Here is a 288,358-nt window from a genome sequence, read left to right as displayed (position 1 = left end):
AAAAAACGACCATGTATAGTAAGGCATTTTTTTCCACCCAAAAAAAAACGACCATGTATAGTAAGGCATTTTTTTCCACCCCAAAAAAACGACCATGTATAGTAAGGCATTTTTTTTCCACCCAAAAAAAACGACCATGTATAGTAAGGCATTTTTTTTGCACCCAAAAAAACGACCATGTATAGTAAGGCATTTTTTTCCACCCCAAAAAAATGACCATGTATAGTAAGGCATTTTTTTTCCACCCAAAGAAAACGACCATGTATAGTAAGGCATTTTTTTTCCACCCCAAAAAAACGACCATGTATAGTAAGGCATTTTTTTTCCACCCAAAAAAAACGACCATGTATAGTAAGGCATTTTTTCCACCCCAAAAAAACGACCATGTATAGTAAGGCATTTTTTTTCCACCCAAAAAAAAACGACCATGTATAGTAAGGCATTTTTTTTCCACCCAAAAAAAAACGACCATGTATAGTAAGGCTTTTTTTTTTCCACCCAAAAAAAACGACCATGTATAGTAAGGCATTTTTTTTTCCACCCAAAAAAAACGACCATGTATAGTAAGGCATTTTTTTCCACCCCAAAAAAACGACCATGTATAGTAAGGCATTTTTTTTCCACCCAAAAAAAACGACCATGTATAGTAAGGCATTTTTTTTCCACCCCAAAAAAACGACCATGTATAGTAAGGCATTTTTTTTCCACCCAAAAAAAAACGACCATGTATAGTCAGGCATTTTTTTCCACCCCAAAAAAACGACCATGTATAGTAAGGCATTTTTTTTGCACCCAAAAAAACGACCATGTATAGTAAGGCATTTTTTTCCACCCCAAAAAAATGACCATGTATAGTAAGGCATTTTTTTTCCACCCAAAGAAAACGACCATGTATAGTAAGGCATTTTTTTTCCACCCCAAAAAAACGACCATGTATAGTAAGGCATTTTTTTTCCACCCAAAAAAAACGACCATGTATAGTAAGGCATTTTTTCCACCCCAAAAAAACGACCATGTATAGTAAGGCATTTTTTTTCCACCCAAAAAAAAACGACCATGTATAGTAAGGCATTTTTTTTCCACCCAAAAAAAAACGACCATGTATAGTAAGGCTTTTTTTTTTCCACCCAAAAAAAACGACCATGTATAGTAAGGCATTTTTTTTTCCACCCAAAAAAAACGACCATGTATAGTAAGGCATTTTTTTCCACCCCAAAAAAACGACCATGTATAGTAAGGCATTTTTTTTCCACCCAAAAAAAACGACCATGTATAGTAAGGCATTTTTTTTCCACCCCAAAAAAACGACCATGTATAGTAAGGCATTTTTTTTCCACCCAAAAAAAAACGACCATGTATAGTCAGGCATTTTTTTCCACCCAAAAAAAACGACCATGTATAGTAAGGCATTTTTTTTCCACCCCAAAAAAAACGACCATGTATAGTAAGGCATTTTTTTTCCACCCCAAAAAAACGACCATGTATAGTAAGGCATTTTTTTTTCCACCCAAAAAAAAACGACCATGTATAGTAAGGCATTTTTTTTCCACCCCAAAAAAAACGACCATGTATAGTAAGGCATTTTTTTTCCACCCAAAGAAAACGACCATGTATAGTAAGGCATTTTTTTTTCCACCCCAAAAAAACGACCATGTATAGTAAGGCATTTTTTTCCACCCAAAAAAAACGACCATGTATAGTAAGGCATTTTTTTCCACCCAAAAAAAACGACCATGTATAGTAAGGCATTTTTTTCCACCCAAAAAAAAACGACCATGTATAGTAAGGCATTTTTTTTTCCACCCCAAAAAAACGACCATGTATAGTAAGGCATTTTTTTCCACCCAAAAAAAACGACCATGTATAGTAAGGCATTTTTTTCCACCCAAAAAAAAACGACCATGTATAGTAAGGCATTTTTTTCCACCCCAAAAAAACGACCATGTATAGTAAGGCATTTTTTTTCCACCCAAAAAAAACGACCATGTATAGTAAGGCATTTTTTTTGCACCCAAAAAAACGACCATGTATAGTAAGGCATTTTTTTCCACCCCAAAAAAATGACCATGTATAGTAAGGCATTTTTTTTCCACCCAAAGAAAACGACCATGTATAGTAAGGCATTTTTTTTCCACCCCAAAAAAACGACCATGTATAGTAAGGCATTTTTTTTCCACCCAAAAAAAACGACCATGTATAGTAAGGCATTTTTTCCACCCCAAAAAAACGACCATGTATAGTAAGGCATTTTTTTTCCACCCAAAAAAAAACGACCATGTATAGTAAGGCATTTTTTTTCCACCCAAAAAAAAACGACCATGTATAGTAAGGCTTTTTTTTTCCACCCAAAAAAAACGACCATGTATAGTAAGGCATTTTTTTTTCCACCCAAAAAAAACGACCATGTATAGTAAGGCATTTTTTTCCACCCCAAAAAAACGACCATGTATAGTAAGGCATTTTTTTTCCACCCAAAAAAAACGACCATGTATAGTAAGGCATTTTTTTTCCACCCCAAAAAAACGACCATGTATAGTAAGGCATTTTTTTTCCACCCAAAAAAAAACGACCATGTATAGTCAGGCATTTTTTTCCACCCAAAAAAAACGACCATGTATAGTAAGGCATTTTTTTTCCACCCCAAAAAAAACGACCATGTATAGTAAGGCATTTTTTTTCCACCCCAAAAAAACGACCATGTATAGTAAGGCATTTTTTTTTCCACCCAAAAAAAAACGACCATGTATAGTAAGGCATTTTTTTTCCACCCCAAAAAAAACGACCATGTATAGTAAGGCATTTTTTTTCCACCCAAAGAAAACGACCATGTATAGTAAGGCATTTTTTTTTCCACCCCAAAAAAACGACCATGTATAGTAAGGCATTTTTTTCCACCCAAAAAAAACGACCATGTATAGTAAGGCATTTTTTTCCACCCAAAAAAAACGACCATGTATAGTAAGGCATTTTTTTCCACCCAAAAAAAAACGACCATGTATAGTAAGGCATTTTTTTTTCCACCCCAAAAAAACGACCATGTATAGTAAGGCATTTTTTTCCACCCAAAAAAAACGACCATGTATAGTAAGGCATTTTTTTCCACCCAAAAAAAAACGACCATGTATAGTAAGGCATTTTTTTCCACCCCAAAAAAACGACCATGTATAGTAAGGCATTTTTTTTCCACCCAAAAAAAACGACCATGTATAGTAAGGCATTTTTTTTTCACCCAAAAAAAACGACCATGTATAGTAAGGCATTTTTTTTCCACCCAAAAAAAACGACCATGTATAGTAAGGCATTTTTTTCCACCCAAAAAAAGACCATGTATAGTAAGGCATTTTTTTTCCACCCAAAAAAAACGACCATATATAGTAAGGCATTTTTTTTCTCCCAAAAAAACGACCATGTATAGTAAGGCATTTTTTTTCCACCCAAAAAAAACGACCATGTATAGTAAGGCATTTTTTTTTCACCCAAAAAAAAACGACCATGTATAGTAAGGCATTTTTTTTTCCACCCAAAAAAAATGACCATGTATAGTAAGGCATTTTTTTCCACCCAAAAAAAGACCATGTATAGTAAGGCATTTTTTTCCCACCCAAAAAAACGACCATGTATAGTAAGGCATTTTTTTTCCACCCAAAAAAAAACAACCATGTATAGTAAGGCATTTTTTTTCCACCCAAAAAAAAACAACCATGTATAGTAAGGCATTTTTTTTCCACCCAAAAAAACCGACCATGTATAGTAAGGCATTTTTTTCCACCCCAAAAAAATGACCATGTATAGTAAGGCATTTTTTTTCCACCCAAAGAAAACGACCATGTATAGTAAGGCATTTTTTTTTCCACCCCAAAAAAACGACCATGTATAGTAAGGCATTTTTTTTCCACCCAAAAAAAACGACCATGTATAGTAAGGCATTTTTTTTCCACCCAAAAAAAACGACCATGTATAGTAAGGCATTTTTTTCCACCCAAAAAAAGACCATGTATAGTAAGGCATTTTTTTTCCACCCAAACAAAACGACCATATATAGTAAGGCATTTTTTTTCTCCCAAAAAAACGACCATGTATAGTAAGGCATTTTTTTTCCACCCAAAAAAAACGACCATGTATAGTAAGGCATTTTTTTTTCACCCAAAAAAAACCACCATGTATAGTAAGGCATTTTTTTTTCCACCCAAAAAAAACGACCATGTATAGTAAGGCATTTTTTTCCACCCAAAAAAAACGACCATGTATAGTAAGGCATTTTTTTCCACCCAAAAAAAGACCATGTATAGTAAGGCATTTTTTTTCCACCCAAAAAAAACGACCATGTATAGTAAGGCATTTTTTTCTACCCAAAAAAAGACCATGTATAGTAAGGCATTTTTTTTCCACCCAAAAAAAACGACCATGTATAGTAAGGCATTTTATTTCTCCCCCCCAAAAACGACCATGTATAGTAAGGCATTTTATTTCTCCCCAAAAAAACGACCATGTATAGTAAGGCATTTTTTTTCCACCCAAAAAAAAACAACCATGTATAGTAAGGCATTTTTTTTCCACCCCAAAAAAAACGACCATGTATAGTAAGGCATTTTTTTTCGACCCAAAAAAACGACCATGTATAGTAAGGCATTTTTTTTCCACCCAAAAAAAACGACCATGTATAGTAAGGCATTTTTTTTCCACCCAAAAAAACCGACCATGTATAGTAAGGCATTTTTTTCCACCCCAAAAAAACGACCATGTATAGTAAGGCATTTTTTTTTCCACCCCAAAAAAACAACCATGTATAGTAAGGCATTTTTTTCCACCCAAAAAAAACGACCATGTATAGTAAGGCATTTTTTTTCCACCCAAAGAAAACGACCATGTATAGTAAGGCTTTTTTTTTTCCACCCCAAAAAAACGACCATGTATAGTAAGGCATTTTTTTTCCACCCAAAAAAAAACGACCATGTATAGTAAGGCATTTTTTCCACCCAAAAAAAACGACCATGTATAGTAAGGCATTTTTTTTCCACCCAAAAAAACGACCATGTATAGTAAGGCATTTTTTTTCCACCCAAAAAAACGACCATGTATAGTAAGGCATTTTTTTTCCACCCAAAGAAAACGACCATGTATAGTAAGGCATTTTTTTTTCCACCCCAAAAAAACGACCATGTATAGTAAGGCATTTTTTTTCCACCCAAAGAAAACGACCATGTATAGTAAGGCTTTTTTTTTTCCACCCCAAAAAAACGACCATGTATAGTAAGGCATTTTTTTCCACCCAAAAAAAACGACCATGTATAGTAAGGCATTTTTTTCCACCCAAAAAAAAACGACCATGTATAGTAAGGCATTTTTTTTTCCACCCAAAAAAAACGACCATGTATAGTAAGGCATTTTTTTCCACCCCAAAAAAACGACCATGTATAGTAAGGCATTTTTTTTCCACCCCAAAAAAACGACCATGTATAGTAAGGCATTTTTTTTTCACCCAAAAAAAACCACCATGTATAGTAAGGCATTTTTTTTTCCACCCAAAAAAAACGACCATGTATAGTAAGGCATTTTTTTCCACCCAAAAAAAACGACCATGTATAGTAAGGCATTTTTTTCCACCCAAAAAAAGACCATGTATAGTAAGGCATTTTTTTTCCACCCAAAAAAAACGACCATGTATAGTAAGGCATTTTTTTCTACCCAAAAAAAGACCATGTATAGTAAGGCATTTTTTTTCCACCCAAAAAAAACGACCATGTATAGTAAGGCATTTTATTTCTCCCCCCCAAAAACGACCATGTATAGTAAGGCATTTTATTTCTCCCCAAAAAAACGACCATGTATAGTAAGGCATTTTTTTTCCACCCAAAAAAAAACCATGTATAGTAAGGCATTTTTTTTCCACCCCAAAAAAAACGACCATGTATAGTAAGGCATTTTTTTTCGACCCAAAAAAACGACCATGTATAGTAAGGCATTTTTTTTCCACCCAAAAAAAACGACCATGTATAGTAAGGCATTTTTTTTCCACCCAAAAAAACCGACCATGTATAGTAAGGCATTTTTTTCCACCCCAAAAAAACGACCATGTATAGTAAGGCATTTTTTTTTCCACCCCAAAAAAACAACCATGTATAGTAAGGCATTTTTTTCCACCCAAAAAAAACGACCATGTATAGTAAGGCATTTTTTTTCCACCCAAAGAAAACGACCATGTATAGTAAGGCTTTTTTTTTTCCACCCCAAAAAAACGACCATGTATAGTAAGGCATTTTTTTTCCACCCAAAAAAAAACGACCATGTATAGTAAGGCATTTTTTCCACCCAAAAAAAACGACCATGTATAGTAAGGCATTTTTTTTCCACCCAAAAAAACGACCATGTATAGTAAGGCATTTTTTTTCCACCCAAAAAAACGACCATGTATAGTAAGGCATTTTTTTTCCACCCAAAGAAAACGACCATGTATAGTAAGGCATTTTTTTTTCCACCCCAAAAAAACGACCATGTATAGTAAGGCATTTTTTTTCCACCCAAAGAAAACGACCATGTATAGTAAGGCTTTTTTTTTTCCACCCCAAAAAAACGACCATGTATAGTAAGGCATTTTTTTCCACCCAAAAAAAACGACCATGTATAGTAAGGCATTTTTTTCCACCCAAAAAAAAACGACCATGTATAGTAAGGCATTTTTTTTTCCACCCAAAAAAAACGACCATGTATAGTAAGGCATTTTTTTCCACCCCAAAAAAACGACCATGTATAGTAAGGCATTTTTTTTCCACCCCAAAAAAACGACCATGTATAGTAAGGCATTTTTTTTTCACCCAAAAAAAACGACCATGTATAGTAAGGCATTTTTTTTCCACCCAAAAAAAACGACCATGTATAGTAAGGCATTTTTTTCCACCCAAAAAAAGACCATGTATAGTAAGGCATTTTTTTTCCACCCAAAAAAAACGACCATATATAGTAAGGCATTTTTTTTCTCCCAAAAAAACGACCATGTATAGTAAGGCATTTTTTTTCCACCCAAAAAAAACGACCATGTATAGTAAGGCAATTTTTTTTTCACCCAAAAAAAACGACCATGTATAGTAAGGCATTTTTTTTTCCACCCAAAAAAAACGACCATGGAGGTAAGGCATTTTTTTCCACCCAAAAAAAACGACCATGTATAGTAAGGCATTTTTTTCCACCCAAAAAAAAACGACCATGTATAGTAAGGCATTTTTTTTTCCACCCAAAAAAAACGACCATGTATAGTAAGGCATTTTTTTCCACCCCAAAAAAACGACCATGTATAGTAAGGCATTTTTTTTCCACCCAAAAAAAACGACCATGTATAGTAAGGCATTTTTTTTTCACCCAAAAAAAACGACCATGTATAGTAAGGCATTTTTTTTCCACCCCAAAAAAACGACCATGTATAGTAAGGCATTTTTTTTCCACCCAAAGAAAACGACCATGTATAGTAAGGCTTTTTTTTTTCCACCCCAAAAAAACGACCATGTATAGTAAGGCATTTTTTTCCACCCAAAAAAAACGACCATGTATAGTAAGGCATTTTTTTCCACCCAAAAAAAAACGACCATGTATAGTAAGGCATTTTTTTTTCCACCCAAAAAAAACGACCATGTATAGTAAGGCATTTTTTTCCACCCCAAAAAAACGACCATGTATAGTAAGGCATTTTTTTTCCACCCAAAAAAAACGACCATGTATAGTAAGGCATTTTTTTTTCACCCAAAAAAAACGACCATGTATAGTAAGGCATTTTTTTTCCACCCAAAAAAAACGACCATGTATAGTAAGGCATTTTTTTCCACCCAAAAAAAGACCATGTATAGTAAGGCATTTTTTTTCCACCCAAAAAAAACGACCATATATAGTAAGGCATTTTTTTTCTCCCAAAAAAACGACCATGTATAGTAAGGCATTTTTTTTCCACCCAAAAAAAACGACCATGTATAGTAAGGCATTTTTTTTTCACCCAAAAAAAACGACCATGTATAGTAAGGCATTTTTTTTTCCACCCAAAAAAAACGACCATGTATAGTAAGGCATTTTTTTCCACCCAAAAAAAACGACCATGTATAGTAAGGCATTTTTTTCCACCCAAAAAAAAACGACCATGTATAGTAAGGCATTTTTTTTTCCACCCAAAAAAAACGACCATGTATAGTAAGGCATTTTTTTCCACCCCAAAAAAACGACCATGTATAGTAAGGCATTTTTTTTCCACCCAAAAAAAACGACCATGTATAGTAAGGCATTTTTTTTTCACCCAAAAAAAACGACCATGTATAGTAAGGCATTTTTTTTCCACCCAAAAAAAACGACCATGTATAGTAAGGCATTTTTTTCCACCCAAAAAAAGACCATGTATAGTAAGGCATTTTTTTTCCACCCAAAAAAAACGACCATATATAGTAAGGCATTTTTTTTCTCCCAAAAAAACGACCATGTATAGTAAGGCATTTTTTTTCCACCCAAAAAAAACGACCATGTATAGTAAGGCATTTTTTTTTCACCCAAAAAAAACGACCATGTATAGTAAGGCATTTTTTTTTCCACCCAAAAAAAACGACCATGTATAGTAAGGCATTTTTTTCCACCCAAAAAAAGACCATGTATAGTAAGGCATTTTTTTTCCACCCAAAAAAAACGACCATGTATAGTAAGGCATTTTTTTTCCACCCAAAAAAACGACCATGTATAGTAAGGCATTTTTTTTCCACCCAAAAAAAAACAACCATGTATAGTAAGGCATTTTTTTTCCACCCAAAAAAAAACGACCATGTATAGTAAGGCATTTTTTTTCGACCCAAAAAAACGACCATGTATAGTAAGGCATTTTTTTTCCACCCAAAAAAACCGACCATGTATAGTAAGGCATTTTTTTTCCACCCAAAAAAACCGACCATGTATAGTAAGGCATTTTTTTCCACCCCAAAAAAACGACCATGTATAGTAAGGCATTTTTTTTTCCACCCCAAAAAAACAACCATGTATAGTAAGGCATTTTTTTCCACCCAAAAAAAACGACCATGTATAGTAAGGCATTTTTTTCCACCCAAAAAAAACGACCATGTATAGAAGGCATTTTTTTCCACCCAAAAAAAAACGACCATGTATAGTAAGGCATTTTTTTTTCCACCCAAAAAAAACGACCATGTATAGTAAGGCATTTTTTTCCACCCCAAAAAAACGACCATGTATAGTAAGGCATTTTTTTTCCACCCAAAAAAAACGACCATGTATAGTAAGGCATTTTTTTTTCACCCAAAAAAAACGACCATGTATAGTAAGGCATTTTTTTTCCACCCAAAAAAAACGACCATGTATAGTAAGGCATTTTTTTCCACCCAAAAAAAGACCATGTATAGTAAGGCATTTTTTTTCCACCCAAAAAAAACGACCATATATAGTAAGGCATTATTTTTCTCCCAAAAAAACGACCATGTATAGTAAGGCATTTTTTTTCCACCCAAAAAAAACGACCATGTATAGTAAGGCATTTTTTTTCCACCCAAAAAAACGACCATGTATAGTAAGGCATTTTTTTTCCACCCAAAAAAACGACCATGTATAGTAAGGCATTTTTTTTCCACCCAAAGAAAACGACCATGTATAGTAAGGCATTTTTTTTTCCACCCCAAAAAAACGACCATGTATAGTAAGGCATTTTTTTTCCACCCAAAAAAAACGACCATGTATAGTAAGGCATTTTTTTCCACCCAAAAAAAACGACCATGTATAGTAAGGCATTTTTTTTCCACCCAAAAAAAAACGACCATGTATAGTAAGGCATTTTTTTTTTCACCCAAAAAAAACGACCATGTATAGTAAGGCATTTTTTTTTCCACCCAAAAAAAACGACCATGTATAGTAAGGCATTTTTTTCCACCCCAAAAAAACGACCATGTATAGTAAGGCATTTTTTTTCCACCCAAAAAAAACGACCATGTATAGTAAGGCATTTTTTTTCCACCCCAAAAAAACGACCATGTATAGTAAGGCATTTTTTTTCCACCCAAAAAAAAACGACCATGTATAGTCAGGCATTTTTTTCCACCCAAAAAAAACGACCATGTATAGTAAGGCATTTTTTTTCCACCCAAAAAAAACGACCATGTATAGTAAGGCATTTTTTTCCACCCAAAAAAAACGACCATGTATAGTAAGGCATTTTTTTTCCACCACAAAAAAAACGACCATGTATAGTAAGGCATTTTTTTTCCACCCCAAAAAAACGACCATGTATATTAAGGCATTTTTTTTCCACCCAAAAAAAACCGACCATGTATAGTAAGGCATTTTTTTTCCACCCCAAAAAAAACGACCATGTATAGTAAGGCATTTTTTTTCCACCCAAAGAAAACGACCATGTATAGTAAGGCATTTTTTTTCCACCCCAAAAAAAACGACCATGTATAGTAAGGCATTTTTTTCCACCCAAAAAAAACGACCATGTATAGTAAGGCATTTTTTTCCACCCAAAAAAAACGACCATGTATAGTAAGGCATTTTTTTCCACCCAAAAAAAAAACGACCATGTATAGTAAGGCATTTTTTTTTCCACCCAAAAAAAACGACCATGTATAGTAAGGCATTTTTTTCCACCCCAAAAAAACGACCATGTATAGTAAGGCATTTTTTTTCCACCCAAAAAAAACGACCATGTATAGTAAGGCATTTTTTTCCACCCAAAAAAAACGACCATGTATAGTAAGGCATTTTTTTTCCACCCAAAAAAAAACGACCATGTATAGTAAGGCATTTTTTTTTCCACCCAAAAAAAACGACCATGTATAGTAAGGCATTTTTTTTTCCACCCAAAAAAAACGACCATGTATAGTAAGGCATTTTTTTCCACCCCAAAAAAACGACCATGTATAGTAAGGCATTTTTTTTCCACCCAAAAAAAACGACCATGTATAGTAAGGCATTTTTTTTCCACCCCAAAAAAACGACCATGTATAGTAAGGCATTTTTTTTCCACCCAAAAAAAAACGACCATGTATAGTCAGGCATTTTTTTCCACCCAAAAAAAACGACCATGTATAGTAAGGCATTTTTTTTCCACCCAAAAAAAACGACCATGTATAGTAAGGCATTTTTTTCCACCCAAAAAAAACGACCATGTATAGTAAGGCATTTTTTTTCCACCCCAAAAAAAACGACCATGTATAGTAAGGCATTTTTTTTCCACCCCAAAAAAACGACCATGTATATTAAGGCATTTTTTTTCCACCCAAAAAAAAACGACCATGTATAGTAAGGCATTTTTTTTCCACCCCAAAAAAAACGACCATGTATAGTAAGGCATTTTTTTTCCACCCAAAGAAAACGACCATGTATAGTAAGGCATTTTTTTTTCCACCCCAAAAAAACGACCATGTATAGTAAGGCATTTTTTTCCACCCAAAAAAAACGACCATGTATAGTAAGGCATTTTTTTCCACCCAAAAAAAACGACCATGTATAGTAAGGCATTTTTTTCCACCCAAAAAAAAACGACCATGTATAGTAAGGCATTTTTTTTTCCACCCAAAAAAAACGACCATGTATAGTAAGGCATTTTTTTCCACCCAAAAAAAACGACCATGTATAGTAAGGCATTTTTTTTTCACCCCAAAAAAACGACCATGTATAGTAAGGCATTTTTTTTCCACCCAAAAAAAACGACCATGTATAGTAAGGCATTTTTTTCCACCCAAAAAAAGACCATGTATAGTAAGGCATTTTTTTTCCACCCAAAAAAAACGACCATATATAGTAAGGCATTTTTTTTCTCCCAAAAAAACGACCATGTATAGTAAGGCATTTTTTTTCCACCCAAAAAAAACGACCATGTATAGTAAGGCATTTTTTTTTCACCCAAAAAAAACGACCATGTATAGTAAGGCATTTTTTTTTCCACCCAAAAAAAACGACCATGTATAGTAAGGCATTTTTTTCCACCCAAAAAAAGACCATGTATAGTAAGGCATTTTTTTTCCACCCAAAAAAAAACGACCATGTATAGTAAGGCATTTTTTTTCCACCCAAAAAAACGACCATGTATAGTAAGGCATTTTTTTTCCACCCAAAAAAAAACAACCATGTATAGTAAGGCATTTTTTTTCCACCCAAAAAAAAACGACCATGTATAGTAAGGCATTTTTTTTCGACCCAAAAAAACGACCATGTATAGTAAGGCATTTTTTTTCCACCCAAAAAAACCGACCATGTATAGTAAGGCATTTTTTTTCCACCCCAAAAAACCGACCATGTATAGTAAGGCATTTTTTTCCACCCCAAAAAAATGACCATGTATAGTAAGGCATTTTTTTTCCACCCAAAGAAAACGACCATGTATAGTAAGGCATTTTTTTTTCCACCCCAAAAAAACGACCATGTATAGTAAGGCATTTTTTTTCCACCCAAAAAAAACGACCATGTATAGTAAGGCATTTTTTTTCCACCCAAAAAAAACGGCCATGTATAGTAAGGCATTTGTTTCCACCCCAAAAAAACGACCATGTATATTAAGGCATTTTTTTTCCACCCCAAAAAAAATGACCATGTATAGTAAGGCATTTTTTTTCCACCCCAAAAAAACGACCATGTATAGTAAGGCATTTTTTTTCCACCCAAAAAAAAACGACCATGTATAGTCAGGCATTTTTTTCCACCCAAAAAAAACGACCATGTATAGTAAGGCATTTTATTTCCACCCAAAAAAAACAACCATGTATAGTAAGGCATTTTTTTCCACCCAAAAAAAACGACCATGTATAGTAAGGCATTTTTTTTCCACCCAAAAAAAAACGACCATGTATAGTAAGGCATTTTTTTTCCACCCCAAAAAAACGACCATGTATATTAAGGCATTTTTTTTCCACCCAAAAAAAAACGACCATGTATAGTAAGGCATTTTTTTTCCACCCCAAAAAAAACGACCATGTATAGTAAGGCATTTTTTTTCCACCCAAAAAAAAACGACCATGTATAGTAAGGCATTTTTTTTCCACCCAAAAAAAACGGCCATGTATAGTAAGGCATTTGTTTCCACCCCAAAAAAACGACCATGTATATTAAGGCATTTTTTTTCCACCCCAAAAAAAATGACCATGTATAGTAAGGCATTTTTTTTCCACCCCAAAAAAACGACCATGTATAGTAAGGCATTTTTTTTCCACCCAAAAAAAAACGACCATGTATAGTAAGGCATTTTTTTTCCACCCCAAAAAAACGACCATGTATATTAAGGCATTTTTTTTCCACCCAAAAAAAAACGACCATGTATAGTAAGGCATTTTTTTTCCACCCCAAAAAAAACGACCATGTATAGTAAGGCATTTTTTTTCCACCCAAAGAAAACGACCATGTATAGTAAGGCATTTTTTTTTCCACCCCAAAAAAACGACCATGTATAGTAAGGCATTTTTTTCCACCCAAAAAAAACGACCATGTATAGTAAGGCATTTTTTTCCACCCAAAAAAAACGACCATGTATAGTAAGGCATTTTTTTTCCACCCAAAAAAAACGACCATGTATAGTAAGGCATTTTTTTCCACCCAAAAAAAGACCATGTATAGTAAGGCATTTTTTTTCCACCCAAAAAAAACGACCATGTATAGTAAGGCATTTTTTTTCCACCCAAAAAAACGACCATGTATAGTAAGGCATTTTTTTTCCACCCAAAAAAAAACAACCATGTATAGTAAGGCATTTTTTTTCCACCCAAAAAAAAACGACCATGTATAGTAAGGCATTTTTTTTCGACCCAAAAAAACGACCATGTATAGTAAGGCATTTTTTTTCCACCCAAAAAAAACGACCATGTATAGTAAGGCATTTTTTTTCCACCCAAAAAAAAACGACCATGTATAGTAAGGCATTTTTTTTCCACCCAAAAAAAACGGCCATGTATAGTAAGGCATTTGTTTCCACCCCAAAAAAACGACCATGTATATTAAGGCATTTTTTTTCCACCCAAAAAAAACGACCATGTATAGTAAGGCATTTTTTTTTCACCCAAAAAAAACGACCATGTATAGTAAGGCATTTTTTTTTCCACCCAAAAAAAACGACCATGTATAGTAAGGCATTTTTTTCCACCCAAAAAAAGACCATGTATAGTAAGGCATTTTTTTTCCACCCAAAAAAAACAACCATGTATAGTAAGGCATTTTTTTCCACCCAAAAAAAACGACCATGTATAGTAAGGCATTTTTTTTCCACCCAAAAAAAAACGACCATGTATAGTAAGGCATTTTTTTTCCACCCCAAAAAAACGACCATGTATATTAAGGCATTTTTTTTCCACCCAAAAAAAAACGACCATGTATAGTAAGGCATTTTTTTTCCACCCCAAAAAAAACGACCATGTATAGTAAGGCATTTTTTTTCCACCCAAAGAAAACGACCATGTATAGTAAGGCATTTTTTTTTCCACCCCAAAAAAACGACCATGTATAGTAAGGCATTTTTTTCCACCCAAAAAAAACGACCATGTATAGTAAGGCATTTTTTTCCACCCCAAAAAAACGGCCATGTATAGTAAGGCATTTGTTTCCACCCCAAAAAAACGACCATGTATATTAAGGCATTTTTTTTCCACCCCAAAAAAAATGACCATGTATAGTAAGGCATTTTTTTTCCACCCCAAAAAAACGACCATGTATAGTAAGGCATTTTTTTTCCACCCAAAAAAAAACGACCATGTATAGTCAGGCATTTTTTTCCACCCAAAAAAAACGACCATGTATAGTAAGGCATTTTTTTTCCACCCAAAAAAAACAACCATGTATAGTAAGGCATTTTTTTCCACCCAAAAAAAACGACCATGTATAGTAAGGCATTTTTTTTCCACCCAAAAAAAAAACGACCATGTATAGTAAGGCATTTTTTTTCCACCCCAAAAAAACGACCATGTATATTAAGGCATTTTTTTTCCACCCAAAAAAAAACGACCATGTATAGTAAGGCATTTTTTTTCCACCCCAAAAAAAACGACCATGTATAGTAAGGCATTTTTTTTCCACCCAAAGAAAACGACCATGTATAGTAAGGCATTTTTTTTTCCACCCCAAAAAAACGACCATGTATAGTAAGGCATTTTTTTCCACCCAAAAAAAACGACCATGTATAGTAAGGCATTTTTTTTCCACCCAAAGAAAACGACCATGTATAGTAAGGCATTTTTTTTTCCACCCCAAAAAAACGACCATGTATAGTAAGGCATTTTTTTTCCACCCAAAAAAAACGACCATGTATAGTAAGGCATTTTTTTCCACCCCAAAAAAACGACCATGTATAGTAAGGCATTTTTTTTCCACCCAAAAAAAAACGACCATGTATAGTAAGGCATTTTTTTTCCACCCAAAAAAAACGGCCATGTATAGTAAGGCATTTGTTTCCACCCCAAAAAAACGACCATGTATATTAAGGCATTTTTTTTCCACCCCAAAAAAAATGACCATGTATAGTAAGGCATTTTTTTTCCACCCCAAAAAAACGACCATGTATAGTAAGGCATTTTTTTTCCACCCAAAAAAAAACGACCATGTATAGTAAGGCATTTTTTTTCCACCCCAAAAAAACGACCATGTATATTAAGGCATTTTTTTTCCACCCAAAAAAAAACGACCATGTATAGTAAGGCATTTTTTTTCCACCCCAAAAAAAACGACCATGTATAGTAAGGCATTTTTTTTCCACCCAAAGAAAACGACCATGTATAGTAAGGCATTTTTTTTTCCACCCCAAAAAAACGACCATGTATAGTAAGGCATTTTTTTCCACCCAAAAAAAACGACCATGTATAGTAAGGCATTTTTTTCCACCCAAAAAAAACGACCATGTATAGTAAGGCATTTTTTTTCCACCCAAAAAAAACGACCATGTATAGTAAGGCATTTTTTTCCACCCAAAAAAAGACCATGTATAGTAAGGCATTTTTTTTCCACCCAAAAAAAACGACCATGTATAGTAAGGCATTTTTTTTCCACCCAAAAAAACGACCATGTATAGTAAGGCATTTTTTTTCCACCCAAAAAAAAACAACCATGTATAGTAAGGCATTTTTTTTCCACCCAAAAAAAAACGACCATGTATAGTAAGGCATTTTTTTTCGACCCAAAAAAACGACCATGTATAGTAAGGCATTTTTTTTCCACCCAAAAAAAACGACCATGTATAGTAAGGCATTTTTTTTCCACCCAAAAAAAAACGACCATGTATAGTAAGGCATTTTTTTTCCACCCAAAAAAAACGGCCATGTATAGTAAGGCATTTGTTTCCACCCCAAAAAAACGACCATGTATATTAAGGCATTTTTTTTCCACCCAAAAAAAACGACCATGTATAGTAAGGCATTTTTTTTTCACCCAAAAAAAACGACCATGTATAGTAAGGCATTTTTTTTTCCACCCAAAAAAAACGACCATGTATAGTAAGGCATTTTTTTCCACCCAAAAAAAGACCATGTATAGTAAGGCATTTTTTTTCCACCCAAAAAAAACAACCATGTATAGTAAGGCATTTTTTTCCACCCAAAAAAAACGACCATGTATAGTAAGGCATTTTTTTTCCACCCAAAAAAAAACGACCATGTATAGTAAGGCATTTTTTTTCCACCCCAAAAAAACGACCATGTATATTAAGGCATTTTTTTTCCACCCAAAAAAAAACGACCATGTATAGTAAGGCATTTTTTTCCACCCAAAAAAAGACCATGTATAGTAAGGCATTTTTTTTCCACCCAAAAAAAACGACCATGTATAGTAAGGCATTTTTTTTCCACCCAAAAAAACGACCATGTATAGTAAGGCATTTTTTTTCCACCCAAAAAAAACGGCCATGTATAGTAAGGCATTTGTTTCCACCCCAAAAAAACGACCATGTATAGTAAGGCATTTTTTTTCCACCCAAAAAAAAACGACCATGTATAGTAAGGCATTTTTTTTCCACCCCAAAAAAACGACCATGTATAGTAAGGCATTTTTTTTCCACCCAAAAAAAAACGACCATGTATAGTAAGGCATTTTTTTTTCACCCCAAAAAAACGACCATGTATAGTAAGGCATTTTTTTTCCACCCAAAAAAAACGACCATGTATAGTAAGGCATTTTTTTCCACCCAAAAAAAGACCATGTATAGTAAGGCATTTTTTTTCCACCCAAAAAAAACGACCATATATAGTAAGGCATTTTTTTTCTCCCAAAAAAACGACCATGTATAGTAAGGCATTTTTTTTCCACCCAAAAAAAACGACCATGTATAGTAAGGCATTTTTTTTTCACCCAAAAAAAACGACCATGTATAGTAAGGCATTTTTTTTTCCACCCAAAAAAAACGACCATGTATAGTAAGGCATTTTTTTCCACCCAAAAAAAGACCATGTATAGTAAGGCATTTTTTTTCCACCCAAAAAAAAACGACCATGTATAGTAAGGCATTTTTTTTCCACCCAAAAAAACGACCATGTATAGTAAGGCATTTTTTTTCCACCCAAAAAAAAACAACCATGTATAGTAAGGCATTTTTTTTCCACCCAAAAAAAAACGACCATGTATAGTAAGGCATTTTTTTTCGACCCAAAAAAACGACCATGTATAGTAAGGCATTTTTTTTCCACCCAAAAAAACCGACCATGTATAGTAAGGCATTTTTTTTCCACCCCAAAAAACCGACCATGTATAGTAAGGCATTTTTTTCCACCCCAAAAAAATGACCATGTATAGTAAGGCATTTTTTTTCCACCCAAAGAAAACGACCATGTATAGTAAGGCATTTTTTTTTCCACCCCAAAAAAACGACCATGTATAGTAAGGCATTTTTTTTCCACCCAAAAAAAACGACCATGTATAGTAAGGCATTTTTTTTCCACCCAAAAAAAACGGCCATGTATAGTAAGGCATTTGTTTCCACCCCAAAAAAACGACCATGTATATTAAGGCATTTTTTTTCCACCCCAAAAAAAATGACCATGTATAGTAAGGCATTTTTTTTCCACCCCAAAAAAACGACCATGTATAGTAAGGCATTTTTTTTCCACCCAAAAAAAAACGACCATGTATAGTCAGGCATTTTTTTCCACCCAAAAAAAACGACCATGTATAGTAAGGCATTTTATTTCCACCCAAAAAAAACAACCATGTATAGTAAGGCATTTTTTTCCACCCAAAAAAAACGACCATGTATAGTAAGGCATTTTTTTTCCACCCAAAAAAAAACGACCATGTATAGTAAGGCATTTTTTTTCCACCCCAAAAAAACGACCATGTATATTAAGGCATTTTTTTTCCACCCAAAAAAAAACGACCATGTATAGTAAGGCATTTTTTTTCCACCCCAAAAAAAACGACCATGTATAGTAAGGCATTTTTTTTCCACCCAAAAAAAAACGACCATGTATAGTAAGGCATTTTTTTTCCACCCAAAAAAAACGGCCATGTATAGTAAGGCATTTGTTTCCACCCCAAAAAAAACGACCATGTATATTAAGGCATTTTTTCTCCACCCCAAAAAAAATGACCATGTATAGTAAGGCATTTTTTTTCCACCCCAAAAAAACGACCATGTATAGTAAGGCATTTTTTTTCCACCCAAAAAAAAACGACCATGTATAGTAAGGCATTTTTTTTCCACCCCAAAAAAACGACCATGTATATTAAGGCATTTTTTTTCCACCCAAAAAAAAACGACCATGTATAGTAAGGCATTTTTTTTCCACCCCAAAAAAAACGACCATGTATAGTAAGGCATTTTTTTTCCACCCAAAGAAAACGACCATGTATAGTAAGGCATTTTTTTTTCCACCCCAAAAAAACGACCATGTATAGTAAGGCATTTTTTTCCACCCAAAAAAAACGACCATGTATAGTAAGGCATTTTTTTCCACCCAAAAAAAACGACCATGTATAGTAAGGCATTTTTTTTCCACCCAAAAAAAACGACCATGTATAGTAAGGCATTTTTTTCCACCCAAAAAAAGACCATGTATAGTAAGGCATTTTTTTTCGACCCAAAAAAACGACCATGTATAGTAAGGCATTTTTTTTCCACCCAAAAAAAACGACCATGTATAGTAAGGCATTTTTTTTCCACCCAAAAAAAAACGACCATGTATAGTAAGGCATTTTTTTTCCACCCAAAAAAAAACGGCCATGTATAGTAAGGCATTTGTTTCCACCCCAAAAAAACGACCATGTATATTAAGGCATTTTTTTTCCACCCAAAAAAAACGACCATGTATAGTAAGGCATTTTTTTTTCACCCAAAAAAAACGACCATGTATAGTAAGGCATTTTTTTTTCCACCCAAAAAAAACGACCATGTATAGTAAGGCATTTTTTTCCACCCAAAAAAAGACCATGTATAGTAAGGCATTTTTTTTCCACCCAAAAAAAACAACCATGTATAGTAAGGCATTTTTTTCCACCCAAAAAAAACGACCATGTATAGTAAGGCATTTTTTTTCCACCCAAAAAAAAACGACCATGTATAGTAAGGCATTTTTTTTCCACCCCAAAAAAACGACCATGTATATTAAGGCATTTTTTTTCCACCCAAAAAAAAACGACCATGTATAGTAAGGCATTTTTTTTCCACCCCAAAAAAAACGACCATGTATAGTAAGGCATTTTTTTTCCACCCAAAGAAAACGACCATGTATAGTAAGGCATTTTTTTTCCACCCCAAAAAAACGACCATGTATAGTAAGGCATTTTTTTCCACCCAAAAAAAACGACCATGTATAGTAAGGCATTTTTTTCCACCCCAAAAAAACGGCCATGTATAGTAAGGCATTTGTTTCCACCCCAAAAAAACGACCATGTATATTAAGGCATTTTTTTTCCACCCCAAAAAAAATGACCATGTATAGTAAGGCATTTTTTTTCCACCCCAAAAAAACGACCATGTATAGTAAGGCATTTTTTTTCCACCCAAAAAAAAACGACCATGTATAGTCAGGCATTTTTTTCCACCCAAAAAAAACGACCATGTATAGTAAGGCATTTTTTTTCCACCCAAAAAAAAACAACCATGTATAGTAAGGCATTTTTTTCCACCCAAAAAAAACGACCATGTATAGTAAGGCATTTTTTTTCCACCCAAAAAAAAAACGACCATGTATAGTAAGGCATTTTTTTTCCACCCAAAAAAAACGACCATGTATATTAAGGCATTTTTTTTCCACCCAAAAAAAAACGACCATGTATAGTAAGGCATTTTTTTTCCACCCCAAAAAAAACGACCATGTATAGTAAGGCATTTTTTTTCCACCCAAAGAAAACGACCATGTATAGTAAGGCATTTTTTTTTCCACCCCAAAAAAACGACCATGTATAGTAAGGCATTTTTTTCCACCCAAAAAAAACGACCATGTATAGTAAGGCATTTTTTTTCCACCCAAAGAAAACGACCATGTATAGTAAGGCATTTTTTTTTCCACCCCAAAAAAACGACCATGTATAGTAAGGCATTTTTTTTCCACCCAAAAAAAACGACCATGTATAGTAAGGCATTTTTTTCCACCCCAAAAAAACGACCATGTATAGTAAGGCATTTTTTTTCCACCCAAAAAAAAACGACCATGTATAGTAAGGCATTTTTTTTCCACCCAAAAAAAACGGCCATGTATAGTAAGGCATTTGTTTCCACCCCAAAAAAACGACCATGTATATTAAGGCATTTTTTTTCCACCCCAAAAAAAATGACCATGTATAGTAAGGCATTTTTTTTCCACCCCAAAAAAAACGACCATGTATAGTAAGGCATTTTTTTTCCACCCAAAAAAAAAACGACCATGTATAGTAAGGCATTTTTTTTCCACCCCAAAAAAACGACCATGTATATTAAGGCATTTTTTTTCCACCCAAAAAAAAACGACCATGTATAGTAAGGCATTTTTTTTCCACCCCAAAAAAAACGACCATGTATAGTAAGGCATTTTTTTTCCACCCAAAGAAAACGACCATGTATAGTAAGGCATTTTTTTTCCCACCCCAAAAAAACGACCATGTATAGTAAGGCATTTTTTTCCACCCAAAAAAAACGACCATGTATAGTAAGGCATTTTTTTTCCACCCAAAAAAAACGACCATGTATAGTAAGGCATTTTTTTTCCACCCAAAAAAAACGACCATGTATAGTAAGGCATTTTTTTCCACCCAAAAAAAGACCATGTATAGTAAGGCATTTTTTTTCCACCCAAAAAAAACGACCATGTATAGTAAGGCATTTTTTTCCACCCAAAAAAACGACCATGTATAGTAAGGCATTTTTTTTCCACCCAAAAAAAAACAACCATGTATAGTAAGGCATTTTTTTTCCACCCAAAAAAAAACGACCATGTATAGTAAGGCATTTTTTTTCGACCCAAAAAAAACGACCATGTATAGTAAGGCATTTTTTTTCCACCCAAAAAAAACGACCATGTATAGTAAGGCATTTTTTTTCCACCCAAAAAAAAAACGACCATGTATAGTAAGGCATTTTTTTTCCACCCAAAAAAAACGGCCATGTATAGTAAGGCATTTGTTTCCACCCCAAAAAAACGACCATGTATATTAAGGCATTTTTTTTCCACCCAAAAAAAAACGACCATGTATAGTAAGGCATTTTTTTTCACCCAAAAAAAACGACCATGTATAGTAAGGCATTTTTTTTCCACCCAAAAAAAAACGACCATGTATAGTAAGGCATTTTTTTCCACCCAAAAAAAGACCATGTATAGTAAGGCATTTTTTTTCCACCCAAAAAAAACAACCATGTATAGTAAGGCATTTTTTCCACCCAAAAAAAACGACCATGTATAGTAAGGCATTTTTTTTCCACCCAAAAAAAAACGACCATGTATAGTAAGGCATTTTTTTTCCACCCCAAAAAAAACGACCATGTATATTAAGGCATTTTTTTCCACCCAAAAAAAAACGACCATGTATAGTAAGGCATTTTTTTTCCACCCCAAAAAAAACGACCATGTATAGTAAGGCATTTTTTTCCACCCAAAGAAAACGACCATGTATAGTAAGGCATTTTTTTTTCCACCCCAAAAAAAACGACCATGTATAGTAAGGCATTTTTTTCCACCCAAAAAAAACGACCATGTATAGTAAGGCATTTTTTTTCCACCCAAAAAAAACGACCATGTATAGTAAGGCATTTTTTTCCACCAAAAAAAGACCATGTATAGTAAGGCATTTTTTTCCACCCAAAAAAAACGACCATGTATAGTAAGGCATTTTTTTTCCACCCAAAAAAAACGACCATGTATAGTAAGGCATTTTTTTTCCACCCAAAAAAAAACAACCATGTATAGTAAGGCATTTTTTTTCCACCCAAAAAAAAACGACCATGTATAGTAAGGCATTTTTTTTCGACCCAAAAAAACGACCATGTATAGTAAGGCATTTTTTTTCCACCCAAAAAAAACCGACCATGTATAGTAAGGCATTTTTTTTCCACCCAAAAAAACCGACCATGTATAGTAAGGCATTTTTTTCCACCCCAAAAAATGACCATGTATAGTAAGGCATTTTTTTTCCACCCAAAGAAAACGACCATGTATAGTAAGGCATTTTTTTTTCCACCCCAAAAAAACGACCATGTATAGTAAGGCATTTTTTTTCCACCCAAAAAAAACGACCATGTATAGTAAGGCATTTTTTTCCACCCCAAAAAAACGACCATGTATAGTAAGGCATTTTTTTTTCCACCCAAAAAAAAACGACCATGTATAGTAAGGCATTTTTTTTCCACCCAAAAAAAACGGCCATGTATAGTAAGGCATTTGTTTCCACCCCAAAAAAACGACCATGTATAGTAAGGCATTTTTTTTCCACCCAAAAAAAAACGACCATGTATAGTAAGGCATTTTTTTTCCACCCCCAAAAAACGACCATGTATAGTAAGGCATTTTTTTTCCACCCAAAAAAAAACGACCATGTATAGTAAGGCATTTTTTCCACCAAAAAAAACGACCATGTATAGTAAGGCATTTTTTTTTCCACCCAAAAAAAAACGACCATGTATAGTAAGGCATTTTTTTTCCACCCCCAAAAAAACGACCATGTATAGTAAGGCATTTTTTTTCCACCCAAAGAAAATGACCATGTATAGTAAGGCATTTTTTTTTCCACCCCAAAAAAACAACCATGTATAGTAAGGCATTTTTTTCCACCCCAAAAAAACGACCATGTATAGTAAGGCATTTTTTTTCACCCAAAAAAAACGACCATGTATAGTAAGGCATTTTTTTTCCACCCAAAAAAAACGACCATGTATAGTAAGGCATTTTTTTCCACCCAAAAAAAAGCCATGTATAGTAAGGCATTTTTTTTCCACCCAAAAAAAACGACCATATATAGTAAGGCATTTTTTTTCTCCCAAAAAAACGACCATGTATAGTAAGGCATTTTTTTTCCACCCAAAAAAAACGACCATGTATAGTAAGGCATTTTTTTTTCACCCAAAAAAAACGACCATGTATAGTAAGGCATTTTTTTTTCCACCCAAAAAAAAACGACCATGTATAGTAAGGCATTTTTTTCCACCCAAAAAAAGACATGTATAGTAAGGCATTTTTTTTCCACCCAAAAAAAAACGACCATGTATAGTAAGGCATTTTTTTTCCACCCAAAAAAACGACCATGTATAGTAAGGCATTTTTTTTCCACCCAAAAAAAACCAACCATGTATAGTAAGGCATTTTTTTTCCACCCAAAAAAAAACGACCATGTATAGTAAGGCATTTTTTTTCGACCCAAAAAAACGACCATGTATAGTAAGGCATTTTTTTTCCACCCAAAAAAACCGACCATGTATAGTAAGGCATTTTTTTTCCACCCAAAAAAACCGACCATGTATAGTAAGGCATTTTTTTCCACCCCAAAAAACGACCATGTATAGAAGGCATTTTTTTCCACCCAAAAAAAAACGACCATGTATAGTAAGGCATTTTTTTTTCCACCCAAAAAAAACGACCATGTATAGTAAGGCATTTTTTTCCACCCCAAAAAAACGACCATGTATAGTAAGGCATTTTTTTTCCACCCAAAAAAAACGACCATGTATAGTAAGGCATTTTTTTTTCACCCAAAAAAAACGACCATGTATAGTAAGGCATTTTTTTTCCACCCAAAAAAAACGACCATGTATAGTAAGGCATTTTTTTCCACCCAAAAAAAGACCATGTATAGTAAGGCATTTTTTTTCCACCCAAAAAAAACGACCATATATAGTAAGGCATTTTTTTTCTCCCAAAAAAACGACCATGTATAGTAAGGCATTTTTTTTCCACCCAAAAAAAAACGACCATGTATAGTAAGGCATTTTTTCCACCCAAAAAAAACGACCATGTATAGTAAGGCATTTTTTTTCCACCCAAAAAAACGACCATGTATAGTAAGGCATTTTTTTTCCACCCAAAAAAACGACCATGTATAGTAAGGCATTTTTTTTCCACCCAAAGAAAACGACCATGTATAGTAAGGCATTTTTTTTTCCACCCCAAAAAAACGACCATGTATAGTAAGGCATTTTTTTTCCACCCAAAAAAAACGACCATGTATAGTAAGGCATTTTTTTCCACCCAAAAAAAACGACCATGTATAGTAAGGCATTTTTTTTCCACCCAAAAAAAAACGACCATGTATAGTAAGGCATTTTTTTTTCCACCCAAAAAAAACGACCATGTATAGTAAGGCATTTTTTTTTCCACCCAAAAAAAACGACCATGTATAGTAAGGCATTTTTTTCCACCCCAAAAAAACGACCATGTATAGTAAGGCATTTTTTTTCCACCCAAAAAAAACCACCATGTATAGTAAGGCATTTTTTTCCACCCAAAAAAAAACGACCATGTATAGTAAGGCATTTTTTTTTCCACCCAAAAAAAACGACCATGTATAGTAAGGCATTTTTTTTCGACCCAAAAAAACGACCATGTATAGTAAGGCATTTTTTTTCCACCCAAAAAAAACCGACCATGTATAGTAAGGCATTTTTTTTCCACCCAAAAAAACCGACCATGTATAGTAAGGCATTTTTTTCCACCCCAAAAAAATGACCATGTATAGTAAGGCATTTTTTTTCCACCCAAAGAAAACGACCATGTATAGTAAGGCATTTTTTTTTCCACCCCAAAAAAACGACCATGTATATTAAGGCATTTTTTTTCCACCCAAAAAAAACCGACCATGTATAGTAAGGCATTTTTTTTCCACCCCAAAAAAAAACGACCATGTATAGTAAGGCATTTTTTTTCCACCCAAAGAAAACGACCATGTATAGTAAGGCATTTTTTTTCCACCCCAAAAAAACGACCATGTATAGTAAGGCATTTTTTTCCACCCAAAAAAAACGACCATGTATAGTAAGGCATTTTTTTCCACCCAAAAAAAACGACCATGTATAGTAAGGCATTTTTTTCCACCCAAAAAAAACGACCATGTATAGTAAGGCATTTTTTTCCACCCAAAAAAAAACGACCATGTATAGTAAGGCATTTTTTTTTCCACCCAAAAAAAACGACCATGTATAGTAAGGCATTTTTTTCCACCCCAAAAAAACGACCATGTATAGTAAGGCATTTTTTTTCCACCCAAAAAAAACGACCATGTATAGTAAGGCATTTTTTTCCACCCAAAAAAAACGACCATGTATAGTAAGGCATTTTTTTTCCACCCAAAAAAAAACGACCATGTATAGTAAGGCATTTTTTTTTCCACCCAAAAAAAACGACCATGTATAGTAAGGCATTTTTTTTCCACCCAAAGAAAACGACCATGTATAGTAAGGCATTTTTTTCCACCCAAAAAAAACGACCATGTATAGTAAGGCATTTTTTTTCCACCCAAAAAAAAACGACCATGTATAGTAAGGCATTTTTTTTTCCACCCAAAAAAAACGACCATGTATAGTAAGGCATTTTTTTTTCCACCCAAAAAAAACGACCATGTATAGTAAGGCATTTTTTTCCACCCCAAAAAAACGACCATGTATAGTAAGGCATTTTTTTTCCACCCAAAAAAAACGACCATGTATAGTAAGGCATTTTTTTCCACCCAAAAAAAAACGACCATGTATAGTAAGGCATTTTTTTTTCCACCCAAAAAAAAACGACCATGTATAGTAAGGCATTTTTTTTCGACCCAAAAAAACGACCATGTATAGTAAGGCATTTTTTTTCCACCCAAAAAAAACCGACCATGTATAGTAAGGCATTTTTTTTCCACCCAAAAAAACCGACCATGTATAGTAAGGCATTTTTTTCCACCCCAAAAAAATGACCATGTATAGTAAGGCATTTTTTTTCCACCCAAAGAAAACGACCATGTATAGTAAGGCATTTTTTTTTCCACCCCAAAAAAACGACCATGTATATTAAGGCATTTTTTTTCCACCCAAAAAAAACCGACCATGTATAGTAAGGCATTTTTTTTCCACCCCAAAAAAAACGACCATGTATAGTAAGGCATTTTTTTTCCACCCAAAGAAAACGACCATGTATAGTAAGGCATTTTTTTTCCACCCCAAGAAAACGACCATGTATAGTAAGGCATTTTTTTCCACCCAAAAAAAACGACCATGTATAGTAAGGCATTTTTTTCCACCCAAAAAAAACGACCATGTATAGTAAGGCATTTTTTTCCACCCAAAAAAAAAACGACCATGTATAGTAAGGCATTTTTTTTTCCACCCAAAAAAAACGACCATGTATAGTAAGGCATTTTTTTCCACCCCAAAAAAACGACCATGTATAGTAAGGCATTTTTTTTCCACCCAAAAAAAACGACCATGTATAGTAAGGCATTTTTTTCCACCCAAAAAAAACGACCATGTATAGTAAGGCATTTTTTTTCCACCCAAAAAAAAAACGACCATGTATAGTAAGGCATTTTTTTTTCCACCCAAAAAAAACGACCATGTATAGTAAGGCATTTTTTTTTCCACCCAAAAAAAACGACCATGTATAGTAAGGCATTTTTTTCCACCCCAAAAAAACGACCATGTATAGTAAGGCATTTTTTTTCCACCCAAAAAAAAACGACCATGTATAGTAAGGCATTTTTTTTCCACCCCAAAAAAACGACCATGTATAGTAAGGCATTTTTTTTCCACCCAAAAAAAACGACCATGTATAGTCAGCATTTTTTTCCACCCAAAAAAACGACCATGTATAGTAAGGCATTTTTTTTCCACCCAAAAAAACGACCATGTATAGTAAGGCATTTTTTTCCACCCAAAAAAACGACCATGTATAGTAAGGCATTTTTTTTCCACCCCAAAAAAAACGACCATGTATAGTAAGGCATTTTTTTTCCACCCCAAAAAAACGACCATGTATATTAAGGCATTTTTTTTCCACCCAAAAAAAAACGACCATGTATAGTAAGGCATTTTTTTTCCACCCCAAAAAAAACGACCATGTATAGTAAGGCATTTTTTTTCACCCAAAGAAAACGACCATGTATAGTAAGGCATTTTTTTTCCACCCAAAAAAACGACCATGTATAGTAAGGCATTTTTTTCCACCCAAAAAAAACGACCATGTATAGTAAGGCATTTTTTTCCACCCAAAAAAAACGACCATGTATAGTAAGGCATTTTTTTCCACCCAAAAAAAAACGACCATGTATAGTAAGGCATTTTTTTTCCACCCAAAAAAACGACCATGTATAGTAGGCATTTTTTTCCACCCAAAAAAAACGACCATGTATAGTAAGGCATTTTTTTCCACCCAAAAAAAAACGACCATGTATAGTAAGGCATTTTTTTTCCACCCAAAAAAAACGACCATGTATAGTAAGGCATTTTTTTTCCACCCAAAAAAAACGACCATGTATAGTAAGGCATTTTTTTTCCACCCAAAAAAAAACAACCATGTATAGTAAGGCATTTTTTTTCCACCCAAAAAAAACGACCATGTATAGTAAGGCATTTTTTTTTCCACCCAAAAAAAACGACCATGTATAGTAAGGCATTTTTTTTCCACCCAAAAAAAACGACCATGTATAGTAAGGCATTTTTTTCCACCCAAAAAAAAACGACCATGTATAGTAAGGCATTTTTTTCCACCCCAAAAAAACGACCATGTATAGTAAGGCATTTTTTTTCCACCCAAAAAAAACGACCATGTATAGTAAGGCATTTTTTTTCCACCAAAAAAACGACCATGTATATTAAGGCATTTTTTTTCCACCCAAAAAAACGACCATGTATAGTAAGGCATTTTTTTTTCCACCCAAAAAAAACGACCATGTATAGTAAGGCATTTTTTTTCCACCCAAAAAAAACGACCATGTATAGTAAGGCATTTTTTTCCACCCAAAAAAAACGACCATGTATAGTAAGGCATTTTTTTTTCCACCCAAAAAAAACGACCATGTATAGTAAGGCATTTTTTTCCACCCCAAAAAAACGACCATGTATAGTAAGGCATTTTTTTTCCACCCAAAAAAAACCGACCATGTATAGTAAGGCATTTTTTTCCCCCCCAAAAAAACGACCATGTATAAAACGACCATGTATAGTAAGGCATTTTTTTTCCACCCAAAAAAAACGACCATGTATAGTAAGGCATTTTTTTCCACCCAAAAAAAGACCATGTATAGTAAGGCATTTTTTTTCCACCCAAAAAAAACGACCATATATAGTAAGGCATTTTTTTTCTCCCAAAAAAACGACCATGTATAGTAAGGCATTTTTTTTCCACCCAAAAAAAACGACCATGTATAGTAAGGCATTTTTTTTTCACCCAAAAAAAACGACCATGTATAGTAAGGCATTTTTTTTTCCACCCAAAAAAAACGACCATGTATAGTAAGGCATTTTTTTCCACCCAAAAAAAGACCATGTATAGTAAGGCATTTTTTTTCCACCCAAAAAAACCGACCATGTATAGTAAGGCATTTTTTTTCCACCCAAAAAAACGACCATGTATAGTAAGGCATTTTTTTTCCACCCAAAAAAAAACAACCATGTATAGTAAGGCATTTTTTTTCCACCCAAAAAAAAACGACCATGTATAGTAAGGCATTTTTTTTCGACCCAAAAAAACGACCATGTATAGTAAGGCATTTTTTTTCCACCCAAAAAAACCGACCATGTATAGTAAGGCATTTTTTTTCCACCCAAAAAAAACGACCATGTATAGTAAGGCATTTTTTTCCACCCCCAAAAAATGACCATGTATAGTAAGGCATTTTTTTTCCACCCAAAGAAAACGACCATGTATAGTAAGGCATTTTTTTTTCAACCCCAAAAAAACGACCATGTATAGTAAGGCATTTTTTTTCCACCCAAAAAAAACGACCATGTATAGTAAGGCATTTTTTTCCACCCCAAAAAAAACGACCATGTATAGTAAGGCATTTTTTTTCCACCCAAAAAAAAACGACCATGTATAGTAAGGCATTTTTTTTCCACCCAAAAAAAACGGCCATGTATAGTAAGGCATTTGTTTCCACCCCAAAAAAACGACCATGTATATTAAGGCATTTTTTTTCCACCCCAAAAAAAATGACCATGTATAGTAAGGCATTTTTTTTCCACCCCAAAAAAACGACCATGTATAGTAAGGCATTTTTTTCCACCCAAAAAAAAACGACCATGTATAGTCAGGCATTTTTTTCCACCCAAAAAAAACGACCATGTACAGTAAGGCATTTTTTTTCCACCCAAAAAAAACAACCATGTATAGTAAGGCATTTTTTTCCACCCAAAAAAAACGACCATGTATAGTAAGGCATTTTTTTTCCACCCAAAAAAAAACGACCATGTATAGTAAGGCATTTTTTTTCCACCCCAAAAAAACGACCATGTATATTAAGGCATTTTTTTTCCACCCAAAAAAAAAACGACCATGTATAGTAAGGCATTTTTTTTCCACCCCAAAAAAAACGACCATGTATAGTAAGGCATTTTTTTTCCACCCAAAGAAAACGACCATGTATAGTAAGGCATTTTTTTTTCCACCCCAAAAAAACGACCATGTATAGTAAGGCATTTTTTTCCACCCAAAAAAAACAACCATGTATAGTAAGGCATTTTTTTCCACCCAAAAAAAACGACCATGTATAGTAAGGCATTTTTTTTCCACCCAAAAAAAACGACCATGTATAGTAAGGCATTTTTTTCCACCCAAAAAAAGACCATGTATAGTAAGGCATTTTTTTTCCACCCAAAAAAAACGACCATGTATAGTAAGGCATTTTTTTTCCACCCAAAAAAAACGACCATGTATAGTAAGGCATTTTTTTCCACCCAAAAAAATACCATGTATAGTAAGGTATTTTTTTTCCACCCAAAAAAAACGACCATGTATAGTAAGGCATTTTTTTTCCACCCAAAAAAACGACCATGTATAGTAAGGCATTTTTTTTCCACCCAAAAAAAAACAACCATGTATAGTAAGGCATTTTTTTTCCACCCAAAAAAAAACGACCATGTATAGTAAGGCATTTTTTTTCGACCCAAAAAAACGACCATGTATAGTAAGGCATTTTTTTTCCACCCAAAAAAAACCGACCATGTATAGTAAGGCATTTTTTTTCCACCCAAAAAAACCGACCATGTATAGTAAGGCATTTTTTTCCACCCCAAAAAAATGACCATGTATAGTAAGGCATTTTTTTTCCACCCAAAGAAAACGACCATGTATAGTAAGGCATTTTTTTTTCCACCCCAAAAAAACGACCATGTATAGTAAGGCATTTTTTTTCCACCCAAAAAAAACGACCATGTATAGTAAGGCATTTTTTTCCACCCCAAAAAAACGACCATGTATAGTAAGGCATTTTTTTTCCACCCAAAAAAAAACGACCATGTATAGTAAGGCATTTTTTTTCCACCCAAAAAAAACGGCCATGTATAGTAAGGCATTTGTTTCCACCCCAAAAAAACGACCATGTATATTAAGGCATTTTTTTTCCACCCAAAAAAAAATGACCATGTATAGTAAGGCATTTTTTTTCCACCCCAAAAAAACGACCATGTATAGTAAGGCATTTTTTTTCCACCCAAAAAAAAACGACCATGTATAGTCAGGCATTTTTTTCCACCCAAAAAAAACGACCATGTATAGTAAGGCATTTTTTTTCCACCCAAAAAAAACAACCATGTATAGTAAGGCATTTTTTTCCACCCCAAAAAAACGACCATGTATAGTAAGGCATTTTTTTTCCACCCAAAAAAAAACGACCATGTATAGTAAGGCATTTTTTTTCCACCCCAAAAAAACGACCATGTATATTAAGGCATTTTTTTTCCACCCAAAAAAAAACGACCATGTATAGTAAGGCATTTTTTTTCCACCCCAAAAAAAACGACCATGTATAGTAAGGCATTTTTTTTCCACCCAAAGAAAACGACCATGTATAGTAAGGCATTTTTTTTTCCACCCCAAAAAAACGACCATGTATAGTAAGGCATTTTTTTCCACCCAAAAAAAACTACCATGTATAGTAAGGCATTTTTTTCCACCCAAAAAAAACGACCATGTATAGTAAGGCATTTTTTTTCCACCCAAAAAAAACGACCATGTATAGTAAGGCATTTTTTTCCACCCAAAAAAAGACCATGTATAGTAAGGCATTTTTTTTCCACCCAAAAAAAAACGACCATGTATAGTAAGGCATTTTTTTTCCACCCAAAAAAACGACCATGTATAGTAAGGCATTTTTTTTCCACCCAAAAAAAAACAACCATGTATAGTAAGGCATTTTTTTTCCACCCAAAAAAAAACGACCATGTATAGTAAGGCATTTTTTTTCGACCCAAAAAAAACGACCATGTATAGTAAGGCATTTTTTTTCCACCCAAAAAAAACCGACCATGTATAGTAAGGCATTTTTTTTCCACCCAAAAAAACCGACCATGTATAGTAAGGCATTTTTTCCACCCCAAAAAAATGACCATGTATAGTAAGGCATTTTTTTTCCACCCAAAGAAAACGACCATGTATAGTAAGGCATTTTTTTTTCCACCCCAAAAAAACGACCATGTATAGTAAGGCATTTTTTTTCCACCCAAAAAAAACGACCATGTATAGTAAGGCATTTTTTTCCACCCCAAAAAAACGACCATGTATAGTAAGGCATTTTTTTTCCACCCAAAAAAAAACGACCATGTATAGTAAGGCATTTTTTTTCCACCCAAAAAAAAACGGCCATGTATAGTAAGGCATTTTTTTTCCACCCAAAAAAAAACGACCATGTATAGTAAGGCATTTTTTTTCCACCCAAAAAAAAACGACCATGTATAGTAAGGCATTTTTTTTCCACCCAAAAAAAAACGACCATGTATAGTAAGGCATTTTTTTTCCACCCCAAAAAAAACGACCATGTATAGTAAGGCATTTTTTTTCCACCCAAAGAAAATGACCATGTATAGTAAGGCATTTTTTTTTCCACTCCAAAAAAACAACCATGTATAGTAAGGCATTTTTTTCCACCCAAAAAAAACGACCATGTATAGTAAGGCATTTTTTTCCACCCAAAAAAAACGACCATGTATAGTAAGGCATTTTTTTCCACCCAAAAAAAAACGACCATGTATAGTAAGGCATTTTTTTCCACCCAAAAAAAACGACCATGTATAGTAAGGCATTTTTTTTCCACCCAAAAAAAACGACCATGTATAGTAAGGCATTTTTTTTTCACCCAAAAAAACGACCATGTATAGTAAGGCATTTTTTTTCCACCCAAAAAAAACGACCATGTATAGTAAGGCATTTTTTTCCACCCAAAAAAAGACCATGTATAGTAAGGCATTTTTTTTCCACCCAAAAAAACGACCATATATAGTAAGGCATTTTTTTTCCACCCAAAAAAAACGGCCATGTATAGTAAGGCATTTGTTTCCACCCCAAAAAAACGACCATGTATATTAAGGCATTTTTTTTCCACCCCAAAAAAAATGACCATGTATAGTAAGGCATTTTTTTTCCACCCCAAAAAAACGACCATGTATAGTAAGGCATTTTTTTCCACCCCAAAAAAAAACGACCATGTATAGTCAGGCATTTTTTTCCACCCAAAAAAAACGACCATGTATAGTAAGGCATTTTTTTTCCACCCAAAAAAAACAACCATGTATAGTAAGGCATTTTTTTCCACCCAAAAAAAACGACCATGTATAGTAAGGCATTTTTTTTCCACCCAAAAAAAAACGACCATGTATAGTAAGGCATTTTTTTTCCACCCCAAAAAAAACGACCATGTATAGTAAGGCATTTTTTTTCCACCAAAAGAAAACGACCATGTATAGTAAGGCATTTTTTTTTCCACCCCAAAAAAACGACCATGTATAGTAAGGCATTTTTTTCCACCCAAAAAAAACGACCATGTATAGTAAGGCATTTTTTTCCACCCAAAAAAAACGACCATGTATAGTAAGGCATTTTTTTCCACCCAAAAAAAACGACCATGTATAGTAAGGCATTTTTTTCCACCCAAAAAAAGACCATGTATAGTAAGGCATTTTTTTTCCACCCAAAAAAAACGACCATGTATAGTAAGGCATTTTTTTTCCACCCAAAAAAACGACCATGTATAGTAAGGGATTTTTTTTCCACCCAAAAAAAAACAACCATGTATAGTAAGGCATTTTTTTTCCACCCAAAAAAAAACGACCATGTATAGTAAGGCATTTTTTTTCGACCCAAAAAAACGACCATGTATAGTAAGGCATTTTTTTTCCACCCAAAAAAAACCGACCATGTATAGTAAGGCATTTTTTTTCCACCCAAAAAAACCGACCATGTATAGTAAGGCATTTTTTTCCACCCCAAAAAAATGACCATGTATAGTAAGGCATTTTTTTTCCACCCAAAGAAAACGACCATGTATAGTAAGGCATTTTTTTTTCCACCCCAAAAAAACGACCATGTATAGTAAGGCATTTTTTTTCCACCCAAAAAAAACGACCATGTATAGTAAGGCATTTTTTTCCACCCCAAAAAAACGACCATGTATAGTAAGGCATTTTTTTTCCACCCAAAAAAAAAACGACCATGTATAGTAAGGCATTTTTTTTCCACCCAAAAAAAACGGCCATGTATAGTAAGGCATTTGTTTCCACCCCAAAAAAACGACCATGTATATTAAGGCATTTTTTTTCCACCCAAAAAAAAATGACAATGTATAGTAAGGCATTTTTTTTCCACCCCAAAAAAACGACCATGTATAGTAAGGCATTTTTTTTCCACCCAAAAAAAAACGACCATGTATAGTCAGGCATTTTTTCCACCCAAAAAAAACGACCATGTATAGTAAGGCATTTTTTTTCCACCCCAAAAAAACGACCATGTATATTAAGGCATTTTTTTTCCACCCAAAAAAAACGACCATGTATAGTAAGGCATTTTTTTTCCACCCCAAAAAAAACGACCATGTATAGTAAGGCATTTTTTTTCCACCCAAAGAAAACGACCATGTATAGTAAGGCATTTTTTTTTCCACCCCAAAAAAACGACCATGTATAGTAAGGCATTTTTTTCCACCCAAAAAAAACGACCATGTATAGTAAGGCATTTTTTTCCACCCAAAAAAAACGACCATGTATAGTAAGGCATTTTTTTTCCACCCCAAAAAAACGACCATGTATAGTAAGGCATTTTTTTCCACCCAAAAAAAGACCATGTATAGTAAGGCATTTTTTTTCCACCCAAAAAAAACGACCATGTATAGTAAGGCATTTTTTTTCCACCCAAAAAAACGACCATGTATAGTAAGGCATTTTTTTTCCACCCAAAAAAAAACAACCATGTATAGTAAGGCATTTTTTTTCCACCCAAAAAAAAACGACCATGTATAGTAAGGCATTTTTTTTCGACCCAAAAAAACGACCATGTATAGTAAGGCATTTTTTTTCCACCCAAAAAAAACCGACCATGTATAGTAAGGCATTTTTTTTCCACCCAAAAAAACCGACCATGTATAGTAAGGCATTTTTTTCCACCCCAAAAAAATGACCATGTATAGTAAGGCATTTTTTTTCCACCCAAAGAAAACGACCATGTATAGTAAGGCATTTTTTTTTCCACCCCAAAAAAACGACCATGTATAGTAAGGCATTTTTTTTCCACCCAAAAAAAACGACCATGTATAGTAAGGCATTTTTTTCCACCCCAAAAAAAACGACCATGTATAGTAAGGCATTTTTTTTCCACCCAAAAAAAAACGGCCATGTATAGTAAGGCATTTGTTTCCACCCCAAAAAAACGACCATGTATAGTAAGGCATTTTTTTTCCACCCAAAAAAAAACGACCATGTATAGTAAGGCATTTTTTTTCCACCCCAAAAAAACGACCATGTATAGTAAGGCATTTTTTTTCCACCCAAAAAAAAACGACCATGTATAGTAAGGCATTTTTTTCCACCCAAAAAAAACGACCATGTATAGTAAGGCATTTTTTTTCCACCCAAAAAAAAACGACCATGTATAGTAAGGCATTTTTTTTCCACCCCAAAAAAAACGACCATGTATAGTAAGGCATTTTTTTTCCACCCAAAGAAAATGACCATGTATAGTAAGGCATTTTTTTTTCCACCCCAAAAAAACAACCATGTATAGTAAGGCATTTTTTTCCACCCAAAAAAAACGACCATGTATAGTAAGGCATTTTTTTCCACCCAAAAAAAACGACCATGTATAGTAAGGCATTTTTTTCCACCCAAAAAAAAACGACCATGTATAGTAAGGCATTTTTTTTTCCACCCAAAAAAAACGACCATGTATAGTAAGGCATTTTTTCCACCCCAAAAAAACGACCATGTATAGTAAGGCATTTTTTTTCCACCCAAAAAAAACGACCATGTATAGTAAGGCATTTTTTTTTCACCCAAAAAAAACGACCATGTATAGTAAGGCATTTTTTTTCCACCCAAAAAAAACGACCATGTATAGTAAGGCATTTTTTTCCACCCAAAAAAACGACCATGTATAGTAAGGCATTTTTTTTCCACCCAAAAAAACGACCATATATAGTAAGGCATTTTTTTTCTCCCAAAAAAACGACCATGTATAGTAAGGCATTTTTTCCACCCAAAAAAAACGACCATGTATAGTAAGGCATTTTTTTTTCCACCCCAAAAAAACGACCATGTATAGTAAGGCATTTTTTTCCACCCAAAAAAACCGACCATGTATAGTAAGGCATTTTTTTCCACCCAAAAAAAACGACCATGTATAGTAAGGCATTTTTTTTTTCCACCCAAAAAAAACGACCATGTATAGTAAGGCATTTTTTTTTCCACCCAAAAAAAACCGACCATGTATAGTAAGGCATTTTTTTCCACCCCAAAAAAACGACCATGTATAGTAAGGCATTTTTTTTCCACCCAAAAAAAAACGACCATGTATAGTCAGGCATTTTTTTCCACCCCACAAAAAACGACCATGTATAGTAAGGCATTTTTTTTCCACCCAAAAAAAACGACCATGTATAGTAAGGCATTTTTTTCCACCCAAAAAAAACGACCATGTATAGTAAGGCATTTTTTTTCCACCCCAAAAAAAACGACCATGTATAGTAAGGCATTTTTTTTCCACCCCAAAAAAACGACCATGTATATTAAGGCATTTTTTTTCCACCCAAAAAAAAACGACCATGTATAGTAAGGCATTTTTTTTCCACCCCAAAAAAAACGACCATGTATAGTAAGGCATTTTTTTTCCACCCAAAGAAAACGACCATGTATAGTAAGGCATTTTTTTCCACCCAAAAAAAACGACCATGTATAGTAAGGCATTTTTTTCCACCCAAAAAAAAAACGACCATGTATAGTAAGGCATTTTTTTTTCCACCCAAAAAAAACGACCATGTATAGTAAGGCATTTTTTTCCACCCCAAAAAAACGACCATGTATAGTAAGGCATTTTTTTTCCACCCAAAAAAAACGACCATGTATAGTAAGGCATTTTTTTTTCCACCCAAAAAAAACGACCATGTATAGTAAGGCATTTTTTTTTCCACCAAAAAAACGACCATGTATAGTAAGGCATTTTTTTCCACCCCAAAAAAACGACCATGTATAGTAAGGCATTTTTTTTCCACCCAAAAAAAACGACCATGTATAGTAAGGCATTTTTTTTCCACCCCAAAAAAAACGACCATGTATAGTCAGGCATTTTTTTCCACCCAAAAAAAACGACCATGTATAGTAAGGCATTTTTTTTCCACCCAAAAAAAACGACCATGTATAGTAAGGCATTTTTTTCCACCCAAAAAAAACGACCATGTATAGTAAGGCATTTTTTTTCCACCCCAAAAAAAACGACCATGTATAGTAAGGCATTTTTTTTCCACCCCAAAAAAACGACCATGTATATTAAGGCATTTTTTTTCCACCCAAAAAAAAACGACCATGTATAGTAAGGCATTTTTTTTCCACCCCAAAAAAAACGACCATGTATAGTAAGGCATTTTTTTTCCACCCAAAGAAAACGACCATGTATAGTAAGGCATTTTTTTTCCACCCCAAAAAAAACGACCATGTATAGTAAGGCATTTTTTTTCCACCCCAAAAAAACGACCATGTATATTAAGGCATTTTTTTTCCACCCAAAAAAAAACGACCATGTATAGTAAGGCATTTTTTTTCCACCCCAAAAAAAACGACCATGTATAGTAAGGCATTTTTTTTCCACCCAAAGAAAACGACCATGTATAGTAAGGCATTTTTTTCCACCCAAAAAAAACGACCATGTATAGTAAGGCATTTTTTTCCACCCAAAAAAAAAACGACCATGTATAGTAAGGCATTTTTTTTTCCACCCAAAAAAAACGACCATGTATAGTAAGGCATTTTTTTCCACCCCAAAAAAACGACCATGTATAGTAAGGCATTTTTTTTCCACCCAAAAAAAAACGACCATGTATAGTAAGGCATTTTTTTTTCCACCCAAAAAAAACGACCATGTATAGTAAGGCATTTTTTTTTCCACCCAAAAAAAACGACCATGTATAGTAAGGCATTTTTTTCCACCCCAAAAAAACGACCATGTATAGTAAGGCATTTTTTTTCCACCCAAAAAAAACGACCATGTATAGTAAGGCATTTTTTTTCCACCCCAAAAAAAACGACCATGTATAGTCAGGCATTTTTTTCCACCCAAAAAAAACGACCATGTATAGTAAGGCATTTTTTTTCCACCCAAAAAAAACGACCATGTATAGTAAGGCATTTTTTTCCACCCAAAAAAAACGACCATGTATAGTAAGGCATTTTTTTTCCACCCCAAAAAAAACGACCATGTATAGTAAGGCATTTTTTTTCCACCCCAAAAAAACGACCATGTATATTAAGGCATTTTTTTTCCACCCAAAAAAAAACGACCATGTATAGTAAGGCATTTTTTTTCCACCCCAAAAAAAACGACCATGTATAGTAAGGCATTTTTTTTCCACCCAAAGAAAACGACCATGTATAGTAAGGCATTTTTTTTTCCACCCCAAAAAAACGACCATGTATAGTAAGGCATTTTTTTCCACCCAAAAAAAACGACCATGTATAGTAAGGCATTTTTTTCCACCCAAAAAAAACGACCATGTATAGTAAGGCATTTTTTTTTCCACCCAAAAAAAACGACCATGTATAGTAAGGCATTTTTTTCCACCCCAAAAAAACGACCATGTATAGTAAGGCATTTTTTTTCCACCCAAAAAAAACGACCATGTATAGTAAGGCATTTTTTTTCCACCCAAAAAAAAACGACCATGTATAGTCAGGCATTTTTTTCCACCCAAAAAAAACGACCATGTATAGTAAGGCATTTTTTTTCCACCCAAAAAAAACGACCATGTATAGTAAGGCATTTTTTTCCACCCAAAAAAAACGACCATGTATAGTAAGGCATTTTTTTTCCACCCCAAAAAAAACGACCATGTATAGTAAGGCATTTTTTTTCCACCCCAAAAAAACGACCATGTATATTAAGGCATTTTTTTTCCACCCAAAAAAAAACGACCATGTATAGTAAGGCATTTTTTTTCCACCCCAAAAAAAACGACCATGTATAGTAAGGCATTTTTTTTCCACCCAAAGAAAACGACCATGTATAGTAAGGCATTTTTTTTTCCACCCCAAAAAAACGACCATGTATAGTAAGGCATTTTTTTCCACCCAAAAAAAACGACCATGTATAGTAAGGCATTTTTTTCCACCCAAAAAAAACGACCATGTATAGTAAGGCATTTTTTTCCACCCAAAAAAAAACGACCATGTATAGTAAGGCATTTTTTTTTCCACCCAAAAAAAACGACCATGTATAGTAAGGCATTTTTTTCCACCCAAAAAAAAACGACCATGTATAGTAAGGCATTTTTTTTTCCACCCAAAAAAAACGACCATGTATAGTAAGGCATTTTTTTCCACCCCAAAAAAACGACCATGTATAGTAAGGCATTTTTTTTCCACCCAAAAAAAACGACCATGTATAGTAAGGCATTTTTTTTTCACCCAAAAAAAACGACCATGTATAGTAAGGCATTTTTTTTCCACCCAAAAAAAACGACCATGTATAGTAAGGCATTTTTTTCCACCCAAAAAAAGACCATGTATAGTAAGGCATTTTTTTTCCACCCAAAAAAAACGACCATATATAGTAAGGCATTTTTTTTCTCCCAAAAAAACGACCATGTATAGTAAGGCATTTTTTTTCCACCCAAAAAAAAACGACCATGTATAGTAAGGCATTTTTTCCACCCAAAAAAAACGACCATGTATAGTAAGGCATTTTTTTTCCACCCAAAAAAACGACCATGTATAGTAAGGCATTTTTTTTCCACCCAAAAAAACGACCATGTATAGTAAGGCATTTTTTTTCCACCCAAAGAAAACGACCATGTATAGTAAGGCATTTTTTTTTCCACCCCAAAAAAACGACCATGTATAGTAAGGCATTTTTTTTCCACCCAAAAAAAACGACCATGTATAGTAAGGCATTTTTTTCCACCCAAAAAAAACGACCATGTATAGTAAGGCATTTTTTTTCCACCCAAAAAAAAACGACCATGTATAGTAAGGCATTTTTTTTCCACCCCAAAAAAACGACCATGTATAGTAAGGCATTTTTTTTTCCACCCAAAAAAAAACGACCATGTATAGTCAGGCATTTTTTTCCACCCAAAAAAAACGACCATGTATAGTAAGGCATTTTTTTTCCACCCAAAAAAAACGACCATGTATAGTAAGGCATTTTTTTCCACCCCAAAAAAACGACCATGTATAGTAAGGCATTTTTTTCCACCCAAAAAAAGACCATGTATAGTAAGGCATTTTTTTTCCACCCCAAAAAAACGACCATGTATAGTAAGGCATTTTTTTTCCACCCAAAAAAAAACGACCATGTATAGTAAGGCATTTTTTTTCCACCCCAAAAACAACGACCATGTATAGTAAGGCATTTTTTTTCCACCCAAAGAAAACGACAATGTATAGTAAGGCATTTTTTTTTCCACCCCAAAAAAACGACCATGTATAGTAAGGCATTTTTTTTCCACCCAAAAAAAACGACCATGTATAGTAAGGCATTTTTTTCCACCCCAAAAAAACGACCATGTATAGTAAGGCATTTTTTTTCCACCCAAAAAAAAACGACCATGTATAGTAAGGCATTTTTTTTTTCACCCAAAAAAAACGACCATGTATAGTAAGGCATTTTTTTTCCACCCAAAAAAAACGACCATGTATAGTAAGGCATTTTTTTCCACCCAAAAAAAATGACCATGTATAGTAAGGCATTTTTTTTCCACCCAAAGAAAACGACCATGTATAGTAAGGCATTTTTTTTTCCACCTAAAAAAAACGACCATGTATAGTAAGGCATTTTTTTTCCACCCAAAAAAAACGACCATGTATAGAAAGGCATTTTTTTCCACCCAAAAAAAACGACCATGTATAGTAAGGCATTTTTTTTCCACCCAAAAAAAACGACCATGTATAGTAAGGCATTTTTTTCCACCCAAAAAAAACGACCATGTATAGTAAGGCATTTTTTTCCACCCAAAAAAAGACCATGTATAGTAAGGCATTTTTTTCCACCCCAAAAAAACGACCATGTATAGTAAGGCATTTTTTTCCCACCCAAAAAAAAACGACCATGTATAGTAAGGCATTTTTTTTCCACCCCAAAAACAACGACCATGTATAGTAAGGCATTTTTTTTCCACCCAAAGAAAACGACAATATATAGTAAGGCATTTTTTTCCACCCAAAAAAAGACCATGTATAGTAAGGCATTTTTTTCCACCCAAAAAAAACGACCATGTATAGTAAGGCATTTTTTTTCCACCCAAAAAAAAACGACCATGTATAGTAAGGCATTTTTTTTTTCACCCAAAAAAAACGACCATGTATAGTAAGGCATTTTTTTTCCACCCAAAAAAAACGACCATGTATAGTAAGGCATTTTTTTCCACCCCAAAAAAATGACCATGTATAGTAAGGCATTTTTTTTCCACCCAAAGAAAACGACCATGTATCGTAAGGCATTTTTTTTCCACCCAAAAAAAACAACCATGTATAGTAAGGCATTTTTATTCCACCCCAAAAAAACGACCATGTATAGTAAGGCATTTTTCATCCACCCAAAAAAAACGACCATGTATAGTAAGGCATTTTTTTTCCACCCAAAAAAAACGACCATGTATAGTAAGGCATTTTTTTTCCACCCAAAAAAAACGACCATGTATAGTAAGGCATTTTTTTTTCACCCAAAAAAAACGACCATGTATAGTAAGGCATTTTTTTTCCACCCAAAAAAACCGACCATGTATAGTAAGGCATTTTTTTTCCACCCAAAAAAAAACAACCATGTATAGTAAGGCATTTTTTTTCCACCCAAAAAAAAACGACCATGTATAGTAAGGCATTTTTTTTCGACCCAAAAAAACGACCATGTATAGTAAGGCATTTTTTTTCCACCCAAAAAAACCGACCATGTATAGTAAGGCATTTTTTTTCCACCCAAAAAAAACGACCATGTATAGTAAGGCATTTTTTTCCACCCAAAAAAAATGACCATGTATAGTAAGGCATTTTTTTTCCACCCAAAAAAAACGACCATGTATAGTAAGGCATTTTTTTCCACCCCAAAAAAACGACCATGTATAGTAAGGCATTTTTTTTCCACCCCAAAAAAAACGACCATGTATAGTAAGGCATTTTTTTTTCCACCCAAAAAAAACGGCCATGTATAGTAAGGCATTTGTTTCCACCCCAAAAAAACGACCATGTATAGTAAGGCATTTTTTTTCCACCCAAAAAAAACCGACCGTGTATAGTAAGGCATTTTTTTTCCACCCCAAAAAAACGACCATGTATAGTAAGGCATTTTTTTTCCACCCAAAAAAAAACGACCATGTATAGTAAGGCATTTTTTTTCCACCCAAAAAAAACGACCATGTATAGTAAGGCATTTTTTTTCCACCCAAAAAAAACAACCATGTATAGTAAGGCATTTTTTTCCACCCAAAAAAAACGACCATGTATAGTCAGGCATTTTTTTTCCACCTAAAAAAAACGACCATGTATAGTAAGGCATTTTTTTCCACCCAAAAAAAACGACCATGTATAGTAAGGCATTTTTTTTTCACCCCAAAAAACCGACCATGTATAGTAAGGCATTTTTTTTTCACCCAAAAAAAACGACCATGTATAGTAAGGCATTTTTTTCCACGCAAAAAAAAACGATCATGTATAGTAAGGCATTTTTTTCCACCCAAAAAAAGACCATGTATAGTAAGGCATTTTTTTTCCACCCAAAAAAAACGACCATGTATAGTAAGGCATTTTTTTTCACCCAAAAAAACCGACCATGTATAGTAAGGCATTTTTTTTCCACCCCAAAAAACCGACCATGTATAGTAAGGCATTTTTTTTCCACCCAAAAAAAAACAACCATGTATAGTAAGGCATTTTTTTTCCACCCAAAAAAAAAACGACCATGTATAGTAAGGCATTTTTTTTTTACCCAAAAAAACGACCATGTATAGTAAGGCATTTTTTTTCCACCCAAAAAAAACGACCATGTATAGTAAGGCATTTTTTTTCCACCCAAAAAAAACGACCATGTATAGTAAGGCATTTTTTTCCACCCAAAAAAAATGACCATGTATAGTAAGGCATTTTTTTTCCACCCAAAGAAAACGACCATGTATAGTAAGGCATTTTTTTTTCCACCCCAAAAAAACGACCATGTATAGTAAGGCATTTTTTTTCCACCCAAAAAAAACGACCATGTATAGTAAGGCATTTTTTTCCACCCAAAAAAAACGACCATGTATAGTAAGGCATTTTTTTTTCCACCCAAAAAAAACGACCATGTATAGTAAGGCATTTTTTTCCACCCCAAAAAAACGACCATGTATCGTAAGGCATTTTTTTTCCACCCAAAAAAAACAACCATGTATAGTAAGGCATTTTTATTCCACCCCAAAAAAACGACCATGTATAGTAAGGCATTTTTTATCCACCCAAAAAAAACGACCATGTATAGTAAGGCATTTTTTTTCCACCCAAAAAAAACGACCATGTATAGTAAGGCATTTTTTTTCCACCCAAAAAAAACGACCATGTATAGTAAGGCATTTTTTTTTCACCCCAAAAAAACGACCATGTATAGTAAGGCATTTTTTTTCCACCCAAAAAAAACGACCATGTATAGTAAGGCATTTTTTTCCACCCAAAAAAAGACCATGTATAGTAAGGCATTTTTTTTCCACCCAAAAAAAAACGACCATGTATAGTAAGGCATTTTTTTTCCACCCAAAAAAACGACCATGTATAGTAAGGCATTTTTTTCGACCCAAAAAAACGACCATGTATAGTAAGGCATTTTTTTTCCACCCAAAAAAACCGACCATGTATAGTAAGGCATTTTTTTTCCACCCCAAAAAAATGACCATGTATAGTAAGGCATTTTTTTCCACCCAAAAAAAATGACCATGTATAGTAAGGCATTTTTTTTCCACCCAAAGAAAACGACCATGTATAGTAAGGCATTTTTTTTTCCACCCCAAAAAAACGACCATGTATAGTAAGGCATTTTTTTTCCACCCAAAAAAAACGACCATGTATAGTAAGGCATTTTTTTTCCACCCAAAAAAAACAACCATGTATAGTAAGGCATTTTTTTCCACCCAAAAAAAACGACCATGTATAGTCAGGCATTTTTTTTCCACCTAAAAAAAACGACCATGTATAGTAAGGCATTTTTTTCCACCCAAAAAATACGACCATGTATAGTAAGGCATTTTTTTTCACCCCAAAAAACCGACCATGTATAGTAAGGCTTTTTTTTTTCACCCAAAAAAAACGACCATGTATAGTAAGGCATTTTTTTCCACGCAAAAAAAAAACGATCATGTATAGTAAGGCATTTTTTTCCACCCAAAAAAAGACCATGTATAGTAAGGCATTTTTTTTCCACCCAAAAAAAACGACCATGTATAGTAAGGCTTTTTTTTTCTATCAAAAAATGACCATGTATAGTAAGCCTTTTTTTTTCTGTCAAAAAAATGACCATGTATAGTAAGCCTTTTTTTTTCTATCAAAAAAATGACCATGTATAGTAAGACTTTTATTATGTGAAAAAATGACCATGTATAGTAAGGCGTTTTTTATTTTGTTAAAAAAACGACCATGTATAGTAAGGCTTTTTTTTTTTCTATCAAAAAAATGGCCATGTATAGTAAGGCTTTTTTTTTTCTATCATAAAATGACCATGTATAGTAAGGCTTTTTTTTTTCTTTCGAAAAATGACCATGTATAGTAAGCCTTTTGTTTTCTATCAAAAAAAAAATGACCATGTATAGTAAGACTTTTATGATGTGAAAAAATGACCATGTATAGTAAGGCTTTTTTTTTTCTAACAAAAAATGACCATTTATAGTAAGGCTTTTTTTTTTCTATAAAAAAAAAAATGACCATGTATAGTAAGCCTTTTTTTTCTATCAAAAAAATGACCATGTATAGTAAGGCTTTTTTTTTTTCTAACAAAAAATGACCATGTATTGTAAGCCTTTTGTTTCTATCAAAAAATTACCATGTATAGTAAGCCTTTTTTTCTATCAAAAAAAAATGACCATGTATAGTAAGGCTTTTTTTTTTTTCTATCAAAAAATGACCATGTATAGTAAGGCTTTTTTTTCTGTCAAAAAATTACCATGTATAGTAAGCCTTTTTTTCTAAAAAAAAAAATGACCATGTATAGTAAGACTTTTATTATGTGAAAAAATGACCATGTATAGTAAGGCTTTTTTTTTTCTAACAAAAAATGACCATTTATAGTAAGGCTTTTTTTTTCTATCAAAAAAATGACCATGTATAGTAAGGCTTTTTTTTTCCTATCAAAAAAATGACCATGTATAGTAAGCCTTTTTTTTCTATCAAAAAAATGACCATGTATAGTAAGGCTTTTTTTTTTCTAACAAAAAATGACCATGTATTGTAAGCCTTTTTTTTCTGTCAAAAAATGACCATGTATAGTAAGCCTTTTTTTCTATAAAAAAAAATGACCATGTATAGTAAGGCTTTTTTTTTTCTATCAAAAAATGACCATGTATAGTAAGGCTTTTTTTTTCTGTCAAAAAATTACCATGTATATTAAGCCTTTTTTTCTATGAAAAAAAAATGACCATGTATAGTAAGACTTTTATTATGTGAAAAAATGACCATGTATAGTAAGGCTTTTTTTTTTCTAACAAAAAATGACCATTTATAGTAAGGCTTTTTTTTTCTATAAAAAAAATGACCATGTATAGTAAGGCGTTTTTTATTTTGTTAAAAAAACGACCATGTATAGTAAGGCGTTTTGGGGGTTTTTCCCCCTAAATAAACGACCATGTATAGAAAGCCTTTTTTTCTATCAAAAAAATGACCATGTATAGTAAGCCTTTTTTTTTTATATAAAGAAAAATGACCATGTATAGTAAGGCTTTTTTTTTTTTCCTATCAAAAAATGACCATGTATAGTAAGCCTTTTTTTTTTCTATCAAAAAATTACCATGTATAGTAAGCCTTTTTTTCTGCCAAGAAATGACCATGTATAGTAAGCCTTTTTTTCTATCAAAAAAATGACCATGTATAGTAAGGCTTTTTTTTTCTATCAAAAAATGACCATGTATAGTAAGCCTTTTTTTTCTATAAAAAAAAAAGACCATGTATAGTAAGGCTTTTTTTTTCTATCAAAAAAATGACCATGTATAGTAAGGCTTTTTTTTTCTATCAAAAAATGACCATGTATAGTAAGCCTTTTTTTTTCTAACAAAAAAATGACCATGTATAGTAAGCCTTTTTTTTCTATCAAAAAAAATGACCATGTATAGTAAGACTTTTATTATGTGAAAAAATGACCATGTATAGTAAGGCTTTTTTTTCTGTCAAAAAATGACCATGTATAGTAAGCCTTTTTTTCTATAAAAAAAATGACCATGTACAGTAAAACTTTTATTATGTGAAAAAATGACCATGTATAGTAAGGCTTTTTTTTTCTAACAAAAAATGACCATTTATAGTAAGGCTTTTTTTATTTTGTTAAAAAAACGACCATGTATAGTAAGGCGTTTTTTTTTCTATCAAAAAATGACCATGTATAGTAAGCCTTTTTTTTCTATAAAAAAAAATGACCATGTATAGTAAGGCTTTTTTTTTTCTATCAAAAAAATGACCATGTATAGTAAGGCTTTTTTTTTCTATCATAAAATGACCATGTATAGTAAGCCTTTTTTTTTCTCACAAAAAAATGACCATGTATAGTAAGCCTTTTTTTTCTATAAAAAAAAATGACCATGTATAGTAAGGCTTTTTTTTCTATCAAAAAATGACCATGTATAGTAAGCCTTTTTTTTTTCTAACAAAAAAATGACCATGTATAGTAAGCCTTTTTTTTCTATCAAAAAAAATGACCATGTATAGTAAGACTTTTATTATGTGAAAAAATGACCATGTATAGTAAGGCTTTTATTTTTCGAACAAAAAATGACTATTTATAGTAAGGCTTTTTTTTTCTATCAAAAAAATGACCATGTATAGTAAGGCGTTTTTTATTTTGTTAAAAAAACGACCATGTATAGTAAGGCTTTTTTTTTTCTATCAAAAAAATTACCATGTATAGTAAGGCTTTTTTTTTTCTATCATAAAATGACCATGTATAGTAAGCCTTTTTTTTCTAACAAAAAATGACCATGTATAGTAAGCCTTTTTTTTCTATCAAAAAAAATGACCATGTATAGTAAGGCTTTTTTTTCCTATCAAAAAATGACCATGTATAGTAAGCCTTTTTTTTTTCTATCAAAGAATGACCATGTATAGTAAGCCTTTTTTTTTCTTATCAAAAAAATGACCATGTATAGTAAGGCTTTTTTTTTTCTAACAAAAAATGACCATGTATCATAAGCCTTTTTTTTTTTCTGTCAAAAAATGACCATGTATAGTAAGCCTTTTTTTTCTATCAAAAAATGACCATGTATAGTAAGCCTTTTTTTTTCTATCAAAAAATGACCATGTATAGTAAGCCTTTTTTTTCTATCAAAAAAAATGACCATGTATAGTAAGACTTTTATTATGTGAAAAAATGACCATGTATAGTAAGGCTTTTTTTTTTTCAAACAAAAAATGACCATGTATAGTAAGGCTTTTTTTTTTCTATCAAAAAATGACCATGTATAGTAAGCCTTTTTTTTTCTGTCAAAAAATGACCATGTATAGTAAGCCTTTTTTTTCCTGTCAAAAAATGACCATGTATAGTAAGCCTTTTTTTTCTATCAGAAAATGACCATGTATAGTAAGGCTTTTTTTTTTCTATCAAAAAAATGACCATGTATAGTAAGGCGTTTTTTATTTTGTTAAAAAAAACGACCATGTATAGTAAGGCGTTTTTTTTTCCCCCTAAAAAAACGACCATGCATAGTAAGGCGTTTTTTATTTTGTTAAAAAAAACGACCATGTATAGTAAGGCGTTTTTTTTTCCCCTAAAAAAACGACCATGTATAGTTAGCCTTTTTTTTCTAACAAAAAAATGACCATGTATAGTAAGCCTTTTTTTTTCTGTCAAAAAATGACCATGTATAGTAAGCCTTTTTTTTTTCTGTCAAAAAATGACCATGTATGGTAAGGCTTTTTTTTTTCTTTCAAAAAATGACCATGTATAGTAAGCCTTTTTTTTTCTGTCAAAAAATGACCATGTATAGTAAGCCTTTTTTTTCCTGTCAAAAAATGACCATGTATAGTAAGCCTTTTTTTTCTATCAGAAAATGACCATGTATAGTAAGGCTTTTTTTTTTCTATCAAAAAAATGACCATGTATAGTAAGGCGTTTTTTATTTTGTTAAAAAAAACGACCATGTATAGTAAGGCGTTTTTTTTTTCCCCTAAAAAAACGACCATGCATAGTAAGGCGTTTTTTATTTTGTTAAAAAAAACGACCATGTATAGTAAGGCGTTTTTTTTCCCCCTAAAAAAACGACCATGTATAGTTAGCCTTTTTTTTCTAACAAAAAAATGACCATGTATAGTAAGCCTTTTTTTTTCTGTCAAAAAATGACCATGTATAGTAAGCCTTTTTTTTTTCTGTCAAAAAATGACCATGTATAGTAAGCCTTTTTTTTTTTCCTATCAAAAAATGACCATGTATAGTAAGCCTTTTTTTTCTGCCAAGAAATGACCATGTATAGTAAGCCTTTTTTTCTATTAAAAAAATGACCATGTATAGTAAGCCTTTTTTTTCTATCAAAAAATGACCATGCATAGTAAGCCTTTTTTTTCTATCAAAAAAATGACCATGTATAGGAAGCCTTTTTTTTTCTATCAAAAAATGACCATGTATAGTAAGCCTTTTTTTTTCAGTGAAAAAAAATGACCATGGAAAGTAAGCCTTTTTTTTCTATCAAAAAAATGACTATGTATAGTAAGGCTTTTTTTTCTATCAAAAAAATGACCATGTATAGTCAGGGTTTTTTTTCTGCCAAGAAATGACCATGTATAGTAAGCCTTTTTTTCTATAAAAAAAATGACCATGTATAGTAAGGCTTTTTTTTTTCCTATCAAAAAAATGACCATGTATAGTAAGCCTTTTTTTTCTGCCAAGAAATGACCATGTATAGTAAGCCTTTTTTTCTATAAAAAAAATGACCATGTATAGTAAGGCTTTTTTTTTTTCAGTGAAAAAAATGACCATGTATAGTAAGCCTTTTTTTTCTATCAAAAAATGACCATGCATAGTAAGCCTTTTTTTTTCTATCAAAAAAATGACCATGTATAGTAAGCCTCTTTTTTTTTTCAGTGAAAAAAATGACCATGTATAGTAAGCCTTTTTTTTCTATCAAAAAAATGACCATGTATAGTAAGGCTTTTATAATGTGAAAAAATGACCATGTATTGTAAGACATTTATTAGGTGAAAAAATGACCATGTATAGTAAGCCTTTTTTTTCAATCAAAAAATGACCATATTTTGTAAGACTTAGGGTGAGAAGCTCGGTCATCCGGGAGGGACTCAGGGTCGAGCCGCAGCTCCTCCGCGTTGAGAGGAGCCAGCTGAGGTGGCTCGGGCATCTGGTTCGGATGCCTCCTGGACGCCTCCCTGGAGAGGTGTTCCGGGAATGTCCCACCAGCGGGAGCCCCCGGGGAAGACCCAGGACACACTGGAGAGAGTATGTCTATCGGCTGGCTTGGGAACTCCTTGGAATCCCGCCGGAGGAGCTGGTTGAAGTGGCTGGGGAGAGGGAGGTCTGGGTTTCCCTCCTAAAGCTACTGCCCCCGCGACCCGACCTTGGATAAGCGGAAGAAGATGGATGGATGGATAGTCAGACTTTTATTATGTGAAAAAATGACCATGTATAGGAAGGCTTTTTTTTTCCTATCAAAAAATGACCATGTATAGTAAGGCGTTTTTTTTTCCCCTAAAAAAACGACCATGTATAGTAAGCCTTTTTTTTCTATCAAAAAAATGACCATGTATAGTAAGGCTTTTTTTTTTCCTATCAAAAAAATGACCATTTATAGTAAGGCCTTTTTTTTCTAACAAAAAATGACCATGTATAGTAAGCCTTTTTTTTTTTCTATCAAAAAATGACCATGTATAGTAAGCCTTTTTTTTCTGTCAAAAAATGACCATGCATAGTAAGCCTTTTTTTTCTATCAAAAAAATGACCATGTATAGGAAGCCTTTTTTTTTCTATCAAAAAATGACCATGTATAGTAAGCCTTTTTTTTTCAGTGAAAAAAAATGACCATGCATAGTAAGCCTTTTTTTTCTATCAAAAAAATGACCATGTATAGGAAGCCTTTTTTTTTTTATCAAAAAATGACCATGTATAGTAAGCCTTTTTTTTTTTCAGTGAAAAAAAATGACCATGGAAAGTAAGCCTTTTTTTTCTATCAAAAAAATGACTATGTATAGTAAGGCTTTTTTTTCTATCAAAAAAATGACCATGTATAGTCAGGGTTTTTTTTCTGCCAAGAAATGACCATGTATAGTAAGCCTTTTTTTCTATAAAAAAAATGACCATGTATAGTAAGGCTTTTTTTTTTCCTATCAAAAAAATGACCATGTATAGTAAGCCTTTTTTTTCTGCCAAGAAATGACCATGTATAGTAAGCCTTTTTTTCTATAAAAAAAATGACCATGTATAGTAAGGCTTTTTTTTTTTCAGTGAAAAAAATGACCATGTATAGTAAGCCTTTTTTTTCTATCAAAAAATGACCATGCATAGTAAGCCTTTTTTTTTCTATCAAAAAAATGACCATGTATAGTAAGCCTCTTTTTTTTTTCAGTGAAAAAAATGACCATGTATAGTAAGCCTTTTTTTTCTATCAAAAAAATGACCATGTATAGTAAGGCTTTTATAATGTGAAAAAATGACCATGTATTGTAAGACATTTATTAGGTGAAAAAATGACCATGTATAGTAAGCCTTTTTTTTCAATCAAAAAATGACCATATTTTGTAAGACTTAGGGTGAGAAGCTCGGTCATCCGGGAGGGACTCAGGGTCGAGCCGCAGCTCCTCCGCGTTGAGAGGAGCCAGCTGAGGTGGCTCGGGCATCTGGTTCGGATGCCTCCTGGACGCCTCCCTGGAGAGGTGTTCCGGGAATGTCCCACCAGCGGGAGCCCCCGGGGAAGACCCAGGACACACTGGAGAGAGTATGTCTATCGGCTGGCTTGGGAACTCCTTGGAATCCCGCCGGAGGAGCTGGTTGAAGTGGCTGGGGAGAGGGAGGTCTGGGTTTCCCTCCTAAAGCTACTGCCCCCGCGACCCGACCTTGGATAAGCGGAAGAAGATGGATGGATGGATAGTCAGACTTTTATTATGTGAAAAAATGACCATGTATAGGAAGGCTTTTTTTTTCCTATCAAAAAATGACCATGTATAGTAAGGCGTTTTTTTTTCCCCTAAAAAAACGACCATGTATAGTAAGCCTTTTTTTTCTATCAAAAAAATGACCATGTATAGTAAGGCTTTTTTTTTTCCTATCAAAAAAATGACCATTTATAGTAAGGCTTTTTTTTTCTAACAAAAAATGACCATGTATAGTAAGCCTTTTTTTTTTTCTATCAAAAAATGACCATGTATAGTAAGCCTTTTTTTTCTGTCAAAAAATGACCATGCATAGTAAGCCTTTTTTTTCTATCAAAAAAATGACCATGTATAGGAAGCCTTTTTTTTTCTATCAAAAAATGACCATGTATAGTAAGCCTTTTTTTTCAGTGAAAAAAAATGACCATGCATAGTAAGCCTTTTTTTTCTATCAAAAAAATGACCATGTATAGGAAGCCTTTTTTTTTTTATCAAAAAATGACCATGTATAGTAAGCCTTTTTTTTTTTCAGTGAAAAAAAATTACCATGGAAAGTAAGCCTTTTTTTTCTATCAAAAAAATGACTATGTATAGTAAGGCTTTTATTAGGTGAAAAAATGACCATGTATAGTAAGTCTTTTTTTTTTCCAGTGAAAAAAATGACCATGTATAGTAAGGCTTTTTTTTTTTCAAACAAAAAATGACCATGTATAGTAAGGCTTTTTTTTTTCTATCAAAAAAATGACCATGTATAGTAAGGCGTTTTTTATTTTGTTAAAAAAAAACGACCATGTATAGTAAGGCGTTTTTTTTCCCCCTAAAAAAACGACCATGTATAGTAAGGCGTTTTTTATTTTGTTAAAAAAAACGACCATGTATAGTAAGGCGTTTTTTTTTTCCCTAAAAAAACGACCATGTATAGTAAGCCTTTTTTTTCCTAACAAAAAAATGACCATGTATAGTAAGCCTTTTTTTTTTCTGTCAAAAAATGACCATGTATAGTAAGCCTTTTTTTTTCTGTCAAAAAATGACCATGTATAGTAAGGCTTTTTTTTTTTCAAACAAAAAATGACCATGTATAGTAAGGCTTTTTTTTTTTCTATCAAAAAAATGACCATGTATAGTAAGGCGTTTTTTATTTTGTTAAAAAAAAACGACCATGTATAGTAAGGCGTTTTTTTTCCCCCTAAAAAAACGACCATGTATAGTAAGGCGTTTTTTATTTTGTTAAAAAAACGACCATGTATAGTAAGGCTTTTTTTTTTCTATCAAAAAAATTACCATGTATAGTAAGGCTTTTTTTTTTCTATCATAAAATGACCATGTATAGTAAGCCTTTTTTTTCTAACAAAAAATGACCATGTATAGTAAGCCTTTTTTTTCTATCAAAAAAAATGACCATGTATAGTAAGGCTTTTTTTTCCTATCAAAAAATGACCATGTATAGTAAGCCTTTTTTTTTTCTATCAAAGAATGACCATGTATAGTAAGCCTTTTTTTTTCTTATCAAAAAAATGACCATGTATAGTAAGGCTTTTTTTTTTCTAACAAAAAATGACCATGTATCATAAGCCTTTTTTTTTTCTGTCAAAAAATGACCATGTATAGTAAGCCTTTTTTTTCTATCAAAAAATGACCATGTATAGTAAGCCTTTTTTTTTCTATCAAAAAATGACCATGTATAGTAAGCCTTTTTTTTCTATCAAAAAAAATGACCATGTATAGTAAGACTTTTATTATGTGAAAAAATGACCATGTATAGTAAGGCTTTTTTTTTTTCAAACAAAAAATGACCATGTATAGTAAGGCTTTTTTTTTTCTATCAAAAAATGACCATGTATAGTAAGCCTTTTTTTTTCTGTCAAAAAATGACCATGTATAGTAAGCCTTTTTTTTCCTGTCAAAAAATGACCATGTATAGTAAGCCTTTTTTTTCTATCAGAAAATGACCATGTATAGTAAGGCTTTTTTTTTTCTATCAAAAAAATGACCATGTATAGTAAGGCGTTTTTTATTTTGTTAAAAAAAACGACCATGTATAGTAAGGCGTTTTTTTTTTCCCCTAAAAAAACGACCATGCATAGTAAGGCGTTTTTTATTTTGTTAAAAAAAACGACCATGTATAGTAAGGCGTTTTTTTTTCCCCTAAAAAAACGACCATGTATAGTTAGCCTTTTTTTTCTAACAAAAAAATGACCATGTATAGTAAGCCTTTTTTTTTCTGTCAAAAAATGACCATGTATAGTAAGCCTTTTTTTTTTCTGTCAAAAAATGACCATGTATGGTAAGGCTTTTTTTTTTCTTTCAAAAAATGACCATGTATAGTAAGCCTTTTTTTTTCTGTCAAAAAATGTCCATGTATAGTAAGCCTTTTTTTTCCTGTCAAAAAATGACCATGTATAGTAAGCCTTTTTTTTCTATCAGAAAATGACCATGTATAGTAAGGCTTTTTTTTTTCTATCAAAAAAATGACCATGTATAGTAAGGCGTTTTTTATTTTGTTAAAAAAAACGACCATGTATAGTAAGGCGTTTTTTTTTTCCCCTAAAAAAACGACCATGCATAGTAAGGCGTTTTTTATTTTGTTAAAAAAAACGACCATGTATAGTAAGGCGTTTTTTTTCCCCCTAAAAAAACGACCATGTATAGTTAGCCTTTTTTTTCTAACAAAAAAATGACCATGTATAGTAAGCCTTTTTTTTTCTGTCAAAAAATGACCATGTATAGTAAGCCTTTTTTTTTTCTGTCAAAAAATGACCATGTATAGTAAGCCTTTTTTTTTTTTCCTATCAAAAAATGACCATGTATAGTAAGCCTTTTTTTTCTGCCAAGAAATGACCATGTATAGTAAGCCTTTTTTTCTATTAAAAAAATGACCATGTATAGTAAGCCTTTTTTTTCTATCAAAAAATGACCATGCATAGTAAGCCTTTTTTTTCTATCAAAAAAATGACCATGTATAGGAAGCCTTTTTTTTTCTATCAAAAAATGACCATGTATAGTAAGCCTTTTTTTTTCAGTGAAAAAAAATGACCATGGAAAGTAAGCCTTTTTTTTCTATCAAAAAAATGACTATGTATAGTAAGGCTTTTTTTTCTATCAAAAAAATGACCATGTATAGTCAGGGTTTTTTTTCTGCCAAGAAATGACCATGTATAGTAAGCCTTTTTTTCTATAAAAAAAATGACCATGTATAGTAAGGCTTTTTTTTTTCCTATCAAAAAAATGACCATGTATAGTAAGCCTTTTTTTTCTGCCAAGAAATGACCATGTATAGTAAGCCTTTTTTTCTATAAAAAAAATGACCATGTATAGTAAGGCTTTTTTTTTTTCAGTGAAAAAAATGACCATGTATAGTAAGCCTTTTTTTTCTATCAAAAAATGACCATGCATAGTAAGCCTTTTTTTTTCTATCAAAAAAATGACCATGTATAGTAAGCCTCTTTTTTTTTTCAGTGAAAAAAATGACCATGTATAGTAAGCCTTTTTTTTCTATCAAAAAAATGACCATGTATAGTAAGGCTTTTATAATGTGAAAAAATGACCATGTATTGTAAGACATTTATTAGGTGAAAAAATGACCATGTATAGTAAGCCTTTTTTTTCAATCAAAAAATGACCATATTTTGTAAGACTTAGGGTGAGAAGCTCGGTCATCCGGGAGGGACTCAGGGTCGAGCCGCAGCTCCTCCGCGTTGAGAGGAGCCAGCTGAGGTGGCTCGGGCATCTGGTTCGGATGCCTCCTGGACGCCTCCCTGGAGAGGTGTTCCGGGAATGTCCCACCAGCGGGAGCCCCCGGGGAAGACCCAGGACACACTGGAGAGAGTATGTCTATCGGCTGGCTTGGGAACTCCTTGGAATCCCGCCGGAGGAGCTGGTTGAAGTGGCTGGGGAGAGGGAGGTCTGGGTTTCCCTCCTAAAGCTACTGCCCCCGCGACCCGACCTTGGATAAGCGGAAGAAGATGGATGGATGGATAGTCAGACTTTTATTATGTGAAAAAATGACCATGTATAGGAAGGCTTTTTTTTTCCTATCAAAAAATGACCATGTATAGTAAGGCGTTTTTTTTTCCCCTAAAAAAACGACCATGTATAGTAAGCCTTTTTTTTCTATCAAAAAAATGACCATGTATAGTAAGGCTTTTTTTTTTCCTATCAAAAAAATGACCATTTATAGTAAGGCTTTTTTTTTCTAACAAAAAATGACCATGTATAGTAAGCCTTTTTTTTTTTCTATCAAAAAATGACCATGTATAGTAAGCCTTTTTTTTCTGTCAAAAAATGACCATGTACAGTAAGCCTTTTTTTTCTTTCAAAAAATGACCATGCATAGTAAGCCTTTTTTTTCTATCAAAAAAATGACCATGTATAGGAAGCCTTTTTTTTTCTATCAAAAAATGACCATGTATAGTAAGCCTTTTTTTTCAGTGAAAAAAAATGACCATGCATAGTAAGCCTTTTTTTTCTATCAAAAAAATGACCATGTATAGGAAGCCTTTTTTTTTTTATCAAAAAATGACCATGTATAGTAAGCCTTTTTTTTTTTCAGTGAAAAAAAATTACCATGGAAAGTAAGCCTTTTTTTTCTATCAAAAAAATGACTATGTATAGTAAGGCTTTTATTAGGTGAAAAAATGACCATGTATAGTAAGTCTTTTTTTTTTCCAGTGAAAAAAATGACCATGTATAGTAAGGCGTTTTTTATTTTGTTAAAAAAAAACGACCATGTATAGTAAGGCGTTTTTTTTCCCCCTAAAAAAACGACCATGTATAGTAAGGCGTTTTTTTCTATCAAAAAAATGACCATGTATAGTAAGGCGTTTTTTATTTTGTTAAAAAAAAACGACCATGTATAGTAAGGCGTTTTTTTTCCCCCTAAAAAAACGACCATGTATAGTAAGGCGTTTTTTATTTTGTTAAAAAAAACGACCATGTATAGTAAGGCGTTTTTTTTTTCCCTAAAAAAACGACCATGTATAGTAAGCCTTTTTTTTCCTAACAAAAAAATGACCATGTATAGTAAGCCTTTTTTTTTTCTGTCAAAAAATGACCATGTATAGTAAGCCTTTTTTTTTCTGTCAAAAAATGACCATGTATAGTAAGGCTTTTTTTTTTCTTTCAAAAAATGACCATGTATAGTAAGCCTTTTTTTTTTCTGTCAAAAAATGACCATGTATAGTAAGCCTTTTTTTTCCTGTCAAAAAATGACCATGTATAGTAAGCCTTTTTTTTTCTATCAGAAAATGACCATGTATAGTAAGGCTTTTTTTTTTCTATCAAAAAAATGACCATGTATAGTAAGGCGTTTTTTATTCTGTTAAAAAGAACGACCATGTATAGTAAGGCGTTTTTTTTCCCCTAAAAAAACGACCATGTATAGTAAGCCTTTTTTTTATAACAAAAAAATTACCATGTATAGTAAGCCTTTTTTTTTTTCTGTCAAAAAATGACCATGTATAGTAAGCCTTTTTTTTTTTCTATCAGAAAATGACCATGTATAGTAAGCCTTTTTTTTCTATCAAAAAATGACCATGTATAGTAAGCCTTTTTTTTTCTGTCAAAACATGACCATGTATAGTAAGGCTTTTTTTTTCCTATCAAAAAAATTACCATGTATAGTAAGACTTTTATTATGTGAAAAAATGACCATGTATAGTAAGGCTTTTTTTTTTTCAAACAAAAAATGACCATGTATAGTAAGGCTTTTTTTTTCTATCAAAAAAATGACCATGTATAGTAAGGCGTTTTTTATTTTGTTAAAAAAAACGACCATGTATAGTAAGGAGTTTTTTTTTTCCCCTAAAAAAACGACCATGTATAGTAAGGCGTTTTTTATTTTGTTAAAAAAAACGACCATGTATAGTAAGGCGTTTTTTTTTCCCCTAAAAAAACGACCATGTATAGTAAGCCTTTTTTTTCTAACAAAAAAATGACCATGTATAGTAAGCCTTTTTTTTTCTGTCAAAAAATGACCATGTATAGTAAGGCTTTTTTTTTTCCTATCAAAAAAATGACCATGTATAGTAAGCCTTTTTTTTCTGCCAAGAAATGACCATGTATAGTAAGCCTTTTTTTCTATAAAAAAAATGACCATGTATAGTAAGGCTTTTTTTTGTCAGTGAAAAAAATGACCATGTATAGTAAGCCTTTTTTTTCTATCAAAAAATGACCATGCATAGTAAGCCTTTTTTTTCTATCAAAAAAATGACCATGTATAGTAAGCCTCTTTTTTTTTTCAGTGAAAAAAATGACCATGTATAGTAAGCCTTTTTTTTCTATCAAAAAAATGACCATGTATAGTAAGGCTTTTATTATGTGAAAAAATGACCATGTATTGTAAGACATTTATTAGGTGAAAAAATGACCATGTATAGTAAGCCTTTTTTTTCTATCAAAAAATGACCATGCATAGTAAGCCTTTTTTTTCTATCAAAAAAATGACCATGTATAGTAAGCCTCTTTTTTTTTTCAGTGAAAAAAATGACCATGTATAGTAAGCCTTTTTTTTCTATCAAAAAAATGACCATGTATAGTAAGGCTTTTATTATGTGAAAAAATGACCATGTATTGTAAGACATTTATTAGGTGAAAAAATGACCATGTATAGTAAGCCTTTTTTTTTCAATCAAAAAATGACCATATTTTGTAAGACTTAGGGTGAGAAGCTCGGTCATCCGGGAGGGACTCAGGGTCGAGCCGCAGCTCCTCCGCGTTGAGAGGAGCCAGCTGAGGTGGCTCGGGCATCTGGTTCGGATGCCTCCTGGACGCCTCCCTGGAGAGGTGTTCCGGGAATGTCCCACCAGCGGGAGCCCCCGGGGAAGACCCAGGACACACTGGAGAGAGTATGTCTATCGGCTGGCTTGGGAACTCCTTGGAATCCCGCCGGAGGAGCTGGTTGAAGTGGCTGGGGAGAGGGAGGTCTGGGTTTCCCTCCTAAAGCTACTGCCCCCGCGACCCGACCTTGGATAAGCGGAAGAAGATGGATGGATGGATAGTCAGACTTTTATTATGTGAAAAAATGACCATGTATAGGAAGGCTTTTTTTTTCCTATCAAAAAATGACCATGTATAGTAAGGCGTTTTTTTTCCCCCTAAAAAAACGACCATGTATAGTAAGCCTTTTTTTTCTATCAAAAAAATGACCATGTATAGTAAGGCTTTTTTTTTCCTATCAAAAAAATGACCATTTATAGTAAGGCTTTTTTTTTTCAAACAAAAAATGACCATGTATAGTAAGCCTTTTTTTTTTTTTTTTCAAAAAATGACCATGTATAGGAAGCCTTTTTTTTTCTATCAAAAAATGACCATGTATAGTAAGCCTTTTTTTTTCAGTGAAAAAAAATGACCATGCATAGTAAGCCTTTTTTTTCTATCAAAAAAATGACCATGTATAGGAAGCCTTTTTTATTTTCTATCAAAAAAATGACCGTGTATAGTAAGCCTTTTTTTTCAGTGAAAAAAAATGACCATGGAAAGTAAGCCTTTTTTTTCTATCAAAAAAATGACTATGTATAGTAAGGCTTTTATTATGTGAAATAATGACCATGTATTGTAAGACATTTATTAGGTGAAAAAATGACCATGTATAGTAAGCCTTTTTTTTTTCAGTGAAAAAAATGACCATGTATAGTAAGGCTTTTTTTTTTTCAAACAAAAAATGACCATGTATAGTAAGGCTTTTTTTTTTTCTATCAAAAAAATGACCATGTATAGTAAGGCGTTTTTTATTTTGTTAAAAAAAACGACCATGTATAGTAAGGCTTTTTTTTTCTAACAAAAAATGACCATGTATAGTAAGCCTTTTTTTTTCTATCAAAAAATGACCATGTATAGTAAGCCTTTTTTTTTTTCAGTGAAAAAAATGACCATGGAAAGTAAGCCTTTTTTTTCTATCAAAAAAATGACCATGTATAGTAAGGCTTTTATTATGTGAAAAAATGACCATGTATTGTAAGACATTTATTAGGTGAAAAAATGACCATGTATAGTAAGCCTTTTTTTTTCAGTGAAAAAAAATGACCATTGAAAGTAAGCCTTTTTTTCTATCAAAAAAATGACCATGTATAGTAAGCCTTTTTTTTTCTAACAAAAAATGACCATGTATAGTAAGCCTTTTTTTTTTCTGTCAAAAAATGACCATGTATAGTAAGCCTTTTTTTTCTGTCAAAAAATGTCTATGTATAGTAAGCCTTTTTTTTTTTTTTTCTATCAAAAAAATGACCATGTATAGTAAGCCTTATTTTCTATCAAAAAAATGACCATATATAGTAAGACTTTTATTATGTGATAAAATGACCATGTATAGTAAGCCTTTTTTTTCCATCAAAAAAACGACCATGTATAGTAAGCCTTTTTTTTTCCATCAAAAAAACGACCATGTATAGTAAGGCATTTTTTTGTTTTTTTTCCCCTAAAAAAACGACCATGTATAGAAAGCCTTTTTTTTCTATCAAAAAATGACCATGTATAGTAAGCCTTTTTTTTTTTATATAAAAAAAAAAATGACCATGTATAGTAAGGCTTTTTTTTTTTTCATATAAAAAAATGACCATGTATAGTAAGGCTTTTTTTTTTTCTATCAAAAAATGACCATGTATTGTAAGCCTTTTTTTTTCTGTCAAAAAATTACCATGTATAGTAAGCCTTTTTTTCTATAAAAAAAAAATGACCATGTATAGTAAGAGTTTTATTATGTGAAAAAATGACCATGTATAGTAAGGCTTTTTGTTTTCTATCAAAAAAATGACCATGTATAGTAAGGCGTTTTTTATTTTGTTAAAAAAACGACCATGTATAGTAAGGCATTTTTTTGTTTTTTTTCCCCTAAAAAAAACGACCATGTATAGAAAGCCTTTTTTTTCTATCAAAAAAATGACCATGTATAGTAAGGCTTTTTTTTTCATATCAAAAAATGACCATGTATAGTAAGCCTTTTTTTTTTTCTATCAAAAAAAATTACCATGTATAGTAAGGCTTTTTTTTTTCTATCAAAAAATGACCATGTATAGTAAGGCTTTTTTTTTTTTCTATCAAAAAATGACCATGTATAGTAAGACTTATATTATGTGAAAAAATGACCATGTATAGTAAGGCTTTTTTTTTTCTAACAAAAAATGACCATTTATAGTAAGGCTTTTTTTTTTCTATCAAAAAAATGACCATGTATAGTAAGGCTTTTTTTTTCTATCAAAAAATGACCATGTATAGTAAGGCTTTTTTTTTTCTGTCAAAAAATGACCATGTATAGTAAGCCTTTTTTTTCTATCAAAAAAATGACCATGTATCGTAAGGCTTTTTTTTTCTATCAAAAAATGACCATGTATAGTAAGCCTTTTTTTTCTGTCAAAAAAATGACCATGTATAGTAAGCCTTTTTTTTCTATAAAAAAAAAATGACCATGTATAGTAAGACTTTCATTATGTGAAAAAATGACCATGTATAGTAAGGCTTTTTTTTTCTGTCAAAAAATGACCATGTATAGTAAGCCTTTTTTTTTTCTGCCAAAAAATGACCATGTATAGTAAGCCTTTTTTTTTCTATCAGAAAATGACCATGTATAGTAAGCCTTTTTTTCTGCCAAGAAATGACCATGTATAGTAAGCCTTTTTTTTCTATCAAAAAAATGACCATGTATAGTAAGGCGTTTTTTTTCTATCAAAAAATGACCATGTATAGTAAGCCTTTTTTTTTTCTATCAAAAAAATGACCATGTATAGTAAGGCTTTTTTTTCTATCAAAAAAAATGACCATGTATAGTAAGCCTTTTTTTTCTAACAAAAAATGACCATGTATAGTAAGCCTTTTTTTTCTATCAAAAAAATGACCATGTATAGTGAGGCTTTTTTTTCTAGCAAAAAATGACCATGTATAGTAAGCCTTTTTTTTTCTATAAAAAAAAAAATGACCATGTATAGTAAGACTTTTATTATGTGGAAAAATGACCATGTATAGTAAGGCTTTTATTTTTCTAACAAAAAATGACCATTTATAGTAAGCCTTTTTTTTTCTATCAAAAAAATGACCATGTATAGTAAGCCCTTTTTTTTCTGTCAAAAAATGACCATGTATAGTAAGGCTTTTTTTTTCCATCAAAAAATGACCATGTATAGTAAGCCTTTTTTTTTTCTATCAAAAAATGACCATGTATAGTAAGGCGTTTTTTATTTTGTTAAAAAAACGACCATGTATAGTAAGCCTTTTTTTTTTTCTATCAAAAAAAACGACCATGAATAGTAAGGCTTTTTTTATTTTGTTAAAAAAACGACCATGTATAGTAAGCCTTTTTTTTTCTATCAAAAAAAATGACCATGTATAGTAAGGCCTTTTTTTTTCCCCTAACAAAACGACCATGTATTGTAAGGCGTTTTTTATTTTGTTAAAAAAAACGACCATGTATAGTAAGCCTTTTTTTTTTCTAACAAAAAAATGACCATGTATAGTAAGCCTTTTTTTTTTCTATCAAAAAAATGACCATGTATAGTAAGGCTTTTTTTTTCCTATCAAAAAATGACCATGTATAGTAAGCCTTTTTTTTTCTGTCAAAAAATGACCATGTATAGTAAGCCTTTTTTTTTTTCTATCAAAAAATGACCATGTACAGTAAGCCTTTTTTTTTCTATCAAAAAATGACCATGTATAGTAAGCCTTTTTTTTTCCTATCAAAAAATGACCATGTATAGTAAGCCTTTTTTTTTCTGTCAAAAAATGACCATGTATAGTAAGGCGCTTTTTTTTTTCCTATCAAAAAAATGACCATGTATAGTAAGACTTTTATTCTGTGAAAAAATGACCATGTATAGTAAGGCGTTTTTTATTTTGTTAAAAAAAACGACCATGTATAGTAAGGCTTTTTTTTTTCTAACAAAAAATGACCATGTATAGTAAGGCTTTTTTTTTCTATCAAAAAATGACCATGTATAGTAAGCCTTTTTTTTTTCTATCAAAAAAATGACCATGTATAGTAAGGCTTTTTTTTTCTATCAAAAAATGACCATGTATAGTAAGCCTTTTTTTTCTATCAAAAAAATGACCATGTATAGTAAGGCTTTTTTTTCCTATCAAAAAATGACCATGTAGAGTAAGCCTTTTTTTTTTTCTGTCAAAAAATGACCATGTATAGTAAGCCTTTTTTTTCTATCAAAAAAATGACCATGTATAGTAAGGCTTTTTTTTTCTATCAAAAAATGACCATGTATAGTAAGCCTTTTTTTTCTGTTAAAAAAATGACCATGTATAGTAAGCCTTTTTTTTTCTATAAAAAAAAAATGACCATGTATAGTAAGACTTTCATTATGTCAAAAAATGACCATGTATAGTAAGGCCTTTTTTTCCCCCCTAACAAAACGACCATGTATTGTAAGGCGTTTTTTATTTTGTTAAAAAAAACGACCATGTATGTAAGACTTTCATTATGTCAAAAAATGACCATGTATAGTAAGGCCTTTTTTTTCCCCCTAAAAAAACGGCCATGTATAGTAAGCCTTTTTTTTTTCTAACAAAAAAATGACCATGTATAGTAAGCCTTTTTTTTTTCTATCAAAAAAATGACCATGTATAGTAAGGCTTTTTTTTTCCTATCAAAAAATGACCATGTATAGTAAGCCTTTTTTTTTTCTGTCAAAAAATGACCATGTAAAGTAAGCCTTTTTTTTTCTATCAAAAAATGACCATGTATAGTAAGCCTTTTTTTTTCTATCAAAAAATGACCATGTATAGTAAGCCTTTTTTTTTCTGTCAAAAAATGACCATGTATAGTAAGGCTTTTTTTTTCCTATCAAAAAATGACCATGTATAGTAAGCCTTTTTTTTTCTGTCAAAAAATGACCATGTATAGTAAGGCGCTTTTTTTTTTCCTATCAAAAAAATGACCATGTATAGTAAGACTTTTATTCTGTGAAAAAATGACCATGTATAGTAAGGCGTTTTTTATTTTGTTAAAAAAAACGACCATGTATAGTAAGGCTTTTTTTTTCCTATCAAAAAAATAACCATGTATAGTAAGCCTTTTTTTTTTCTATCAAAAAAATGACCATGTATAGTAAGCCTTTTTTTTTCAATCAAAAAATGACCATATTTTGTAAGACTTAGGGTGAGAAGCTCGGTCATCCGGGAGGGACTCAGGGTCGAGCCGCAGCTCCTCCGCGTTGAGAGGAGCCAGCTGAGGTGGCTCGGGCATCTGGTTCGGATGCCTCCTGGACGCCTCCCTGGAGAGGTGTTCCGGGAATGTCCCACCAGCGGGAGCCCCCGGGGAAGACCCAGGACACACTGGAGAGAGTATGTCTATCGGCTGGCTTGGGAACTCCTTGGAATCCCGCCGGAGGAGCTGGTTGAAGTGGCTGGGGAGAGGGAGGTCTGGGTTTCCCTCCTAAAGCTACTGCCCCCGCGACCCGACCTTGGATAAGCGGAAGAAGATGGATGGATGGATAGTCAGACTTTTATTATGTGAAAAAATGACCATGTATAGGAAGGCTTTTTTTTTCCTATCAAAAAATGACCATGTATAGTAAGGCGTTTTTTTTCCCCCTAAAAAAACGACCATGTATAGTAAGCCTTTTTTTTCTATCAAAAAAATGACCATGTATAGTAAGGCTTTTTTTTTTCCTATCAAAAAAATGACCATTTATAGTAAGGCTTTTTTTTCAAACAAAAAATGACCATGTATAGTAAGCCTTTTTTTTTTTTTTTTTTAAATGACCATGCATAGTAAGCCTTTTTTTTCTATCAAAAAAATGACCATGTATAGGAAGCCTTTTTTTTTCTATCAAAAAATGACCATGTATAGTAAGCCTTTTTTTTTTCAGTGAAAAAAAATGACCATGGAAAGTAAGCCTTTTTTTTTTCTATCAAAAAAATGACTATGTATAGTAAGGCTTTTATTAGGTGAAAAAATGACCATGTATAGTAAGTCTTTTTTTTTTCCAGTGAAAAAAATGACCATGTATAGTAAGGCTTTTTTTTTTTCAAACAAAAAATGACCATGTATAGTAAGGCTTTTTTTTTTCTATCAAAAAAATGACCATGTATAGTAAGCCGTTTTTTATTTTGTTAAAAAAAAACGACCATGTATAGTAAGGCGTTTTTTTTCCCCCTAAAAAAACGACCATGTATAGTAAGGCGTTTTTTATTTTGTTAAAAAAAACGACCATGTATAGTAAGGCGTTTTTTTTTTCCCTAAAAAAATGACCATGTATAGTAAGCCTTTTTTTTTTCTGTCAAAAAATGACCATGTATAGTAAGCCTTTTTTTTTCTGTCAAAAAATGACCATGTATAGTAAGGCTTTTTTTTTTCTTTCAAAAAATGACCATGTATAGTAAGCCTTTTTTTTTCTGTCAAAAAATGACCATGTGTAGTAAGCCTTTTTTTTCTGTCAAAAAATGACCATGTATAGTAAGCCTTTTTTTTTCTATCAGAAAATGACCATGTATAGTAAGGCTTTTTTTTTTCCTATCAAAAAATGACCATGTATAGTAAGGCGTTTTTTTTCCCCGTAAAAAAACGACCATGTATAGTAAGCCTTTTTTTTCTATCAAAAAAATGACCATGTATAGTAAGGCTTTTTTTTTCCTATCAAAAAAATGACCATTTATAGTAAGGCTTTTTTTTTTCAAACAAAAAATGACCATGTATAGTAAGCCTTTTTTTTTTTTTTTTTCAAAAAATGACCATGCATAGTAAGCCTTTTTTTTCTATCAAAAAAATGACCATGTATAGGAAGCCTTTTTTATTTTCTATCAAAAAAATGACCGTGTATAGTAAGCCTTTTTTTTCAGTGAAAAAAAATGACCATGGAAAGTAAGCCTTTTTTTTCTATCAAAAAAATGACTATGTATAGTAAGGCTTTTATTATGTGAAATAATGACCATGTATTGTAAGACATTTATTAGGTGAAAAAATGACCATGTATAGTAAGCCTTTTTTTTTTTCAGTGAAAAAAATGACCATGTATAGTAAGGCTTTTTTTTTTCAAACAAAAAATGACCATGTATAGTAAGGCTTTTTTTTTTTCTATCAAAAAAATGACCATGTATAGTAAGGCGTTTTTTATTTTGTTAAAAAAAACGACCATGTATAGTAAGGCGTTTTTTTCCCCCTAAAAAAACGACCATGTATAGTAAGGCGTTTTTTATTTTGTTAAAAAAAACGACCATGTATAGTAAGGCGGTTTTTTTCCCCCTAAAAAAACGACCATGTATAGTAAGCCTTTTTTTCCTAACAAAAAAATGACCATGTATAGTAAGCCTTTTTTTTTTCTGTCAAAAAATGACCATGTATAGTAAGCCTTTTTTTTTTTCTGTCAAAAAATGACCATGTATAATAAGGCTATTTTTTTTCTAACAAAAAATGACCATGTATAGTAAGGCTTTTTTTTTCCTATCAAAAAATGACCATGTATAGTAAGCCTTTTTTTTTCTGTCAAAAAATGACCATGTATAGTAAGCCTTTTTTTTTTATATCAAAAAATGACCATGTATTGTAAGCCTTTTTTTTTATATCAAAAAATGACCATGTATAGTAAGCCTTTTTTTTTCTGTCAAAAAATGACCATGTATAGTAAGGCTTTTTTTTTTCCTATCAAAAAAATGACCATGTATAGTAAGGCTTTTTTTTTCTAACAAAAAATGACCATGTATAGTAAGCCTTTTTTTTTTCTATCAAAAAATGACCATGTATAGTAAGCCTTTTTTTTTTTCAGTGAAAAAAATGACCATGTATAGTAAGGCTTTTATTATGTGAAAAAATGACCATGTATTGTAAGACATTTATTAGGTGAAAAAATGACCATGTATAGTAAGCCTTTTTTTTTTCAGTGAAAAAAATGACCATCTTTCAATGGCTTACTTTCATAAGCCTTTTTTTCTATCAAAAAAATGACCATGTATAGTAAGCCTTTTTTTTTTTCAGTGAAAAAAAATGACCATGGAAAGTAAGCCTTTTTTTTTCTATCAAAAAAAATGACCATGTATAGTAAGGCTTTTTTTTTCTAACAAAAAATGACCATGTATAGTAAGCCTTTTTTTTTTTTTCTATCAAAAAAATGACCATGTATAGTAAGCCTTATTTTCTATCAAAAAAATGACCATATATAGTAAGACTTTTATTATGTGATAAAATGACCATGTATAGTAAGCCTTTTTTTTTCCATCAAAAAAACGACCATGTATAGTAAGCCTTTTTTTTCCATCAAAAAAACGACCATGTATAGTAAGGCATTTTTTTGTTTTTTTTTCCCCTAAAAAAACGACCATGTATAGAAAGCCTTTTTTTTCTATCAAAAAATGACCATGTATAGTAAGCCTTTTTTTTTTTTATATAAAAAAAAAAAACGACCATGTATAGTAAGCCTTTTTTTTTCCATCAAAAAAACGACCATGTATAGTAAGGCATTTTTTTGTTTTTTTTCCCCTAAAAAAACGACCATGTATAGAAAGCCTTTTTTTTCTATCAAAAAATGACCATGTATAGTAAGCCTTTTTTTTTTATATAAAAAAAAAAAATGACCATGTATAGTAAGGCTTTTTTTTTTTCATATAAAAAAATGACCATGTATAGTAAGGCTTTTTTTTTTCTATCAAAAAATGACCATGTATTGTAAGCCTTTTTTTTTCTGTCAAAAAATTACCATGTATAGTAAGCCTTTTTTTCTATAAAAAAAAATGACCATGTATAGTAAGAGTTTTATTATGTGAAAAAATGACCATGTATAGTAAGGCTTTTTTTTTTTTCTAACAAAAAATTACCATTTATAGTAAGGCTTTTTGTTTTCTATCAAAAAAATGACCATATATAGTAAGCCTTTTTTTTCTATCAAAAAATGACCATGTATAGTAAGCCTTTTTTTTTTTTATATAAAAAAAAAAAATGACCATGTATAGTAAGGCTTTTTTTTTTCATATAAAAAAATGACCATGTATAGTAAGGCTTTTTTTTTTTCTATCAAAAAATGACCATGTATTGTAAGCCTTTTTTTTTCTGTCAAAAAATTACCATGTATAGCAAGCCTTTTTTTCTATAAAAAAAATGACCATGTATAGTAAGAGTTTTATTATGTGAAAAAATGACCATGTATAGTAAGGCTTTTTTTTTTTCTAACAAAAAATTACCATTTATAGTAAGGCTTTTTGTTTTCTATCAAAAAAATGACCATGTATAGTAAGGCGTTTTTTATTTTGTTAAAAAAACGACCATGTATAGTAAGGCATTTTTTTGTTTTTTTTCCCCTAAAAAAAACGACCATGTATAGAAAGCCTTTTTTTTCTATCAAAAAAATGACCATGTATAGTAAGCCTTTTTTTTTATATAAAAAAGAAAAATGACCATGTATAGTAAGGCTTTTTTTTTCATATCAAAAAATGACCATGTATAGTAAGGCTTTTTTTTTTCTATCAAAAAAAATTACCATGTATAGTAAGGCTTTTTTTTTTCTATCAAAAAATGACCATGTATAGTAAAGCTTTTTTTTTTCTATCAAAAAATGACCATGTATAGTAAGACTTATATTATGTGAAAAAATGACCATGTATAGTAAGGCTTTTTTTTTTCTAACAAAAAATGACCATTTATAGTAAGGCTTTTTTTTTTTCTATCAAAAAAAATGACCATGTATAGTAAGGCTTTTTTTTCTGTCAAAAAAATGACCATGTATAGTAAGCCTTTTTTTTCTATCAAAAAAATGACCATGTATAGTAAGCCTTTTTTTTCTGTCAAAAAAATGACCATGTATAGTAAGCCTTTTTTTTCTATCAAAAAAAATGACCATGTATAGTAAGACTTTCATTATGTGAAAAAATGACCATGTATAGTAAGGCTTTTTTTTTCCTATCAAAAAATGACCATGTATAGTAAGCCTTTTTTTTTCTGCCAAAAAATGACCATGTATAGTAAGCCTTTTTTTTTCTATCAGAAAATGACCATGTATAGTAAGCCTTTTTTTTCTGCCAAGAAATGACCATGTATAGTAAGCCTTTTTTTTTCTATCAAAAAAATGACCATGTATAGTAAGGCGTTTTTTTTCTATCAAAAAATGACCATGTATAGTAAGCCTTTTTTTTTTTCTATCAAAAAAATGACCATGTATAGTAAGGCTTTTTTTTTTCTATCAAAAAAAATGACCATGTATAGTAAGCCTTTTTTTTTCAAACAAAAAATGACCATGTATAGTAAGCCTTTTTTTTTTTTTTTTTCAAAAAATGACCATGCATAGTAAGCCTTTTTTTTCTATCAAAAAAATGACCATGTATAGGAAGCCTTTTTTTTTCTATCAAAAAATGACCATGTATAGTAAGCCTTTTTTTTTTCAGTGAAAAAAAATGACCATGGAAAGTAAGCCTTTTTTTTTCTATCAAAAAAATGACTATGTATAGTAAGGCTTTTATTAGGTGAAAAAATGACCATGTATAGTAAGTCTTTTTTTTTTCCAGTGAAAAAAATGACCATGTATAGTAAGGCTTTTTTTTTTTTCAAACAAAAAATGACCATGTATAGTAAGGCTTTTTTTTTTCTATCAAAAAAATGACCATGTATAGTAAGGCGTTTTTTTTCCCCCTAAAAAAACGACCATGTATAGTAAGGCGTTTTTTATTTTGTTAAAAAAAACGACCATGTATAGTAAGGCGTTTTTTTTTCCCTAAAAAAATGACCATGTATAGTAAGCCTTTTTTTTTTCTGTCAAAAAATGACCATGTATAGTAAGCCTTTTTTTTTCTGTCAAAAAATGACCATGTATAGTAAGGCTTTTTTTTTCTTTCAAAAAATGACCATGTATAGTAAGCCTTTTTTTTTCTGTCAAAAAATGACCATGTATAGTAAGGCGTTTTTTATTCTGTTAAAAAGAACGACCATGTATAGTAAGGCTTTTTTTTTCCTATCAAAAAATGACCATGTATAGTAAGGCGTTTTTTTTCCCCCTAAAAAAACGACCATGTATAGTAAGCCTTTTTTTTCTATCAAAAAAATGACCATGTATAGTAAGGCTTTTTTTTTCCTATCAAAAAAATGACCATTTATAGTAAGGCTTTTTTTTTTCAAACAAAAAATGACCATGTATAGTAAGCCTTTTTTTTCTATCAAAAAAATGACCATGTATAGGAAGCCTTTTTTATTTTCTATCAAAATAATGACCGTGTATAGTAAGCCTTTTTTTTCAGTGAAAAAAAATGACCATGGAAAGTAAGCCTTTTTTTTCTATCAAAAAAATGACTATGTATAGTAAGGCTTTTATTATGTGAAATAATGACCATGTATTGTAAGACATTTATTAGGTGAAAAAATGACCATGTATAGTAAGCCTTTTTTTTTTTCAGTGAAAAAAATGACAATGTATAGTAAGGCTTTTTTTTTTTCAAACAAAAAATGACCATGTATAGTAAGGCTTTTTTTTTTTCTATCAAAAAAATGACCATGTATAGTAAGGCGTTTTTTATTTTGTTAAAAAAAACGACCATGTATAGTAAGGTGTTTTTTTCCCCCTAAAAAAACGACCATGTATAGTAAGGCGTTTTTTATTTTGTTAAAAAAAACGACCATGTATAGTAAGGCGGTTTTTTTCCCCCTAAAAAAACGACCATGTATAGTAAGCCTTTTTTTCCTAACAAAAAAATGACCATGTATAGTAAGCCTTTTTTTTTTCTGTCAAAAAATGACCATGTATAGTAAGCCTTTTTTTTTTTTCTGTCAAAAAATGACCATGTATAGTAAGGCTTTTTTTTTTCTAACAAAAAATGACCATGTATAGTAAGGCTTTTTTTTTCCTATCAAAAAATGACCATGTATAGTAAGCCTTTTTTTTTCTGTCAAAAAATGACCATGTATAGTAAGCCTTTTTTTTTTTATATCAAAAAATGACCATGTATAGTAAGCCTTTTTTTTATATCAAAAAATGACCATGTATAGTAAGCCTTTTTTTTTCTGTCAAAAAATGACCATGTATAGTAAGGCTTTTTTTTTTCCTATCAAAAAAATGACCATGTATAGTAAGGCTTTTTTTTTCTAACAAAAAATGACCATGTATAGTAAGCCTTTTTTTTTTCTATCAAAAAATGACCATGTATAGTAAGCCTTTTTTTTTCAGTGAAAAAAATGACCATGTATAGTAAGGCTTTTATTATGTGAAAAAATGACCATGTATTGTAAGACATTTATTAGGTGAAAAAATGACCATGTATAGTAAGCCTTTTTTTTTTCAGTGAAAAAAATTACCATTGAAAGTAAGCCTTTTTTTCTATCAAAAAAATGACCATGTATAGTAAGCCTTTTTTTTTTCAGTGAAAAAAAATGACCATGGAAAGTAAGCCTTTTTTTTTCTATCAAAAAAATGACCATGTATAGTAAGGCTTTTTTTTTCTAACAAAAAATGACCATGTATAGTAAGCCTTTTTTTTTTTTTTCTATCAAAAAAATGACCATGTATAGTAAGCCTTATTTTCTATCAAAAAAATGACCATATATAGTAAGACTTTTATTATGTGATAAAATGACCATGTATAGTAAGCCTTTTTTTTTTCCATCAAAAAAACGACCATGTATAGTAAGCCTTTTTTTTTCCATCAAAAAAACGACCATGTATAGTAAGGCATTTTTTTGTTTTTTTCCCCTAAAAAAACGACCATGTATAGAAAGCCTTTTTTTTCTATAAAAAAATGACCATGTATAGTAAGCCTTTTTTTTTTTTATATAAAAAAAAAAAATGACCATGTATAGTAAGGCTTTTTTTTTTTCATATAAAAAAATGACCATGTATAGTAAGGCTTTTTTTTTTCTATCAAAAAATGACCATGTATTGTAAGCCTTTTTTTTTCTGTCAAAAAATTACCATGTATAGTAAGCCTTTTTTTCTATAAAAAAAAATGACCATGTATAGTAAGAGTTTTATTATGTGAAAAAATGACCATGTATAGTAAGGCTTTTTTTTTTTTCTAACAAAAAATTACCATTTATAGTAAGGCTTTTTGTTTTCTATCAAAAAAATGACCATGTATAGTAAGGCGTTTTTTATTTTGTTAAAAAAAAACGACCATGTATAGTAAGGCGTTTTTTTTCCCCCTAAAAAAACGACCATGTATAGTAAGGCGTTTTTTATTTTGTTAAAAAAAACGACCATGTATAGGAAGCCTTTTTTTTCTATCAAAAAATGACCATGTATAGTAAGCCTTTTTTTTTCAGTGAAAAAAAATGACCATGCATAGTAAGCCTTTTTTTTCTATCAAAAAAATGACCGTGTATAGTAAGCCTTTTTTTTCAGTGAAAAAAAATGACCATGGAAAGTAAGCCTTTTTTTTCTATCAAAAAAATGACTATGTATAGTAAGGCTTTTATTATGTGAAATAATGACCATGTATTGTAAGACATTTATTAGGTGAAAAAATGACCATGTATAGTAAGCCTTTTTTTTTTCAGTGAAAAAAATGACCATGTATAGTAAGGCTTTTTTTTTTTTCAAACAAAAAATGACCATGTATAGTAAGGCTTTTTTTTTTTCTATCAAAAAAATGACCATGTATAGTAAGGCGTTTTTTATTTTGTTAAAAAAAACGACCATGTATAGTAAGGCGTTTTTTTCCCCCTAAAAAAACGACCATGTATAGTAAGGCGTTTTTTATTTTGTTAAAAAAAACGACCATGTATAGTAAGGCGGTTTTTTTCCCCCTAAAAAAACGACCATGTATAGTAAGCCTTTTTTTCCTAACAAAAAAATGACCATGTATAGTAAGCCTTTTTTTTTTCTGTCAAAAAATGACCATGTATAGTAAGCCTTTTTTTTTTTTCTGTCAAAAAATGACCATGTATAGTAAGGCTTTTTTTTTTTCTAACAAAAAATGACCATGTATAGTAAGGCTTTTTTTTTCCTATCAAAAAATGACCATGTATAGTAAGCCTTTTTTTTTTTCTGTCAAAAAATGACCATGTATAGTAAGCCTTTTTTTTTTTATATCAAAAAATGACCATGTATAGTAAGCCTTTTTTTTTATATCAAAAAATGACCATGTATAGTAAGCCTTTTTTTTTCTGTCAAAAAATGACCATGTATAGTAAGGCTTTTTTTTTTCCTATCAAAAAAATGACCATGTATAGTAAGGCTTTTTTTTTCTAACAAAAAATGACCATGTATAGTAAGCCTTTTTTTTTTTTCTATCAAAAAATGACCATGTATAGTAAGCCTTTTTTTTTTTCAGTGAAAAAAATGACCATGTATAGTAAGGCTTTTATTATGTGAAAAAATGACCATGTATTGTAAGACATTTATTAGGTTTTTATATATATAAAAAAAAAAAAACGACCATGTATAGTAAGCCTTTTTTTTTCCATCAAAAAAACGACCATGTATAGTAAGGCATTTTTTTGTTTTTTTTCCCCTAAAAAAACGACCATGTATAGAAAGCCTTTTTTTTCTATCAAAAAATGACCATGTATAGTAAGCCTTTTTTTTTTTTATATAAAAAAAAAAAATGACCATGTATAGTAAGGCTTTTTTTTTTCATATAAAAAAATGACCATGTATAGTAAGGCTTTTTTTTTTTCTATCAAAAAATGACCATGTATTGTAAGCCTTTTTTTTTCTGTCAAAAAATTACCATGTATAGTAAGCCTTTTTTTCTATAAAAAAAAATGACCATGTATAGTAAGAGTTTTATTATGTGAAAAAATGACCATGTATAGTAAGGCTTTTTTTTTTTTCTAACAAAAAATTACCATTTATAGTAAGGCTTTTTGTTTTCTATCAAAAAAATGACCATGTATAGTAAGCCTTTTTTTCTATCAAAAAATGACCATGTATAGTAAGCCTTTTTTTTTTTATATAAAAAAAAAAAATGACCATGTATAGTAAGGCTTTTTTTTTTTCATATAAAAAAATGACCATGTATAGTAAGGCTTTTTTTTTTTCTATCAAAAAATGACCATGTATTGTAAGCCTTTTTTTTCTGTCAAAAAATTACCATGTATAGTAAGCCTTTTTTTCTATAAAAAAAAAATGACCATGTATAGTAAGAGTTTTATTATGTGAAAAAATGACCATGTATAGTAAGGCTTTTTTTTTTTCTAACAAAAAATTACCATTTATAGTAAGGCTTTTTGTTTTCTATCAAAAAAATGACCATGTATAGTAAGGCGTTTTTTATTTTGTTAAAAAAACGACCATGTATAGTAAGGCATTTTTTTGTTTTTTTTCCCCTAAAAAAAACGACCATGTATAGAAAGCCTTTTTTTTCTATCAAAAAAATGACCATGTATAGTAAGGCTTTTTTTTTCATATCAAAAAATGACCATGTATAGTAAGCCTTTTTTTTTTTCTATCAAAAAAAATTACCATGTATAGTAAGGCTTTTTTTTTTCTATCAAAAAATGACCATGTATAGTAAAGCTTTTTTTTTTTCTATCAAAAAATGACCATGTATAGTAAGACTTATATTATGTGAAAAAAATGACCATGTATAGTAAGGCTTTTTTTTTTCTAACAAAAAATGACCATTTATAGTAAGGCTTTTTTTTTTCTATCAAAAAAAATGACCATGTATAGTAAGGCTTTTTTTTTCTATCAAAAAATGACCATGTATAGTAAGGCTTTTTTTTTTCTGTCAAAAAATGACCATGTATAGTAAGCCTTTTTTTTCTATCAAAAAAATGACCATGTATAGTAAGCCTTTTTTTTCTGTCAAAAAAATGACCATGTATAGTAAGCCTTTTTTTTCTATCAAAAAAAAATGACCATGTATAGTAAGACTTTCATTATGTGAAAAAATGACCATGTATAGTAAGGCTTTTTTTTTCCTATCAAAAAATGACCATGTATAGTAAGCCTTTTTTTTTCTGCCAAAAAATGACCATGTATAGTAAGCCTTTTTTTTTCTATCAGAAAATGACCATGTATAGTAAGCCTTTTTTTTCTGCCAAGAAATGACCATGTATAGTAAGCCTTTTTTTTTTCTATAAAAAAAATGACCATGTATAGTAAGGCGTTTTTTTTCTATCAAAAAATGACCATGTATAGTAAGCCTTTTTTTTTTTCTATCAAAAAAATGACCATGTATAGTAAGGCTTTTTTTTTCTATCAAAAAAAATGACCATGTATAGTAAGCCTTTTTTTTTCAAACAAAAAATGACCATGTATAGTAAGCCTTTTTTTTTTTTTTTTCAAAAAATGACCATGGAAAGTAAGCCTTTTTTTTTCTATCAAAAAAATGACTATGTATAGTAAGGCTTTTATTAGGTGAAAAAATGACCATGTATAGTAAGTCTTTTTTTTTTCCAGTGAAAAAAATGACCATGTATAGTAAGGCTTTTTTTTTTTTCAAACAAAAAATGACCATGTATAGTAAGGCTTTTTTTTTTCTATCAAAAAAATGACCATGTATAGTAAGGCGTTTTTTATTTTGTTAAAAAAAAACGACCATGTATAGTAAGGCGTTTTTTTTCCCCCTAAAAAAACGACCATGTATAGTAAGGCGTTTTTTATTTTGTTAAAAAAAACGACCATGTATAGTAAGGCGTTTTTTTTTTCCCTAAAAAAATGACCATGTATAGTAAGCCTTTTTTTTTTCTGTCAAAAAATGACCATGTATAGTAAGCCTTTTTTTTTCTGTCAAAAAATGACCATGTATACTAGTAAGGCTTTTTTTTTTCTTTCAAAAAATGACCATGTATAGTAAGCCTTTTTTTTTCTGTCAAAAAATGACCATGTATAGTAAGCCTTTTTTTTCTGTCAAAAAATGACCATGTATAGTAAGCCTTTTTTTTCTATCAGAAAATGACCATGTATAGTAAGGCTTTTTTTTTTTCTATCAAAAAAATGACCATGTATAGTAAGGCGTTTTTTATTCTGTTAAAAAGAACGACCATGTATAGTAAGGCTTTTTTTTTCCTATCAAAAAATGACCATGTATAGTAAGGCGTTTTTTTTCCCCCTAAAAAAACGACCATGTATAGTAAGCCTTTTTTTTCTATCAAAAAAATGACCATGTATAGTAAGGCTTTTTTTTTCCTATCAAAAAAATGACCATTTATAGTAAGGCTTTTTTTTTTCAAACAAAAAATGACCATGTATAGTAAGCCTTTTTTTTTTTTTTTTCAAAAAATGACCATGCATAGTAAGCCTTTTTTTTCTATCAAAAAAATGACCATGTATAGGAAGCCTTTTTTTTCTATCAAAAAATGACCATGTATAGTAAGCCTTTTTTTTTCAGTGAAAAAAAATGACCATGCATAGTAAGCCTTTTTTTTTCTATCAAAAAAATGACCATGTATAGGAAGCCTTTTTTATTTTCTATCAAAAAAATGACCGTGTATAGTAAGCCTTTTTTTTCAGTGAAAAAAAATGACCATGGAAAGTAAGCCTTTTTTTTCTATCAAAAAAATGACTATGTATAGTAAGGCTTTTATTATGTGAAATAATGACCATGTATAGTAAGCCTTTTTTTTTTTCAGTGAAAAAAATGACCATGTATAGTAAGGCTTTTTTTTTTTTCAAACAAAAAATGACCATGTATAGTAAGGCTTTTTTTTTTTCTATCAAAAAAATGACCATGTATAGTAAGGCGTTTTTTATTTTGTTAAAAAAAACGACCATGTATAGTAAGGCGTTTTTTTCCCCCTAAAAAAACGACCATGTATAGTAAGGCGTTTTTTATTTTGTTAAAAAAAACGACCATGTATAATAAGGCGGTTTTTTTCCCCCTAAAAAAACGACCATGTATAGTAAGCCTTTTTTTCCTAACAAAAAAATGACCATGTATAGTAAGCCTTTTTTTTTTCTGTCAAAAAATGACCATGTATAGTAAGCCTTTTTTTTTTTCTGTCAAAAAATGACCATGTATAGTAAGGCTTTTTTTTTTCTAACAAAAAATGACCATGTATAGTAAGGCTTTTTTTTTCTGTCAAAAAACGCCCATGTATAGTAAGCCTTTTTTTTTCTGTCAAAAAATGACCATGTATAGTAAGGCTTTTTTTTTTTATATCAAAAAATGACCATGTATAGTAAGCCTTTTTTTTTATATCAAAAAATGACCATGTATAGTAAGCCTTTTTTTTTCTGTCAAAAAATGACCATGTATAGTAAGGCTTTTTTTTTTCCTATCAAAAAAATGACCATGTATAGTAAGCCTTTTTTTTTTTTTTTTCAAAAAATGACCATGCATAGTAAGCCTTTTTTTTCTATCAAAAAAATGACCATGTATAGGAAGCCTTTTTTTTCTATCAAAAAATGACCATGTATAGTAAGCCTTTTTTTTTCAGTGAAAAAAAATGACCATGCATAGTAAGCCTTTTTTTTTCTATCAAAAAAATGACCATGTATAGGAAGCCTTTTTTATTTTCTATCAAAAAAATGACCGTGTATAGTAAGCCTTTTTTTTCAGTGAAAAAAAATGACCATGGAAAGTAAGCCTTTTTTTTCTATCAAAAAAATGACTATGTATAGTAAGGCTTTTATTATGTGAAATAATGACCATGTATTGTAAGACATTTATTAGGTGAAAAAATGACCATGTATAGTAAGCCTTTTTTTTTTTCAGTGAAAAAAATGACCATGTATAGTAAGGCTTTTTTTTTTTTCAAACAAAAAATGACCATGTATAGTAAGGCTTTTTTTTTTTCTATCAAAAAAATGACCATGTATAGTAAGGCGTTTTTTATTTTGTTAAAAAAAACGACCATGTATAGTAAGGCGTTTTTTTTCCCCCTAAAAAAACGACCATGTATAGTAAGGCGTTTTTTATTTTGTTAAAAAAAACGACCATGTATAATAAGGCGGTTTTTTTCCCCCTAAAAAAACGACCATGTATAGTAAGCCTTTTTTTCCTAACAAAAAAATGACCATGTATAGTAAGCCTTTTTTTTTTCTGTCAAAAAATGACCATGTATAGTAAGCCTTTTTTTTTTTCTGTCAAAAAATGACCATGTATAGTAAGGCTTTTTTTTTTCTAACAAAAAATGACCATGTATAGTAAGGCTTTTTTTTTCTGTCAAAAAACGCCCATGTATAGTAAGCCTTTTTTTTTCTGTCAAAAAATGACCATGTATAGTAAGGCTTTTTTTTTTTATATCAAAAAATGACCATGTATAGTAAGCCTTTTTTTTTATATCAAAAAATGACCATGTATAGTAAGCCTTTTTTTTTCTGTCAAAAAATGACCATGTATAGTAAGGCTTTTTTTTTTCCTATCAAAAAAATGACCATGTATAGTAAGGCTTTTTTTTTCTAACAAAAAATGACCATGTATAGTAAGCCTTTTTTTTTTCTATCAAAAAATGACCATGTATAGTAAGCCTTTTTTTTTTTCAGTGAAAAAAATGACCATGTATAGTAAGGCTTTTATTATGTGAAAAAATGACCATGTATTGTAAGACATTTATTAGGTGAAAAAATGACCATGTATAGTAAGCCTTTTTTTTTTCAGTGAAAAAAATGACCATTGAAAGTAAGCCTTTTTTTCTATCAAAAAAATGACCATGTATAGTAAGCCTTTTTTTTTTTCAGTGAAAAAAAAATGACCATGGAAAGTAAGCCTTTTTTTTTCTATCAAAAAAATGACCATGTATAGTAAGGCTTTTTTTTTCTAACAAAAAATGACCATGTATAGTAAGCCTTTTTTTTTTTTTCTATCAAAAAAATGACCATGTATAGTAAGCCTTATTTTCTATCAAAAAAATGACCATATATAGTAAGACTTTTATTATGTGATAAAATGACCATGTATAGTAAGCCTTTTTTTTTTCCATCAAAAAAATGACCATGTATAGTAAGGCTTTTTTTTTCATATCAAAAAATGACCATGTATAGTAAGCCTTTTTTTTTTTCTATCAAAAAAAATTACCATGTATAGTAAGGCTTTTTTTTTTCTATCAAAAAATGACCATGTATAGTAAAGCTTTTTTTTTTTCTATCAAAAAATGACCATGTATAGTAAGACTTATATTATGTGAAAAAAATGACCATGTATAGTAAGGCTTTTTTTTTTTCTAACAAAAAATGACCATTTATAGTAAGGCTTTTTTTTTCTATCAAAAAAAATGACCATGTATAGTAAGGCTTTTTTTTTCTATCAAAAAATGACCATGTATAGTAAGGCTTTTTTTTTTCTGTCAAAAAATGACCATGTATAGTAAGCCTTTTTTTTCTATCAAAAAAATGACCATGTATAGTAAGCCTTTTTTTTCTGTCAAAAAAATGACCATGTATAGTAAGCCTTTTTTTTCTATCAAAAAAAAATGACCATGTATAGTAAGACTTTCATTATGTGAAAAAATGACCATGTATAGTAAGGCTTTTTTTTTCCTATCAAAAAATGACCATGTATAGTAAGCCTTTTTTTTTCTGCCAAAAAATGACCATGTATAGTAAGCCTTTTTTTTTCTATCAGAAAATGACCATGTATAGTAAGCCTTTTTTTTCTGCCAAGAAATGACCATGTATAGTAAGCCTTTTTTTTTTCTATAAAAAAAATGACCATGTATAGTAAGGCGTTTTTTTTCTATCAAAAAATGACCATGTATAGTAAGCCTTTTTTTTTTTTCTATCAAAAAAATGACCATGTATAGTAAGGCTTTTTTTTTCTATCAAAAAAAATGACCATGTATAGTAAGCCTTTTTTTTTCAAACAAAAAATGACCATGTATAGTAAGCCTTTTTTTTTTTTTTTTCAAAAAATGACCATGGAAAGTAAGCCTTTTTTTTTCTATCAAAAAAATGACTATGTATAGTAAGGCTTTTATTAGGTGAAAAAATGACCATGTATAGTAAGTCTTTTTTTTTTCCAGTGAAAAAAATGACCATGTATAGTAAGGCTTTTTTTTTTTTCAAACAAAAAATGACCATGTATAGTAAGGCTTTTTTTTTTCTATCAAAAAAATGACCATGTATAGTAAGGCGTTTTTTATTTTGTTAAAAAAAAACGACCATGTATAGTAAGGCGTTTTTTTTCCCCCTAAAAAAACGACCATGTATAGTAAGGCGTTTTTTATTTTGTTAAAAAAAACGACCATGTATAGTAAGGCGTTTTTTTTTTCCCTAAAAAAATGACCATGTATAGTAAGCCTTTTTTTTTTCTGTCAAAAAATGACCATGTATAGTAAGCCTTTTTTTTTCTGTCAAAAAATGACCATGTATACTAGTAAGGCTTTTTTTTTTCTTTCAAAAAATGACCATGTATAGTAAGCCTTTTTTTTTCTGTCAAAAAATGACCATGTATAGTAAGCCTTTTTTTTCTGTCAAAAAATGACCATGTATAGTAAGCCTTTTTTTTCTATCAGAAAATGACCATGTATAGTAAGGCTTTTTTTTTTTCTATCAAAAAAATGACCATGTATAGTAAGGCGTTTTTTATTCTGTTAAAAAGAACGACCATGTATAGTAAGGCTTTTTTTTTCCTATCAAAAAATGACCATGTATAGTAAGGCGTTTTTTTCCCCCCTAAAAAAACGACCATGTATAGTAAGCCTTTTTTTTCTATCAAAAAAATGACCATGTATAGTAAGGCTTTTTTTTTCCTATCAAAAAAATGACCATTTATAGTAAGGCTTTTTTTTTTCAAACAAAAAATGACCATGTATAGTAAGCCTTTTTTTTTTTTTTCAAAAAATGACCATGCATAGTAAGCCTTTTTTTTCTATCAAAAAAATGACCATGTATAGGAAGCCTTTTTTTTCTATCAAAAAATGACCATGTATAGTAAGCCTTTTTTTTTCAGTGAAAAAAAATGACCATGCATAGTAAGCCTTTTTTTTTCTATCAAAAAAATGACCATGTATAGGAAGCCTTTTTTATTTTCTATCAAAAAAATGACCGTGTATAGTAAGCCTTTTTTTTCAGTGAAAAAAAATGACCATGGAAAGTAAGCCTTTTTTTTCTATCAAAAAAATGACTATGTATAGTAAGGCTTTTATTATGTGAAATAATGACCATGTATTGTAAGACATTTATTAGGTGAAAAAATGACCATGTATAGTAAGCCTTTTTTTTTTTCAGTGAAAAAAATGACCATGTATAGTAAGGCTTTTTTTTTTTTCAAACAAAAAATGACCATGTATAGTAAGGCTTTTTTTTTTTCTATCAAAAAAATGACCATGTATAGTAAGGCGTTTTTTATTTTGTTAAAAAAAACGACCATGTATAGTAAGGCGTTTTTTTCCCCCTAAAAAAACGACCATGTATAGTAAGGCGTTTTTTATTTTGTTAAAAAAAACGACCATGTATAATAAGGCGGTTTTTTTCCCCCTAAAAAAACGACCATGTATAGTAAGCCTTTTTTTCCTAACAAAAAAATGACCATGTATAGTAAGCCTTTTTTTTTTCTGTCAAAAAATGACCATGTATAGTAAGCCTTTTTTTTTTTCTGTCAAAAAATGACCATGTATAGTAAGGCTTTTTTTTTTCTAACAAAAAATGACCATGTATAGTAAGGCTTTTTTTTTCTGTCAAAAAACGCCCATGTATAGTAAGCCTTTTTTTTTCTGTCAAAAAATGACCATGTATAGTAAGGCTTTTTTTTTTTATATCAAAAAATGACCATGTATAGTAAGCCTTTTTTTTTATATCAAAAAATGACCATGTATAGTAAGCCTTTTTTTTTCTGTCAAAAAATGACCATGTATAGTAAGGCTTTTTTTTTTCCTATCAAAAAAATGACCATGTATAGTAAGGCTTTTTTTTTCTAACAAAAAATGACCATGTATAGTAAGCCTTTTTTTTTTTCTATCAAAAAATGACCATGTATAGTAAGCCTTTTTTTTTTCAGTGAAAAAAATGACCATGTATAGTAAGGCTTTTATTATGTGAAAAAATGACCATGTATTGTAAGACATTTATTAGGTGAAAAAATGACCATGTATAGTAAGCCTTTTTTTTTTCAGTGAAAAAAATGACCATTGAAAGTAAGCCTTTTTTTCTATCAAAAAAATGACCATGTATAGTAAGCCTTTTTTTTTTTCAGTGAAAAAAAAATGACCATGGAAAGTAAGCCTTTTTTTTTCTATCAAAAAAATGACCATGTATAGTAAGGCTTTTTTTTTCTAACAAAAAATGACCATGTATAGTAAGCCTTTTTTTTTTTTTTCTATCAAAAAAATGACCATGTATAGTAAGCCTTATTTTCTATCAAAAAAATGACCATATATAGTAAGACTTTTATTATGTGATAAAATGACCATGTATAGTAAGCCTTTTTTTTTTCCATCAAAAAAACGACCATGTATAGTAAGCCTTTTTTTTTCCATCAAAAAAACGACCATGTATAGTAAGGCATTTTTTTGTTTTTTTCCCCTAAAAAAACGACCATGTATAGAAAGCCTTTTTTTTCTATCAAAAAATGACCATGTATAGTAAGCCTTTTTTTTTTTATATAAAAAAAAAAAATGACCATGTATAGTAAGAATTTTTTTTTTTTCATATAAAAAAATGACCATGTATAGTAAGGCTTTTTTTTTTCTATCAAAAAATGACCATGTATTGTAAGCCTTTTTTTTTCTGTCAAAAAATTACCATGTATAGTAAGCCTTTTTTTCTATAAAAAAAAATGACCATGTATAGTAAGAGTTTTATTATGTGAAAAAATGACCATGTATAGTAAGGCTTTTTTTTTTCTAACAAAAAATTACCATTTATAGTAAGGCTTTTTGTTTTCTATCAAAAAAATGACCATGTATAGTAAGGCGTTTTTTATTTTGTTAAAAAAACGACCATGTATAGTAAGGCATTTTTTTGTTTTTTTTCCCCTAAAAAAAAACGACCATGTATAGAAAGCCTTTTTTTTCTATCAAAAAAATGACCATGTATAGTAAGCCTTTTTTTTTATATAAAAAAGAAAAATGACCATGTATAGTAAGGCTTTTTTTTCATATCAAAAAATGACCATGTATAGTAAGCCTTTTTTTTTTTCTATCAAAAAAAATTACCATGTATAGTAAGGCTTTTTTTTTTCTATCAAAAAATGACCATGTATAGTAAGGCTTTTTTTTTTCTATCAAAAAATGACCATGTATAGTAAGACTTATATTATGTGAAAAAATGACCATGTATAGTAAGGCTTTTTTTTTTCTAACAAAAAATGACCATTTATAGTAAGGCTTTTTTTTTTCTATCAAAAAAAATGACCATGTATAGTAAGGCTTTTTTTTTCTATCAAAAAATGACCATGTATAGTAAGGCTTTTTTTTTTTCTGTCAAAAAATGACCATGTATAGTAAGCCTTTTTTTTCTATCAAAAAAATGACCATGTATAGTAAGCCTTTTTTTTCTGTCAAAAAAATGACCATGTATAGTAAGCCTTTTTTTTCTATCAAAAAAAAATTACCATGTATAGTAAGACTTTCATTATGTGAAAAAATGACCATGTATAGTAAGGCTTTTTTTTTCCTATCAAAAAATGACCATGTATAGTAAGCCTTTTTTTTTCTGCCAAAAAATGACCATGTATAGTAAGCCTTTTTTTTTCTATCAGAAAATGACCATGTATAGTAAGCCTTTTTTTTCTGCCAAGAAATGACCATGTATAGTAAGCCTTTTTTTTCTATCAAAAAAATGACCATGTATAGTAAGGCGTTTTTTTTCTATCAAAAAATGACCATGTATAGTAAGCCTTTTTTTTTTTTCTATCAAAAAAATGACCATGTATAGTAAGGCTTTTTTTTTCTATCAAAAAAATGACCATGTATAGTGAGGCTTTTTTTTTCTAGCAAAAAATGACCATGTATAGTAAGCCTTTTTTTTTCTATAAAAAAAAAAATGACCATGTATAGTAAGACTTTTATTATGTGGAAAAATGACCATGTATAGTAAGGCTTTTATTTTTCTAACAAAAAATGACCATTTATAGTAAGCCTTTTTTTTTCTATCAAAAAAATGACCATGTATAGTAAGGCTTTTTTTTTCCTATCAAAAAATGACCATGTATAGTAAAGCGTTTTTTATTTTGTTAAAAAAACGACCATGTATAGTAAGCCTTTTTTTTTTCTATCAAAAAAAATGACCATGAATAGTAAGGCTTTTTTTATTTTGTTAAAAAAACGACCATGTATAGTAAGCCTTTTTTTTTTCTATCAAAAAAAATGACCATGTATAGTAAGGCCTTTTTTTTTCCCCTAACAAAACGACCATGTATTGTAAGGCGTTTTTTATTTTGTTAAAAAAAACGACCATGTATAGTAAGCCTTTTTTTTTTTCTAACAAAAAAATGACCATGTATAGTAAGCCTTTTTTTTTTCTATCAAAAAAATGACCATGTATAGTAAGGCTTTTTTTTTCCTATCAAAAAATGACCATGTATAGTAAGCCTTTTTTTTTCTGTCAAAAAATGACCATGTATAGTAAGCCTTTTTTTTTTCTATCAAAAAATGACCATGTACAGTAAGCCTTTTTTTTTCTATCAAAAAAATGACCATGTATAGTAAGCCTTTTTTTTTCCTATCAAAAAATGACCATGTATAGTAAGCCTTTTTTTTCTGTCAAAAGATGACCATGTATAGTAAGGCGCTTTTTTTTTTCCTATCAAAAAAATGACCATGTATAGTAAGACTTTTATTCTGTGAAAAAATGACCATGTATAGTAAGGCGTTTTTTATTTTGTTAAAAAAAACGACCATGTATAGTAAGGCTTTTTTTTTTCTAACAAAAAATGACCATGTATAGTAAGGCTTTTTTTTTCTATCAAAAAATGACCATGTATAGTAAGCCTTTTTTTTTTCTATCAAAAAAATGACCATGTATAGTAAGGCTTTTTTTTTTCTATCAAAAAATGACCATGTATAGTAAGCCTTTTTTTTCTATCAAAAAAATGACCATGTATAGTAAGGCTTTTTTTTTTTCTATCAAAAAATGACCATGTATAGTAAGACTTATATTATGTGAAAAAATGACCATGTATAGAAAGGCTTTTTTTTTTCTAACAAAAAATGACCATTTATAGTAAGGCTTTTTTTTTTCTATCAAAAAAAATGACCATGTATAGTAAGGCTTTTTTTTTCTATCAAAAAATGACCATGTATAGTAAGGCTTTTTTTTTTTCTGTCAAAAAATGACCATGTATAGTAAGCCTTTTTTTTCTATCAAAAAAATGACCATGTATAGTAAGCCTTTTTTTTCTGTCAAAAAAATGACCATGTATAGTAAGCCTTTTTTTTCTATCAAAAAAAAATGACCATGTATAGTAAGACTTTCATTATGTGAAAAAATGACCATGTATAGTAAGGCTTTTTTTTTCCTATCAAAAAATGACCATGTATAGTAAGCCTTTTTTTTCTGCCAAAAAATGACCATGTATAGTAAGCCTTTTTTTTTTCTATCAAAAAAATGACCATGTATAGTAAGGCTTTTTTTTCTATAAAAAAAAATGACCATGTATAGTAAGCCTTTTTTTTCTAACAAAAAATGACCATGTATAGTAAGCCTTTTTTTTCTATCAAAAAAATGACCATGTATAGTGAGGCTTTTTTTTTCTAGCAAAAAATGACCATGTATAGTAAGCCTTTTTTTTTCTATAAAAAAAAAATGACCATGTATAGTAAGACTTTTATTATGTGGAAAAATGACCATGTATAGTAAGGCTTTTTTTTCTATAAAAAAAAATGACCATGTATAGTAAGCCTTTTTTTTCTAACAAAAAATGACCATTTATAGTAAGCCTTTTTTTTTCTATCAAAAAAATGACCATGTATAGTAAGGCTTTTTTTTTCCTATCAAAAAATGACCATGTATAGTAAGCCCTTTTTTTTTCTGTCAAAAAATGACCATGTATAGTAAGGCTTTTTTTTTTCCATCAAAAAATGACCATGTATAGTAAGCCTTTTTTTTTTCTATCAAAAAATGACCATGTATAGTAAGGCGTTTTTTATTTTGTTAAAAAAACGACCATGTATAGTAAGCCTTTTTTTTTTCTATCAAAAAAAATGACCATGAATAGTAAGGCTTTTTTTATTTTGTTAAAAAAACGACCATGTATAGTAAGCCTTTTTTTTTTTCTATCAAAAAAAAATGACCATGTATAGTAAGGCCTTTTTTTTCCCCCTAACAAAACGACCATGTATTGTAAGGCGTTTTTTATTTTGTTAAAAAAAAACGACCATGTATAGTAAGCCTTTTTTTTTTCTAACAAAAAAATGACCATGTATAGTAAGCCTTTTTTTTTCTATCAAAAAAATGACCATGTATAGTAAGGCTTTTTTTTTCCTATCAAAAAATGACCATGTATAGTAAGCCTTTTTTTTTCTGTCAAAAAATGACCATGTATAGTAAGCCTTTTTTTTTTTTCTATCAAAAAATGACCATGTACAGTAAGCCTTTTTTTTTCTATCAAAAAATGACCATGTATAGTAAGCCTTTTTTTTTCCTATCAAAAAATGACCATGTATAGTAAGCCTTTTTTTTTTCTGTCAAAAAATGACCATGTATAGTAAGGCGCTTTTTTTTTTCCTATCAAAAAAATGACCATGTATAGTAAGACTTTTATTCTGTGAAAAAATGACCATGTATAGTAAGGCGTTTTTTATTTCGTTAAAAAAAACGACCATGTATAGTAAGGCTTTTTTTTTTCTAACAAAAAATGACCATGTATAGTAAGGCTTTTTTTTTTCTATCAAAAAATGACCATGTATAGTAAGCCTTTTTTTTTTCTATCAAAAAAATGACCATGTATAGTAAGGCTTTTTTTTTCTATCAAAAAATGACCATGTATAGTAAGCCTTTTTTTTCTATCAAAAAAATGACCATGTATAGTAAGGCTTTTTTTTTCCTATCAAAAAATGACCATGTAGAGTAAGCCTTTTTTTTTTTCTGTCAAAAAATGACCATGTATAGTAAGGCTTTTTTTTTCTATCAAAAAAATGACCATGTATAGTAAGGCTTTTTTTTTCTATCAAAAAATGACCATGTATAGTAAGCCTTTTTTTTCTGTCAAAAAAATGACCATGTATAGTAAGCCTTTTTTTTTTCTATAAAAAAAAAATGACCATGTATAGTAAGACTTTCATTATGTCAAAAAATGACCATGTATAGTAAGGCCTTTTTTTTTTCCCCTAACAAAACGACCATGTATTGTAAGGCGTTTTTTATTTTGTTAAAAAAAACGACCATGTATAGTAAGGCGTTTTTTTCCCCCTAAAAAAACGCCCATGTATAGTAAGCCTTTTTTTTTTCTAACAAAAAAATGACCATGTATAGTAAGCCTTTTTTTTTTCTATCAAAAAAATGACCATGTATAGCAAGGCTTTTTTTTTCCTATCAAAAAATGACCATGTATAGTAAGCCTTTTTTTTTCTGTCAAAAAATGACCATGTATAGTAAGCCTTTTTTTTTTTCTATCAAAAAATGACCATGTATAGTAAGCCTTTTTTTTTTCTATCAAAAAATGACCATGTATAGTAAGCCTTTTTTTTCTGTCAAAAAATGACCATGTATAGTAAGGCTTTTTTTTTCCTATCAAAAAATGACCATGTATAGTAAGCCTTTTTTTTCTGTCAAAAAATGACCATGTATAGTAAGCCTTTTTTTTTCTGTCAAAAAATGACCATGTATAGTAAGGCGCTTTTTTTTTTCCTATAAAAAAAATGACCATGTATAGTAAGCCTTTTTTTTTCCTATCAAAAAAATGACCATGTATAGTAAGACTTTTATTCTGTGAAAAAATGACCATGTATAGTAAGGCGTTTTTTATTTTGTTAAAAAAAACGACCATGTATAGTAAGGCTTTTTTTTTCCTATCAAAAAAATAACCATGTATAGTAAGCCTTTTTTTTTTTCTATCAAAAAATGACCATGTATAGTAAGCCTTTTTTTTTTCTATCAAAAAATGACCATGTATAGTAAGCCTTTTTTTTCTGTCAAAAAATGACCATGTATAGTAAGGCTTTTTTTTTCCTATCAAAAAATGACCATGTATAGTAAGCCTTTTTTTTCTGTCAAAAAATGACCATGTATAGTAAGCCTTTTTTTTTCTGTCAAAAAATGACCATGTATAGTAAGGCGCTTTTTTTTTTCCTATAAAAAAAATGACCATGTATAGTAAGCCTTTTTTTTTCCTATCAAAAAAATGACCATGTATAGTAAGACTTTTATTCTGTGAAAAAATGACCATGTATAGTAAGGCGTTTTTTATTTTGTTAAAAAAAACGACCATGTATAGTAAGGCTTTTTTTTTCCTATCAAAAAAATAACCATGTATAGTAAGCCTTTTTTTTTTCTATCAAAAAAATGACCATGTATAGTAAGGCTTTTTTTTTTCTAACAAAAAATGACCATGTATAGTAAGGCTTTTTTTTTCCTATCAAAAAAATGACCATGTATAGTAAGACTTTTATTCTGTGAAAAAATGACCATGTATAGTAAGGCGTTTTTTATTTTGTTAAAAAAAAACGACCATGTATAGTAAGGCTTTTTTTTTCTAACAAAAAATGACCATGTATAGTAAGACTTTTATTCTGTGAAAAAATGACCATGTATAGTAAGGCGTTTTTTATTTTGTTAAAAAAAACGACCATGTATAGTAAGGCTTTTTTTTTCTAACAAAAAATGACCATGTATAGTAAGGCTTTTTTTTTCTATCAAAAAATGACCATGTATAGTAAGCCTTTTTTTTTTTCTATCAAAAAAATGACCATGTATAGTAAGGCTTTTTTTTTCTATCAAAAAATGACCATGTATAGTAAGCCTTTTTTTTCTATCAAAAAAATGACCATGTATAGTAAGGCTTTTTTTTTCTATCAAAAAATGACCATGTATAGTAAGCCTTTTTTTTCTGTCAAAAAAATGACCATGTATAGTAAGCCTTTTTTTTTCTATAAAAAAAAAATGACCATGTATAGTAAGACTTTCATTATGTCAAAAAATGACCATGTATAGTAAGGCCTTTTTTTTTCCCCTAACAAAACGACCATGTATTGTAAGGCGTTTTTTATTTTGTTAAAAAAAACGACCATGTATAGTAAGGCGTTTTTTTTCCCCCTAAAAAAACGCCCATGTATAGTAAGCCTTTTTTTTTTCTAACAAAAAAATGACCATGTATAGTAAGCCTTTTTTTTTTCTATCAAAAAAATGACCATGTATAGTAAGGCTTTTTTTTTCCTATCAAAAAATGACCATGTATAGTAAGCCTTTTTTTTTCTGTCAAAAAATGACCATGTAAAGTAAGCCTTTTTTTTTTTCTATCAAAAAATGACCATGTATAGTAAGCCTTTTTTTTCTATCAAAAAATGACCATGTATAGTAAGCCTTTTTTTTCTGTCAAAAAATGACCATGTATAGTAAGGCTTTTTTTTTTTCTATCAAAAAATGACCATGTATAGTAAGCCTTTTTTTTTCTGTCAAAAAATGACCATGTATAGTAAGGCGCTTTTTTTTTTCCTATCAAAAAAATGACCATGTATAGTAAGACTTTTATTCTGTGAAAAAATGACCATGTATAGTAAGGCTTTTTTTTTCCTATCAAAAAAATAACCATGTATAGTAAGCCTTTTTTTTTTCTATCAAAAAAATGACCATGTATAGTAAGGCTTTTTTTTTTCTAACAAAAAATGACCATGTATAGTAAGGCTTTTTTTTTCCTATCAAAAAAATGACCATGTATAGTAAGACTTTTATTCTGTGAAAAAATGACCATGTATAGTAAGGCGTTTTTTATTTTGTTAAAAAAAAACGACCATGTATAGTAAGGCTTTTTTTTTCTATCAAAAAATGACCATGTATAGTAAGCCTTTTTTTTCTATCAAAAAAATGACCATGTATAGTAAGGCTTTTTTTTTCCTATCAAAAAATGACCATGTATAGTAAGCCTTTTTTTTTTTCTATCAAAAAATGACCATGTATAGTAAGCCTTTTTTTTTTCTATCAAAAAATGACCATGTATAGTAAGCCTTTTTTTTTTCTGTCAAAAAATGACCATGTATAGTAAGGCTTTTTTTTTTCTATCAAAAAATGACCATGTATAGTAAGCCTTTTTTTTTCTGTCAAAAAATGACCATGTATAGTAAGGCGCTTTTTTTTTCCTATCAAAAAAATGACCATGTATAGTAAGACTTTTATTCTGTGAAAAAATGACCATGTATAGTAAGGCGCTTTTTTTTTTCCTATAAAAAAAATGACCATGTATAGTAAGGCTTTTTTTTTCCTATCAAAAAAATAACCATGTATAGTAAGCCTTTTTTTTTTCTATCAAAAAAATGACCATGTATAGTAAGCCTTTTTTTTTTCTATCAAAAAAATAACCATGTATAGTAAGCCTTTTTTTTTTCTATCAAAAAAATGACCATGTATAGTAAGGCGTTTTTTATTTTGTTAAAAAAAACGACCATGTATAGTAAGGCTTTTTTTTTTCTAACAAAAAATGACCATGTATAGTAAGGCTTTTTTTTTCTATCAAAAAATGACCATGTATAGTAAGCCTTTTTTTTCTATCAAAAAAATGACCATGTATAGTAAGGCTTTTTTTTTTTCTATCAAAAAATGACCATGTAGAGTAAGCCTTTTTTTTTTTCTGTCAAAAAATGACCATGTATAGTAAGCCTTTTTTTTTCTATCAAAAAAATGACCATGTATAGTAAGGCTTTTTTTTTCTATCAAAAAATGACCATGTATAGTAAGCCTTTTTTTTCTGTCAAAAAAATGACCATGTATAGTAAGCCTTTTTTTTTCTATAAAAAAAAAATGACCATGTATAGTAAGACTTTCATTATGTCAAAAAATGACCATGTATAGTAAGGCCTTTTTTTTTCCCCTAACAAAACGACCATGTATTGTAAGGCGTTTTTTATTTTGTTAAAAAAAACGACCATGTATAGTAAGGCGTTTTTTTTCCCCCTAAAAAAACGCCCATGTATAGTAAGCCTTTTTTTTTTTCTAACAAAAAAATGACCATGTATAGTAAGCCTTTTTTTTTCTATCAAAAAAATGACCATGTATAGTAAGGCTTTTTTTTTCCTATCAAAAAATGACCATGTATAGTAAGCCTTTTTTTTCCTGTCAAAAAATGACCATGTATAGTAAGCCTTTTTTTTTTTCTATCAGAAAATGACCATTTATAGTAAGCCTTTTTTTTTCTATCAAAAAATGACCATGTATAGTCAGGCTTTTTTTTTTTCTGTCAAAAAATGACCATGTATAGTAAGGCGTTTTTTATTTTGTTAAAAAAAACAACCATGTATAGTAAGGCGTTTTTTTTCCCCCTAACAAAACGACCATGTATTGTAAGGCGTTTTTTATTTTGTTAAAAAAAAACGACCATGTATAGTAAGGCTTTTTTTTTTCTATCAAAAAAATGACCATGTATAGTAAGGCTTTTTTTTTCTATCAAAAAATGACCATGTATAGTAAGCCTTTTTTTTCTATCAAAAAAATGACCATGTATAGTAAGGCTTTTTTTTTCCTATCAAAAAATGACCATTTAGAGTAAGCCTTTTTTTTTTCTGTCAAAAAATGACCATGTATAGTAAGCCTTTTTTTTCTATCAAAAAAATGACCATGTATAGTAAGCCTTTTTTTTCTGTCAAAAAAATGACCATGTATAGTAAGCCTTTTTTTTTCTATAAAAAAAAAATGACCATGTATAGTAAGACTTTCATTATGTCAAAAAATGACCATGTATAGTAAGGCCTTTTTTTTCCCCCTAACAAAACGACCATGTATTGTAAGGCCTTTTTTATTTTGTTAAAAAAAAACGACCATGTATAGTAAGGCGTTTTTTTTCCCCCTAAAAAAACGCCCATGTATAGTAAGCCTTTTTTTTTTTCTAACAAAAAAATGACCATGTATAGTAAGGCTTTTTTTTTCCTATCAAAAAATGACCATGTATAGTAAGCCTTTTTTTTTCTGTCAAAAAATGACCATGTATAGTAAGCCTTTTTTTTTTTTCTATCAAAAAATGACCATGTATAGTAAGCCTTTTTTTTCTATCAAAAAATGACCATGTATAGCAAGCCTTTTTTTTCTGTCAAAAAATGACCATGTATAGTAAGGCTTTTTTTTTCCTATCAAAAAATGACCATGTATAGTAAGCCTTTTTTTTCTGTCAAAAAATGACCATGTATAGTAAGGCGCTTTTTTTTTTCCTATCAAAAAAATGACCATGTATAGTAAGACTTTTATTCTGTGAAAAAATGACCATGTATAGTAAGGCGTTTTTTATTTTGTTAAAAAAAACGACCATGTATAGTAAGGCTTTTTTTTTCCTATCAAAAAAATAACCATGTATAGTAAGCCTTTTTTTTTTCTATCAAAAAAATGACCATGTATAGTAAGGCTTTTTTTTTTTCTAACAAAAAATGACCATGTATAGTAAGGCTTTTTTTTTCCTATCAAAAAAATGACCATGTATAGTAAGACTTTTATTCTGTGAAAAAATGACCATGTATAGTAAGCCTTTTTTTTTCAGTGAAAAAAAATGACCATGCATAGTAAGCCTTTTTTTTTCTATCAAAAAAATGACCATGTATAGGAAGCCTTTTTTATTTTCTATCAAAAAAATGACCGTGTATAGTAAGCCTTTTTTTTCAGTGAAAAAAAATGACCATGGAAAGTAAGCCTTTTTTTTCTATCAAAAAAATGACTATGTATAGTAAGGCTTTTATTATGTGAAATAATGACCATGTATTGTAAGACATTTATTAGGTGAAAAAATGACCATGTATAGTAAGCCTTTTTTTTTTTCAGTGAAAAAAATGACCATGTATAGTAAGGCTTTTTTTTTTTTCAAACAAAAAATGACCATGTATAGTAAGGCTTTTTTTTTTTCTATCAAAAAAATGACCATGTATAGTAAGGCGTTTTTTATTTTGTTAAAAAAAACGACCATGTATAGTAAGGCGTTTTTTTCCCCCTAAAAAAACGACCATGTATAGTAAGGCGTTTTTTATTTTGTTAAAAAAAACGACCATGTATAATAAGGCGGTTTTTTTCCCCCTAAAAAAACGACCATGTATAGTAAGCCTTTTTTTCCTAACAAAAAAATGACCATGTATAGTAAGCCTTTTTTTTTCTGTCAAAAAATGACCATGTATAGTAAGCCTTTTTTTTTTTTCTGTCAAAAAATGACCATGTATAGTAAGGCTTTTTTTTTTCTAACAAAAAATGACCATGTATAGTAAGGCTTTTTTTTTCTGTCAAAAAACGCCCATGTATAGTAAGCCTTTTTTTTTCTGTCAAAAAATGACCATGTATAGTAAGGCTTTTTTTTTATATATAAAAAAATGACCATGTATAGTAAGCCTTTTTTTTTATATCAAAAAATGACCATGTATAGTAAGCCTTTTTTTTCTGTCAAAAAATGACCATGTATAGTAAGGCTTTTTTTTTTCCTATCAAAAAAATGACCATGTATAGTAAGGCTTTTTTTTTCTAACAAAAAATGACCATGTATAGTAAGCCTTTTTTTTTTCTATCAAAAAATGACCATGTATAGTAAGCCTTTTTTTTTTTCAGTGAAAAAAATGACCATGTATAGTAAGGCTTTTATTATGTGAAAAAATGACCATGTATTGTAAGACATTTATTAGGTGAAAAAATGACCATGTATAGTAAGCCTTTTTTTTTTCAGTGAAAAAAATGACCATTGAAAGTAAGCCTTTTTTTCTATCAAAAAAATGACCATGTATAGTAAGCCTTTTTTTTTTTCAGTGAAAAAAAAATGACCATGGAAAGTAAGCCTTTTTTTTTCTATCAAAAAAATGACCATGTATAGTAAGGCTTTTTTTTTCTAACAAAAAATGACCATGTATAGTAAGCCTTTTTTTTTTTTTTCTATCAAAAAAATGACCATGTATAGTAAGCCTTATTTTCTATCAAAAAAATGACCATATATAGTAAGACTTTTATTATGTGATAAAATGACCATGTATAGTAAGCCTTTTTTTTTTCCATCAAAAAAACGACCATGTATAGTAAGCCTTTTTTTTTCCATCAAAAAAACGACCATGTATAGTAAGGCATTTTTTTGTTTTTTTCCCCTAAAAAAACGACCATGTATAGAAAGCCTTTTTTTTCTATCAAAAAATGACCATGTATAGTAAGCCTTTTTTTTTTTATATAAAAAAAAAAAATGACCATGTATAGTAAGGCTTTTTTTTTTTCATATAAAAAAATGACCATGTATAGTAAGGCTTTTTTTTTTCTATCAAAAAATGACCATGTATTGTAAGCCTTTTTTTTTCTGTCAAAAAATTACCATGTATAGTAAGCCTTTTTTTCTATAAAAAAAAATGACCATGTATAGTAAGAGTTTTATTATGTGAAAAAATGACCATGTATAGTAAGGCTTTTTTTTTTCTAACAAAAAATTACCATTTATAGTAAGGCTTTTTGTTTTCTATCAAAAAAATGACCATGTATAGTAAGGCGTTTTTTATTTTGTTAAAAAAACGACCATGTATAGTAAGGCATTTTTTTGTTTTTTTTCCCCTAAAAAAAAACGACCATGTATAGAAAGCCTTTTTTTTCTATCAAAAAAATGACCATGTATAGTAAGCCTTTTTTTTTATATAAAAAAGAAAAATGACCATGTATAGTAAGGCTTTTTTTTCATATCAAAAAATGACCATGTATAGTAAGCCTTTTTTTTTTTCTATCAAAAAAAATTACCATGTATAGTAAGGCTTTTTTTTTTCTATCAAAAAATGACCATGTATAGTAAGGCTTTTTTTTTTCTATCAAAAAATGACCATGTATAGTAAGACTTATATTATGTGAAAAAATGACCATGTATAGTAAGGCTTTTTTTTTTCTAACAAAAAATGACCATTTATAGTAAGGCTTTTTTTTTTCTATCAAAAAAAATGACCATGTATAGTAAGGCTTTTTTTTTCTATCAAAAAATGACCATGTATAGTAAGGCTTTTTTTTTTTCTGTCAAAAAATGACCATGTATAGTAAGCCTTTTTTTTCTATCAAAAAAATGACCATGTATAGTAAGCCTTTTTTTTCTGTCAAAAAAATGACCATGTATAGTAAGCCTTTTTTTTCTATCAAAAAAAAATGACCATGTATAGTAAGACTTTCATTATGTGAAAAAATGACCATGTATAGTAAGGCTTTTTTTTTCCTATCAAAAAATGACCATGTATAGTAAGCCTTTTTTTTTCTGCCAAAAAATGACCATGTATAGTAAGCCTTTTTTTTTCTATCAGAAAATGACCATGTATAGTAAGCCTTTTTTTTCTGCCAAGAAATGACCATGTATAGTAAGCCTTTTTTTTCTATCAAAAAAATGACCATGTATAGTAAGGCGTTTTTTTTCTATCAAAAAATGACCATGTATAGTAAGCCTTTTTTTTTTTTCTATCAAAAAAATGACCATGTATAGTAAGGCTTTTTTTTTCTATCAAAAAAATGACCATGTATAGTGAGGCTTTTTTTTTCTAGCAAAAAATGACCATGTATAGTAAGCCTTTTTTTTTCTATAAAAAAAAAAATGACCATGTATAGTAAGACTTTTATTATGTGGAAAAATGACCATGTATAGTAAGGCTTTTATTTTTCTAACAAAAAATGACCATTTATAGTAAGCCTTTTTTTTTCTATCAAAAAAATGACCATGTATAGTAAGGCTTTTTTTTTCCTATCAAAAAATGACCATGTATAGTAAAGCGTTTTTTATTTTGTTAAAAAAACGACCATGTATAGTAAGCCTTTTTTTTTTCTATCAAAAAAAATGACCATGAATAGTAAGGCTTTTTTTATTTTGTTAAAAAAACGACCATGTATAGTAAGCCTTTTTTTTTTCTATCAAAAAAAATGACCATGTATAGTAAGGCCTTTTTTTTTCCCCTAACAAAACGACCATGTATTGTAAGGCGTTTTTTATTTTGTTAAAAAAAACGACTATGTATAGTAAGGCGTTTTTTTCCCCCTAAAAAAACGACCATGTATAGTAAGGCGTTTTTTATTTTGTTAAAAAAACGACCATGTATAGTAAGCCTTTTTTTTTTCTATCAAAAAAAATGACCATGAATAGTAAGGCTTTTTTTATTTTGTTAAAAAAACGACCATGTATAGTAAGCCTTTTTTTTTTCTATCACAAAAAATGACCATTTATAGTAAGGCTTTTTTTTTTCTATCAAAAAAAATGACCATGTATAGTAAGGCTTTTTTTTTCTATCAAAAAATGACCATGTATAGTAAGGCTTTTTTTTTTTCTGTCAAAAAATGACCATGTATAGTAAGCCTTTTTTTTCTATCAAAAAAATGACCATGTATAGTAAGCCTTTTTTTTCTGTCAAAAAAATGACCATGTATAGTAAGCCTTTTTTTTCTATAAAAAAAAAATGACCATGTATAGTAAGACTTTCATTATGTGAAAAAATGACCATGTATAGTAAGGCTTTTTTTTTCCTATCAAAAAATGACCATGTATAGTAAGCCTTTTTTTTTCTGCCAAAAAATGACCATGTATAGTAAGCCTTTTTTTTTCTATCAGAAAATGACCATGTATAGTAAGCCTTTTTTTTCTGCCAAGAAATGACCATGTATAGTAAGCCTTTTTTTTCTATCAAAAAAATGACCATGTATAGTAAGGCGTTTTTTTTCTATCAAAAAATGACCATGTATAGTAAGCCTTTTTTTTTTTTCTATCAAAAAAATGACCATGTATAGTAAGGCTTTTTTTTTCTATCAAAAAAATGACCATGTATAGTGAGGCTTTTTTTTTCTAGCAAAAAATGACCATGTATAGTAAGCCTTTTTTTTTCTATAAAAAAAAAAATGACCATGTATAGTAAGACTTTTATTATGTGGAAAAATGACCATGTATAGTAAGGCTTTTATTTTTCTAACAAAAAATGACCATTTATAGTAAGCCTTTTTTTTTCTATCAAAAAAATGACCATGTATAGTAAGGCTTTTTTTTTCCTATCAAAAAATGACCATGTATAGTAAAGCGTTTTTTATTTTGTTAAAAAAACGACCATGTATAGTAAGCCTTTTTTTTTTCTATCAAAAAAAATGACCATGAATAGTAAGGCTTTTTTTATTTTGTTAAAAAAACGACAATGTATAGTAAGCCTTTTTTTTTTCTATCAAAAAAAATGACCATGTATAGTAAGGCCTTTTTTTTTCCCCTAACAAAACGACCATGTATTGTAAGGCGTTTTTTATTTTGTTAAAAAAAACGACCATGTATAGTAAGCCTTTTTTTTTTTCTAACAAAAAAATGACCATGTATAGTAAGCCTTTTTTTTTTCTATCAAAAAAATGACCATGTATAGTAAGGCTTTTTTTTTCCTATCAAAAAATGACCATGTATAGTAAGCCTTTTTTTTTCTGTCAAAAAATGACCATGTATAGTAAGCCTTTTTTTTTTTATATCAAAAAATGACCATGTACAGTAAGCCTTTTTTTTTCTATCAAAAAATGACCATGTATAGTAAGCCTTTTTTTTTCCTATCAAAAAATGACCATGTATAGTAAGCCTTTTTTTTCTGTCAAAAGATGACCATGTATAGTAAGGCGCTTTTTTTTTTCCTATCAAAAAAATGACCATGTATAGTAAGACTTTTATTCTGTGAAAAAATGACCATGTATAGTAAGGCGTTTTTTATTTTGTTAAAAAAAACGACCATGTATAGTAAGGCTTTTTTTTTTTCTAACAAAAAATGACCATGTATAGTAAGGCTTTTTTTTTCTATCAAAAAATGACCATGTATAGTAAGCCTTTTTTTTTTCTATCAAAAAAATGACCATGTATAGTAAGGCTTTTTTTTTTCTATCAAAAAATGACCATGTATAGTAAGCCTTTTTTTTCTATCAAAAAAATGACCATGTATAGTAAGGCTTTTTTTTTTTCTATCAAAAAATGACCATGTATAGTAAGACTTATATTATGTGAAAAAATGACCATGTATAGAAAGGCTTTTTTTTTCTAACAAAAAATGACCATTTATAGTAAGGCTTTTTTTTTTCTATCAAAAAAAATGACCATGTATAGTAAGGCTTTTTTTTTCTATCAAAAAATGACCATGTATAGTAAGGCTTTTTTTTTTTCTGTCAAAAAATGACCATGTATAGTAAGCCTTTTTTTTCTATCAAAAAAATGACCATGTATCGTAAGGCTTTTTTTTTCTATCAAAAAATGACCATGTATAGTAAGCCTTTTTTTTCTGTCAAAAAAATGACCATGTATAGTAAGCCTTTTTTTTCTATCAAAAAAAAATGACCATGTATAGTAAGACTTTCATTATGTGAAAAAATGACCATGTATAGTAAGGCTTTTTTTTTCCTATCAAAAAATGACCATGTATAGTAAGCCTTTTTTTTCTGCCAAAAAATGACCATGTATAGTAAGCCTTTTTTTTTCTATCAGAAAATGACCATGTATAGTAAGCCTTTTTTTTCTGCCAAGAAATGACCATGTATAGTAAGCCTTTTTTTTCTATCAAAAAAATGACCATGTATAGTAAGGCGTTTTTTTTCTATCAAAAAATGACCATGTATAGTAAGCCTTTTTTTTTTTTCTATCAAAAAAATGACCATGTATAGTAAGGCTTTTTTTTTCTATCAAAAAAATGACCATGTATAGTGAGGCTTTTTTTTTCTAGCAAAAAATGACCATGTATAGTAAGCCTTTTTTTTTCTATAAAAAAAAAAATGACCATGTATAGTAAGACTTTTATTATGTGGAAAAATGACCATGTATAGTAAGGCTTTTATTTTTCTAACAAAAAATGACCATTTATAGTAAGCCTTTTTTTTTCTATCAAAAAAATGACCATGTATAGTAAGGCTTTTTTTTTCCTATCAAAAAATGACCATGTATAGTAAGGCGTTTTTTATTTTGTTAAAAAAACGACCATGTATAGTAAGCCTTTTTTTTTTCTATCAAAAAAAATGACCATGAATAGTTGGGCTTTTTTTATTTTGTTAAAAAAACGACCATGTATAGTAAGCCTTTTTTTTTTCTATCAAAAAAAATGACCATGTATAGTAAGGCTTTTTTTTTCTATCAAAAAATGACCATGTATAGTAAGGCTTTTTTTTTTTCTGTCAAAAAATGACCATGTATAGTAAGCCTTTTTTTTCTATCAAAAAAATGACCATGTATCGTAAGGCTTTTTTTTTCTATCAAAAAATGACCATGTATAGTAAGCCTTTTTTTTCTGTCAAAAAAATGACCATGTATAGTAAGCCTTTTTTTTCTATCAAAAAAAAATGACCATGTATAGTAAGACTTTCATTATGTGAAAAAATGACCATGTATAGTAAGGCTTTTTTTTTCCTATCAAAAAATGACCATGTATAGTAAGCCTTTTTTTTCTGCCAAAAAATGACCATGTATAGTAAGCCTTTTTTTTTCTATCAAAAAAATGACCATGTATAGTAAGACTTTTATTATGTGGAAAAATGACCATGTATAGTAAGGCTTTTTTTTCTATAAAAAAAAATGACCATGTATAGTAAGCCTTTTTTTTCTAACAAAAAATGACCATTTATAGTAAGCCTTTTTTTTTCTATCAAAAAAATGACCATGTATAGTAAGGCTTTTTTTTTCCTATCAAAAAATGACCATGTATAGTAAGCCCTTTTTTTTTTCTGTCAAAAAATGACCATGTATAGTAAGGCTTTTTTTTTTCCATCAAAAAATGACCATGTATAGTAAGCCTTTTTTTTTTCTATCAAAAAATGACCATGTATAGTAAGGCGTTTTTTATTTTGTTAAAAAAACGACCATGTATAGTAAGCCTTTTTTTTTTCTATCAAAAAAAATGACCATGAATAGTAAGGCTTTTTTTATTTTGTTAAAAAAACGACCATGTATAGTAAGCCTTTTTTTTTTTTCTATCAAAAAAAAATGACCATGTATAGTAAGGCCTTTTTTTTCCCCCTAACAAAACGACCATGTATTGTAAGGCGTTTTTTATTTTGTTAAAAAAAAACGACCATGTATAGTAAGCCTTTTTTTTTTTCTAACAAAAAAATGACCATGTATAGTAAGCCTTTTTTTTTCTATCAAAAAAATGACCATGTATAGTAAGGCTTTTTTTTTCCTATCAAAAAATGACCATGTATAGTAAGCCTTTTTTTTTCTGTCAAAAAATGACCATGTATAGTAAGCCTTTTTTTTTTTTCTATCAAAAAATGACCATGTACAGTAAGCCTTTTTTTTTCTATCAAAAAATGACCATGTATAGTAAGCCTTTTTTTTTCCTATCAAAAAATGACCATGTATAGTAAGCCTTTTTTTTTTCTGTCAAAAAATGACCATGTATAGTAAGGCGCTTTTTTTTTTCCTATCAAAAAAATGACCATGTATAGTAAGACTTTTATTCTGTGAAAAAATGACCATGTATAGTAAGGCGTTTTTTATTTCGTTAAAAAAAACGACCATGTATAGTAAGGCTTTTTTTTTTCTAACAAAAAATGACCATGTATAGTAAGGCTTTTTTTTTTCTATCAAAAAATGACCATGTATAGTAAGCCTTTTTTTTTTCTATCAAAAAAATGACCATGTATAGTAAGGCTTTTTTTTTCTATCAAAAAATGACCATGTATAGTAAGCCTTTTTTTTCTATCAAAAAAATGACCATGTATAGTAAGGCTTTTTTTTTTCCTATCAAAAAATGACCATGTAGAGTAAGCCTTTTTTTTTTTCTGTCAAAAAATGACCATGTATAGTAAGGCTTTTTTTTTCTATCAAAAAAATGACCATGTATAGTAAGGCTTTTTTTTTCTATCAAAAAATGACCATGTATAGTAAGCCTTTTTTTTCTGTCAAAAAAATGACCATGTATAGTAAGCCTTTTTTTTTCTATAAAAAAAAAATGACCATGTATAGTAAGACTTTCATTATGTCAAAAAATGACCATGTATAGTAAGGCCTTTTTTTTTTCCCCTAACAAAACGACCATGTATTGTAAGGCGTTTTTTATTTTGTTAAAAAAAACGACCATGTATAGTAAGGCGTTTTTTTCCCCCTAAAAAAACGCCCATGTATAGTAAGCCTTTTTTTTTTCTAACAAAAAAATGACCATGTATAGTAAGCCTTTTTTTTTTCTATCAAAAAAATGACCATGTATAGCAAGGCTTTTTTTTTCCTATCAAAAAATGACCATGTATAGTAAGCCTTTTTTTTTCTGTCAAAAAATGACCATGTATAGTAAGCCTTTTTTTTTTTCTATCAAAAAATGACCATGTATAGTAAGCCTTTTTTTTTTCTATCAAAAAATGACCATGTATAGTAAGCCTTTTTTTTCTGTCAAAAAATGACCATGTATAGTAAGGCTTTTTTTTTCCTATCAAAAAATGACCATGTATAGTAAGCCTTTTTTTTCTGTCAAAAAATGACCATGTATAGTAAGCCTTTTTTTTTCTGTCAAAAAATGACCATGTATAGTAAGGCGCTTTTTTTTTTCCTATAAAAAAAATGACCATGTATAGTAAGCCTTTTTTTTTCCTATCAAAAAAATGACCATGTATAGTAAGACTTTTATTCTGTGAAAAAATGACCATGTATAGTAAGGCGTTTTTTATTTTGTTAAAAAAAACGACCATGTATAGTAAGGCTTTTTTTTTCCTATCAAAAAAATAACCATGTATAGTAAGCCTTTTTTTTTTCTATCAAAAAAATGACCATGTATAGTAAGGCTTTTTTTTTTCTAACAAAAAATGACCATGTATAGTAAGGCTTTTTTTTTCCTATCAAAAAAATGACCATGTATAGTAAGACTTTTATTCTGTGAAAAAATGACCATGTATAGTAAGGCGTTTTTTATTTTGTTAAAAAAAAACGACCATGTATAGTAAGGCTTTTTTTTTCTAACAAAAAATGACCATGTATAGTAAGGCTTTTTTTTTCTATCAAAAAATGACCATGTATAGTAAGCCTTTTTTTTTTTCTATCAAAAAAATGACCATGTATAGTAAGGCTTTTTTTTTCTATCAAAAAATGACCATGTATAGTAAGCCTTTTTTTTCTATCAAAAAAATGACCATGTATAGTAAGGCTTTTTTTTTCTATCAAAAAATGACCATGTATAGTAAGCCTTTTTTTTCTGTCAAAAAAATGACCATGTATAGTAAGCCTTTTTTTTTCTATAAAAAAAAAATGACCATGTATAGTAAGACTTTCATTATGTCAAAAAATGACCATGTATAGTAAGGCCTTTTTTTTTCCCCTAACAAAACGACCATGTATTGTAAGGCGTTTTTTATTTTGTTAAAAAAAACGACCATGTATAGTAAGGCGTTTTTTTTCCCCCTAAAAAAACGCCCATGTATAGTAAGCCTTTTTTTTTTCTAACAAAAAAATGACCATGTATAGTAAGCCTTTTTTTTTTCTATCAAAAAAATGACCATGTATAGTAAGGCTTTTTTTTTCCTATCAAAAAATGACCATGTATAGTAAGCCTTTTTTTTTCTGTCAAAAAATGACCATGTAAAGTAAGCCTTTTTTTTTTTCTATCAAAAAATGACCATGTATAGTAAGCCTTTTTTTTCTATCAAAAAATGACCATGTATAGTAAGCCTTTTTTTTCTGTCAAAAAATGACCATGTATAGTAAGGCTTTTTTTTTTCTATCAAAAAATGACCATGTATAGTAAGCCTTTTTTTTTTCTGTCAAAAAATGACCATGTATAGTAAGGCGCTTTTTTTTTTCCTATCAAAAAAATGACCATGTATAGTAAGACTTTTATTCTGTGAAAAAATGACCATGTATAGTAAGGCTTTTTTTTTCCTATCAAAAAAATAACCATGTATAGTAAGCCTTTTTTTTTTCTATCAAAAGAATGACCATGTATAGTAAGGCTTTTTTTTTTCTAACAAAAAATGACCATGTATAGTAAGGCTTTTTTTTTCCTATCAAAAAAATGACCATGTATAGTAAGACTTTTATTCTGTGAAAAAATGACCATGTATAGTAAGGCGTTTTTTATTTTGTTAAAAAAAAACGACCATGTATAGTAAGGCTTTTTTTTTCTATCAAAAAATGACCATGTATAGTAAGCCTTTTTTTTTTTCTATCAAAAAAATGACCATGTATAGTAAGGCTTTTTTTTTCTATCAAAAAATGACCATGTATAGTAAGCCTTTTTTTTCTATCAAAAAAATGACCATGTATAGTAAGGCTTTTTTTTTCCTATCAAAAAATGACCATGTATAGTAAGCCTTTTTTTTTTCTATCAAAAAATGACCATGTATAGTAAGCCTTTTTTTTTTCTATCAAAAAATGACCATGTATAGTAAGCCTTTTTTTTTTTCTGTCAAAAAATGACCATGTATAGTAAGGCTTTTTTTTTTCTATCAAAAAATGACCATGTATAGTAAGCCTTTTTTTTTCTGTCAAAAAATGACCATGTATAGTAAGGCGCTTTTTTTTTCCTATCAAAAAAATGACCATGTATAGTAAGACTTTTATTCTGTGAAAAAATGACCATGTATAGTAAGGCGCTTTTTTTTTTCCTATAAAAAAAATGACCATGTATAGTAAGGCTTTTTTTTTCCTATCAAAAAAATAACCATGTATAGTAAGCCTTTTTTTTTTCTATCAAAAAAATGACCATGTATAGTAAGCCTTTTTTTTTTCTATCAAAAAAATAACCATGTATAGTAAGCCTTTTTTTTTTCTATCAAAAAAATGACCATGTATAGTAAGGCGTTTTTTATTTTGTTAAAAAAAACGACCATGTATAGTAAGGCTTTTTTTTTTCTAACAAAAAATGACCATGTATAGTAAGGCTTTTTTTTTCTATCAAAAAATGACCATGTATAGTAAGCCTTTTTTTTCTATCAAAAAAATGACCATGTATAGTAAGGCTTTTTTTTTTTCTATCAAAAAATGACCATGTAGAGTAAGCCTTTTTTTTTTTCTGTCAAAAAATGACCATGTATAGTAAGCCTTTTTTTTTCTATCAAAAAAATGACCATGTATAGTAAGGCTTTTTTTTTCTATCAAAAAATGACCATGTATAGTAAGCCTTTTTTTTCTGTCAAAAAAATGACCATGTATAGTAAGCCTTTTTTTTTCTATAAAAAAAAAATGACCATGTATAGTAAGACTTTCATTATGTCAAAAAATGACCATGTATAGTAAGGCCTTTTTTTTTCCCCTAACAAAACGACCATGTATTGTAAGGCGTTTTTTATTTTGTTAAAAAAAACGACCATGTATAGTAAGGCGTTTTTTTTCCCCCTAAAAAAACGCCCATGTATAGTAAGCCTTTTTTTTTTTCTAACAAAAAAATGACCATGTATAGTAAGCCTTTTTTTTTCTATCAAAAAAATGACCATGTATAGTAAGGCTTTTTTTTTCCTATCAAAAAATGACCATGTATAGTAAGCCTTTTTTTTCCTGTCAAAAAATGACCATGTATAGTAAGCCTTTTTTTTTTTCTATCAGAAAATGACCATTTATAGTAAGCCTTTTTTTTCCTATCAAAAAATGACCATGTATAGTCAGGCTTTTTTTTTTTCTGTCAAAAAATGACCATGTATAGTAAGGCGTTTTTTATTTTGTTAAAAAAAACAACCATGTATAGTAAGGCGTTTTTTTTCCCCCTAACAAAACGACCATGTATTGTAAGGCGTTTTTTATTTTGTTAAAAAAAAACGACCATGTATAGTAAGGCTTTTTTTTTTCTATCAAAAAAATGACCATGTATAGTAAGGCTTTTTTTTTCTATCAAAAAATGACCATGTATAGTAAGCCTTTTTTTTCTATCAAAAAAATGACCATGTATAGTAAGGCTTTTTTTTTTTCCTATCAAAAAATGACCATTTAGAGTAAGCCTTTTTTTTTTTCTGTCAAAAAATGACCATGTATAGTAAGCCTTTTTTTTCTATCAAAAAAATGACCATGTATAGTAAGCCTTTTTTTTCTGTCAAAAAAATGACCATGTATAGTAAGCCTTTTTTTTTCTATAAAAAAAAAATGACCATGTATAGTAAGACTTTCATTATGTCAAAAAATGACCATGTATAGTAAGGCCTTTTTTTTCCCCCTAACAAAACGACCATGTATTGTAAGGCCTTTTTTATTTTGTTAAAAAAAAACGACCATGTATAGTAAGGCGTTTTTTTTCCCCCTAAAAAAACGCCCATGTATAGTAAGCCTTTTTTTTTTTCTAACAAAAAAATGACCATGTATAGTAAGGCTTTTTTTTTTCCTATCAAAAAATGACCATGTATAGTAAGCCTTTTTTTTTCTGTCAAAAAATGACCATGTATAGTAAGCCTTTTTTTTTTTCTATCAAAAAATGACCATGTATAGTAAGCCTTTTTTTTCTATCAAAAAATGACCATGTATAGCAAGCCTTTTTTTTCTGTCAAAAAATGACCATGTATAGTAAGGCTTTTTTTTTCCTATCAAAAAATGACCATGTATAGTAAGCCTTTTTTTTCTGTCAAAAAATGACCATGTATAGTAAGGCGCTTTTTTTTTTCCTATCAAAAAAATGACCATGTATAGTAAGACTTTTATTCTGTGAAAAAATGACCATGTATAGTAAGGCGTTTTTTATTTTGTTAAAAAAAACGACCATGTATAGTAAGGCTTTTTTTTTCCTATCAAAAAAATAACCATGTATAGTAAGCCTTTTTTTTTTCTATCAAAAAAATGACCATGTATAGTAAGGCTTTTTTTTTTTCTAACAAAAAATGACCATGTATAGTAAGGCTTTTTTTTTCCTATCAAAAAAATGACCATGTATAGTAAGACTTTTATTCTGTGAAAAAATGACCATGTATAGTAAGGCGTTTTTTATTTTGTTAAAAAAAACGACCATGTATAGTAAGGCTTTTTTTTTTCTAACAAAAAACAACCATGTATAGTAAGGCGTTTTTTTTCCCCCTAACAAAACGACCATGTATTGTAAGGCGTTTTTTATTTTGTTAAAAAAAAACGACCATGTATTGTAAGGCTTTTTTTTTTCTATCAAAAAAATGACCATGTATAGTAAGGCTTTTTTTTTCTATCAAAAAATGACCATGTATAGTAAGCCTTTTTTTTCTATCAAAAAAATGACCATGTATAGTAAGGCTTTTTTTTTTTCCTATCAAAAAATGACCATTTAGAGTAAGCCTTTTTTTTTTTCTGTCAAAAAATGACCATGTATAGTAAGCCTTTTTTTTCTATCAAAAAAATGACCATGTATAGTAAGCCTTTTTTTTCTGTCAAAAAAATGACCATGTATAGTAAGCCTTTTTTTTTCTATAAAAAAAAAATGACCATGTATAGTAAGACTTTCATTATGTCAAAAAATGACCATGTATAGTAAGGCCTTTTTTTTCCCCCTAACAAAACGACCATGTATTGTAAGGCCTTTTTTATTTTGTTAAAAAAAAACGACCATGTATAGTAAGGCGTTTTTTTCCCCCCTAAAAAAACGCCCATGTATAGTAAGCCTTTTTTTTTTTCTAACAAAAAAATGACCATGTATAGTAAGGCTTTTTTTTTTCCTATCAAAAAATGACCATGTATAGTAAGCCTTTTTTTTTCTGTCAAAAAATGACCATGTATAGTAAGCCTTTTTTTTTTTCTATCAAAAAATGACCATGTATAGTAAGCCTTTTTTTTCTATCAAAAAATGACCATGTATAGCAAGCCTTTTTTTTCTGTCAAAAAATGACCATGTATAGTAAGGCTTTTTTTTTCCTATCAAAAAATGACCATGTATAGTAAGCCTTTTTTTTCTGTCAAAAAATGACCATGTATAGTAAGGCGCTTTTTTTTTTCCTATCAAAAAAATGACCATGTATAGTAAGACTTTTATTCTGTGAAAAAATGACCATGTATAGTAAGGCGTTTTTTATTTTGTTAAAAAAAACGACCATGTATAGTAAGGCTTTTTTTTTCCTATCAAAAAAATAACCATGTATAGTAAGCCTTTTTTTTTTCTATCAAAAAAATGACCATGTATAGTAAGGCTTTTTTTTTTTTCTAACAAAAAATGACCATGTATAGTAAGGCTTTTTTTTTCCTATCAAAAAAATGACCATGTATAGTAAGACTTTTATTCTGTGAAAAAATGACCATGTATAGTAAGGCGTTTTTTATTTTGTTAAAAAAAACGACCATGTATAGTAAGGCTTTTTTTTTTCTAACAAAAAATGACCATGTATAGTAAGGCTTTTTTTTTCTATCAAAAAATGACCATGTATAGTAAGCCTTTTTTTTTCTATCAAAAAAATGACCATGTATAGTAAGGCTTTTTTTTTCTATCAAAAAATGACCATGTATAGTAAGCCTTTTTTTTCTATCAAAAAAATGACCATGTATAGTAAGGCTTTTTTTTTCCTATCAAAAAATGACCATGTAGAGTAAGCCTTTTTTTTTTTTCTGTCAAAAAATGACCATGTATAGTAAGCCTTTTTTTTCTATCAAAAAAATGACCATGTATAGTAAGGCTTTTTTTTTCTATCAAAAAATGACCATGTATAGTAAGCCTTTTTTTTATGTCAAAAAAATGACCATGTATAGTAAGCCTTTTTTTTTCTATAAAAAAAAAATGACCATGTATAGTAAGACTTTCATTATGTCAAAAAATGACCATGTATAGTAAGGCCTTTTTTTTCCCCCTAACAAAACGACCATGTATTGTAAGGCGTTTTTTATTTTGTTAAAAAAAACGACCATGTATAGTAAGGCGTTTTTTTTCCCCCTAAAAAAACGCCCATGTATAGTAAGCCTTTTTTTTTTCTAACAAAAAAATGACCATGTATAGTAAGCCTTTTTTTTTTCTATCAAAAAAATGACCATGTTTTGTAAGGCTTTTTTTTTCCTATCAAAAAATGACCATGTATAGTAAGCCTTTTTTTTTTCTGTCAAAAAATGACCATGTATAGTAAGCCTTTTTTTTTTTCTATCAAAAAATTACCATGTATAGTAAGCCTTTTTTTTTTCTATCAAAAAATGACCATGTATAGTAAGGCTTTTTTTTTCCTATCAAAAAAATGACCATGTATAGTAAGACTTTTATTCTGTGAAAAAATGACCATGTATAGTAAGGCGTTTTTTATTTTGTTAAAAAAAACGACCATGTATAGTAAGGCTTTTTTTTTTCTAACAAAAAATGACCATGTATAGTAAGGCTTTTTTTTTCTATCAAAAAATGACCATGTATAGTAAGCCTTTTTTTTTCTATCAAAAAAATGACCATGTATAGTAAGGCTTTTTTTTTCTATCAAAAAATGACCATGTATAGTAAGCCTTTTTTTTCTATCAAAAAAATGACCATGTATAGTAAGGCTTTTTTTTTCCTATCAAAAAATGACCATGTAGAGTAAGCCTTTTTTTTTTTTCTGTCAAAAAATGACCATGTATAGTAAGCCTTTTTTTTCTATCAAAAAAATGACCATGTATAGTAAGGCTTTTTTTTTCTATCAAAAAATGACCATGTATAGTAAGCCTTTTTTTTATGTCAAAAAAATGACCATGTATAGTAAGCCTTTTTTTTTCTATAAAAAAAAAATGACCATGTATAGTAAGACTTTCATTATGTCAAAAAATGACCATGTATAGTAAGGCCTTTTTTTTCCCCCTAACAAAACGACCATGTATTGTAAGGCGTTTTTTATTTTGTTAAAAAAAACGACCATGTATAGTAAGGCGTTTTTTTTCCCCCTAAAAAAACGCCCATGTATAGTAAGCCTTTTTTTTTTCTAACAAAAAAATGACCATGTATAGTAAGCCTTTTTTTTTTCTATCAAAAAAATGACCATGTTTTGTAAGGCTTTTTTTTTCCTATCAAAAAATGACCATGTATAGTAAGCCTTTTTTTTTTCTGTCAAAAAATGACCATGTATAGTAAGCCTTTTTTTTTTTCTATCAAAAAATTACCATGTATAGTAAGCCTTTTTTTTTTCTATCAAAAAATGACCATGTATAGTAAGCCTTTTTTTTTCTGTCAAAAAATGACCCTGTATAGTAAGGCTTTTTTTTTCCTATCAAAAAATGACCATGTATAGTAAGCCTTTTTTTTCTGTCAAAAAATGACCATGTATAGTAAGGCGCTTTTTTTTTTCCTATCAAAAAAATGACCATGTATAGTAAGACTTTTATTCTGTGAAAAAATGACCATGTATAGTAAGGCGTTTTTTATTTTGTTAAAAAAAACGACCATGTATAGTAAGGCTTTTTTTTTCCTATCAAAAAAATAACCATGTATAGTAAGCCTTTTTTTTTTCTATCAAAAAAATGACCATGTATAGTAAGGCTTTTTTTTTTCTAACAAAAAATGACCATGTATAGTAAGGCTTTTTTTTTCTATCAAAAAAATGACCATGTATAGTAAGGCTTTTTTATTTCTATCAAAAAAATGACCATGTATAGTAAGGCTTTTTTTTTTCTATCAAAAAATGACCATGTATAGTAAGCCTTTTTTTTCTATCAAAAAAATGACCATGTATAGTAAGGCTTTTTTTTTCCTATCAAAAAATGACCATGTACAGTAAGGCGTTTTTTATTTTGTTAAAAAAAACGACCATGTATAGTAAGGCTTTTTTTTTCCTATCAAAAAAATAACCATGTATAGTAAGCCTTTTTTTTTTCTATCAAAAAAATGACCATGTATAGTGAGGCTTTTTTTTTTCTAACAAAAAATGACCATGTATAGTAAGGCTTTTTTTTTCCTATCAAAAAAATGACCATGTATAGTAAGACTTTTATTCTGTGAAAAAATGACCATGTATAGTAAGGCGTTTTTTATTTTGTTAAAAAAAACGACCATGTATAGTAAGGCTTTTTTTTTTCTAACAAAAAATGACCATGTATAGTAAGGCTTTTTTTTTCTATCAAAAAATGACCATGTATAGTAAGCCTTTTTTTTTCTATCAAAAAAATGACCATGTATAGTAAGGCTTTTTTTTTCTATCAAAAAATGACCATGTATAGTAAGCCTTTTTTTTCTATCAAAAAAATGACCATGTATAGTAAGGCTTTTTTTTTCCTATCAAAAAATGACCATGTAGAGTAAGCCTTTTTTTTTTTCTGTCAAAAAATGACCATGTATAGTAAGCCTTTTTTTTCTATCAAAAAAATGACCATGTATAGTAAGGCTTTTTTTTTCTATCAAAAAATGACCATGTATAGTAAGCCTTTTTTTTCTGTCAAAAAAATGACCATGTATAGTAAGCCTTTTTTTTTCTATAAAAAAAAAATGACCATGTATAGTAAGACTTTCATTATGTCAAAAAATGACCATGTATAGTAAGGCCTTTTTTTTCCCCCTAACAAAACGACCATGTATTGTAAGGCGTTTTTTATTTTGTTAAAAAAAACGACCATGTATAGTAAGGCGTTTTTTTTCCCCCTAAAAAAACGCCCATGTATAGTAAGCCTTTTTTTTTTCTAACAAAAAAATGACCATGTATAGTAAGCCTTTTTTTTTTTCTATCAAAAAAATGACCATGTATAGTAAGGCTTTTTTTTCCCTATCAAAAAATGACCATGTATAGTAAGCCTTTTTTTTTTCTGTCAAAAAATGACCATGTATAGTAAGCCTTTTTTTTTTCTATCAAAAAATTACCATGTATAGTAAGCCTTTTTTTTTTTCCTATCAAAAAATGACCATGTATAGTAAGCCTTTTTTTTCTGTCAAAAAATGACCATGTATAGTAAGGCGCTTTTTTTTTCCTATCAAAAAAATGACCATGTATAGTAAGACTTTTATTCTGTGAAAAAATGACCATGTATAGTAAGGCGTTTTTTATTTTGTTAAAAAAAACGACCATGTATAGTAAGGCTTTTTTTTTCCTATCAAAAAAATAACCATGTATAGTAAGCCTTTTTTTTTTCTATCAAAAAAATGACCATGTATAGTAAGGCTTTTTTTTTCTAACAAAAAATGACCATGTATAGTAAGGCTTTTTTTTTCTATCAAAAAAATGACCATGTATAGTAAGGCTTTTTTTTTTCTATCAAAAAAATGACCATGTATAGTAAGGCTTTTTTTTTCTATCAAAAAATGACCATGTATAGTAAGCCTTTTTTTTCTATCAAAAAAATGACCATGTATAGTAAGGCTTTTTTTTTTCTGTCAAAAAATGACCATGTATAGTAAGCCTTTTTTTCTATCAAAAAAAATGACCATGTATAGTAAGGCTTTTTTTTTTTATCAAAAAATGACCATGTATAGTAAGCCTTTTTTTTCTGTCAAAAAAATGACCATGTATAGTAAGCCTTTTTTTTTCTATAAAAAAAAAATGACCATGTATAGTAAGACTTTCATTATGTCAAAAAATGACCATGTATAGTAAGGCTTTTTTTTTCCTATCAAAAAATGACCATGTATAGTAAGCCTTTTTTTTTCTGTCAAAAAATGACCATGTATAGTAAGCCTTTTTTTTTTTCTATCAGAAAATGACCATTTATAGTAAGCCTTTTTTTTTCTATCAAAAAATGACCATGTATAGTCAGGCTTTTTTTTTTTTCTGTCAAAAAATGACCATGTATAGTAAGGCGTTTTTTATTTTGTTAAAGAAAAACAACCATGTATAGTAAGGCGTTTTTTTTCCCCCTAACAAAACGACCATGTATTGTAAGGCGTTTTTTATTTTGTTAAAAAAAACGACCATGTATAGTAAGGCGTTTTTTTTCCCCCTAAAAAAACGACCATGTCTAGTAAGCCTTTTTTTTTTCTAACAAAAAAATGACCATGTATAGTAAGCCTTTTTTTTTTTCTATCAAAAAATGACCATGTATAGTAAGCCTTTTTTTTTTCTGTCAAAAAATGACCATGTATAGTAAGGCTTTTTTTTTCCTATCAAAAAATGACCATGTATAGTAAGCCTTTTTTTTCCTATCAAAAAATGACCATGTATAGTAAGCCTTTTTTTTTCTGTCAAAAAATGACCATGTATAGTAAGCCTTTTTTTTTTTCTATCAAAAAATGACCATGTATAGTAAGCCTTTTTTTTCTATCAAAAAATGACCATGTATAGCAAGCCTTTTTTTTCTGTCAAAAAATGACCATGTATAGTAAGGCTTTTTTTTTCCTATCAAAAAATGACCATGTATAGTAAGCCTTTTTTTTCTGTCAAAAAATGACCATGTATAGTAAGGCGCTTTTTTTTTTCCTATCAAAAAAATGACCATGTATAGTAAGACTTTTATTCTGTGAAAAAATGACCATGTATAGTAAGGCGTTTTTTATTTTGTTAAAAAAAACGACCATGTATAGTAAGGCTTTTTTTTTCCTATCAAAAAAATAACCATGTATAGTAAGCCTTTTTTTTTTCTATCAAAAAAATGACCATGTATAGTAAGGCTTTTTTTTTTTTCTAACAAAAAATGACCATGTATAGTAAGGCTTTTTTTTTCCTATCAAAAAAATGACCATGTATAGTAAGACTTTTATTCTGTGAAAAAATGACCATGTATAGTAAGGCGTTTTTTATTTTGTTAAAAAAAACGACCATGTATAGTAAGGCTTTTTTTTTTCTAACAAAAAATGACCATGTATAGTAAGGCTTTTTTTTTCTATCAAAAAATGACCATGTATAGTAAGCCTTTTTTTTTCTATCAAAAAAATGACCATGTATAGTAAGGCTTTTTTTTTCTATCAAAAAATGACCATGTATAGTAAGCCTTTTTTTTCTATCAAAAAAATGACCATGTATAGTAAGGCTTTTTTTTTCCTATCAAAAAATGACCATGTAGAGTAAGCCTTTTTTTTTTTCTGTCAAAAAATGACCATGTATAGTAAGCCTTTTTTTTCTATCAAAAAAATGACCATGTATAGTAAGGCTTTTTTTTTCTATCAAAAAATGACCATGTATAGTAAGCCTTTTTTTTATGTCAAAAAAATGACCATGTATAGTAAGCCTTTTTTTTTCTATAAAAAAAAAATGACCATGTATAGTAAGACTTTCATTATGTCAAAAAATGACCATGTATAGTAAGGCCTTTTTTTTCCCCCTAACAAAACGACCATGTATTGTAAGGCGTTTTTTATTTTGTTAAAAAAAACGACCATGTATAGTAAGGCGTTTTTTTTCCCCCTAAAAAAACGCCCATGTATAGTAAGCCTTTTTTTTTTCTAACAAAAAAATGACCATGTATAGTAAGCCTTTTTTTTTTCTATCAAAAAAATGACCATGTTTTGTAAGGCTTTTTTTTTCCTATCAAAAAATGACCATGTATAGTAAGCCTTTTTTTTTTCTGTCAAAAAATGACCATGTATAGTAAGCCTTTTTTTTTTTCTATCAAAAAATTACCATGTATAGTAAGCCTTTTTTTTTTCTATCAAAAAATGACCATGTATAGTAAGCCTTTTTTTTTCTGTCAAAAAATGACCCTGTATAGTAAGGCTTTTTTTTTCCTATCAAAAAATGACCATGTATAGTAAGCCTTTTTTTTCTGTCAAAAAATGACCATGTATAGTAAGGCGCTTTTTTTTTTCCTATCAAAAAAATGACCATGTATAGTAAGACTTTTATTCTGTGAAAAAATGACCATGTATAGTAAGGCGTTTTTTATTTTGTTAAAAAAAACGACCATGTATAGTAAGGCTTTTTTTTTCCTATCAAAAAAATAACCATGTATAGTAAGCCTTTTTTTTTTCTATCAAAAAAATGACCATGTATAGTAAGGCTTTTTTTTTTCTAACAAAAAATGACCATGTATAGTAAGGCTTTTTTTTTCTATCAAAAAAATGACCATGTATAGTAAGGCTTTTTTATTTCTATCAAAAAAATGACCATGTATAGTAAGGCTTTTTTTTTTCTATCAAAAAATGACCATGTATAGTAAGCCTTTTTTTTCTATCAAAAAAATGACCATGTATAGTAAGGCTTTTTTTTTCCTATCAAAAAATGACCATGTACAGTAAGGCGTTTTTTATTTTGTTAAAAAAAACGACCATGTATAGTAAGGCTTTTTTTTTCCTATCAAAAAAATAACCATGTATAGTAAGCCTTTTTTTTTTCTATCAAAAAAATGACCATGTATAGTGAGGCTTTTTTTTTTCTAACAAAAAATGACCATGTATAGTAAGGCTTTTTTTTTCCTATCAAAAAAATGACCATGTATAGTAAGACTTTTATTCTGTGAAAAAATGACCATGTATAGTAAGGCGTTTTTTATTTTGTTAAAAAAAACGACCATGTATAGTAAGGCTTTTTTTTTTCTAACAAAAAATGACCATGTATAGTAAGGCTTTTTTTTTCTATCAAAAAATGACCATGTATAGTAAGCCTTTTTTTTTCTATCAAAAAAATGACCATGTATAGTAAGGCTTTTTTTTTCTATCAAAAAATGACCATGTATAGTAAGCCTTTTTTTTCTATCAAAAAAATGACCATGTATAGTAAGGCTTTTTTTTTCCTATCAAAAAATGACCATGTAGAGTAAGCCTTTTTTTTTTCTGTCAAAAAATGACCATGTATAGTAAGCCTTTTTTTTCTATCAAAAAAATGACCATGTATAGTAAGGCTTTTTTTTTCTATCAAAAAATGACCATGTATAGTAAGCCTTTTTTTTCTGTCAAAAAAATGACCATGTATAGTAAGCCTTTTTTTTTCTATAAAAAAAAAATGACCATGTATAGTAAGACTTTCATTATGTCAAAAAATGACCATGTATAGTAAGGCCTTTTTTTTCCCCCTAACAAAACGACCATGTATTGTAAGGCGTTTTTTATTTTGTTAAAAAAAACGACCATGTATAGTAAGGCGTTTTTTTTCCCCCTAAAAAAACGCCCATGTATAGTAAGCCTTTTTTTTTTCTAACAAAAAAATGACCATGTATAGTAAGCCTTTTTTTTTTTCTATCAAAAAAATGACCATGTATAGTAAGGCTTTTTTTTCCCTATCAAAAAATGACCATGTATAGTAAGCCTTTTTTTTTTCTGTCAAAAAATGACCATGTATAGTAAGCCTTTTTTTTTTCTATCAAAAAATTACCATGTATAGTAAGCCTTTTTTTTTTTCCTATCAAAAAATGACCATGTATAGTAAGCCTTTTTTTTCTGTCAAAAAATGACCATGTATAGTAAGGCGCTTTTTTTTTCCTATCAAAAAAATGACCATGTATAGTAAGACTTTTATTCTGTGAAAAAATGACCATGTATAGTAAGGCGTTTTTTATTTTGTTAAAAAAAACGACCATGTATAGTAAGGCTTTTTTTTTCCTATCAAAAAAATAACCATGTATAGTAAGCCTTTTTTTTTTCTATCAAAAAAATGACCATGTATAGTAAGGCTTTTTTTTTCTAACAAAAAATGACCATGTATAGTAAGGCTTTTTTTTTCTATCAAAAAAATGACCATGTATAGTAAGGCTTTTTTTTTTCTATCAAAAAAATGACCATGTATAGTAAGGCTTTTTTTTTCTATCAAAAAATGACCATGTATAGTAAGCCTTTTTTTTCTATCAAAAAAATGACCATGTATAGTAAGGCTTTTTTTTTTCTGTCAAAAAATGACCATGTATAGTAAGCCTTTTTTTCTATCAAAAAAAATGACCATGTATAGTAAGGCTTTTTTTTTTTATCAAAAAATGACCATGTATAGTAAGCCTTTTTTTTCTGTCAAAAAAATGACCATGTATAGTAAGCCTTTTTTTTTCTATAAAAAAAAAATGACCATGTATAGTAAGACTTTCATTATGTCAAAAAATGACCATGTATAGTAAGGCTTTTTTTTTCCTATCAAAAAATGACCATGTATAGTAAGCCTTTTTTTTTCTGTCAAAAAATGACCATGTATAGTAAGCCTTTTTTTTTTTCTATCAGAAAATGACCATTTATAGTAAGCCTTTTTTTTTCTATCAAAAAATGACCATGTATAGTCAGGCTTTTTTTTTTTTCTGTCAAAAAATGACCATGTATAGTAAGGCGTTTTTTATTTTGTTAAAGAAAAACAACCATGTATAGTAAGGCGTTTTTTTTCCCCCTAACAAAACGACCATGTATTGTAAGGCGTTTTTTATTTTGTTAAAAAAAACGACCATGTATAGTAAGGCGTTTTTTTTCCCCCTAAAAAAACGACCATGTCTAGTAAGCCTTTTTTTTTTCTAACAAAAAAATGACCATGTATAGTAAGCCTTTTTTTTTTTCTATCAAAAAATGACCATGTATAGTAAGCCTTTTTTTTTTCTGTCAAAAAATGACCATGTATAGTAAGGCTTTTTTTTTCCTATCAAAAAATGACCATGTATAGTAAGCCTTTTTTTTTCTGTCAAAAAATGACCATGTATAGTAAGGCGCTTTTTTTTTTCCTATCAAAAAAATGACCATGTATTAGTAAGACTTTTATTCTGTGAAAAAATGACCATGTATAGTAAGGCGTTTTTTATTTTGTTAAAAAAAAACGACCATGTATAGTAAGGCGTTTTTTTCCCCCCTAAAAAAACGACCATGTATAGTAAGGCGTTTTTTATTTTGTTAAAAAAAACGACCATGTATAGTAAGGCTTTTTTTTTCCTATCAAAAAAATAACCATGTATAGTAAGGCTTTTTTTTTCTATCAAAAAATGACCATGTATAGTAAGCCTTTTTTTTCTATCAAAAAAATGACCATGTATAGTAAGGCTTTTTTTTTCTATCAAAAAATGACCATGTATAGTAAGCCTTTTTTTTCTATCAAAAAAATGCCCATGTATAGTAAGGCTTTTTTTTTTCCTATCAAAAAATGACCATGTATAGTAAGGCTTTTTTTTTTCTAACAAAAAATGACCATGTATAGTAAGGCTTTTTTTTTCTATCAAAAAATGACCATGTATAGTAAGCCTTTTTTTTTCTATCAAAAAAATGACCATGTATACTAAGGCTTTTTTTTTTTCTAGCAAAAAATGACCATGTATAGTAAGCCTTTTTTTTCTATCAAAAAAATGACCATGTATAGTAAGGCTTTTTTTTTCTATCAAAAAATGACCATCTATAGTAAGCCTTTTTTTTCTATCAAAAAAATGACCATGTATAGTAAGGCTTTTTTTTTCCTATCAAAAAATGACCATGTATAGTAAGCCTTTTTTTTTTCTGTCAAAAAATGACCATGTATAGTAAGCCTTTTTTTTCTATCAAAAAAATGACCATGTATAGTAAGGCTTTTTTTTTCTATCAAAAAATGACCATGTATAGTAAGCCTTTTTTTTCTGTCAAAAAAATGACCATGTATAGTAAGCCTTTTTTTTCTATAAAAAAAAAATGACCATGTATAGTAAGACTTTCATTATGTCTAAAAATGACCATGTATAGTCAGGCTTTTTTTTCCCCCCTAAAAAAACGACCATGTATAGTAAGCCTTTTTTTTTCTGTCAAAAAATGACCATGTATAGTAAGCCTTTTTTTTTCTGTCAAAAAATGACCATGTATAGTAAGCCTTTTTTTTTTCTATCAGAAAATGACCATGTATAGTAAGCCTTTTTTTTTCTATCAAAAAATGACCATGTATAGTCAGGCTTTTTTTTTTCTGTCAAAAAATGACCATGTATAGTAAGGCGTTTTTTATTTTGTTAAAAAAAACAACCATGTATAGTAAGGCGTTTTTTTTCCCCCTAAAAAAACGACCATGTATAGTAAGCCTTTTTTTTTCTGTCAAAAAATGACCATGTATAGTAAGCCTTTTTTTTCTGTCAAAAAATGACCATGTATAGTAAGGCTTTTTTTTTCCTATCAAAAAAATGACCATGTATAGTAAGACTTTTATTCTGTGAAAAAATGACCATGTATAGTAAGGCGTTTTTTATTTTGTTAAAAAAAAACGACCATGTATAGTAAGGCGTTTTTTTCCCCCCTAAAAAAACGACCATGTATAGTAAGGCGTTTTTTATTTTGTTAAAAAAAACGACCATGTATAGTAAGGCTTTTTTTTTCCTATCAAAAAAATAACCATGTATAGTAAGCCTTTTTTTTTTTCTATCAAAAAAATGACCATGTATACTAAGGCTTTTTTTTTCTATCAAAAAATGACCATGTATAGTAAGCCTTTTTTTTCTATCAAAAAAATGACCATGTATAGTAAGGCTTTTTTTTTCTATCAAAAAATGACCATGTATAGTAAGCCTTTTTTTTCTATCAAAAAAATGCCCATGTATAGTAAGGCTTTTTTTTTCCTATCAAAAAATGACCATGTATAGTAAGGCTTTTTTTTTTCTAACAAAAAATGACCATGTATAGTAAGGCTTTTTTTTTTCTATCAAAAAATGACCATGTATAGTAAGCCTTTTTTTTTCTATCAAAAAAATGACCATGTATACTAAGGCTTTTTTTTTCTATCAAAAAATGACCATGTATAGTAAGCCTTTTTTTTCTATCAAAAAAATGACCATGTATAGTAAGGCTTTTTTTTTCTATCAAAAAATGACCATGTATAGTAAGCCTTTTTTTTCTATCAAAAAAATGACCATGTATAGTAAGGCTTTTTTTTTCCTATCAAAAAATGACCATGTATAGTAAGGCTTTTTTTTTTCCTATCAAAAAATGACCATGTATAGTAAGCCTTTTTTTTTTCTGTCAAAAAAATGACCATGTATAGTAAGGCTTTTTTTTTCTATCAAAAAATGACCATGTATAGTAAGCCTTTTTTTTTCTATCAAAAAAATGACCATGTATACTAAGGCTTTTTTTTTTTCTAGCAAAAAATGACCATGTATAGTAAGCCTTTTTTTTCTATCAAAAAAATGACCATGTATAGTAAGGCTTTTTTTTTCTATCAAAAAATGACCATCTATAGTAAGCCTTTTTTTTCTATCAAAAAAATGACCATGTATAGTAAGGCTTTTTTTTTCCTATCAAAAAATGACCATGTATAGTAAGCCTTTTTTTTTTCTGTCAAAAAATGACCATGTATAGTAAGCCTTTTTTTTCTATCAAAAAAATGACCATGTATAGTAAGGCTTTTTTTTTCTATCAAAAAATGACCATGTATAGTAAGCCTTTTTTTTCTGTCAAAAAAATGACCATGTATAGTAAGCCTTTTTTTTCTATAAAAAAAAAATGACCATGTATAGTAAGACTTTCATTATGTCTAAAAATGACCATGTATAGTCAGGCTTTTTTTTCCCCCCTAAAAAAACGACCATGTATAGTAAGCCTTTTTTTTTCTGTCAAAAAATGACCATGTATAGTAAGCCTTTTTTTTTCTGTCAAAAAATGACCATGTATAGTAAGCCTTTTTTTTTTCTATCAGAAAATGACCATGTATAGTAAGCCTTTTTTTTTCTATCAAAAAATGACCATGTATAGTCAGGCTTTTTTTTTTCTGTCAAAAAATGACCATGTATAGTAAGGCGTTTTTTATTTTGTTAAAAAAAACAACCATGTATAGTAAGGCGTTTTTTTTCCCCCTAAAAAAACGACCATGTATAGTAAGCCTTTTTTTTTCTGTCAAAAAATGACCATGTATAGTAAGCCTTTTTTTTCTGTCAAAAAATGACCATGTATAGTAAGGCTTTTTTTTTCCTATCAAAAAAATGACCATGTATAGTAAGACTTTTATTCTGTGAAAAAATGACCATGTATAGTAAGGCGTTTTTTATTTTGTTAAAAAAAAACGACCATGTATAGTAAGGCGTTTTTTTCCCCCCTAAAAAAACGACCATGTATAGTAAGGCGTTTTTTATTTTGTTAAAAAAAACGACCATGTATAGTAAGGCTTTTTTTTTCCTATCAAAAAAATAACCATGTATAGTAAGCCTTTTTTTTTTTCTATCAAAAAAATGACCATGTATACTAAGGCTTTTTTTTTCTATCAAAAAATGACCATGTATAGTAAGCCTTTTTTTTCTATCAAAAAAATGACCATGTATAGTAAGGCTTTTTTTTTCTATCAAAAAATGACCATGTATAGTAAGCCTTTTTTTTCTATCAAAAAAATGCCCATGTATAGTAAGGCTTTTTTTTTCCTATCAAAAAATGACCATGTATAGTAAGGCTTTTTTTTTCTAACAAAAAATGACCATGTATAGTAAGGCTTTTTTTTTTCTATCAAAAAATGACCATGTATAGTAAGCCTTTTTTTTTCTATCAAAAAAATGACCATGTATACTAAGGCTTTTTTTTTCTATCAAAAAATGACCATGTATAGTAAGCCTTTTTTTTCTATCAAAAAAATGACCATGTATAGTAAGGCTTTTTTTTTCTATCAAAAAATGACCATGTATAGTAAGCCTTTTTTTTCTATCAAAAAAATGACCATGTATAGTAAGGCTTTTTTTTTCCTATCAAAAAATGACCATGTATAGTAAGGCTTTTTTTTTTCCTATCAAAAAATGACCATGTATAGTAAGCCTTTTTTTTTTCTGTCAAAAAATGACCATGTATAGTAAGCCTTTTTTTTCTATCAAAAAAATGACCATGTATAGTAAGGCTTTTTTTTTCTATCAAAAAATGACCATGTATAGTAAGCCTTTTTTTTCTGTCAAAAAAATGACCATGTATAGTAAGCCTTTTTTTTCTATAAAAAAAAAATGACCATGTATAGTAAGACTTTCATTATGTCAAAAAATGACCATGTATAGTCAGGCTTTTTTTTTTCCCCCTAAAAAAACGACCATGTATAGTAAGCCTTTTTTTTTCTGTCAAAAAATGACCATGTATAGTAAGCCTTTTTTTTTCTGTCAAAAAATGACCATGTATAGTAAGCCTTTTTTTTTTCTATCAGAAAATGACCATGTATAGTAAGCCTTTTTTTTTCTATCAAAAAATGACCATGTATAGTCAGGCTTTTTTTTTTTTCTGTCAAAAAATGACCATGTATAGTAAGCCTTTTTTTTTTTTTCTATCAAAAAATGACCATGTATAGTAAGCCTTTTTTTTTCTGTCAAAAAATGACCATGTATAGTAAGCCTTTTTTTTTTCTGTCAAAAAATGACCATGTATAGTAAGGCTTTTTTTTTCCTATCAAAAAATGACCATGTATAGTAAGCCTTTTTTTTTTCTGTCAAAAAATGACCATGTATAGTAAGGCGCTTTTTTTTTTCCTATCAAAAAAATGACCATGTATAGTAAGACTTTTATTCTGTGAAAAAATGACCATGTATAGTAAGGCGTTTTTTATTTTGTTAAAAAAAACGACCATGTATAGTAAGGCGTTTTTTTTTCCCCTAAAAAAACGACCATGTATAGTAAGGCGTTTTTTATTTTGTTAAAAAAAACGACCATGTATAGTAAGGCGTTTTTTATTTTGTTAAAAAAAACGACCATGTATAGTAAGCCTTTTTTTTTCTATCAAAAAATGACCATGTATAGTAAGCCTTTTTTTTTTCTATCAAAAAAATGACCATGTATAGTAAGCCTTTTTTTTCTATCAAAAAAATGATCATGTATAGTAAGCCTTTTTTTTCTATCAAAAAAATGACCATGTATTGTAAGCCTTTTTTTTTTTCTATCAAAAAATGACCATGTAAAAAAAAGGCTTACTATACAAGGTCATTTTATCACATAATAAAAGTCTTACTATACATGGTCATTTTTTTGATAGAAAAAAAAAAAAGCCTTACTATATACATGGTCATTTTTTGATAGAAAAAAAGGCTTACTATACATGGTCATTTTTTTTGATAAAAAAAAAAAAAGTCTTACTATACATGGTAATTTTTTCACATAATAAAAGTCCTACTATACATGGTCATTTTTTTGATAGAAAAAAAAAAGGCTTACTATACATGGTAATTTTTTCACATAATAAATGTCTTACTATACATGGTCATTTTTTGATAGAAAAAACAGGCTTACTATACATGGTCATATATTATTTTATTTTTTTTAAGCCTTACTATACATGGTCATTTTTTGATAGAAAAAAAAAAAAGTCTTACTCTACATGGTCATTTTTTCACATAATAAAAGTCTTACTATACATGGTCATTTTTTGATAGAAAAAAAAAGCCTTACTATACATGGTAATTTTTTCACATAATAAAAGTCTTACTCTCCATGGTCATTTTTTGATAGAAAAAAAGGCTTACTATACATGGTTTTTATATATATATATATATATATATATATATATATATATATATATATATATATATATATATATATATATATATATATATATATATATATTATATATATATATATATATAATGACCATGTATAGTAAGGCTTTTTTTCTCTATAAAAAAAAATGACCATGGAGAGTAAGCCTTTTTTTTTTCTATCAAAAAATGACCATGTATAGTAAGCCTTTTTTTTTTGCTATCAAAAAATGACCATGTATAGTAAGACATTTATTATGTGAAAAAATGACCATGTATAGTAAGCCTTTTTTTTCTATCAAAAAATGACCATGTATAGTAAGCCTTTTTTTTCTATCAAAAAATGACCATGTATCGTAAGACATTTATTATGTGAAAAAATGAGTGGGCGGGGCGTTGAATGCTGTCTACAAAGACTCGGTTCCCATCGTTCACATTGAAGAGCCGTTCAAATGACTCGATTTGTTCATCACTACTAAACTCAACGCAGATGAAAAGGCGGACAAACCAACGTCCGGTTTAGGGTTACGCATGACGCCTGACACCGCTGAAAATTAGGACTGTCCGGACGTCTGGCCACCCTATGCATAGCAATACATTAACAGTCAGAAAATAATCATGGCAAAAAAATAAAAAATAAATCAAGTGTACCCGGAGCAATAAAGAAAGCTCACCATGCGCTACTCAAAAAAAGTGTTTGTGAATGCTCAATTTTTCATATGATCTGGTTTACGAGTTTGTCCTATTTTGCTTGTTTTTTTTTGTTTGTTTTTTTGTTTTTGTTTTTAAAGCGATACATTTTACACTATATTCTTAACAGCCTAAAAGCAATTTACTGCATGTGGCTCTGGTGGAAACATGCAAAAGAGGTCGATTGCTGGGTGCTTGACTATTTCGATTTAGCAGAATGAACAATAGAGACAAGGCAAGGTTTTTTTTTTCTCGTGCTGCTTTCTAGCTAAAATGGATGAAAAAGCACCGTTGGAGATGGGCATGAGTTGAGTCGAGCGCTCAGTCGGGAATCCATCCTGAATTATTCCGCGACTGAGTGCGGAGGCCTGCCTGAAGCTGTTTGGGCTGCCGAGGAAAAACTCTCGCCCTCGGGGTCAGAGAGTTTTACGCCAAGCATGTGGCGGCAGCCCAATCAATGTATCGAGCCCTCTGCAGTAGTGACATCACAATGCTGCTACATTTCATAGCACTTAACACACTATACACACACAAGACAGACTTGTTTGTACCCTCTATGACAGAGGTCCCCAACCACTGGTTAGCTGCTGAGAAGCAGAGGGCAAACCACAAAATGTTGGCCCACAAGCTAGGGAAAAACAATAAAAGAATATTCGCAGAGATTCTTTGGAAAGGGAAAAGAGAGTAGCCAAAAAACTTCCTGGATTAAAATCAAGACAGAAAATCTAGAGATTGCCCAAAAAAAAAGTGTTGAATCCTTATGACTTTTTCCAACATATTACTTTTAGGAAGCGAGATTTTCTGTAAAAACGGTGACCAAACATTGTTACGGAGATGAAGTAACACGCTTCAGGTGTCACTGCTTGCTTTTACCCTAAGATGAAACCGGCTTGCTAAAGAGAAACGTAATGCTGAGTTATATCATTTTAATTAATTTTTTTTAACTGTAATTTGGAAGGGGAAAAAAAGGTTGGTTGAAAAAGACGTTGGTTTGTTTGGAGTGACAAAGACGTTTCCCACTCTATAAAACAAAGTTCATCCCCAACCTTCATGTCAGGGTCCTTATCCATTTTAATTTGAGTCACCTGGAATCATAATTTCTTTGCATAATTTTTTTTAGTATTTATCTGCGTATGCAGTTTTTGTGTGTATTTGTGCATGTTACAAACCTAAATTAATTCAAATATTTCTTATTTTTTTCCTGTGAGCTCAGTGTTCATTCCGCAGCCTTCCCGAGTCAACATGTCATCATCATCCCTCTTTTCTTTTTCTTTTTTTCTTTTCTTTCTGCATGCGTGTGAGTTTGTGCTCTTTAATTATCCTGAAACCTGTTAAAAGTCCCAGACCCTTCACCTTAACCACATGCTTCAGAGTCCCACCGGAGTTGTGAAGTTGTCAGGAGACCAGAGGAAGGATCAAAAAGAAAGAAAGATGAAACAAAAGTGAAATCCAGCATCAACAAGGCACCACTTTCCACCCACAGAGTTGCAAAGCCAGAATATTTAACCCACCCCAGTACATCTAAATTCCAGCAGATTAGGGAGACCAGAGGAAAGACTAAGGGAAGGAAGGAGAGTGAGATCCACAAACATCAACTTCCACTGATTCAGCAACCAGTGAGAGGGGCAAAACTTTTTGAGTTTCAGTAGATGCTGGTGTGGTAGATCTAGCATGCATGAGAGCTTCCACCAGAGAGGGGCCCGACAAGGCAAGCACAGTCCCCCAGGACCCCCCCCCCCAGGCCACGGCAGCAACAGGGCACAACCCCAGCGGCCGGAGCGCCAACCCATGTGGTCTAGTACAGTAGTTCTCAACCCCAGTCCTCGGGTACCTCTATCCAGCCTGTTTTCCATGTCTCCCTTAGCTAACACAGCTGAGGATCGTTATAAGGCTTCGTGCAGAGCTTGCTATTAGATCATTTGAAACACCTGTGATGGCTGTGGGAGACGTGGAAAACAGGCTGGATAGGGGTGCTCGAGGACCGCGGTTAAGAACCACTGGTCTAGTAAATACTGCTGTATTTACACGCCTAATGACTTTTCCCACCCGCTTTTCTTCTGTTGGACTACCCACCATGGCAGCGCGGGCTCAAAAAGGGAAGAACTAGACGCATGCAATTTGCTGATCATCATTTGGTAAACAAGCTTTTCTAGCAAGCAATGTCTGATCTGTGAAGTGCAACTAAGGTTCGTCTATCGTACCTTCATCATCCACGCTGACATCTCCATTAGGGTCCGTGCGGCCAAAACAAGCAATTGTGTAATCAGAAGAACTTTAACGCGCTTTGTTCTGCTGGCGAGTTCACAGGCAAGACGTCAGTTAATTGGCTCCAGTGCATGTTTGGGCCCCTTATCGGCGTATTACTTTCACGGATAACTCGGAACTAATTAATCAGGGGAATGAAGGGAAGGGATGCGATTTGCTTCCCTCTCTATTTCTCCTCGCAGGAAGTGGTTGAAAAAGCAGCAGAGATAAATTCTTTGGAGTTTTTCTTGATTTTTGAAGGCTGTACCGTACAAGCGTAATCTGTTTTGTTTGAATGATTGAAGATGCTCCGCAGGATCTCATTTCAATGCAAAATAGTCCAAATTTCATTTGACTCCCTCAACAATTCTCCCTGTGCTCAAATAATTGCTTTGATACAATCTCAGCATTTCATCTAATAACGCCCGAGGACGTTCCAGTGCAGCAGTGCTACTCTAAAGCCTTTCTTTCATTCATAGTCAGGAAATGAGCTCAAAGTCCAAAATTAGGAGAATTTAGTCACTTTTTACTAGAAAAGATTGGAATAATAATTGCTTGATAGTTACATGAAAACAATAGGTCATTTTACTAAAATGGAACTGTAATATTCCAAGAATAGCATCAAAATAGAAAGTTTAACAAGGAACATATATAATTTAAAGAGCAAATGATCGTTATGTTGTTTTTTTTCCCATTATTTGTTGTATTAACATCAAAATATCTCATTTTAAATTTAACTAAGTTGTAATATTACAAGATTAATGTACCTATTTCAAGAATTATTTTGCAGTTTTGCCAGAAAGAGGTTGTTATGTTCCGCAGAAAAACACATAATTTAAAAAATAACGTAAAATAGCATAAAAAATGTCTGGCATCATCTTACAATGTTACGTTGGGGGAAATATAATTTATTCATATTGTAATATTTGAGAATAACATAACAAAAATATTAGGAGAGTTAATATTTTGTCTTTTTGAAAAGTAGTCGGAATATTACATAATTGACTTTCGTACATTAACTTTATGAGACTACAATATAATGAGAATAATTTTTGGTGAATTACTTCAGAATTGAGTAAAAAAAAAAAAAAAAGATTAACAATTACCGGGATTTTTTATTTTTTATTTTTTTTGGAATGTACAGGAATAAAATTGTTCTTTTATGAGAATAAAGTCGCAGTGTTTGAAGAATTTAGTTGTCATTTTAAAAACAAATTGTAAAATTATGTTAAAATAAGCATATAGAATGATCAAAATAAAGTGGTCATTTTACAAGAATGGGGTGAGAATTAGGTCCTAATTTCAGGCAAAGATTATATTTTGTGCAGAAGCCGGGACATCAGCAGACTTTTTGCTGAACATGAAACCCTTCTAAAGTGATCATACGGACATGTTGTGAGCTGCATAGACCAAAAAGCAAGCGAGGAGTCTGCGTCCCCACTGGGATTTCGGTGGCATTTTTAATTAGCATTTAATGACATTATAATTACATTTTCCTGTCAGTATCTCTCAGTAATTGTCCCAGTGGCGTTCAAAATATACGGACAGATGAGCTCTTAGGACGTGGTGGGACGAGTTTTTTTTCTCTATATATATATGTATATATATATATATATATATATATATATATATATATATATATATATATATATATATATATATGTATGTATATATTCATATCAAATTTGAAATGTTTATATCGTGGCAACCTAGCTGACACTTTGCTTCCATACAATGTCAGTTTGTGAAATCTAAGCTGATTGGCTACAAAAGTGGAACATTTGAAGTTCTGAAGTGAACAATGTTGTGCATGCAGATGCGATGTCACCCCTTGTAAACAACAGCGTTATAAATAATCTCCCAGCGTGAGCCATCTGCTGTTTGTGTTTGCTACTTGCAGCCTGCACCTGTAATTAGCATTCGTTCACCAGGGACAAGCTGAGACCTTAAATGATGTCAGAATGGCTTTCTATTTTCAAAACGCGGCCAACGTTTTGCGCTTGTGGGATACCATCAAAGCGTGTTTGTATTACGTTCCTTGGAATTTGGATTCTACACTAACAATATATTTGGGATATTTGGCTTTTGGGTGAAATTTCTGAATGAAACTAAAATGTAGGTGAACTTCATTTCACCTTTACATGAAGCCGGTGATGTATTTAAATATGCGATGTGTTTAATTATTTGTTTTGAGATCATTAATGCCTGAGCCAATGCTGGCGAGCGTTTTGTTGATGCTCGTTGTTACTCTTCAGGGTGATGTTAGCCACCATGTGGGTATTGTATATAATGGACAATAAAAGGCACTTTTGGTCTCCTCGGCTCAGTGGCAGCCTTTTCCAGGAGGATGCCCATGAGGCGCTGGCATTACACTTGCCTCTTCCTAGATAGAAACCCCTTTCAACTCTGCTGGGAGGAGATGTGTTTGTTGCCTGGGTAACTGGCAGAAGGCGCCAGCCATACGTTTTGGACGCGAGCGGTTGAGGATCATTCACCGGTGCGGGGATTGTCACACAACCATCCTTCAGTTATTTTCCACTTTGCTCTTGTGTTGAGTGTTAAACAGCAGCAAGGGAAATACGTCCATTGGGAAATAAGCAACACTGTTGGGATGATTCTGAGCACAAAGTACATTCATGAGTTCTGGGAAACAATTTTTGGGAGCATCTGATGATGACATCGGAATTCTCTGTAATGGTTATATTATTTAAAAAAAAATAAAAATAATGGATGACTTTATTCTCATAATATAGCACGTTCTTCTAAAAATAAATAATAATGTACAGTATTATATTAATATTTTTCCCCAAAAGAATAAATTAATAATAGTCAAATAAAATGATATTTATTCCAAGTATTAGTCTTATAAAATGAATCAATAAAATGATTTTATTCACTTCATCTTCCACCTTTTATTTTTGTAACTAAGACATTCTTGATGTTGCAGTGTTTCTGAATTTTATTCTAGAAAAAAAAAAGACTTTATTCTGGTATATTACAGATTTCTCCTCATATTATGACTTCAGGTGTACTCGATGCAGATTACAGATTTAAGCCACAATAGAAGTCAATGTGCTGAAATTGGCGGCAATGCCGACCTATTCCATCGAGTTCACCTGAATTTTGCAAAGCGCATCAAATTATGCATTGGAAATGTTTGAAATCATGTTGCAAATATTATTTGTCAACATCACAACTGAATATTACTATTTTATGTGTTTTGTTTTGTTTTTTAAACCAAGTATCCAGACTTTATGGACACCCCTGTACAGTAGTGTAGTATAGTACACATTTTGTCGTGTTGGGACCATACATTCTAAACGTATTCTTTTCTAATAATTTTGGTTTTATTTAAAATAAAATAGATAAACAAGTTATCTTGGGCCAATAGTTAACATTTGAGGGTGCATGTCTTTTTAGGAACAGGAACTCAGTCATACTGTAATGAGTTCAATGTTATTTTACTGTGACACTAAAAGGCTGAACTTGCCTTGTGAATGTAAATTCAGGTCAAAGGGCATTCCGGCCTCTGCAGTTGGAGCTTCCACACCATTTGGAGTGTGAATCATTTTGTGTTGCTGTGTGGAGGAATAACTCATGCAAAAGTGGTCTCAGTAAACAGCCCGTGGGTGGCGAGGGTATTAGAGGAGATTATACAGGTGGCGGCCCGCGGGGCTAACTCACCTCCATTAGCATCGTATACTCTTCTGGCTTTGAGGCGCAGGCGGCACGACGCTCCTAAGCCGTGCACCCGGGACCCCTGGCACTTCACTCCAGATGCGCGGCTCCGTTAAGCCCGCCGACATCCGCGGCGAGGGCTCATATCAAAGCTTTTGCATCCGCAATTGCAGGCTGGTTTTCCATCGGATCGGAACGGTTTATCGCCCAATTTACGGCGGGAAACCTGAAAGTTAGAAATGGAGACAATTCAACTTGCCGCTACGTCTTTTTTACAGCCCCTGTGTTTAATTTCATATTTGTGTCAAATGAAATGGCAAATGTTAGGCCGGGGAATGCAAATCATGCCGCAGTTCCACTTTGAGGTACATAATTATTTTTGGCATCAAACTGGTTGTGCTAGTCTTATACCTTTTCAAAAATATTGTAATCCCACCTTTTCCAGTCAACAAATCCTGTTTTTTCATAACTAACAAACTTAGCTTTCTGTACTTCAAGAATCATGCCCAAAGATGTACATTTAAAATGAACCTACAGCCATCTTTTCCTGTGGGCATAAAAAGCAGGATTACATGAAATAATTTTCAACAAAAACTAGGCTGCTCTTCTTTCGAATTTACACTCTCAAAGTAAATTGTGTACCACCATCTAATGGTCAAGAAAGGAATTACACCCCAAACAGTTTGACCAAAATAGTAATTAACTGTCTAACATCGTCAAATTGTGAAAAGAACATCCCAATTTTCCTGAGTTGCACTTAAGGAATTCGGAAACGTCAGTTTGGTCCACAGCTTCTTGATCACGTGAGCGAGAGAGAAAACAAATAAATCAGCTTCTTGTGTTGTCATGACAACAGTCGGAAAAAGCATTTTGTTTGTTCGTGTCACATGGATAAAAAAAAAAAAAAATCAGCAGTGAGGTAATATTCGGGATCGTATTTGTTTTAATATGGGACAGTTTGTGTTGTATAATGAGGTGTGTTTGGTGTTGTATAGGGACAGACCAATTATTGATTATTTATTATCTGTGCCGACGATTGTCAAAATGCCAAATACCGGCCCTTGTTACGAATCTGAAGGCTGATAAAGCTGGCATCTCACTGAACGATGAATGCTTGCAAATGTAGCCAATTTTGAGTTTTCACTAGTATTCATAAGATGTTCACACACAGACAATATTTAACATGTCCCGTGTGAATGTCAGACTTGATGGGAGAATTGACCACAAGTTATTTTTTTAAATTTTGACACTATTTCCTCTTATACCGCACATGAATATCGGCTCAAAATATCGTTAATCTTGACTACTACTAATAATCACCCTGAGAAAAACATCACATGCAACATACATACAAAGCTAAGTCAAGTTGTGCTAGTTTGTGCTGTTAAGCTGATCTTCAACAAATTACTCATTTTTATCTTCTTCAAAATGGAGACAAACCCAGCGTGGCGCCTTTTCGATAACCCCTGCGCTTAATTTGGCATTTTCATCAGATGAAACGCCACACGTCGAGCGGGGCGACTCCAATCCGCCCGCTTCGGTGCTAAACGGCACGACTCCATCTAAGAGCAGCACTTGTTCGTGTCAAAACAGTGTGACATTAATTATTTTTTGGCCTCAGACACTTGAATAACATCCTCATTTGTCGTTTTTCCTCGCTCGCAAATACGATCACACAAAAGCAAAAAGAAGGAAAATAAGCTTTTCTGAGCGAGCACATTGATTGCTAATTAGAGCAGCCTGAAGCGCTGTCGTGGTTCAGGTTTAGAGAACAAGTATTGACGCCCCGGGTGTTCTCTTGCTGAGTCTTTGTCTGCTACGTTTTTGATCGAGTGCATTTGCGGTGCCACCGGGTGGCGGGTAACATCGAAATAAACCCTTCTCTCCAATTGTTTTCTAACAAGAAGCTACTTTTTGAATCTAAATTGGCGACTGGATTGATCCCCTGCCAGTGCATCCGCGCTCTCCGTCAAATCGGGGATCAATGTATCGACTTGCAAGGGAGCTACACACTTCAAATTCTCTTACAATCGTAAAAAATATTCATCTTTCTCTCCTAAATTCACTTGCAGAATGAAGCGGGCGTGTGTTACTTTGCAGTCTGTGTTGAAATAAACGCGAGCTGGTTGTGCTGAGTCACTTTCCGCCGACTGGAGTGAAGAAGATGAACATGAAATATTCAAGTGGCTTTCTTGATCTTTTATGAACTGTGTCTTACAGAACGCTTCTCTTTAGCTGGAGCGTGCTTCTGCATTTAGCGTTGCTTGAATATGAAATGTGCAATTAGCGAGATGCGTTGGGGCCTCGAGGGTGCCTTACACTTTCCAGCGCAGCTGTTGAGGATATTCATCAATTCAGACATTGCATTTTGATTGGATGAGAAATGTTGGCTTGAATTATCCAGTGAAACATTTTCCACCATTAAAAAAGAAAGAAAGAAAATCTCAGGGCTCTGCCCCTGTTGCTCACAAGTAGCAGGTGATTGCTGTACGATATTATGCTGGTCGAGTATGGTTCAACAAATTGTGGTTTGTGATTGGTTATGGTATGCTATCTTGTTGCACAAAATGGCATACTATGGTATGGTTTGGCTGCAGTGCTAGTTTAAGCTATGCTATAAAAGTAGCAAGATGCCATACAATGTTACCTACCAGGCTATGTTACGCTAAGGTATGTAATGTTACATTACAATATGGTATGATATACTCAAAGTTATATGACACTGTGCTGTGGTAGTCTGTTACAGTATAGAACATTATGTTCTGGGTAGGTATAGCTGCCATGCTAGGCTACTTAAGGTTGTGCTAGTTTGTGCTATGCTAAGACGAGTGAGGAAGTGTTTGGCATAGTGTAGCATTTTATGGTACTATGCTAGGTTATGCTATGCTGCGATAAGGACTGGTGCTATGCTAAGCTAAATTGCTAATTGTGCTATAATGCTATGCTTGTATGGTCAGCGTATTAAAGGTGTTGATTTATGTATTTACTTTAGTTTGTTGTGTTTATTTTTTATACACTTCAGTCTGTGACAGATCCAAACTTTGAGAAAATACTAATTTTACATGCAAAGTTTATTACTGGAACGCGTCTAGGTCTCCTGATACTTCCCCTTCTGCGATATCGTTTGAAAAGCAGCGATGCCTTGAGGCATACGCGGCACAAACAGATCCAAAATTCCTCGTGTAAACAAAGACGATGCTAGATTAGAATACGGTAGTGTGAAACAAGAAAACAAACTAAATGAACAGAAACTTTAGCGTTTGATGGCAAATCTACAGGAAAAAGTCAGGAGAAAAAAAAAAAAAGTCATAATATGTGTTTAGGGATTTCTTCTATGGACGTGTTATGTGGTATTGCATTTCAAATGTATTTTGATTGTAGAGGCCAGAAACCCTGCATTAAGTTGAAAGACAAACATTAAATGTGAAAACTGAAATTGATAGATACAACAATGGCTTGGGCTGTCATAAAGTATTAAATGTTTCAACCAGTTTATTATGGATTGGATGACAGATGGTATAGGTCCTCCTAATGTTGTGTCCAGGCCTTGGAGGACAGAGGACAACAAGTCGCTTTGTTTCCATTAAGTGCAAATTAAATGGAATTTTCCCCCAGTGGGCCGCAACTTCACTCTAGTTTGATTTATTAGGTCTGCAGACAAAGTGCAGGGGCCGTACAACAGATGAGCGCTCGAATCCCGCCAGTCGGCCAGCACGTCCGATCGGAAACAAGCCTTATCCGTCAGGAGGCTATCGAGCACATTAGTCATTATCGGCCGAGAGTGTGTGTTCTCTGCTAGCTGACGCCACGCCGGACAAAGCCTCGGCCAATGAAAAGCAGCGCTGCGGTGCGAGAGAATACAGACACGAACGTACATCTCCGGCTGTCTTCCCGAAGCATCATGTCTCCCCTCCTTTATAGCTTTATAATCAAGTCGGCTTCACGCAAGGCGAAAGAGGAAGAATTGAGATCAGAACATTACAAGTACTAGAAGTACGAAGAGCCATGTTTGATTTATTCCGATTTTTTGTGCTTGTGATTTCGACGCAGCTGTAAATGTGAGTGGGAACTACAAACATGCACGTTCAATACATCCGGGCGACCGTATATTACCACCATTAAATCCATGAAGGCATGCGTGAAGTCATTTTTTCCTCTCACTTTCACTTGTTCTGAGAAAACAACAATCCGACAGTACAAAGTCCCAGTCGGGACCTGTTAAAAAAGGCAGATGAGCCAATGCAATCAGACGCAGCAGTTTAGAACTCCCCTTGGCTTTTTGTGAAACATTACACACTTGATTGTAAGTGACAGTGCTATGATGCAGTCCTCTGGGACACACTGTGTACACACGCTCTACACGCTGTGTATAGTGCCCCCCCCCCCCCCCCCCCCCCCCCCCACCAATTATCAATACACTAACCGGCTTTAACTGAATGCTCTGCCTTTCCTACCACAAAGCATAAAAACGGCTTTGTTGACAACTCACTCATTTTTGCAACACACACACACTGATACTTCTGTTGCCATTTTTATGTAGACATAATCCCTTCCTATAATCCCCAAAGAAATAGCTATAATGTGAGTTACAACACTGAACACATCACCACAAAGGACACCCAATTCTGTCGCCTGCCGGTGGAGGCAGCCTAGAAACTGGATGGCTTGCGGTGGTCACAAAATTGTGGTTTGTTTTGCATACAGACGTTCTCAAAACAACAGGAAGTTGCATTATGAGATTCACGTTGGCATGATGCCTTTCAAAAGCATTAATAAGTTTTTTTGTGCCGCCACGAGCATTTTGGTAGCTGAGGTCAGTGAGCCAGAGTCTGAGCTGCAATATGTTTAAATACTGCTTCAGTGTTATTCTATACATGAGGAAAAATCTGAAGACAATAAGACGTATAATAAATAGTGACTGAGGCCTGCTGTGAACATACATTGAGTGATTGATGGTGTGAAATTACGTAAAGATGCCACGCGATGGCCCCAAAGCACTAACTTTCAAAACAAATAAGAACACTTTGACAGGACCTTGGCATAATGTGCTACGTTAGCCAGCTAAGCTAAGGTGCAACTCAAAACATTTGGTCACACTTTAGCATTGGTTTATAGAAACAGACAACATAAATGCAGATAATAGTACAACAGTAACAATTACTTATCTGTCTGCTACTTTTAATGGTTGTGAACTTGGGAAGCTCCTCTCCACACGTCAACACAGCTCCTTGGCACCGAGATTCCACAAGATGACGTAGCAGAAGTACTTTTCTGTAAGGAAGCACTTTGGTGCCATCTTGGGGTGTTTCTGAAAGGTAGAAAATTGTGGCAGAGAGGTTAAAAAAAAAGAAGTCATAAATAGATGAATTTGCAGCACCCTTAGTGAGGATAAGCTCTATGGAAAACGACTGGATGGCACCATGTTTTGGTATTGCCTCTTTGACAAGTACGTGTCACTACTCACTCATACAAAAATTCTCCTTTTGACATGCTGTCATAGCAGATGAAGACAGTCATTTATTAACTCCAACGGGTCTTCTCCTGCTGAGTTGCAGCCCAGCGTGTTGCTCAGCCTTTTCCCCCCTCCCATGTTCAAAATGTAACTTTTGCCTCACGAGCATTACAATGTTTGAAAATCACTGTCAATAAATATTTTTCCCTTGCCGGTATTGTATATTTTTTCTGCCCTAAAACAAAAAAAAACAAACAAAAAAAAAACACTATTTTATGGCCTTATTTAATTTAACCTGGTCCAAAATATTGCAGCCTCTTCAAGTTAATGCAATCTTGTACATGGCACACTACTGACATCTAGTGGACAAAACTTGACACTACACATATGTGGTCACGTCATTAAATGTAAGGACGTCAAGCCTGCACTGATTAAAAGATGATTAACTGCTTGGAATGACAAAGTCGCGTGTTTACACCACTTTCTCTAATCAAGATTTTAATTCGGAACCCTGCCAAGGCCCCCCTCTTTCTTTTGTTCACAAAGAACACATCTGCTGCTCACGTACAGACATATGCTAAATTGTCCTAAGACCTTCCAACCCTCATTAATTCCACACCATCTATTCTAGCCTACTGCTCACAACACACTTAGAAATTTGCTTGCCAAGGTTGCTTTTCTCCAATAAAACTTATAGTAAAAAGTTGGAGACAAAATGCATCAGCATTCTGTGCTTGTTTAAGAGAAATCACTTGTATTGAAAATATATTAATTAGGGCTGCTCGATTATGGAAAAAATAATAATCACGATTATTGTGGTAATAACTGAAATCATGATTATTCAAAATGATTATTTATGTTTTTGTTCAAAGCAAGAAAATGTTTAAACATTTGAAAATATTAAGACAAAAAAAACAACAAAATAATATGTAAGCTCATTTTGGACCAAACAGACATTATAATAATAAATTATTATTTATGTTACAAGACAAATCTCTTCCCATAGATTTTATTCAATGGAACTAAAGTGACGTCAGACCCACAATAGCAATTTTTGTCGGCTAAATAAATAGCACATTTGCGTAAGCCTGGTTTGTTAATAAGTAGTGTTGTTCCGATACCGTTTTTTGGCTCCCGATACCGATACCCAGCTTTGCAGTATCGGCCGATACCGATACCATACCGATACTTAAGGTTTTTTTTTCCTCAACATGAAAAGGCTGTCCTGCCATTGGTTCAGAGCATTTAAGGGCCAATAGGATATCTTAGATCGGCATGCAGTGAACATGTCACATACCAGTGAATGTCGTGCACCAGCAAGACACAAGATTCTGCATCCAAAATTATATATTAGCGTTGGAATTAATGGTATCGGCATGTTACTTGTGAGTAGTCACCGATACCGATACCACTGTTTTAATGCAGTATCGGCACCTCTGCCGATACCAGTATCGGTATCGGAACAACACTATTAATAAGTGATAGGAACGGCAAATTAGTCAGGCTGTCAGCATCAAAGTGTGCACAGTCCATCAATCCTTTTTCTGAACCGCTAATCCTCACGTAGGGTGGCCACTTTTTTTTACACAGTAATATACCTATTTTATAAAATTTCTGAAAGTTTGAACATTGAAAATGTTCGAGAGAATTTGAGAGAATGTAAATGCCTCGAGAAAAGTTTAGGAACTGTGTGGTGCGGGGTTTTAGAGCCTTAAAACGTATAATAAATTTAAAACATAAAGCTAACAACTTCACGAATTTGGGGTATTTTTTACAACCTAACCCCAGCAGAAAACGAGGGAACACTGTACATCAGACTCGAGGTGTATTTTCATCAAAGTTTTGCTCTCTCTGTCCACTTTCCCACCACAGTCTACACTTCTGTAGGACTGGTGATGCTTCACAGGTTGTGCCCATTTTGACATATCGAATAGTCTTAAAAAATAACATTCAATAAGGTTTTATGATTTTATAGAACACAGGAAAATATAAATGTGTATGTACAACACTACATACTTTGGCCAGCACGTATGTACACTGCACCAGTGAGCGTGTTTTGATTAGCTGTCATTTGTCAAATCTACTCTGTAGTTACTCACTTCTAGAACTTGGTGGCGAGCTTTTCCTCTCCCGCTGCTCATCGCACTGGAGTTGGTGTTGTACGCCGGCCGACCCTGTTGTGTTCTTCACTTCTGCCATGCATGACACGCGCAGCGAGCAGTTTTTTTTTGTTTTTTTTGCTTGTTTCAGACCTTAACGAGCCACTAAATTGTTTCATTGACGTTAATGTGCGAAGACGACTCTCCCTCCGAAAGCGAATGCTCGGCGCACTATCGTGGGAAAGGGGGGTTGCCGGTCGTTGTTCGCAGTCAATAAAGACTCGGTTCCCATCGTTCACATTGACGAGCCATTCAAATGACTCAATTCGTTCATCATTAAACTCAAACGCGGCTGAAAAGGCGGCCTAACCAGCGTCCGGTTTAGGGTTGCGCATGGCGGCTAACACTGCTGTTAGCTCGCTGTTAGCTAGCAGTCGCGTCTAAACGCTGGCAAGTCGCAGGCCCGATTACACGCTTCCGGTAACAACTTCAAAGTAAAAGTGTAACAATGCATTGATGTACATATACTACTTGGAAAAGTAAGGTTTATTTTGAAATTTGGTTTCTCACAGCTCCGTGTACTGTCATGCATACTGCCGTTAGCTTGACTACGACTATTTCAGGGGCTGTCCGAGGTAGAAATGTCGTTTCAGCTTTACTATTAATAATCGTTTTTTGTACGATTATGCCTATTTTGTAATCGTAGAGGGTAATAATCGAAATCGTAATAGAATTTCGATTCATTGCACAGCCCTAATATTAATTTTGGAGAATTAATGGAAATTTGTCTTGCCTTTTAAAACCTAAAAAAAAGCATGCATCATTTTGTGCTCATTTTCACTTGAAGTTCACCAATAAAATACAGTGCAGTATTGGCAAGTTGTGTTTATATTCAGTATTCATGTTTTTGTATTGTACCCCCACTAGTCTAAATTTACCATTCTGATTAATATTGTGTTCGTGGAATATGAGTTAAGCAGCAAAATCCACTTATTTTTATGGATAAAAATGGGTATTTTGCCACTTAATTCATATTTGATAAACAATGTCTTAATCAGAATATTGTCTTTAGACTAGTGGGTTTGCCTAGAAGATAGTTCCAAGAGCATTTTTTGGTTGACTTCTCTTTTGTAATAACTTTATTGCAACACTACTGTAAGAAAATGTAATTTGAAAAGCTACTCACTTTTTGCCTCTGCTATATTCTGCAGCCAAACTTGACATGGAAATTTACCAGTAACATTCACTCCTTTATTACTCTGTCCACAAAGCATTTAAGTCAGATTATAAATGTATTATTTCTTAAATCTTTACGGGATGTACTACTTCAACTGAAAATAGTTTTCATTAACCTTTAGATACCCTGAGAATATTGAGGTTCACTTATGTTGTAAAATACAAGTTATTTCTCAAGAATCCCATTCAAATCAGCTCAGATATAAAGAAAATAGAGGCAATTTAAGTCTTATTTTGTTATCTCCGAAATTAACTTAATTCCAATTTATCACTGGTTATGTTATTAAAATCAATGATAGTCTGTTAAGCCACTGGCTCATAGGCCCAATACCAGCCTTTTTACGGAGACAATAATGCTGTTTTAATATTAAACATTGTGTATTGGTGGTATCTAACATTTTGACGCTGAAATAAATGTGACCAGATAGATGCGAATTTACTTCCACCTCTCAAGCGCTTCACTTATACGTGTGAGTGGTGGTATCACTTGATCAAAGTGTCTGAGGCAACCCCCCACCCGCTCTCTACCCGTCTTGAACCCCCTTCACAAAAACACAAGCTCTCCAGTCTTATCTCCACCACCTTGATCCACCTTGCATACAATTAAGACCCCCTTCACACTCGTCCCCACCCTTGACCATTACCTTCATTAGCATGAGCACAATAAGCTGCACAGGAGAGGAAAAAAACAAAACAAAACCGCTGATCTGCTATTGTTAAATGATTGTTTGCTCACCCTATGCAGGCCATCGATACCGACAGGTCCAGTTTTGCTCATTTTTAATGTTGGTGCGTTAAGAACTAGCAGTTTTTCTCGCCCCACTGAAATAAACACAACAAACCGACAGAACCTTTTATTTTCACACTAGGTGAGCACAAATGTAACACTGGACTTACAAAATAAAAAGTAGCTTACGAAAGGCAACTGAGAATAGGTAGTCTTGAAATGAGCAGTAGGAGAAAAAAAAAAAAAAAAGTTACATTCAAGCGTCTTCAGAATAATGTGCATTTGGTCAAAATGTTACATTCAGTGTGTTCTTTGGTGCAAGTCACAATAGTGTTGATTACTAAGTAAAAAAAAAAAAAAAGGAATACAAAATAGGCGAAGAAAAAAATTGTAATAAGAACCCTGGCTCGTAGAAACAGTCAACATAATATGCAAAAAAGCATCCAACAACCAAAGAGAAGTAAAGGGTGCCTGGTACGGAGCCTAGCAGGGAGTCCAAGCTTTAAACTGCCTTTTGCCTTAGCCACGTCTTAGTCACAGTGTTACACATGTGCAAATTTTCCAAATTCAGCCGTGAACCAGCGACACCCCGTGATGCAGAGCACGCTTCCACATGTAGTAGGTGGAGCGCGGGGTAAAGGGAAAGTGGCAGCGGAACTCCTTGAAGGTGGGGAAGGACTTCTCCTCGAAGCGCGTCTGCAGAAACAGCTTGGCCTTGGCTTTAAAGTTGGCCAGAGCCACCACGTCCACCGCCAGCCTCTGCGTGTCCGGCAGGGAGCACGCCAGGCCGTGGTTGGGATACGGGCTGACCAGAGGAGCCGTGCTGGAGCCGCAGCCGACGTACGAGGGGATCACTGCGAACGGGAGCGGCGTGCGGTTATGTGCCATGTTGAGGATCGGCGTTTCTTCGACCTTCGGGGCGTTGACCTCGGTCACCTTCCGCTTTGTGTTGCCACCCCTCCACAGCCAGAAGAAGCAGAGGGACAAAGTTGGAAAGCGGAGTTTGAACTTGCTCAGGGACAATTTGGCCTTCTGGACCAGCAACTTGGCGACGTCTCTGAGTTGTTTCTTACTCACGTACGCCACCCGGAAACTTCTATGCCTTCGCCTGCAGATCTTGGAGCGTGGAGCCGCTTCGCCGACGTTCTGCAACACCGGAGAGACGCTTTGAGGACTGTCCGAGGTGTCCGAGCTGCTAGCTTTGTAGCCTCCAATGAACAACATGGCCTCTTTCCTCCAGTTGTAGTAGGTGGACCTGGAGATGCCAGGGAAGTTGCGCTTAAAGAGGCGGAAGGGAAACGATGCGTTGGTGGCTATGCAGTTCTGCAAGCAGCGTTTGGCCTGCTGCATGTGGGCGACGCTCTGCGCCCGCTCCAGATCCGCCATGCTGAGGCCGAACATGCCGGCCACGCTGTCTGGTTGGTCCGACTCGTCCTGTCTGAGCTCAGGGGAGGACCAAGCTTCCTGCTCCGTGCTCTCGCCGGGACTGACCTCCCCCGCGGACGACGAAGTGGAGAAGGTACCGCCCGATTTGAGGAGCTCCTGCTTCCAGTTGTAGTAAGACGACCTGGAGATGTCCGGGAAGAACTCCTTGAACTGGTGCAGCGGGATGAGCTTCCCTCCCAGGTAGCACGCCTGCAGGAAGTACTTAGCCTCGTAGCGGGCTGTGGACTTCTTACAGTGCTCCTGAGACTGCCTCTTCCAGCGGTAGAAGGTCCTCTTCGTGATGTTGTACTTGTCCTTCAGACTTGGGTAGGAGAACTGAGAGTTTTGGTTGAGGAGCTCCTCGCTCTCGGGACTCCTCGAAACAAAATCGCTGACGTGGACCAGGGCCACAAAGTGATCGGGTCGGAACAACGTCTCTGATTGCATCTCGCCGGACCACATGATGTGGAGGGTTTGCGGCTCGCATTCTTTGGGCCAAGTCCTGGACCGGATGATTCGGTTGAAGTAGTATCGGATCTTATGGTTGAACATAGGGTAGACGGAGTATATGTTCACCTCGAGAACTGACGCCAGCGCGTAGACGTGCCACATGTTGGCGTACGAGTCGGGGAAGCACGAGGCCTTGACGTCGGCGTCAAAGATGGCCTCCAGGATGCCGGCAGACAGCTTGATCATGGCCTCCGACTCCTCGGCGCAGAGGCTGAAGCGCACCGCCTGCAGCATCATCTTGGAGTCGATCATCCCGGACAGGTAGTACCGCTTCCACAGGACCATTTCCGCAACGGTCCTTACCTGGTGATGTGAAAATAAACTCAGATTGAGTTCAATCTATGTCAATTTTAAAAATCAAAAATTTTGCCCACTCCTGAACTCTTTTGGTTCCATATCTATGGAGGACAAAAACTGCCAAAACTAAAAATAAGTACCGGTAAATAAAAGTGAAAATTAAAACGGATATTGAAAAAATAAATATAAATGGTGAAAAATATACCTAAATACATTGACAAATAAATTAATAAATAAAACTAAAAATAAACAACGAGATAAAAAAATAAAAATAATTATAAAAAATAAATAATGAAAAATACAAAATAAATATATAGATAGAATTATATATAAATTAATAAATAAAAACACTTCTCTTATTTATTTCATGCTTCTGACAAGCTTAGGACCACACCCTCATTTGAATAACATTTCGACCTGACAGTCATTCATTTCTTTTTTATTTTGGCAGTTTTGGTCCTCCATACATACCCCTTCAACAAAAACTGGTCTAGTATTCACAAGCTTGGTGGAAAATTGGCAGTGGGACCCTCACCTGCAACTCCAAGCTCAGCCCACTGTTGCCCACCAGCAGCATGCTGGCTGCGTCAAACAGCAGGTTGCCTTTCCCTTTGCAGCGTAGCGGCAGGAGGTCCGCAGGGGCGTCCCGCGGGTACAGGCCCTGGGCGACGTCGTCCACGCCCACCCAGTCGGGGAAGTTCTGGCAGGGCGGGCGGGGCAGCGGGAAGGGAGCCAGGAGCCGGTCCACCTCCAGGGCTTTCAGGGTGAGCACGTGGAGGCCCGAGCTCTCCGTTGCCTCCTGGAGCTCTCTCAGGATGGACAGCACCACCTCGTTCCGCTGAATCATGACTGTCAGACATCACAGAAGCAGGGAAACGTTCAATTGTGCTCAGTGTTCTCACGCTATTTTGTAGATCTTTATAGGGAGAATGACATTATTAAAGAATCAAGCCTACGTGTTATCTAGAGTGAAATCATTTTATTAGGTTCCCGTCCCGACAGAGCTAAAATTCTCCTAAAAAGAAAGAGGAAGGATTATAGAGCAAACAAATGTGTAAGCAATATAGCTAGGAACCTTATTTGGCTACTTAAGGCAGTATTCAAATTGAACCCTGCACACGTCATGAGGCAGTCGAATTTTATCTCACTGGTTAACCATAATGTACAGTGACTATTACAACATTGTTTTAAATAGTTGAGGTCAAACAAGCTAACTCCCAACTAGTTCAATCAACATTATCAAAAACTTGCAAAACTACTTTTTAATGAGTGACTTTGTCTCTGACAACAACATCATTCTTCCTTATTAACTATGTTGAATTAATGAAGCTGGGAACAACATTTGGTTATTTAAGTAGGTATTCAAAATAGAAACTGCACACGTCATATAAACACAGAGCAACATTTCGCACTTGCAGTGACAATTATTGCATGCATTCAAATACTTAAATTTCGGAAAGGTTCATTAATTGTCAGGTGCCCTACAAAGAGCTAAATTGATGATTTTGTAATCAACTTAATTAGTTCCATTCAGTGTACATTAGCTTTTAACGATGTATACGTTTTTTTAAAATACCTTTAAGGACATCAATTACTTTTAATCAAGCTGGCGAAAAAAAAACGTGACAGGTAATGCACGCATGAATGTAGTTCGTTCAGGTTGTATGTAATGTCAAATCCATCTTCTCTCTCGATGACAATTCAAATGCAACTCGTGCCAATGTGTACATGGCCACGCAAGCTCGTCGTTGATTTTGCAAACTTTTACGACCTCAAAAAGCAAACGACAGCGTCCCAGAAGCGTTGAACAACAATGACAAACATTTCACGCTAGAAAGCAACGTGCAAACCAACCTGCGGTGATGCGTTGACGTCGCGGAGGAATCGAAAAGCAAGAAAGCTTGCGAGGACTTGTAAAAAAAAAAGTTTGCTCCCGCTGCCTCGTCCTTACTCCATCGCGTGCGTGAAGGGTGACAAATGAGGCGCAGCCAAGAAACCTCCTCAGGAAATTGTCCATCGGGGGAAGAGAGGAAGAAAAAAAAAAGTGCTCCTCCTTCCTCTTTCCTCCTCCTCCTCGCGACGTGCACAGTCAGGGTCAACTTCAATGTGAAGTGTTAACAAAAGGACAGCCCCAGTGGGAGACGGAGTTTGAGCAACATGTTATTTTGTCAACAGTTCAAGGTTAGTTGTCAGCTGTGCTTGGAATTAACTTCCTCATAGTTACAAACTCAAAATGTTTTCAGTGTTTTGACCATTATTTTCAACACATAAAAATTCACATCTATTAATCCAAACAGACTGATAACCATGGTCATATTTTATTTTTATGGTTCTGCATATTATTTGAGGATAAATAAATACTAATAAATTCTTAGTTTGTTGCATTGCATTGATAAGATTTTTTTGTTTTAGCATGTTTTTATTTTTATTTTCATGGTGGTCCATCACATTATATTGTTCATATTATATTTATTAAAAATCTTTTTTTCAATCCAAAATTGAGTCCAAAATTTTACTAAATAAAATTACCATAACTGATTAATCTCCCAACTAATTAAAAATGAATAAAATAGCTACTTTCTGGGTCCTTAATTAATGCTTGCATTAAAGGTAAGGTTGACAACTTGACAGTAAAAAGAACAAAGGCAGAAGAATATTTGACTGTTTTGCCCTTTAGTGTTTAACTTTACAACAAAGGGTAAAATGTGCAAAAAGTGGCAGATTATTATTAGATATTTTTTTGTGGTGGTGGGCAAAGAATTTTTTGGGGGGGGCAGCGATTGTTTGAATCTTTGTTAAATATTCATGCGTAAAAAAAAATAAAAAAAAATAAAGAAAAATAAATCCACCATAAATTGGTGATTTTCCCCATGGTTTTAAAATAGCTAATCCGGCCAAATATCTGTTGGGGATCTACATAAATATATACTGTAATTTTACTTCATTTTTAATAGCATTTTATGGGGTATAATATAATGTAGTCATGAAGACACGAACGGATAAAAGTTTCACAACTACTGTAAGTGAATGCGCTGAAGTAATATTGGTTGCAGATGATAAAGAATATATGACTGTGAATATTGGTATATTGGTCAGCCATTGCTTACATTGATGCTAATTGTTAGCCCATCTATACCATTTCCCATCATGTGTGACCAATAAGCTGGTGGAATTGAATGCAAAGATTGGCGATTGTTTTAAGTATATTTGTTTTATGTTTAGTTTGACAGTAAACTCAAAATTCAGCGTCTTTTCTTGAAGAATTGTTCACTTTCTGTCAAACTGCTTCTTGTTGGGAAGTCTTGTATTCACTGCATACTGTGATCTTAATGTTTTGCAACCCATATAGTTCCATGTTAGTAACTGATGACCAAAAATGTAACGTAATGCACAAAATGAGCTGTTAAGTTATTTGGCGCTCATCCAGATAATCTGTGGTCAGCTTTCTACTGCGTGTGCGTGTGTGTGTGCGCGTGAGTCCCGTTTGTGGATTGGAGCGGAGAGCGTTCAGACTGGGCGTGGAGCTCGGCCTCCACTTTTTTAACACCTCTCCCCTCTCTCTTGTGTCTTTTGCAGGATTTCGCTCATCAAGGCCCTTTTGTCCCACGCACAACCCCCTCAAGTCACTCACACGCGCACACACATCAGCAGGGGACGGCAACATTTGGCCCCCCTGACCCATCAGACAAGCTGGTGCCTGGCTCGGACAGGCTTCGCGGCTTTGACCTTATCAGTTGATTGTGTGACCTAACACATGCGCACAATGCATTGGTGAGTAAATAATGCACGTAAGCTTTTCCATGGTTGATTGCTTGCAAAGTGTGTCGAAAGCATGTGGTATGTTTTCTGCGCTCGTGAAAGGTTTTGAAACGACGATGGTGAAATTGTTGTGCAAGGCACGTGCACAAGAGGTGCATCAGTTCGAGGTTTGAAAAACAGGGGTGAAAATATTCCCCAAAAAATAAATAAATAAATAAAATAAAGATAATATTTACTTAAGAAAACATTAAGAAAAAAAGAAAATATTCCAAGATAATCGGGGGGAAAAAAACAATTTCTCAAAAAAAGAAGAAAAAAAGTATTATTTTGGAAAACAAAAACTAAAAAATGTTCCAATAAACAGAATATATTCTGAAAAATAGAAAAGAAAATCATTAAAATAGAAAAGAAAATTATTTCGAAAACAATTATACCAAAACAGATTTTTTTTTTTAAATCCAATACACTTCCATAATCTGCGAAATACTTTAAAATAATATTTTCATTCATTGAAATATTTGGGCTATTTGTAGCACATTACAACACATGCTAGTTTTTATTTATTTATTTATTTATTCATGCACAGTTTTTTCAGATTAGCTGCTTCAATTCAATGGTCATTGTGCTGCTCCTTCTGTTCTGTGCAACTTGGCCACATGTAGGCACTATAATACGGTACATAGAGACCATCGCTCTTATATTAATATTAGGCATTCTTTGAAGACTATGAAAAATTATGCCTGTGAGTATTGTTAATCTGGCCATTTGTGTTTAAATAGCCGTCACTCGTATGTTAAGTGGCGCTGGTGGATTCAAATTTAATATTCACAAAGTTTCTCTTTCGACCAACATTTCTGCTTCACTTATCTGTTCGACCCCCTCACTCAACTCTTTCTCGCTCTTTGTCACACGCACGCACACACACGCACTCTAAGGTGTGGAGATGCACTGTGAACAACACAAGAGTGGGCTGACTAAAAAGCATTTAAAATGCAAATCGGGCAACGCCGGGACCGGCTCCGGCAGGCTCTCTCGCCTGCTGAGATTGTGTGTTACAGTGTATGCGTGCGTGGCTGTGCAAGTGTGACCTCGTGTGTGTACGCAAATGCAGGCTAAAGTTAAGTCAAGAAAGAAAAAATATTTCCAAATCATTTTAGCAGCTTTTATCAAGAGAATAGTTTTAAGGAAAAAAATAAAGTCACAATTTCATAATAAACTCTATTTTTTTTTTTTTTTTTTGCAAGGGAAAAAAAAAGAAGATTTTTTTTTATTTAAAATATATTTTTAAAAAGAGAACAGAATTTTCACTTCACGCCATGGAGAAAACAGGAAATCACCCTTTTGTTGTCAAATGACAAAAAAACGGGGAAATGATATGTCTTGAGGTAGACTTTTCAAATACATAACATATAAATACTTAAGCAGACACGTGAATAGTGAATTAAAGCGAAAATAATCTTATACGCACATGAACACACATGGAGGACTACTGGTAGCGAATGCAAGCGTATTCTGTATCTTGGCCCTGAGAGAAAGAAACGCTTTCCGCACCATCGGGCAGGACCACGTCCGCATAAACGACATCATCTGCAACCTGTGATTACATTCAACTCAGTTTGTGTGCTCCCACATTGTACGAATAAAGTTGAGGGTTAACTTACATGGCTGTGAATGGCTGTGGGAGAAGAAGCACCAGGCAGGTCTGAAATGATTGTTTGCATAATGTCATACAAAAATGTACAAATATATAATATGACTAAAATGTAAACAATTTGTTAGGACCTATTCTAATATTTTCCTGCCTCCCCTTTATTTTGAGTGTAATTTCACTGTCGATTGCAAATGGCAGCACACTATTTGTTTGAAACTAGATTTGACTAAAAAAAAAGAATTAAAACAAGGTATTTCAGCTCACTGTAATTTTTACTGAATTTTATTATATGTAACAAATTTTTACACCTAAAATGTGCATCTTTGGGCATTTTTATTGAATGCATATTGTGAGATGCATATTGTGAAATGCAAAGTTAACTTAAGTTTTATTTGATGCTATTACTAGCTATATATCAGATTTATCCCGGTTTTATATTGTATTTCCTTATATTCTGTTTCTTACCATTTTATGGCTATTGTAGGGGCTCATTATAGTTTCTCTCAGCCATTTCCAAGGTTATTATAGTCAAGGAAAAATGTGAAAAATGTGAAATACCTCAAACTAAAATTGTTAAAATATGAGAATGTGTTTTTAAAAAATGAAAACTTATTGAAAGTGCATCTTGCATTCATGAAACTTATAATTTTAGCAAAAATGTCTTTTGTTTTTGTCATTGTCAGTTAATTGAAATACATTTTAAGTGTATTTATTTTGGTACAGTATTGCTGTATGTCCATACAGGAGGAGGAAAGTTAAACAGTCGTTTAATTTATTACTCAATACGGAGTGACTTTTTTTTTTTTTTTTTAAACCTCCCACTTGACAAAAACTTCATATAAAAAACTAAAATTAATACTAAAACTAATAACTCAATAAAACAAAGCATTTTCAAATAATAACTAATAAACTTCCTCTAAAACCTCATTAAAATTGAATTAAAAAATGAGTTAAAAAAAAACAAAACAAAAAACAACTAATGACAAATCCCAAACTATCATATCGCTGTCACTACTTACTCTCTGCCTTTCTTCGCCGGACCACGACAATCATGGCGGCCAAAGCGGTCAACGCGGCGCACGCCAACACCGCCACCACCACGCCGACTTGGTAGCGGCTGTCACCTGGAAAAATGACACGGACATCACTTCTGTGGCATACATTTGTAATGAGTCATTTTTAAAACTAAGTGGACTTAATTCCATACCCTGAGGTTCTACTTCTTTGAAGTTGGAGTCTCTTCTTCCCTTCCCTTTGGGAACTAAACGGGCAAAATTGTGTTATTTGTTTAGACATAAATACAGGTTCGTTAGTAGTTGGTCCACACCTGGTACTTGGACCCGCATCTCCGCCGAAGTCCATGTGTTTTGTCTCACAGTAGCCTGGCACCTGAACGCCTCGCTCCCGGGAGTTTGCAAGTTGACAGTCAAGGTGACGTCACACCGGGACTTTCGTGAAATGCGATGGCTCAAGTTGTTGTGGACTTCCCGGTTGGCTCGGTCCAACCACGTCAAGAGGACGTCAGACTGCTGCGGTTTGGAGCAACGGTCCAGTGTCAAGAAGGACAGCAGGGTGCACTGCAAAGTCACGCCAAAGCCCGGCGCCCCTAAAAACACGGGCGCTTCTAAAAGAAACCACAAATCAACATTGCCATTTTGGCATGACACTATTTTTTTTTGAAAATTTGACAACTTTATCATAAGAGTAACTTTAACATTTATTTTTGTAAGATATTCACTTTTTTTGTTCAGATTTTCATCTTTCAGTTTAAAAACTTAATTATTGACAATTTAGACTAGAAAAGACTTTTCATACGGCATTTTTTATTATTTTTTTTTTTAAGTTTTGGACGAATGTATTAATGACATAACTGTAATAAAACACTTATTACTACTACTACTGGTATTACTACAAGTATTGTGGGGACTGCTGACACCAGCCATCGATAGGTGGCAAAACAAAATAAAATAATCAGAAATCAAGTAACTCATTCTCGGCAGTAGTTGGCGCTATATGGTGGCAGTTTGTCACATCAGCAAATTATCGTCTGCATCATAATATTTGGTCATTTTCTCAAATGAAATCTTCTGTGTCAGTATTGGTGAGTACTCGAAGTGAATATTCATACTGGTATTGGTCTGCAACAAGTGGTATTGAACAGCCCATTGAAATACAAGAATAAAAATGGTTTTCTTCAAATAAAACAAAACATTTAATTCTCCAAAAATATTAAAGATTTATGGGAAAACTTTTCATGCTAATAAAATAATAACTTTCTGTAAAAATATACAACTTTATTCAAAAGATAAATACTATTTTTCTAAAACAAGCATTCTTTAAAAAAATATATATATATTTTTTTTATTTTAAAGTCTTTATTCTCATAAGATTATAACATTTTACTCATAAATTTGGGATTTTTTTCCCCGATTAAAAATATTAAAATTAAATGTTTTCTCATAAAAGTGATATTTTATTACTGAAATAAAAAGAAACAATTTCTAAAAAATCTAGAAAAAAAAAGCATGATTTGTGAGCTATAAAATGCACACCACGTAAACACACTTTTGTCAAAATATATTTTTCTTGTAATGTTGTGCTTAATTGTCTTGTAATTCTGATGTTATTCTTGTAAAGCTGATTACTACATACAGGTAATCTTATCTTTTTTTTTTTTTTTTTGTAATTGCACCTTCATTGTCCAGGCTTTACTGACCATTTTGAGGTGTGAAGACATCCATTATTCTGCAGTAATGAGGTCCAATGTTGTTTTCCGTCAGACGTGGGAGCCTCTCCGTGCATTGTAAGCCCTGATTGTCATCTTCCGCCGATTTCATCATCTCACCATTACTTCCTATCACCACATCGATGCTTTCAGTTCTCGGGGTAAATCTCCAGATGTGATAGCACGCCAAATTGGCACACGGAAACGTGAACGTCAACCTGACCGGATCACTGGCACCATTGATGACTGCAAGACAGAGATGGTGTGCAATTAATGTCAATAGCACTTCAATGGAAGACTTTTTGGTGGCAATTTATTTAAAAAAAAATAAAAAAATCATATTTTCATCCATATATAGTCATTACCTGCGATGATGAGAGGAAGCAGGATCAACCTCATGATGAAGCACTTGAGCATCCTGAGTGTGTGCTCAAGTGTCCAAATCCTTGGCCGAGTCATTCTGTTGTACTTCCTCTTCCTGTCTTTGCATGCAATTTCCTCGAACAAACTGCTGCTGAGGACACACTTCTGACGTCATTGAGTACTTTTAGTACAGCGGGAATCAACACATTTGGTTAACTTGGAGATTATTATTCATATATGATATTTGAACTAAACTGCACAGTGGTGCCTTGAGATGTGAGTTTAAGGCATTCCGTGATACCGCTGTATTTATTTCAAATCATCTTTGCTCATTGAAATAAATACAAATGACCCCATTTTAGCCCCCCCCCCCAAAAACATTTTTTAAAATTGTTTTTAAGGTGCATTTTCATTCAACAATATTGTGGTTGCTGAATATTGTGAACTATTCTACTACCATTTAGTTAAAATGTTCAAACTTTGCACTTGTGACATTCACTGACTGAAAAAAATATTCATCCATACAGTGCATAAGTCATACAGTATTATATTTCTTTGCACAATAGCAACCACCTCCAAATCCTTCCCATTACTAGAAAATGTCTTTCAAATGTTGACATCAAAAGCCAAAAGACAATTTTGAAGCTTGGCCAGGAGATGGCAGTAACACACTTTTTACATTCCTAACAAAGATGACTGAGGTCCTTGCTTTTCTTCAAAAAAAGGAAAAAAAAAAAAAAAAGTCAGGTTTCTGACTTTTATTTCAGAATTCTCACTTAACTGGTCCTTGTAATAAATTGAACAGCTTTCTCTTTTTTTTTCTTTTTTTTCTTTTAAACCAATTTAACAACTTGGGGAAAAAAAGACCATAAATTGCTAACAATTCTGTATTTATTACAAAAGACACTTTTTTAACAAATTGCAGATACATTTACATGTAAATATATAATGAACAAAAGCAACAACGAAAACGCCAGCAAGACCTCAGAACAGGAACCCACATTTGGGAGCTGTACTGGATATCAAATTAGCTACCCCAGAGACAGCTGATTTTTTTTTTTTTTTTTTTCCCCCACAGATCACATTTATCATTTACGACTGTCAAGTCACAATGACTTTTTATTTTTTTTAATCAAAGCTCCCCCGGATGTAGTTTTTAACAAAAGGGTGTAACCACGGATGGTTGGGTCTTTACAGTTATGCAACACTTAAGGATGTCGTCCAGACAGCCGTGTAATAAAACACTGCTGACTTTTAGGTCACTGAGGTTTAGGCTGGCTTCTTTTACCTGGCAAATTCTGCTCATTTGAACTCTGTTTGCATTCATTACACTGACTTTAATTGAACGTAGTTATTTAATTTCTTGTTAATGGACCAAACTTTAGCACTTCTACTTGTATTAGTCATTGAGTCTGTTGGATTTGGAATGAAGAGTCCTCTTCGATTTAATCATTGGATTGATTTTTCAACAAATCAGCAGGCGTGTCGGCGCTGCCAGTGCACAGCAGCTCTTTGGCTGGAAGCGAAGAGATGTGTCATGGGAAAGAGACTAAAAAGAAGTGAATAGCAACTGGAGGAGACTCAAAAGGATGAATTTTTTAAGCTCAATACGGCTGGCCTTCTGAATGTGGCAGACTTGGCTCATTGTCGAGGAAGTAGCTTCGTCCTTGATGGCCTCTTTTACTTCCTGGTATAACGCAACGGTAGCAAGAAAAACGAAAAAGGGCAATACCGTATTTCCTCAAATAGTGTCCTCTACTTGATTAGTCTATCAACTTCTAGGTGTGACCTCGACTGTGCCCAGCTGTAACATTTTTAGAAAACAACATTTTTAATTATTCCCAACAGTCTCTCTCTTAAATTGGATTTGTCTGGGCTGCGCTGTTTCCAGTAATGTGGACATTAGATTGTATTTATTTATTTATTCATTTATTTTTGGTCCAATCAGAGTTGAGCCTCTATGTGTTGCAATGCTAATCTAATCTGCCTAGCGCCTTTAGAATAAGTAGTCCTTACCCATGTGACTTCAACTTTATTAGCAATCAGAGGTGGCAAATCCAGGTTGAGAGAGTAAAAACCCTGCCACAGTTTGGCTTTAGCTCCAGGTGCTAGCTAGCTCCTCGGGTGCTCATTTACCTGCTAGGGAGCTGTAGCTAACCAGCTAGCTAGCTAGCACAAGTGGCTAAAGCCAAGCTGTGGCAGGGTTTTTACTTTCTGGACCTGGATTTGCCACCTCTGTTAGCAATGCGACTATTCTTGTAACCAATCAGATTTCAGATGGTCCTCTGTGATGTTGACGTTTTTTTTTTTTTTTTGTCCCTTGATTGACGGGTTGAAGCAAAACAGACAACTTCAAACATGGTTGGGAAAACACAGACAAGTGTAGTCTTAAATAATCATAGCCACGTGATAAAATTTTAGCACCTTTAGCATCTGGTTGAGATTTTGGAGGAATTACACTACATTTCTGTATGCTGTTGCGGGATAAGATGATATACAAATGTTACTTTTCATCCATACTTGAGTTTGCTTCTAAGTGACTCACAGCCTTCATTTTGGCCCTTAAAAGAAATTATCTAACGGTCAAAGAATCTTTATCTGCACTTCAGCCAACAGTGAAGCAATCGAGGCAAGGATCTATGAGCTGACAAATACGAGACAAGCGCTAATCAGAAAGTGACTTTAAAGGATAATATGTAACAGACGTGCTTGTTTTGATTAATAATTTCAACGACAGCAATGGGATCTTGTGAATCAGGCAATAACTACAGTTTCATTTTTTACAGTTTTTTGACCTTGTTAACCCCAAAGCCAAGCGAGTAAACAACTCGTCCGTTTGGTAGTCTTCACTGTTCAAAGGAAGGTCATTTTCAAAACAGCTTGCTCTCTGCCTGGCTTCCAGTTGACAGTCTGAGATCATGCTCCACAGAATCTTTCAGAATCTTTTCATTATTGCCGTCTGCTACGTTTCATTGTCTGTCTAAACATATGTCCACATGGAAAGGCTGGAGCCGCAGTCAGCACGGAAAAGATGAGTGGGTCACAACAAAATGGTTGTAGAAAAAAAAATATGGAGGTAGATTCAAGGTCAGTTCATTCAAGTGGCTACAGTGGCGTCTTACACAAAGACCAGAGGACGTTTGGATACGGGACATGTTTGTTTAAGAGATCAATACACACTCTGCCAGGGGATTTTCCACATATTTTTCCAAAACAGATGTAATATTGGCAGCGAATATCAACTAATAGGCCTTAAAACAAAGCCATCAAAGGATCCTCGACACTGTCTTAAATAATTTCACACTCTTAGAACCACTATATTCTCTTATTAGGTTCAGATCGTCCGTGCGGGTTTCTTCTCTTTCCATTCTCTCACAGTGAGCTATTCTAACAGTCTGTTTGGATGGCAGTATTGTTATGTCTGCAAGTTATACGACTGAAAAATAGCAACGGCTAGACTGGAGCATGCTGGACAGTTCAAGATGAGGATTGAGGTTTTTTTTTTTTTTTTTTTTTTTTTTTTTTGCGCTTACGGTTGCAATGAAATCAAACAACAGTCCTAGTATTGGTGCAGCAATTTACTCTTATCACTGATCTCAAACAGGAGCAGAAAGTTGCTAAAAAAATAGTCCAATTATGAATACAATCTCATAAAATTGTTCCAAGGATGCTGACGTGATTCAACATATTAGGGGGGCTCCACGTGAGTGACCTCATCCTCGTCAGTTGCTCTGCAGAGGTCACGAAAAGCACAAACATGATGCAAAGCAGCATTTCACAAAACATTGGGAGCGAGTGAATTAACAAGTGCTGCTTCAAATCAGCCGGCCTCGTCCGAGCATACAGACGGCTCCCGTTGCTATGAGACTTTTCCGTCCCCGGCTGTGGACTTTGGCCAGTCCGCATTAAGAAAAGCAGGCAGCATATCCTGCCTCCACAATGGAGGATATATTTCAACACACAAGTTAGGTCCAGATTCCAGAAGTATTTGGACAGTGGCAGAGTTTTTATGGTTTTGCCTTTTTAGCCACTGCAATGGATTTGATGGAAAACAACCGTCAACAATTTTCTGAAAGAGGTTGGCGTATCATTGTCAACATCTGCAATCAGTCTAGTAACGCAGTACAAATGCTTTGTTACTCGACATACATTAAGTAAGATTTTATCTGGACAATAAACCCTCCATTGCAGGTTCTGGGTTTGTGGTCCCACTTTCGCACAGATTTTTTTTTTGGGGGGGCAGTTATAACTCAATTTTGTTCTTTAATTTGGGATGTAATTTCGCCTTGGGACACTAGGTGGCAGCACATGATTGCATTAATACTAAATCTGAAAGAAGAACAAAAAACAGGAAGTGTTTCAAGATAATCCTCATCTTTGCTGGCGCTCAATCCTCTATCATCCTTTGTTTTACGCCTACAGAAAGCAACAGCTGTAGATTAATTTGATCATGTGTATTTTTGGGCATGATATTTCTTATTTATGTCGTGAGATGAAAAGTTTATTAGTTTGGAAAAAATTGGATTTGTTTACTGTAAACACAGGGTCAATGAGATGTACAAGCTAACGTGCTAGCTAACTTCTAACTTACCCCACTGAACTATTCATCCATCTATCTTCTCTACCACTTATCCTTACTAGGGTAAACAAAACAGACAAACAAAATGATGAATCCAATGCACCCAATCTAAAGTCTTGTTGAAAATTGTGACCGTTTTTAAACAAATTAATGGTGTTTCAAGTTCTTTCACTGATGAAAATCAATTTCATTTATGCGTAAAATAAGCTTCATTAAAATCGTAAGTTAATGTACAGAATTTGAATATGACTGTGATGCCTCTTGCACACTAGTGCTCTATATTGTCTGAGCTATTTGCAGACATATGATGGGCCCATTGTGGCCACAGAAGGAAGTGTTTGTGTTTCCGTCTGTCCCGCATCTGTCACCATGTCGCTGTGTGCAAATAAATCTTGCTTTCCAGCTCTATTTAAATGATAAAAATTGCCATCGGCAACCACAAGCATAACGGTTGATTACTGTCTTTGCTCCAAAGTCACTCCCTGGAAATCCAGAACAGCTCTCTGTTTTGTTTGGCTTTCTGCACGAGTTAGAAATTTCATGACTGACAAATGATCATTTTCAAGTATGGCTCATTTTCCATTTTTGATTTAAATTGTGCGGAACACGCGACAAGGTTTTCCGTTTGTTCCGATGCCCTGTGTGAGTGTCCCCGCTATTAATTACTTTGAAATACGGACTGAAACTCCAGCATGTTAATTCCTGATAATTGATTAGAACAAAGGTTCCTTATCTTTTATTGTGTTTTTGCTGTGGAATCTGCCTTCATGACATCACCTCTGATTGTAATGCAAAATACAATAAATATTTCTACAACAGGGAGTTCTGACCAATCAATTGCAAGAGTTGGAGGCATGACCCACAAAAGAGAACAAAGGGAACCACCACGCTTTAAAAAAAAAAAAAAAAAAAAAAAAAAAAAAAAAAAAAAAAAAAAAAAAAAAAAAAAAAAAAAGAAGTCTTACCTTGATAGACACCAATGCAGTCAAACAAACACCACCTGGACCACAATATGTGACGAATATGCTTGTACAGTGATTGGGTCATTGCTCACAGACTGTAAAATATCAAAAATATGTCACAATAAAAGCTTACAAGCACGACAAATTAACTGTTTAAATTGGATCATTTCTTTCTCGGGATGAATCACTGTTTCTTGGAAAAACTGCAAAATGCAATTTGGATGAAAGCGAACAGTAAGTTTTACTACTGACAGGATAGGAACACACTGTTTTCCTTGCTACTGTCCAGATGTATGAGATTATTGCCCTGGAAACATGTCATTGTTGATCAATATTTCACATTTCCAGGTTACCCACGCAGTGGGTGTGTCAGAAGTCTGGACAGGAGAATGTACACAGGTGAAAGGTGTGCAAGTCAGGTGCGTATTAACAAAACCAAAAAAACAAAAAACAAAAAAACCTAGGCAATGAAGTTAGTAATTACCTTTTATCTCTGTGCTATTAAAAAAAACCATACAACATTTTGGTCAAATAAGAAGCTCCCAACAAATTAGAGAAGGCAATAAAATCATTTTAAGGCATAATTTTCCTTTCAGTTTACCTGCATCATGAACATTACATTTAATTTGAGAACAATGTTGTACATAGTGCCATGTCTGGGCAAAACTGTATTTATATTGGCTCGTTTCTACACTCCAACTGTGCTGATACAACTGAGGTGATAATGATAAAATCACAAATGGGAAGTCAGCACTTGTTGAAAACAAAATTGACAAAGGCTGACTTACCTGCCAACCTTTTGTTTGGATTAGCCGATGAAGCCGCTTTCCCAATGACAGACCTGATAACAATGAAGTAATAGAATATTTTGGAAAAGCTGGCCCACAACCAAAGTGGTGGATTAATAATAATAGGCCCTATTGGACCTGAGTGAATACTTTTTGAGCGTGTAAAACATTTGCTAGAGTCGAACAGGACCTGTCTAAAGTTGAGACAAATTGGGCCATCGAGCAGTCTCGCTAGCTAGCTAGCAAGGTAGCCAGCTAACTAGCGAGCCAGCTAACACATTCCAGACTTTGACTTCCATTGTAACAACACAAATTCTTTAAAGGAAGACCATGAAAATAATCTGACAATCAAGACTAAAGATGTATTTATCTATTCGCAAAGCATTCTTGAGTCTTAGTTAGTTATTTAACAATCATGATCTAACAACCAAGCGAGATGCAGTAAAATGGATACTTCAGACTAACTTTCTTTTCAAAACAAGTATTAAATGAATACTGCAAAATGTGCAAAAGGTGATTCTCAACCTTTAAAAGATACTTGTTAAGCATTCTTGGGTTTCTATGTAACCCCAAAAAGTGATTTATTAGCGAGGCACTTAACTACGTTTACACCATTTTTATAAGCATGAGATCAGTGACATTTGTTAAATGTTTGGGCAATTAATAATTTCCAGATTCTTTTTTGTTTTTGTTTATTGTCCTGTGAGGTTTTGTTTCATCATATTTTCGACTTATGCTTTGGGTCAAGGCGGGCATGTCTAAAACTGAAACTTTCCTAAACGAGTCCAGATGCCTTTTTCGACTCATGCACTTCAAAGCCAGTAAAATAATAGTTGAGGCACACGGGGGAAAAAAAAATAAGAAAATCATAAAAATGTTGTAAAAAGCTTTTTTTCAGTGTATTTATTTATCCATTCAGCTCCTGTGCCAGGAGCGTTCTAATGTGACTTTGTCAAAGTGAGCCCTGCCATCAAATGTTAATGATGATTCCACCCCAAAATGTTCACGTTCATGTTCAAGTTCATGTGTGTGGTCTGGAGCATCCAGTGTACTAAATCTTTGGAATTGTTTTACGTCCTTCACAAGCCGTAGCCACTAGTGACAACATTCGGATTTTGTTGAGTAAAACTGATACATCATGTCAAGATGTGACTCACGCAGTGGGATTTCTATTACAAGTTGAAGTTGACGAAAGGTCTGAATGATTTATGCCATCATTTAGAGAATAAGAGGGACCCATGTTGTGCTGTTTGCTACACACATTTGCCGGTAGAGGTCACGTATAGAATATTTGTGATAATGAAGAACTTGAGCTATAAGTAAAACATCTGTTGTCAAAGCAGCGGGTTTAAATTCGTTTCCTGTCTTTTTCTTTCTCTGTCAAAAGCTTTTCTGTGATTATTTAAGCTTTCTACAATGGAGTTAACTTTTTCCAGGCCAAATTGTGACCCACTTATAAATATTTTAAAAACATAGCATGTGTTCACAAGCACACATTCTTTAACATGTAATTTAAAAAAATGGCGGAGCGGAAAGTTGCTCTTAAATACTCGCAATGAGGCCAAAACAAAGCTTTGAAAAAAATTGTATATAGTTGAGTCGCTAATGTACGAATTACGTATGGAAAGTAAGCTCGAGCCTGGACTTAATCAAGCCAGCGTGGCCTCTTGGCCTTTTTGCTGTAAAAGACGAGTGTTTTGCCGCGTGCGCAGACCTTGACTCTCACCGCGCCGCATGAAAACTATTACACACGCTCTGACAGATTCTGGAAAAATGGCTGACAGCTGATGTTCTGGCATGAACGAGTGTCAGCTTGGCGGCATCTTCGGAGGTGATGCGCCGTGTTTGCCGGATAAGATCGCTTTAATAATATCAGGTTTTGGCTGAGCTGGATCTAATCAGACGTTAATGTGGTCAGCAGCATAGCATCGGCGACGTTCGCGGGCCAAACTCCTGGTCATTGGCGCATTTATTCCACAGGGACAAAGACCACCGTGATGAGATGAAAAGGGGAAGAAAAAAAAAAGGGGGCTTAACGGCACTTTCAGTGGACCTAATGAACAGATGTTTCTTTTTGGCAAGGTTGTCTATAAATGAAGTCAAAATGAATCAACTAACAGCTTGAAAAACTCTGATCATAGTGTTGCTGTTAAATGAATATTCCCATAGGAAATAGCTGAAAATCAAACTGCCACCATTAAAAATGTAACATATTTATACTTGATACTATTTTTAATAATTAAATAATGAAATTATGAAATAAATAACTTACCCTTTGTTGCAGCTCCCACCAAACTAATCAAAAAAAAATTATAACATGTTCTTTAATAAGGAAAATAGCACTCTGTAAATCATGGTGTCCAAACTATGGCCCGCGGGCCATTTGTGGCGCCACCATCAATTTTTTCAGCATAGTAATCTGAAGTAATATTAGTTTTTTGTTTTGTTTTTATGCAGAGGATAAAGAATATATGCCTGTGAGTACTGCTATATTGTATTGCTAGATGTGTTAATGCACTGTTTGTTTTCAAATACAGACAATACTGTTAGCCCATCTATACCGTTAGCATAACAGCACTCGTATCTCAATTTTTTGCTTTTAGGTCAAAGCAAAAAAAAAAAAAATTCAAAAACTCATAAGTAAGATGTATTATGGAAGTATTTGAAACCAAAAAACTACTTACCCTCTGATGTGTCATAGGAAATAATTGAAGGTGAATTCATCTGCTCCAAAGTCATTTATGCCTTTAATTTGACATACACGAAACCAGTTTTTCCGGGAAAACGGCGCAGTTTCATTATTCTTCTACATTTCCATGATGACTGAGTAATTCTGATGAAAACAAACTTTTAAATAAGCACGTTGTGTTTCAAATGTGACAGCCTGTCAGAGGTTTTGACAAATCGGTCCAGTCTGACTGCAGAAACAAGCATTCATTTCCCTTTAATTGCCCGGCGTCGAGAGTGACATCCGAGATACATTGCATCAACATTTTGGCTTTACTTACTGATGATAATAAATGAGAAGTATTAAATACCGTAGTGAGTGGGGGGGGGGGGGGGGGGGGGGTGTTATGATGACAGGACCCTCGGGCGTTTTGTGCTCACAAGGATACCGAATGTTGAGGATGAATGCGCCTGGTTGCTACTGCCACTTAGTGGAAACTAACAGCTGCTAGCTGGAACGAGCCACAGGCCCCGTGAGCCACAAATGAATCTCATGACGTAACGATTTAATCGGCGACAAATACCAAGCAGGCTTTTCCACTCATTTTCCACCTGGTTGAGTGTGTCTGCGACACATCACGAGCAAAGTATTTCCCTTCATTTGTTATTTCAGCACTGCAAGTAATAAAAGCAGCACGTTAACTGTTGGATATGGAAACTTATTATCAAAGATTTGCTCATAAACATAATGAGAACAGTTTGTCCAGTGAGACAATTGCACTCAAATAATCCATAATAAAGCTTCAAATTATAAACAGGGTCCATACAGGGCCACACAGAATTTAGGAAAGATATGACGCAAGACTCAAATGATTATTGTTATAGATTATTTGATATTTAACACTTGTGGTTGAAGTTCTTTGGCTTTTGAGGTTTTATTGGGCTCTCTTGGAATAACTTAATTTCTTCATATTTATTTTTCATAGCCCAAATCAATCACCATGTTCAGGACATTTCTAGCCCCAAATATAATTTTCCAAATTAGAATTACGGTACATATAATAGACAGATGGGCCAAAATAAAGTAAAAGTTTGACTTTTAACTCAGCTCCTGAGTCTGTTGTCATACCTCCCAAATTGCCACAGGTTGTATGAGGTTGATTTTCAAAAGATGGAATTTCCTTCTGATTTACTGTGTTGCAAAGCCCCACCCCCCAAACCCCAACCCCTCGCCATTAAAATTGCGCCCGCTCACCTGCATCTGTGCTCAATATGTTGTTGTGGATATTTAGTAAGGTTTTAACTGCTCCAGTTGGCTGACGAACGTGTTGTGACTCAATTCTCCCATTGGATTGATCAACCACTAAACCTTGATCAAGCTCTGATTGAGTAATAAAATGTGTCTCGGATGAGGGGATGATTCTTTTCATTGCTGCGGTTTCAAGGCGCCTTCAATTCAATCTCCTGAGCAGTTATGCGCTCTTTTTATTCTTCATCTGCATACATTTAAAAACATACACGGTGACGTTTGCAAGAATTCTGATGGAAGTCAAATATAAACAATAAGAATAGCTCTGAAAAAGCAAATAAACGATTAAGTCCATTTTCAAACTAAGTTAATTGCCTATTATTTCAAATGTGCTTTGATGAGATAAATAATATTGCTTGAGTGCTTCAATGGTTGACAAGAATTTTACAAAGCAAGATCCCACATGCTTTTTCTTCCCTCATATACAGACTGCTTTATGTAGAAAAAAAAAAAAAAAAAAGTACATACACAGCATCAATACACTGGCTTGCATAAAAGCATCATGTACATTTCATGTGATTAAAGTTGTGTCTTTTAGTTGCGGCAAGAAAAAAAAAGTCTCTTTTGTTTTTGTTTTTTTTTGTAGTTGGCGGGGCTACTGGTAGGTTGCCCTTGGTAACAGTGCCCCCCCTACTCCCCTGTGTTACCACTTTCCCGGGATGGGCACCCCACACTCGTACCAGCCCACGAAAGGATGAGACGTTCGTCTGCCGATCACTCCGAAAGTAACAGGCTCCTGTCGGTAGGCCCGATAATATCCTGTAGAGGAAATGTGGAATTGGTAACACATATACAATATTCTCACAAATGTAAATATGAATGATAATAATATTTAATAATGAATATTAAGGACTGACTTTAAATTACGTAATGGTTTGTAAATTGTTGGTACACAGCCACAAACTGCAAAGAATATTTACCTGGGTTTTTTTTTTTTTTGATAAACATTTCACTGGAGTGAATGACAATTTCATTTTTTGTTTTTGTGATCAGTACATTATTTTTAATTAAGTTTTTGTACAACAGCAACAAAATATCGTTGAGACTGTTGCAAACGAGCATGAAATTTCTGATAAATGGGGATAAATGTGGGAATTTGTGGTGATTCATTTATTTAAAAAAAAAAAAAAAGTTGTTTGATGATAGAGTAATTTAAAAAAAAAAAGATGTATTAGTAATATCGAATGATTTCAATTTAACAGCTATAAACAGAAATGTTTACATTTTTCAATGAGAATTTATTGTCAAAATTGACACATTTCTAGGGTAAATTTCACAACAAAATGTGATACTTGTGAAATTTAGCACTAAGACCATAATAAGATTCAAACATGCATATCCTGTATTCCTGCCAATTCACATTGGATCCAATGCAGTGTCCAAATCTGAAAATGGACTGCATTTTCTATTCCAAGGCGTTGTAGTCAGATGCCCCACAATGACATCTGTGTGTGATTTCCAGCTAATATTTCTCCCTTTTATGAGCAGATATTAAAACATCATCATTATAAAAGGCAAAAGTGATTCATTTGAAATGTGAACGAAGGAACCGCATTGAGAAGTAGTCCAAAAGGATTCCAACTACGACCTCATGTTTACCTTGAGCTGAAGGCAGAGTAATGGAGAGATACGCGGGCCCAGTCCTGCCGTCCCTATGGGAGTCCACAAACTGACAATGATCCTCACCTTGTCCCACTGTGTCTCCTATACTGTAGAAAGGTTCTGCAGCAGATTAAAATAGTGTTCATGTTAATCGGATGTATCCCAACTGCAATTGTTGTTCTTCTTCTATGTGACTTGAGTATCCTGTTTTTCCTTCTAACGTTTATTTTTTTGCCTTATTTGCCAAGTCTGTTCAGATTTAGAGTGGATGTTGTTCCCTTCCTGTCCATCATTTCCCTGGGCTAGAAACAAGACTTCCTTTAAAAAATTGGATTAGGTGAAATTAGATTACTTTTGGGTCTATTATTTATACAGATAATCTTTGCAATGCTCAGGGCTTGGTTCTTACCATGACCACTAACATCTGTAATACATAATAGGCAACAAACTGAGCAGAGCATTTACATTTAGCACAAGCATGTCAGCAATTAAAATTGGATTTATTTGACAATACAGTATTTGTTAATCAGTACATATCTGGGTTCAGACCTACCTCTAAGACCGTCTCCCATGAAAATCTTGTATCGCAGCGAGTTGCACAAAACCACACCCACAAACTTCCTGTACCACGTCCGCTTGACGTACTGACTGCCCTTACAGGAGCTGTGGGCCGAGTTGTAGCGGAAGGAGAAGGGGATCCAAATTGGCTCACCGCCTGAGACACAAGTGGACAAGAGTAAAGAGATGAAATAAAACTGGTAATGCTTGTTAGCAAAAAGCAAAAATAACATGCAAGTACTTCCACTAATGGTGTCCCTCAGGGCTGCGTTCTAGAGTTACTGCTATTTTAATTAACCATTTTTGCACCTATAACTTAATTTTATTGTTGAGTCCTGCACTACTGTCAACAATCCGTGTTAATCCTCAGAAGAAGTATCCGCTAATTGTTATCACGAGAAAAAAAATGATCCATTATCTGGCAATCTGATTACATAATTGACATGCAAAAGTGTAAGGTAAAGGGGTATTAAATATTGTAGGACGACATTATAATCTTCACATGACAAAAACTAATTTCTGTCTGGACCATGTGAAGTTTTGATAGGACACGACTCAAAGTACTTGGATAGACTTACCAGGCGGTCTTTCGATGAGAAGAGGATCGTCTAAAAAAGAAATAACAAGGAGGACAATGTTAATGTTTTCGCCTGATAGATAAACACATCTGGTCGGCTGTGACTGCAAAAATAAATTACCCTATTTTGACATTTCCATGCTTGAGAACTAAACTATTTAACGTCTAAGCAGTTTTCACGGTGCGGGAGCTGCTCACCTGATTCGGTGACATACGTGAGCGTCTCGCTGACTGGTCCCAACCCAAACACATTCTTGGCCTGCACTTTGAAGTAGTACCTGAAAGAAAACAAAGCACGACTCATGAGGGCTTTCGCGTCATTCTGTTGCGGCTCTGCAAAAGTGAGGCAAATGCTAATGACTGAAGCAGATGATTCAAGGACTAAAAGTCTGTTTCCTATTGGTAGGGATCCGAAGTCAAGCGGATATTTGGCTCACTTTGAAGGGAGGGTAAAGGAAATGGGCTGAAGGGACAAGTGGCGATTAGGCGATAGCAAGACAGGGTAAGAACCAAAGAGACGGGCATGTGGAAAACGTAAAGCACGGAGATGACGGATACTGAAGGCAATGACATTCTTCACTGTGTGTTTTTCAAAATAGAGATGTGGGGTTAGCTCACTTTGCCCCCGGCTGATGAAGAACTTACTGGAAGTATCACAACTTCAAGGAGGATGTGTTTGTGCAGGAGTCCATTCATGCGAGGTCACGCGTGCCAAGTTTGCGGTGCTATCGTTTTTGTAGCCAAAAGTCTGCACCGCCAGGCCTGGATCCAATCACCAGAGCCACATAACAACAGTGACCGAAATATACAGTGCAGTGTGGATCTATCACTAGAGCGAGAGAGAACTTGAGGAAAGAAAAGCAGATGCAGAGAGTGGTGATGTCATGAAAAACCAAATTGGAGCGGGTAGAAAAAAGTGAGGAAATCTGAAGCAGAATATAAAAACAAAGGAAATACTAGAAAATATTACATTAGCTATGGTAGGTGTCTGAAACATTTGTTAAAAAAAAAAAAAAAAAAAAAAAAAGGGAGCCCAACATGATCACTCTTACACTTGTCAATACGTATATAAAAATGCTAATAAAAGGCAAGAGAGGAAAGAAAATACGGTAGTCTCCATTTTATACGTTTTATAATCAAAATGTAAATTTCAAGTACTTTCACTTCTGGTGTCCCTCAGGGCCAAGTACTAGAGCCATTAATATTAGAATGAATCATTCTGGTAGTTTTATACTGTAATTTTACTATAATCTCACAGTGTGTTTGTCAAGCATGTAGAGACAATGTAGAATTTGATTGTGGAGAAACAGTTTTTCATTTCATTTCAGTTTTCCTAATTCTGTGGGTGTGGCTAAAACACAGCCCCTTCCCCACCATAAAAGAACAACTCTGAAACAATTGTGATGTGCATTTAGCTAGCTAGCAATGCCTCCACCACAAAAAAAAAAGCATCTTCCCTTTAAATAGTCTGCTTGCGTGACTGCTTTAGAGTGCCTCGTTGTCAGCCATGAGTGCACGCAAGTGACTTAGAGAATTCAGAAGCCCATTGAAGACTGATTTGTTTGACAGCCATCAAGTGAAACAGGGCTTCGGGCTGGCATGACCACCTTAGAGTGCCTCGTTGTCAGCCATGAGTGCGCACACATCATGGAGAGAAGGCAAAAAGAGCGATGGGAAAACACGTAATTCAACTTCCAATTTTTCCAAATAATCCTTAATAACCTTTTTTATGTGATTAAAGAGCCATCAAAAAATTATTTGGAAAAATGGTGGGAACTGCAACAAATAAATGCATTGAGTTCTGGTGCCCTTCTTTTACTGATCCATTTCTGATAAAACTGTCAGCTGTATTCATTTGTCTACCGAGGTTATAAATGACTTATCCTGCATATTTTGTACAGTGGCACGCGATCCATATGACTTAATCCAATGAGCAGAACACCTTGTGGAAACATGTCCACATCAGAGGGTCTACATATGGTGTGTACATGGTGTGTGTGTGTGTGTGTGTGTGTGTGTGTGTGGGTGTGTGTGTGTGGGTGTCTGGCAAGCAGAAGGAGCCTCAAGCATTGGGAAATGCCAACAGTGTCCCACACCAACGGTCCCATGAATAACAGTCACCAAGACAGCCGTGCCTGCTTGGATACACGGCGGTTGCTAGGGAGGAGCTTTAACAAACTCTTGGAAAAGTTGACACTGAAACACAGCTCCATTGTTTGTGGTCTGCAACAGGTGCTCTGCTTGGCTGTCAGCAGCCGCTAAAGAGACACCTGTGCATTAGATGATACAGTAAATTAACCTTTTTGCATTTTTCTTTGTAACTTTTTCTGAAATGAATCGGAGGAGCTAAATTTATCTGGATTGTTATGGAGAGTCTTCTCAGCATGTGCAGATAAATGTATGGGAGGGTTCATTTTCGAATCATCTGTAGGCCAAGTGTAAAGTCATGAAACCAGTTTGATGGTTTCTTTATTAGCAGAATTATGCATAAATGAACTTTCATGAAGCATTCTGCCACGTAAGATTCAGAGCAACATTTTTTTTAATGACACAAATCAGGCAAAGTGCTCATCTACCCTTTTAACCTTCCACAAGTTGATTTAATTAGAAGATGACATGTTTGTGGTGAATATTCAAAACATATTTCTCCACATGCCACCACATTTGCTCAAAATTGAAAAACTTCCTGATCATCCAAACAAACTCAGTGCGCTTGGATCAGCATCGAGCTGGCCAAAAAAAGAAGAAAAAAAATCATCCCCTCATAAAGGCTACACATCAGTGCCATAAAAATGAATATACAAACAGATACAGGCATATTTTGTGTATTGTGTGATGCTGGGATCGTGTCCTAACAATCCCACAAACAGAAATAAACACTGGCGGAGCCAAGAACAAGCACCAGAGGCTCAACCGCTTCATAACATCGCACACAAGTCATGCGTTTTTGCGGGGATGCGAAGAATAAATCAATTAGACAAGATGTTACCCATTTTGATTAGGGCCCGATCACACATGATGCTTAGGCCCTCCTGAAACGAATCGGTTTTACTACTGTATCATTTAAAAAAAAAAATATATATTATATTTATTTTTCTTTGTTGTAGCATTTTGCCTACATGTACATTCCAAACGTATTTATGAGCACGTTTGAGCATATATACTTGCAAATACGCTTGAACGTACTCGTGAGTCATAAATGCGAAACACTGGCAGTTTCACGCTTCCACGACTTTCTGATTGTATTCACAGTGCAAGCGCTACAAGGTGATTATGTGTTACCTGGAGTTGGGTTTGAGATTCTCCACAGCTAGATGAGTCCCACTGGATAGCTTAGAGGACCATCGATTGTTGAGCACGTCATCATATGAAGCACTGTGCACCATGTACCCTGGAACATCACACACACACACACACACACACACACACACACACACACACACACACACACAAATGGTGTATTATCTGTTTAGGGTTTTTTAAGGTTATTTTTTAAACCATATGGTGGGTCCACCATTTCAAAAAAATACTTTTTTTGGTTGACTGTTGTCCAGCCAACGTCTGTTTTCTCATTCTTGTCACTCATGCAGTCAGCACTCAAATCTTGTACGTGACCCGAGGCTGAGGGTCGTGCACCCTGGAGAAATTCCCTTTTAAAGATATATTGAAACGACGTATGGCAGCACATCAAAGTGCGTCTGTTGGATTTTGAGACTGTACTATTTTTACTGGAGCCAAATCAACACAGCTGGCTGTTGACAAGGGGAAATGGAAATATTCCACTTCATACTACACAAGTTGTATTTTTTGTACCCTGCTCTGTCATCCCCTACTTCAACTATGAATGAAACATTCCAAAAGAATTTGATTCCTCCCACACCCCTTGAAAACCTTCAGAAAAGTATTCTCACCACTGCATCAGATTGGGGGTTGAGAATTTATTACTACTTCATCTTATACAAACCAAGACCAGCATCCAACCTTTAGTCTTTGTGTCCAGGATAACAATGTTCAGTTGTTGGCCAATCAAACAGAGGTTTTAAGTAACACATATCTTTCACACCAGCAGGAAGGAAACACTCGACGGATGAAAAGGAAAATGCCACATTCAACCCCCAACCATCAAAATGTGGTACTGGAGACGCTATCTGTTTTACACATCAGAAGACGGCCCGTCCCACAACACAAGAAGGGGCTCATGTGTCTGTCTGCCAAATAAAACATTAGGCATCCCTTTCTGATAGGCCAACACTTTTCACACAGAAGGACCTAATCTTAAGTCGTTATTTTTAGCCTTTATACGTCAGACTTTTTGTTTTTCCCCGTGAGAAACTGAAGAAACTGAGAAATTGCTAACAGCAAACTGACGATGTTGAGCCACACAAACTCAAGGGCGTGTGAATAAAGAGCACAAGAGACGGCTTTGTATGAAATTGGTCATACCGAAAAATCATCTGGAATGTTTAACATATAAAATACCAAAGGCTGTCGGAATATTACACTTATAATCCAGCATTTCTTACCTGAAACCATATCACCCTTCAGTGGACGTCCCCAGTCCAAGATGATAAATGAATGGCATCCCTCCATGGCAACCACAGTGAGATTATGGGGTTTATTTTTGGGAGGCTGCTTCTCATTGAAGGCGCGACTGTCATTCTTGATCAGATCTTCAAGGATGTCAACCTGGAGATACTCCAGAGCCTCCGTCAGGGAGCACGGAGCTCCTGGGTCCTTTTGGATGTAGTTGACATACGGCGCTGGAGGCAGTAAGAAGACGAGGACAAAATTCAGCATGATGCAATTTATACAAAATCCTCAACAGTGTATCACGCGAAATGGGGTCAACTGATTAATATTTCAAAACAAACATAATGGCTTTTCCTTTTAGGATGACTTTGCTGGTCTATGTGACCTTGGAACCAGATCGTATTCATTCCTTTTGAAATGAAATTCTGGACGCTGATTTTTGACTTATGTGATCCGAAACAAGTCCTTCCGCTGTCTCCTCCTTTGCCTCTTTGTTTTCGGAGTTTCTGAGAAGGCCAGCTGGACCTACAGCTGTGAATTCCGAGTTTAACTGGGATTTGGAGGCAACCACAGGAGCCTGGACTGGCTCCCACCTCTGCAGATGATTGGGCCTCGGCGCAGGCCGAGACTCTTCCACGTGTCAGTATCTACATTCCACAGACCGTCAGCTCCCACTGTATTGTATATGGAGGATCACACAACTCCCGTATTTCATATCCAAACATTGTCATACGTCATGTGGTATTATTGAGAGTAGATTTATATTGAAACGTGGGCCAATGTTTTGTACACTGTCTGAAAAAATGTGCTACATTTGTACTTTTAAGGGTCCAGTGTCTTCTTGCTGGGGCTTAAATGATAATGATTAATGATCTTATGACCGACAAAAAATTCAGCATTGCATGCCGCAATACATCCTTGGAATAGATCAGTGGACAGAAAGTACAAAAGTAGACAAACAATAACCGTTGACATGTCATTGCATTAACTTACCCTTCTATGGTCTAGAGTCTAGACCACTACTTTTACTACTATTCTTAATTTCTTTAAACTGCAGTGCATATAACAGCGAGCTTGTTCACATAGTAGGCCTAGCACTTGTTTATGCCCTTAAATGTAAACAAATAAGGTACCGACAGTCCCTTTGCCATTTTGGACCATTTATGTACCTTTTCTAACTATAAACAGCAATTATTTTCAACTATGAACCATGTAGGGTACACCACAAAAAGCTATATCTTGGGGGAAGAAAAATGATAGTTTTACAGGGAACTATACATCAATTTACGTATTGTATATTATGTTTGAAATGTAGTTTTAAGAAATAGGAGTGTCACTAAACTGAGTAAACTAGCCTGGTGCAATTCAAGAAGTTGATCCGAGGATGGCCTTTGGTCTCTTCCACCAGTCTACTTTTTTACAGTTGTTTTGTTTTTTTGGGTTGTGTTATGGAGTCATTGTGTTATGATGTTGCTATGCAAATGCCCCTTATGCTGATGTTTTCAGTTGCCATGCAGTTTCTATGGGCCAGCATTAGTCACTCTTAGTTCATCTAGCCACTCTTATTTGATCCTATATGCCTTTATTCTGTCTATTCTGTCTGGGACTTCCAACCGCTTAGAGTCTTCTAATTACAATAAGACTGATTTCAATCATTTTTCATATGAAATCCTGCAAAATTCTTGCGAGACGAAAGTTTTCTCATCAACAGTAAAGATCCTCCGTTTTGAGACGCTGCACTTGTAATCCAAACATGTCGACATATCTGGCATGTGAGACTCCAACACGGATGAAATATGACTGGGAAACGGCAGCAGCAGAGTTCACATAAAAGCTGTCTATTCAGGATAATATCAGGCTCATTCAAAACAATTCACTCGGTCTACGTGGAGGCTATTGTAAAGGGGATTTATGCAACCTATACGAATGATCACTTAAGCCGTTGTGATCTATGTTCATCTGGACGTAGATTCACTTAAAACATGCACGTATATAAAGAAAGAATAACGAGAGTTAAGGTTGGCTTAAGATAACAAATTTCACTTGTTTTTTTAGTTGTACAGTTTTACTCGGTTCAGTGCCTGTTTTTATCGCTGCACATAATAAGGGAGAATAATAATTTTCAGATGGCGCCATGTGAAGGGAGGTGATCACATTGCTGACCAAAATAAACTGCGTCCAAAGGACCAAATGTTGATTTTGGAGCAAATATGAGCCATCGCGAGTCTCTGGGATTAGGCTGATAAAAGCAAATCTGTCTGCTCACAAAGAATTGCATGCCGTTATCGACTAATTGCGTTAAGCTCACATTTTCATCACCAATGGTAACTCCAACAACCTTTATATCATTACACTGAAGAGTTTGTAACAACTGTATGGCTGCTGCCTCGTCATTTCTAAGTCAAAAGGAAAGTTTCAGCAGTTTTTCAATGAGTGTTATGCTAGTTTTGGCATACGTTGGGGTGGTGTTGCTTTTCAAGGTTCACCCCTCAAAGGACCTTAAATTCAGATTATCTGGGCTCCCACTGCATCACATTTAACCATTCTATTTATTAGGTGTCCTTAAGTTAATGCTTCCAAATTCAGGATTTTAGTCGAGGAACAAGATTTAACTGCACTTATGTTTATTTGGACTGACAGCTTGCCTCTCACTGAGGCTGACGTTGTCCAACTAGAAACAGGAAACGACTTACTCTAAACTACTTGTAAGTAAGTCAAAATGTACACAATATACATAAGTATTTCCATTTTTTTTATATAATTATGAGGCTTTGGTTCTTCAAAACAAAAACAGCAACAAGATGAGAACACAACAGAAAAGAAAACAAAAGAATTAGTTCAGATCAGTGTAGTTGTGATTAATGTCTTTGTCTTGTTCTGGGTAAAATCCCAGCTTGGTAGATTACGACGCTTGTGCCAACAGTTTTCATGTTTTGATTGCTCCAAGAGGCATAAATGCGGCTTATGTTATTTGGATCAACATTCATCTAGCTGAATTTGATTGCGTTTGCATGAATCGTTAATGTTTTGATTGAGTTTTGGTCAGTTAGTTAAACTGTTTAGGTTTCCTTTCCCAATTATACGCAACAACATTGCAAACTATGTTTGCAATTCTAGACTAGTTCAATGAATAGACAATATTACCTCTCCAAACAGAAATATTTTATCAGGAGTTTTATGGCTTAATAGTGATAAAAATCACCGTAACTAAACAAAGAAACATGGACATGGACCTTTGACATGATGTGGTTTCCATTTAACTGGAGCATCCAGTAAGTGTTGTTTTCATGTGAGCCAAGATAACATTTCTGTGTTTTTGCAACCAGTTGAGGCGAAAAGGAATTAGAATAAGTGAGAAAGCACACATGAAAGAACAGTTTAAAAAAAAAAAAAAAAAAAAAAAAAAAAAAAAGGGAAGCAGAGTGTTAAAAATGCCTTAAGCAGCTTTTCCTTGTGATGATCCCATTTTCCTTATTGTTACTGGTACTTTAAAACATGGCAATGCTCGTTTGAATTTGCTCAACCGAGGAGCAAGAGACAATGGTTAACAATCCTAATTGTATTGGCTCTACGCCCTTAAGTTGAAAACCTGGTTGACCCCATTCTGGAAATAGTACCGCTTAGCAGTGGTGCACTAAATTACCTGTGAATCGCCTCTTCCCGCTGTCGTCAAACTCTGATAAAGGACCTCGACCAGGTCTGGTGTCAGGAGTTGGCATTTCCGTTGTGGTGGTGGCGATGGTGGTTGTCGGCGGTGTCGTCGTGGTCGCTGGAGCCAGGGTAGTCTGGAGCAACAAGTCATCTAGCAACAAAAGTGTTTATGAGCATTTGCTAAGCCAGGAATGATTTTACCTCAAACCCAACAACAGACTGGATCATGAATCCTTTGTAATGTCCACCATGAAGTATGTCAAACACAATGGAGTCATTAGCAGGCAGCTGTATGAGATCATTCTAAACAGACCCCATTTTCTTAAATCAAAACAAGCGTTATTCATGTGTAATGGTTTTTCTGCCCACATTTTCAGTGTGCGTGTGTATGTGAATAAGGGGCTAGTCAACAAACACATTTAAGTTTGAAAAAGTTGTGGGGTTTGTTTCGACAGGTTTAAATTAGCTCTTAGCTCATTCATTGCTTCTTGTCATGCAGTACCAGGAAATTTTGGCATTGCGTCATTGTCAACTTAAGTACAACAGTCTTCAAATTATGCAGTGGCACTGTGGTCCGTAATGTGCAAAACCGAAAAGAAAAAATGAATAGAAGGGAAGGGAAATATCAAATGCTGCCCATGTGCAACATAGTTCTTTAGACAGCCAAACACCTGCAGTGAAAGTTTGACTGCCAAAGGCTCACATCGGCCAAAACAACTTGTGTTTGGCTCAGTTCATCCATGCATATCCAAAAACCTAACCCAAGACCTAATTCATCAAATACAGGAAAAGAAAACCAATATCAAGATCTCACGAGAGCAAAGATAAGCAAACAAGCAATCATGTAACAACGAGAACTACTGTTCATTGTAATCATACGCCAAAATATAACCTTAGCTCTAATACGTAGGTGTCTATACTGTACTCAGTGTTTCAAAGACTCACCTTCTGAGTAACAGTTTAATATTCCATCTGAGTCAAGCATTGGATCCCCATATTCATCTATTTTGAAGAAGGTTCCTGGTGGACATGTAGGGTATGGTTCCTCGGTGGTCGACTGCTCCGTAGTCGATTCTGTGGTGGTGGGTACTGGGGTTGTGGTTGGTGCTCTGGTGGTGGTGGTAGTGGTGGTGGTGGTCCTGAGGTGAGGCAAGTCCAAGCCAAGCAGTGGTTTCCCTCCAACCATGAGGATCTTCTCTTTGGGGTTGACCACTGGGCTACTATCCCGGCCATGACCAAACAAAGCCATGCCTTCCTGGTTCAGCAACGGGCTTCCCAGATGGTCTGGTGATTAAGTTGGAAGTAAAGGAGTTATTATTAACTGAACCCGATGATTGTGTTCTAAAACCACAGCTAAAGCAAATTCTGCAATTGAGAGTATGTTACCGAAAATGGTGCGTCCGTCCTCGCCAAGCACTACTCTTTTTGGTTGGCCCTGTGAATCTTGGAGGACTTTTCCATCCTGGTTCATAAGAATGCCCAACTCCAAATCTACCAACTTAATAAACCAAAATGTAAGTGGTGGAGACTTAACAACAGTCCTACAAGTGAGTCTACCAACACTTCATAATGTTAAATCATTAAGATCATCTCATGTCACTGAATTTACCCATTTGTTTCCATCAGGTCCAGTAATAAGCCTTTGACCAACAGCCTTGCTCGTGCCATGAGTATCCTTTGCTGTCAGAGTTGGTCGTCCATTTTGACCTAAACAATGACAAGATTTTTACAGTCATTGTCTTAATCAAGATCTTACTATGTCACGTATCATATTGTTTCATGCATTTTACCATTTGACTTTACCATTTCCATTGGTGGGTATAAGAGTTCCTCCATTGGTTGTTTTGCCTCTGAGGAGAGGATAGCGACTTCTGCCCCCCTGGCCTCTAGAGCTGTCTCTAGATGAAGATGGTGACAATGATATAGACTGGATTCTACCTTCTGTGAGTCCCCCAGTCCTTGTTGGAGTAGAGATTCTGCTAGCATTGCGATCTGATGTGAACAGTGGTCTGAGAAGATTTGATGATGAAGAGTGGGCAGATGAAGAGGTGGAATCAGATGTTGAAGAACCCAGTCTAGAGTTGTGTGTTGATTGTGATCTGGTGGGAACTCTGGATCCACCAAACTGTCTGGTTGCAAGATGAGGAGAGCGTATCCTCCCATTCATGCCAATATTAGGACGGCGGTAAAATGGAGGGACCCTGGACGATGAGGTCGTCCTTGAAGGGGTGTCTCTTGTAGCTACACTCTCATTGTCCTCTGTGTTTCTGTGTGGTTCAGTTGATGTTATGGCTGGATTATTTTGGTCCACTGCAGGTTCTGCAACATTTTTATCAATTCCACTGTTTTCTCTGTCACTCTTATCGAGGTAGTCCTTCTTATCATAATTGTTATCGTCATTGTCATCTGATTTCACATGTACAGAATGATGAGAGTCAGAGTTTGAAGACGATGAAGGAGCTGGTGGTGTTGGATGTCTTGAGTTACTATATTCTGCATTTCTGTCAGTCAATGAGGGTTTATAAGAATCCACCCCCATCTCATCATTTTTTAGTGAGTCACGAGAGGAAGTAGCAGTTGGACCTTCACTAGTCTCTTGTATTAAGGACACACTTGTAGAACCTGTGGCCACTGAGTCCCTGCTGGGTATCCCCCGCAGAATGGGTTTGTCTACCCCCGTTGAGGATGAAGCTCTGCTCCAAGGGGACCTGCCACCCTGTCTGGAAAATGAGACTCGTGTTTCTGAACCTGACCTGCTTGGGAACTTAAATCTTTCCAGAAGGGAAGGGCTAATTCGGGGACGAGAATAAGTTGTTTTATCAGGAACACTCTCCCCCTTTTCCTTTTTCTCTTCTGTGGGATCTTCTTTGTAGCTTGAAGTAGGTTCTTCAACTTTGGTTGCCTCTTGGTCAAGTATCCCCACATTTGTTGTGCCACGTTCTGGTGATGCATTTGACTTTTCTGTATTATGTAAGGAGCTTTGTGATCCTCTGTGTGAAGTAGATATTGGTTCTTGTAAGCTGCTCTGTGATACAGAAGGATAAGTGCTTCTGGTGTTTGTATCTGAAGCTACAGCACTATTTGATGTGGAGGAAGATGTGATTTGCGATTTCTCAGAGGTAGATGGTTCTGATATTGTTTTGCCATTAATCCTTCCCTCTGAAGTGGACCCAACTGTCGCTTCATTAAAGGCATTTGCTGTTTGCTGCTTGATAGACTGGTCTGGTAAGGTGGACTGCGATATGGCCTGATTCTGAGTCCTGCTTGGCAAACGCGACTGTGAAGTTATACCCGGTCTATAACCATTGAACGTTCTGGTTGAATTTCCCCTAAAAGGAATTCCTAGGTTCCTTCGACCATAACCGTTTCTTGCACCAAAGCCAGATCCATTGGTCCGGCCAGATGATGCAGATCCCCTGCCCACAGCTGTGCGCTTTGTCTGAGGCTCTGAGTTGTTATCCTTTATAACCGGAATGGTAGGTTTGTTATATGCTATACTGGGTTGATTGGAAATGTCTTTGCTCTGGAGGCGTGTAGAGGTTGTATCCTTTCTTTTGTCCTCTGATTCCATATTACGCTGTGTAGTGGTAGAAGGTGAAGTGGACGATTTTGGAGGCAATGGCAATGATAATGATGAAGAGGAAGAAGTCTGGGTGCCACCTTTTTGATGGACCCTGAGCTTTATGGGTTTTCTTGGCTGTGGATAAACAGATGCGGGTTTAGTTGGGGAGAGTGTAAAAACCTTTAGGCTCGGGGTCTCCTGAGTTGGGGGCTCATCCTCCTCACTATAAATATCATCCTCAGATTCAGGGGAAACATCATTATATGGTTCTTTTGTCTCGAGTTCAGACTCCATGGTTGTTGTATCTTCTTCCGGAGAGGAGGTTGTTGGTACTCTCTCATCATCATCCTCTTCTTCATCATCATCATCATCATCCTCCTCATCCTCTCTAGTTGAAGTTCTGCCTCTCTTTACGCCATTCCTGACTGAACCTCTTACTGAGGAGAAGATGCTGTGATAAGAGCGGGTCTGAGAAAGTGGGCGCGTCCGCCTACTGCCAGGTGCAGAGTTGCGTGGCTGAGTGGGTCTGGTCGGTTCTTCTGGTGCCTCCGTTGATTGGAGCTCTGATTTGTCATTGGTAGTATCATGTTTGGAAGGATTGTAGCTAGTCCTCTGGGTGTCCTTGGTTCTTGAGAACGATGAAACAACGCTGCTGGCTGGTAGCAAAAAAAAAAGTTCTCTTAAATTCATCATGTAAACAATTTTTACATGCATACTGTACACACTAACTCATTCTTACATCCTGGCATGACAACACTGTAAGCCTTGCTTAGTGGTCCCTGTCCCCTCCTGTTGGTGGCTTTGATCTTGAAGATGTACCGATCTCCAGGTGTTAGACCTTCTATAGTAGCTGAGGTTGTGCTTCCTCGGTATGTCACACTTTTCATTCCAAATGGCTTCAGGGCAGGAGCATAGGAAAGGATGTACTCTGTGTGGAAGTGGAGGATAAACAAATGCTGTGAAGAAAGGTACAGGGACTCTTCAACCAAAGACCTTTAGCACTACAGGATTTGTATCATGCCAGGTTCCCACTCTTGAGACCTGAGGTGAATTCCCGGGCAGGGTATTAATGTTAGCCAAATACAAAATTTACAGTATCTGAAAGTGATGTTCCGTTAATGATAAATTCTGCTCATACCTCGTATCCTGCCATTGGTTTCTTCAGGAGGATCCCAAGTGGCTGTCACAGCAGTTCCTTTCCCCCGTAGCGGTTTGACTTCAAAGTTCTCCGGTGGCCCAGATGGTGCTTGCAAGTGCGGAGAGAACAAATCCGTAAAACAAGGGCAACAGAAATAGGAAAAGGTTTAGCTTGAAGTACTTCAAACCATAAAATGGACTAGGATTCTTTAAAAGCAGCCTTCAGAACACACGCTCCTACCTGACTCAGGTGTCCTCTGAAAGACAGATACACTCCACTTGCCATCATTTTCTCCTTGAGAGATTCTGACGGCAAATTCATACATGCTATCAGCAGACAGGGTGTCTACCATCAGTCTCCGCTGGGTGCTCTCTTTGTACTCCCAGCGTGCCGACTCACCCTTCTCCCTGTACCTTACTGTGTAGGATCTTTGATGAGACAAGTGGAGCTTTAGTTCTAATAAGTTCATTTTCTGGACTTGTTCATTGAAAGATGTTTGGTATTTTCTTCATCTTTACCTGAATTCATTAGACTCAATCTTCCCCATTTCAACAGCGGGGTCGATCCACGAGATGAGGACTGATTTTGGAGACATGACCCTGACACTGATGTCCTTAGCCTCATAGTTGGGTGGCTCTGGTTAGGATATTACAAAAATACATATTTAAATTCCTTGCAATGAGTTGATAACCAATTATGTGAGCGTTTTCAAAACAACCGCAACATACCTGGTGTGGTCAATTTGGTTGCCGCATGGTTAGCAGGAGCTGTCTGGCCTTGGGCTTTCTGTGCCTGCAGTGACACCACATGAACGGACTCAGATGCTATGAATAGAGAGGGATACCAGGCACGACCAGGGTTTACACTAATGACACTAAAAATTGAACAAACAAAATGTACTCATTATACTCCTGTCACTGTATTCTACATGTAGCTGAAACCCGCAGTTAAGCCTAGCCTAAGACTTTGTCTGCTATGTAATGGTTAGGATGTCTTACTTAATTTGTGTGTGTTACGGTTCCTCTGATCAGACTGAGGCTTGTGGTGTTGGTGTCTCCTCGCCAGCGAAGTTGTCCTTGTGAAAAAGCCCCTCTCAGGCGGCCGGGGACCAGTGGAGGACTGAGGGGCCCTCCTCCTGTATGTCCTGGGGCTCGAAGCAATCGGGCGGTGAGCTGTTCTGTTCACCCTAGCAGCACGCTTCAGAGCGGTCTGATTTCTGGCCGCAGGATATGCTGACCTGACTGGACCTGTGACAGAACAAATATATAGTTATAGGGACCCGTTTACATTCGGATTGCAAAATGGGTCCCCATATGCTCAGGATTAGAACTGCTTAAAGGACCACCATTTCCATCAAACAATCCACTCATTTTACATTTTGAGTTTAGTACAGGACTTTGTAGATCAGGTGCCTTAAACTTAACTTACCTGGGGGCCTCTGTGGGTAGAGTATGGGTATTCCAACAAAAAAGGGTTTCTCTCAAAAAGTGTTCCTCCCAAAAAGTAAAACTTATCCAATCTTCTCAATCGTAAATTATAACAGTTTAAAAAAAAAAAGCAAATGGGTTCTTCTGAACTGGAACAATTCTTCAGAACATACTGTAGGTTTTTCTTGCCTACTCTTGCTGTCAGAGACCTGGCAGCTTGCTGAGCTACATTTGGCCTAAGGGAGTAAATTTGAAAAACGGCTCTCTGTGTCCTGAAGTTGTGATCGGTAACCTTGTCATCTTGCTTATCTCCCTTGTGTTTTGCAAACTCCTCAGCATGTCTAGTTGTAATGATGTCTGAAACTTTGATGTCAAGTAGAAGGCTACAAAATGTCATCCCACGAGCCTCACTTGGCCTGCGGGCCTCGAGTTTGAGACCCATATTGTAGACAGAAGTGTTGCAAGAATTAGAAGGAAGCGAGTGTTTAGGAGCAATAGAGATGACCTGGTCCATCATGATGACTGCTAATAAGCCGATTTTTCTATTTGGGAAGTCCACGTACAGAAATTTCACCTAAAATCTCGATATCTCTACCTTTGTCTGTGGATGAATTAACTGACTTTGGTGTGTCTGGCTCTACTCTTTACATTCCGTACCATTGAGTTTGCTCCCCCAAGGAAAAGGTGCCAAATCAATTATTTGAATTACCTTTTTTAGTGCCTTTTCACAAGTGCGATTTATCTGTTTGTCCTTTTCCATGCATTTTCCTCTGGTTGTAACGGAGCTGAATAATATATTCAATTTTATTCATCCAAACCTCAGTCGCTCCTCAAATTCCTTCTCAAATCGAATCATAAATAACGCCGTTTGGTCTTGAATAGACAAATTCTTCTTTTTGTAAATTTTTACGAGCCACCCCGCACCCAAGTCTTCTTGAGAAACAGTCCAAGTGCATAGTTTGGCACAGGTCGCCCACCACTAAACCAGTGATTCCAAATTGCTCTGTCTGTTGTTTCCAGAAGAGTTTGACAAGCAGACTGCAGTGTAGACATGGAAAGTGGATCAAAGAAGACAGTGTTTTTATTATTTGGTGGGTGCTCGAAAGGGAAATGGTTACAGTGGTGAAGGAGACAGAAGCAGAAGTATGAGCTGTCTGAATGTGAAGGCAGGCAAGATGGGTGAAAGTGGGTGCAAGTAAGGGAGGGAGGTGTCATAGTGGATGAGGAAAGACATGCAGGCAGATGGTGATGTGCCTGGGGACACAGTAGGGAAGTGATTTGACGCCCCACTCCTTCAGACAGGAGTGATAATCTGTGATTTCTTAGTCCACCCGTTGTTGAAGACAGGTGAAGGACATAATGTGATGGATCATCTTAACCCAATTATTTATTTATTTATTTTAGGGGGGGGGGGGGGGGTACTCCATTCTCATCATATTAGTCTATACTGTAAATCAACTGCCAACAATATAACTTGTGGAATCAAATGCAATGTTTCCTGACCTATTTGCCCATATATTAGGAACATCTCATGGCACTTAATAAAACAAGTCACAAAAATTACATAGATACATTATTTGTGACAAAAATGTTTTTTTTAAGACATCTCCTAGACTAATCACTAATCAATTGGGATCCCAAAAAAAAAAAAAAAAGGGCCTTTACAACAATAATAATGCTGATGTTGATTGACACTGCCAGAGAGGTATCAAATTAACAACCTCCAGCAAATTAGCTCTAAAGATGACATCAACCTTTTATCCCCCAAATACTTAAAACTAGATACTTTTAAGACATTATAGCTAGTTGTCAGGTGTTACCTGTTGATGTGTTGCTGACAGGTGCGCTGCTCAGCACAGCAAAGCCATCAAGCTTTACCCAGTCAGGATCTAAAAATAAAAAATATAAACATGTAAAATTGTATACTGTGAAGCCACACCTATTCATGGTTTGCTACTCACAAATCAACCTATTTACGTTTTTTTTTTTTCTGTAGAACCTACAAATTAAATTGGTGCTATAATTTGTGTTTTTAGTGCAGTTTCTATAATGTGCTAAAATGCCACAAGATGGCCCCAGATGCCTGAAAGGAATCATTAGTGTCAAGGAAGTACATATTCATTCTGAACTACTTTCCATTGTGTGAATGCATGATTTTCACCCTTAGTGTCATTCAAAACTGAGCATTAATATGAACCTTGTAAAGACGTTTTGATGCACCTCACATGTTCAATCTCATCAGATTTTCTATGTGACGCTGTGGTGATCTCTCGGTTAACTTTCCCTTAACAAGTTTCTTCTAAGAATCCATCACAACTTTCCCCTCTAAAAAGTGTTTTATTTTCCCCCAAATCTCTTCCACTCCACCTCTGTTACTGCTGGCTTGCTCCTAATAAGTCAAAACAAGTCTGACTTTGATGCTTCCAACAGTAGCAGGCTAGACACATTTATGAAGCAAAGGCAAGAGCTGCACCTTATTTACGACGCTGCCGGAGAAATAACACAAAATCTGCAAGGACGCTTTTTGGGGGGGAAGGGAGCGGGGATTGGGGAACAACTGCAGACATATGGCTACAGAATTTTACAGATGTCAAGGCGACTACAATGCACACTCACTGGACTTGCTGTTGACTGTGTGGAGGGAAAAAATAATTTTACAAGAATAAAAATGGAATATAAGAATAAAGCCGTAATTGTATTAGACAATGTCTGAAGAATATTACAAGGGAACAAAACAAACACACCTGTGTGGAATGTTGTTGTTCCCTCAGTAAATATGCGGTTTTCAATGAAAAATACAAATTTATAATATTAGTAATATTACCACTTTTCCTCATGATATGACAAAGTTATTGTCATAACTTTCTTGTAACATTGCGACATTGTCCATTTAATAGTGAGAGGTTTCTCTTAAGTCGACACTTTTTTTCTTGTAGCAACTTTATTTTGTAGTTATATTACTTCAATCCATCCATCCATCCATCTTCTGAACCGCTTGCTCCATTTTTTTCAGACTGATACCAGCACAAGTATTCACTCTGAGTACTCACAAAAACAGAGTACTGATATTGTTTAGTACTTTTGATATATAACGTTTTATTGAACATAATGACAAAAAATTGTGAACAAAGACCTTTTTTCTTGACGCAGATGTTTTGCTGAGGAGGATTTACTCAATGTCAGATTACTATTATAATTATAATTATAATTATTATTATTATTTGCCTTAAGTATTGGTGGCTTGTATCAGCAGACTCCACAATTATCTGATACCTTAAAATGAGGCTGGGATCAGGTTACAGCTACTCTACAATTTTTTTTCACCATAGCATTATTTTATTGTAATAATATTACAAGTTTACTCACATAATCTGTTTTGTTTACTTTGTGCTTTAATTATTTTTAGTCATTGATTGCAAGTGATCTCAGCTAGCAAGATATGGGTTGGCTCTTTCCACCATTGAATTACGGCTTTAAAAACAAAATGCAAGAAAATGAAATAATGGCAAAAGCAGGCCACACTCAGCAATCCCTAGTCGTAAAGTAACGACATGACCTGTCTTGGATGTTTATTTTTACATAGCTGGGAATGATTTAGTTAATATCTAAAAACTAAAATCCTCTTTTTGAACCCCACAAAAAGTACCAAGATTGTATTGTAGCAAATCTCTATGGAAAAAATCTCCACAAAATATGCAACATTTTAAGACGGAACGGAATCCTCTTGTTGTTAAAAGGTTGACTCTGTCTTACCTACATCCTCCACTAAGGGAGAGCGGCTTTCCTTGCCCACTCGAGTGTAGCGATGAGTCCTCAATGGCCTGTTGGAGCCGGACACAAAGCGCTCCACCGGTCTTCCATCCAGATGGATTGAAGGCTCCCAGCTCTCCCTCGTGTTCTTAACCAGTGAAGTCGCTTTCCCATTATGTGTCCGCAAGGGCTTCTCCGCTGGAATACAAATCACGCACGCATACTGTTTGAGTTTACAGTGTGCGTCATACGTTTCAGACCAACATTCAATACGTGGAAAACACCATTTAGGGAGCCGACATTATTTTGAAAAAGATATATATAAACCACAAAGCTGTATGCATGTTTACAAAGAGATGTGATCCCTGAGGTCAAAGCAGGCATGTAAAGGATCCGCAAACACAAGAGCACCTCCCACCTTTCTGCAAAAATGCCAAACGTTGACCTCCTGCACAACCCCACAAATGTACCCTTCACCCCAATAACTGACCTTAAATTCCCATTACAAGCTCAGCCCACCAGTGATGTAATGTGAGCAACAAAAAGGTTTCAGTCCGACTCTGTACATCTGTAAATGCATTTTCTGTCCGATTCCCTATAAGGACATTTGGCAGTAATACAGAAGGCTTCCAAAAAATATGCTGATACCATCACAATTCCGATGATGTTTTTTTCTTCCATTGCGCTTCCTTTGTAAATGTCCTCAGTGTCATAACGTGCCTGAGGCTGCAGAATTCCTCACCGCACCTGTCGGTCTTCCCCTCACACCTGACCCCAAATGACCGCTCTCAACTTTGGCGGCAGCCTCCATCTCAGCCAGATGAATGGTTGCCCTCCGGCTCTCCACATTAGCACCGACACATCAATCAACACAAATGCTGATTTCTTGTTGCTATTTCAGTAAAGTCAAGTCAAACATCAGAAAGACATTATTATCAAAACGATTTTACAATCTGATGAAAATAAGTTATGATATAATGAGACTAAAACTAAGTCAAACTTCTGAAGAGAGCTATTTTAGAAGAATAGCATTCTATTTGTGAGAACGAATTAAAAGTGTACTAAAGTTGTAATTTTACAAGCATAAACTTTTTTTGTAACTGTGTTGTATACATTTAAAGGGAATGAAAGGAGCCACTTTCATTGGCCATGATTCAAGTCAGCTGGGACCACTCCCACAGTGGCGCAGTCCTCCCTCTCGCAGATACGGTATGCCGGCCTGAGTTTGATAGCGAAATTAACAACATCGGGTCTAACGCAGCCCCGTAACAGGATATGCATCAGTCACATGAATCGAGCCCTAAATGTTATGTCAAATAAGATGGAATTATGTTAGGATACGTAAAGTTGGAAATACAAGTATTTAAAAAAACTATTAAATAGTTAAATATACACAATTGTGCAGTCAAAATCAAAGAATGAAGTTGCAATTTCGAAAACAGAGCCCTAAATGTTATGTCATTAAATTTGGCTTTTTACAAGAATGTTTAAATTGGCATTACTAGGCTTGAAATAAATCTCATGATATTGAGTTAAGCATATACTTATTTGTATACATGATTAAGAAGTACGTCAAGCTTCAAAGGATGAAGCTGCAATGTTGTGATAAAGTCGTCATATTACATCTTCGTCTAATTTTAGAAGAATGAAGTCATAATCGCAACAAAAATATCAGAATGTTATATATGGTTGTATTTTACAAGAACAACGTCATAGAAATATTACAGGAGCAAAGAATGAAGTCTAATCATTTGTATTTCCAATTAAGATTCAAATCCTAATTCAAAAAATGAAGTTGAAATTTTAGTTGAAAAAGCTCAAAATATGATAACATGACGTGATATTACAATTAGGTTTTTGAATTCCAAAAATGAGGTAGAATGACAAAGTTGAAATTTTACTAGATAAATTTGGAACATTACATTAATTTTGTCACTGAAAGAAGATGAAATATGAGAATAATCGTAATACTTTTATAACAACCAACTGGCTTTGTTACTCTAAGTGTTGTCACCTGTTAGTAACATTGCCTGTAGCAGAACATTCATACTTAAATCTTCACCTGTAGAATTGTTTTAATTTGAGTCCGATTAAGTGCGCAAAAATTGTGCTTGACCTTGGAGGTTGCCCTTCACATTGATGACATCACTGTTGTAGTGACAGCTGAGCATGTTTGTGGCTTGTTGAAAGTATTGCATGACATCATGACGAGACGTGTCACTGCCGGCATTTGGGGCAGCCAGTCAATTCGCAGGTGCTTGCAGCTCACGAAACACAATCCCATTGTGCTCACAAGACATTTTCTCCACCTTGTCCTACACGACATTTACATTTTCTCCATCAAATCAATAAAAACCGCGAAAGCTCCTGCAGAATTCTGGCATGTTAAGTGGGGCAGGGAAATGAAATTCCACTGGCTTGCAAGGACATGATCCCCCCCCCTCCTCTGTCTCACTTACTCTCCCACTTTCCGCAAGGAGGTGTGCTGACATTATCCAAATACACTACGCCTCTGTTCTCCCGTTGCCAAGGTGTCCACATACACCCGCCGGCCCACTTTCATTAAACCACTTGATAAATATGACGCTGACAAGCCGATGACATGTGAATAGAGCAAGTAAACGAGCAAACGTTCGCATCTCCCTTAACAACTACTGTAAAAATGCCCGAGAGGGAAGCTTGGAGAGGTCGGCAGCTGACCCGTGATTACATTAAGGAGCTCCCCAAGTTACTCGACAGTAAGTAAAAAGGAAGAAAATGAAATGAGACAAGAGACGACGCTGCCGAGGAGTGAAGAGGAATGTAAACTTGGAAAAATGTTCCCTTGGTCGCATTTCCAAGTCTGCTTTTCTCAACGAAAGATAATTTCAAGGATATTTTTGCAGTGAATCATATCAGACTGAAGACACCAGTACAGTCAAATTCCAGGAAAGTGCAAGTTGGAAATTTAGGGGAATACTGTAAATCATAAATTTGCAACATTTCTGGTTTGTCTATTTGGTACAAAAAACAACAAATCTTGTAACAAAGAGAAATACAATACCACTTTTTTTTTCAGACCGATACGACTAATACTTTTGATATGTAACATACTTTTGAAGACCAATATATCTCAAGATAACATTATTCCTCAAAATTTCATAAAATTAATGGCAATTTTCTATTCTTCTAATTTGTAGTTCTTGATCGTAAAACAGCCACAAGAGGGCTGCCGATACTGGCATCGGCCACCATTGCAAGTGCTGTACCAATACATTGAGCTCAGGTATCGGTCCAGTAGCAATACATAGTTAATAATACAGCTACAGAAGATATACTGGCATCCCCCCATTTTTTTTTTAATACTTTGTATCCTATCTGATTAGACGAAAAAAAATGCTCCCTTTCATCCATACAACAAAAAAGCATCAGTAATGTCATTTCCAAACCTAATATCAAAGCCATATGAACAATTAAACAACAATAGCAAACAAAAGAACCACAATGACAATGAGGTTTCATTCTATAAGCCAATGTTCTTGAAAGAAAGAAAGAAAGAAAGAAAGAAAGAAAGAAAGAAAAAGAAAAGACAAAAATCTTCCTGACAATTTTTAACATTATGTATAGATAGTAATTCGAATATGTCCACTATGAGGTAAAAATTGCACAAAAAAATGCTAAATTGCATAGAAAATCTATCATATAATTCCTAAAAATTGATTTTTAAGCAAACAAGACTTTGCATGAATATCACTAATATCTCACATAAAGAAAAAGTAGGTGTGTCGAAATTAGCTGCAACCAGTATTCAACACCAATATGAAATGTAAACATTCTAAATTCGGTGCACTTCTATGTTTTTTTTCCAGGGGAACTCGTACAACATTCCAAAAGCACATTTCAGATTTCACCCACTCAGCATCAGGGTGCAACGACAATCCTGAAACCACACCTATTCTTCCCCCGATCCTCCATGCATTCATTGCCATGAAGCAAAAGTGCTCTCACTTCAAACTGAAACTCTATCATTTGTGAGGCTGATTATTAATTCAAACTAAGAAGACGCGTTACCTGTCAATCCGCGCGCAGGTGTGCAGAAAGCCACAAAGAAGGTCAGGAGCGTGCTACTCGCGCACAGAATCATGATGCGTGTGGCGCACAGCTGCAGCAGAGGCGCACCAGCCGAGTGCGGAGGGGCTGGGACTCCGCGACCCTCCTCCTCCCCACCACTGGGAGACTCCTTCTCATTTCTTCTCTCTTCTCTACAGTCCACACACTGGAAAAAAAAAATACATAAATAAATGAATAAATCACAGGCTTGTTAAATGAGGCACTTTAGAGGCGTCTGGTGACACTTGATAGTGATTTGCTCTCTTTTATGGATGCCACACTGGCACCCTTGGTATAAAACTTGATTGGGAGCCAAAGAGAAGGGATTACGTTTTATGTCCACTAGATGGCGATCTAAGCCGCATTTTACAGTCAACCAAATGAGTGCTTGTCTACATTTTAAAGTTTTGTGTGTTTTCCACACTACTGCACAAAAACAATCATGGACATTCATCATTATATTATTATGTTATTAAATTAATTTAAAAAAATGTTGATTTAAACTATATTTAACATGTTTAACATCAAAGTTGAATAAAAAAATAATAATATTCAAATAGATATATTTAAAAATAAACTGTCATTGAGTGAAATAAACATTTTTTTAAATTAAACAATGAATTTAGTCAATTTTCATCTGACGAAATAGTAAGAATGTAATTAAATAAACTGGACATTATTACCCTAGGTAAATATTTTTTTGTGAAATATTAATAAAATGATATACAAATAAAATGAGCAATTCTACACATAATTTTTATTAAAATAAATATGTTTTTTTTTTACACTAAAAATAAATGATACATTAGTATTTTATAATTAAAATACCTACTTTGCATTAGGGATGTAACGATATCCAAACATCACGATATATTATCACGATATAAAGGTCACGATACAATAATTTGTCATATTGTGGGACGTTAGCGATATTTTAAAAAGATCACAATATTGTAAAAAAAAAAAAAAAAAAGCTCATACAAAAAAAAAAGCACAATATTGCTTAAATATTGCATAACAGCAATGCATATAAATCACCTACAATCTCTCATAATACTGAGGTACTTTCTTGGTAATGCAAGCACACATTGATGACTTCACAAGAAAATTAGTTTCCCCTTCATCTGACAAATAACAGATTTTAAACATAGAAGGCCAAAACATACCTAATGAAAATTAAATTGCACTAATAAACTAGCCACCAGAGGGTGCTAGAACTGCACAAATGGAAATCAACCTGACTTTTAACAGATGTGTTCCTTTTAACTATTGAAGACGATATTGTGGCAGTTTTAATATCACGATATTGCCCTCGTGACATCCCTACTTTGCATATTGGTACCCTCCTACAATAATGCCCCAAGTCATTTTTCAGTTTTTTTCCCCCTAGGAATCATGAAAAACTGAACCACACACTGATATTATTAAATGTATTAATAATTTAATTTCAAGCGCGGTATTGAATGATCTGTTTAACTTTTAGCAGAGGTGGCCAATATCCCAAGGAGATTTTATTTTTTTTAACGACTTCAATTACAAATGACCTGGCCCAAAGGTTTGCTTTAATTTTACAAGTGTAACTCATGTTGTGACATGCACATCAGCATCAGTAATCATAAAATAGCACGTCAATTATCCTCGAGTTATACCTCAACATTTAATACTCTGGATTTTACAGGTTTGAAATAATACTTCCATCTGGATCGTAGAAGTTTGAGTAGCTGTGCTCAAACTCTAGACAAATACCCCCCTCTGTTGGTGTGACTCCTTATATGCACTTAATCGTCAACCGTACATACTGAAAGGTGTTAATAGTGTCTCAGTATGGAGTCGAGCTGTTCTACACAGCCACAACAATAAACTTCAATACCTCTGTGAGTGTCAATCAAAACCACAGAGCATTATTACATCAGCAAAGGCAAATAAAGGTTTGATATAACTCTCATTATTCAGTGAAGTATTAATGTGAGTCCACACACACAGTTTGCATCACAGCTTGCCTGCCACTAATCACTACTTTGACTGCACCCTTCCAGCAAACCTCGCAACTACTCAGGTCTAATGAATAATCCAATACAAGCAGCTTGTCCTCAAATGTCACACAAAGCGTGTTTACAGTACAGTCTTCAAGAAATACATGCCGTGCATGGAACTATAGTGCGAGTTGAGTTCAATGTGAGACGATTGTCTTTTTATTTCTTCTGTGGAGTTGATGCCTCAAGGACGACATCACAAGCCTCATTGAGGCTCTCGTTCTGCAGTCTGTCCTTCACTTGTCAACTTTCTGAGTCCTATATCTCTTTTTATAGTTTTGAAGATGGGATTTTGTTTCCCCCAATCAATTTTCTATACTATGGGTCGGCAACCTTAAATACTATACTACAAGAGCCATTTCGATGTCTGCCACAGGGGGGGGGGGGAGAGAAGTCTTATTTAAAAAAAAAAAAAAAAAAACACACACCACCACAATGCTAAATTCATATTTAAAAAAAATAATACATCCAGAGTCCAGTTGGCAAGGTTTTACCTGATGTGACTCTTGCATGACCAGAACTCTGCGTGATGGACAAAGCGGGAAATTGGTTGCCTAGCAACTGGTCAGCATCTGTCTTAGCCATTTAATCCTTTCGTTTTTGAGCAGCTCCGCTCATTCATTAAATACAAAATCAGTCAAGCTTGAAGTGAAGCCGGGTATTTACTGAGTAACCCCATTAGACCAATTCAAATTTATGAATTAACAGTACATAGCATTTCCCAATATTTTACTAAGCTATATCGGTTATACTGGGAAAATGTCATGGCATTAAATCAAGCTAAAAAGTAACCATAACCCAAAAAAATGTACATTTATACAATTTAGTTATAAAATTGGAAAGATGTGGGGAAAATGAGTAATTCTGTTTTTTAAACAAAGCTCACATATAAATTGCAACAGGGGAATAGATTGTAATTGTATCTTCTGCCACCTAGTGGAAGAACATTTAATTGTTCTGCCTGTCACTATATGTCGCTAGCATACATAGATGTGCAAAGATGCACGATTTGTCATAATTATAAGCATAATGATAAACAAATGTGTATGTATATATGTATATATATATATATATATATATGTATATATATATATATATATATATATATATATATATATATATAATATAAGTGCGCACTTCTTGCATCGATTCAATATGCGGCTGAATCGATGTTACATCATCAATTTTTGATGAAAATATTCAACAAAAAGTCTTACTTAGGGTGAGGGTTGACACTTTGTTCCATGCTTAATGTTATATTAAAGGAACATTAAGCCTTAATATTTTTATTTTAATGCCGTTCAAACATGAAACAGATTGCAACCTGTTTGTTAAATACAGTGCTGAAGTTTCAGTTTATCATACAAATCTTACAGTGCATATGTACAAGTTTAATGATTAGTATTTTCTATATTTGAGTTTAAAAAAAATGCAATAATCGACTTACAGATTTGTATCAATATGAATCGGTATCAAATCAAATTGTGACCTATGAATTGTGATACGGTTTGAATAATTGCCAGATACTAGGATATATATAGATATAGAACTGTTTTTAGAACTGTCATTGTGCTAAAGTGACACACAGGGTTGAGCTGCTTCATTACAGGGAAGCTGTAGCACTCGCACACACCCTCCTCCTCCGCCTCCCCCCTGCCCGCACCCAAGCATCGAGGAGATGCGCGACGCATGCTGCAGCCTGCGCAGTCAACTCTCATCTTTTGCCACGCACGCACAGAAAAGCACCAAACTAAACAACAAAAGCCCACAATCGAATCTTCATGCCGCGCACATGGAAAAGGATTTAGGATCGCGGAGGATCCGCTCGGGAGGAGAGGCTCGGCTTCAGCGTAACACCGGAGAGCCGACGGCAGCAGCAGGTTCAAGTTTGATCGCGTGGAGGTGTAACGTGTTACTCCCCCAAGCCCGCCGGACTCATGATGTCCCTCACGCTTCACCTCAAGTCGGTCGCCAACCTCCGGGGGAAAGGTGACCGCGTTGCCAAAGTCACATTTCGAGGTAGGGGAGAACTTTTCCAGCAAGTTGCCGGACACAGTTGGACTTTAATACCTTTGAATATTTAGATGGCATCGCATGCTATTCACGTTGGCATTTCAATTAAGATTGATATATTTTTCAAACACGATATGTGTGTTTACAGTTTTGTCATTAGCACTGATTGCACTTTGGGGCTGACTTTGTGCAAGAGGTGCAATCAATTGCAGCGTCCATAAACACAAACAACACCGGTGGGCAATTTGCAGTCTTCAATTAACCTAACATGCACAAAGTGGGAGGAAGCCAAAGTAGCAGGTGAAAACCCACACAAGCACTACTTTTAACCTGCGGAACAATTTGGAACAAATGAGCTGCTGGCGATATTGATTGAAGCTAATAAATATATAAATCAACATAACAAATGCATGATCGTGGCCTTTTTCTTGACTTCTCAACTACAGATTCATTTTTGGTTACTAGGAAGACAGTTTCACAGTTTTTTGTTAACACTAACCTGAAGTACAGTATTGTGGACAGTCAAAAACGCTTAATGTAAGCATAAAAAAGCTCACCAGTCAACACCACAATGTATATAAACAGAGAATGATCACCAATCCGATCCAATATTTTGGATGTTCGGAGAGGAAAGGGCTTAACCTCCATAAAATAGAAATTATTGGGGCCATCATTGTAATATTTGCAGCATTGAAGTAGACATAAGTAGACATGTCCACATATATTTTGGTGAAGATTGATCGCAGCTTTCTGACATCAACTGACGCTTAACATCCATAACATTCTAAATATTGGGGCCATTGTTTTAATATTTTCAGAGGTTGAGTAGAAATGTGTACATAACTTCTGGTAGTTTTAGCTTTCTCTCTATCGTAAAGGCCTACGCAAAGGAAAAAGTTTAATGTCCATAAAATCCCAAATATTGCCGCAATCATTTTGATATTTTCAGATGTTCAAGTGGGCATGTGTAAAGAAGTGGCCGTAAAAATTTGCCGACGATTGGTGGTACTTTTTAGACAATAAGTGACGTTAAGCTTTTTCTCTGAAGTGAATGCTAATGGAAAGTAAAAGGCCGAATATGCATCAGGGTGATCATTTTTCTGACATCAAGCAATGTTAAGCTTTTTCTATGGCGAGGACAACACCATAAAATCCAAAATATTTGGGCAATTGTTTGAATATTTTGAGGTTTAAGTGGGCATGGCGACGACCAATCACAGCTCACCTGTTTTCTGAAGCTGAGCTGTGATTGGCTCTTTCCTGAGACCCGAGCAACTGTGATATCATTTCACTTGACAGTAAGTGGCAAAATGGCCACCTTCTGATATTGATAACAAATGCAATATTAACCAGCATACCATATTTAGACTAGTGGGGCTGCATAGAACATACTATTGTCGAGAATTTTTGGGGGGGTTGACTTCCCCTTTAAGCTATGTTTGGCTTCATCAAAAATAGCCATTAAACAACGCGTTCTCTAGGTTTCCGTTTCCAGGCTACCAAACCCAAATCATTCTTATCAAGTCACAACAGTCTCCTGTTAAAAGCCCTTTTATGTTTGCCCTGACCGGCAGCCTCTTGTCAAGAATCTGTGCTTCTCACAGGAATTACAGCCATCAACAGTGCGTGTGTGCGCGTGTCGGAGAACTTTAGACAAGCAATTAGTCTTGCGGTCAAAGACAGGCTAGCTCGTATCTGACTGGCTGATTAGAGTCAGCGGCGGTATTGTTTGGGATTGTCACATTACCACCTCCCCCAACCTCCTTCCTGCCTGTGTGTGTATGTGTTCAGTGTGCAGAAAGGGTGGCGGGCGGCTTAGATTGTTGTGCGATGCGCTGCAGCAAACTCACTCGGCTCTTAGTAGCGCATGCGGCGTGTCAGCCAAGTCAGGAATTGGACCTACGCTGCCTTGATCAAACCAGCAGTTGTCTTCGCTTCACTTGCTTTCCACTTAAAAGAACAGCTTTGTTGTTTTGTACCAGCAGCCCAATTGCTCCTCGATTCCATGTTGTCAAAATCGTTTGAGGTTCAGATACAACCAGCGAATTACCATCATCAGGTATACTCACAAATTTTGTTTCATTGGGCCAAGAATTATTTGTATATAGAAAATGTATCGTCATCTATCAATGCCAACGACGTATTGTGACAGGCAGAACAATTACATGCTCAGCCACTAGATGGCAGAATGTACAGTTATCTTTCACTAATTCATTCCCGAGTCAATCTTGGTCATATTTGAAACGAAAAAGCCTGCATCGCCTTCTTTTGCCGAAATTTGTGAGCGAGCAACCGACGCGTCGGATTAATTGATAAGAGACGAGCATTGAGCAAAGTAGGCGTTGCTATTTAATTGATTTCAAGGCAGAGACTTTGATAAGGCCGCCATCTTATCTGCAGCTTCAATAGTTCATGCTTACGCTCCGCAGTTGCTCGGCAGCCCGCCAGACATGAGCAAAGTCAATGTAGTGAAAAAGTTAATTACATTTCAAGATTAGACTACAAGAGGATATCTTTGTAACACATGGAAACAATGTAGGCAGGGTTTTTTTTTCTTTTACAAAGCAATTTTTAGTTTTAAGTTTTCTCTCTAAGCATCTCTTTAATGTTTGTCCACAAAAAAATAAAAAATAAAAAAAATCCAGTACTTTTCTTTGCTGTTTTAGCACTTTGCATGCCTGCAAAGCCAAAAATGCAACCTGATTAGCAGAAGGTTTTTAGTTTGAAGCAGAGCACCTTATGTAAGCCTCATACCATCTACTTTCACAAACCCACGTTGCGATGGGATGGAAAAAAAAAGAAAAAATAGGAAGGCGGCAGAGCTGAATTTTGAATAATGTAGGAGTAATGGTATCATCCTCTCTGACATCTAAGAGGGGTTTATTTAAAAATGGGGGTGGGGGGGGATCATTTCAAAAGATGTGGGGCTTTGTGGGGAGATGAGCTTAGAACATGACGAGTCAGCATTGGATATATCAAAAAGGATTTAATTCAGCACAAAACAAAAAGAGGTCGTCTTCATTTGATTTAATTGGTGGTTGGCAAGCACCTAAAAGTTTCATTCCAAATGGAACATTTCAGTTTGATTCGATGCGCTCAAATCTTTTACAGCAAAACTGATTTTCCAATTCAAATCTTTTTTTTTTTTTGCACCCTAAATAACATAAAAGAAAAAGGTTCTCCAAAAAAAAATTAATTATAGTGTTGTCTTTGCTATCTCTAATATACTGTGACGGCTGTTTAAGTTATGTTATAAGTACTGAGTGATTATGTGCAGAAGATTACAGACTAATAATGAGCTGGCTAGACATATTAAAGAAATTTGAATTAAATCTGTCTGGTCTAACGGTCCAACTGGCAGCAGATAGAATTTCACAACCGCATTTTGTCTTTATTGCTAAATGTCAGCGCAAACATGAGCTGTCTGCATGCAACACACCTGCACAAAGCAAACTACGACACAAAGACAATCGCATGCACACGCCCGCTGCCATTCATCAACATCACATAACAAGCAGGTGCAGCATGCATGACTAAATCACATGACAGTGACCAATTATCTGCGCTCTAGTTTATATAAACACTCACTGGACAGTGAGGCACACCTGGAACGTTCATTGAGATTCAATACCGGTTGGTCCTTTACATACGTTTACGATGCATATTACAGCCAGATATAAATATTTAATTATTATTATTATTATTATTATTATTATTATTATTATTTTTATATTCAGAGAAAATAATTTGTGACAAAAAGCTTGATTATTTGCTTCATTATAAAGTGGCAAATTTGCGAGGAAAAAACCCCTCATTTTTTTCTTGTAAATTTGTGAAATTTTTCTCTCAAATTTTATGACGTCACAAATATTAAATTTATTTTCTCGTAAAAGTTTTTTTTCTCACAAATGTTCTACTTTATAATGTCGCAAATATTCAAGTATTTTCTTGCAAATTTGCTACTTTATAATGTCGCAAATATTCGAGTTTTTCCTCAGAAATTTACCACTTTATAATGTTGCAAATATTTTTTCCCTGCAAATTTGCCACTTTATAACGTCGCAAATATTCGAGTTTTTTCTTGCAAATTTGCCACATTATAATATCACAAATATTCGAGTTTTCCCCGTAAATTTGTGTTTTTTCTCTCACACATTTGCCACTTTATGTTGCAAATATTTGACTTTTTTCTCATAAATTTGTGTCTTTTTTTCTTGCAAATTTGTCACTTTATATTGCAAATATTCATGTTTTTCTCACAAATTTGCCAAATTATAATTTCCAAATATTCGTGTTTTTCTCATAATTTGTGAGTTTTTTCTCAGAATATTACCCACTATCTAAATATATATATATATATATATATATATATATATATATATATATATATATATATATATATATATATACATATACATATACATATACATATACATATATATATACATATATATATACATATATATATATATACATATATATATATATATATATATATATATATATATATATATATACATACATATATATACATACATACATATTATCCATGGCCCTAATACACCTTCGTATACATTACACATTTTGATTTATTTTTCTAGGTTTTATTTTTCCTCAACTAAACTTGGCATTTGTACAGAGCTCTGTAGACCTTTATCCGCTAAAAATACCTCTCTTTAAACATCCTACCTAACCAGTGACCTGCATTCACTAAATGTCAGACCTGTCCTACAGCACAGATGAAACTAAAACTTGCCGATTAATTGCGCTCATCAGCGGCATACAAACGGGCCCTCCTAATTTAAAGAGCAATGACATTTATTGCAATGTGATCTTAATTCATCTTTCCCTTTTCAGGCTCGTCGTTCTACAGCCGTGTGGTGGCCAACTGTGAGGAGGTGGCTCACTTTAACGAGGTCAGTTTCTTTTTATTTCCTTCCATCATCACAGCTGGCCAATTATCGCTTGGATTCATAGACAACAAGCACTATTTTAGTATATAATCACCTGTTATCACATACGTAGTGGTTTTGTTTGTAAACAAGGCTAATTAAATCGATTTTTCCATTCAAATTAATGATACTATTTAATTGAGTTGACCAATGGGACAATTGTCGCTAATTATATTACAATTGCATTGTGATGAAGTGCTGGGGCTGCATTAGATTATCGCAAGACTTATGACTTACAAAAAGGGTGATAAACATATTACATTTCAAACTTTCCTTTATATAGCTTCAAATCATATTTGATGCGGAAATTGTAAGGCCACATTAACGTTGTTGTTACCAACAACATGAGCGCAATGACGGATTTCACCTGAGGCCCATTGTTGGCCACTGGTGGGTGTTTTTATGTTGGCATGCTGTGAAAATATGGATTCCTGCAGGCTTTTGTCACAAAAAGCGTATTGAGATGCAAAGTGGCTATTGAGCAGAAAGAGAGGAAGAGATAAAGATCATAGTGCAGAGAGTGGAAGCAAAACAGACTGAAGGTAGAAAAAGAAGTATTGTATCTTTTATTTGTCCCCCTCAGGAGAAATTCAGTTTTTATACTCTGCTGGTGAACATGCTGCATAAATGATGGCCAGGACTGCACACTCCACACAATTGGATCTTATGGACTTGGTTGATGGTAGATGGTCAAGAAAAGGGACACACCAAATTGGGTGAAATCGCAAACCCATCCTCGTGTCCACTAATCCATCCATCTGCCACCAATGTCTGCTAAGAATGATAATTTAAATTTAGTTCAACTACTACACAAAAAAATTGTCCTAAATGGTGTCCCGCTCTTCAGCAAATCAAATCTTCTACTCAATTTGCTGGATCAAAATAGCTAACCCAACCTTGGGTGAAAGTAACCCAGTAAAGAAAATATAATCCCTAAAAATGCATTTTATTCGAGCGGATTTCTCATGTTTGTACAAAAACGTATTCAAGTCTCATGAGTACAAGCTAGCAGACGCCTCCCAACATTTTAGACTGAGCTTGCTTTTACGCAGAAAAACATTTTTCCTTTGAAGTGCTCTTAAACAGCTAGAGTGCCGCCTGTTTCCGTTCCTGATAACGCGGCGTTTGCTTTCACTTTAATCAGGAGAGTGGATCAATGAGTTCATGCGTTTGTCAACTTCCACAGAAATGCAAAAATCAGATTAGTTCTCCTATCCACACATTCAAGCCACATACTGTATATGTAATGCATTTATACAGTATGTCCTGACACTTCATATTTGCTGAACCATTGAAGATGAAAATGAAAATGCAGTGGTGCAGAGAGATATAGATTTTAATTCATTCCGTGACCATGTTCCTAACTCAAAACACTTTTACTGTATCTGAAATCATCTTTCCCCATTCAAATGAATAGAAATGCCATTAATCTGTTCCCGCCTCCCAAAAACATCCAACGAAAATGTTTATAAAGTATTTCTAATAAGAAAAGCACAACTCTATATTATACTGATTAATAACTGTTTTCATAATGCCTCTTGAAATTAAAGCGTTTTCATTTTGTGTTAGCATTAAGGTAGCAGAGTTAAATGCAAAGTTTTGTCATTTTAAATACAAATCGTGTAATTCTCTCAGTTAATTTCAGCTGGGAGTGTCTTGAAACAACTTGATGCCTCTTTTTGAAAGAATTGTTGAATTCTGCCAAACTGCTGCTTGTTGTAAAGTAAGTTGAGTTCACTGAAGGTTGAAAGTTCTACGCGGGGACTTAGTTTTGTTTTGTTTGTTCCTTTTGTAATCACATGGGCATCCTCGAGAAAATTGGACAAAGTGTAGAAATGTGTCAGGAATATCTACGCTGACATTACTCCATGCTTGAACCGAGCGCCTATCACTGATTTCTTTTGACAGCCTCATTTGTTGCTCTCAGTGCAGGGAGGTCATTAGTATCACTCAGCATCATGTCCAGAGGAACAACTTCAAGTGGCCTCTGCGACCTTGTGTGGGGGGCTTTTACCATGCTGTTGCCAGAGCGCGTCGATATATAAATATAAATATCGTCCTCCTGGCCCGTCTCCTTGCTCGGAAATACTGAAACGTTGCCTTATCTGTGGCGATGCAACACTTGGATGGCTCAGTAAGCTGAACGTTGCCCCGGTGTTGCGGGACCATTAGCATAGCGCTGCGAGTCGTGTTGCTTTATGCTTGGCCTAGCAAGAACGCCTTTGAACTAGTATGCCGATTGCCTGGATGGGGAATGTGCATTCATTATTCATTCCATGGCGGGATTTAGCTTTTAGCTACGGCGCACTAGTGCCTCCCCCTCACTAGTTAGACAGAACTAGAGCAGAGAACAGCAAAGCCTGCGAGTAGGAAGTTTGGGTGTTTGGCTGCACTCCAGCGTGTTTACGAGTGTGCAACAAACCAAATCGTTGCTGGTACAAGACGGCAAGATACTATGCAAAAATAATGACATAAATATATTCGTTCTCCATGAGTGAGCGGGCAGCTGCTGCAGTTTTAACTTTTAAATACGAATCTGGGAATGACACAAGACTGAACTTGGAATGCTATTATTTCGCTTTGTCATCTCTTTGTTGTTTTCTAATGTATGGATGGAATCAAATTTATTGCATCGCTCATGGCTCTTAGATCTTGGGAAAAGCGTTTGGGAAGATGATGCTGTCGTTTTCTTTGTGGCTGGGTCACAAGGAGTGAGCAAAAATGACCACATACAAGGAATTCTTAAAAATGCATCTATCCAACCACCACTTAAAAAAAACATCTCAATTTGAAGCCACATTTCACTCTACTGACCATTTAAACACCACAAATATGGTGAGCATATGATGAAATGCACTAGTTGAAAGATTCAGGTCTGCTCCATGGGGATGCTTGCCTCTCTCTAAGTATTCTCAATAAATGATGATGACACCAGAAGAAAATGTTCTGACTGACAGTGTAGTGTCAGAAAAGAAACAGAGTGCAAATAGGATTGCAGTCAAAACAAGCACAGAGGATATGCTTATACATGTAAAATTGAAAATCGAAACTTTATGCTAATGTTGTTTGAGTGCGTCAGTTTGCATCTATATGTATTGACTTGGACTTCTTCTGCTTTAATGAGAATCACTCAGCAGTAACAATGTGCCAAACAAACGTTATTTGAGTGTGGGGGTCTAAAATTATTCCAGTGAAGAGAGGAACTCTGTCTCAGCAAATTTTTTTTTTTTTTTTTTTTAAAGAAAAGCTACTATCTCTGGGCACCACAGTACTTTTTTTTTCCCCCGCAAGGAATTCTGGGTCTTGCCAAACAGATTTTGTGTCAATATGTGCTATCCTCAGCTGAACCTGATTTAACAGTTTTTCTGGTGTCAATCTACAATTTAATGGAGTCGTTAGTGTTTCATCAAACCATGACATGACAGGATGTTTTGATGGCCATTGAATAGCACACTTGGTTTTGTCTGACATGTTATCAAGTGTTATGGTGGGGGGAATACTTCCTCCGAAGAACATGCTCTCCATTGATTAATAGCAATGTGGTTTTTAATGCAGATAAGAATGTGGCTTCTTCTGAAATGTGCCTACTAAAGATTGATGTGAACATGCTTTCTACTTCCTCATGAGGGCATGCCCAGCATCGGAAAATTGGGGGTCGTTTTGTACGCGAAAAAAACAAAACAAAAAAACTGTTGTTTAGAAAGTCCAATTTTTGAACAAAATTGGGTTATCTTTGACCCAGCAGTTTTACGAGTGTACGTTTTCATTAAACAGTTCTCGCAGCTTCTGTTGTGTCATGATAACAGTGGCTCGTCTGCCTAATGAGAATGCGGCTTTTACATCCTCATAACAACTTGACTTTTAGAACTAATTGTCTTCTTCTGCTTCATAAAACATATCTTTTACCACCACATGAGACCATATGGACTACCTCCTCATCAGAGTGTGCTTTTTTTCTCTCCATAAGTCTAACCTCATCACTTTTATCCTTTAAGAAGACACCGACAGAATGAAAAAAAAAAAATCTGACAGGATTTCTTACTGTAAGTTCAAAACAAGCTTTCACCTCTAAAGGCAGTGTTGTAAATATAAAATCATACGCTTCAAAATGTTGTCACTCAAGCTTGTGTTTCATCATTAATCACAGAGGCGTTTTCATGTTCTGTATCCATGGCAACAAATATTAAAAGATCACACGGTCATCACAGCACTACAGTGCGGGATCACAGAGGTAAAAGCTACTCGTCTCTCGTGCGTTTATCCCCTGTGATAGACCGCAGTAGCCTTCGGGCTTCTGCTTATTGAGACTGTACCTGTGTCACTTTTTAATAAGCAGCCTGATGCAGCCAATTAGGCTGTGCAGCATCCAGTACAGAAGGGGGGAAATGGGGGGGGGCATCTTGGAATGGTAATGAGCGGCTCTGAAAAGAGAGAAAGATCTAAAAGTCAACCCAGCCAAAGTATTTTTGCAGCATTATTGCATCAAAAGTTAGTCATCAAACTGTCTTTTGGTGTGTGTGTTTTTTTCATTGTTGACAGATGATTGGAATTTTACATAATTAGGTAAAAGCAAAACTTTCTATTTCGTCGAATGCTGTTGCTCTGGTGACGCGCTGTTTCCTTATTTTTTTTAAACCCTAAACCCTGCTGCGAATATCAAATAAATTGACTACCTGAAGAAAAATATTCATATTTTTTATAATTTAATAATAAAATAATAAATAATTAATTAATGATTAATATTAGTTTAATTTAAACTGCAAATACATCACTATGACACGATGATCCCAAAATTAAGATCGTATCGTTTCAAAGCTATCTTGCAACACGAAAATGAAAAGAAATGGCTTAAATTAGATTTGAATTTGAAAAACCCAGCAAAAATATTTCTGAACATTTTTTTAAATCTTGTGCTGTTCACCGTTCACCACGAAGGCAAATATTGAGACATACATGATGACAGCAACATTGTGCGTCAGGAAGAGAGTCAACACATACAGCACATATACTGTATTTATTGTCAATGACGTGCGGCCTTTTTCGCTCTGGGGAAATTAAGTTGGTCATCAATCTTCTATATACTGTAGGTGTTCATCAGCTTCGTTTTTGCGCGCATCCTTTGCTGACTTTCCACCACATGTCCTGCGATCCGTGAAACATTACCACTGTGCACATGTTCAGTTGGGGGAACCCCAGGATTTGGTTAATGGGATGAACAAAGGCCTGATTGATAGCCTGCCGAAAAGCCTGCAGTGTTTTCTTGAATGAGAGGCCTACATCAGCGGGAGACTTTTAATGAGTTTTAAATCACCCTTTTCAACCTTCATCCCTTCTGCCCTCGTGGTGTCTCCTAAAATGTAACAGTGCTGCACAGTGGACACGGTGCTAAATGAGAAATACTGATGGATTACATTACTAAAACTTTGTGGTTTTGCCACATCGGTGTATAGTTAATTTTAATTCGGTATGGGGTGCTTAATCCATTGTCTCTCTCTCCCATTATTTTCAACGGGCTTTTCTTTTCAACAAAGTGACCTCAGAGCTCCACTGTAACAAATTATCAAGTACCCGAGAGTAAAGAAAGTAGTTGTGTTGTGTTAACTGCCCGTGTGTGTCTTCTTCAGATGTTTCGATGGCCATTTGCAAGCAAGCTGGATGGCAGCGAGATGCTGGAGATCCAAGTGTACAATTACAGCAAAGTCTTCAGTAACAGGTAAAGCCAAACAAGCATTTTTTTTCCTTTGAATGCCCAAATCTATCTATCAGTTCTAAATGGCGCAACATGTTTTCCAGCTTCTTCTAAATGGACTCACTTGTTTGTGCAATGGACTGCAAACCACAACCACAGTATTTAAATATGATCTTCGATCTCATCTTCTTATGTAATGCCATGATTCACAATTAAAAGCAGCGTCATTGTGGTGGTTCTGGTATCCTCCTCATCAGCGGCTGGTCATGAATAAAATTTTATTAGATGGTCAGTAATGGGCCCATTTGTCACTCAGTGATCAAATCAGATCAGGAATACTTGCATGATGGACGATGTGCAATCATAAAGTGCATTTGATTTAACATTGCATTGGCATACAGACTAATGAGAAGCATCACAGCAATTGATATTTGCCGTCATTTATTGCGCCATTTTTGTGCCGTACCTACGCCATTTGGAGTGCTTAAGCACTTGAATTAATACACACTAAAAATTATGGGTTGTTTGGTAGTTGTGGATTTTGAGCAGACTGGGCTACATTTACAGGTTGGGTTGGAAAATTGGATTTTTTCCATTTTTGGACAGCTTGCTGTGTACCGAAGATGTAAATTTTAAACTAACATTGGTAGAAAATGACTCATGGAGTGGGGTTCAAATCTTGGCCCACCTACAAAAACAGTTGTGTTGTGTTCGGAAAAGCATCTTGGTGTAAAAACTAACAAACGTATAGTGACTTGATGTGGCGGGTTAGTTACTCATCGGTATGGGTAGTTTTTACCCTTTGTTGGGTCAAAATCCTGAGCTAAGGTCCTGGTCAAAGCCTCAACCTAGCATTTGCTGGGTCCATTTTGTTCCAAGCCACCGGGTTAGACATTTGACCCAATTTGTGTTACTTTTGACCCATTCGTTTAAAGAGTTTCAGTTTGTTGTAGTGTTTCCCCGCTATATCACACTTTATCATTTGCAAACTCTCTGCTAGAGATTTTTTTTTAGCAATAATTTTTTCATGGTTCCATTCAGCCCAACCCACCCGATACTCTTCCTATAGCATAGATTCCCAGCTACATGCAGGTGGGTGTGGAATGCATATCCCCATGATAAAAAAAATGATTCACTATGGCTGCTCGTTCCTCTTCTCAGTCTTTAAAAATTCAACCAGATTCTCGCAGCTGCTTGTTTATAGTCCCCAAGCTTCCACATGTCCCCTACACGCTCTTTCTCTATTAGACTGTGTGAGTGTGTGTCCACTGACAACATTGCAGCGCTCAAGACTGGTGGCAGGCCTGCGTGACAGATGTGGTGTCATTTCGACAGAAGGACGCTATTAATTGTTACATTTTTTTTTTCCTGGTGCAGTTTCCAAAGTGGAAAACAGCAATGAAAAGCAGCAGACGCACCAACTTCTATTATTGCTCAGTTAATTGGTATTTTTCATGATTTCAGAGAATGAAATTAGACGACCAATCACTTGAGACCTCAAAAGTGGATGAGCTTCAGTATTATCACCAGCAGCACAACCACCATTGTGTCACGTCCAGTGACCACACGTTCGATAAGCAGTGACGCATGATGGTCTGCGCGCTATTCCGCCACACCAGTCGTGATTTGACAGCCAGTTTTCCGCTACGGCTGCAGAATAATGAGTGTTTCTAGAAAAAGCATTGAGGCCCCCCTTGGGGTTCAGATTCAAAATCCATAACTAACTGACATTGGTCATGTGATGATCGCAATCCAAGCCCGATGTTACTTTGACCTGATTTCCAGTTGACAGTAGGGGGCGCTGCAGGATAAAATGTCAGCCTAGTTGAAAGTTGAAGGATTCTTCCTTGATGCCAAAAAAATTGTTGGATTGTAAAGAGACTTTCTGAACACCTCATAAATCTTTCAAGTCTCGTCTGACATGCTAAATGGATTCATATGTGTGATACAGTTTTGACTGCCAAACATTATCCAAAAAATAACCCCGACAGTGCCAGCCGATTTTGAGCATTTTCACTCATTTTTCAAGGCAAACAGAATATTGTGTGCCATGAATACATAAACATGGTGGATACCATATGAAAGATTGGATTCCATTCTTTCATTAGAAATAAAATGACATTTCTGCCTTATTTTGTTCTTTAGTAAACACCATTTGAGAATAGGTAATTTGAGTGACATAAGCGAAAATGATATCGCTCCCTGCAGGCTTTTATAATGTCGGCTGATCGTTTGTGTTTGATGTCACGTGTCTGTTTGTTGGAGTTTGCCATTAGAGTGCAAGCAAGCCTGCGACCGCACTGTGTGCTCCTCATAGACTTTATGACTTGTTGTTTTGTGGGCTGAAATCACTTTTGGGGTAAACTCTTTAAAATATTCAACAGCTTTAATTGTCCCGTTCAATGGTGACTCGATGTTGATTGTGCAAAGTGTATGGAAGCAGTATAGCCATGACTGTATGTTTACTCCTAATTATCCTATGGGTAACAACAAAGCTATACGTTTTTTAAGACCGAATGAGAATGTTTTTACTTTATTTGATTTAATTATATGCACAACTCTAGCAGTCTTAATCGATTTAGTCACTTGTCCAGAGGCAAGTAATAATCTCGTCAGTGTGTCTGCAAAGTGCACATTTGTGCCCAACATGTTGAAGGCTTTGGGGAATTAGCTGTCTTCACTATTTGCACGCTTGAATTAGAAACTAGTCATCTTCTAATCAAAAGCTCAATGATGTTTTCCAAACCTAATTGAATAGTCTTATTGATGTAACAAATCATTCTTCTAATTACATGTTACTTTCTCATGGATTTTATGATTCTGTTTGTTTTCGACTCACAGCGGTTGCTTTACAAAAGCTCCGGCTTGTATTTTCAACCCAGTTAAACAAGAAAAGTAGCAATGAGCTGGATGCAGTCAAAGCTGCAGCAAAGAAGGAATGATTCTCAGCGGGAACAGCATGTTTCACAATCAAGTCTGCTTAATGCGGGTCATAATAAACTGAGTGTAAGCAATCATTTACCACACCGTCTGCTTTTGGCTGCGGTGCACAATCTTTGCAAGGATTCGTCCAAACGACGACAAAGACATTTCTAGTGAGGGAAAACAAATGTTCAAAATGTACAAGCTAATGCAGAAAATTAAGTTGTGTGTGCTTAGAATGCATCCCTGAACAGGGATAGCAAAGCCGCTTTAGAGTGCCTTGCTGTCAGCTGCGAGTGCACGCACATCACGGAGAGAGAGCTCAAGAGTGGCATGTTGAGGGTGATGGAGGCAATGTTGGAGGGGGTAAGCATCAAACGTGGCAGGGGCTTCACCCTGGCATGATGACTGTAGAGCGCCTCGTTGTCAGTTGCGAGTGCACGCACATCACAAGACAGAATTCAAGAGTGACACTCGGTTAGGGGGTGATGTTGGGGTGAAGGGGTCTGATGTGACAGGTGCTTCACCCTGGCATGGTTACTTTAGAGTGCCTCGTTGTTGTCAGCTGCGAGTGCGCGCACATCATGGAGAGAGCGTTCAAGAGTGACACCGGGGTGGGTGTTCACAAGCCACACATTACAAGCCACCTACACTTTCTTATGATGGTTGTGTCCATGTGTCATGTTGAGCTGCTGCTGCCTTTCAACTGTAACGAGCTGAAAATGAGCCGATGACAAAAACAGCAGATCGCTGTCATCTTCGTCAGCAGCCATGAAAGCCACAACTCTTCACCTTTACCCCACACACGGTTTGAAAGCACATGCGTTCAAAATGCGTCCATAGACTGAGGACCCCAATACATAACGGCATGTATTTGATTGTTTTGTTTTCAGATTGGTGGGGACGTTCTGCATGGTGCTCCAGAAGGTGGCGGAGGAGGGGCAACTCGAGCTGACCGACACACTCATAGACGATAATAACACATCCATAAACGTGAGTCTAGATTCAGGATTATTTTTACTATTTTCAAGGTGCACACGCTCATATTGTCTTTCAGCAAAAAAAAAAATCAATTCATGTCTTTTCATGTGACCAGAATTTCACCAAATGACTGAGGACAGCATACTCAAGAAACTGCACATGACAACTGATGCTAACACCCCCAAAGCTAACTGTGTGACTACAGATACAAATAATCAACATTTTCTTTCGTTTTAATGATATTCATCAGACTTTTATCGGCGTCATTAACTCAAAGACTACATTTATCAAACAAAGAATGTGCCTCGTTCAGGATGGGTGATTTCTAGCTTATTTTTTAGCATAAGCATTCATCGGTCACCAATTATTATTATTATTATTTTTTTTATGTTGTCATGGCCCACTTACTCGCATCTAATTAAATTGCTTGTGTTGACTCTACTGCTCACCAGGGGGGCATATTTGCATTGCATCTTGGGATTGCAACGATATGATGTGATGTGCTTATCTAAATTAGGGTATGGAATTCTCTCATTCTTTCGTGTTTATAGTCTTGGGAAGTTCCTAAAAAGGCTATTTGCATTCTAGAGCTGTATAATTAATCAAAATCCAGTTACAATTTGAATTATCACACTCAACAATTACAAAATCAGCATAATCGACTTTTCAATTCAGTTTTACTTTTATTTTTTGAATTCAGTTTAATTAGTTTCAAGAGCAGATTTGTTAGTTTTCATTAGTTATTTGTTCAAATAAATACCAAATATGATTTGATACAATTCTCGATATATGAGGTATGATACGATTCAAGGTTGTTATGATAAAGTGTAACAATTTGATTCAGTTCGATTCGATTTGTAGGAGTTTGCAATTCTTATTAATATGCATCAACATGTAAAATCTTTCCAAAGCCCAAACTAGCCAAGTGAATTAAATTCAAAGAAACAAGGAATCAACAGCAACGTCAAACTGATTTATATCTGATGCATATCTCTTATAAAAGACGATTGAATACGTATCTCGATACATGGGCTACGATAATGATACTCATGTACGATATTGACAAAGATGAACCTTTGTAATGCAGCTGCCTGAAAGGCAACCAACACAATAGCCTATCAGAGTTCTCACACAAGTTCAGGTCAAAACAAAGCAAAAACGAATTGGTCTCTAAGCAACAGCAGCTTAATGGTATTCTTGCGCTAACCGGTAATTATAGCACTTGAGAGAAACTTGTTTTTAGCACGGCGAAGGACGGAAGATTAGTGTGAGGGTGATGGCGGTTCTGACTGAGGCAGGTTTTAAGGCCTTCCAGCGGATGGAGCACGTGCTGATGTGATGTTTTTCAGTCGATAAGGCACACCGTGGGAGCTCTTTAAGACTTAACACGCACGCATGATTGGCTACATGCATTCATACAGACAATTAAGAATTTGGAGGCTGAGCAGAAACGAGGCTCAAGGTTACCGCTTTCTTTTGCAAATATGTGTGTGTGGTGTGGTTGCTATAGTAACACAAAATAAAACTAGACTGATCACTCTGAGAATTGGAAGAAAATCTCAGGAAGCGATAAAAGGACGGAAACATTTTTCCTCGCATCCGTCTTTTTGCTTGCAATAAATCGGCTGTCGTAAAAATTAAGTAAAAGTCAGAAGAATATTCAAAAAAAAAAAAAAAAAAAAAAAAAAATCCCAGAGGGGTACCGAAGACAAATAACTTTGTCACAATTGATTCTGAAGGGGATTTTAGACTACACTTAACCAAATTTCCCCAGGAGGCACCCTAGAGATGATTTACAGCATCAGCCAAGCCCATTTCCTATAACGACAGCTGTGTTCACACACAATTAAATGTATTCAATCTGAAGTAAGACGTGAGTTGGCCTTAAGGTGCTGCAAATTATGTGCAACTGCCGCAGTGCCAGGAAGAATAATGAAGCAAGTCAATTTCGGGAAATAAAGCAAATTTACAGATTTAAAGGCATAAATTCATAGCAGTAGTGCTCAATACAGTGAGTAAATCATTTGCAACTACTAAAAAATGCACTAAACAACCGCTAAGGATTTATTTTTTTAGGCCGATGACGAATAATTGAAAGAAATGCATAATTCATCAAATAACTTCTTTTTTTTGGACATAAAGGCAAGACAACTCAACCCAGTCTTTCTCTGGTTTTCAGACCAGCGTTACCATAGAGATCCGTTACCAGTCGATGGATGGCACAGCGGGTATGTGGAGTAACGGCGAGCATCTGGATGTACCCGACGACCGCGACGGGATGTTTACGTTCGAGACAGACAGCTTGCTGTCGGGGCAAAGCCACGGATCGGGGGCGTCTGCAAAACGATCTTTGCAGGGATCCATTCCCACGTTCAGGAAGTGAGTTCTGAATCTGAAATATGACTGTGATCAATGTATCCCCAAAGTACTATTTTCTTACAAAGTAATGATACGATTCAGACTTTCTGCTGGTAACAGATGAACAATCGACACCATAATGGGTCTTCACAACGTTTGTTATGTGTATCAGGGCTTGCATGAGGAGTACTTTCTGTTCCAATGCTGCCTCTACGGTTGTGTCCTTGGAAGGGGCATTCATGCATTCAGTACATCCGAGAGTTCCTGGCGCGCCAAAGCACAATTCTGTCCTCTGGCAAAGTGTGCAACAGAACGGAAAGGAAGTTTCACTGGGAAGCTTGTGTCCAAAAGATCCTTCCTTATGTTTGCCACTTAAACAACTGATAGACTTGCTGAGTAAGAGGCCTTATCACATTTTCCAGAGTCTGTTCTCGTCTTAGTTTTTCCTTTTCCATCCGGCAAATGCATTTTGATGCTAACTGGACTGGATCCTTGGATCCAAGGCACAGATAAGGTCACGAAGAGAATGACCTCATCTTACAGTCACGCGTTTTCGCTTTAGGAGCCGCAAGGACCAGAACATGAAAACGAGATTTCTGCACTCTTGGATAAGAACGCCGATAGAGAAAAGTCAAGGTTCGGGTCTACAGTACGGAAGACTGCTGACAGAATGTCTGTTTTTCACGAGTACCGGTAGATTCGCCGAACTCTGATATCCTGTTTTCCTCTTGGCAACATACGGAAGTCTTAGATGTTACTTTCTTTTGTTTACAACTCCGCCATGACAGTGAAGATGAATCAGAGAGCTCTCACTTGTAAGTTGCTTTTCGTTGTGAATGTCTTGGGGGGGATATATTGCAGAAGACAGTTGAATTTTTTGACACCGTTTTTTGTGTCAATGGAGATGCTTGATGTGCTATCTCCACCATTTATTGTTGTTTACTGTATATGCAGTCCTCCTACAAAAGTATTGGAACAGCAAGGTCGAATGCTGTCTTTTACTTATACTGAAGACATTTGGGGTTCATATTAAAATTCTAAATTCTCGCTTTTATATATGGATGTGTTAAACAACTGAGGACAGAGCACCTTTTTTGAACCCACCCACTTTTCAAGTCAGCAAAAGTATTGGAACAGACATTATTAAATGAACTTAAACAGAACAACATTCTTTTGGAATGCTTTTCCAGGCCTCTACCGTAGCCTCTTTCAGTTCTGATGCACAATATATTTGCAATAGTTCTGATTGATTTTGCCAAAATGGTTGACAGCTCTCTGGTCTTCACGTTTATTTAACAGCAAATGCATCCCACCAAACTTGACTGTCTCGTTTTTCATGCAGCGTTTCCACCACAACAATTACCTTCAAATGCATACCTTGGACTGCAAGCCTTCAAGTCTTTCCAGGACTCACATGGTGCAGTACTGCTGATGCAATCCCTAGCCTGCCAGGAGAGCAATGACAGTTGCATCAATCTGAAAAAAATGACATTTCATTTTAAAAGTCCCAGTGACCAGGAGGCTGAAATCATCCAGAAAAAAAAATAGAACAGTGATCCACTTTTTCCCCCCATCTTACATTTAGGATATTCAAGAATTCTGCGGCGCATTAGAAATGCACTCAGCAAGTCATGCATGTTTAATTGAATCCCAAACAGCAGGAAAATTGAATTAATTAGCACATTTTAATTTTAATGTTGTTACACTAATTATAATAAAATATGTAGAGCTATTGCGAACGATACGGCTCACTTGTTTTGTAACTGTGGCCACTTTAACATCAATTTCAGTAAACAGCAGGGGGCGGTGCTGTTTAAAATGTCTGCTTCCACTGGTACTTCTTCAGGAATCCAAATTTATTTCTCTTGACAGCAGTCACATAAAAGCCAGCTTGTCAGGCCTATATATATACACCTGTCGTATACGCTTCATTATCTTCCCCTAAATTGAAAGGCATTGTAGTGTAAGTTGCTGCAGGCTCCCCTCTTTTCTCCTCCTGTCCCCCGTGTGGGCTGTGGGCCCGCTCGATGATTTATGGCCGTGCCCTGAACACATTTTTTTGCTATCTGATGCACCTCAATGAGAAAGCTCTGCAGAGGTTTGGCTACTCCTAGTGAATATATGAACTCCTGAATGGGTGGACTGTCACTCAGGGTAGAGATTTGCTGGGGAGCAGCTGATTTAAACAGGACACATTGAGGCACAATAAGAATATGCATATAAGTATTGCTGGTCTTTAGAGCGCAAACATACTACAAAGCACTTTTTTTTTAATCCTTGTAATACAGTATGTATGCACTATTTATATCAAAGATTGCAAATTACGTTGATACGTACTGCATCATAGTGCACACAGGGATGTTGTGATTTGCAGTGATGAGTGATTTGGAGTGTGCCAGAAATTTGTCATTTTTCTATCCCAAACGTGAAACACGTCTGCTTTTTATGGCAGAGAGTCACTTGATTTAAAACTCAGGGCATGTATTTACTATGTGTCTGCAAGTAAAACTGAACAAGTCTGAAACAAACAATTTATCTTCCAAGCTGGTTGGTATAATTGCAATGAAAAATGTATTTAAATGGAATATGGTAGTGTTCAACTGGCTCAAGGTCTCGCTGTCTGTCTTTTTTTCCCGCCTTCTTTGCTGCCTCAGAATGCATTGTGTAGGACTTCTTCAAACCAAGGTGCACTCAAACACTTTATAAAATACGAGGTTTAGAGCATCGAGACTTACAAGAGTGGAAACTATTTGGAAGAATGAATCTGCTAATTAAAAAAAATTAATAATAATAATAAAAAAATTGAGAAAAATCAAGCCGAGATAAGAGAAGTGTAAACTATTTGGGTGGAAAGATGCTCTACCCACCTCTTGGGTCTATTTGATTGATGAAAGCTGAGTTGTTTTGTATTTTGCAACACAATTTTTTGGGCTGTTTTGTACAAAATGACCCTTTTTTTAGGTGGTTTTGTAAAAAAATACTTTGTGGACTGTTTTGTACAAAATTATGCATTTTTTTATGCCATTCTATACAAAATGACCTTTTTTTTTTTTTTTTTGGCTGCTTTGTACAAAATGACCCAGATTTGGTTGTTTTGTGCAAAAATGCCCAATTTTTTTTTTTAGGTTGTTTTATACAAAATGTCCCAATATTTTCAGCTGTTGTGTACAAAAATCACCCAATTTTTTAGGCTGTTTTACAGAAACTTACCAAATTCTTTGGGGCTGTTTTATACAAAATGTCCCAATATTTTCGGCTGTTGTGTACAAAATCACCCAATTTTTTAGGTTGTTTTACAGAAAATTACCAAATTCTTTGAGGCTGTTTTATACAAAACGACTCAATTTCCTGGGGCTGTTTTGTACAAAATGACTGAAATTTTTGGATTGTTGTTTCATATAGAAATAAATAAACAAACAAATAAATAAATAAATAAATAAATAAATAAATAAAGGTTGGATCCAATTGACCCAACTAGTGGATCGTTTTTTTTTTTTTGTTTTTTATTATTTATTTTTGATCCAAATTGGGTTATTTTTGTTCCAACTGATTTTAGAGGGCAGTTTAAACTCATCAGTATGGGAAGTTTTGTCTAATTGTTGGATTAAAATGTTGACCCAACAATAGGACATATCATCAACCCAATACACTGGGTGTAAATAACTCAGCATTGGCTCGCCACTTTGGTACCCAGTACTAGGTTAGCTATTTCACCCAATTTGAGTTACTTTTGACCCAGCAGTTTTAAGTGTGGATGGATGGATGGATGGATGGATGGACAGACAGTCGGACGGACTTGACTCACTTACCTGAAACAGCCCCAGTCGGAAAAAGCTTTGCCACCCGTCTCCCTTCATGCGATTGTTGTTATTCCTGCACTTGTATGTGTGAACTGGATCCCTATGAACGAGTGAGAGAAAAGCCCTGGTGTCAAAATCTATTCAGCAAAGCCCCTCGTGCAGAACACACAAATAAATTATTTAGCATTGCTATATTATTCATATACAGTACATTGCTATAGACTATACTGTAGAAATAGTTGTGCGAGTTCAACGGCAGCCAGCTGATCCATCCATGTGCATCCTACTGCCCCTGCTTCTTTCGATAGGCAACCACAGCAAACACATGTGGGATGTTTAGTTGTGGGGAATAATACAGCCTCAGATCATTCATTTATAAGTGCAATATACACATGTAACAAGGCAATCTATCCATGCTGTCATCTATTATTGATATACATGCCCCACTCAACCCCCATTCAAACTGGACATTCCTTACAGTCCTGTTCATATATTTGTCTTCAATGAACTTGGCTGGTCAAAACGTAGTTGGTTAAAATTCATAATTATTTTCCTCACTAAAACTCCGTCATAAAACCTACATAAACAACCGAGACAATGTTAACTTTTTAATACAATATTAATATTGTTAACTGGCATACAATGTAAAAATTAGTTAACCATTGTTTGATAATATAAGAAAAAAAATATATCCTAAAGTGGGAGTTTTAGTGTACTCTTACTAGTTGGTCAGTCAACTTTCGGATTTGAGTGTTTGTTGATGTTGTTGACTGATGTATTGGCCCACAACATCTTTTGACTGGTGGTAACAGTAACCGCCCTCCCTATCTCCAATTATATCCCGCAACATCCCCCGTGCCCTCCCTTCATGAGTCCCTCTCTCCTTGCATCCATGCTTCACCCACTCATTGGTCTCATCTGCTTGCTTGTTTTGGACCTGCAGCACTTGGTAGATGAGAAGTAAAATAATCATATAAGTTTATAAAAAGGATTAATGGTGACCTTCCATCTCCATTAAGTAGATTGGGGCAAGTAAGTGTTTCATGTGGTAAGTATGAAGAACATACTGTATTTTTATAGTATTCTTTTTTTATTATTATTATTAATATTATCATTATTATTACTATTATTATTTTTTTTGCCCGTTTTGTTTTTTCTAAATGATGCAGAAAATGTACATTGAGGAGAATAGCATCTTCTTTGGACCAGCCAGGACACAAATAATGTTGAATTTAAGACATCAAGTTATTTAGTTGCTAGCATAACTTTTGTTGTAGCTTCAGATAATTTGTTGTATATATCAGCTGTTGACGTATTAGTAGCTTACCATCCTGGAGCAATGCCAATTATTCCTCATATTTACTTTGACTTTCCATTGGGGGTAGCGTTAGGGTCATTAAACACAAAGGCAAATTCGTACATAATTTTTTTTAATATTTAAAATATTTTTGTGTTTTTCATGTAATATTCTCATTTCTTGAGTATGTTATCATCAAAATTGAGTATGTTATCATCAAAATTACTAAATAATAATAATAATAATAATAATAATAATAATAATAATAATAATAATGTATATGAGTTTCATAGTGAGTCATTGAAAATTTGAATGAACCGCTAACTTTTTAAATTGTGCTTTTGAGCTTGATGAAAACTGACTGACATGAAATTCTTGGAAAAATTCTGCCTGTTTTTCCACACGTGGGTCGGGGATTATTACAGAAACAGGAGCCAGATACAGTATACGGACTGTCAATGCTTGAGGACGCAAAGGCCAAAGCGTACTCATTAACTTCCTGCCGTGTATCCATATCGGCAGCAAATTGGATGGTCACACGCATTCTTAATTATTAAGGCTGCTCATTCGGGGGCTGTCGCCGGTGACATCACAAGTCTTTGTAGTAGCCGGGTTATGTGATCCAGATAATACAAATGTGGAGAAACTGGATACTCTTGTTTTTGTCATCATGGCTTTGACCAATTGTGGCTGACGGCAACTCTGAGTTATACCGGTTGGACTTCAATGTCGTGCCGAGTCGCTATGATTGACTTGGCGGTGTTTGGTTGCCTCTTGATCAGTGTCAGTCAGTCGGGTGGCTTTGGGCCCAGTGATTGAAAGTGACCTTGAAGGCTTGTTTGGAGAATCAAGTACAAGTTCATGGTATCACTTCTCCCTGTCCCATTGTCTTCCCCAACAGATCAGGGAAAGGAGTGTTTGCAGCCATGAAGCTTGGCAAGATCAGGAGCTCGAAAGAAGATCACAAGAAAGGTAGAGGAACAAATCTGGGTACCAATGTGGCCTATTTTTTTTTCTTCAAAATTCAATATGTATTTTGTATTTATTTTGTATTTATTTATTTTTTTTTTTGGGGGGGGGGGGGCATTAATTGTCAAGTGGTCATTACTTTCCCTGAAGACACAAAAAAAAATGAATAAAAATACTGATACCGTATCCCACTTAGGGCAGGGTTTGTTCAAGGTCGCAGCAGTTCAGTTCGGTTCTCCATCGGTTCAGATTAACATTTTAGCAGCATGACAACTCGCTAATGAATTAAATAAGGAAGATTTTATGTGACGATACAATGCTACATGATGAAATTAGCCGTGGGCAAATGCCAATGATAAATAATGAAATAAATCTTTCCACTAATTAAAAAAAAATCTTTTGCATTGCTAAAATTAGCATTGTAATAAGTAAGTGACTTTTTGTGTGAAAAGCCGGTATTCTACAACAAAATTAACTTGACAGGTTGTACCTCAGATGAGCCGGCAGTGCTGGACATGGAGGACCTGGACAAGAAGGCGATGCGTCTCGCTGGGATGTTGGAACCGGACGCCATTTCTCTGGCCTCTGTCACTGCTGTCACCACCAACATCTCCAATAAGAGGTCCCAGCTTTTGCTACAATGCAAAACACATTCGATATAAACACAGATATTAGCAAGAAGTTAAATACAAATGGATTAATGAATGAAGAAAAAAATGTTTGTGCTCATTTGTTCAGGTCCAAACCAGATATCAAGATGGAACCAAGTTCTGGACGACCAGTGGACTACCAGGTTTGTGTGCATTGCTAACATGCTAGCTCGGTGGCATTACACACATACAGTATATTGATTTTGCCTAAAACTCTTTAATACGCCTATAAAAAAATAATAATAATAACCTACTGTATTAGGAAGAATAGTGTCTATTAAGGCAGAATTGTCTCAGTTTTTAATATTTGCTGGACCAGCCAGGACATTTCTGATGCTGTTAGCATTACTGTCGTGTCTGCTAATGTTTGCTTTTCAGAGTTGTGAGTACAAACAATAACACAATGTTTATTACAAAAAAACATTTGGTTACTCAAGCAAAAGCTGTTTTTTTTTTTTTATTTCCTGAAAAGTAGTGATTATGGAATCCCCCTGACAGCCACGAAATGTAGATTTAAAGCTACCCATTGGTATTTTCCACAACGGAATCTAAGTCAATTAAACCTTCGAACTTCCCGGAGAGCCCCAGAGTGAAATGAAAAAAGGCATCGTTTTTTCTTTACTGTTATGTTAAATGTGTCTCTACAAATGCATCACATGAGACCAGTGAGATGATTCACAACAACAAACTTTTACCTTATTGTAAACAGTAATGTTTTTTTGTCTAGTCCAGCCATTATGTCTACCTCTCATCTTATTTAAAGGTTAATTATACCAGAGAGATACCTTAAGGTCCTAATGGCTTTGTATTTCAAATGTAGTATTAGTTTAGCCTTGGGAGATGTCGACGTTAAATGGAAGTCTGGGAAAAACAAAGAATCAGGGGGATCATTAAATTATGTTGAGGTTAATGACTCGTGTGATTTATTTACGACGCTGATGTTCCAGCTGGTCAGCCTCTATCCTTGCGCGTCGCGGCGGCACTGACGAATTCTCGTCTCCCTCCCGTCAGATTAGCATCACCATCATCGAGGCCCGCCAGCTTATTGGCCTCAACATGGACCCCGTGGTGTGCGTGGAGATTGGAGATGAAAAGAAGTACACGTCCATGAAAGAGTCCACCAACTGCCCCTACTACAATGAAGTGAGATTCTAATGTTTGGCCGTATAAACGTTTTCAGTGCTACTCAAATAGTCTCCACGGCCATAAACAGACTGCATGATTAGCTGCCATAAAACACGAACCATTGATTATTTTGTCAGGGAATTAAATTCTAACCTCTCAGGTGTAACACGACCAATTTAAGAAGCCGAGAACATGGTAATGCATTTTCTGTAGCTGCTATAAACATGCTATGCATTTTGTAGCACCCTCCACCAGGGTTTGACTGGTAACCAAAATGGAAATAGCAAAACATTTGTTCTTTCCTAAGCACGAAAAAAGAATGGAAACAACAACTGTTGTAGTAGAAAAAAAAAAAACCTCACGATATGCCTGCCCTTCTCAACCAGAAAAATCTTCCATCCATCAATTCAAAATATTACATCCTGAATCGTTCTCATCGAGCTTTAGTCGCAAGATGCTTCTTAGTGTCACGCTGATCTCAACCTCTGGCTTGCGACTCCTGTGGAGAGAACAAGTGAGAGTTTGTCTGCTATCGATTCTTTTGTCTGTGACAAAAGCCCCTGCGGACACACAAACTGAAAGGTAAACCTATCAGGATAATGGTCCTCACAGCTTTCCAGACTATTTTCTTACCCTTCAGTGGAGCTTTATCATTCATGGATATCTATGGTGCTATGAAAGGGGGTGATATAGACTCGTCTCAATGTGCTTGCTTGGCTTCTTTTATAAATGTGATTCCCGCACTGACTTTCTCTGCACTCAGGACTGACACTATCATGTAAAGATCACAGTTTTTACTATTCGCTCAATTCTGCCATTGAATGCTGTATTGATGTCTGCTGAGTGCTAACATTATATGAAATGATCTTTTTCCCCTGTCATATTTTCTCCTCTCTCTGCAGTATTTTGTCTTCGACTTCCACGTCCCCCCTGATGTCATGTTTGATAAGATCATTAAGCTCTCGGTAAGGATCATCTCTCAATCTTTATTACTTCAAAATTATTAATTATCCATTACGAGCATATCGCTAAAACAAACATTTCTACAGCACTTTGTGTTAATATTTGATTGTACATTCCACGGTCAGGTTATTCACTCTAAAAACCTTCTTCGGAGTGGGACACTGGTGGGAACCTTCAAGATGGACGTTGGGACTGTGTACCATCAACCTGGCAAGCTACAATCTAAGAATATCAAAACATATATGCAGATTGTTGTTTTATACTGGATTTATCAAGTTGGAATGAAGTTCACTATTTGTCTCCCACCTAAAATGTCTTTTGGTCAATCCCAGAGCACCAGTTCTACCACAAGTGGGCCATTCTGTCAGACCCCGTTGATATCACGGCGGTGTGCAAAGGTTACCTGAAATGCGACATCGCCGTGGTAGGCAAAGGCGATAACATCAAGACGCCACACAAGGCCAACGAGACCGATGAGGATGACATCGAGGGGTAGGCCAGAATATTTATCTCCACTGATTAACTGTAATGAAAAATCAATTGAAATAAGAAATGGATGAGGGATACCAGTGCGTTTGTAATTCTTACCTTTCTGTCTTTCAGGAACCTGCTACTCCCCGAAGGAATTCCAGCGGAGCGTCAATGGGCGAGATTCTACGTGAAAGTCTACCGCGCCGAGGGCCTTCCTAAGATGAACACCAACATCATGGCTAATGTCAAAAAGGCCTTTATTGGAGAAAATCGCGACCTGGTGGATCCTTACGTTCAAGTGCACTTTTCTGGACAGAAAGTAAATTTCCACTGGCTGCTTGACAAAAGTATTGGGACACACCAGGATTGGATTAGACCCCTTAAATCTGAAGTCTTCATTTTATCAAGACATTTTTGGACTATTCCACCGATCCACACAGTGGAAGTGTCCCACTGCTTTTGTCTGAATATTACTAACATAACAGTCCTGGAGATTCTGCCTCATAATTCAAAGCACGTACCGTCCACAGGGGAAGACCTCGGTGCAGAAAAGCAGTTATGAACCCATCTGGAACGAGCAAATCGTCTTCACTGAACTCTTCCCGCCACTCTGCAAACGCATGAAGGTCCAAATCCGTGACTCAGATAAGGTCAATGATGTTGCCATAGGAACCCACTTCATTGACCTGCGCAAAATATCCAATGATGGTGATAAAGGTAGGTCAAACAGAGGGTTACGGAGGGCCAGCCGAAACACTTTAATTGCAAATAGGCATTGATTAGTTCGCGTGTGCTAATTAGTGCTTCCATGAGCCGCCCGATCACCATTGCAGGATAATAATGAAGTCAACGGAGGACGATTAAAAGGTCTGACGGTCAATTGGATATCAATGGTGAATTACCAAATGAATTCATTCAACGGATGGACTCTATTGGATGAAATAATGTGACTTTGGTCAAATGAAAATGTGGAAAAATAAAACTGAAATGTGTTATCTAGGGTTCTTGCCTACCTTGGGTCCAGCCTGGGCCAACATGTACGGCTCTACACGCCAGTACACCCTCATGGACGAGCACCAGGACCTGAACGATGGACTGGGTGAGGGCGTATCTTTCCGAGCCCGTCTCCTGCTGTCCATCGCCGTGGAGATCCTGGACACGACCAACCCGGAGATCCTCAGCTCCAGCGAAGTGCAGATAGATTCCGTCTCCAACATCTCAGAGGTGAGAATAAAGCAACGGGACCCTTCTTGACCATACCCGCCGCCTTCCACAGTCCACTACTATAATGCAGAGGTCCTTCTTCCTGTCAGAGTGCCACAGGCAAGATGGAGGAGTTCTTCCTCTTTGGAGCCTTCCTGGAGGCCACCATGATTGACCGAAAGATTGGTGACAAGCCGATTACTTTTGAAATCACGATTGGTAAAGTAGTGGCTTTCTTTTGTCTCGTTGAAGCTAAAGAAGAAGGATGAAGGTTGAACCTGAAAGCAATGTGATAATATACCCCCAACAAAGGTAACTATGGCAACCAGATAGACGGTATGAGCAAGCCGTCGTCATCGAGGAAGAAGAAGAAGGACGGCGAAATCGACGAGGAGGAAAACGAGCTCATCCAAAATTCCAGCGAAGACGAGGCTGATGAGGAAGGCGACCTGGAGTCAGTCTCCTGCACGCCCCTCATGAGGCCCGTCATCACAGACAGGTCTGATCAACCACGCTATGTCAACTTATCTTTTTGGAAGAGGTGGAATTCCAGGGGAATTACTTCAAATACAGAATCTTTTAGTTTTAGTTTAGTTTAGCTTTTCAATGTAGCGTTTGACACCAATCCTGGAATTTTTCTGATACACCTCTTACTTATAATGGTAAAGAAGAAAAATAATCACTGTAGAAAAGAAGAAAAAATGTGTGCATTTGTGTATTTATCTTAGTTTGTTTAGTTAGCAGGCTGCATCCTGGCTCAGTGATTAAGACATAAGACAATAGGACCAGAGCATATTTGATTGCAGGTTGGGGTCAACAGTTCTATAGTGACCAAATTGACTAAAACACAATACGTAAAGCCCCATTAAAAAGAATTTAATGGCGTAAGCACTATATATATATTTTTTTTTATTCATCCATTTGTTACCTAGAAGGCAACCCTCCTGGTTCACGGAATACGACGGGATTGTAGCATTTTTTTGTCAAGTTTGGCGGTAAGAGTTCCATCATGAAATGAGTCAAAGAGAAAATAAGTCACAAAAGTGCTGTATTTGTCATTATTTGGCTGTAATTAATGAATAAAATATCAATTTAATCCCTTAGACCAAAGGTTAAACATTAAAGTGATCGCAATCAAAACAGCCGCTGACACTTTTTTTTTTTTTTTTTTTTTTTTTTGATGAGCTAATGTAATGTTAACGTTTTTCTTAAACTGACAGGAATTACTTTCATCTTCCCTACTTTGAGAGGAAGCCATGTGTGTACATCAAGAGCTGGTGGCAGGACCAGAGACGGCGACTGTACAATTCCAACATGATGGACAAGATTGCGGACAAGCTGGTCAGTACTCTTTTGCACTCTGACTTATCCCTATTTATGGTTCAAATACTCCGCAGGCTTTTACTCTATATACCGATATGTAATCAGAATGATGGATGCCTATTAGCTCACTCAGACATTACAGTGGGCCAAAAATAACAGTTACAGCCCATAATTCAGCCAGCGACCTATGATCCGGTAATGCCGGTACTTTTGGACCACTTCTGGCCCTTACATGATAATTAACTAGGCGCTGAAAAGAACAATAAATCATGTCACATTTGCTGCTCTCCGTTTGGTGATTCTGTGCGCAGGAGGAGGGGGTAAACGATGTTCAGGAGATCATTAAGACAGAGAAGGCCTTTCCGGAGCGTCGACTCCGGGGAGTTCTAGAGGAACTGAACATTGGTTGCAGGTCAGTGGCATAGCATCACTCAAATGTGTGTCGCCATCGTGCAGTGGCGGGAAGTAATGAAGTACAAATAATTTGTTCGTGGACAGGAGTTTGGAATTGACCTTATTACCCTATAAGAGCACTTTATCCGTAGTGGAAGGCTGTATTTTTTTTAACACAAGTATCCATACTACTTTTAGTCCAGATTGCGAGTAATTTGGGTACCTTAGCTATGTTGTGTCTGATCTAGCAGAGAGAGACAATGAGTCATAAATGGTCTTACCTTCACTGTATTTGTTTTACTCTTTTCCCAGTCGGTTTGTGAATTTGGCCAACAAGGATTTAAACCAGACGGGCAGAACCAAACTTGATCGGGAAAGGCTTAAGTCCTGCATGAGAGAAATGGTAATGATATTGCACGAGTCAATTTTCAGCCAGTCAATAAGTTGTTATGGTGTGTTCTGCAGGACAACATGGGCCAGCAAGCTAGACAGATGAGGACACAAGTGAAGAAAAAAACTGTGAAAGACAAACTAAAGCTGGTGCAAAACTTCCTGCAGAGGCTTCGTTTTCTCGCTGACGAGGTATACATTTGAATGCAGAATAGAATAGCAAACTAATTTAGTGGTAATCTATAAAGCCTACCCACAAGTCATAATAACATCATTACATTTGGTTAAAATTCAGCTTTTACAATGATAATCATGCTCAAGAGAAATAGACATTGAAGTCATTATATGATGTTTGTCCAGCCACAACACAGCATCCCGGATGTTTTCGTGTGGATGATGAGCAACAATAAACGTATCGCGTACGCCCGCATTCCGTCCAAAGACATCCTCTACTCGGTCGTGGATGAGGAGACAGGGAAAGACTGCGGAAAAGTCAAAGCCGTCTTTCTTAAGGTATGTTGTCACTGACACGAATGCTTTTGAGTCGGCAAGAAGACTAATAGATTGATTTACTGTTTGTCAGAGGTGGGGGACTCAATTTTGAGAAGACTTTAAGGTAGTTTTAATTTTATGCCGCTGTGTGCTGAGCTGGGACAACATTCTCCCCCTTGTTTTCCATTTCTTAACTATATAAAACTGGGGTATTGCCTGGCGACCCAGCCTACCCAATCCTGTGTCCCTCTGCTAGTTCTCATTCACTTCATGTTTTTTAGAAGGCTGAAAACTATACAATGAATTTCACTGCTCTGTACTTGGGACATATGCAATGCCAATAAATTTGATTTACTCTCACCTCTGCTGTGTCTCCACAGCTGCCTGGTAAAAAGGGCTTCGGCCCAGCCGGTTGGACCGTTCAGGCTAAGCTGGAATTGTACTTGTGGCTCGGCCTCAACAAACAAAGGAAAGAATTCCTGAGTGGTCTTCCCAACGGTTTTGAGGAAGTTAAAGCTGCTAAAATGGCCCCTTATCTTCACTCTGTACCGCCTGTCAGCCTTGTGTATGACAGTAAGTGCGCACTCAGGTTTTCGAGAAGCTGCTTTCTATCTCATGTTTTTTGTTACGTCCGACAGTGAAGCAGGTCTTCCAGCTGAGAGCACACATGTACCAAGCACGGAGCCTGTTTGCCGCCGATAGCAGCGGGCTCTCCGACCCCTTCGCCAGAGTCTTCTTCTCCACGCATAGCCAGGTCACTGAGGTAAAGCCTTGCATGTGTGGTAAATTGAGAAATTCTATGAAAAAGTTTCGTATTAAAGTCCTCTATGAGGCACTTTCAATATGCAATCATGCACTCCAGGTCCTAAGCGAGACCCTGTGTCCCACCTGGGACCAGCTGCTGGTTTTCGACAATGTGGAGCTTTTTGGAGAGGCCAGCGAGCTGAGAGACGACCCGCCAATCATCGTGGTGGAAATTTACGACCAAGACACAGTGGTAGGATTCACGCCCAGTGACATCAGAGAGAAACAACGGTCAACTCTTTGCTCTCATGAAAACCTTTTGCCTCTCCATCCGTGTTCTGACCTTCTGTCCGCCTCACTGCCACATCCTGTCCAATGCTCAAATAGAGTGTGAAACCATCACACTAATTTGAATTGGAGTGCGTCATGCAAGTGATGTAGCATGCGCCTCCCCCAGCAGCAAAAACTGTATCAGGGTTTCCGTGGTTCATGAAAAAAGCATTCAAAGCCATTCAATGTAATTTGCCAAAATTAAGGCCTTAAAATTACATTAAATACAATGTAGAGAGGCATTAAAAATGCACATACAATTGTAGTTCATGCTTTATACCTCATACAATGTTGTGCAAAGGAGTCACTATTCCACAATTGAGATATAATGTGGTCAAATATATATGTATTTGTGGGCACTGGTGACTAGTTGTAATTTACAATGAACAAAACAGACTGGGGTCCACGAGTTGCTTCATGTTCCATACCAATTGCTCTGAATTTGAAAAGAAAAATGTCACAATTTCCTGTCACAAATGTCGAAAGTGAAACACTACTGCCACCTAGTGGCAGAGAGTTGCAAGAGTACAAGACAAGCATATGAAAAGCTTGACTATGAAAACCTATGGGATAAACCCTTGCCAATAATTTAAGAATAATTGCGGGTTAACAAGAAATCATGTGATTAATTAAAATTACAAATTGTACTCAACTGAAATATAGAAATTATATGCAGTATAACATGGGCATTCAATTAGTTTTAAGTTGCATTAAAATGGCACTAAAACGCATTCAATTAGGTTTGATGATACCAGCAGAAACCCTGAGTATACTACCACAGTGATCATGGAACATTTATCAGAGATCGTTTTTCATGGGAATATTCTGAATTTGGGTAATATTCAAAATTTGAATTTTTGCATTGCATTAATAAGGATAATAAAGATTTTGACCGTACAGTGTAATGTCGCAAATGTGGTACAATTTTATAAGTGTAAAATAAAGAAAAATAAAAAGTATTTCCCTTGAAAATATCCAGTTTGCTGCAAAGAATTCTCCCAAATTCCAGTTATTTCCCACTGAAAGACTGAAAATTTGGCCTTAAACTTTTCTGCAAGCTTTCACCCCTCCCACTCACTTTCCATATGCATCTAACCAACACTGCCATCAAGGGGGTCGCAGTGCAAACTGCACCCTCCCATATCCTCGCCTAACTCCCTTCGCTTGTCCCTTGTGACTGTCTCCCACCACCTATTGCCATTATGCCGTGTTCAGGGCAAGGCGGAGTTCATAGGTCGGACATTCGCCAAGCCCACCATCAAGATGTGCGACGAGCACTACGGCCCGCCGAGATTTCCGCCCCAGCTGGAGTACTTTCAGATTTACAGAGGCAACTGCACTGCTGGAGAACTGCTGGCTGCCTTTGAGCTCCTTCAGGTACATCACAACCTGAAATGATTCAGGGAGACTTGTTTCTTATCATGGACGTATGGGGTTCCATTTTCTGTCCTGCTATTTTTTTCCCCCATACTTGTTCTCAAAGTTCTGTTTTTCCATTTAAAATGAATTCCTGCGTGTCCCTTCACTCTTTCCCCCTCTTGTGAAACCACCCGTTCCTCCCTCCAGATACCTTTCGATGGCGAGGAGATTAGACGAGCTCTGATCGCTGTCCATAACTTTGCGGTTCCTCAGATAAAGGTGCTCTTTTCCTTTCATCCCATCGATCTCACTTCCATAACCTTCAAACAATCTCTTGAAGGAGACATTCATTTTCCAACTATTTTGAACCAGCTGTCTGCTTTTGTCAAAATAACCCCGAGATTCAAGAACGACATCACATTTCCCACACCGCATTTTCTGTCCTCTCTGTAAAAAAGCCTCAAAGTGAAAGTAACAGATCGAAATAAACTGTCACTATTACACGAAATTACGTAGCTAAAATGTGACCGTCACATTTGAGCTAATTTTGTGTAATAGTAAAAATTTCAAATATATACTTTGTTTATGAGTTGGAAAGCACTCCAGAGATCTAACTAAAGTATTAGAAAACTAGCCATTAAAAGCCCTTTTTTTTTTTTTTTTTTTTTTAAACATAAGGGCAGCAACAAGATTTATCAATGGTCAAAAATCCTGCCCATTTTATAGGAACCGGTTGGTCTGTGATGTCACACACAAACCAAGATGTATCAAACACTCTTTAAATGAAATATCCTCTCTGAACTCTCGTCAGATTGGTCAAGGAGGGATAGCTGATCTTCCTCCCCTCGAAGGACCAACAGACTCTGAGCGAGGCCCAATTATACCAGTTCCATTGGGGATCCGTCCTGTCCTGAGTCGCTACCGCATCGAGGTAAGATTTATTTAACACCTTGGATTCTATTACAACATATTAATATATCGCTTTCATCCGGTTCAGGTCTTATTTTGGGGCTTAAGGGACCTAAAGCGGATTAACCTGGCCCAGGTGGATCGACCCCGCGTCGACATCGAGTGTGCTGGCAGAGGCGTTCAGTCCGTCCTCATCCAAAATTACAAGAAGAATCCAAATTTTAGCACGTTGGTTAAATGGTTTGAGGTGGTGAGTATCATTATTCTCCAAAGATAGAAACACAACAGACAATAATAATGATGATTTTTTTTTTTTTTTAAAAGGGGGTTTGTACCTCACCTCTGTTTTAATGTTGTCATCAGGACCTCCCTGAAAATGAGCTGCTCCACCCTCCGCTCAACATCAGGGTGGTGGACTGCAGGGCATTCGGTCGCTACACCCTGGTTGGTTCACATGCGGTCACGTGTCTGAGGCGTTTCCTCTACTGCGCTCCCGACAAGGCGTCCAGTACCTGGGGCAGCGCAGGTACGAAGGATCACATACACTGAAGGGAAACAAAGATCAATTTCTGTTCACGGAGTTGGATGATTTCAAACATACAAAAGAAAAAAATGTGGAATTCAAAACGGAGCCTTGTGGAACACCCTTGGTCTTGGTCTGACATATTACAATATAGTTTGTGTTTCCACATTTTAAAATTCTTACTTTCCTGATCCACACAGCTTTTGTAAAATGTTTTATATATTGTAGGATGAAAAATAACAATTTTTTAATCTTAACATTACCATGGGATGGGGCGTGTTCAACTGCATCCTTTCAACATGCCGTCAGAGCCTTGTTAATAAAAATTTTAAAAAATAAATAAAATCCTTCACTAACTTTCTAATTTTGCTGCATGGTGTGGACTTCCGGGCTTCTTCATGCTTTAATGATTTTCCTTTTGCTTGTCTTTTCTCTTTCACATGTTGCATCGACTTTCTGCTTCTGTCCTCCTGCCAACTTGTGCTGTCTTTTCCTGCTTTTTCGTGGGGGGTGGCGTGGCTCCATCTGTACAGCTAAATTAATGAACGGCTACATGGTCCTGACCAATGGCGGCTCCCAGCATGGCTTCTCACCCAGTGTTTCCTCGCGCACTCTCTCTCGCTCCGCAGGCGATATCGTCGTCAACATGGACTCCATGGAACCTGCCGTTCGCAAAATGGACACGTGTGTCAAGTTGGATGCTGTAAGCACAAGCAGTAAATTACAGTGGTACCTTGAGTTAAGAGTGCCCAAGTTTCACCTTTTTTTTTTATTTTTTTTATTTTTTCAATTATTATATACAAGCATAAGCCAGTTCTTTTGTTTTCTGTTTTGTTTTGTTTTTTGGCGAAGTGTTGATAAGCATGGTCATGGAACGAATTAAACTCGTAAATCAAAGTACCACTGTATATATGCTAGACATTCCTTTGCATAAAATATTCATCCTTGTGTTGTTTTTATGTAATATCCCTTATTTGTAGACATCTGATGCTGTTGTAAAAGTTGACATGGTAAGTGCTTGTTCAAACAGAACAGTGGCTATGAAATCATCAATATACTATGCGTGCTAAAAAGATTTCTAATCTGAATAGATTGAAGAAGAGAGTGACAAAGAGAAAAAGAAGAAGAAAAAGAAAAAGAAGGGAGCAGCGGATGAAGAGGACGAGACAGACGAGAGCGTGCTGGATTGGTGGTCCAAATATTTTGCTTCCATAGAGACACTGAAAGAGGTATATGTCAATTTTATGTCATCCATTATTGTCCTTAAACATGCATAAAGATTTTTAAAAATGTCTCTTTAGACCCTCAAAGCTCAGGAAGCAGCTCAGGCCGAAGCAGAGGAGCGAGAAGACCTGGAAATTGCGGCTGAGGCGGCAGGTATGGAACTGACAAGTCCAGCTCCAACATATGTATGAATTTATAATTACTGTACTCCAAATATTAGAAGCTTGCGTTGGCCCATTGAAAACATCAATGCCAAAATGCGATGCACAATTCCATATAGCTTTTTTTCTCTTTACACTGTCATGATGTACATACAGTATATCCCAAATTTGCCAGTTGAGAACAAAAAAAAATTAGAATTGTGTCACTTTAACAATGCAGAGTAAATTCAGCCTTGATTGAAACGTTAATTGTTAAAGCATATACAGCCTACGTGTCATTTCATTCACATGCCATACTCATAAGCATTACAGAAATCAAGTTTAAAAAAAAAGTTCATCCATTTGTCATGGCGAATAACATTCAAAGAGTCTCATTGAATACGACTTCACCTCATGAAAGCACCTTGTCCACTTCCACCTCCACTCAACCCTCCGCTCAGAAATCAAATGTGATGACCTTGTTCGGAAAGGCTCCAGGATGAGGGAGAGGAACAAGGAGAAGAGGAGTGCCAAGGACAAGAAGAAGGGTCACGCTGTGGACGGAACTGAGAAACGAACAGTTAAATCCAAAGTGGACGAGCTGATGGTATGTAGTGTAACAATGGTTCTACAATATGGGGCTTAAAACAGATCCTTGGGAAACCCCCTTTTCTTTTATTTAGAATTTTGTCATGTACATTCAGCATATTTTATCAGTTCAGTAAAATTCAAAATTCTAAAGATAAATACTCACTCTTGCTGGATGTGTACAGGTGTACAACAAGGAACTGGAGACTGAATATGGCAACTTTGAAGACTGGCTGCACACTTTCAACCTATACAGAGGGAAAGCTGGAGACGACGATGAACATGCTCTGGATGATGACCGGATTGTTGGACGATTTAAGGTGTTCTGTGCCATTTTAAAGAAGTTACAAATCAAAGACGGTTCATTTTGTAACCTGATGTTCCCTATCCAGGGTTCTTTATGTATGTACAAGCTACCATTGTCTGAGGAGATCACGAGAGACGTGGGATTCGATCCAAACATGGGCATGTTCCAGAGCATCCCTCATAACGACCCCATCAACGTGCTCGTCCGGGTGTACGTGGTCAGGGTACGTTGAATGCTATTTGGAATCGAAATTGATGTCAACTTTAGTGATCGTATTGGCGTCGTCTTCAGGCCACGGATCTTCATCCCGCCGACATCAATGGGAAGGCGGACCCGTATGTCGTCATCAAGCTGGGAAAATCCGAGGTCAAGGACAAAGAGAACTACATCTCCAAGCAGCTTAATCCTGTTTTTGGAAAGTGAGTCACTCCTGATTTGGATTTCGGGCACTAAATTCTATTGATCATGCGGAATTAGATCTATGTAGTCATATTGTGTGAACCATAAATCCATAATCCAGATGTCTGTCCCTTCTCGTGTCTATGCCCATCTCTCCTTGCAGGTCATTTGACATTGAAGCCACATTCCCCATGGAGTCCATGCTCACAGTTTCTGTGTACGACTGGGATCTTGTCGGCACGGATGACCTGATCGGAGAGACCAAGATCGACTTGGAGAATCGCTTCTACAGCAAATACAGAGCCACCTGCGGCATCTCATCCGCCTACTCCCTGTAAGCGTCCATTTATTTTTGCTTCTATGTCGATTGAGAAACAAAACAATGATGGAAATAAGCATTACCAATTGAGTTGGGTGTTTTGTCTACCACTAGCCATGGGTACAATATTTGGCGGGATCCTTTGAAGCCGAGCCAAATCCTAGCAAAGCTGTGTAAGGAAGGCAAGATTGCCCTACCTCAGTATGGCCCGGGAGGGAAAGTCAAGGTGGCCAACCGAATCTTTGTAGGACCAACAGAGATTGAGGATGAAAATGGTACGATATAACTAACCATCGTGCCATTTTATAAGTATTTCTAATGTATCAGTTGCACTCCAATGAAAGGTCTGAAGAAGCAAACCGAGGAGCATTTAGCGGTGACGGTGCTGAACCACTGGGATGAGATCCCCCGAATTGGCTGCCGACTCGTTCCGGAACACGTGGAGACCAGGCCGCTGCTGAACCCGGATAAACCGGGCATCGAGCAGGTAAAAAAAAAAAAAATGTAAAATCTTGGAAAGAGTACGCTCAGTTTGACAGATGTCTCCATGTGTTTGAAGGGTCGTATCGAGATGTGGGTGGACATGTTTCCTATGGACACGCCGGCTCCTGGACCCGCCATTGAGATATCACCGCGGAAGCCTAAAAGGTAAGCCTGGTGGGTTTTGAACGCAGCATGTGTGATGCCTGATGCATCGCTGAATAAACAGTTTGACAGCGTGGGATCATTTTTGGCTTCACATTGCCAACGATGAGGTATTGTACCAAAGTTTTATGTTTATGTGAATAATATACTTGTATTCTAATGAAATGGTAACATGTAATGTTAGCTTAATTTAGCATCATGTGGCCTAATGTTATATGACAACGTTCATTGAAAAAATTAACATATGATTGAAATGACAAATGACAATGATAATTTTTATAAATACAGCTACATTTTGTGCCCTTATGTTAAGTCATTCATTAAAAAGCATTTCCTATTGTAATACAAAAGAGATTTTTGTAGAAACCTAACTAAGCTAAAGCACTTTGAGTTGGTGGCAGGAGGGGATGGCACCACCATCGCTAGTTTTATTTATTTATGTATTTATTTATTTATATTTATCTTGTTCTGAAAAGAACTAAATAATATGTGGAAAAAATAAAAAATAAACAATACATGGAAATTAGAGATGTTCAATATCACTTTTTTTCAGACCGATACTAGTACGAGTACCAAACACTTGAGCAGTCACCGATACCACTAGGATGTAACATTCACCCCCTAAAAAAAAAAAAGGCAGATATAGCATAATATAAACTATAGCGTTTTTCCTGATAATTTTATGAAATTAATGGCATTTTCTTTATTCTTCTAATTTCTAATTCCGCCTTCACGAATTCAGATACCTTGAAATAAAAGGGCGAGTATCGGTCCAGTAGCCCATCCCTAATGAAAATATCCAGACAATTATACATGGAAATGATAAAATAAATATGAACACATTCATTGATAAATACAAACATAAAAAAAACCAATTCTACTTAAATAAGAAAAATTGTGTTGGTCCAACGTATTTTTGGACAAAAAATTTGAAATATTCAAATCATATAATTTAAATTGTATAATTTTTTTCTTCATTGTTTCATTGTGTTTAAGTAAAATGTGACATTTTTTACGTAGGTATTCATGTTGATTTAATCCTATTTTTGCCCAGCAACTATTAAGCTCCCCACGTGCAGTGTATATACTGTATATGTGTATATGTGTTCCTTCCTCCTCCCTTTACCAGATATGAGCTCAGAGTGATTATTTGGAATACAGACGAAGTAATACTGGAGGACGATGATTACTTCACTGGGGAAAAGTCCAGTGACATATTTGTGAGGGGGTACGTACAGCGGGATGCAGCCAAACAAGTGGCGCCGGCCGCATCCCAAGCTGTGTGTCGTGTGGACTGCTTTGTTTGCAGTTAACTACTTTTTGTTTTGTTTCCATTTGTCACGTGTGCGTCCGTCTTTGGTGTTTGTGGCGTGTCTCTGCTTGTGTGCAGCTTTGAGCTACGTGTTATTATTTGGAACACTGATGACGTAATTCTAGAGGACGATGCTTTCCTGACAGGGGAGAAGATGTCTGACATCTATGTCAGGGGGTAAAAAAACACAAGATTCCATCGCATGGCTCGTACGACTTCATTCTTTTCCACTCTATCCTTCTTCCTGTTTTAAATTCCTATCAGGCACGCACCTTCCTTGTCTGCCCCTCAATCCGCAAGACATGAGGAACAATAAAAACAGTCAGGATCAAACCATATCCTTATTGTAAACATATTTGTGGAAATGTATTCCTTGTACTTGAGATGTGAATGCAATACATAACGCGTAAGAGTGGATGGAATCCTCAAACATTCAAAAATCGCTACAGTTCCTTCTGCACTGAAGAATTACAAAAAAAAACTCAAAATACTTTGTAATTTAACCTATTTTCACTCATTGTCTAAAAAAATATCCTAACTTTCAATCATGAGGCAACATAATGCTGCACGGCTCCCGCAGAATGAAGAAGAGGCAGATTTATACATTTCTCCGACAGTTGAGTGTTTACGAGACTGAATAGAGTTGTCCTCAAGCTATTTTCAACATATTACAATGGTTAATAATGGTGATGGTAATAGTTAATAATGTGTAAAAATACCAAATAACATGGTTTCTGCCCAACAGCTGTGTTACATGAGAAGCCCAAAGTCAACAACTAAATAAACAACTCATTTTCATGTTATACTCCAAACATATTTACATGATACTCCACATGACTGACACATTGGGAGTTGTGGTTTGGTCCTTCGCTGCAGTATCTACTACAAAATGGCTTTTGGCATTCCTGCCTGTTGCATGCACATATGCAAGCACAGAACATGCATGCTTATCATGAGAGCAGCTCCACTGCTTAGAGCAACTTTGGCATATGCAGCCTCCTTGTTTTTCTTTTGATGGCAGGAAAGACATTTCAAACCAGTGATGTTTTTCCTATATGCTAATTCTCTTCAATAAACATTTTGTTGTGATGACATCTCAAAAAGCTTGCTTGGGAAAAGGTTTAAGATGTGTTCTTGCTGTTTAAAGGTGTTAATTGCAGGGGTTTTTTTTGTTTTGTTTGTTTGTTTGTTTGTTTTATGCACTTTTCCCTAAAGTGATTTGTTCTAACAGTGAGGTGCTTCAACAGAAAGTCTTAAAAAGGTCAACGGGCAAGTTAGTTGTTGGTCTATTGTACTACAAACATTTTGTTTCTTCAATAATAGACAACTTTTTAATTCCTCTGGTATTTTGGACTATGCATTGTCATTATGATTAATTGTTGTTAGGATTATCTACTAATAAAAGTCTGAGAACTGGTGCAAGAGCCAGGACACCACTCACTTCATTAGTATATTAGTTTAGTCTTGAAAAATTCAAATTGCCAGCTTATTGGCTTGTTTTGTTTTAAAGAAACAAAATATTTAGTTAAATGTGCACTTAAGATATCAGCTTGAAAATCACATCCATGAGACACCAACACATAGGACGAATAATGTCTAGATCATGTGCACAGTAATGTTGGTCACCTATTTTAGTGGTCTAGAATATTGTTGGAAGATTCAACAATAACAATCATTTCTTTACAATTTGAAAAAGTGCTAACCTTACATCAGTCACTGAAGATATGGTTAGCTTCTGACCATGTTGTTGTTAGCTACTTTAGCTGGAAGTGAACACAGTAGCTAGATGGTGTAACAAATATAATTACCGATATTAGTGATTTTTGTTTTAGACTATTGGTGGAAGTGTCAGGATAACACTCCTTTTGTTACAATTTGAAGCAGTGCTAATGTTAATTCACATCAGTCACTGAAGATATGGTTAGCTTCTTCAGCTTCTGACCATGTTGTTGTTAGCTAGCAGCTAGATGGTAGAACAAATCAAATTATTAGTGATTTTGATTCAAGGCCCATCTTGAACTAATCAAACTCAACTAATCAATTTTAATATTTGGTTTAACCTTTTAAGGTGCATGCATGCCTAAATCACAGTCAACTGGGGCTAATCAGCGATTTCCCCCATCTCCGCCAACACAGGTGGCTCAAAGGGCAACAGGAAGACAGGCAGGACACGGACGTGCACTACCACTCCCTGACCGGAGAGGGAAACTTCAACTGGCGCTTCGTCTTCCCCTTCGATTACCTCATGGCAGAGGAGAAAATTGTCATCTCCAAGAAGGAATCCATGTTCTCCTGGGACGAGACCGAGTACAAGATCCCGGCTCGCCTCACGCTGCAGGTGTGGGACGCCGACCACTTCTCTGCTGATGACTTCCTTGGTAAGTAATTGCATTTTACTTCATTGTACTGTGTTTGAAAACATATAAACGAGCATTTTACTATTTCCAGGTGCCATCGAGCTGGACCTAAATCGCTTCCCTCGCGGGGCCAAGACATCCAAGCAGTGCTCCATCGACATGATCCGAAACGAGCAGGAGCTTCCCTCCATTTCCATCTTCAAGCAGAAGAGGGTCAAGGGTTGGTGGCCATTTGTGGCCCGCGATGAGAACGACGAGATGGAGCTGACGGTATGACCGATCCGATAGTGAAAAGTACTTATATGCCAAATACTGTGATACCACTGATAGCTACAATGCTAACTGTGCTGCCTCTACAGGGCAAAGTGGAGGCTGAACTCCATCTGGTGACTGCAGAGGAGGCAGAGAAAAGTCCAGTGGGACTTGGACGAAATGAGCCCGATCCACTGGAGAAACCAAAGTAAGAAATCAATTGAGTTCCTCAATGGTACTTGCGTACACTAGAGCTGCATGGCTGATTAACATTTGCTGCTCAGGGTTTCTTCTCTCAGTGAGGAAAGCAGTGAAATAGACGGAAGCATGCCTACAACTGCTTTCCTCACTGATGCGTTCTCCTCTTTCTTCTTCTACCCCGGCATTCCCTCCTCTGTCCTCTTCTTCCGTCTTCGTACTCGTTATCCCCCTTTCCCAACCTCATCCCCCAAAAGTCGTCCGGATACAAGCTTCATGTGGTTCCTGGGTCCTCTCAAGTCCATTCGCTACTTCTTGTGGCACAACTACCGCTGGCTGATCCTCAAGGTGCTGGGCCTCATCCTGCTGCTCCTCATGCTGGGTCTCTTCCTCTATTCCATCCCTGGCTACCTGGTCAAGAAGATGCTGGGGGTCTGATGAGCCGGTAGTCTTCATCCTACAACCCGTCGTCACCAACGCCTCTTCCTCTTCTGTGTTCTGTGCTTCGCTAAGTCCCGCTTCTGTCTTTGCAAAATATCTTTTGTTGCTCTAGTGCTTCAGTTGTTGAAGTCTGTCCTTTTTGTCAATCCTCTCATATTTTAATTGTCTATAACTGCATGAAAGCTTAAAAATGTACTTGTTTTTTCACCCCCTGTTAATTAGTGCGCTTTCTTGTGTCTTCCCGTCAAGTCGTCCAGACACAACCTTCCTGTGGTTCCTGAGCCCGCTGAAAGCTATCCGCTACCTGGTGTGCAACCGCTACAAGTGGCTCATCATCAAGATCGTGCTGGCCCTACTTCTGATCATCATGATGGGCCTCTTCCTGTACAGTATGCCGGGCTACCTCGTCAAGAAGCTGCTTGGAGCCTGAACGGGAAGCACACGGTTGCGGAAGGTTGAGTTTGGGCCGGCTCAGGTTTTATAACGCTCTAACCATCAGCCTCACCCACAGGAAGGGAGCAAATTGGATCAGTTTTCGATTGCAGTGGTACCTTGACTTATGAGTTTAATTCATTACCATGACAGTGCTTGTAACCAAGGTTCGAAATATGCAGCTTTGCATCGCAATTTGCAAGGCAAAATTAGCATTTTGCGCCTCATCAAAACACACTGAATCGCAAAACCTTCTGGATGCACACACGGTGCGGATCAAGGGAAGCTCAGTGCTACATAAGATCACCATCTCACGTGCTAGCTAGCTAGCTAACCAGCAACAAGCTTCGTTCGGCTGACTACTGATGCAGCTAAACACTTTGCAGAGTCGCACCTAGTCAGTAATTATCACTTCTGTGGCTGTAAATAAACTGTGTCATGCTGACTTTTAGGTTTGCCTACGATTGACATGTAGAGCGCGTTTAACACCGGAATTAGGTGCTTGAGTGTTCGAGTACACTAGGCCGGAATTGTGTTAAGATGGAAAATATCTAACTTTGAACAGCAAAATAGCAAGCAAATCAGTAAGTGTCTGGACTCTGTCGATCAAGTTCACTCGCTAAATCTCTCTCTCAAAAAAAAAGTTCACTCGCTAAATGTTGCCGGAAATCCAAAATAAATTAATATACTCTACATCAGCCACGGGAAGTGGCCTATAAGGTTAAAAGTATATTAATATAGTATAAAATATTCATAACATCAGCAATGTTGTTTTCACAGAAAAAAAAAAAAAAAAAAAGTGTTCCACAAAATTAGAAAATTGTTCTACAAATGAAATTATTGATTTGCAAAACTGCTCTGCAAAGAAAAAAAAAATGTTTCAAATCTTGCATAACCTTTCCCCTGTGAAATGAAAGTAAAAGCACCTGAGCTCCTATTTTTCTATGATTTCATGCTTCCGTTTTCTTGATCTTATCATTGACTTTCTATGATTCGAAAATAACTGTGAGGGAACTGACATGGGCACTTGTAAGTCGAGGTACCACTGTATAGCGCGTCACCTTTCACTTAGTAAAGTCTAACACTGCCTTAACGTAAAGTAAATAAGGAGATATAGTTTTTTTGCTTTGTGTGTTTTATTTTTGTGCTCCAGGGCCCTCCTTATAATGTTTTCCTTATCTCGCTGATTCAATATGAAGTGTCCTGGCTGGTCCACCAATAATACAGAGCACAAAAGTAAGATCGTCATGGCAATGAAAGAGACACTACATTCCTTATTAAAGGCCAGTGAAGCGTCAATATGTTTCATAAACTGTTAGTTTGAGGTCCAATTATTACAAGTAGATTTTGTCTTTAAAGAGACCGAAACATAATGCTAAAGATACTAGCTTTGTCCATGTATATAGCACAGAGCAAAAGAATCAAAGCCCAATATTGAAATGTCTTGACAATGGTTTTTAACTATTTCATTTTTGATGGTTAAGCAATTCTTTAGTTGTACAGGCAGTCAGATGATTGCATGGAGTTGATGACTTTCCGCTCCACTATTTTGTACCGAGTGTAGCTGTCGCGGTCTTTGCACAAGTCTAAAATAATCATGAAAAATAAATGAGATGTCTATTTTGCTAAGGAAATAAAACAAGATGTTATTTAATATGATAAGCTCTGATAATGCAGTCATTAGAGTCAGGAAAATTGAAAAAAAAAATGTATAGAATGAAGTTTTGTTTTGTTTTTACTATGTATGCAAGTGTTTGCTACCATGTCAGAGTGCATGCATCTCTGTGACAAACAAACAGGTCGCATGTTAGCATGACGTTGTGTTGAGCTCCACATAAACATTCAGTGTTGTGTTCAACATTAGTGGCAATGTTTAAATATCTCGGTATAAAGTTCACATGACTGGAGCGATAAAATGGGTACTAAAAAGTAAAAGTTGACCTACCAAATCTGATGGCATTTTTTCCCACCCAACTACACCAACCGGCCTGCCCTCAACTTGTTTATTTGTTTGTGATTCTGCTGTTCATATTCTGCTTGCACTAAACATGCCTGTTTTTACCACAGATTTGTGTATTTATAGAAACGTGTGCAATATGTATTTTTTTTCACCTTTTGTTTTTTTTTTTCCTATTTGGAATAAACAAAACATGAGCGTAGCGTTTCCAGTTATTTTTTTACTATGCATCATGCTTTGAGGATGTTGGAACTTTGGTTTTAGTCAAAGTGAAAGGGAATTATGTAAGAACAGCTCAAAATAACAATGTGTGTTAGCGCCAAAAGTAAAAAAAAAAAAAAAAAAAAAAAAAAATGTCAGGGAAAGCTTACTAGAACAGCTGAACATTATTTGGGGTTAATCAAAGACCACATCACAGTTTTTAAAAATGATACCTCAAATCTCAAAAAAAGAGGGTGTGCACACTTTTGCAACCAAATTATTTCAGTTATTTATTTCAATTTCAAAAAATATTTTTTTCAATTGAGTTGTACAGTTTATAAGTCACATTAATGGAGGAAGAAGTTGATTTAACTTGGTCTCTTATTTATTACAAAACCTGGTAGGCTATTTGGATAAGGGGTATGTAGACTTCTTGTAAGCACTGCAGGATATTAAGGTTGATTGTCATCTGGAATGCAAATAATCAAAACTAATGGCTATAGTCATTCATTTTTCTTTAGTTTTCTACATTTACAATTATTGTAAACTATATTAATAGCCAAAAATATTGTTACATCCACTAAGTTAATGTGTTGATTGTTAAGACTATAAAAGCAAATTGTACTTTAATATGTTACAACTTACATGTGTACAACAGTTTATATATAAGTAGTCCATATATATTAATTTGTTGCCAAAACAGTGACAAGATTTTGTTCCTACTTTTGTGGCTATTTAGTGTAGCTATTTCTATGCAATCTATGTTTACGTTACCATAAAATGGAAGATTGTGTAATAACCAAAAATGTACATACTCATGAGCTGACAGATTGTTGCAGGAGCATGCGAAGTTCTGCGTTCTGCTGTTCCAGACCCTCAATTTCAGGGATGCAATCCGAGATTTTGGTAAGAACCGTCCTGGAGGACAGAGGAAGAAGATGACTTGATGTGTGTTTTGCGCATGCTTTTTGTTTGTGTGCTACTTACATGTGCTTTTTCAGTATGATATCGGCCACCTCCCACACTTTGAGTTTATCCTCGGTGATGATGTTGGCTAAACTCTCCCAGTAGGCTTCGTCTGCCGAGGAATCCCACATGTCTGCGCTCCAGTAGCGAGGCTGCCTCGAGGTGCGACTCCTTTAGGGAAGCATGATGTTAGCTACAGTTACAAATTCAACATCTATGATCACAAATATATGTATATGTCTGTGGATCTCACTCTGCTTCATCTATCTATTCTTTCTTCCTTCAGCTTTTTTCTTGGGTCTCTTGAGATCTCCCTAAACTGTTGGAATTTAGAGGTTTCTGGGATTGGTGAAAGATTCTGATTTTGTAGCCCTGTAGGTGGTGTCTGTTTGATGCTGGATTACACTTTGCTTCATCTTTCTTTCCTTTGATCTTTCCTCTGGTCTCCTGGCCTTCTGAACTTCTTGACTCTGGCGAAACTTTGAAGTATCCAGTCAAGGTGAAGGGTATGGGATTTTTATTAGGTTTCAGGTGAGTTAATGAGCACAAACTCAGCAATGATGACGACATGTTGAATCGGTAAGCCTGTCGAATGAACAATACTGAGCTCTCTCTCAAAAAAAAATAATAATATATATATATATATATATATATATATATATATATATATATATATATATATATATAAGCCAACCTGAATCGGCTGTGATGCTTCAAGAAGTCCTTAAAGGCAGGCAGGATATGGTTAGGATTTAATGCCGAGCTTGTGGCGCCTCCTTGTGACGTGTCGCTGGATTCAACCGAACCGGCAGACCCACCCTAGAAGAAGAAAAATGTTTATTTAAAAGGAAATTTTATTGACTGTTCAAATCCCTCACCTCAGCTGGCTCCTTCTGTTGGTACTTGAGCATAAAGTCAGCCAAACTGGGTAAAACCTCCTCATCCATGCCAAAAATCTGGGGGAAGCAACAAAATACACCCCAGAAACATTTTGGCAGCTTCGGAAGCAGAGATACACGACACAGTCTTTGAGGGCTGTGCAGAAATCCTTAGAAAAAAAAGAAAAGAAGGAATTGACGTGAACGCACATAGAGAAGAGTCTCCAGCTTCACAACTTTCTGTTCCTTCTCGTCCAACTTCGTCAAAAGCTGGAGTCTGTCCTCTGTCAGGAATCCCTGAAAGAGTACACAGAGAGAAAAACTGTGAAAAAATGTAGTGTGTTATTGGATTAGTGGAAAACCTCGTCCATAAACCCTGAAATAACTTTTTAGTCAAATTTACTGAACAAAAATATTGAGTTATGCGTTCGGAAGGAAGTGTCTCTGGCTCACCAACTCATCACACAGCAACTCCATGAGTTCCCTCATGGTCTCCAAGGGCACCTTATCCTTCTTCTCCGATGCCGCAGCCGCTCCATCCATCCCAGCAGAGCATTCAGGCAACAACCCGGTCTCTTCCACACTGGCTGGTTTCCAAAGGTGGTCTGGACCGGCTAGATCCATGGAGCAAGCTGCTTGAGGTCTCACCCAGGCCAGGCCGAGGAGCTGCTTGTGAATCATGGAGTCGATGAGCAAAGCCTTCTCGGCTTGTTGTCTCACTTCCTTGTCAAGCATCTTCCATGTTTCCTCAAATTGTTTGGCGTCAGAGACAGCAAAGTGCCTGATGGAGGTGGTAAACGAACAATTAATTTAGTTCAAATCAACATCCTAATGTAGTAGAATGCCATTTTCAAATCACAATAGCTACAATTTAAGAAAACATTTCAATGGGTTGGTGCAGTGGTAGGCCTATTGTTCATATAAATTATTTTTTTTTTTTATTGTAGTGTCTACGTAAGTCAATGCTTAACAAGTGTAAACTCCTCATGTTAAAAAAAAAAAAATACACGAGGATCTTGACAATATATTCACATATTAGCTCACATTCACTATATTGAGGGTAAAAAAAAAATGCAAGTAGATTAATTTTTAAAATCATTCAGCCCTAATGTGCAACATCTCACTTAATTCTCTGCTGCATGCATTGGTACTGCTCAATACTACGTTTGTAGTCATTGGACAAACGACTGCTCTGCTTCTCCGATTGTTTTTTGCTGTTCGTATACGTGCGCTGCAGGTTTTTCAGCTCCGTCTGCAGACTGGAACACAAAACATATAAAACATAACAGAATAAAAACATAATTGTTTTGCTTTCTTTTTACAAACGAATAAAAGAGAACACAATTAAAAAACTTGTGTAATGAAAAATGTAATGACTTGTATGGTATCATTTGCATTGATTTATGTTGACCATCAGCACCCTCATGTGGTGACCGGTGATTCTTGAAACTGCCTTGAGTTGACGTCAGTGTTCGATGATATTGAGTGTTGGCCACGTAATACTCTAGAGTGACTATTTGTGGTAAATTGCATAATTTTCCGGACGCTATAAAATGTTAATAAATCAATTTGTATGCTTTTGGAATGCAAATATTGCTTAAAATGTCTTAAACTACGAACGAATGTGTGTAAAACGAGTCTTCGAAGAAGTTAGCATCTTATGCTAGCAGACCTTTGTTTTGCTAACTAAGCTAATTAGCGTAGTGTTATCTATTCTAGTCCATTCTAAACAAAACAATTATAAATATAGTGAGGACAGAACAACTGTAGTATTTGTGTGTTGGAATGTTTGTCCTGTAATAGCATTTACTTTCCACAAAATGAAAAATAGTAAATGTGAGAACTGACTGTACCTAATATTTTATTCTCCTTTGTTTTTCCTTCTGCGTTTAGTCAACCAAATTAATGGCATTATAGCACCACCTGACAGGTGCTGGGGGTCACAGAACGCGTCCTGCACGATCTGTCACGCGCATGCGTAGAAGCTCGGCCAGCTTGGCTCGCTAACGACGGCAATAACACTCGAACAAAATACCTTTATATGCCTGCGCGATTGTGCGCCACAAGATACGTGAAAAAAAACAAAAAAAAAAAACATCTTAGGATTCATGTAGCATTTTAAAGTAACTAATTAATTAACTTTTAATCCCATACGATTTAAAGATGAAAATTGACACCACCAACTTATATTGTCCTTCCACTTGCAAGTGCAAAGTGAACTGATGGTGGCCGGATGTCTAGCGCCATCTAGTGGTAGTGGCCTGAAACACCTATCTAAGAATTTTTGCTCATCTCAAAATGACAAATTGGTATAGTTTTTGTTCGTTTGTTTTTACTTACCTGAGGATTCTGCTTTTCATGTGGGCTAAGTTGTACATCTCTCTGTCGTCCTTGTCTTTGATGTAGTTTATATTGCTGAGCATGCTGTCCGCCATCATCTGCTGATGTTCCTTCTCCAGATCCTACGAAATTGATCCGTTCAACTCTTTGGTAAACGGTAACCTTCCAGTCAAGTTTAAAAAATAATCTAATTACATTTTTTCCTCCTCGATATGGCAATTGAGATTTAATCAGCGATTATTTAGAAACACAATCTTCACTACAATAAACAACAACAGATCTATTATGCTTTACTGTATATACAAATTAAATCTTACACAATTCATCCTCATACCTGATATTTAGCAAAGTGTTCAGCCCTCATTGCATCATATTTATATTCCGGATCCATCATCAGGTTGTACATTTTGGCTTCGTACTCCTCCACCGTCGTCTTTCTCTCTGCCAGCCTCTCTTGCTGCAAGCATGCTGTCGGTCATTTACATGTTGCGGCTGATCCATTCCAAATGTAAATGGAAAAGTTTTTGTCTCCTGACCTGCTGGTCCCACAGCTCCTTGACGCACTGCTCCCATTCTGTTTGGTCTTTTGTGAGCAAGACGTCGTGCTCCTGCTGGTACACGCTCTATAAAAGGGGGACCATTAGTGACACGTTAAGACGCCTGTGATAATGAACTCTGAGCAGCAGTGCTTTCAGAACTGATAGTGGGCAGGTACATTTCTCATTTTCGTAGCATGTAGCATGCCAACCAGGGTTATAATAGTTTGGGATTTTTCATTCTAGTTAGTTTTTATTTTGTTTATGAAATTCATTTAGTTTTAATTGGTTTAGAGAGCAGGTTTGTTAGTTTTAATTTTTTTTCAAAAATGATAAAGAAATAACTTATTCTGTTTGGATGTACAGTAATATCAAAATAAAAACATTTAAAATGAACCCTGTAAGTTCATGTCATTTTCACCATAATTAGAGTTAGTTTTACTTAATTTTATAAACCAAATTGTTTTTTAAGTTAGTTTTTACTTTTGTAAAAGCATTTTTGTTTTGATTTTATTACACTAATGATTTTTTTTTTTTTTTTTTAAGTTTGCCTTATTTCATTAGTTTTTGTTAATTTATGGCAACTACTGTACGCAAGTGTCGGCAATGTCATTGTCGCAAATATTTCATCATAAAAGGCTCTGCTAAAACAGGCTAATCAATCTTTTTTTATTACATGTAGACTTAAGTTAGACTTGACTTTATTGATCCTTTGGGAAGGCTCCCTCTGGGAAATTTACATGTCCAGCAGCAATAAGAACAGATCATAAAATAAAAAAAAACAATTCAATCAATCAATAAATAAGGTTATTACACCAGAGAGTGAATTAATAAAAATTAAAAAAAATAAATAAATAAAAAGCTCAATGAAAAACTGAGGCTGAAGACAGCTCTTAATGTGACTCAGAACTGTCTGTATGCGCTCCCTATGATGACTAAATATGCTCCGAAAGTGTCTCCTCTCTCGTTTTTATATCTTTTATATCTTTTTAAAATGAAGGGGGAAAAGTTGAAGCAATCTGTCAAACGCAAATCATAATGTGTCTCACATGGCCGTATGCACTCCCTGCTTTGTCTGTGTGTACTCCCTAAGATGTCTGGATGTGCTCCTTAAGGGTCTCCCCTTAACTTTGTACTAATTACAACTTTTTTTTCTTTTTCTTTTTTTTTTAAGAAAGGAAAGTTGAGGCAATAGGTCAAAAACAACTTATAGTGTGTCTTACATGCTGTATGTACTCCTTACAACATTTGGGCAAGGTCCCGAGTTGTCTCCTCCATTTCATGATATAATTACATTTTAGGAAAAGATTTATGAAAACATAATAACAATAGAAACCCAGCGCATGAACCAAATGATTTATTTCAGAATCATCCTCAAAATCCAAGTGGAAAGACCCAAATGAAGCCAGCTCATGAAATCTTGGAATGCTGCATGTGCATTTGGTGAGCGTACCTCAATCTGATCCAACTCCTCCCTGTAAGCCTGAGTCAGAGTACAGATGATCTCTTCAGAGCGCCGCATCATCTCATCGATCTCCTCGGCCTGCCTCCTCAAGTCCTTCACGTAGCGATCGTCTCCACTCTTCAACTCCTGCTCGCGTTACATCAAAACACGATGACGCCATTGTCACCGGTGGATGACGATTGAAATAGTTTGTGCGTCTTTTTACCTGCTGGAGGTCTTTGATGACTTTCCTCTTGTCCTCGAGTAGTTCCGCACACAAGAGCTGCTGCCACTTGAGCGTTTCCTGCAGCTCATACGGCATGACCGTCTGCTCGGCCAACGACCACCTGCCCGTGATCTCCTCAAACTTCTCCTGGCTGGACTTGACTTGCTTCTCCAGCAGCTCGAAGCTGAGTCGAGAAGGACACACTGAGAAAGAACGTAATAGCATTAATAGTGTTTATTGTGAAGATGAAAACTCACCGCATCCTGCGCGCTTCCTCCAACTCTTCCCTTCGCAGGGACTCTTTGGCGTCGGCTGCAGCTTGGATGTTGCTCACTAATGCCAGCAAATCGCTTTCCAGCTGGGAAAATCGACCAGGGCTGCATGACTGAGCTTCCTGAAATATATGCAAAATAAGTACTGCGATACTAAAACTAATGATGATGATGATAATGGCACAAAGGCAGAATTAATACTAATTCAAAGAATATATAAAACATAAATGCATAACACAAACAAAATGAATAACTATTTTTTTTGTATTTCTCATTTTAATTCGCTGTGAACAACATTATACATGACCAATAATTAGAAGAAACGTGATTATAATCAACAATAATAATAGAGGCAGAGCTGCAGAAAATCAATATTTAAAAATTCTGAAAGAAAAGCATGCAAATAACATAAAAATAATAGGCCTACTGCATTACTACTCCTACCAATATTGACAATAACAATGTGCATTTTTGTGGTATTATTTGCTGTCCATCATATGAGGCGTTTTATTATAGTATTTTACTCTCTTCAGCCACGAGAGGCTGAATTTTGAGTGTCTAATGGAATGTCCAACTTCAGATTTCAGATTGCACACACATGCACAAAAAAACAAACAAACAAAAAACATTTATTTGGAGTTGCAAACTTGGTTGGAAGAAAGGGGGCACCAACCTTTGCATGTTGCTCTTGTCCTTGAGGCAGCCTCTGCTGTGCCGAGGTTCTCCATGTGAAAAGTGACAGAAGGCCATTTCATTCAACATTTATACTCATTATTAGCAGTAGCACGTGGCTTTGCAAAATAAATTCCAAACCACACTAAATACACAGTGAATGTTAATTTCAGTGCAAGAAAAATATAGCTTCATTTTTACCCGTTTTCTGCGTCTTCAATTACGGGAAAATCCAACTTTTCACACGCCTCCTCAGCAACCTTCACTGTTTCCATGATTGTTATAATTTATAAGTCTTACACCGTATGACGAAATAAATAGGCGCGCAAATTCCAGCAGAGTAGCGCAGCGCTGCGTTTTGCGACCTGTTGCTATGGCTACGAATGTTGCCTTCAGGAACACTCGGGAAATCAAGACACTAAGGACGCATTGGATGAGACAGGACTGCAGCGAAAGTACAGTATATTATTTGGCTTTGTGACAAAATTTTCGTTAGTTTTTTTTTTACGGCAAATTATAGACGAATAAAAATAATCTTTAAAAAAAAAAAAAAAACTGGCTGAAAAATTAAGGTATAAGCTACTGACGTAAAATGTACTAGAGTGACAATTTACAGCTACAAACAACAAATCGTTTAAAATAAAACAAAACAAAAACAAAACAAGATCAATGTTTAATAAAAAAAAAAGTATATTAATATGACAAGACAATGAGAATAATTCATACATTTTGAAGCAAAATCACAGCTGAGGTATATGTACATTTTCCCTGAATACAGCACCAAATATGTCCACACTTGCTGAAACATAAAAATGTTGCATAAAAGCTTAATTTAGAGTTTTATTTTTAATAATCGCAAAAGTATATAATATTTAATATTTATTTTAACTGAATTTAGCACCAAATTCTGTATTTCCATTTATGGATATACTGGAATAACACATTGTACAGAAAAGCATACATTTTGACCTTGGGCAAAATTATAATAATACCTAAGCCAAAAAAATTACATTTAAATAATTCTCACTGAATTTGGAACTTCCATTTGTTGACACTGAAATCTGTAATTGTACTAGAAAAACGTAACCTTCGATAATGAGCAAAACTAATTTTAAATTATTGTGATAAAAAAAAAAAAAAATCAACACTTCACAGAATTGTGAACAAAATATTCCCACTTGCTGATACTAAAACATCTATTTTTATTTTGAAAAACTTTAATTTGACTACGAGTAAAATTTTCAATCACAATATTGAATATTTGAGTCATGTTGAAAGTTGCATGCCAGTTCATTAAGGGTCATCAAGCTATAATAAGGTTCAAATTTATAAATTACTGGATTTACTAATACTGTGCATCCACATATACAATATAACACCAACTATAAGACAATTCAGTGCAAATGGAGCGACACAACGCAACCCATGTCTTTTGAGGCAAATCTGTAATGCCAACAGTTGGCAACAGATGGCGCTAATGCCTTGCAATAAACCATATCAAGAGTACACCTGTTCAAAAACAGACGCCCCCTTGCCCAAATGCTCACTGTCTTGTCAAGATGATGGCGCCCAACCTCACAAAGGGGTCAGATGCTCCTGACCTGAGAGCAGGAATGAATGGGGCCCCCGTCGGCCGCTGTTTTATCCTCAAGTGGGCCTCAGGTAGCAAAGGTTTCTGACATATGATCCAGTATCTGCGACGTCGCCAACAGCTGACTTGTCATAAGACCTTTGTGCACGCCAGGGACGACTAAGGAGCAAAACGGCTCATTTTCTTAGAAGCTGGAACGCTCGGTGCGGTGCTTTTTTTTTTTTTTTGCATGGAGCTGTGACAAACTGAATGACTGCCATCCATTAGTGATTCTGTAATCTATCATAATGCCATAATCTTGGGATTGACAGACTTTGACCCCCGCTCGCAGGTGTATAATGCACCCCATTCACTCGCACGTACGCGCTGCGCAAGGTGCATGTGTCGTGCGCTCATGTGTGTGTGCTAAATCCGAGCCCCCTGGGGGCATATGTTTACTTCTTAGTCAACAAAGAATCATATTCATCGCCGAGGCGTTGAGAGGTGCGTGGCCTAAAGGTCACCTACAGCCAGTTAACTAACTGACGGCTTAGGTGGTAGCAAGGGGAAGGGGGGCCAGGCCTTGCATAATGACCCAAACGCTAACGCTCAAGTAATGATGCAGTGGATATAAAAAGTCAACACACCCCTGTTCAAATGCATTTTGAGAGTTGAAAAAAAATTGACCAAATAATTGTTACACTATTAACTGATTCACTCCCAAAAATGTATTTATGTTTTTTAGGTTTTTGTATGCTAAAGCATACAGAAGGCTTTGATCCAGTTTCTGGCCTGAAGAGGTCGCTTAAAGCAATGTTAGTTATTACAAAAGAACGGCCAGCAAATAGCAGCAGAGTATAAGAGACCAGCCAGGGACATGTTACAGCAAGCTCTTTTTCCCAGTATTTTCAACAGGTTTGTGAATAATGATGAAACTTAGCTAATTCCAATGCTAATGCAAAACGGGAAAACAGATACAAATATACCTTTTTTTTTTTTTCCTGATGAAAGAAGAGACTAATCTTTCTTTTGGTAGGTTCCATGTTTTTATAGAAAAAGAACATGAAAATGGCTGGGAGTGAATGAGTTAATGTGACATCCGCTATCTTTTCAAGAAGTAAAAAAATAACTGAAATGTGGTTGCATAAGTGTGCACACCCTCTAAGACTGGGATGCGGCTGGAAAAAAAATAAATAAATAAATAAAATCACATTCAAACCCTCCGATTAACCCCAAATAAAGTTATTGCAAGATTTCCTGACATATTTTAGCTTTCTAGGAAAAGATAAACAGTTTAGTGCTAACACCGTTCATAATTCTTTCCACCTTTTCTAGGGGGCCCGTTCTGAGAGGGGGGGGATTCATCCATTTTAACACAATGCAAAGCTACAAATTAGTTTCAAAGCAATTTTCACACAAACACAAAACTCAGCACTTTTTTTTTTTTCTCAACATGTGCTTGTTGTGAGTCACTTTGCAATATCATACTCAGTCCAGAATTTTTAATATATCAAATCTGTGAGTGGATTAGGCACTCAATTATGGGAGGAATTAAGCCGATTACCTCTGGATTTTTTTTTTTTTTATTATTGCAAAACAGCAATAAATCCAGCAAAAGTCAATCAGCTGCCTCGACTAATGCAGACGTCATTGCAATGACATTACAAAAATGTATTGTTATACACATAATTTCAGAAACTTAATATTTCTATCATCTGATATACTCGTTATATAAACCTTATCATAACTGTATTCATCATATATTATATACAAGGTGATTGTGTGACTTTCAACCTCAGGGGTTAAACAACAGAGTTTAGCGGGAATTCTTAAACCATCACCGTTAAGCCACGCGGGCCCCCCGGCACACACCGCGTAATGCTCTTAGCGGCGAGCTGATGATGGGCCTCGGTGGCTGCGCTCCGTAAGACCAAGAAGCCAAGAAAAGTGTTTGAAACGGATGTGTGCGCGGCTGTCGAGATTATTGGGTCGAGTATCTTTATCCTGCTGCTAGATAAGCCGCTAATGATGGAGGAAAAGCCCGCCCCCATGCGAGAGATTGGAACAAGGGTCGCCGCTGTGAGCAACACTGCACCTCGGACAACCCCAGAGCTGCAGTCAGACATTGGATGCTGCAGGAAGGGACACAAATTAACTATTTTACTAAGGTGCATCATGATTAAGTTATTGCAGTTCCTTCTGGTGTGCACAACTTGGCCACTAGGAGGCAGTATAATACAGTATTGCAAACGAAAAGTTTTATTCAACTACTATATGTGGCTCAGTATGCCACAGTAATATTAGTAAAAAAAAATTATAAATTTTTGCAGAGCCATAGATTTGTGTTGGTCATTTTCTGCCACTGGGTGGCATCAGTGTTTCATGTTAGCTGTTTGGTAACAGTACATTTTTCTTGTCAAATTCAGAGCAACTGGTATTTGGAACGTGAAGCAACTCGTGGACTCCAGGCCATTTTGTTCATTGTAAATTCCAACTTGTCACCAGTCCCCACAAGCACATTAAATTTTTATCATATTCCTTGTTGCTAAATTGTGTTCTAGTTACTCCTTTGCACAACGTATGTAAAATAAAGCATGAGCAAAAAGCATTTGCGCAAACTAAGGTGCGCAAAAAAAAAAAAAAAAAGAACAGGAAATGAATGAAACGAAGCATTAGAAGTAAGAAAAAGTAAGAACTCTAAAAGGTTGATGCATTCACAGAAGACTGATTTTCGAAGCAGGATTCAGAGTGCTCTCATGACTTATGCGTGTGTTTGTATTTAGCCAACACAGCCAGTGATGTGCACCCTCTTCATGTGACAGATACAACACGCGTCACCACTAATGGACATGGAGTACCATACTTCCCTTTTTTGTATGTGCCTTTTTCCTGGGCTTGCATTAAAGACATAAAAACCCATTTCTCCATCAATAACTGGCACACACTCACATTTGAGTACACACATTCACACAAAACCACAAGGATGTTTGTGCAGCAGCATGTGCAACTATGTAATTAATATTACTATTCGGAAGCATGGATCCAATTTTTATTTATTTATTTATTTTTAAATCAACTGAGTTAGCACAGCATGCAGTAGATCAGAGTTGAGCCCTTCAGTGATGCTTACCTCGTGCATGTGCTTGAATGTTATCGTAGTTGCTTCAAGTTTTACTCACAGAGAAGGGGGAACATTCCAGGATGTCTTGTTGGGGACCTCGGAAATATATGCAGTACCAGGATAGACATGCTTAGTAAAACTGGAGTTGTAGGATTTGTTGAGGCCCATCCAAAAAATAAAAATAATAAATGGCGACTGACACCGTTAAAAGTCAAAACATCTTAATTTAATGTTAATATATCCGGTTACAACTGCAAAAAAAAAAAAAAAAAGAAAAAAAAAGTCTAATGAAAATTAAGGACAAAGTGATGGTATATCGTTGAACCAAAGTCAAATATGTACATTGATAACTCCAGTGTGTTTGACATTAAATTAATGTGCGTCCTCGAAATACTGACGGGTGAATTCAGCCTTGTGAGTGGAAGAACCGCAGTTTACCACAAACCTCCAAAATGTGCAAAACTTGAACGCCTCAGTGGCGTCTGCCATCAGCTCTGCTTGTCCTGAATGTTCACCAGACTGGAGGCGTACGACTTTGCTCTCTTGGCTGCAATAAAAGGAGAAAAAAGAAGAGGACAATCATCATTGCTTTGTGTGTGGTTTCATTTTTATTCATATTAAAAGTAAGGGTGATGCTATTGAATATTTCGTGAATAGAGTATGTTATCGATTCCCAGCCTTAATTCGAGTAATCGGATAGAGACTCATTTGGCATTATTAAAAACAATTATGTGCATTTGAGTTGCAGGTATTATTTTTGGCCCCATCCTCACGTTCCACTGTAGTATCTGTGGCTTTGAGTGTGTATAGCTTTAAAAGGCGGGGCTTAGCCTGGTGAGTGACGTGGGTGTCATCAAATGACAATGTAGCAGGCCGCTAAAATGCTAACCCATTAGCCCACTTTTTTTCTTTTTTTTAAGCGGCAATCTACTACTGTACATCGTAATAAGTTGAATTTGCCCTTCAATGACTATTACAAAACCAAATCTTATCTTTAAAGGAAGCTCTGCAGTTATAATTTTGTCCTCAACTCCAAGTACACCAAGCCCCCTTTAGCAGCCCACAAAGAGCCCTCAAAACCCCTGTCAAAATATGTGCATGCAACAATGGGGGAATTAAGCGGGTTACTTACGGTGTATGAGCTTGCGTTTCTTTTGTTCCGAGTGAAGGAAGCTGCTCAAGTAGAAGATGATGGGCAGAAAAAGCATGAAGGCGGACACGGCGATGACAGGCACCGTCTCCTCCCGGGGGAAGGAACATTTGAAGTTTTTACTCCACAGCCTGCGGGTCATGTTCATCTGAGAACGAGGCAGAGTGCCAACATAAGCGCTGGCGACGATGACACAATATCGCTAATAAGTCCGCCCAGCTTTGCGTTACTCAGTTTGGAAATGTAACATGTGTAATCAGCAAGATCATGCAAACGACATGCACTGACACTTAAAAGTCACAACACTGGAATTAAAAGTGAAGACAGTAATGCTGCCGTCAGCTTACACTCCGCCCGAATGTGCAACAAACAGCAAAAAAGAGCTAAGACTTTGGGAAATGTTAATCGCATCCAAATCCCAAGGCTAAAAAAAAAAAAAACACCTTTGTGCAGTTTGATTGTTTGGCCTGTCACGACAGCAACTTTCTCGGGGCGTAATTAGTATAATAGCGCAGGGATGCCCATTTAAAGTAGCAGGAAGGCATAGATGCTGTGTTTTGGTGCGGCAAATAAAAACTGACATTTGTCATTTGTGAAGTGCATGGCGGCACGGTAGTCGAGCGGTTAGCACGTCCGCTTCCCAGTTCTGAGGTCTCCGGTTCGAGTCCAGGCTCGGACCTTCCTGGGTGGAGTTTGCATGTTCTCCCCGTGCCCGCGTGGGTCTTCTCCGGGTACTCCGGTCTCCTCCCACATTCCAAAGACATGCATGGCAGGTTAATTGGGCGCTCCGAATTGTCCCTAGGGTGTGCGTGTGAGTGTGGATGGTTGTTCGTCTCTGTGTGCCCTGCGATTGGTTGGCAACCAGTCCAGGGTGTCCCCTGCCTACTGCCCAGAGCCAGCTGAGATAGGCGCCAGCAGCCCCCGCGACCCTTGTGAGGAATAAGCGGTCAAGAGAATGGATGGATGGATGAAGTGCATGAATGTGTTTGCTAAACGTTAGCACAGATGTTATTTAGAATTTAAAAAAAAAAAAAAAAAAAAAAAAAAAAAACTTATTCTTATTGTTTTGCAAACACCGGTTAACTTCATTTTCCACTCCAATAACGACACTGTTCTCTACATTATATTGCACATTATTAGTGTAAAATGAGCTAAGAAGGTAATTTGCATATACTGTGGGGGGTTACCAAGAGTATCAGATGTCTATGCGGGCTATTGTGTAAGTAATTTGTAGAAATACATTTTATAACATTGGGCATCAATTTTTTTATACAAATAAAACAATAGTCAATCAACATAAAAGAACATATGATTTACTGTACTGTACTGCATATTATTAGCTACTAAAGCGGAAGTCAACCCAGAAAAAAAAAAAAATCTTGACAATATGCTCTATGCAGCCCAACTAGGCGGTATTCTGGTTAATATGGCTTTAGTGGAATATGAGTTAAGTAGCAAAATCCAGCAGTTTTTTATCAATATCAGAAGGCAGCCATTTTGCCAAATAATGTTGAGTGAAAATGACATCACACTAATAAACAGTGATGTCATCTTCAGTCGACGAGTCGCAAAATGTCCGCCCCGCGGCTGGATTTTACTCCTCAACTCATATTCCACAAATGTAATATTAATCAGAATGTCAGGTATAGACTAGTGAGGTCGCATATAACATATTGTCAAGAAATGTTTAAGCTTGACTTCCTCTTTAAGTGGATGATGAAACTGGCAATTAAATGGAGTCTATTGTGAATTATTGGACATTATTTGAGGAAATAAAGTAGAGGGGCTCTTTGGTTTATGATACAGCTCTGTTCCTATGGTGGCTAATACATTTGCAAGTCATACACAGAATATCTCTCAGAATAACAGATACTTGAGGACACTATTTGAGGAAAATGTGGCACCTGAAGTGGCTTTAATACTTAAATTATTGACCAATCCGTTATGAAACTCCGTTTGTTGTGTATTTTAATTACAGACCACCTGTCACGAAAACAAGTAAATGCAGTCATACAGTACACTTTTTCCAACATTCCCTGGCGTACGTACCCCATCCTCTATGTCAATACACATCGTGTCATTCTTCTCCATGCCACTGTATAGCTCATTGAGGCTCTTATATGCACTCTTACAATTTCTACAAAGCTCTGTGTGGTTACCCTGTGGAGACATGGCAAAAGGGGACAGAAATTCAGTTTCTGAGTGTGAATCTGTAACTGCAAAATAAACAAGTGAGTACCTGTTGGAATCTATCAAAGCAGGTGAGAGTTTGGTTGAGAGTGGAGATGAAGTACAGTGTGTCATCAGTGAGGCTCTGGAAACCATCATTTATGCAGTCTACATCAGGGGGGGGGAAGCACCAGCAATGACATGTTTTCAAAATGTATTAATGACAGCAACATCGATAGAGGAAACGAAAATGCGCAACAAGAGACAGGAGACATATTCAAAAGTTATCTGATTGGCAAACAATGAAGACTACAGAGCAGAACTGATAAAAGTCACATGCCTGGTCTCTAAAAGTCAGATGATTCATCACCATAGGAGAAGTGACTCCTACTGCATGTACAGTAGATGCCCAATTAAGTGTTTCCATGCACTTACTGTCACAAGCGGATTTGGTCCACATGTCATTCAGGTTGCTGAAGAGCAGATAAACCACCATGAGACGGTCACTGCGCAGAAGACTGTCCCTGCAGCTCTCATTGCCAGGACCCAACTAAATACATTGAGCACCAAAAAACAAGGTTTAGCGTTGTCCCCATAAATAAACCAGCTGCAAGGAAGAAAACATCACAAGACTTTCGTGACTCGTGAGACACACACGGCTCCAAAGTCAACGTTGTTGTGGTACCTGGTCTGAGGAGATGTTCGTGAAGGTGGTCACCAGGTTGCCGTAAGCGCCGAAGCAGTTTTGGCAAACTTTAACCGGCCGCGCGGACGTAACCAGGCAGTTGACATAAGCCACATAGCGCTGGCCAAAAAGGCGCAGCAGCTCGCCGCAGTAGTCGCTCACCTCCAAGTCGTCCGGGAAGGCAGACAGCAGGCTGAGAGGGGCGGGAGAGTCCTCCGCCGCCGTCGCCGGCTTGAAAACGGGCGACTCGACCGCAGCCGAAGCGTAAAGTGTGACGTTAGCTCCTTCGCATGACGCGAAAGCGCAACTATACAGCACCCACGCGGTTAAAAACAAGTTTGGGTATTTAAGAGGCATGTTTGACAGCTTAAATGCGTCCGGGTATGTTCGTCCACCTCGGACAAACCATGACTTCCGGGTTTGTGTTGAGCAGTATCATGTGACTGATGGAAATCTCGCGAGATCTCAATAAGAAAGCCACCGGCAGTATTTTACATATAACAAATACAGTGAGAATCATAATAGGAGTACTATTTTTTTTTTTTTTACATTTATTTTTAAACTATTTTGTACAATACTAGTGTACAGCAATGAGTAAAGCTGACTTTTGATTTTATTTTTTTTTAAAAGCTTAATATGATTGCCATTTGCTACGAATGTCCATATCTGTTATTTTTTGTGTAATTTCAAGGTAAAATTAAATGTTTTATCAAAATACAATCTCACACTTCGTCAATCCATGTGTGTATTAATTATCAATCTGTCATCTATCTATATATATCCATCAACTACATATATCATATCAGTCAAATGATCTATCCACTCGCCCATCATCTATCCATTCATCGAGATAGATAGATAGACAGACAGACAATCCATCTTCACTGATACACCATTGCATCAAATAATCACAGTCAGCGTAAACGCTTTGGCCTCCCACGCTGATTGTGATAATTGTCACAAAGCCCTCGAATCAAGCCGCGGCAGTCAATGGCCGCTAATGTGAAATTAGTAGCTTTTGATAAGTCTCAGGCCGCATCAATTCTGCAGTCATCGGGGCCTAATGAAAATAAGGGGGAAGAGGACGCACGCTTGCACCGTCCGCCTATTCTAATGGCCGTGTGCCAGCCGAGTGGTAAATACAGGGGTCTATCCTCCCGAAATGCTGCACACGACGGCGAGAGCAGCTCATTAACTCTTCTATGTGCCAACTAATTGCTCAGACGTGGCATCATTCCTTTATCTTTGCCAAAAGTGAGGCCTACGGAAAAACATGCAAAGTCCACTCGGAAGCACGACCATCACTCTCATTCAGATTAAAGTAGTAACTTGGATATTATGACAGATAAGGCAGTGGTCGGGTTCATCCTGATTACAACGTTATTTGCCTCTCTTCCGCTGCCGCTCTAATCAGGAGTGCACCAAGTAAAAAAAAAAAAAAAAAAAAAAAAAAAAAAGGAAAAAAATCGGCATATCATTACCGGAGATGACCGTTATTGTCAGATGCCGGCATTCATTAGCATGTGCTAGATAATGGAACCAAGAGGACAAAAATCACCAATTAGGCTGATCAAATACATGATGATGATGATGATGATGAGAGCTCTTCAGGGACTATACATAGCCAGGCTCAAACTGGTGAACTTTCTCTTGATTTTTACGCACAGTACGCCAGAAAAAGAGCCCAGCAAATTATACTAAAAATGACCAGCATTCATAATCTGACGTATTCTACGGCAAATGTAGACTGTATTCTGTTTTCTGTTGTGTGGAAAATCACTCCCGAGAATGGCCGGCTCGTGCTCATGCCCGTATAAGCCGGTCAACACCTTCTTAGGGGAATTTAGAGGGAAACCACACAAAAGTTAAGCACTGTATTACGTTTTTCTGTAAGGGACGAACTCCACAAACATAAAAAAAGGAAAATGTTACCGTACTTTGTTTATAAGACCGTCTACCAAGAAAACCTGAAAGAACATAAAATTGAGACAAAATCTATTGAAGGTGCCAAATAACCTTCTGCTTACCCACTGATTTAACCTCATTAATTCCGCCATCTCCATGGCTAGATTCTTGTTTAAACACACATTTCTTTCAATATTTTTACCATGTGAACGCTTTACCCGTGAATTCTGCCGGTCTCTGCGCAGGTTAACTTCCAGTGGCCTTCAACTTGGCTCTTTGGCGCGTTGGAGAGAAAAGTAGCTGTAAAGTTATGCAGAAGTTATTCTTCATCCCTCGGGCCGTCCCTAATCCGCCCAAAACCTCATTCTTTCATCGGAGAACTGTGCCTCCTTTCTTGCACCCCCCTCTCTATACAACATAAAGTCAGACTGCATTTAATGGTTATGTCGCGATGGGAGCGAGGCTTTCTTCTTGGCCCTTTTCTCCCCGATATCGCCCTTTTTCGTCGTGTGAGTCTCCCAACCCGCGGGGACCCCCATATTCTTCCCTCGGCGTCTGACTCGAATCGCAAACTAACCCTGATTTTCACCACTTTGCTGGGAATCGCGGGGAGTGATAATAGAGATTTCGCTTTCATTTTATACGCTTGACTTGGTTATTGTTGCTCTGCTCCTCTCCCGTGAGTCTCCTCTTTTCTAGGGATTAAGCCCTGACTTCGTCCTCACTATACTGGCTGCCGAAGTGGCCCCGGGCCCCGAGATGACAATTGACGCAGATCAAGGCAGGCCTATTCTGTTCTCTCAAAAGCTCACTCCAGTTGAAATGAAGGAGTTGGACCGGACACGAGGGATGCTCTTCACTTTGCTTCCCACAAATGCACGGCGACAGTGAACGTTGCGTATTGCATTTTGCTTAGAAAGACGTTTAAAAATGTGTTGGATATCGTTGATATCCATCTTAAGGTCCATGTACTAGTATGCGCTTTGTCCTCAAAAAAATTTTTTCCACTACTGCATGACCTTTCTTCACAGGTTAGACAACTTTTGCATTCCTCGGGGAAAAAAAAAAGGGCCATTTTATAACTCCCAGTTGAAGTTTACTGTTAAAACTGACACACAAAAACAAGACAGAATCAAACATTGTATATTTTTAAATACCACAATGCTACGTTGAACCAATCCATAGAGACCATTTCGCAATATGAAGAACATAGGGTACGGTCTTCCGAAAAATGTACCAGCGAAAATTCTTCCGAAGAACGTGATTCTCTTTGTAAATTGTAATGGCCGTGTACTTGTTAAACCCCAAATTGGAATAAGAGAAGCTAACTGTTTGCGCTACTGACAAGTTAACCCCTGCTCAACAATGAAATAACCTTTATTAGATTTGATAATTTAGTCACGGACTTTCCCAAAAGTTACATTTTTCTTTCTAAATGTGGGAATGAAATTGAAAATGTACAAAATCTTTATTGATCGATATTGATCACATGATCGCAAACTGTCTATATAGGCGGATTTACTGTACGGTCATTATTGTGATTGTAGATATGAAAACATCTGTCACCACTAGAGTTATTATAGTTTTGGAATTTTCATTTTAGTTCGTTTTTATTTTGTTTGGAGTTTTGCTTTTTTACGTTTAGTTAATTTAATTAATTAGTTAATTAATTTACTTTAACTTTACTTTGATTTTACTTTAAATCATTTAATTTCATTATTTCAAACTTAATTAACCACCTTGAAAACTAATTGAATGAATAAATTAATTACCAATTAACTAATTCATTATTAATTAATAATGAATTAGTTTAGTTTATTAAAGTGGTTCTTTTAGTTTTTATTAGTTTTATAGTTTTTAAATGTTTAATTTTAGTTTAGTTTTAATTTCAGTATTAATTTTCTTTTTTATGTGTATTACTTGTGTGCAATATGAACACCGTGGTAAAATAAAATTAAAAAAGTAATGAATTTCTTACCTAGCGTTGCATTTCGACTGAGTTAAATGAAAAAGCAGGCTAGCCAAGCCATTGGAGCCAAAAGTCAAGCACAAATTGTCATCATGTGAAGCTGCTTTTCTATTGGCTGCTGCTAGATGACGTCACTTCTGTGTGACACACTTTCAAACGTCCTTATTCCGGTTAATAATATTGGAAAAAAATATATAATTAAAATCACTTTTAAAATTATCCACAAAGGCTCATGTATTAATTACCAAAGACTAAAACGAAGGACAGTTAGTTTTAATTTTGTAAACATAAAATAAAGTTTCAGTTAGTTTTCGTTTCTTAAAAAGCATTTACTTCGTGAATTGAAGTTGTTTTTTGAATTTTAGTTTGTTATTTTGTTAGTTTTCATTAACTAGAAAAACCTTGGTCACCACTGCAACAGTGTTCACGCACTGACTGTGTCACCTCCAATCAGGCTGTTGACGGAGTGTTGTGCACTCTTCTGTGGGTCACTTGGGTCGAGCCTCTCCTAGAAGAGCCCCGGTTCTCGTACAGCGCGAAGGGGGGGGGATAATTACCAAACACGCAGCCGACCGCAGACACACAAAAGTCGCTTTGACTTCCTCACTGCTGGTCGCCCCGGACGGGACGGTCCCCGCTTGCTCTCCCCCCACTCAACCCCAGAACACCTCTCGTGGCTCCCGAGAAGCCCGGACGTCTTGTTCCATAACAAGACGCGAAGGTGACTTCTTTCAGCTCCACTGAACTGAACATAAACCACCAGCGACAACCTCCAGTGCCCAAACAGAACAGGGGAGGACGGGTGGGCCGGGATGGAGCCCGTGGGGGGGGTGACGGCCGGGGTGGGGTTGAATGATCGTTCAATAAAGTTGTTATCCACATTGGGGTGCTTTCGAGCACTTTTCTCAGCCTGTCTCATATATTTAAAAAAAACAACAACACGTGACCGGGCCACAATGTTATTTAAAAATAAGTAAACAAATAAACAGGCCTTAGGGGTCCAAAAAATTTGGTGGTTATGGCACCCACATCCCTCACAGGTGCACCGCCCCTGTCAATAACTATGACTTCTGTATAATAATGATAATGAATTATAACAGAATATTAAACATTTCTATCCACATCTTTTGTTTCAATTCAAAAATTATTTCACTCTTTAAAATAAAAGAGTAAAAACTTGTTATATGTGTCCCTGATCAACACACACAAAAAAATAACACAAAATGAATAACAGCGAGTGGTCAAGACGCAAGCAGTGTAACAATTCTATAAAATAATCTAATATGTAAACAAACACAGTGTAGCTCAATTTCTGGCTAGCAGACATCATGCATAACCAAATAATAATAATAAAAATTGAATTCAACATATGCAGATTTCTGCACCATTTAAAAGGATACTTTACTTATTTAGCCATTTTTGGCAGTCAAACATGAATATTTTGCCTATAATAAATTTGATATTTTCATTATTTATCATGTACAATTAGTACCTTTAAAAACACATTTTGCAACTTGCTTTTGACTGAAAATGACATCACAAGGGCTCAGGTAACCAATCACAGCTCACCTCTTTTCTAGGTTTGGTCATGTGATATTCACAAGCTGAGCTGTGATTGGTTACCTGAGCCCTTGTGATGTCATTTTCAGTCAACAGCAAGTGGAAAAATGTGTTTTTAAAGGTACTAATTGTACGTGAAAAATAATGAAAGTATAAAATTAATTAAAGACAAAATATACATTTTTTAATTATTGCTATAATGGTCTAAAGTGAAGTTTCCCTTTAAATAGCATATTTCCGAGCTTTTTAGATGGAGTCAAAGCCATTTTTAATGTTATTTTTAGTAATAATGAAAATCTTAATTCATTCCATAAACTGATGATGCACTTTCCTAAAAAGAAAATAAATATTAAATATGCTCCTGTTTACACAAAACAACAATTTGGCATTTTATCCTTTACGCCGTCAAATGTAACTGAAGAAATGACTGCGACACCCCCATAAATAACCCTTCCACTGGCAGTGACACGGCAATGAAAGCAAGACGCGCTGTAAACTTAATGGGCCTCGGGGGTGATTGTTTCTGGCAGGCTACAAAACACGTCGGCCCGCCCCTCAAATTAGTCCCCCAGGAGGGGATGGATGGGTTTGGGATGGGGGGGTGTCACATCCCATGGGAGGCACTGACATGACGGGATTCCTGCACATACTATCTCAAACATGCATCATGTGGGCGCCCTTCCAAACTGGCATTACGGCATATAATGCATGTATAATACATAATGCATGTACATATTAAATGATAGGGGTCCTAGGATTGACCTGTGGGGAACTCCACAGGTCATCGCCGTTTGGTGTGAGACGAAACTCACTCATAATAAGCATATCCTGTAATCAAAAGCAACAGGTGCGTGAGGTGGGCCAGGTCGCATGAGGAGTAAACATTTGTTTTGTTAGCATTAGCATTAGCCATGATTTGTCAATGAGGTGGTGGGGTTAGTTTGGAAAAATCCTCTGTGAGCTTGGGGCGGATTTCGCCCAGATGCAGGCATGTTAACTTTGAGTGGTCCGCGCTCTCTCTCCCTCCGCCACCCTCCTACTTCCCAAGCCCCCAGGTTGCCTTTGCATGACATCATCCCCTAACTATGCCCCCCACCCCCATGTGAATCTGAGCTGTCACAATCGACAGCCGGCCCACCATTAAACTGTACGCCAGCCCCATACGTTTCCCCTCTCTTCTTCAGCACCTCCTCCTCCTTCTTCTTTCTGAACCCCCAGAAAGGCATTGTTTGAGTCGGGGCCTGATCAAAAAACTGTTGCCCGCCAACCACGGGGCTTTCTGTAAATTCAATGAGGCCACCTTAAAGATTTTCCTAATTAATGGATGACATCTTTGGCTGGAGGAGAGGCGAGGCATTCTGCTGCGGCTCGCTCTTTGTTCGCCTCCTAATTAACTTTCCCAGGTCACTCAGGTCCCCGCAACCTGCGAGTGAAGAGCCCCCATTGAGGAGGCAGTTGTAAACTTACTTTTTTCTTGCCTCGGCACTTAAAAGGGGAAAGCAACTATAGGGAACAGAAAATATCCTATTTAAGTCCTTTGTGCGTGAACTGCTTGCACATGTTCCAATAAAGGAAGTCTTCCAAATAAGCTGCCGTGTTGCTCTCCCCCCCCCCCATCCTTGTCCCACCTCTTTTCTCTCCCAGGTTATGAATGATAGCTGTGGGTTGAAGGGGGCCACGGGGCCAAAGGACAGCATCTGGGCACTGGGGAATTGTCAGCATCTCCAACTTTGAGGGAATTTAAGGATGGGGAAATGGGTGAATATGAGGCCAACAAGTGGCACTCTGCCCTAAATTGGCTGTTTTTATTCAAGGACCCTGCTGCTTTCAATATGACTATTTTAATTTATTTATTTATTTATTTTTTAACTAACCCTAGCAAAATATTGTAGCGACTCACTTGAAATACGTACAATTAACCAAATTAAGTAACATCTGTATCCGTTGCTAAACCGAGCTGAAGAATTCAATTGTAATATGTATTTACACTAGTTTGCTTTGTAGGCCTCCTATTATGATTTACAAAATATTATTTTAAAATGTGGTGGCCCAAAAATAAAGAATATATAATGATGTTACATAATTACAGAGAAATGTTCCAGTTATTTTAATATAATTTATTTTTGTTTATGGTTTAGACATTTGCTCCTTGGAGGTTTTTTTGTTCATAAAAAAAAATTAATACTAATACTAATAATAATAATATCTCTAAGATGATAACGTTACATTATCACTCATTTTTTGAGAATGGAAAAGAGGTTTTAAATGCACATGGTATGATTTGGATTTGCATAACTTTGTGTAGGAAAGATTTTTTCAAAACAATAATCATGTTTCAGTTTAGAACTTGATTTATGTCACCTCCGTCAGACACAATAACAAATTTACAATTTTAATCCAAAGAGGTCTAAGAACAATCTAAAGTGAAATATTTTTTAGTCACTCTGATATGTCACAAAAAAAACAACCAAAAAAAACTGTAAACTTGTGTTGTGATTTCACATTCTGAAAAACTAATTTGTAAAATTATTTTATTTTAATTTTATTATGAGAAAAGATAGTTTCTTAAATAAATTTTACATAAAGGGGTGCAGGTCAAACAGTCCTTTGTTACATTAACTACGTAAATTGTACAAAGAATTACGTTTATTTTTCATTTTTATTTTTCAAAAACGCATACATCTGACAGTTGACTAAAAACTTAATGTCTGCATTACTTATTCAAAAAAACAAATGTGTTTTTATTGACGTAGGTGGCAATAGATGACCTATGAAGAGCTAACTACTCTTTGCCTTAAGAGTATATACTGAACATAAATCTGAAAATAAACATACAGTAAAATGCATCATAATCAGAACCCTAACCCACCATAATCCATCACATCAGCGGCTACACTGTAAATTTCTCTCGTTCTTGACTGGATTGGTGTTACATTTCCTAATAGTGTATGATTATTAGGGATGTCACGATAAGGGCAATATCGTGATATCGTGATATTAAAACTGCCACAATATCGTCGTTTTGTTCACAATATTTAAAAGGAACACATCTGTTTAAAAATCAGGTTGATTTCCATTTGTGCAGTTCTAGCACCCTCTAGTGGCTAGTTTATTAGTGCGATTTAATTTTCATTAGGGATGTTTTGGCCTTCTATGGCGAGCCTAATTTGCTTGTGAAGCGATCAATGTGTGCTTGCATTAGCAAATAGGTGCGTCAATATTGTTAGTAGAGATTGTAGGTGGTTTATATGCATTGCTGTTATGCACAAAAGCACAATATTGTGCTTTTTTTTTTTTTTTAAGTAGGAGCTCTCTTTTTTTACAATATTGTGATCTCTTTTAAATATCGCCAACGCCCCCACAATATCGTGATAATTATCATATTGTGACCTTCATATCGTATTGTATCGTGATGTTTGGATATCGTTACATCCCTAATGATTATGTCTTCATCTGGGCAATAAACAAACATCCCTTGGGCCAAGCTTGGGCTTGTCATCATACACTACTGCTAGCCATTTCCATTAACATTGTTTACTTTCATAGTACCGTCCGGATTGTTCAGACTCCACTCCACAGAAAATATAATAACGTCCACTGTAGTGTGTATCTCAGCTGGATGTGTGTCTGTTGTTTTATTGTTTCCTATGGAGAAAAACTTCGACTCCTAAAGCAGCAGTCTCACAAATAATTCATGCCGACTGGAGACCGTGACCCTTGAACCTGACTTGGCAGCAGGCAAACGTCAGGTAAAGTGGGTCAGAAAGCGAGACTGACTGCTAAGCAGAGCAGAAAAACGACTTCTGGTTTGAGTGCTGGGAGTGATTTGGGTGATTCCCAGTGACAGCCATTAATAAAATAATTATCTAAAGACAATTATGGTGTTTTCACATTATTGCTTGCATATGTTGTGTAAATGGAGAAAAAGCATTCCAAGTGCAAACAAATAATTGGAACATACACTATCATCTGTGTAAGAAAACTTTTGTGCTGAAAGGTCACTTTTGATTTTTAAAACAAACACTTATGTTATCTGGCTACATGCACTACTCCATCTTTTGGGGATAAAAGGACATAACACCGCAACACTGATGTCCTTCATTAGCCCATCGACAACATTTTGATTTGTTTATCAGCATTAAGATAAAGGGATTCGATAGTCGAAGCTAAAGCTAAGTGGGTGTTTTAAGTAAATGGGCAATTCTCTTTGTTTGACGTTTAGTTTGACAGTAAACTTGGACTGGGAGTGCCCTTACATTTCTATTCAATTTGACCTGAGACTTTCTGACTTTTTTGTATAAAATATATTGGGTCATTTTGTACTGTTACGTTTAAAGTGTATCTAAGTTATTATATATTTGCTAAAATGCTTTACATTCATATGAACTTTAAATGAAATTCTTTTTTTTTCTGATAAACTATAGCAGACAGTGTGGCTGTGTTTAAAATGAGTCACACCATCTGGGGCAGAAGCCGAGACGAGAACTTTCATTGCTAATGGATAATCACATGCTTATTTGCAACACACTTACATCCAAGCAGACAGATATGTTAATTTAAGATAATGCAGCGTTGCACTATTGCGCTTTTCCCACCCCTTAGTAGTGCAACGCTATTTTTTTGTAACCGGATAGGAAATAGTCCCCAATAAAAAGAGAGGATGCAAGAGAATTGCCAGAGCATCTTTGACAGCTTGTACCTGGCAACTAACTCTGCTCTCCTCGTTGCGAGTAAAACGAGTAAGTCTTGTCTTCTTATCCTTGTGTTGTCATTCTTATATGTTTTGGTGTGTAAACCTAACGTGTACAAAATAAGAATAAAATCAGGTTGTTTTGTACATGACAACCAAGGAAGTTAGGTCAAATTGACACAAGTAGCTGGACGGCCCCTTTATGATCCAAATTGAGTTATTTTTAACACAAATCTTTTCAGAGTGAATGGTTTGATGCTTCCTTTTTTGTAGAATTGTTTTCTATTTGGCTACCTGCTACTGTATTTAAGTAAAATTCACTCCCGCCATACAGCATGCTCTTATATCACAAAATGTTGCTTGTAAATCAAGGGGAAACAAATCATCAGAATGATTGAACGGCTCATATTTTAAAAAATGAATAAATAACTTAGGTCGCAAATACTTATCTCAAGGCACCACTGTACTGTACACTGTAAATTCAGTTGGGTTAAAAAAAATTAATAAAAAATATGGGTCGAAAAGTAACCAAGCACGCTTGGGTCAATTTGACCCAACTTTTGGGGTTATTTATTTACCCCCAAAAATTTAATAATACACAAAATAACCCATTTGGGGGTTGTTTGTACAAAACAACCAATCAACTCAAAAAGTTGGGTCAAATTGACCCAAGTGTCGTTGGTCTTTATTTGACCCATAATTGGGTTATTTTTTGAACCAACTAGTTTTGCAGTGAATGAAAACAACGGACTGTCGATCTTGTGAGATGAGCAAATGACTGCACCTGTTCCTGAGTCAAAGCTGGTGTCTTGGCTCTCACGTGTTTGTCTTTGCAGTGTCAACACGCTAAGCCCCTCTACTCAGCTGTCATAATTTGTTAATGAGTCTTTTCACAGAGAAAAGGGTAGACGGGTTGGGGGGGAAAAAAAAAAGAGAAAAGACGGCTCTTCACTACCTACTGAAAGCAGAAGTCCATCCCGAGAGGGGAACCCAAGGGCGACATCAGACCGATTTCAGAGCAGCCAGTGATGGCATCTCTGTATATTTTAATATTAATGACCCCCGGGCCCCTCTAAGCCTCCAACAGGTGGCCCCTGCCGCACTTGAGTGAGCGGGCGGGCGGGCGGCTCTCGCCACGCCGCCGGCCTGGAAGGGCCTCGTATGAAGAAGCGGAGGAAAGAGCGGACGGAGAGTCAAGCCATGTTTTTGAGTCACTTTCCCCAGCTGAAACGCGGGTCGATACTCGCCCCCCTCGCGCCACCACCAGCACCCCTTGAGAAAGAGATTGACTTTTGTTTGGAGTTTGTGAGAAGTGGGAATCAGAAGCGGGACAATGGGACTCCCCACGGTGAGAGGCTGAGAGGAGCCATCTCAAATCAGTCAGCCAGGGGACTGACTAATCCGTCCATTGTCCCTCCCCAGCCACCGGCCGCACATCAACACATTCGCCCCCCATTGTCCCCCCCACCCTCGTGCAGCGGGATTTGCTCTCCCCAACAGCCAGTTTTGTCCAAGGCAGTTCGAGCGGAAGTTTCTCACTGACAATTTGCCCCAAATAGATTTGTCAGAGCGTCCAAACTGCGTCGCGCCGGCCCGTCCTTTTTCCTAGGTTTGGGTTCCGGCATCTCCGACTCTCGCTCGCTCGTCTATGGGGAGCATTTTGCACTTGATTTGAGATTTGCCTTATGTACATAACTGCACTGTATGTTGCACAGCGGGGGACATCTGGGCTTGTATGAGGAAAGTTTCTTGGAAATAATGCAATAAAAAAGGCCCTGGCAAGATGTTTGTGGGCTTGACTTTTTAGTGTGGCCGAGTAAAGAACACATCTACCTCACAATTCTGAGCTTTCAGGTTCAAATCTCTGCGCCAGCCTTCCCCTACACCAACTCTAAAAACAGCACTCTTACAACTACTGCATGAGTCAAAAAATAATAATTTGTAAAAATTACCTAATTTGGGTCAAAAAGGGGCACGTTATTTAGTTATTTATTTAAACTGAACAGTTAGGTCAAATGAATAACCTAAACTGTTCAAACAGGGACCAAGCCAACTTTTTTAGTTATTCATTTGACTCAACTCACCTGTTTTTAAGTGTGTGGAGATTAGTTGGATAAAATAATAATAATAATAATAATAATAATATAATAATAATAATAATAACCCAGTATAGGCCACGAGGGACCCACACAACTTTTTAAGTAATTCATTTAAGGCAAAAAAGTGGGTCAAATGAATAACCCAAAAAGTTGGGTGCGTCCCTTTTTAAACAGTATTAGATTAACATCTTAGGTTATTCATTTGACCCAACTGGGTTAGACAGATAACTTAAAAGGCTGGGTCAGTCCCTGCTTGAACCATATTGGGATAGTTTTCACCCAACTCTTTTTAGAGTGTGTGGAGATGCTCCCGTATAGGTCGCTTGCACGTGTCGTCACTTCCGCCTCGGATTTCTCGTAGTCGCCATGCTGGGTGGCCTCCATTTACGTAGCGATTCGGTCTAACACGTATCTATCACGTTTGTTGTCTGCGTTTAAAATGGTACATTGTTGCTGCATCGTTGGCTGTTCGAACAAAGCCCAGGGGGGAAATGGTCGGCCTTTCTGCCGAATTCCGAAAATAATTAGGAACCAGGGCCTGGAGACAGAGGAGTGCGGACTCCGGAGGGAAGTCGTTACTTTGGGCTCGTGTGTGCAGCGATCACTTTGTGAGCGGTAAGATTATTTACCTTTATTTAATGTAATGCATGAGGATTAATAACGTTTCGACCGCGCATATATGGGCAAGTTGCTTATGTTTTGGATTCATGAGCAAGTAAGTTCGGTAATACAAGCTGGCTAGCGGACGTTAGCCGAAAGCTAACATCGAACATTTTCACCCAAGTAGTGCCAGTGCAAAGTGTTTACTGCTGAAATTGGATTGATTAGTCTTGGGCTCTTAATGCCGATAACATGTTTTTTGGTGGCAAAATGTAAACTTGGAAAAAAGAGACAGAAGGGGGTGATGCAAGTAAACAGACCCCCGGTAGCCTACACATCATGCTAAAGAACTTATTCGGTAGCCTACACATCATGCTAAAGAACTTATTCACGGCCACCCTACTGCGGCAAAATAACCAGTCTTTCCATATTTTATTTGTTTATATATTTGTTTATTTTAACAGGTCGCCCTGCGCCCGTTTTTCTGTCCAATCATCCCGACTGAGCTCCAACATTAAAGTTGGGTCCCAAGTTACAACATCTATGTCTCAGCCCAGTCGGTGCCAAGATATGAACGTGCACAGGAGAGACAAGCAAAGAAAAGGCGACTTGAAGTGGCAGAGATTGTTGCAGTTATGCAGCCAGATGGCTCCAGTAACCTGTACCCTCAAGTACTGCTGACATCATTGACTCTGGTATGCCACTCAGAATTCATTACATGATATATTGTATGCATGAGTGAATGTATGTGTTTGTTTGTGTGTGTACATGCACCTTATATTTTAGAGACATTTGGAAGTGTTTATAGAAATAAGTATTTGCCTGTAGCAATGTTCATACATTAAAAAATGCAACAAAATGTGTACATTTCTTTTACACTGACAAAAAAACTATACTACTGTACTATATTAAACCTATTACTGGTACCGTATTTTTTTGTGATCTTTTTTTATTATTATTTCTTTAGGGATCTCATGCCACACCGACTTGATTGCCAATGACATGATGGAAACGAAGGCGAGCATCAAAGCATTGGAGGAGGACAACATGCGACTGTTTGTTTGGAGCTAATAAAGGCAGCGATTATACAAATTCTATTGTTAGGTTTGTTTACAAAGCTATACATAATACAAATGACAGGATTTGACTCAATGTGCAATATGGTCCCTCTTAAAGTAATGGCATAAATCTTTATTATTTCTAAAAGCACAAAAAATGAAGTGAATAATGATTAGATGTAGTAATTTCAGGGATAAAATTGAACTGTTAATTAATGTAGTTTATTTTAGCACAGGTGCCTACCATCCTGAGATGACGGTATGATGTAATGTTGATGGGGTACGCAATGACTTTCATTATGCTATGTACAGAGGAAAAAGTTGCTCTCTTTTAAATTTGTTTAATGTAAGACAAGTACCAGTGCTGTGTTAGTTTTCCCAATAATCCTTGTTTCACACTTGTCACAAAACCACTGTCCTTTTGGTAGTCTAGATTGGCACACTTCAAGTGATATCATTTGATTTTTCAATCTGCTGCAGCACAAAAAAAACTACTTTATTCCGCATCTTTGAAGTACATGAGCAAGTGGTAGGTGACAGCGGCTGAGCAGGAACACTGGAAGTCCACTGCTGATCTAGTAAATGCTCTCCCGAGCAGTTCAGGTAAGGAGGGGATTTTGGAAAAAACAAACAAACTGGCTTTTCCAGCTGGCCAAAACGAGCGATCTGGGTGGACTCGCTCAATCACACTTTGTCCACACCACAAAGCCGCAGAAGTCCCGTCCAGTTAAACTCATCTGTGCCTGAATCTGAAAATATTACAAACATTGTAATGAAAATATGAAACCTAGCATTAAATAAACTACAAAAAGTAAAGCCATACATACCTGGTAATAATATTGGTGTTGTCGTGACAAGTGATGGGAATTGTTGCCATCCGGCACCAGACAGAAATTGGGTGTTGTGACAGCCTCCTTAACCGTAAGATCATAAGAAAAGCTGTCAGTATGCTCAGTAGTTACCATGAACACGTTTTATTGTACTGGAAACTGAAACTAAAAATACGTCCTCTGAGAGTGGTTAACCTTAACCATTTAGAATAAGTTGATTAAGTAACATGTAACTAGTGAAAGGGTAGCATTAAATTTAATTAAGCCACGGGGAGGCTGTGCATAGTTACTTTTTATTCTTATACGCTCTGCCATATTTGCCTGTTATAAAATGATTAGAAAAACCACATCAGGTAAACCCAGCTGTGCATGTAAACACAATAACAGGAAGCCTGAGAACAAATCAACATTTTTGTGTGCAGAATTACCAACACCATGTGGTTTACTTACGTGCAACAGCAACCGTTTCTTCTGATGCGATGTTAAAGTTTACACTCTGTATCCACCCGCTTACAAAATAATTGTAAGCCTCCAGGGATTTGTTGGCGTGTTATGGAGCATGTTGTCAACACGAGGTAGTGAAAGATGTCCAGAGATGTCACATTTGGCCAGCAAGCTTTCTCCATCAAAAAAAAATCACCCTTGGTCAGGACGTAATTAGGATCAATCCCGCCACACAGAGACACCTTCTGCCTGTATCGTTGTTTTTGATCTTCCGGTAAATCGTGAAAATACTGCGAAAATGACACCAGGTTGATAAGCTCTACCGTGTAACTCGCGAGTGTACCTTGTGAACCGGCGGACACCCAATATGGCGCCCGAAGAAAAAATTCCCATGATGCATTACGATGTGCAAGCGACCTATTGCACTCTACACTCTAAAAACAGTTGGATCAAAAGTAAGTCAATTATGGATAAAAAAAAAAAAAAAAAAAAAATGGACCAATCCACTTCATGGGTCAATTTGACCAATCGTTCAGGGTTATTTTATATGACATGACCCAATTTTTTGACCCAAGAAAAATATATGACCGATATTTATTAGTTGTTTGACACTAAAAGACCCATTTCTTGACTTAAATTAACTCATTCACTGCCAGTCATTATAGAAAATTTTTACATTTCCAATACTCACGTGATATTCCATTCAATAATTATATATAAACCGAATCTACCAAATAACAGAATAGACTCCCTACTTTTTGTCCCGTCCCGTTCTTTTATAATTGACAGCAGAAAAATGTAGGTTTGCCAAAATACAGCCATTTCTCCCATGGACTCTGAAACTGTGTTTATTTCCTATAAAATGGGGCAATGATGTCATCTACCGGTGGTTGGGCATCAGTAAAGTTGTTTCCAAGTTTGATATTTACAGTGGAGCATGCTCAGATTCGCCCCCATTTAGCACCGCTCTAAAAAATACAATTGACAAGTATACTTGTCAAAGGCAGTGAATGAGTTTTAAGGTCAAAGACCCAAGTAGAGGATTGGCCCATTTTTGACCCATAGTTGGGTTATTTTTGACCCAACTATTTTTAGAGTGTATAACTTTAAAGCTGCTGCTTCAAAAATTGAACCAACAATTTGACCAAACTTTGGGTTGTTTTATACAAAACCAGCCAGATGGTTGGGTCAAATTGGCCCAAGTTGCCGAATCGGTACGATTTTCGACCCATATTGGGTCATTTTTGACCCAGCAGTTTTAAGAGTTTAAACAGATGGGTAAAAACAATAAGAACCTTAAGAAATGCACCGATCCACTACTTCTTGGGTTGTTTAGCACAAAACAATCCAAAGATTGGTCGTTTTGTAGAAAAACCAACCAAAAAAATTGTTTTGTACAAACAACCCGCCAAAAAAGTTGTGTCAAATTGAGCCAAGTAATAAATAGGTCGGTCCATAACTGAGTACTAGGCGACATATAGTTCTTCACTAAAAGGGTCTTAAAGTTTCATTCACCTCCAGCAAGCTTGTGGACAGGTAACCTGCAGCGCTGAATTGAACTATCCGTGGTCCTGAAACCTGTCTCTCTCTAGCATGTTCCAGGTAGCAGCACGGTGTGTGGTGGACAGCACATCTGTTTCACAGTCAAGAGTTCTGGGTTCAAATCTGAGTTCAGGATTTGGTACATTTTTTTTATAAACATTAAACATTTCATGCTTTTCAAGTACAGTACTTTTAAACACAGCACAATACATGATAGCATTTGTGAGGGGCACACCTGAATGCACGCGAATAAGGACGGAAAGTGATTTAAAGCAGCAGTGTTGATCTCTTCGGGTCACTTTTAAAGCCGGTACAGCTTCACTATGGCTTTTACCAGGCTTGAAATCTTGCCATTATTCGCTCCCTGGTGCTTAGTGACTTCTTGCTAAACCAATTGCTTTCCGCCTGGTTGCTTATAGGGACCTGCATGTGCAGTCATAAGAAATCATTGTCTGCTATTTTCACTTTATCTGGATGACAAAAAAAAAAAAAAAAAAAGCATATATGCACGCTCATGCAAGGTGGATGTTTAAAAATCAGGTTTGCATTGCTCTGCAGTCACTTCCCCCATGTTTGCCCATCTTGAAGTATGTCAAATATCTGCATAATGAAGATGAGCTCCTCTGATACAAACGAAACATAAATAAAGAAAACAGATACACAATCGACTGCGCCCTTTGTTGCTGGCAACATTTGATGGAGTGTCTGAGGAGAAGATTGTCACTCGTGGAAGAGCGAGCGAGAGAACGTGAAAAGAAGGCAACCCGGGCAACCGCGATGTTGGTTATATTTGTGTAAAGGCTATCAGTGAATGACGAGGATTAGGACGCGTTAAGGAGATTATGTCAAACATTCGCCATTCAGCCGCCGGCAGCCACCCACGCATGCGCGTGCACGTCCGCACTCACGCGCATCACGCGAAGTCCGAACATTATTATCAGACCACTGTATTATTATATTTTAGCCATTTTTCTTTATTTATTTATATATTTTGTCTGAGTAAAATGTCGATTGACATAAGTGACAAAGCTCTTAAATTTGTGTGTGATCTTTTCTCTCATTAGTCAGCGCAGGTGTACCTAATGTTGTGTCCGTTTTGTCACCGTTGAGGCCCCCCCCCCCAAAAAAAATCAAAGAGCCGTTCGAGTGAATTCATCCCGCCCGCTAAAGCCGCACGTTGCGAGACACCAAAAGACACAATGGTTAATTGCAATTAAATACGCCTCCCCGCCTCGCCCCATGGCCGCTTAAATCGACACTTTGTGCGGCCATATGGCCTCCGGCGCACCGTGGGAAGAAGGACAATTAAAAACAGAATATGGATTTCTGGAGTTACCCGGGGAGAGCGCAGCAAGCTGTCAAGGTCAGGGTGTCAGAAAAGAGAGGACCCCGGTGTCCACAGTTGTGGGTGGGAGGAGAGCCTGCGTGGGGGCGTCCTGCAGGAAAGCAAATGAGTATTGGAACGAAGAAAAGTGACGAAAAACTTCAAAAGACAGCAATAAACTTACAGTGGAAGTCAAGTCAATTTTTTTTTATCGCCCTCACGGTGGGGGCTTTCCCACCTGTCTAAACGCGTCATTCTGGTGAAATAGGATGAAAAATCCACCTGTTGGCGGCCATTTTGCCACTTGCTGTCGACTGAAAATGACATCAGGTGCTTCAGGTGCGCCGTGATTGGCACCGTGACGTCATTTTCCGTTGACAGCAAGTGGCTCCCACTCAGATAGATTAAAGCAGGTGGATTTTGTTGTTTAATTCATATATTCCACAAACGCAACATTATCAACATCGAAATCAGAATAACGTGTTTAGACTTGAGGACGCATTGAATTTAATGTAAAAACGTTTTTTTTCTACTTCCACTTTTAAAATGAAAAAAATCTGCATGCTTAAAAATGTTCAAGACCCTCATCTAGCATGAATAAGGAATAAATCATCATCCATCCATCCATTTAAAAAATTATAATTGCTATAATGAAAAGCATCTTTTTTTTTGAAAAGCCTTTTGCTGTATGATATATAAAATATATAATAAGAAATATAATAATGGCTAATGAGTTAAAAAAAATAAAATAAAAAATACACCGTTGCTGGACAGAAATTCGTGTAGGATATACACACAGCAAAATTGGCATTGCTAAATCAACACTTAAATTTAACATTTAAAAAGTGTCGACATTGGTCCAAACTAAATAAAGTTAAAGCTTGTTGTAAGGAATGGATAGCCAATTACCATTTTTTGCCCCTTAATTTGTAGAACATCAATCTCACAATCTTCAATACATGTATATGTTTTTAAATTAAAATATATATTTGTTTTTCCATTTTTTTGAATTCTGTCGAAGTCATGCACTGTCCAAACAGTTGCGTCAAAACAAATTGGGCAAAAAAATTAGACCCAACTTTCTGGGTTGTTTTTGCATCTTTATAATAGCGATGAGCCTACATATTTTTAACATAACGTCCAAATAAAATATATAGGATAAAAAATCCTTGTCATTCAATTGTTTTTTTTTTTAAAGGAAACAGTTGCTGCATTGAAAAACCGTGTTTCCAAATTATTTTTAAGGATTAAAACAAAGGCATTTCTGCGTTTTACTGAATTTAAAAACTGCCCCCAAATCCTTTTTTTTTCTGCATGTGTATTATCACATGCTTATAAGATGAACAACAAAATGTGGGTATATAGCGCACACCCTCACACACAAAGATGCTGTTCCATTTCTTGAGGAATTCTTGCAGGTTTTTTGTTTTGTTTGTTTTTTGCTGTGGCTTTACTAAACTGTAAAGAAAAGGGGAAAAACACTAGAGTGGCTTGTGGGCAGTGCCTTGCATGGGATCAATGAATGAGAGGGAGGGAGGGAGGGAATGTGAGGGAGCGAGAGAGAGAGAGAGAGAGTGACGTCATGGCGGAGTTTGTCGTGGAAAGGCAAGTGGATGAAGGAAGTGGCGATCTCCACCCTCCAGCCTCCTCCTGACACTTGTGCAAAAATATTAGCAGGCTTGATTTATTCGGGCCAAGTCGCAGCACAAAGTCACACCTGCGGCCACGACTCAACACTCACCAATCTCAGTTCGGTGCCGACCAAAAAAAACAAAACTTTTCTTTTGTTTTTGGTTCCCTCTACCCGGCGGCCTCCAAACTTGCCGCCTGTTGCTGTCGCCTTCGCTGGGCTGCGAGTCGGCCCGGTTCGCCGGATGCGCGGTCTTGGAAGGTGGACGATGCGCCGCCGTGCGTGCTGAGCGTGCATGGAACTCATTGTGGAAGTTTGGAGGGGCAACTGAAAGCAACAAGAGCGCGATCAAGAATTATCACCTTTTGTTTTTGTTTTGTTGAAATTATTGATCATTTTTTAAGGGACGTTTTCCAGCTTGAACTTTCATCATTTGAGCATCCACGATGAGCAAAGCTGCCGGCTCAACAAGTGGCTGTTTGGATATTCTCAATGTCAAGTCAAGTAAGTGGCACTTTTCTTCAAGAACAAAAAAATTTAAATATTAAAATGTATTTGAAAGCAGGCTCAATTTACATTAGTATTCGTTTGTTGCGAAATAAAAGCTGTTTTCATTTTAAAACGAAATCCATTCAAACTGCAATGTTTAAAAACAAAAATTGAATGTGTCGATTTTCTCTTTTCTTAAAATGCTCCGTGGGTCAAAAACATCAGAAATTGGCTCAATTTCACCCAACTTTGGGTTCTGTACAAATCTGTAAAATTTACCCACATGGATCGGTCTATTTTTTTATTTTTATTTTTATTTTTTGGAACATCACTTTTTATGGTAGCAATAGAGCTTTATAGTAATCTTTTTTTCCTCGTCTTCTCTTAATTTAAACACTTTCAAACTACCTTTTTAAATGCCATTTGGACAAAAAAATCATGCCTACAAAAAGAAAAAATCATTAAAACAGGCCAAATTAAATTTCTTACATTAGGCCTTATAATCAAATCCAATAAATCAATGTTGGGTCATTGAAAATTGCAATAAGGCTATACACTCATGCCGCATCGAAATATGCATTTTTAATGTCAAAGCGTTTTCCCCTCAATTCCATATCTGTAACATTTCATATATACAATTTAGAATACCACAAATTATGTCCCTTCCATATTGCCGTACTTTAACTTGCGTTTACGCATATAACAAAGTGTTATTATATTTCCTGCAGACGCACACAAAATGATTACTGAGTAAAAAAAATAAAAGCGAGGAAAAAAGATTCCAAAATGATTATTTTTATTTCATTCGCGTTAATATTTCCCTCCTAAAATGTGTGTAAATAAACCTCACGATCACGTTGAATCCATTCAAGTCGTTAGTCAATCACCAGGTAAAAAAAAAAAAAAAAAAAAAATCAGAACAATAAACGTAGGCTTTATAATTGACGATAATACGACATCCCTGGAGTGAGTTTTCTTTCCTGCTGTTTATTCCCATGCTACCCTTTTGGACGGGTCACTGGTGAATCAGCGAGCAGGTGGCAAAACGTCAGTGGAATTACATAGACGCCCCCCCATCCCAACCATAACCCACCCCTGCACATACACTTTTTTTTTTCCTGTGTAGATTTGAATTTAAAAAAAAACAAACAAAAAAAACCTTCACTTTTGTTTCTCTATCAAACATGGGAGTCCTTTTCCACGCACTTGATTTGAGTTTGGTTGAAACGAGTTTGGTGCGCATGATTGTCATGGGCGGTGTCACTGCCTAATCCCGGGGCCTATAGACCCGCCGGATAAAGCAGCTGTCGAGTCCCATTATGAGGGGGAGTTGGCAGCTTGTCGAGATGCGGCCAGTCAGACCAGCTTCAATGGGACAAAATCATTAAGTTAACACCCCCCCCCCCCCCCCTTCCCCTTAATGTCTCCATTGTGGCCCCCCTGGCCATTGTTTTACGGGGCCCAGTTATGATGCTTGCCTACCTTTATTCTGGAAAAAAAGTGTGCACTGAATTCCAATGGTAGGTAGAGAGAGACAGAGAGAGATAGATTAGGTAAATTTGATTTAATCAAATTGTGCTGTAAAAATCCCCCCCTCCAAAAGTCAATGGTTATGAAATTGACTAATGAGGATTAGGATTTAATATTGGAAAAGTAAATAAAGTGATGAATGAGTGAGATAGTAGAGAATAATCTCAACCTGAATCAAATCTTAATTTATAAGGATTTAATAAATTATAATGCAATAAAGTAGAATAAAAATGTGTGCAAAATGTAAAAAAAAAAAAGTGTGAATTATTTCATTATTTAAAAAAATCTTAAGTAATATTAAAAATCAATTTAACACACATTTGAACTATTTTTAAATGTATTTGGATAAATAATTGGGTAACGATTATAATGAAATAAGTACTAATATTACAATCAAAACAATCATTATCTAATGATTGAACAATAAACGTAGGCTTTATAATTGATTCTAAGTGTTATCATACTACTGTATTATGAAAATATTCGAAATAAATTCAACATTTTTTAATTACATAATGAGTTTATGTATTATTAAATGGTATACTGTACTCTGAATGAGTAGTTAATTTATATCCAATTAATTATAAATAGTAATTATAAAACAAGTTTGATTACTTTAGCTACAATTAGAGAAATTAATGACTTATTTAAAAAGATGAACAAAAAAGAATGAAAAATACATTTTAATTGACTATTTTTTTTAATATTAACAGATAAAATATTTCAATAAATTGTGAAGACTATCATTTTATCATTAGGATATATGGAAAATTGTATACATGAATGAGTGTTAAAAGGTACAATAGACAAGTGGGATTTTACACATTATAATGCAAGAAAAGTACATTAATATAGCAAATACGGATTTACATAATAATGTACAGGATTCGATTGACACATAAAAACAAAAAACAAAAACTGTTTTGAAAATTAATGGACGGATAGATGGATAGAGGGACCCCCCCGCCCCCGCCCCCCCCCCCAAAAAAAATGTATAAATGTAACAAGTTAATTTTAAAGACATATGAATTTCATTAATATAAGGACAAGTGTTAAAGCTTGCTGAATTTAGGAGGGAGAGAGAGAGAGAGAGATTCATATATGCTTAAAGACAAATGAAAATAATAGATATGACTATAATAATTATTTCATTATGATTACAATTTTGAAAAAGTAACTAAAGTAATTGAATCAATGAACAAACAAAAGAATGCATGGTTCATCCAAAGGTAGGCTAAAAGGCGAGTTCAAAATCTGCAAAAAGTCCGGAAATACAAGCTATAAAATTATTATTTGATGCTGTATAATAAAAACCCATTTGCAATACAAAAGAGAGTTCTGAAATGTTGCTTGAATTGCCGTAATGACTTCTTAATTAATTTCCACATCACTGCCACTTCAGGTCGCATTTTGGACATCCCGTGCAAAGTGTGCGGGGACCGCAGCTCCGGCAAGCACTACGGCGTCTACGCCTGTGACGGCTGCTCGGGCTTCTTCAAGAGGAGCATTCGTCGAAACAGAACTTACGTGTGCAAGTCTGGTTCTCAGGTAGCAACCCCCCCTCCTTTAAATGTGTTCCCTTTCTTTCCACAACCCAAATGCGCCTTAGCGAGACATTTTCACTCAGTTAGCGCTTTTTCCCAGCTGTGCCTGAACGCATCCAGCTGGCAGCGTTTAAATAGCTAAACGCGCCGGTGCGTTGTAATTTATCAGGTGTAATCCAATCTAATGTGATGAAAGCGAGGATTCAAGGAGCAGGGGGCGGGATAGTACTTAGCCCCCCGAAGCCCACAACACCCCCCCCCCCCCCTTCCCTGCAATGAGGCTGCATTGAGGGGGTCGATAAATGATGATGATAGCACCTGGAAATTGGTCTCCTGGGAAGATAATAGTAAGGAGAGAAGCGTTGCAGCTATTATATGATAACACAGTTTGTGTGTGTGTGTGTGTAGGGTGGGTGTCCTGTGGACAAAACTCACAGAAACCAATGCCGAGCGTGCCGCTTGAAAAAGTGCCTGGAAGTCAACATGAATAAAGACGGTAAATATAGTTGTTGATTTTTTTTTTTTTTATCACTTATTTAGTCATTTTTAAAAGTTCTTAAAAATGTGTTTTCGTTATTTTGTCACCTATAAAAATGACGATTACGGAATCACTTACAGTAGGTGTGACGCTTCTTCGTTTGTAACTGAACTCTGCATGGTTTATCATACTGCCCCCTGGTGGCTAAATCAGCAGTCGCGAAGAATTCTTCATGATGCACAAACTTTAATCTTGCTCTACATATTATTGTAAAGTAACTGCGTTATAATTAAAAAGTATTATATATATTATTTTTAATGGACTAACATTTTCTAGATGAATTACTGATGAATAATTTGGATGTCTGCTGTGCAATTTTCAGCCGTCCAACACGAAAGGGGACCCCGAACGTCCACCATCCGAAAACAGGTGGCCTTGTACTTCCGAGGTCATAAAGAGGTCAACGGGTCGTCCACGCATTTCCCGGGTTCCTCTCTGCCGGGACCCCCCTTCTTCACGACCGTCACGCAACTGGAGCCTCACACTTTGGATATGAGTACGGTGGCCAGCACGCCAGAGAGGCAGGCCATCGTGGGCCTGGCGCAGCCCACCCCCAAGGTAATCAGATAAATATATTTTTACTTATTATTAAAAAAAAGAAAAAAAAATCGACCAAAATGTGAAAAAACAAACAGACATAATAATTAAATAAAATGTTAAAAATGAAACTGTTTGTGCATCAGCATTTGGCGCAATTTGGCTATTAGGTGGCAGTATAATAATGTAATTTGAGATAAACAAAGAACAGTTTGACTCAACTACTATAATCGACTCCGTGATCTGGTTGATTAGTCATTTTTCGCAGAGGATTAAGAATATATGCTTGTGATGGACATTTATTAATAAATTATAAAGCCTTAATAGTTTCAAAAATCATTTGCTAAATAGTGAGCCCATAGTTTTTTTTTTTGGTATCAGTTTACAGTAATAATTATATTAAGGGTTCATAAACTGGTTATTAGTTTGTTACTACTTTAAAAAGTCATTAAATGAAAATAGCAAAAGTCTAATCTTTTCAAATTATGCCCATGACATTGAGTGATGTTCTCACAATATGAAATTTTAATATATTTAGTTTGTAACAACTCACTAGAAAAGAGCAGCGAGGGTGACTGTTGGTTGCCAAATAGTGAACCGAGTCTTTTTACATACCACTTTCGGATTATAAACTGGTTATTAATTAGTTCATCAACATTTTAAATCTGAAGTAACACGAGTCATTTCATATAAACAATGTAAATAAATGCTTTTTTTCCCCTCCAAATACTGCGTTCATGTCTATTTCTTACCATGTTAAAAATAATGATTTATAAATTAGTTAACACTTTTTTTTATTAGTTATCTTTTTTATTAAGTCTTAATAAAGAGCATCAAGTCATTTAATAAGATGAGCAGGAGTGACCTGCAACTTGCCAAATAGTGAGGTCACACTTAATTGTTGACTTCCATTAATTTAACTGATTTATAGCATAAACACATTTAAAAGCAACCTGTAGCCTAACCCAAACCTAAACAGTATAGTAGAATTTAATAACATCATAATGAGAACCAAAAATGTTTTATTTGCAAATGTAATTAACAGTATGAAAAAAGTCAAGTTCAACATTGAGTGGAAATTTGTATTAGTATCATTATTATTATTTATACGATTATAATTTTTTTCCATCAAGGTTAGAAGTTGAAATTCTTGCCCTGATTTAGCCCATAAGAGGCACAAATCCGCCAATTAGATTTCTCACGGCAAATCCGCCGCAAGCAACACTAATCGTGGCGAAAAAGCAGGTGCCGTGGCTTGGAATTTGACCTTTGCGGCGTACAATGAGCGCCACTGTTTCCGAGGTGATGACGGCATCCTTGGTTTGTCCCGCCGCAGTACCCGCACGAGGTCAGCGCCACCCCCATGTACATGTACGAGGTGGCCACCGAGTCGGTGTGCGAGTCGGCGGCCCGCCTCCTCTTCATGAGCATCAAGTGGGCCAAAAGTGTGCCCGCCTTCTCCACGCTCCCCTTACCTGACCAGGTACGTTTAACCGGGAAGTTCAGGCTAACAAGAAGGGGGCGGGGTTTAGAGGAAGTCAGCGTTTAGAGTTGTCTTCTACCGTCACTTCCTGTTGTCCACCCTGTAAAGTGATCTAATGTCCGTACAAGGGTTTGTAGTTACCTGGAAACGGTTGAATTGGCGCTCTGAAAGGAGTTGCTATAGTAACGCAGTAGCGTCGATTTCCCGCATGATGGACTACTGTCGTAAAGTCCAGTGCATATGGTCCTTATATGACACACCCAATGGCCTTACAAACGTAATCATCTTTGCAGTTGATTCTGTTGGAGGACGCATGGCGGGAATTGTTTGTCCTGGGCATCGCGCAGTGGGCCATCCCTGTGGACTCTACGACCCTACTTGCCGTTTCTGGTATGTAATCCCAGACACGCTTCTTGTAAATGACTTCCCCCGCTTCGCCATCTTCCCGTGTCATCACATCGTGCCATCAGCAGGGATGAACGCGGAAAACACGGAATCCCAGCGGATGAACAAGATCATGTCCGAGATCCAAGCGCTTCAAGAGGTGGTCACCAGGTTCCGGCAGATGCGGCTGGACGCCACCGAGTTCGCCTGTTTAAAATGTATCGTCACGTTCAAAGCCGGTGAGATCCAAGCCGTTGTTGCCAATAGACCTCGGACCTTAGGCTTGGATTGTAACACTGGCGCTCTCGTGGTAACAGTTCCGACGCAGGGGGGCGCAGAGTTGAGAAATTTCCGCAACGCCAGCGCCATTGCCGCGCTGCAGGATGAGGCACAGCTCACGCTCAACAGCTACATTCACACCAGGTAAGACTATTGGCCAGTAACGTCTTTGTAGGAGAAAAAAACGCTGTTACGCACATCGTTTGATCATATTTTGGACATGGACGATTCGCTCATGTGCAGTATACAGTAAATCCCCCGCCATCTTACGGCTACGAATTCAGACCATCCCCACAATAAGTAAAATCTGCAATATAGAAACACCTAACTGAAATACTTTTTACGTTCTTTAAACACACTTAAAATAATACAAACACATTTAAGAACATAAAATATTGATGGGTAAGATAAAAAAAAATGTAGTATACCAACCCCCCTTTGTGTTTAAAATAAACTAATCTTGATATATCCAAACTGATTTATCTCACAATATACATCAATAATCATGCCTGAAGCAGTACATTATAAAAATGAATCTATTGCGATTGCTTTGTGTTGGCGTAAAAAACAGGATTACAGAGGATTTAATATTGAATCATCTTCAGCAAAAACTAGGCTGAGCTTGAAATTGAAAACAGGAAGTAGGCCTATCTTCTTTTAAAATTTTCATTTTAGTGTCAACCTAAATAGGGTGCCGCCATCTTCTGGCTGACAGTGGAATTACATCTAAAATAAGCAGTATACAATTTAAGATAACGTTTAAAAACCTGCAACGTAGAGGGGTTTACTGTATATTAATGTTCTTAGTTTGCTTGCCAGCTGATTCATCAAATACATCAGCTTCTTTTAATAAAGTGGACGTCAACCATTTCTTGACAATATTACGTTATATGTGACCTCAATAGTCTAAACATGACATTCTGATTAATATTACATTTGTGGAATAAGAGTTATGAAGCAAAATAAAGATTTTATCCATCTCAGGGGGCGGCCATTTTGCCACTTGCTATAGACTTTCGATGACATCACAGTTGCTGGGCTTTGGCAATGACCAATCACAGCTCACCTGTTTTCTGAAGCTGAGCTGTGATTGGTTGTTACCCAAGTCATTTTCACGTGACAGCAAGAGGCAAAATGGCCGCCTTCTGATATTTATTAAAAAAAAAATGCTGGATTTCGCTGCTTAAACTCATTTTCCACTAATGAAACATGAACCAAATTCCATATTTAGACGTGTAGGGCTGCACAGAACATATTGTCAAGATTTTTTTTTCCTTTTTTGGGAGGAAGCGTCGACTTCCCCTTTAAATAACCCGTGGTGTGTTCGCAGGTACCCGACTCAACCGTGCCGTTTCGGCAAGCTGCTGCTGCTCCTGCCGTCCCTGCGATCGGTCGGCCCGTCCACCATCGAGGAGGTGTTCTTCAAGAAGACCATCGGCAACGTGCCCATCACCAGGCTCCTCTCCGACATGTACAAATCCAGTGACATATGACCTCGGCAGTCAACCCGCCTGCTTGCAGAAAAAAAAAAGAAAAAAAAAAAAGACTTGAACGAAGTGAGGGGAGGCAGGGGGGACCTCACCCCCCTCGAAACTCGGCCAGCAGGCCGTAGAGTTAGCAGAAACACATCTGTATGAAAGAAAACCCGTCAAGAAAACAAGTTCATCAACTAGCCTGTTAACAGGGGATCGAGTTAAAGGATTAGTGTAACTACCAGAATAGATTTGCCTATAAAGAAGCACTGGAGTGGACAGAGGAAAGCTATTCATGTATACAGATGACTCAAGACTCTGGGGAGCAGCTGCCAAGTGACTTGACAAAAGACGTGACGTGAAAATAAGTGCAAGTGTCTGTGAGACCAATGAGCTTGACGACCAATTTAATATTTTATTGCTGTGTTCAATCCCAGTGGAGGAAACCAAAAAACAAAAAACAAAAAAAAAGATGCACGAGTATGGGCGATGGGCCTCCTCATCCGGTGTTGAAATCAAACGCACCCGCCAATGAAGAGGAAATGACTACTGTGGGAAAGAAGGGGGGCTGGGGTGTTCTCAACGGACAACTAAAGACGGTGTGCGTATTTAAGTGTTTGCATCCAGGCATAACATTAAAATGTTTGGGTCACCTTAAAAGTTAGACACTAACATGGATTAAAAAAATAAATAAAAAAATCAGCACTTGGGGAGCAGTTTTGTGGAATAATATGGTGGTTTTATTTTGTTGTAAATACTTGGAGTTATAACTATTTAGAGGTGAAACCATATGAATAAAAGACACTGGATTAAAGTCTTTTTTTTTTTTTTAACGATTGTTTTAATTTCAAATGAAAGTGTTGCCACAGTATCGTTTTCTAAAAATAAATAAATAAATACAATAAATAAAATATATTAATCATCCAAACTACATTTTAAGTTTATAAAATGAACTAAAAATAACTAATTCAAGCAAAATTGTGCTTTATTTTTGTCTGTCAATTATTTTTATGAGCTTTCAGGCTTTATTTTAAATGTATTTATTTTGATTTTAGCCTGCCAGAAAATGGCCTACTTCGTTACTAATGAGCAAACAAATCAAAAAGCATTTAAAAAAAAAAAAAGAAAAAAAGAAATACTATTTAAAAACTAACAAACCCACTCTACAAACTAACTGAATTTAAAAATCAAATGTCTAAACATAAAAACTACGAAAAAAGGCAGAACCATTCTAACACCGATGTGGTTGGAGCATTAGAGCCACGCTAAAAAGAGATGCAAAAGTTGTGAAATTATGATAGTGAAAATTGAATTTTGAGGGAGTTGGGGGGAGAGGGGAAGAAATTACAGTACAGTCCTTTTTTTGTACAATACCAATATTTTAATTATGTGCATCCCGATTCTGATATTAATTATAGTAGTTAATTCACATAAAAATGACAACTTAATCTGAGTAAAATTGCATCTTTTTTTTTTTATGAAAAAAATAAAAATAAAAATTCCAAATGATTCCCATAACTGAAAAGTTTATACTGTTTTCTCATGACAGTCTGACTTTTCATTCAAAGAATAATTACTTATTGCGCATGCATTTGAATGTAGGCAAACAAAAACAAACATTTGCAGTTGATATTTCATCTATTTTATTGGAAAATCTTCAAAATAAACAAAAAAAATGGCACAGCAATATATAAATCTCAAAATGCGTATATAGCCAGTAGAAATACTGCACTTCCCTCTGTGTAAATTGACTTCCTAGAAAAGCGATGGCGATAACGTGGCAAGTGCTGGTTGCTGGACACACACACATGCTTCCTTTTTTGGGTAGGGGGTGGGGAGATGGGGGGGTGGTTAGGGGTCAAACACGTATAATTTTCAAGGCCCACTAATGTGCGACATGCCAATAATGACTATACAATGGAGTCGGCTGCGGGTCTCACATGGAAAGACTCAAAGTTACGACATAAAGGAATATATTCAAGACATAGCTAACGATAAATACAATTTATACACTCATGTTAGTGGCATTTCCGGACATCGAGAGACCACGTGATGCTGCGAACATTCTCGGCTATTGAACGGGGGAAAGAAAGTGGAGGAGGTAACTTTTTGAAAGGGGCAGTGAGCGATATCGCTTGCTCTCTCTCTACTTTTTTTTTTTCTTTTAGGTGGGGGAGTATCTTTGTGATTTTTTTTTTTTTTTTTTTTTTTTAATTGTTTGAGAAGAACCAGAAGCAGTGAAGATGGAGCACTTTGGGTTGGGTGGTCCGAGCTCGGCTGAACAGGTGGATCAAGTCCGATGAGGGCGGTTGGGCTAGTTGCTTGCCTGCGCCATCTTCTATTTGTTTTTGTTTTTTAAGCTTGTCTGACTTTGGACGGGGTGTAGTGCTTGTCCAAAGACTCATCCTGTAGAAACATGTGCAGGCATTTCTCGTTCTGGGCCAGAGGGTGCCCGGCCACTCTGAAAACACACAACAGGTTTCAATCAACAACATTAGGAAAGGAGGAGTCAGTTATCAACCTGAATCAAAAAAAAAAAAAAAAAAAAAAAAAACTTAAAGTGTAAATTATATTGTAGCCAATATACTAGCCAATCATTGCTGTTATTTTTGTACCTGTTAATGTGATTTTCGCTCCTGAACCAGCGTCGACACATCAGGGCTGTCATCTGTCAGGCGCGAGTAATTTTTTGCGCAACTTTGACATCACCCCCCACGAAACTTGGCGTTTTTTGATTTATAAACTACTAAGGTATTTATTGTTGCCACTTTAAAGAATAAAAGATTTCAATCCAACTTCCTACTAATGTAGCGGGGTGGGAGGATGACACAAAAAAAAAAAAAAAGTGGTCAATGACAACGTAGTCATATTTTGCTACTTTCCCAACTCTGATTAACACTTAAAAGAATAAAATCCCTCACAAAATTATTTACTTCGCAAGACATTTCGCAGGAACCCAAACATTTTAGCACTACTAGCCAATTTCATGTGAAGATGTCAAGGATCAACATCCAAACAGAAGATTAAAAATATCACTCACCATTGCTGCACTTGAACGAGCTGTGGCCGTTTGTGCACAGTAGCGTTTAGCATCCATCCATTTATCCTTATAGTATCCAGCAACAAAGGTAAAAGTCATCACTCTCGGGCGGCTGCTCAAGGCCAGGTGACCGCGGAGGGAGCCTTGGCTGCGGCTCTCCTTCAAGTCACCCCAAGTTTCAATATTGATAGTAAATATTGTTTTCGAGGAGTCGAGGAGGCTTCAGCTCATTGTGTGTATAACCCATAATCTCATTTGCCAAGTCGTGTTGATAAACAGCTCACTGTTTACTTCTGAAGTAGCTCACAGTGATGCCAGTTTATCTCCAACATCATGCAGCAGCAGTGAACTCAAAAGTAGCCAGAACAATGTTAGCATATTTGAGGTGGCTTTCAATATCGGTCGAATTTTGCGGTACTGGACTTATTATACACCACTGTGCTAGTTTTTTTTTTTTTTTGGGGGGGGGGGGGCAGTATTCTCTTGTGCAATAATTAATGAAGGTAAGGTGGGATTCAATAACCAGTCAATGAGCAAAAAGCATGACAGTAACGATCGTTAAATATGACTTGGGAAAATCAATTTGTCATTCTGCTTTTTCCATTAAGATTTGGAGGGAAATGTTCTTTTTTGAAAAGGCACTCTGACATGAGGCTTGACTCAGTGTTCCTGCAGATGACGCACGAGGGCTTATAATTAAATATGCCGTGCACCTGAGACCCGGGGGGTGATGCCATTTTATGTCCGCATCTTAACCTCTAATAGGAAATAGTTAATACAAATTACAAGCGCCAAACATTGGGGTCAGAAGATTTTTTTTTTTTTCCACCCACTAGTTTTGAGGGACAATCAAGCTGTGCATTCCAAAAGATCCTCTTCACAATGCTCTCAATCATTTCATAAAGCAGCTAGCCGGACTATGAACAATGATATGATTAACAGCAGAGATTTATTGCCTGGAATGCTTGCAACAACATCCTAATTACCCACACATTGTCTAAAAAAACAAAAAAAAAAAAAACATTTATGGTTTGAACTTTTCTTGGCACACTTGACGTTCAAACCGTTGATACATTTGCACATGAAACAAAAATAACGACCACAGCTGCAAACAAAGCAAATAATTACAATGGCACAGTAACTTTTATTGTTCGGCAGCTGAGGGAAAAAAAACAAAAAACAAAAAAAAATGTGCGGGATCGCGTTTAAACGCGCTGTAATTTCTGTTGCAATTATCATAAATTAAACATGCCAAACGTGTGTAGAAAAAGTGCTTTGTTAGGTAATTACGAACGACAAAGAAGCGAGCACGTTGGGTTGTGTGTGGTAAGAGAACACAAGTGAAAAAGTGGAAGAAAGTTGGCACAAAGTGCTTTGTTTCGATGCTCTTGAACTTTAACAAACTGTAATCTATAATAGATTGATAGTTTATTATAATTAACTTTGTGTTGGGTAAAAAAAAAAATTATTGAACATGACCTTGAAAAAAATAATCACATATGATAACGGCAATCGCCGAAATTTTAGCATCTGCCAAAAAAGAACCCCACTCATGTTGGTGTGGCTCGTAATTAAAATTGTCATTACGGTATGTTTGTACAAAGGACAATATAGTTAATATATATATACGTACACATTCAAAACATTGCCTGTACAGATAACATTTTTAAAATGTTTTCTAAGTTTCTGGTTCCATATTTACTATGAGAGAAAGCAACCATTTTAACAGTCGAATTGATTAATTCTCATTCACTGCCTGACCAGTTAAAATGGATGTTTTGACGTCTATAGCCGTCAATGGCAGTGAATGAGTTAAGCTTGGAGGTGTGAATGTATACACTGAAGTCTGAGGTGACGGCTTACTTGTTTAGGAACTGCTCCAGGGCTTTTCTCCTCTCTTCTATGAAAGAGTCATCAAATATCCCATCGTCCCCTCGGAAGGGCAGCTGCCGGATCAGAGCTTTACCCGGGAGCGGAGGCACAACAACCTGAGAGAGAAGAATGCCGCGGGAAAATTAGCGGCAGCACTTAAACGGGCACAAAGACGACCACCAATGTTTCATTCAATGTACACTTTATAAATGGATTTCACGGGTGCCTGTGTGGAGGTGAGGCGCTCCAAACATTTTGAAGGTTAGAAACTAAACACAAATTTGTATTCATCGGCTGGGCTGTAAACATATAAATAGGTGCTGTGCCCCCTCACCTTGCTCTCCCTCTCCAGCTCTGCCCTGAGCCACTCAAAGTCACTGTAGCGCCTCCGTACACTCGACTCCTTCAGCTTGAAGATGGGAAGGTTAGTCTGAGGGGAGGAAAAAAAAAAAAAAAAAGGAAAATGGTTCAAAAGGAGACACTCCTTTCGAGATTCCACAGTGCCTCGCCAAATGCATGAAGCTGTATAAACAAACACACACTACAGTGGATTAAAGGACAACATTTGTATGATCACATTTTTTTTTTTTTTTTTTTTTAAATCATGACTCTTCTCAGGATGTGGAGTTATGCGGTGGAGTACCATGACCACAACACTCAGACGTGACTAGAAGTCAACTATTGAAGCAGATGTAGCTTCCAATTTATTCCTCATGCAGAAGGTACACTGGATGCCAAGGTTACAAATATATTTGTTTATAGCTATTTTATTAAGATGGTAAATGTGTGGTTTCTTAGCAGCTGTAAGCAATATTTTCAAAAAAAATTGAAAAAAAATAAATCGTGAAATATTTTATAATGTGGAGTGGATATTTATTTTATTATTTATACATTTATTTATTAATTATGCATGAATTCCACTTTTTCAACTGAAGGCCAGAAATAAATGACATTTTCTATGATTATTGAGATGCACATGCAGAAGACTTGCTTTGAGTCGCCCATATCAAAGTATAAAAGCAAGTTTCAAAGTATTATAATGATTATATTGATACTTTTAATATTGTATACCTGTGATTTTCTTTGAGGAACCTTCAGCGGGGGCTAATATCAGAGCATAAAGTTCAGAAATAAGGTTTGTTTTTATGTCCCAATGAAAGCCTTTAACAGTGAACAGCCAATCAGAGACGAGTACTCCACCATATAAAAACATGAGCCAGTTGACATTGTCCCAAGTGGGTGAACAAAAGTGATTTTATTTTCGTGTCTTGAGGTTTAAGGGAAAAAAAAAAAAAGATGAAAAAAATACATAAATCCATCCTACTGAAACTGGCCTCCAAGAGACAAAAATCACTTATGTTTCGCTCACCAAGGTCTCCCGCACTCAAACTCTTTTGCCATTTTTTTTTTTTTTGCATTTTCGCAAGCGCAGCGGAGACGCTCGCATACTCCCCCATTGCCGTTGACGAGCACTCGAGAGCGGCGTTCTCGTTTGAAAGACAGGAGATGTTTCGACATTGACAGAGAACACTGGCTCAAACAGCAAATTATAGCACAATGCCAAACCTATTCACTCGTCCTGACAGCACATGGCCATCCCATGACAATGTACCAACGAGGAGGGGCTGAATGAGGATTTTCAATAGCGGGCGGCGTTCACAGAAGGTCAGATTTTACGGAAAGAAAGCGCGACAATGGCAAAGCAATTGAGCAAGTAGGTGTGGCATAAGTTCAGATATGAACAGCAGACTGATCAATAGACAGATGTCCACAACTGGGGATGGAGAGTTAACTACAAGGCTGAGTAAATGGCCACACAACAGAAAAAAAAAAAAGTGTGTGTGTGTGTGTTTGGGGGTCATAAAGGAGGAGCTGGAAAATGAGAGAGCTCAGGAGCTTCATCTGGGCTGTGCTGGACTAATTGAGGAGGGAGGGAGGGAGGGCAGGAGTGGTCTTTTTGCTCTCATGGTCCCTTTCCTTTCAGTTTTGTTCCTCTTTATTCCTTTTGCGCTTTTATAATACGTCTGATTTTCTGCCTTTGAGACTCTTTGTGATGTTTCAACGGGAAGAACACAGGCACTGTTTTTTTCTCTGGCTAGTTATCTTCTATCTAGGTCTTAGTGACTAAAAACTGAAAGTCAGAAGGAAGTTTTTTTTGTGTTTGTTTTACTACGAGCCACAGGGCACACCCGTTGTCTCGATCAGTTAGTCTAAGGTGGTAATCTCAGCTCTTTTTGAGAAGTTTTTTTCCTAGTCTTGCCCTTATGACAGCAACAAATGTTTGACATTATCACAAGTCTTTCAGTCAACCAACAGCTAATAGATGAGCTCTAACAAAACCGGACACAGGAAACTTTGCAAACCAACACGAGAACGGCACGGACGGAGTGGAAACACGGGCGAAAACACGACTGCGGCGAAGAAGTTCGACCATCCAGAAATTGGAACGGATAGCAGAGCTGTGGTCATAACAGACCAGCCTGTTTGATGTAAACTCTCCACTCTATCACGACTCGATTATTAAAATAGTTAATAATCGATTAATTTGATAATCGATTTTTATTAATTTTGACAGCTTTAGCTGCGACTAACTGTTTTTCAAGGGTCTTTTCCAAATCTTCTCAAAGTCTTCTAATTGAGAGGTAGCAAAAGTGGGACAGTTGGGAGTCAGATATTCTCGGACCTTCAGCAAAGGAAACACAATCAAGTCCATAGCATACCTTTCTGAATAAGCGAGTACAGTCTGGTACATTTAGCAGTTCAAAGCACTTCAGCTATCAAAGGCTGTACAAGGTAATAGATATCAAACCGGAATTGTGCAGTTGAATTTTACACTTAAAAAAAAATGTAATGTTTTGGATTTAAAGTCATTTGTATTTCTGCTATGCTAACCCTACTTTACTCAGAAAGGCTTGAGATGTGATTTGAACTCAATCTTCTACAAATGAGGAGAAAAGCAAGCCAAACTGACCCGCCTGGCAAAAATGTCTTTTTAAGTTCTCCCCTTGCATCTATCTCCCTTCTGGTTCTTCCCAGGTGAAGTTGTCAAAGAGTCACCCCCCTTCAGTCCTCTTTCCCAGGTCACAGGAGAAGTGGATTAGTTTAGCTTTATTGGCCCACTGCTCTGGCATTAACTCCACTCGGCTGTCCCTGCTGCGTAATGTTACCTCACAGCGAGGAGCGCCGCAAAGTTAATCCCCAGCACAACAGATCACAGTTACAGGTAATCTGCCACCGCCGTGACTCTAATCCCATCATGCGCACACTGGAAAACACTTAACTGAGCACAAACCCGCACACATGCACGACGTTTAATTAAGTACGGTTGCGTTTGAGGCGTTGCCTAAACTAGATTTGGCAAATGGCAAAAATGGAATCTGGTCAATTGGTCTCAAGACAATAAAACCGAGCAACGAGGGTTGAAAATAGAAAGTCACCTGGCCTCGAGAACCTTTTGCACTCTCAAACCCTGTGATTAAGAGATTGCTCCTGCAGGACAGGGGGAGGAACGCCAAGGACAAAAGTGAAAAGTGAGAGGTCTCGCTCACCCAAAAGGAGGCGGTGCGTGAGAGCCCTCAGAGTCAAAGATCAGGTTTCCTCAGCCTCTGTTCTCGACTTACTGGCCCTTGTGCCGGCTTTGACACGGGAACAGCTTTCACCCGGTAAGGTGTCAGCGTTTCGCTAACTGCCTACAAGGGCACACGTCTCCTCTCTCACATGCTCAAAATTGAACTGAATAGGAGAAAGACAAATAAATTGGCAATGCTACAACTGTCTCCCATTTCGTGGAATTTTCTTTAAAAAACAAAACGAGAACCCATTGTTTTATTTTCAAAATTCTCGAAGCGAAATTCTCAGGTTGAAGTGGCCATTCGAACCAGACTCAGCATTTTGACAGACTCAATTTTGGGAACTCTTGTTAATAAATATGCACGTGGGGGATTGTTGGGCCTCATGAAAGCCTAAGTGAAAGAGAGAATACTCCATGAAGCTACCCTCTTGAAAACCACCAGTGTCACTTCCTATTATGAGCGTACAAGGCAATCTATGCTCCATAGGAAGAGAGTGAGGCATAATGTGTGAGACACAATATCTTAGCTTCATTGAAAATGGCAGAAGGCTTTAAAAATAGCCTCGGACAAAGATCACTCATCTCCTGAGAGAAGAGTTCAAGACCACCACGCATTAGCTTTTAGCAGCATAAATCAAGTCAAGTTGGAGAGTGCGCATCCTAAAGCTCGCCCCCTCTCGCACCCCTTTACCCCCACCTACCCGCAACCCCCTTTCACAATAATGGCATTAAAAATGGCAACATAATACCATCTCATTGCATCATACTCTAAAATGGTGAAAGAAGAGGCTGGGAACAAAAGCTTTGGGGTGACGGGTCTTTTGCTCTCGCCTTGCCGTGTACTCTCTCTCGCTCGCCGGCCCCTGCGCTCTGACAGTCTATCCACTCTCTCGCTGGCAAAAAGCTGCTTTGTTACCATAGTATCAACTCCCACTTTTGATACTGTCATCTCAAGTAGGATATGGTAGCCTTGATACAATATGTTCCCCATTTCCATTAAAATAGTTGTCCAAGAGGATGCTGTAGACTTTGGATTACACTTGACTGTGCCTGACAAGCACGCCCACCCCGCCCCTCCTTCTCACACCCACCCGCCCCATGTCGACTCATTTTTATTAATGGCCAAATTCACCCCCCCCCCCCCGCCAGAATTCAAAGCAGAAAGAAAGCAAGGGAGAAGCTAAGGGAGTACAAAAGAGAAGGGGTAGAGGATGAGAAGTATGAGAAGCCTTTTATGTGCTCCTATCTATAAACAAAGCAAGATACCAAAGTTCAGAGTTCATTGTGACCTCCAGAAAACAAGGGAAGTGGTGCGAAAAGACAATCTAATAATGTCATCAGCGCCATCAGAGTATTAGTAAATATAAGGCTATAAATGGAATCTTTGCCTGCGAAATCACTCGTTTCTACGTTAACATTGAGACCAGTGGCTGTTGAAAGCAATGTCGATTTCCACCATATGCATGTTTGCAGTTGCTGGTTTCTACAAAAAGGGAAAAGGTGACTAAATGAAGGAGGTTTGTTCACAGGTATGGAAAAAATCAAACCAGATATTTTCAAGTTCAACCACTGTCAGCACTTTAGGCTAGCTTGGTCGTCCCGCAAAATCCATCCACTTCCTATTAACATCATTAAACTTGTGGGTAAGATGGAGAACGTCAGAGTTGACTGCCTGCGAGAGGCAGGGTACATTTTGGACTGTCCACCAACGTCCAAAATAATAAAAAGATTCTTGTGGGTCTATTTAATACTTTAAATTCCACTTAAAATAGCATAATAAAATGCAATTTAAAAAAAAAAAATTGTCACAAAATGTCCACTTTTGACACAAAAGACAGCAGAAACAAAAAAGATCCAAACATGCTTTGTCAACCTAAAATAAGCTTTCCGTGGGTCTCTTGGGCATTCCAGATTTCAATTACAAGCTAAAACAAATGGATTTGAATGAGAACAAAAGTCGACTTCTTCAACGAGACCCTCGACATTACAAATCCGCTCAGGAAAAATGAGATATCCGTCTCCTTTCAGCATCTAGTTAGCTTTCATCTCTGCGAGTGAAAGAGGGCGGCCTGATCCCATTGATTTGAATACGAACGTAAAGCCTGCCTATCAACAAGTGACTACGCAGGCTGACTCGGAGAGAGCCAGTGTAAATAGCTGGCCTCCGGTAAGGGGAGGGGAAAAAAAAAAAAAAAAACAAAAAAAACACAACTTATGATTCACCACCATCTCTCAACCTTCACCAACTGTAACAGTGTGGACTTTATCATTTCATAGTGTAAATAAGCCCTTGAGCTGGTGTTTACATCATGTCATTTAAGCCAGCAGTTATCGCCATATCTGTGTAAGCTCACTACGAAGCAGGCGAGTGACTGCAGGAGAGTGAAATGGGATAAGTGGAAACAGGATCAAGGCTGGTGAAGGGGGGTGGCTTTATACCCTTCCGTGGATTTTCAGGGTGTATGGCCGGGCAGTTAACACTCCAGCTTTCCCCCCAGAAAATGCCTGGCCTATTTCATTCTTTCCCCTCTCAATGAGGGGATTAAGAAGACTCTCTCAGAGCGACCACAAGGGCTCTCTCAATTTTGGGTGGAACGTGGGACAGCAGTGGGAACTTGGGCACGGCAAATGAGCTGTGAGCAAAAAGGGGGGGAAAAATTATACAGACACATCTTTGGGTTCACGAATATTGTGATTAGCAGTGTAACCAAAAATCAATGAAAGGCTGACCAATAGTTTGCCTTGCTGAAGGTGAATGACTTCAAAATGATGCTGAAGATAGTAAGTGAAGCAAAGTTGACGCCACATTCATCGAGGAGCGAGGGACGTGCCGCTTCATCTGTGGTCTTATGCAAAGCGGGGTCACACGGGGCTACGAGGTGCATAATAATGCTGATTACACGCGTATGCTAATTATACCACGCTCATCAAGTACAGTAGCCCCGTGTTCAACTCTTGACGCCTGGAGAATGCTTTGCTTCTCTCGCCCCTTATCTTTAAGGTGCAGCCAGCCAAATCTATCAGGTCCGTTAACCAATCGAAACTACAAAATACAGAGGCGTCCGTAAACCGAAATGACATTACATTGAGATAATAGATGAGGCAATTAGATGAGACCAGTGACTGACAAGTTTCAGGCACTCAGTCCAAAAATGGCTACAATAAAAACAATGAAACGTGTGAATTAGTATAGAGTAGACCAGTGATTCTCAACTGGTGGGTTGGAACCCAAAAGTGGGTCACTTTTGGTGGGTTGTGGACAGCTGGTAAAACAACAATTAATTGTGTTCAGATGTTTTTGACTGAGATTGTCACGATTCTTCTTTTACTGATAGGAGGTCCCGTTCGCGCTTAATGTATTTTATAAAGCGCATCAGGTTATAAGCCACATCCACCTGGTGTGGATTTTTTTTTTTTTTCGCCAACATTTTGGCCACGCCAGACTAAGTCATGGATACGTACCCCTAAGTTGTGACATTACTTACTCAGGAGTGGGCATTCGCACAGCGATGTCCGTGGCTATAAAACAACAACAATACATTATTAGCTGCACCGTCACATTGGCCGCAGGGGTCAGAGCGTTTAAAAAAAAAATAGCGGATTATAGTCCGGAAAATACAGCTAAGTCAATCTCTTGCATCTTTCATGTAATAAAATAATTTAAACAAATAAAAGTCCCTCAGCAAAGATAAATTCAATTTATTAAAATCTATTTTTGCTGTCATCTTTGTGTTAGTACAAACACATGAACTTTTAGTTTTACCAGGCATTTAAAATGAACAAGAAAGTTAAGAAACAAAGGTGGTCTAATATTTATTTATTTATTTATTTACTGTGACTATAAAACAAACGGAGGAAGAACAGTGGGATGCATTGTGGTCATCCAAAACTGTGAATTTCTAAGATATGGTTTATGCTGGTGCTAATAGGCAGTCTGCAATATATCGATCTTTACAATTGAGTAAAAGTAATGTGTTAAACCAAACTTCAGGGTCCGTGTTTCGCAACAAGTGGAAGTGTTTGATCGCAACAGCCCCCACTGGACTTACACAATGCTGTCACATTCGCTGCCTCGTATGGGCCAGTTGCTGTGCAAGCGGTTACTATTGCAGCATGAGTCAGGGCACGTCTTTTACTCAGTCATCAACT

General features: G+C 35.4%; 8 protein-coding genes and 3 long non-coding RNA genes across 31 annotated transcripts in view; 2 read left to right on the top strand and 9 right to left on the bottom strand.

Moving 5' to 3' along the window:
* Positions 1–63,380: 63,380 nt before the first annotated feature.
* LOC144010881 (uncharacterized) lies at positions 63,381–135,694 on the bottom strand. 2 transcript variants are annotated; one of them, XR_013281377.1, is made up of 4 exons: positions 135,248–135,694; positions 132,858–133,004; positions 127,703–127,922; positions 63,381–63,677 (listed from the first exon to the last, which is right to left on the bottom strand). It is a non-coding gene; the product is annotated as an uncharacterized LOC144010881 (long non-coding RNA). The 2 variants fall into 2 exon arrangements; XR_013281378.1 differs by lacking the exon at positions 63,381–63,677 and having other exon boundaries at positions 127,316–127,922.
* A 1,628-nt stretch (positions 135,695–137,322) lies between these two features.
* vrtn (vertebrae development associated) lies at positions 137,323–141,537 on the bottom strand. The gene is made up of 3 exons (XM_077511377.1): positions 141,297–141,537; positions 139,978–140,291; positions 137,323–139,448 (listed from the first exon to the last, which is right to left on the bottom strand). Exons 1-3 carry the CDS (start codon positions 141,457–141,459, stop codon positions 137,778–137,780), a joined length of 2,148 nt encoding a protein of 715 aa, XP_077367503.1. The 5' UTR covers positions 141,460–141,537; the 3' UTR covers positions 137,323–137,777.
* A 2,710-nt stretch (positions 141,538–144,247) lies between these two features.
* On the bottom strand, positions 144,248–148,236 carry LOC144010729 (uncharacterized). The gene is made up of 7 exons (XM_077511170.1): positions 147,943–148,236; positions 147,569–147,823; positions 146,180–146,476; positions 146,060–146,113; positions 145,872–145,976; positions 144,863–144,903; positions 144,248–144,795 (listed from the first exon to the last, which is right to left on the bottom strand). The coding sequence occupies exons 1-7, from the start codon at positions 148,034–148,036 to the stop codon at positions 144,688–144,690; spliced, it is 954 nt and encodes a 317-aa protein (XP_077367296.1). The 5' UTR covers positions 148,037–148,236; the 3' UTR covers positions 144,248–144,687.
* A 10,167-nt stretch (positions 148,237–158,403) lies between these two features.
* fndc1 (fibronectin type III domain containing 1) lies at positions 158,404–215,628 on the bottom strand. 6 transcript variants are annotated; one of them, XM_077511489.1, is made up of 29 exons: positions 213,874–215,628; positions 213,470–213,567; positions 213,285–213,404; positions 212,281–212,417; positions 210,634–210,778; positions 207,887–207,977; positions 205,455–205,553; positions 196,441–196,548; positions 183,091–183,295; positions 179,044–179,238; positions 177,111–177,179; positions 174,862–175,110; positions 174,592–174,687; positions 174,382–174,499; positions 174,104–174,291; positions 173,864–173,971; positions 173,465–173,653; positions 170,967–173,381; positions 170,773–170,870; positions 170,550–170,661; positions 170,109–170,447; positions 169,156–169,314; positions 165,506–165,742; positions 164,265–164,373; positions 161,181–161,260; positions 160,984–161,013; positions 160,401–160,562; positions 159,845–159,967; positions 158,404–159,004 (listed from the first exon to the last, which is right to left on the bottom strand). In XM_077511489.1, the coding sequence occupies exons 9-29, from the start codon at positions 183,161–183,163 to the stop codon at positions 158,889–158,891; spliced, it is 5,265 nt and encodes a 1,754-aa protein (XP_077367615.1). In that variant the 5' UTR covers positions 183,164–183,295; positions 196,441–196,548; positions 205,455–205,553; positions 207,887–207,977; positions 210,634–210,778; positions 212,281–212,417; positions 213,285–213,404; positions 213,470–213,567; positions 213,874–215,628; the 3' UTR covers positions 158,404–158,888. The 6 variants fall into 6 exon arrangements, with proteins under 6 accessions (XP_077367615.1, XP_077367617.1, XP_077367613.1 ...); XM_077511491.1 differs by having other exon boundaries at positions 205,455–205,522; XM_077511487.1 differs by lacking the exon at positions 196,441–196,548 and having other exon boundaries at positions 205,441–205,553.
* Positions 186,826–231,791, top strand: otofa (otoferlin a). 11 transcript variants are annotated; one of them, XM_077511480.1, is made up of 48 exons: positions 186,826–187,181; positions 192,033–192,091; positions 197,752–197,840; positions 201,632–201,731; positions 203,899–204,098; positions 210,076–210,146; positions 210,639–210,765; positions 210,882–210,936; positions 211,805–211,936; positions 212,821–212,883; positions 213,007–213,091; positions 213,214–213,373; positions 213,485–213,671; positions 213,883–214,069; positions 214,353–214,576; positions 214,666–214,774; positions 214,868–215,054; positions 215,776–215,896; positions 216,190–216,290; positions 216,584–216,674; positions 216,737–216,853; positions 217,022–217,174; positions 217,534–217,726; positions 217,792–217,916; positions 218,016–218,150; positions 219,443–219,604; positions 219,794–219,865; positions 220,398–220,517; positions 220,584–220,745; positions 220,859–221,021; positions 221,552–221,721; positions 221,999–222,028; positions 222,110–222,247; positions 222,320–222,395; positions 222,844–222,989; positions 223,156–223,290; positions 223,363–223,500; positions 223,569–223,696; positions 223,840–224,010; positions 224,110–224,270; positions 224,340–224,482; positions 224,555–224,643; positions 226,031–226,129; positions 228,089–228,330; positions 228,401–228,579; positions 228,669–228,769; positions 229,017–229,204; positions 229,450–229,598. In XM_077511480.1, the coding sequence occupies exons 1-47, from the start codon at positions 187,100–187,102 to the stop codon at positions 229,195–229,197; spliced, it is 6,159 nt and encodes a 2,052-aa protein (XP_077367606.1). In that variant the 5' UTR covers positions 186,826–187,099; the 3' UTR covers positions 229,198–229,204; positions 229,450–229,598. The 11 variants fall into 11 exon arrangements, with proteins under 11 accessions (XP_077367606.1, XP_077367610.1, XP_077367607.1 ...); XM_077511484.1 differs by lacking the exon at positions 226,031–226,129 and adding an exon at positions 225,770–225,868; XM_077511481.1 differs by lacking the exon at positions 226,031–226,129 and adding an exon at positions 225,770–225,868 and having other exon boundaries at positions 210,627–210,765; positions 221,648–221,721.
* Positions 215,731–221,617, bottom strand: LOC144010965 (uncharacterized). The gene is made up of 3 exons (XR_013281398.1): positions 221,376–221,617; positions 220,836–221,040; positions 215,731–216,658 (listed from the first exon to the last, which is right to left on the bottom strand). It is a non-coding gene; the product is annotated as an uncharacterized LOC144010965 (long non-coding RNA).
* A 362-nt stretch (positions 231,792–232,153) lies between the features above and the next one.
* Positions 232,154–239,466, bottom strand: drc1 (dynein regulatory complex subunit 1 homolog (Chlamydomonas)). Of its 2 annotated transcripts, XM_077511494.1 has the most exons (16): positions 239,326–239,466; positions 239,126–239,174; positions 238,438–238,574; positions 238,181–238,364; positions 237,964–238,101; positions 236,511–236,597; positions 236,309–236,431; positions 235,975–236,096; positions 234,759–234,893; positions 234,088–234,415; positions 233,845–233,931; positions 233,635–233,712; positions 233,451–233,575; positions 232,778–232,927; positions 232,606–232,708; positions 232,154–232,259 (listed from the first exon to the last, which is right to left on the bottom strand). In XM_077511494.1, exons 1-15 carry the CDS (start codon positions 239,397–239,399, stop codon positions 232,606–232,608), a joined length of 1,920 nt encoding a protein of 639 aa, XP_077367620.1. In that variant the 5' UTR covers positions 239,400–239,466; the 3' UTR covers positions 232,154–232,259. The 2 variants fall into 2 exon arrangements, with proteins under 2 accessions (XP_077367620.1, XP_077367621.1); XM_077511495.1 differs by lacking the exons at positions 232,154–232,259; positions 232,606–232,708; positions 232,778–232,927 and adding an exon at positions 233,016–233,341.
* A 4,260-nt stretch (positions 239,467–243,726) lies between these two features.
* ostm1 (osteoclastogenesis associated transmembrane protein 1) lies at positions 243,727–267,750 on the bottom strand. Of its 3 annotated transcripts, XM_077511503.1 has the most exons (8): positions 267,582–267,750; positions 265,853–265,952; positions 264,490–264,607; positions 247,570–247,684; positions 247,205–247,302; positions 247,015–247,125; positions 244,948–245,113; positions 243,727–244,362 (listed from the first exon to the last, which is right to left on the bottom strand). In XM_077511503.1, the coding sequence occupies exons 4-8, from the start codon at positions 247,628–247,630 to the stop codon at positions 244,304–244,306; spliced, it is 495 nt and encodes a 164-aa protein (XP_077367629.1). In that variant the 5' UTR covers positions 247,631–247,684; positions 264,490–264,607; positions 265,853–265,952; positions 267,582–267,750; the 3' UTR covers positions 243,727–244,303. The 3 variants fall into 3 exon arrangements, with proteins under 3 accessions (XP_077367629.1, XP_077367628.1, XP_077367627.1); XM_077511502.1 differs by lacking the exons at positions 264,490–264,607; positions 265,853–265,952; positions 267,582–267,750 and adding an exon at positions 247,982–249,243; XM_077511501.1 differs by lacking the exons at positions 264,490–264,607; positions 265,853–265,952; positions 267,582–267,750 and adding an exon at positions 247,820–249,239.
* On the bottom strand, positions 260,363–263,394 carry LOC144010859 (uncharacterized). The gene is made up of 3 exons (XR_013281367.1): positions 262,981–263,394; positions 262,528–262,614; positions 260,363–262,449 (listed from the first exon to the last, which is right to left on the bottom strand). It is a non-coding gene; the product is annotated as an uncharacterized LOC144010859 (long non-coding RNA).
* On the top strand, positions 267,452–276,545 carry nr2e1 (nuclear receptor subfamily 2, group E, member 1). Of its 2 annotated transcripts, none has more exons than XM_077511500.1 (9): positions 267,452–267,974; positions 270,892–271,037; positions 271,442–271,529; positions 271,894–272,129; positions 273,445–273,591; positions 273,885–273,981; positions 274,065–274,214; positions 274,293–274,398; positions 275,585–276,545. In XM_077511500.1, exons 1-9 carry the CDS (start codon positions 267,917–267,919, stop codon positions 275,745–275,747), a joined length of 1,191 nt encoding a protein of 396 aa, XP_077367626.1. In that variant the 5' UTR covers positions 267,452–267,916; the 3' UTR covers positions 275,748–276,545. The 2 variants fall into 2 exon arrangements, with proteins under 2 accessions (XP_077367626.1, XP_077367625.1); XM_077511499.1 differs by having other exon boundaries at positions 274,062–274,214.
* An 807-nt stretch (positions 276,546–277,352) lies between these two features.
* The window catches only part of snx3 (sorting nexin 3), a 12,061-nt gene continuing 1,055 nt past the window's right edge, over positions 277,353–288,358 (bottom strand). Inside the window, exons 2-4 of the mRNA XM_077511506.1 lie at positions 280,973–281,068; positions 280,630–280,754; positions 277,353–278,187 (exon numbers count right to left, since the gene is read on the bottom strand). Coding sequence (XP_077367632.1) covers positions 278,082–278,187; positions 280,630–280,754; positions 280,973–281,068 — 327 coding nt within the window. The 3' untranslated portion in view covers positions 277,353–278,081. The remainder of the gene's footprint in view (positions 278,188–280,629; positions 280,755–280,972; positions 281,069–288,358) is intronic.

Source organism: Festucalex cinctus, chromosome 21 (assembly GCF_051991245.1).
Source record: "Festucalex cinctus isolate MCC-2025b chromosome 21, RoL_Fcin_1.0, whole genome shotgun sequence".
Lineage (NCBI taxonomy): Eukaryota > Metazoa > Chordata > Actinopteri > Syngnathiformes > Syngnathidae > Festucalex > Festucalex cinctus.
Note: the sequence above shows the minus strand (reverse complement) of the source record. Positions and strands in the feature narration are given on the sequence as shown.

Bases quoted from the DNA above. Each gene is read 5' to 3' on its own strand.
- vrtn (XM_077511377.1), bottom strand. From the start codon at position 141,459: ATGGACAATTTCCTGAGGAGGTTTCTTGGCTGCGCCTCATTTGTCACC. The intron at 140,292-141,296 runs GTTGGTTTGCAC...GATGTCTGACAG, and splicing joins ACGTCAACGCATCACCGCAG to TCATGATTCAGCGGAACGAG. The intron at 139,449-139,977 runs GTGAGGGTCCCA...TCACATCACCAG, and splicing joins GGCTGAGCTTGGAGTTGCAG to GTAAGGACCGTTGCGGAAAT.
- LOC144010729 (XM_077511170.1), bottom strand. From the start codon at position 148,036: ATGACTCGGCCAAGGATTTGGACACTTGAGCACACACTCAGGATGCTC. The intron at 146,477-147,568 runs GTCAGTAAAGCC...GGTTTCTTTTAG, and splicing joins TGTCTTCACACCTCAAAATG to AAGCGCCCGTGTTTTTAGGG. The intron at 146,114-146,179 runs GTGTGGACCAAC...TTGCCCGTTTAG, and splicing joins GATGCGGGTCCAAGTACCAG to TTCCCAAAGGGAAGGGAAGA.
- otofa (XM_077511478.1), top strand. From the start codon at position 187,100: ATGATGTCCCTCACGCTTCACCTCAAGTCGGTCGCCAACCTCCGGGGG. The intron at 222,990-223,155 runs GTATGTAGTGTA...GGATGTGTACAG, and splicing joins CCAAAGTGGACGAGCTGATG to GTGTACAACAAGGAACTGGA. The intron at 224,011-224,109 runs GTAAGCGTCCAT...GTCTACCACTAG, and splicing joins ATCTCATCCGCCTACTCCCT to CCATGGGTACAATATTTGGC.
- fndc1 (XM_077511487.1), bottom strand. The intron at 164,374-165,505 runs GTAAGAAATGCT...GTGATGTTCCAG, and splicing joins GAAGGGTGATATGGTTTCAG to GGTACATGGTGCACAGTGCT. The intron at 159,968-160,400 runs GTAGGTCTGAAC...AATCTGCTGCAG, and splicing joins CATGGGAGACGGTCTTAGAG to AACCTTTCTACAGTATAGGA.
- drc1 (XM_077511494.1), bottom strand. From the start codon at position 239,399: ATGGAAACAGTGAAGGTTGCTGAGGAGGCGTGTGAAAAGTTGGATTTT. The intron at 239,175-239,325 runs GTAAAAATGAAG...TTTCACATGGAG, and splicing joins ATTGAAGACGCAGAAAACGG to AACCTCGGCACAGCAGAGGC. The intron at 232,928-233,450 runs GTTGGCTTATAT...GCTTCCCTAAAG, and splicing joins AAGCATCACAGCCGATTCAG to GAGTCGCACCTCGAGGCAGC.
- ostm1 (XM_077511501.1), bottom strand. From the start codon at position 248,176: ATGCCTCTTAAATACCCAAACTTGTTTTTAACCGCGTGGGTGCTGTAT. The intron at 247,685-247,819 runs GTACCACAACAA...CAATGTATTTAG, and splicing joins CGAACATCTCCTCAGACCAG to TTGGGTCCTGGCAATGAGAG. The intron at 244,363-244,947 runs GTAAGTAACCCG...CTTTTATTGCAG, and splicing joins GAAACGCAAGCTCATACACC to CCAAGAGAGCAAAGTCGTAC.
- nr2e1 (XM_077511499.1), top strand. From the start codon at position 267,917: ATGAGCAAAGCTGCCGGCTCAACAAGTGGCTGTTTGGATATTCTCAAT. The intron at 274,215-274,292 runs GTGAGATCCAAG...TCGTGGTAACAG, and splicing joins TATCGTCACGTTCAAAGCCG to TTCCGACGCAGGGGGGCGCA. The intron at 274,399-275,584 runs GTAAGACTATTG...GTGTGTTCGCAG, and splicing joins AACAGCTACATTCACACCAG to GTACCCGACTCAACCGTGCC.